This window comes from Coregonus clupeaformis, chromosome 32, assembly GCF_020615455.1.
Source record: "Coregonus clupeaformis isolate EN_2021a chromosome 32, ASM2061545v1, whole genome shotgun sequence".
NCBI classification, from domain to species: domain Eukaryota; kingdom Metazoa; phylum Chordata; class Actinopteri; order Salmoniformes; family Salmonidae; genus Coregonus; species Coregonus clupeaformis.
This window is the reverse complement of record NC_059223.1, coordinates 1-288,358: the sequence shown is the minus strand read 5'-3', so window position 1 is coordinate 288,358 and position 288,358 is coordinate 1. Positions and strand designations below refer to the sequence as shown.

The following is a 288,358-nucleotide window of genomic DNA, read 5'->3' as shown; positions in this document are numbered from 1 at the left end:
CCTTTATTACTTTCCAACCCCACCACCCCTTCCCTAATTGGAGTAAACTAGTGAACAACAACCCGATAGACTTGACTCCGGATCTCCAGGATGACATGGGGAAGCAATGGTTTGCTGACTAATGACTGCTAATGTTTGTTGGGTGTGTTTTAAAGTGGTCAAACTAAAATGTAAATGTAAACAAGCTAGAGCTGTTCTCCCATGGGCCAGCTTTATGCCCCTAACAGCTAGGCTATGGTGGTGATGTCTTGATTGGCTCAGAATCCGACTGGGAGCGATGGAGAGTTGATCTGAATTCGGTTACCGGTAGAAAGTCTTTTAAGCATCTATGATGTGTTTGCCATCTGGACTCTTTTTCCCAGGCCTCCATAGTTGATTACCTATGATCCTTTGCACACCTTGGTTTACCCTGGCCTTGGTGATGGCTCCACTGCAGTTGGGTTGAGTTACCCTGCATGCCCAGCTCAAATACTCACAAGTACCAATCTCAAGTCTTTCACTTTGACACCAAGGTTCCACTCTAGGACAATGGAGAAAAGAAGAAGGTAGTCAGAGGTCATGTAGTCAGAGGTCATTTAGTCAGAGGTCATGTAGTCAGATGTCATGTAGTCAGAGGTCATTTAGTCAGAGGTCATTTAGTCAGAGGTCATGTAGTCAGATGTCATGTAGTCAGAGGTCATTTAGTCAGAGGTCATGTAGTCAAATGTCATGCAGTGCTAAAAAGTGGGGTTTAAAGTAAGGTCCTCCTTTCAGAATTGCTGTTTAGCCTACTATTAATACAACGTAAAGTCATTTTACAGAGGATTTAAGGCTTCCTGTGCTTGATTCCATTTACGAGACTTCCATCCTATACGGATTAATACAGCCATCTTGTTCATGGGCATCGGCCCGGAGCATTTGCTGCACAGACCCACTAATCTCCACGCGGGATGGATTACCTAGCCACAAATCAATGATTAGATTGACACATCCATATCATAAAGTTGGGGAGAGCTTTGCAGCGGCTGCTCTAAACTGATAAAAAGGCTTTACAGTAAGATGCATTAAGGTCTGCCTCTCTCCCTCTCGTTGGGAATTCGAGGAGGGAATTTGAATGAGGCCTCTCTGTGAGCTTCAATTGGGTTATAAACGTGGCTTGATTAGTGGAACATTACGACTACATCAATCATACAGAGCAACAACTTCATATCCCAACATTCCTGGCAGGGTCCCTCCACAGAGGACTCTCCCTACTCTGTCTATCCTCACACTTCCTTAGCATCTTAATGAGAGCAACCTGTGGTGCAGTGAGAGGAAGCAGAAAGCTCCAGCTAGTCGATGACTGCTGCTGGCTAAAGATTATTCTGTGTGATAGACAGAGAATGATTAACGAGCACAGTGAATGCAACACGGCCGGGGGTTACTCCAGAAATGCGTCTCTTTTTCTGGCTGCTCTGTTGAAGAAGATGGCAGAAACGAAGAGGTCTGAGGACCGACCCAGGTGGGACTCCCCCGCTGCTGGGCTGCATCAGTCTTCTCAGTCAGCCTGACGGCTAACAGGTGGCTGCTTCAAAGAGATGGATGTCTGAGAGAGGAGTAGACTGCTAAACACTCCGCTGAACGACAACGCAGCCTGGACTCGTCTTGTGTTAATGGCGCTATGAACTCAATGTAACATCTACCTCCCTCCATGCCTCTGTTATCATCACCATCACTCAGCGGCTAATTATTTCAGCTATCCGTCTGGAATGTCTAATGTCATATTTTTAAAGCACTGTTTGCTTTTTCAGGAATTCCTCCACGTGAAAAAACACAAATGTTGTTCTGTCTCTGGGGGAGTAGTAGAGACTACTTTCAGTACTGAACCAAACCCCTGTAGGTCTCTTAAGTAGTCTCAAAGGTGAAGAATCTGTTAAGCAATTTGACAGATTGGAGTGTAGTTCATTTCATGAACATAGGCTACTCTCAATGCAATTACATTTTAGTCATTTAGCAGACGCTCTTAACCAGAGCGACTTACAGGTAGTGAATGCATACTGGCCCCCCGTGGGAAACGAACCCACATCCCTGCCGGCCAAACCCTCCCCTACCTTGGACGATGCTGGACCAATTGTGCGCCGCCCATGGGTCTCCTGGTCTGAGAGTGGCGACCCATGGGACTCGAACCAGGATCTCTAGTGGCACATGCAGTGCCTTAGACCACTGAGCCACTCGAGAGTCAATTAAACATGGAACACAGGCTACTCTCAATGTAATTCAACATGGAACACAGGCTACTCTCAATGTAATTCAACATGGAACACAGGCCACTCTCAATGCAATTCAACATGGAACACAGGCCACTCTCAATGTAATTCAACATGGAACACAGGCCACTCTCAATGTAATTCAACATGGAACACAGGCCACTCTCAATGTAATTCAACATGGAACACTGGCCACTCTCAATGTAATTCAACATGGAACACAGGCCACTCTCAATGTAATTCAACATGGAACACAGGCCACTCTCAATGTAATTCAACATGGAACACAGGCCACTCTCAATGTAATTCAACATGGAACACAGGCCACTCTCAATGTAATTCAACATGGAACACAGGCTACTCTCAATGCAATTCAACATGGAACACAGGCCACTCTCAATGTAATTCAACATGGAACACAGGCCACTCTCAATGTAATTCAACATGGAACACAGGCCACTCTCAATGTAATTCAACATGGAACACAGGCCACTCTCAATGTAATTCAACATGGAACACAGGCTGCTCAATGCATATCAAAGTTGATTGGTTTTGCAGCACACAGTTTTGCAGATGTTATAGCAGGTGTAGCAAAATGCTTATGTTTCTAACTCCAACAGTGCAGTAATATCTAGAAATACAATAACAATTCACACATAGTCCAAAAGTTTTTAAAAAAGAACAAGAAATAAAGACATGTCAGAATGAGCAATGTCAGAGTCTGGAATATAAATATATACAGTAAACACTGAGTATACAAAACATTAAGAACACCTGCTCTTTCCTTGACATAGACTGACCAGTCGAATCCAGGTGAACGCTATGATCCCTTATTGATGTCAATTGTTAAATCCACTTCAATCAATGTAGATGAAGGGGAGGAGACAGGTTAAAGAAGGATTGCTAAGCCTTGAGACATGGATTGTGTGTGTGCCATTCAGTTGGTGAATGGACAAGACAAAAAATGTAAATGCCTTTGAACAGGGTATGCTAGCAGGTGCCAGGTCCACCGGTTTGTGTCTAGAACTGCAACGCTGCTGGGTTTTTCACACTCAACTGTTTCCCGTGTGTATCAAGAATGGTCCACCACCCAAAGGACATCCAGCCAACTTGACACAACTCTGGGAAGCATTGGAGTCAACATGGGTCACCATCCCTGTGACAACGCTTTCGACACCTTGTAGACTCATGCCCTGACGAATTGAGGCTGTTCTGAGGGCAAAAGGGGGGGTGCAACTCAATATTAGGAAGGTGTTCCTAATGTTGGTTATACGTTACAGCCTTATTCTAAAATGGATTAAATTGTTTTTTTCCCTCATCAATCTACACACAATACCCCATAATGACAAAGCAAAAAACACGTTTTCAAATATGACATTTACATAAGTATTCAGACCCTTTACTCAGTACTTTGTTGAAGCACCTTTGGCAGCTATTACAGCCTTGAATCTTCTTGGATATGACGCTACAAGCTTGGCACACCTGTATTTGTTGAGTTTCTCCCATTCTTCTCTGCAGCTCCTCTCAAGCTCTGTCAGGTTGGATGGGGAGCGTCGCTGCACATCTATTTTCAGGTCTCTCCAGAGATGTTTGATTGGGTTCATATCCGGGCTCTAGCTGGGCCATTCAAGGACATTCAGAGACTTGTCCCGAAGCCACTCCTGCGTTGTCTCGGCTGTGTGTTTAGGGTCGTTGTCCTGTTGGAAGGTGAACCTTTACCCCAGTCTGAGGTCCTGAGCGCTCTGGAGCAGGTTTTCATCAAGGATCTATCTGTACTTTGCTCCGTTCATCTTTCCCTTGATCCTGACTAGTCCCCCGGTCCCTACCGCTGAAAAACATCCCCACAACATGATGCTGCCACCACCATGCTTCACCGTAGGGATGGTGACAGGTTTCCTCCAGACGTGACGCTTGGCATTCAGGCCAAAGAGTTCAATCTTGGTTTCATCAGACCAGAGAATCTTGTTTCTCATGGTCTGAGAGTCCTTTAGGTGCCTTTTGGCAAACTCCAAGCGGGCTGTCATGTGCCTTTTACTGAGGAGTGGCTTCCGTCTGGCCACTCTACCATAAAGGCCTGATGGGTGGAGTGCTGCAGAGATGGTTGTCCTTCTGGAAGGTTCTCCCATCTCAACAGAGGAACTCTGGAGCTCTGTCAGAGTGACCATCGGGTTCTTGTTTACCTCCCTGACCAAGGCCCTTCTCCCCCGATTGCTCAGTTTGGCCGGGCAGCCAGTTCTAGGAAGAGTATTGGTGGTTCCCAACTTCTTCCATTTAAGAATGATGGAGGCCACTGTGTTCTTGGGGGCCTTCAATGCTGCAGAATGTTTTTGGTACCCTTCCCCAGATCTGTGCCTCGACACAATCCTGTCTCTGAGCTCTAAGGACAATTATTTCGACCTCATGGCTTGGTTTTTGCTCTGACATGCACTGTCAACGGTGGGACCTTATATAAACAGGTTTGTGCCTTTCCAAATCATGTCCAATCAATATAATTTACTACAAGTGGACTCCAATCAAGTTGTAATAATAATAATATGCCATTTAGCAGACGCTTTTATCCAAAGCGACTCACAGTCATGCGTGCAAACATTTTTACGTATGGGTGGTCCCGGGATCGAACCCACTACCCTGCCGTTACAAGCGCCATGCTCTACCAATTGAGCTACATCTAATGGATAATTAATGGAAACAGGATGCACCTGAGCTCAATTTCGAGTCTCATAGCAAAGGGTCTGAATACCTATGTAAATAAGTTTTCTTTCTTTTTTTAAATCAATTTTTTTTCTTTGACCAAAAATCTAAAAACCTGTTTTTGTTTGTCATTATGGGGTATTGTGTGTAGATTGATGATTAAAATTTTTTTTTTTTAGAATAAGGCTGTAACGTAACAAAATGTGGAAAAAGTCAAGGGGTCTGAATACTTTCCAAATGCACTGTATGTGAATGGTGTGTATAGATAGTATGGACAGTATATGAATAGAACAAGTGTGTTCAGCAGTAGTTATATAGGATGAGCCTTGACTAGAATACAGTATATACAGTTGAAGTCGGAAGTTTATAAACACCTTAGCCAAATACATTTAAACTCAGTTTTTCACAATTCCTGACATTTAATCCTAGTACAAATTCCCTGTCTTAGGTCGGTTAGGATAACCAATTTATTTTAAGAATGTGAAATGTCAGAATAATAGTAGAGAGAATGATTTATTTCAGCTTTTATTTCTTTCATCACATTCCCAGTGGGTCAGAAGTTTACATACACTCAATTAGTATTTGGTAGCATTGCCTTTAAATTGTTTAACTTGGGTCAAACGTTTCGGGTAGCCTTCCACAAGTTTCCCACAATAAGTTGGGCCAAAATTCACCCATTCCTCCTGACAGAGCTGGTGTAACTGAGTCAGGTTTGTAGGCCTCCTTGCTCGCACACACTTTTTCAGTTCTGCCCACAAATGTTCTATAGGATTGAGGACAGGGCTTTGTGATGGCCACTCCAATACCTTGACTTTGTTGTCCTTAAGCCATTTTGCCACAACTTTGGAAGTATGCTTGGGGTCATTGTCCATTTGGAAGACCCATTTGCGACCAAGCTTTAACTTCCTGACTGATGTCTTGAGATGTTGCTTCAATATATCCACATAATTTTCCTTCCTCATGATGCCATCTATTTTGTGAAGTGCACCAGTCCCTCCTGCAGCAAAGCACCCCCACAGCATGATGCTGCCACCCCCGTGCTTCACGGTTGGGATGGTGTTCTTCGGCTTGCAAGCAACCCACTTTTTCCTCCAAACATAACAATGGTCATTATGGCCAAACAGTTCTATTTTTGTTTCATCAGACCAGAGGACATTTCTCCAAAAAGTACAATCTTTATCCCCATGTGCAGTTGCAAACCGTAGTCTGGCTTTTTTATGGAGGTTTTGGAGCAGTGGCTTCTTCCTTGCTGAGCGGCCTTTCAGGTTATGTCGATATAGGACTCGTTTTACTGTGGATATAGATGCTTTTGAACCTGTTTCCTCCAGCATCTTCACAAGGTCCTTTGCTGTTGTTCTGGGATTGATTTGCACATCCTACAGATTATCAATTGGATTGAGATCTGGTGACTGGGCAGGCCAGTGCAGTAAGCTGAATTCATCGTCATATTCGTGGAACCATTCGTGGACAATCCTGACCTTGTGGCATGGGACATTATCCTGCTTAAAAAATGGATTTGTAGATGGATACACTGCTGCCATGAAGGGATGCACCTGATTGGCAATGATGCTCAAATATCCTGTGGCATTCAAACGTTGCTCCACTTTTATCAAGGGGCCCAATGTGTGCCATGAAAACACACCCCACACATTCACACCACCACCACCAGCCTGCAAAGTTGACAAGCGGCATTATGGATGCATGTACTCATGTGGTTTTCTCCATTCCCTAGTCCTCCCATCAGCGTGAAACAGCAGGAACCAGGACTCATCAGACCAGACAACGTTTTTCCAATTATCCAGTGTCCAGTGTTTTCATTCCTTAGCCCACTGCAACCGCAGTTTCTTGTTTTTTTTCTGAAAGAAGCAGAACTCTGTAAGGTCGTTGGCTGCCATACCCCATTAGTGTCAAGGTCAACTAGAGATCCTGGTTCGAATCCAGGCTCTGTCGTAGCCGGCCGCGACCGGGAGACCCACGGGGCGGCGCACAATTGGTCCAGGGTAGGGGAGGGAATGGCCGGCAGGGATGTAGCTCAGTTGGTAGAGCATGGCGTTTGCAACGCCAGGGTTGTGGGTTCGTTTCCCACGGGGGGCCAGTATGAAAAAAATATATATAATGAATGCACTAACTGTAAGTCGCTCTGGATAAGAGCGTCTGCTAAATGACTAAAATGTAAATGTCCGACGAGTTGTGCATTCTTTTATGGGTCTTTGGGCACCAATGTTGTACTGGAATGTCAGTTGACTAACTATAGCCCGTCTATTGCTCTGCACGATTCGTGCCAGCCTCCTTTGTCCTCTTTCATCAATGGCCCATTTTCAACCACTGGCCTGCCGTTGGCTGGATGTCCTTTGGATGGTGGACCATTCTTGATACACACGGGAAACTGTTGAGCGTGGAAAAACCCAGCAGCGTTGCAGTTCTTGACACACTCAAACCGTTGCGCCTGTGTATCAGTATTGCTTCAGTCCATCTCCTTGCCACAACGTGGGCTTGAACCAACTAATTGAAGGTCTCAGAGCGAGTGACATCACCGATTGAAACGCTACTAGCATGCACCGCTAACTAGCTAGCCAAAATCCTTTAACCTGTCTCTTCCCCTTTATCTACACTGATTTAAGTGGATTTAACAAGTGACAACAATAAGGGATGGTAGCTTTCACCTGGATTCACCTGGTCAGTCTATGTCATGGAAAGAGCAGGTGTTCCTAATGTTTTGTACACTCAGTGTATAAAGTGGGTAAAACAGTATGTAAACATTATTAAAGTGACCAGTGTTTAATGACTATGTACATAGGGCAGCAGTCTTTAAGGTGCAGGGTAGAGTACCGGGTGGTAGCCGGCTAGTGGTGACTGTTTAACCGTCTGATGGCCTGGAGATAGAAGCTGTTAATCAGTCTCTAGGTCCCAGCTTTGATTCACCTGTACTGTCTCCGCCTTGTGGAAACATAGGCTGGAAACATAGGCTACTCACATTCAACATAGAACATAGGCTACTCTCAATTACATTCAACATGGAAGTGTCATCTTCCATACATCTACAACAGGGACATTTTCCACTGAATGATGTGAGGTTCACAGTGGCACAAATGTGCTATTCCAAGATAACCATATCAGGGGACATTGACACATCAGTTCCCACTCTCACTCCTTCCCTCCTTCCCTCCCTTGCTCTCACCCTTTCTCTCTTTCCCTCAGCCTGTTCCTCTCTCTGCCAGTTAGAGTACCTGCTCTGCTCAGATTACAAAGCCTGTGTCAAAAGGCCAGCCCATCAGGCTAGCTGTAGCAGAGATGTAGTGGACGTCTCATCCAACCATTCCACTAAGCATTTGGGCCTGTAATATACTAGAGTGCATAAAAACGTGAAATACATCACATTTAGAATTGTGGGCGATACATGCAGTCAGTACATCATCAGAGATACATACCTGCACATGCCTCGTCTCAAGGGCAATACATTTGCATAACTTTGTTGTACTTGACTTTTTTGCGATTAAACAGTTTTGATCAATATAGTTTTGTCTCAATACAATTATTTTTGGAGTGTTGTTTTAGCTTTCCTTCTCTGCCTAACCACACAAAACATCACTGGACAAAAACGGAGGACTATGAGTGATCAACTCAACCAGGCAATTCATTGGGCTCCCGAGTGGCGCAGCGGTCTAAGGCACTGCATCCCCTGATCACTACAGATCTCCTGGTTCAATTCCAGGCTGTATCACAACCGGCTGTGATTGGGAGTCCCATAGGGCGGTGCACAATTGGTCCAGGTTTGGCTGGTGTAGGCTGTCATTGTAAATAAGAATTTGTTCTTAACTGACTTGCCTAGTTACAGTGGGGAAAAAAAGTATTTAGTCAGCCACCAATTGTGCAAGTTCTCCCACTTCAAAAGATGAGAGAGGCCTGTAATTTTCATAATAGGTATACGTCAACTATGACAGACAAAATGAGAAAAAAATCCAGAAAATCACATTGTAGGATTTTTTATGAATTTATTTGCAAATTATGGTGGAAAATAAGTATTTGGTCAATAACAAAAGTTTCTCAATACTTTGTTATATACCCTTTGTTGGCAATGACACAGGTCAAACGTTTTCTGTAAGTCTTCACAAGGTTTTTACACACTGTTGCTGGTATTTTGGCCCATTCCTCCATGCAGATCTCCTCTAGAGCAGTGATGTTTTGGGGCTGTCGCTGGGCAACACAGACTTTCAACTCCCTCCAAAGATTTTCTATGGGGTTGAGATCTGGAGACTGGCTAGGCCACTCCAGGACCTTGAAATGCTTTTACGAAGCCACTCCTTCGTTGCCCGGGCGGTGTGTTTGGGATCATTGTTATGCTGAAAGACCCAGCCACGTTTCATCTTCAATGCCCTTGCTGATGGAAGGAGGTTTTCACTCAAAATCTCACGATACATGGCCCCATTCATTCTTTCCTTTACACGGATCAGTCGTCCTGGTCCCTTTGCAGAAAAACAGCCCCAAAGCATGATGTTTCCACCCCCATGCTTCACAGTAGGTATGGTGTTCTTTGGATGCAACTCAGCATTCTTTGTCCTCCAAACACGACGAGTTGAGTTTTTACCAAAAAGTTCTATTTTGGTTTCATCTGACCATATGACATTCTCCCAATCCTCTTCTGGAGCATCCAAATGCACTCTAGCAAACTTCAGACGGGCCTGGACATGTACTGGCTTAAGCAGGGGGACACGTCTGGCACTGCAGGATTTGAGTCCCTGGCGGCGTAGTGTGTTACTGATGGTAGGCTTTGTTACTTTGGTCCCAGCTCTCTGCAGGTCATTCACTAGGACCCCCGTGTGGTTCTGGGATTTTTGCTCACCGTTCTTGTGATCATTTTGACCCCACGGGGTGAGATCTTGCGTGGAGCCCCAGATCGAGGGAGATTATCAGTGGTCTTGTATGTCTTCCATTTCCTAATAATTGCTCCCACAGTTGATTTCTTCAAACCAAGCTGCTTACGTATTGCAGATTCATTCTTCCCAGCCTGGTGCAGTTCTACAATTTTGTTTCTGGTGTCCTTTGACAGCTCTTTGGTCTTGGCCATAGTGGAGTTTGGAGTGTGACTGTTTGAGGTTGTGGACAGGTGTCTTTTATTTACATTTACATTTTAGTCATTTAGCAGACGCTCTTATCCAGAGCGACTTACAGGAGCAATTAGGGGTTAAGTGCCTTGCTCAAGGGCACATTTACGTCATTTAGCAGACGCTCTTATCCAGAGCGACTACAAATTGGTGCATTCACCCTATAGCCAGTGGGATAACCACTTTACAATTATACTTTTTTTTTTTTTTTTTTTTTTTGGGGGGGGGGGGTAGAAGGATTACTTTATCCTATCCCAGGTGTTCCTTAAAGAGGTGGGGTTTCAAATGTCTCCGGAAGGTGGTGAGTGACTCCGCTGTCCTGGCGTCGTGAGGGAGCTTGTTCCACCACTGGGGTGCCAGAGCAGCGAACAGTTTTGACTGGGCTGAGCGGGAACTATGCTTCCGCAGAGGAAGGGGAGCCAGCAGGCCAGAGGTGGATGAACGCAATGCCCTCGTTTGGGTGTAGGGACTGATCAGAGCCTGAAGGTACGGAGGTGCCGTTCCCCTCACTGCTCCATAGGCAAGCACCATGGTCTTGTAACGGATGCGAGCTTCAACTGGAAGCCAGTAGAGTGTGCGGAGGAGGGGGGTGACGTGAGAGAACTTGGGAAGGTTGAACACCAGACGGGCTGCGGCATTCTGGATGAGTTGTAGGGGTTTAATGGCACAGGCAGGGAGCCCAGCCAACAGCGAGTTGCAGTAATCCAGACGGGAGATGACAAGTGCCTGGATTAGGACCTGTGCCGCTTCCTGTGTAAGGCAGGGTCGTACTCTCCGAATGTTGTAGAGCATGAACCTGCAGGATCGGGTCACCGCCTTGATGTTAGCGGAGAACGACAGGGTGTTGTCCAGGGTCACGCCAAGGCTCTTCGCACTCTGGGAGGAGGACACAACGGAGTTGTCAACCGTGATGGCGAGATCATGGAACGGGCAGTCCTTCCCCGGGAGGAAGAGCAGCTCCGTCTTGCCAGGGTTCAGCTTGAGGTGGTGATCCGTCATCCATACTGATATGTCGGCCAGACATGCAGAGATGCGATTCGCCACCTGGTTATCAGAAGGGGATACTGATAACAAGTTCAAACAGGTGCCATTAATACAGGTAACGAGTGGAGGACAGAGGAGCCTCTTAAAGAAGAAGTTACAGGTCTGTGAGAGCCAGAAATCTAGCTTGTTTGTAGGTGACCAAATACTTATTTTCCACCATAATTTGCAAATAAATTCATTAAAAATCCTACAATGTGATTTTCTGGATTTTTTTTTCTCCATTTGTCTGTCATAGTTGACGTGTACCTATGATGAAAATTACAGGCCTCTCTCATCTTTTTAAGTGGGAGAACTTGCACAATTGGTGGCTGACTAAATACTTTTTTTCCCCACTGTAAATAAAGGTAAAATAAAATGACCATTCCCCCTTGACAGGGTACTGTACAACACTTTCATCATCTCAGAGCATCTTCCCTCTCCTTTGACCATACGCCCAGTCCTCCTCATATTGCTCTGTTTTGAAGGTAAGTTCAGACCTTGGATGGAGTGCACTCATTATGGTATGCTTTACACGGGAGCGGCGATGAATAGAGCCATGGAGAGAAACGCTGGAGTGACCCTTGCCTCCTTCACCTCCTTTCATCATGGCTGCGGTACACTACCAAACGCTCCATTACCCAGCATCTTCTCTGGCTGATGGATGGTTAATCGGTGTTCCTGTGTGGATGAAAGAGGGATGGCGGTGATGGAGGGGGAGAAGTGAAGTGAGATGAAGGAGATGAGGCTGTGAAATACGGTGCAGCTGACAGAGAGCTTTGATGCTGTATGATACCAAGTAGAATACTGTAACATTACTTTATACAAACCAGATTTGAGGTTTGTTAGATTGCAAAACCAATGCTTAAATTTAGCCTGAAAAGATTTGGATCTAATATCTATCATATGTACTCTGATAGGTTTTACACCACCCACCAGGTGGATCTTGGACCAGGTGTATTCAGTTACCTACTCAACCCACTCCAGGGTACAAAATCCTTCCCAGCCTGCAAAAACTGCCTCGGGACCAAAGGGTTTCTCCTAAACAAAATCATCTATCTTTTCTTGTGAAAATACACATGGACACCTCTATTTAAAAGACCAGTGATAAATTAGAGATACGTTTTACTGATAAACAACAGCCAAAATTTAGATTTGGCCCTCTGTTTGATTGATTAAAGAAGTGAGTCTGTTTGATTGGTTAAAGAAGTGTGTCTGTTTGATTAGTTAAAGAAGTGCATTGACTTCCAGGTTTGTTTGCTTGGTGTATGGCAGGACGTTAGGGGTACGTTCACTGTGAACCCTGCCAGCGGCGATACGGATCTCTCCAGCAGGATGTTAGGGGGTATGTTCACTGTGAACCCTGCCAGCGGCGATATGGATCTCTCCAGCAGGACGTTAGGGGGTACCTTCACTGTGAACTCTGCCAGCGGCGATACAGATCTCTCCAGCAGGACGTTAGGGGGTACGTTCACTGTGAACCCTGCCAGCGGCATAACGGATCTCTCCAGCAGGATGTTAGGGGGTACGTTCACTGTGAACCCTGCCAGCTGCGATACGGATCTCTCCAGCAGGACATTAGGGGGTAAGTTCACTGTGAACCCTGCCAGCGGCGATACGGATCTCTCCAGCAGGACTTTAGGGGGTACGTTCACTGTGAACCCTGCCAGCGGCGTAAAGCGATCTCTCCAGCAGGACGTTAGGGGAGTACGTTCACTGTGAACCCTGCCAGCTGCGATACGGATCTCTCCAGCAGGACATTAGGGGTACGTTCACTGTGAACTCTGCCAGCGGCGATACGGATCTCTCCAGCAGGACGTTAGGGGATACGTTCACTGTGAACCCTGCCAGCGGCGATATGGATCTCTCCAGCAGGACGTTAGGGGGTACGTTCACTGTGAACCCTGCCAGCGGCAATACGGATCTCTCCAGCAGGGTGTTAGGGGGTACGTTCACTGTGAACCCTGCCAGCGGCGATACGGATCTCTCCAGCAGGACGTTAGGGGGTACGTTCACTGTGAACCCTGCCAGCGGCGATACGGATCTCTCCAGCAGGACGTTAGGGGGTACGTTCACTGTGAACCCTGCCAGCGGCGTAAAGGATCTCTCCAGCAGGACGTTAGGGGGTACGTTCACTGTGAACCCTGCCAGCGGCGATACGGATCTCTCCAGCAGGACGTTAGGGAGTACGTTCACTGTGAACCCTGCCAGCGGCGATACGGACCTCTCCAGCAGGACGTTAGGGGGTACGTTCACTGTGAACCCTGCCAGCAGCGTAACGGATCTCTCCATAATCACAACCATCCAGAACACACGGTTTACATTATTCTCCCGGGGATAGAATTAGGTCACTTTCAAGTGGTCAAAACCATGACCTCCCCTAAACACTTGGCAAGTTACGACAAAAAATAATATGGAATGTTTCGCTTTTGAAGAGGAAGGAGCTTTCGAAAACATCCTTGTTTACATGCCAACTGAATAGGACACTGTCAGCCATGACAGCCAAGCAATCAAGCTGTGAAAAACACCAGTGTTTACATTACTTCCCCTGACCAACAGCAGTTGTCCACCTTTGGATAGCTTACAGGTTGACTTGAGCTTTTTCGCCAATTCTGTTTTTCTCTGTAAGCCTACAATTGGCCCAGTTAGATAGGGTGGCAGTGCTGCAGAAGCTTATCTGTGGGTAGAAATAGATGTGTTGGGCATCCTGTGTAAAGACTCACTGCCTGGGGTTTAATACCTGTTGAGTGGACAGAGATTTACGAAGGAGAACGCTGAGATCACAGCTTAATGTCACAGCGAGCTCTCCTGCCTGGCTAACCGCTAACCGCCCCTCCAGGCAGCTGTCGGAGTCAACTCAAGGTCCACCTGAGTCTGTTCTGTTGGTTGGAGGCTGGACAGTTTGTACATCTCCTGAACCGACGGAGAACATGCTGGTCATAACACTGGGGAATGTTATGTAAAGGGCACTTGGAAGAGCAGTAAACAGTACTGTTTCCTTTAACCGTTTTTTCCACATCCAGATGTGGCACAGCAACTGGACAAAAAGCTAAATAATGCTGTTCTATGTTTTATCTCAGAACTGAACAGGTTATCTACAAATACTGGACTGGCATTAACATTTAGGATGACTGATTCCATGATCTATTCCATACAGCCCTTTGGAAATGTGACATGGGTCACAGATGTTCTTAGCATTTATTTCAAATGAGAGATGTTCAGAAGAGACATTTTACATTTACATTTTAGTCATTTAGCAGACGCTCTTATCCAGAGCGACTTACAGTTAGTGAATACATATTTTTTTTTTATACTGGCCCCCTATGGGAAACGAACCCACAACCCTGGCGTTGCAAACGCCATGCTCTATCAACTGAGCTACATCCCTGCCGGCCATTCCCTCCCCTACCCTGGACGACGCTGGGCCAATTGTGCGCCGCCCATGAGTCTCCCAGTCGCGGCCGGCTGCGACAGAGCCTAATGTGAGACCAATGCAGTCTTTTTAACAGTCGACACCCACATGTTGCAGTAACGACGGAATAACTCCAAGTCATTCATTAGGGTGTTTCCAGATGAGGCACCCTCAGGTGATCACTAAACTCCAGCCTGAACCTCTAATTCAGGACCTCTTCTCCACTTGACTCTCTGGCCCTCTCCACCTCTCCTTGGCCCCTATCTGACCCTCCTCTCCTCAGTAATGTTTGCACCATGTCCTAACCTGCTAATGAAAGGCACCTTTCAAACGGTCTCTGCTTTTTCTCACTCAAGGCATGCCATGTTTCCAAATGAGTTTCTTAAGCACTGCTTTTAAGTTTCTTAAACTGGGTAAACGTCTGCAGAGGTATTTCTTTTTTTTTTTAATCACATTTCCTTAGAAGGTGAGTGTCTGAATGTTTTTCAATAATGTGCAATCTTCACACATATAGGGAACAGTAATTTAGCAACTCTGAACAAGTGAACATTCATAAATTGATTTATCAGATGCTGATGGGACAAGTGCCAGCAAACCCTGGAGGTGTTTACAGTTGTTATGGTAACTCTGAACTCAAATCTAAAACTAACCAAATAAAATGTACCTCTGAAATGTCCCTCTGAAGTGTCCCTCTGAAAGGTTTCAGTAAGGTATCAGTCATACACAGGAGTACAGGTAGAACATACAGTGATATATCTTCCAATGACAGAACAAGTACAGAAAAAATCCTGCAAATGGTTAAATGTTGTCCTGCGTATGTCCCCTCACTATCTTAACCTTCCAAGGCATTATTGGAACTAATGTGGACGTCTCATCCACTTTCATTCCCACATAGTATTGAATGGGCATGCATGCTATGGAGGGAAACATTAGGAGTGCCATTATTGACCATCACTCACCCTTTCACATAGCATTCAATACTGAAAGGCAGCGTCCATTATTGACTATCAGTCACCCTTTCACATAACATACAATACTGTAAGGCAGGGTCCATTATTGACCATCACTCACCCTTTCACATAGCATTCAATACTGAAAGGCAGGTCTATTATGTGTAAGAGGCAGCAAGGTCAAACCCACTGGGCACACTACGTCATTTAAACATGCATAATTGGGTAATATTTGGTTGAGACGTTGATCAATGAGATTTCTACCTACATTCACCCACTCAAAAACTCAGCCAAATGTTAGTTGAATTTCCAGTGTGTTGTCACTATGCTTTCAACCATCTAAAAGCACAGCCACATTTTTCCAACGGAAAAACAATGTCTGATTTGGGGTTTAGTAGCCACAGCGCTTTCAACCATTTAAAAGCACAGCGAAGTTAAAATGGGAATTACAATGTCAGATATTTGGTTTATTTAATGTGTACAACAGATTCAAGTGATTTCCACAGGAGGCTGCTGAGGAGAGGACGGCTCATGATAATGGCTGGAACGGAGCAAATGGAATGGCATCAGACCATGTGTTTGATGTATTTGACATCATTCCACCATTAGCTCCAGCCGTTACCACGAGCCCGTCCTCCCCAATTAAGGTACCACCAGCCTCCTGTGGTTTGATATGCGCTTACTCTAACAGCGTTTCCCAAACCCGGTCCCCGGGACCACAAGGGGTGCATGCTTTGGTTTTTGCCCTAACACTACACAGCTGATTCAAATTATCCAAGCTTGATGATCAGTTGATTATTTGAATCAGCTGTGTAGTGCTAGGGCAAAAACCAAAACGTATACCCTTGGGGCTCGGGACCGGGTTTGGGAAAACCCTGATCTAATAGCAGAACCAAATGACCTGGATTGCAGTTGAGATTACATTAAAGGTACATGGTGCAAGTGATCAATGCCATTCGAGATTCTGCACAGATTATTACAGCAATTGTGAAGATCTCCACAGACCTGCGATGACCTATGCATGCTATCTCAATGACCTATGCACGCTTTATATGATTACATAAGAAGGAATTGATAGTTACAGTAACTTCAAAATGTGGCCATGGATGTGTTACTCATTTTAAAGTTGAATGTTACATTAGTTTGTAAAATAGCCTTAATTTCAGGCTATTTACTGTGTTACAAAAGTAATATTGAATTGTGTTTGGTTGACAATTCAACCAAGTATCAACATTTAAAGGAGACTGTGGATAGTTCCATCTGAGACACTGGCTTAATCCCATTCTTTAACTTTTTATTTTTGGTTGAGTTGGATACATGAATCCAACATATAATTTCTTAACTTGTCGACAAGTTATATACAAAAGTATGTTGTGGACACCCTTTCAAATGAGTGGATTCGGCTATTTCAGCCACACCCGTTGCTGACAGGTGTATAAAATCGAGCACACAGCCATGCAATCTCCATAGACAAACATTGGCAGTAGAATGGCCTTACTGAAGACCTCAGTGACTTTCAATGTGGCACCGTCATAGGATGCCACCTTTCCAACAAGTCAGTTCATCAAATTTCTGCCCTGCTAGTGCTGCCCTGATAAACTGTAAGTGCTGTTATTGTGAAGTGGAAACATCTAGGAGCAAGAACGGCTCAGCCGCGAAGTGGTAGGCCACACAAGCTCACAGAACAGGACCGCCAAGTGCTGAAGCGCTTAAAAATCATCTGTCTTCGGTTGCAACACTCACTACCGAGTTCCAAATTGCCACTGGAAGCAACGTCAGCACAATAACTGTTCGTCGGGAGCTTCATGAAATGGGTTTCCATGGCCGAGCAGCCACACACAAGCCTAAGATCACCATGTGCAATACCAAGCGTCGGCTGGAGTGGTGTAAAGCTCACCGTCATTGGAATCTGGAGCAGTGGAAACGCATTCTCTTGAGTGATGAATCACGCTTCACCATCTGGCAGTAAGACGGAAGACTCTGGGTTTGGCAGATGCCAGGAGAACGCTACCTGACCCAGTGCATCGTGCCAACTGTAAAGTTTGGTGGAGGAGGAATAATGGTCTGGGGCTGTTTTTCGTGGTTTGTGCTAGGGCCCTTAATTCCAGTGAAGGGAATTCTTAACGCTACAGCATACAATGACATTCTAGACTATTCTGTGCTTCCAACTTTGTGGCAACAGTTTGGGGAAGTCACTTTACTGTTTCAACATGACAATGACCCCGTGCACAAAGCAAGGTCCATACAGAAATGGTTTGTCGAGATCGGTGTGGAAGAACTTGACTGGCCTGCACAGAGCCCTAACCTCAACCCCATCGAACACCTTTGGGATGAATGGAAACAAGTTCCTGCAGCAATTTTCCAACATTTTGTGGAAAGCCTTCCCAGAAGAGTGGAGGCTGTTATAGCAGCAAAGGGGGGACCAACTCCATATTAATGCCCATGATTTTGGAATGAGATGTTCGAGCAGGTGTCCACATACTTTTGGTCATGTAGTGTATTTCAAAAGTAGCAATTGTTTGAATAAAAACATTCCAGTTTGTTTACAAATTAATAATTGATACGTTGGAGTCACGTCTCCATCTCAACCAAAAGTTATATAAGGAGGACTAAATCAAATCAAACTTTAAATAATCATTTGTGGACAAACTGGAATTATAGCCAGACTATGTCAGTGGCACAGATGGAACTATCGAAGCAGAAGATACATCTCCTTCAAATGTTGATATTTGGTTACGCTGACAACCAAACACAATTCAATATCACTAAATATCATTCCATTTGAAATCAACCAGAGCTTGAAACCCTAAAGGCCTAATGTCCTTTCTATTTTTTTATTCAGTCAATTGCTGTTGCTGACGTTGCAAATTATATGTAGGCCTCAATAGCATCATTGATGATATACAGTATGAGTGATAAAGTGTGGTCACATTTTCATTTTCTCTGTTAACCTTACCCTTTGGAATGACTTCGATAGCAACAGTGAATCTACTTCGTTTTTAAGTGGAGATCTCTCATCAATCATTCTCATGATAGCACATTCGTAATAGTCAGTAACAAATATCATAGCTAAGCAGGGCTGGGCTTGGTTAAAACCCTGGATAGGAGACCAAAGGGAAGCTGTAGATAGATCGACTCTCCAGTAGGAGGTGCTGCCCTATAGTTTTATTTCAAAAAGTAAATATAACGTTGAAAATCTGATGTTGTTTTTAAAGGTACAAATTCAACCTACTGTAAATTATACAAGGTTTGTCTGTTGAAATTTGGTTACCATGATGACATAATCCTGTGGTTTCACCCTCAAAACAATGTATTTTCCACGTAGATACCTATTGTCATCTTCACAGGATTTGAGCAATATGGCAATTCAGAGAGATCCGAAGATGCAGTGGCTTGTGAAAGTATTCACCCCCCTTGGCATTTTTCCTATTTTGTTGCCTTACAACCTGGAATTTAAATGGATTTTTTTGGGGTTTGTATCATTTGATTTACACAACATGCCTACCATTTTGAAGATGCAAAATATTTTTTATTGTGAAACTAACAAGAAATAAGACAAAAAAACGGAAAACTTGAGCGTGCGTAACTATTCACCCCCCCCAAAGTCAATACTTTGTAGAGCCACCTTTTGCAGCAATTACAGCTGCAAGTCTCTTGGGTTATGTCTCTATAAGCTTGGCACATCTAGCCACTGGGATTTTTTCCCATTCTTCATGGCAAAACTGATCCAGCTCCTTCAAGTTGGATGGGTTCCGCTGGTGTACAGCGATCTTTAAGTCATACCACAGATTCTCAATTGGATTGAGATCTGGGCTTTGACTAGGCCATTCCAAGACATTTAAATGTTTCCCCTTAAACCACTCGAGTGTTGCTCTATGCTTAGGGTCATTGTCCTGCTGGAAGGTGAACCTCCGTCCCAGTTTCAAATCTCTGGAAGACTAAAACAGGTTTCCCTCAATAATTTCCCTGTATCTAGCACCATCCATCCTTCCTTCAATTCTGACCAGTTTCCCAGTCTCTGCCAATGAAAAACATCCCCACAGCATGATGCTGCCACCACCATGCTTCACTGTGGGGATGGTGTTCTCGGGGTGATGAGAGGTGTTGGGTTTGCGCCAGACCTAGTGTTTTCCTTGATGGCCAAAAAGCTCAATTTTAGTCTCATCTGACCAGAGTACCTTCTTCCATATGCTTGGGGAGTCTCCCACATGCCTTTTGGCGAACACCAAACGTGTTTGCTTATTTTTATCTTTAAGCAATGGCTTTTTTCTGGCCACTCTTCTGTAAAGCCCAGTTCTGTGGAGTGTACGGCTTAAGGTGGTCCTATGGACAGATACTCCAATCTCTGCTGTGGAGCTTTGCAGCTCCTTCAGGGTTATCTTTGGTCTCTTTATTTTACATTTTAAGTCATTTAGCAGACGCTCTTATCCAGAGCAACTTACAGTTAGTGAATACATATTTTATATTTAAAAAAATTTATACTGGCCCCCCGTGGGAATCGAACCCACGGATGTAGCTCTATCAACTGAGCTACATCCCTGCCGGCCATTCCCTCCCCTACCCTGGGCCAATTGTGCGCCGCCCATGAGTCTCCCGGTCGCGGCCGGCTGCGACAGAGCCTGGATTCGAACCAGGATCTCTAGTGGCACAGTTAGCACTGCGATGCAGTGCCTTAGACCACTGCGCCACTCAGGAGATTACTCTTTGTTGCCTCTCTGATGAATGCCCTCCTTGCCTGGTCCGTGTGTTTTGGTGGGTGGCACTCTCTTGGCAGGTTTGTTGTGCTGCCATATTCTTGCCCCTTGCTTAGTGGTTTTGCAGACTCTGGGGCCTTTCAGAACAGGTGTATATATACTGAGATCATGTGACACTTAGATTGCACACAGGTGGACTTTATTTAACTAATTATATGACTTCTGAATTTAATTGGTTGCATCAGATCTTATTTAGGGGCTTCATAGCAAAGGGGGTGAATACATACAGTGGGGGAAAAAAGTATTTAGTCAGCCACCAATTGTGCAAGTTCTCCCACTTGAAAAGATGAGAGGCCTGTAATTTCCATCATAGGTACACGTCAACTATGACAGACAAATTGAGATTTTTTTTCTCCAGAAAATCACATTGTAGGATTTTTAATGAATTTATTTGCAAATTATGGAGGAAAATAAGTATTTTGTCACCTACAAACAAGCAAGATTTCTGGCTTTCACAGACCTGTAACAACTTCTTTAAGAGGCTCCTCTGTCCTCCACTCGTTACCTGTATTAATGGCACCTGTTTGAACTTGCTATCAGTATAAAAGACACCTGTCCACAACCTCAAACAGTCACACTCCAAACTCCACTATGGCCAAGACCAAAGAGCTGTCAAAGGACACCAGAAACAAAATTGTAGACCTGCACCAGGCTGGGAAGACTGAATCTGCAATAGGTAAGCAGCTTGGTTTGAAGAAATCAACTGTGGGAGCAATTATTGGGAAATGGAAGACATACAAGACCACTGATAATCTCCCTCGATCTGGGGCTCCACGCAAGATCTCACCCCGTGGGGTCAAAATTATCACAAGAACGGTGAGCAAAAATCCCAGAACCACACGGGTGGACCTAGTGAATGACCTGCAGAGAGCTGGGACCAAAGTAACAAAGCCTACCATCAGTAACACACTACGCCGCCAGGGACTCAAATCCTGCAGTGCCAGACGTGTCCCCCTGCTTAAGCCAGTACATGTCCAGGCCCGTCTGAAGTTTGCTAGAGTGCATTTTGATGATACAAAAGAGGATTGGGAGAATGTCAGATTAAACCAAAATATAACTTTTTGGTAAAAACTCAACTCGTCGTGTTTGGAGTACAAAGAATGCTGAGTTGCATCCAAAGAACACCATACCTACTGTGAAGCATGGGGTGGAAACATCATGCTTTGGGGCTGTTTTTTCTGCAAAGGGACCAGGACGACTGATCCGTGTAAAGGAAAGAATGAATGGGGCCATGTATCGTGAGATTTTGAGTGAAAACCTCCTTCCATCAGCAAGGGCATTGAAGATGAAACGTGGCTGGGTCTTTCAGCATGACAATGATCCCAAACACACCGCCCGGGCAACGAAGGAGTGGCTTCGTAAGAAGCATTTCAAGGTCCTGGAGTGGCCTAGCCAGTCTCCAGATCTCAACCCCATAGAAAATCTTTGGAGGGAGTTGAAAGTCTGTGTTGCCCAGCGACAGCCCCAAAACATCACTGCTCTAGAGGAGATCTGCATGGAGGAATGGGCCAAAATACCAGCAACAGTGTGTGAAAACCTTGTGAAGACTTACAGAAAACGTTTGACCTGTGTCATTGCCAACAAAGGGTATATAACAAAGTTTTGAAGAAACTTTTGTTATTGACCAAATACTTATTTTCCACCATAATTTGCAAATAAATTCATTAAAAATCCTACAATGTGATTTTCTGGATTTTTTTCCCTCATTTTGTCTCTCATAGTTGACGTGTACCTATGATGAATATTACAGGCCTCTCTCATCTTTTTAAGTGGGAGAACTTGCACAATTGGTGGCTGACTAAATACTTTTTTTCCCCACTGTATGCACGCACCACTTTTCCGTTATTAATTTTTTTGAATTTTTTGAAACAAGTTATTTTTTTCATTTCACTTCACCAATTTTGACTATTTTGTGTATGTCCATTAAATGAAATCCAAATAAAAATCTATTTAAATTACAGGTTGTAATGCAACAAAATAGGAAAAACACCAAGGGGGATGAATACTTTTGCAAGGCACTGTAAGCATCCTTGGACCTGTGGTGAATATTACTGCAATCATTCAGGGAAATTTTCAAAGAGAACTTCGCAAAGTGGTTAACGTCAATATCTCTGTGACCTAAAGACATATGTTAATCCTACTGCAAAAGAGGGATGTTTCAAATCCATGCAATTAATATGCGGGCAGTGTTTCAGTGAAGGTTACACATGATCTAAACCAAGAGAAGGCAATCAGCTGTAACTGCCAGACCATTTGTTTGTAAACACCGCCTCCATCATGAAACCTGTCAACAATGACATGTTAGATGTGATAAACATGCAGGCAATTAGTTTGTAAGCCTTGTTCTAGTAGAGCACAATATGAGAAGCCACGTCCTCTCCTTGTGTGTGTGTGTGTGTGTGTCACGAGAATTTATATTTCTATGAATAATTCCCAGAGGGTGTAAGGCTCTGGTTTAATCATGAATTAAACGAAGGTCCGCAACCAACAAGAATGATCTGTATGTTTTAATCATGGAGAGCTCTGGCGCCAAAAAACATACATACAGCTTTTATATCCATTGACACACAAAGGCACTTTGCTCCGCCCACCTTTAAACAGTTTCTTAGTCCCCTTCACCCTGGAATGCTTTCTCAGCAGTTTCTAACTCCTCCCCCTCAGTTAGTGGGTTGACACTACATTATAACTCTAACACCGTTCACACATTTATACTGTATTTGGGGTGAAATCCTTTAGTCATTATTCTTAAAATACAAATTAAATCTATCAGTGTGTGTGTGTGTGTTAAAACCCTGAGCCCTGTGTATGGGATCATGCTGGGGTGCGCCCGGGGCCCTGTGTATTGTAGCAGACATGATGTGTAACAGGTGTATGGGTGAGAGAGGGGGAGACGTCTACAGCTGTCCCTGCATGTACAGGTCATGTCCTACCCCATCTGCCTTCCCCACTACCCCCTGAGCCCCCGAGCCCCGACGTGTGTGTGTTAGGGAGAGTGGACTTGTGTATGTGGTGTGTTTGAGAGAGAAAGAGAGAAAGAGAGAGTGCCTAGTGTGTGTGTGTGTGTGTGTGTCTCGGAGACCAGACGTTGGTTCCCTCACACTCCAGCCAGGGCTCAGCACCTCTCCCTCTGCCCTCCAGCGTCCCACAATCCCCTTCCACTTGCCCCGTCCACCATCAATAGCCCACGGGCACACAAGGAGGTGGGACTCACACTGGCTCTGCCATATGTCCATTTAACAACTCACTGTCACGGCCCATAGTCCTGCTTCGGCCTGCAATAACAAGTCCCAAGTAAATCTCAGTGAAACAAATCTATTCAAAGAGAGTGTGAAATGTAATTCTTAGGGCAAATGTGTTGTGGAATTGATAGGTGTCCTATATTTGTAATGGGGAAATGTAATCGGCCCCTGACCGATTGAATTTGTTGAATGCCTGGCTGGTGCATTCAAGCAGGCCCTTATTTGTTCAAGTCTGAAGTCAAGTTACAGTCCATATAAAAACCTTTTCATACTGCCAAATGAATGACCTCGTACCCCTGCACATGGACTCAGTACTGGTACCCCGTGTATATAGCCAAGTTATCGTTAGTCATTGTGGATTTATTCCTCGTGTTATTATTTTTTCTTCTATATTTTCTCTCTGCATTGTTGGGAAGGGCCCGTCAGTAAGCATTTCAAGCATGTGAGAAATATAATTTGATTTAGTAAGATGTTATTGCTGGCGGTATGCCAAAGAGAGTCAGAATGATCTGTTTTAAGTGGATGCATCTTACTGGGTATATCAGCACTAAGTAGTCTTCATTGTCAAACACACACAGTAAATAAACTGAATAGTCATTTGTGATAGATCATGTTACACAAACCTCTCTCTTTTCATGACTGACTTGAGGAAATAAAAATAAGTTGAATAACTTTACTGCTTCCAATCTTGTCAAGCCTGTGTTTTCTAGCCTTTCACCACCAGGGTTTCTGACAAGATGTTGATTGACAGGTGGACCCCAGATTATCATATCCAGTCAAAGTGGACCCCATTAGCTCTGGGTGATGGAAAACAGAGAGGCTAATTGGTTCAATGCAACACAATGCCTTCTGGGTAATACCACATGGGCAACATGGGAGAGAAAATGAATCGGCTGATTTTTCCTCTGAATTAGATTTGCTCTGCTGTCAAAAAATTTGACTTATGAAAATGTTGATGAAATAAAGTTGTACGATCAGTGACTCAGTAGTTTTAGCCTTAAACGTCATCTGAGTGTTTTGTCTGTCTATCTGTTGTGAAAGCTATTCCACAGATTCAAAGCTGACATTGCTTCATGAATGTAAATGTATACACATTTGATGACATACTTCTGAGCACACAACATGACAAGAGAACATTTAATGAGTCTAGGGACTTAACAAAAATGGGACTGGGTACCCAAATACATCCACACATGTAATACATGTGTAATTGGGACCCGAAGGAGGAAGTACATCTCGTAGACAAGTTCACAATTCTAACACCCATAGACGTTTTGCCTGGAAAGTATAGCATGGACGGTTCTAATTTTTTAATATGTTATTACCTTAACTTTTGTCCATTAAAATGAGAGAAGTCACGTCATGTTTGGTAAAAAAAAAAAAAACTCATCCATTTGAAAGATAAATCGTCAAAGCAATGACGACAAGCAAAATGTGTATGGGCTTTAAAATGGACAGCTGTCCTAGCTGCACAACATGACCTCACTTCCTCTTTCTGCTCCCTACACCTATAATTGACTACTACGTGTCACATTTACCAAAGTAATGGTTAATGATCACACCAGCTACCACCGGTTAGTATATGACAGCGGTACTCAACTCTTACCCTACGAGGTTCGAAGCCTGCTGGTTTTCTGCTCTACCTGATCATTAATTGCACCCACCTGGTGTCCCAGGTCAAAATCAGTCCCTGATTAGAGGGGAACGATGAAAATATGCAGTGGAACTGGCTTCCAGGTCCAGAGTTGAGTTTGAGGGGTATATGACATACCCCATTCCAACCTGCATAATGGATAACCTGTTGAAATATGCACCTATAAAGCATTTCTAGATATACCTATTTTGCACTGCTAATGTCGTACAGCTCTTAAATACAGCTCCCCTTAACTAAAGAGTAACCTTGTCTCATAATATACACATGGGCCCTTAGACCTCGCTTGGCCTCGGATCATTACATTTTAGTCAATTAACAGACGCTCTTATCCAGAGCGACTTACAATTAGTGCATTTTTATTTATTCCCCCCCTTTTTTCCCTCCAATTTTCGTGATATCCAATTGGTAGTTACAGTCTTGTCCCATCGCTGCAACTCTCGTACGGACTCGGGAGGGGCGAAGTTCGAGAGCCATATTGCATTCATCTTAAGATAGCTAGGTGATGAGACAACCACACATCACAATCAGATCAGGTACATTTTCCCTCAAAGTATTTATCAGCAGCCTGCTAGTCTACGAGCTGTGGTGTTCTGTTGCGTAGCAGCCTGCTAGTCTACTGGCTGAGGTGTTCTGTTGCGTAGCAGCCTGCTAGTCTACTGGCTGTGGTGTTCTGTTGCGTAGCAGCCTGCTAATCCACTGGCTGTGGTGTTCTGTTGCGTAGCAGCATGCTAGTCTACTGGCTGAGGTGTTCTGTTGCGTAGCAGCATGCTAGTCTAGTGGCTGTGGTGTTCTGTTGCGTAGCAGCATGCTAGTCTACTGGCTGTGGTGTTCTGTTGCGTAGCAGCATGCTAGTCTACTGGCTGTGGTGTTCTGTTGCGTAGCAGCATGCTAGTCTACTGGCTGAGGTGTTCTGTTGCGTAGCAGCATGCTAGTCTAGTGGCTGTGGTGTTCTGTTGCGTAGCAGCATGCTAGTCTACTGGCTGTGGTGTTCTGTTGCGTAGCAGCATGCTAGTCTACTGGCTGTGGTGTTCTGTTGCGTAGCAGCCTGCTAGTCTACGAGCTGAGGTGTTCTGTTGCGTAGCAGCCTGCTAGTTTACTGGCTGTGGTGTTCTGTTGCGTAGCAGCATGCTAGTCTACTGGCTGTGGTGTTCTGTTGCGTAGCAGCATGCTAGTCTACGAGCTGAGGTGTTCTGTTGCGTAGCAGCCTGCTAGTCTACTGGCTGAGGTGTTCTGTTGCGTAGCAGCATGCTAATCTACTGGCTGTGGTGTTCTGTTGCGTAGCAGCCTGCTAATCTACTGGCTGTGGTGTTCTGTTGCGTAGCAGCATGCTAGTCTACTGGCTGTGGTGTTCTGTTGCGTAGCAGCATGCTAGTCTACTGGCTGTGGTGTTCTGTTGCGTAGCAGCATGCTAGTCTACTGGCTGTGGTGTTCTGTTGCGTAGCAGCCTGCTAATCTACTGGCTGTGGTGTTCTGTTGCGTAGCAGCATGCTAGTCTACTGGCTGTGGTGTTCTGTTGCGTAGCAGCCTGCTAGTCTACTGGCTGTGGTGTTCTGTTGCGTAGCAGCCTGCTAATCTACTGGCTGTGGTGTTCTGTTGCGTAGCAGCATGCTAGTCTACTGGCTGAGGTGTTCTGTTGCGTAGCAGCATGCTAGTCTACGAGCTGAGGTGTTCTGTTGCGTAGCAGCATGCTAGTCTACTGGCTGTGGTGTTCTGTTGCGTAGCAGCCTGCTAGTCTACTGGCTGTGGTGTTCTGTTGCGTAGCAGCCTGCTAGTCTACTGGCTGTGGTGTTCTGTTGCGTAGCAGCATGCTAGTCTAGTGGCTGTGGTGTTCTGTTGCGTAGCAGCATGCTAGTCTACTGGCTGTGGTGTTCTGTGTGCAGCATTCATGCTAGTTCATTACTGGCTCACCGGGCGAGCAGAATGTTGATGGATCTCCCCAGGACTCTCTCCACACGCCGTCTGCAGCACGCTGGGTAATGGCTGTTAGGCCTCTAAGTGCAGTCCCGCTCTCTAGCCTTATGAAGCTTAGTCAGAGAGAGAGAGGAGAAAGAGGAGAGAGGGGGGAGAGAGGAGAGAGGTTGTGTATGTGTGTTCGTAAGCACATGCATGTGTTATTGTGTGTGTGTGCATGTATTTACTGTATGTGTGTGAGAGAGAGAGAGAGAGAGAGAGAGAGAGAGAGGGAGGGAGTGTAAGAGAGAGGCTGCATGATAATGATGTATGAAACCTGCATCAGAGGTCATCTGTTTCAATAAAGCCCCGAGCCCCTCATCCGGCCGCATCCTGATGAACCAATAAAGGACTGGCGCTGGTTCACAGCTCCTACTCTCTCATTTCACAGCCACACAAGTAAATGGAGGGGAATAGCTCACACAAAGAGAGAGAGAGAGAGAGAGAGAGCGAGAGAGAGAGAGAGAGAGAGAGAGAGAGAGAGAGAGAGAGAGAGAGAGAGAGAGAGAGAGAGAGAGAGAGAGAGAGAGAGAGAGAGAGAGAGAGAAACTAAGGGAGGGAGAGAGAGAGAAACTACGGGAGGGAGAGAGAGAGAGAGAGAAACTAAGGGAGGGGGGAGAGAGAGAGAGAGAGAGAGAGAGAGAGAGAGAGAGAGAGAGAGAGAGAGAGAGAGAGAGAGAGAGAGAGAGAGAGAGAGAGAGAAACTAAGGGTGGGAGAAGATAAGCTTGCGCCAGATTTCTTATTAGCCTGAAGTGAAATAGGATGTGGAATAGATTTGCCAGGAAGAGGACTGTCCAGAGCTCCGCTGAGAGCTTCATTAGAGGAGATGAGTGGAGAGGGGGGGGTGTTATCATTTGCTTCCTCTGTACAGCTCATCCTAGCTGTGAGCTCCTGGAGGAAGGAGGAGGACAGACGAGAAAGGCCCTGGTTGGCTTTGTGCATGGATCCTGCTACAGCACTTCTATACAGTCATCTACGGTGGGAGTGACTTCACACATGGTTTCCATGGTTATTCTTGGCTCAGGCAGCTGTGTGTGCTTGTACCGTCAATGTATCCTTAATGGATATTTGGATATGGAACTGTGTAACCAGACAATGTTGTGGATGCACAAAGATATGCAGTTTGAGCATACAAAGGTACTGGAGGATGTTATGGTTTTCTTTATAAACACGTTTCTTTTAAACATGGTCATCTTATAAATGCAAAGATTTTCAGACCAGAAAAGACAGTCTTCTTTAAAAGGTCCTCTTTTAATCTCTGTGTATTGATTGTTGCCTACCAGACAAGCAGCCAAAGCAGATTAATAAACATTTGACCACCTTAGTGTGATAAAAGTGGCCCATGCTTAATTCCAAAAATGTTTTTTTGGAAAAGAAATCGATTCCGTGAACAACTATAATGACATGCTTGGTCATCTAGCTCTGTCCCAGCGTTGTAATTCCGGCCCAAACCAGCTTTTGTTACTGGCTCGTCTTTAAAACGCTGTAACAGGAAATTTAAGACAATGCAATGACTGCTCTGGGAGCAATTAACGCCATGGGTTAGTCCTGATTTATGACCTATTGCAACACACATGCCAGGACACACATAAGAACCCGTGGTGTGCATGTGCATGCACATACATGTATACATGCATGTACACACAGAAACACACAAACATGTACGCTACGCATGCACTTTTTCACAGACACACACACAAGACACAAGGCTTCTCACAATAATAAACAACATCCTTCCATCCTACTAGTAGACACAGTAGCGACATGTGACGTCTGTAGTGAATCATTACCGTACTGATATACACACAATCTACTGCTGCAGGTTGCCTTGTCTCAACAACATCATAGCTCAAGGCTGTTGACACATCTTTCATCTGTCACCCGGACATCTCAAATGAGACCTGGCTGTATCACATTCCTAAGCCAGTGATGTCATTGTCCCATTGATCCAGAGACAGGAAAACAGCCAGGCCAGAGTTTTCCATTATTCACCGGTTGGTGCTCTAAGGCCAGCCGACCACATCTCTCTACTCACTCACTCACTCACTCACTCACTGTATCCATAAATAAAAACCAACCCCCCTGGAGAAGTCAACTTCTTCTTACCTCAAGTGTTCTCACGATTCAGAGCACGAGCTGCAACGTCCTCCGTCCTGTCCTGTACTTCACCCACAAGCCCTGAGCTCTCTGAGCTTGGAGTCAGTCCTATTGTCTGAAGCCACCGTTTTGGGAAGCAGCCAAAGTGACTTTGGTTTTGGAGTAATTGGTAGAGATCAGAGCTCAGTGCCTCTTTAAAACGTAACACAGCATGCACGTGCACAAGTCACGGTCTGACATATCATAGATACACATCTAGCCTAATTAAAGATGCAATTAGGCTGATAATTTGAGTGTCTTCAGACTAAGCAATGCCTGGTTTTTTGGTTGTCTGTAATAGCCAATCGGATCAATGTGACTTACTTAAATAAACAATTTAGTTTATTCGTTCCTTTCAGTCATATGAATATGATATGCATGCCTATGAAATCTGCAGTAGCCTATTTATGATATAATTCCACTATATCGTTGTAGCTTCTGTTGTCCAGCTGCAGGCATGTACTGCACATATTGGTAGGTGTCTTGTAGAATAGATGCGGTCTGTTCCCCTGGTGTTTAAGATAGCTGCTGTCTGCAACTGACAGGCTCATTATGACCCACACTTATTCTCCACTCAAATTTCCCAAACAACAAGCCTAATAAGCAACACCATTAAGCCAACAGCCCAGTGGAGAGAAGAAGAAAAACAGGAAGAATAACATGCTAAATGCAAAATTGGCCATTTTTGGTATCCTCTGGAAAAAGGCACTTTCTCCTAATTGCACAGTATCAGCAGGAGACTGTCAAGTCAGATCCAATATGGAGATATCTGCTCTTAGAGACCATTGCCAGGGACAGAACAGTGGAGAAACATGAATTGTATGAATTATCCACTATTAGTGTTTCTACTCTGAATGTTCGGTCTACTCTGAATGTTCCACTATTAGTGTTTCTACTCTGAATGTTCAGTGGAGTGTTATGTTGCCTATCAGAATATGATGATAGGACAGAATCATATTCTGTTATGTTCAGGTTATTTATAATGCATTGTGGGGCTTTGTTGGCATTAGCTTTTATCGAGACCATAAAGACTAACATTATGGTTGTGTAGTAATACCATTATTATTCCTCTTGACCCTAAAGTATTGGAAAAACATGCAGCACGTAGTATTCTTGTCGCAAGACAAAATTATATCTGAATATCAACACTCCTACCATACAGTGTACATGTCAGTGCTCTAACCAATGGTCATCATTTCCGGTGTGTTGGGATATTGATTTCTTCTCCTGGTCATGTTGTGGACATAGTCATATAGCCATAAACACAGATTCATTCAATCCCAAACTGACCCAAGTAAAGGACCATCAAAGTCCAGATGAAAACTGTCAACAGTTAAGGACTATATATTGCTGCGATGGGCACTAGCAATGGTAATGAAATGATAGGTATGCATTTATACTATATTGTCTTGTTGAAGTGGAAACCTTACTTCAAAATATGTTTCTATCAGACCAGTGAAACCTCCAAGAAGGGAGGTAAGGAAGCAAGTCGTCTGGGAAGCCCAGGCTTCCCACGATTTGGAAGGATGGCCACGCGAGACTAGGAAGCAATTACAGAAGGAAAGAAATAAGGAAGGAATGAGAGCATCTTAATAGAACAGACCCTGATCTTACCGTTCAGCTTAGTGACCCTGACTCATCTTAATAGAACAGACCCTGATCTTCCCGTTCAGCTTAGTGACCCTGACTCATCTTAATAGAACAGACCCTGATCTTCCCGTTCAGCTTAGTGACCCTGACTCATCTTAATAGAACAGACCCTGATCTTCCCGTTCAGCTTAGTGACCCTGACTCATCTTAATAGAACATACCCTGATCTTCCCGTTCAGCTTAGTGACCCTGACTCATCTTAATAGAACATACCCTGATCTTCCCGTTCAGCTTAGTGACCCTGACTCATCTTAATAGAACAGACCCTGATTTTCCTGTTCAGCTTAGTGACCCTGACTCATCTTAATAGAACAGATCCTGATCTTCCTGTTCAGCTTAGTGACCCTGACTCATCTTAATAGAACAGACCCTGATCTTCCTGTTCAGCTTAGTGACCCTGACTCATGGCCTCCATGTTGTTGACCGACAGCTCAGTCAACATGGCTGACATGTTGGTTTACACTGCCGCGTCTCTGCCCTTCTCCTCCGGTCTGAGACAACACACTATGTCTCTCTACAGGGCTGAGAGAGAGAGAGAGAGAGAGAGAGAGAGAGAGAGAGAGAGAGAGAGAGAGAGAGAGAGAGAGAGAGAGAGAGAGAGAGAGAGAGAGAGAGAGAGAGAGAGAGAGAGAGAGAGAGAGAGAGAGAGAGAGAGAGAGAGAGAGAGAGAGAGAGAGAGAGAGAGAGAGAGAGAGAGAGAGGTCTGTTGTTATTAAGATCATATCTCATAGAAATCTATAGGAATCTGAGGAGTGGGAGGGAGGGAGACTGGCTATGTTTGCTTCCTATGAAACTCTGGCCCCATCCAGAAACCAGCCCAAGCCCCTAACCCCATAGACACTTGTGTAGATCCGAAAGGATTGGATAGCATAAAGATAAATGTAGCTCCATTCGGCGCCTAACTGAAACTCCCTCTCGAATACTGAATTACTGGTAGTTACCTTAAAGAATAAGTCATACAAAAGGAGGCTGGTTTACTTTTAGCCTGTAGGCTTCCAGGGTCGTTGCACACAGCAGATTTTCTTCCAGGCGGGGGTCGTACAGGTACGTATTCCACAAGTATCTAGGCCACAGGTTAGTCATGTCGCACAAGTCATGACCTTTCTCCTCACCAACTCAGTCTCTAGTGACATTCTCTGGCAGCTGCTCTTGATTAACTCAATCAGCTGCAGGTGTGAGCCATCTTCAATTGGAGGTGTGTGGAGCCATCGGCCAGGCATGTAATAGCCTTCACCCACCATGCCGGGGCCATAACAAATCATACTGTTACAAGAAAGCTTTACAACAAGTCATGTAACACTGTAGAGAGACTCGAGACATACTGACATGGCATGACAGCCATTTCCAAATCACCTAACAACTCTCACGACAGCTCATAACTTCTGCAATGTCACGCTTCATACTTTTGTAGGCTTTATGACTGGGAGTTCAAATAAAGTTTTCCTGTAAGCTGCAGAAAAGGAACCCCTGCCTCATCTCTGATTGTGTTCCTCAGAGTCAGCATGCTTTGTGATATCATTTTAATCTAAGTACTGCTTAAACTGCCATCAAAGGGAACTTCACGCTCCCTGTTCAAACTGCCAACGGGGATAATCCGCTCTTTTAAGCAGCGGGATTCTTTGGCCATGTTGGAGACATGGGATCCAAATAGACAATAGAAACTTCAAGGTGACATTGAAAACATAATGGGCCTATAAATCAGAGAGTTGGATTTCACACCGGATGTTTGTAGATGCTAGACAGTTAACATCGGGCTGAAGGGGAAACTGAACTAAGCTGAAGTGTATTGTATTGTCACCCCCTTGGTTGAGATGTATGGAGGATGGAACTTTGAACGTCTGCAGGAATTGTTTCCAGCAAAGTGCATGAACCTGTATAGCTCTCCCTTTCCTGTTGCTATACCCATACAAAGGCGAAAGAAACGCACCCCTATTTAGGCGAGGTGCTGGCTGACGGAGTAAAAACACTTGAAAAATTAAAGGAAAGCCGCACACTCTAGGAGCTCAGATGTTATAATTTAATATCCTAATAACCAACGTTTCGACAGACAAGCTGTCTTCATCAGGGTATAATGGATATACCCATACAGACATGCATACACAGTGCATGTACCTCTATAGCTCTCCCTTTCCTGTTGCTATACCCATAGAGACACGCCTTCACAGACAATGACAAAATACAGACTAAAGTGGTTCTATCAATAAACAAACAAACAAGTGAACCATTCTTTAGAGAGTGAGCAGTAGAGCTCTAATGAATTGGGTCTTTCATCTCAGAGACTCTGGTAGGTTGTTATTTCTGACTGTCACTCGTAGCTCGCGGCTGACACTTCAAGACGAGACGAGGGGGAGAGGAGAGAACTCACACTGATAAAGCCACTCCGACGAGCAGCCAGCAGGGGGTCTGTGAGTCTAGGCCTCTTCTGCGAGAGGGGGGTGAGTTTGGGAGGCAGAGCTGAGAAGTAAACAATATCTCTTAAAAACAACAACAACAACAACAGTCCCTTAATCAAGAAAGCTTTGTTAAGATGCAAAGACTAGCTTCTCGGTTTCCCTGACGAAGAAACGAGGCGATTAAAATGAAAATACATTATATGCACCATTACGCTAGCTAAATGACATGTTTAAACACCAGCCAAGATTTTGCAACATTATATAATTAGACATTATTAGTGTCATCATGAAATATGGGATAAAGCCACTGAAGCAAGGCAGATTAATTATGTGAAAGTGCACTGTACTGATACGAGGCTTAGGCTACTTGATTTTTTGTATTCCAATCCAAGGTTTGAATCCATCAGTTGTCTGCCTAATCCAAAACACAGGTTTGCATCATAGACTAACCTTAAAAGACAGAGACTAGAGGGAGGAAAGGGACAAAATGTGTTTTAGCAGTTGAAGGGTAGAATCATTAGTTGCTACATCCCTTTAGGAATTGTGCACCAATATAGATTTTCAAAAGCCTGTTATATTCAATGAAGTGCCCTTAAATATATATACAACATGGAGAATTCAATAAATCCGATTTTTTAAATATGAATAAAGACTTCATAAAAGTGCCAAAGTTCAGGATTTTGACACGTCCCTCCATGCGCCCTCTGTGACTTCAAGGAAGATTTTAACCCACTTATCCACACAATTTCGCCAAGTTTTCACCATCATTTTAAAGCCCTAGTTATTTTTTTTGCCTTTACAAAGTCATTTCTGAAGATTATTGGGTAACACGTCATCGCATGTGTAATTACACTGTAACAAGTATTGTAGTTAACTGTAACAACTCAGAGTTACAGTGTAATAACAACATGTAACTGGTAGTAATTGCGGTATGTTATTACAGAGGTGTAACAATGAATGCTTGTTACCATGCTTGTTACAATAGGCAGGTTTCCACTACATTCAACAACTTAGTGTTTCACTTCTTCTCGGCTGCATACAGTAACAACTGTCACACAGGTTGTGATCCCTCGTGGATGCGCTGGGTGTCTGAGACATTTTAGCCTACGCTCAATAGGCTCTAGTTACTTACCCTTGAATGTGCACTGTTCAAACTATACCTCCACTCAGTGTTGTTGCTAACACTTGCCCCCAAAACAAAGCGTGCCATCTGGGTTAACTTGGTTGAGCTGTTAAAAACAGATCAGTAGGTCAATCTCACTGACTGGGATCTAATATGGGTGGCATCCCCAGATGTGGGAAAATACACTATTTCAAAGCATAGTACATGTCATGTTTGCCTAAGTACAATGTAATTACTAGTTGTTGCACAGGATTTAGCCAGTATGAAAAACATTTATAGATAAGAGCGTCTGCTAAATGACAAAAAAATAAAAATAATGCTGTGTATCTTGAGGGGTACTTACTTGTAATTAATGTGTACTTACTGTATATAGTACATTACTCATCCTGGCAACCTGGCCCTCATTTTAAAGCTTCTGGAAGTTTCACAATGAGGTATAGAAATGTGGTGTACTGGAGTGTTTATCTTCCCACTTGGACGGTGCTTCCAGAAGCTGCAAAATGAAGGCCAGGTTGTCAGGATGGATAATATACTGTATCAGTACACATTAGTTACAAGTAAGATACACTTCATTTTAACTAGCCAAAACCTGTGTAACACCTAGTAATTACATTGTACTTAGACAAATACCGCATGTCCTATGCTCTGAAAGGGTTTTTCATCATCTGGGATAACCAAGTTAACACAGATGGTACACTTCATTTTGGTGGCAGGTGCTCTAAATAACACTGAGTGGAGATATATTTTCAACAGTGCACATTCATGGGTAAGTAATTAGAGCCTATTGAGCGTAATCTCTTGGACACCCAGAGCATCCACGACGGGTCACAACCTGTGACAGTTGTTACTGAATCGGATGCAGCTGAGAGGAAACATAACACTAAGTCTTCAGCTTTAATATTGCAGATAGATTGTAACTTCCATCAATATAATTGTCTGCATCACTTCCAATCCCCCATATGTTTTTTTTCTCTCACACAATATATATATATATATATATATATATATATATATACACAGTGGGGGAAAAAAGTATTTAGTCAGCCACCAATTGTGCAAGTTCTCCCACTTAAAAAGATGAGCGAGGCCTGTAATTTTCATCATAGGTACACGTCAACTATGACAGACAAATTGAGAAAAAAAATTCCAGAAAATCACATTGTAGGATTTTTTATGAATTTATTTGCAAATGATGGTGGAAAATAAGTATTTGGTCACCTACAAACAAGCAAGATTTCTGGCTCTCACAGACCTGTAACTTCTTCTTTAAGAGGCTCCTCTGTCCTCCACTCGTTACCTGTATTAATGACACCTGTTTGAACTTGTTATCAGTATAAAAGACACCTGTCCACAACCTCAAACAGTCACACTCCAAACTCCACTATGGCCAAGACCAAAGAGCTGTCAAAGGACACCAGAAACAAAATTGTAGACCTGCACCAGGCTGGGAAGACTGAATCTGCAATAGGTAAGCAGCTTGGTTTGAAGAAATCAACTGTGGGAGCAATTATTAGGAAATGGAAGACATACAAGACCACTGATAATCTCCCTCGATCTGGGGCTCCACGCAAGATCTCACCCCGTGGGGTCAAAATGATCACAAGAACGGTGAGCAAAAATCCCAGAACCACACGGGGGGACCTAGTGAATGACCTGCAGAGAGCTGGGACCAAAGTAACAAAGCCTACCATCAGTAACACACTACGCCGCCAGGGACTAAAATCCTGCAGTGCCAGACGTGTCCCCCTGCTTAAGCCAGTACATGTCCAGGCCCGTCTGAAGTTTGCTAGAGTGCATTTGGATGATCCAGAAGAGGATTGGGAGAATGTCATATGGTCAGATGAAACCAAAATATAACTTTTTGGTAAAAACTCAACTCGTCGTGTTTGGAGGACAAAGAATGCTGAGTTGCATCCAAAGAACACCATACCTACTGTGAAGAATGGGGGCGGAAACATCATGCTTTGGGGCTGTTTTTTCTGCAAAGGGACCAGGACGACTGATCCGTGTAAAGGAAAGAATGAATGGGGCCGTGTATCGTGAGATTTTTGAGTGAAAACCTCCTTTCATCAGCAAGGGCATTGAAGATGAAACGTGGCTGGGTCTTTCAGCATGACAATGATCCCAAACACACTGCCCGGGCAACGAAGGAGTGGCTTCGTAAGAAGCATTTCAAGGTCCTGGAGTGGCCTAGCCAGTCTCCAGATCACAACCCCATAGAAAATCTTTGGAGGGAGTGTTGCCCAGCGACAGCCCCAAAACATCACTGCTCTAGAGGAGATCTGCATGGAGGAATGGGCCAAAATACCAGCAACAGTGTGTGAAAACCTTGTGAAGACTTACAGAAAACGTTTGACCTGTGTCATTGCCAACAAAGGGTATATAACAAAGTATTGAGAAACTTTTGTTATTGACCAAATACTTATTTTCCACCATAATTTGCAAATAAATTCATTAAAAATCCTACAATGTGATTTTCTGGATTTTTTTTCCTCATTTTGTCTGTCATAGTTGACGTGTACCTATGATGAAAATTACAGGCCTCTCTCATCTTTTTAAGTGGGAGAACTTGCACAATTGGTGGCTGACTAAATACTTTTTTTCCCCACTGTATATATATATACACACAGTGGGGAGAACAAGTATTTGATACACTGCCGATTTTGCAGGTTTTCCTACTTACAAAGCATGTAGAGGTCTGTAATTTTTATCATAGGTTCACATTGTATGATTTTTAAGTAATTAATTTGCATTTTATTGCATGACATAAGTATTTCATACATCAGAAAAGCAGAACTTAATATTTTGTACAGAAACCTTTGTTTGCAATTACAGAGATCATACGTTTCCTGTAGGTCTTGACCAGGTTTGCAAACACTGCAGCAGTGATATTGGCCCACTCCTCCATACAGACCTTCTCCAAATCCTTCAGGTTTCGGGGCTGTCGCTGGGCAATACGGACTTTCAGCTCCCTCCAAAGATTTTCTATTGGGTTCAGGTCTGGAGACTGGCTAGGCCACTCCAGGACCTTGAGATGCTTCTTACGGAGCCACTCCTTAGTTTCCCTGGCTGTGTGTTTCGGGTCGTTGTCATGCTGGAAGACCCAGCCACGACCCATCTTCAATGCTCTTACTGAGGGAAGGAGGTTGTTGGACAAGATCTCGCGATACATGGTCCCATCCATCCTCCTCTCAATACGGTGCAGTCGTCCTGTCCCCTTTGCAGAAAAGCATCCCCAAAGAATGATGTTTCCACCTCCATGCTTCACGGTTGGGATGGTGTTCTTGGGGTTGTACTCATCCTTCTTCTTCCTCCAAACACGGCGAGTGGAGTTTAGACCAAAAAGCTCTATTTTTGTCTCATCAGACCACATGACCTTCTCCCATTCCTCCTCTGGATCATCCAGATGGTCATTGGCAAACTTCAGACGGGCCTGGACATGCGCTGGCTTGAGCAGGGGGACCTTGCGTGCGCTGCAGGATTTTAATCCATGACGGCGTAGTGTGTTACTAATGGTTTTCTTTGAGACTATGGTCCCAGCTCTCTTCAGGTCATTGACCAGGTCCTGCCGTGTAGTTCTGGGCTGATCCCTCACCTTCCTCATGATCATTGATGCCCCACGAGGTGAGATCTTGCATGGAGCCCCAGGCCGAGGGAGATTGACAGGTCTTTTGTGTTTCTTCCATTTGTGAATAATCGCACCAACTGTTGTCACCTTCTCACCAAGCTGCTTGGCGATGGTCTTGTAGCCCATTCCAGCCTTGTGTAGGTCTACAATCTTGTCCCTGACATCCTTGGAGAGCTCTTTGGTCTTGGCCACGGTGGAGAGTTTGGAATCTGATTGATTGATTGCTTCTGTGGACAGGTGTCTTTTATACAGGTAACAAGCTGAGATTAGGAGCACTCCCTTTAAGAGTGTGCTCCTAATCTCAGCTCGTTACCTGTATAAAAGACACCTGGGAGCCAGAAACCTTTCTGATTGAGAGGTGGTCAAATACATATTTCCCTCATTAAAATGCAAATCAATTTATAACATTTTTGACATGCGTTTTTCTGGATTTTTTGGTTGTTATTCTGTCTCTCACTGTTCAAATAAACCTACCATTAAAATTATAGACTGATAATTTCTTTGTCAGTGGGCAAACGTACAAAATCAGCAGGGGATTAAATACTTTTTTCCCTCACTGTATATACATATATGGATGAGCAATGACAGAGCGGCATGGACTAAGATACAGTAGAATATTATAGAATACAGTATATACATATGAGATGAGTAATGCAAGAAACAGTGGCTTGCGAAAGTATTCACCCCCCTTGGCATTGTTCCTATTTTGTTGCCTTACAACCTGGAATTAAAATGGATTTTGGGGGGGGGTTGTATAATTTGATTTACACAACATGCCTACCACTTTGAAAATGCAAAATATTTTTTTGGGTGAAACTAACAATAAATAAGACAAAAAAAACTGAAAACTTGAGCATGCATAACTATTCACCCCCCCCAAAGTCAATACTTTGTAGAGCCACCTTTTGCAGCAATTACAGCTGCAAGTCTCTTGGGGTATGTCTGTATAAGCTTGGCACATCTAGCCACTGGGAGTTTTGCCCATTCTTCAAGGCAAAACTGCTCCAGCTCCTTCAAGTTGGATGGGTTCTGCTGGTGTACAGCAATCTTTAAGTCATACCACAGATTCTCAATTGGATTGAGGTCTGGGCTTTGACTAGGCCATTCCAAGACATTTAAATGTTAAACCACTCGAGTGTTGCTTTAGCAGTATGCTTAGGGTCATTGTCCTGCTGGAAGGTGAACCTCCGTCCCAGTCTCAAATCTCTGGAAGACTGAAACAGGTTTCCCTCAAGAATTTCCCTGTATTTAGCGCCATCCATCATTCCTTCAATTCTGACCATTTTCCCAGGCCCTGCCGATGAAAAACATCCCCACAGCATGATGCTGCCACCACCATGCTTCACTGTGGGGATGGTGTTCTCGGGGTGATGAGAGGTGTTGGGTTTGCGCCAGACCTAGTGTTTTCCTTGATGGCCAAAAAGCTCAATTTTAGTCTCATCTGACCAGAGTATCTTCTTCCATATGTTTGGGGAGTCTCCCACATGCCTTTTGGCGAACACCAAACGTGTTTGCTTATTTTTTTCTTTAAGCAATGGCTTTTTTTCTGACCACTCTTCCATAAAGCCCAGCTCTGTGGAGTATACGGCTTAAAGTGGTCCTTTGCAGCTCCTTCAGGGTTATTTTTGGTCTCTTTGTTGCCTCTCTGATTATTGCCCTCCTTGCCTGGTCCGAGTTTTGGGGGCGACCCTCTCTTGGCAGGTTTGTTGTGGTGCCATATTCTTTCAATTTTTTAAATAATGGATTTAATGGTGCTCCGTGGGATGTTCAAAGTTTCTGAATATTTTTTATAACCCAACCCTGATCTGTACTTCTCCACAACCTGACCTGTTTGGAGAGCTCCTTGGCCTTCATGGTGCCGCTTGCTTGGTGGTGCCCCTTGCTTAGTGGTGTTACAGACTCTGGGGCCTTTCAGAACAGGTGTATATATACACTGAGATCATGTGACACTTAGATTGCACACAGGTGGACTATATTTAACTCATTATGTGACTTCTGAAGGTAATTGGTTGCACCAGATCTTATTTAGGGGTTTCATAGCGAAGGGGGTGAATACATATGCACGCACCACTTTTCCGTTCTTTATTTTTTAACAAGTTATTTTTAAATTTCACTTCAACAATTTGGACTATTTTGTGTATGTCCATTACATGAAATCCAAATAAAAATCCATTTAAATTACAGATTGTAATGCAACAAAATAGGAAAAACGCCAAGGGGGGTGAATACTTTTGCAAGGCACTGTAATAGGCGCGTATAGTATTTTTTTAATTTAACCTCTTGAGATGGGAAAACTTGTTTTTTATTAAGTTGAACATGTGCTCTTTATAACAGAATGTTCAAATTAGGTGAAATCAAACATTTCTTTTTTACCAAGTTACACATCTCAAAAGGCACCGAATTGGTGCAACAACCCAGTTGTTTCCCTTGGCTGAGGCTTTTGTAACGGTACTTCATGATTGACATGTGTCGATGTGTTCAGAGGGCCCTGGTTGGAGCCCAGGTTAGGGCAAGGAGAGGGAGAGTATACCATAAGGAGGTAGACTACTGTGAATGACTCATCATAAGACACGGGAAGAGGACAGAATATGCTGTATTCCACATAGAGAAAAATACGTTACCATCAAAATACTCATTTACACACAGAATATTGATTGAAGCCAAGAGATCCATTTTACGAGCCGACTGGTTGTGGTTCTTTACAGCACCACTGATCAACGTAGTCTTGGAGCGGAAGCAGCGTATCGTTGTAGTTCCTGATCATGACATGGTGTACAGTATTCCGCCATGGAATGTAAAGCTATTTAATCTAAGCAATAAACATGACCCATCATCATGGATCATATTGACTTTGGCAATATTACGACGACTACAGCCTTGGGATATTGATAATGTGGCACACCCTGATCTGTTTCACCTGTCTTGTGCTTGTCTCCACCCCCCTACCAGCTGTCTCCCATCTTCCCCCATTATCCCCTGTGTATTTATACCTGTGTTTTCTGTTTGTATGTTGCCAGTTCGTCTTGTCAAGTCGTCCCAGTGTGTTTTCCGTGTGAAACCTACGCTCTAGTTTTGTTTTCTAGTCTTCCCGTTTCCGACCTTTCTGCCTGCCCTGAGCCTGCCTGCCGTTCTGTCTCTTGTTGACTCTGCCTTGGATTACAAACCTCTGTCTGCCCTCTTGCCTGACCCTTTGTGATAATAAATATTCTGAGAACCGTACCATCCGCCTCCTGTGTCTGCATCTGGGTCATATCCTGAGTCGTGATATAATGTCCTTTGAGCTTTTGCGCTTGTAGCAATACATCTATTGGTACATGTTCATTGAAACTTTTCTCAAAGGCACTTTGGTAGAGATCAGCCAACGCTCTTGAATATTCCACAAGATATTACACACATCTACTCAATTTGATGTGTGTCAAATGAGCTTAAAAAGTTGTGTTGTACGCAGTCGTAAGTCACTGTCTTCAAACAGGTGTCATTACTCCTCTGCAACATTAATCCTGAACGCGACCCAGGTGTGTTACTGCTGGGTTGGAATAAAAGCCTGCACACCCTATAGTTCTTCAGGACCAAGGTTGTGGGCCACTGATAATCAATAGGTGTGAAAGTGCATCCTTCCAAACCAAATAGAGATGAAATATACGTATTTTCCATCTATAGCTCTTGAAGATTTCACCACCTTTCATTGGTTGAATGTGACAGCAAGTAAAGCTGTTGCCCATGATGTGTGAAACAAGCACACCCGGCTTAGCCTTTCCTCATCTGTTTTTTTTTAGCAGGCAGTAAACACAGTGCTGTGGTTGAAAGCTCATCTCAGGCAAGGTCATCAATCTCATTAAAGAGAACCCACGGGGTCCTGGGGCTCCAAACAGGCACAAAGTCACGCTCTGAAATGGACATCTCTCCACCCCAGACTTCAGCTTCAATTTGGGAGGTTTAGTTCATAAACCAGAGCTCTGGGCCTGGACCCAGGAAAAACACACCAAGGTATTATGTAATGCAACGAGGCAATCGCAGTAATCAGCAATTAAATCGGAATTATTAACAGAAACACAATTTAATCAGAACTTGGAGAGGTCGAACAGTTAGTCAGTGGAGTCTTTTATTTACTTGGAAATAGAATAGCTAAATCAGTCGCTTTGGAGAATAAACTTTGCCCGGGCCAACAGTTAAAGCCTGTTAGATTAAATCCATTCAAATTACGTGGTGGTGGGGGGTAGTTGGAACGAGGAGAGTTTATATGATGTAATGTGATAGATGGTCATCCATTATATCAGATGAAATAAGACAAGAGTACATTAAGCACAATAAGAATATCATTCAAAATTCAAGGGCTACAGAGGCCCTTGAAGCAACATTCATGGCTGCACACCAAACATTTTGGCCTGGGGGCAACAAAGCGAAGTGTAATGGTACAGGAAACACTGCATTCATACATTATAAACAGATAGCAGAGTCAAGCCACAACCCAACCACAGAGTCCAGCTAATCCCAGAGAAACCACATCCCTACGTGAGCTTCATATCAACTAGGGTTCTATTATACCTTCTTCCCGGTGATGATGTCCGATGACGTCCAGACAAGACAACAACTGGCTGCTTTAGTTTCTCTCCGAGAACCTCCAGACTGAAATCTGCAGTTCATTTTAGAGTTGGTAAGTGATGTGGTTTGATCATTATTATGATTTGTGGATCTATGAGTATTTGGTATAAATTCAGTCTGAAGGACGCAAACAGTGTGAGCAAAACAGAGATTGAATTATTTATACTTTTAATAGCCATATCAACCTCCCCCACCCTACACTCAACGATTCATACTGCAAGTGTGTGATACCCTTAGTAAATACATACAGTGAGGGAAAAAAGTATTTGATCCCCTGCTGATTTTGTACGTTTGCCCACTGACAAAGAAATGATCAGTCTATAATTTTAATGGTAGGTTTATTGGAACAGTGAGAGACAGAATAACAACAAAAAAATGTTATTCTGTAGAGGGAGCTGAAAATCTGTAGAGGGAGCTGAAGGTTCGAGTTGCCAAACGTCAGCCTCGAAACCTTAATGACTTGGAGAAGATCTGCAAAGAGGAGTGGGACAAAATCCCTCCTGAGATGTGTGCAAACCTGGTGGCCAACTACAAGAAACGTCTGACCTCTGTGATTGCCAACAAGGGTTTTGCCACCAAGTACTAAGTCATGTTTTGCAGTGGTCAAATACTTATTTCCCTCATTAAAATGCAAATCAATTTATAACATTTTTGACATGCATTTTTCTGGATTTTGTTGTTGTTATTCTGTCTCTCACTGTTCAAATAAACCTACCATTAAAATTATAGACTGATCATTTCTTTGTCAGTGGGCAAACGTACAAAATCAGCAGGGGATCAAATACTTTTTTCCCTCACTGTACATATGATTTACATTCATTACTGTTTTCCAATATCCATAAAGGTTTGGCATTTACAGTCCTTTACTGAGCCAGTCATTTACTATCTCTCCTAGTCGATCGAACAAGACAACATTCTCATTCCTCAGCCAGACAATTCCAAGTGTGGCATTTGTTAGGATTGGTGCTGTTGTCAGAAAAAGACATTGGTCTTAGACTGCAGTGTACTATAACTTCTTGACCAGATAAAAAACAGAGCAAATGCCAGTTGTCCTTGTGATAGGTAGTACTATTAATGCAGACATACACTGAGTGTACAAAACATTAAGAACAGCTTCCTAATATTGAGTTGCAGTTCTTGACACAAACCGGTGGGCCTGGCACCTACTACGAAACCCCATTCAAAAAGGCACTTAAATATTTTGTCTTGCCAATTCACACTGAATGGCATACATACACAATCCATGTCTCAAGGCTTTAAAAAAATCCTTCTTTAACCTGTCTCCTCCCCTTCATCTACACTGATTGAAGTGGATTTAACATGTGACATCAATAAGGGATCATAGCTTTCACCTGGATTTACCTGGTCAGTCTATATCATGGAAAGAGAAGGTGTCCTTAATGTTAGGTACACTTGGATAAAGTAATCCTTCTACCCCCCCCTTACCCCACCCCCAAAAATAAAAATAAATAAAACTATTGTAAAGTGGTTGTCCCACTGGCTATCATAAGGTGAATGCACCAATTTGTAAGTCGCTCTGGATAAGAGCGTCTGCTAAATGACGAAAATGTAAATGTAATGTAAAAATGTGTAGATACTGTGTGGTATACAGTCCTGATCCAACACTGCTCCCTGCTGGCAGGTCAAAACACTGCAGCAGCTGTGTAGGATAATGTCTCTGAGGTACGGTATAACGAATGCCAAAATAATTATAATGGAAACACTTGAGTAAATGAGAGATACAAAGGGGTTTTCTCGTTTGGGCAAAAGACCATCGATAAGTAGTTGAGGAGTGTGTCAATTAGTTAGTAGCAGAGAGGAAAATCTTTGTTAGTAGGCAAACGTACGTAAGAATGTCCTCCCCTCCTCGATAGCAACCTTTCATCAAGGATACTCGTGTATGCTATCGCGGAAGAGTTTTGAAATCTGCCACACCCCCTTTGAATTAGCTTTTGTTTTATCCGAGGAAAAAAACATGGACACGTTTAAAAACCAGATGCTACTTATTGTTTTATCTATAAAATGTTTGCACAACTAACTTAATTTACACATTTATTTTTTTGGGATCCACCCCTGTAAACGTCATTTGCCTAATGACGCGAGAGTGGAGAAGGACTGTCTAATTTCAAGCAAGCGCATTCCATCCACGTTCACTCTCCTCGATTATCTTTGACCTTTTTCAGAAGGAGCCGAGAGCGGATGGAGAGGACGAGGTGAGCAAATATAATTGATAAAAGGCCAATGTATAATGAAATCCGATGCTTCCACACCTGAGTTTATTAAGCAGTTAACATCCCATCAGGATTAGGGTCATGTTTTTAAAAATGCTGTCTATGCCCCATCCACAGGGCACAAGTGGTCACTGAATGGTTTGATGAGCTGTAAACCATATGCCATGGCCGTCTGTCACCGGGGCCCAGTTTTTCAAAAATTATCTGGATTTCTTCTATCGGATAGGATTAAATGCATAGACATAGAATGAATAGAACGTACAAATCATTGCTTAAATGGGGACTCTCGTTCTATTAATTATATTTCTATGCATTTAATCCTATCAAATAGCCGAAATCTGGATAGATAACATTTTTCACCAACATCAACAAAATGATGGAATTTCTTGTGGAAGAATGGTGTCGCATCCCTCCGATAGAGTTCCAGACACTTATAGAACCTACGCCAAGGTGCATTGCAGCCCCTATGTTGGTGTTTCCTTTATTTTGGCAGTTATCTGTATTTCACATGCACGTTCACAAACACGTACAGGAACGAGTTTTCTGCGTGCCACAACTGTTAGCCGCTGAGCTAAAGTCTAGGCCTTAGCTTGGGGAACTAAATCAAGTCTTTAGTCTTTGACAAGGCTACTCATCATGCTAGCATGGTGTACCCAACTGTGTTCCATTTAACTGAACACTACTGTGACTAAAATAAAGAGCACAACATTATCAATCACCTTCATGACTCTTTGGATTTTGCAACAATAAATACATCTATTCTGTCAACAAGGCAAACATCACAATTTCTAAACATCTTAAAATTCAACAATAGTAAAAAAAAGGCCCTTGATCAATCAAGCCATATTGTATAGGTATAAAACACTACAATCCTTCTTTCCCTCATCTCATTCATGATTGTCATATATTACTGAGGTTACTTAAAATGGAGGAATGTATATTTAGTGTAATTATAAATGACAATCCAGATGTGCCACTCTCACCAAGGCTAAATAAAAAAGCATGTGCTGCATTTGACACTGCATGTTAACAGATGGCACAGACATATAGAGAAAGTTGAACACAGGAAGTATCTGAAACGTACTGAAAAGAGATCATGTCAAGGCCTTTGATGATCAGGAAGTCAACTCATTACGACACCTCTGTCACTAGACTGGCTCACCTTGGTTAGTAAGACCATTGCCCACTCAGAGCAATACGGCTAAGAAGAAAGTGCAACATGAAGCACTTTGTAACAAGCTAAATCAAAAAGCTAGTGAACGCCTTGTGGCCTTTGACTAGAAATTATTGATGAAAACCAACACGGACAGAGACCGAGCGACATTCTGGGAGTGATGCACTACAGGCCTGTAGACTAGATAGGCTGAGTGACATTCTGGGAGTGATACACTACAGGCCTGTAGACTAGATAGGCTGAGTGACATTCTGGGAGTGATACACTACAGGCCTGGGGACTAGATAGGCTGAGTGACATTCTGGGAGTGATACACTACAGGCCTGTAGACTAGATAGGCTGAGTGACATTCTGGGAGTGATACACTACAGGCCTGTAGACTAGATAGGCTGAGTGACATTCTGGGAGTGATACACTACAGGCCTGTAGACTAGATAGGCTGAGTGACATTCTGGGAGTGATACACTACAGGCCTGTAGACTAGATAGGCTGAGTGACATTCTGGGAGTGATACACTACAGGCCTGGGGACTAGATAGGCTGAGTGATACACTACAGGCCTGGGGACTAGATAGGCTGAGTGATACACTACAGGCCTGGGGACTAGTTTAGTTCAGCTCTTGCTTCAACTTGCTCTTCTTGACTTTGGGCTTGGCTGCCAGAGGGGGCAGGGTGGTGGAGGGGTCTGACTCCTCTGGCTGGGGGGCTCGGGAGGGGTCGTCAGGCGAGGTGGGGGTGGTCTCCACATCAGGCTCCTCCTCCAAGGGCAGGGAGGGGGGCTTGGGCTGGCTGTGGGGGGACACTCCTGAGAGACAGGTGTTAGAAACTGAATTTTACTAAGTATACGCAGTGTTCTGTAATGAGTTAATTTTCTATTGGTGTTACACTTTGCAAGGAGCTCTCTGAGAGACGTGAGTCAAGTTAACAGTCTACTGACAAGATCATATTATTATGTTAACTTGACACGTCTCTCTGTCTCATCCATATAACCGAGCTAATTACCAGGAGTGTAATGGAGGGTAAACGCCTTTTTTATTTTAAGCGAGCGTTTACCCAACTATCACGTAAAATGCATAAAAATATATAAGGATGGTGTGATGTGTTACCTGTGGGGAGTGTGATGCTCTTGTTGTAGCTTGCGGCGGAGGACATGGCCTGCTCCAGGGCCTGGTTGGTGCCTAGGGGCTGCTGGGAGCTGCCAGGGGCTTTACTTGTGGCCCCCGCCGAGCGCTGCTTAGACTTGGGGTCTTTGACCGGCTTGGTCCACTCCAGGCTCTCTCCCACCTGCAAGGCAGCGGCCATCTTCTGAGCCATGTCCATCAGCTATGGAAACAAAATGGCGGTATTAGGAAACGTCAAGAAATTGAAGAGGCCATTTTTTTGCGATGTTATTAAGCCGGTGCAAGAATGTGGAACAATATACTGACCATACTGTATTACATTACATTCATCATATTAACATCAACGTCACGTTAATGCAACATTGGCAAACGTTTGTCTCTTCCATCAGTAGTTTGACCTCACAAGAGGCTGCTGAGGGGAGAACGGCTCATAATAAATGGCCGGAACGGAGCAAATGGAATGGCATCAAATCATGTGTTTCATGTATTTCATACCATTCCACCCATTCCACTCCAGTCAATACCATGAGCCTGTTCTCCCCAATTAAGGTGCCACCAACATCCTGTGTTTGACCTACATTGTATGTAGAGTATAGAGGAAGCTACTGGATTGTACCTCAGGGTCAAACTCAGTGTTGCTGTCCTTCAGTATGTTCACTTTCCTTTCCAACTCCTGGTACTGTTGCAGGGCTCCGTTCTTGTCCCCGTGGTTGTAGAGCAGAATGGCAAAGTTCAGGTTGACCAGAGGGTTGGACCTGGGAGGAACAAGGAGCCGGTGGAAACAGATCGACTCGATAAGTCATAGATAGGTAGATCAGTAATCAAAGGTAGAGTCAGCGATGTATGAAGTAAACAGCACTATTGGGTTGATGTCTGCAACAACTAAGAGCATTAAAGCGAGAGGTACTCTGTGGTCACAGGAGGCTGCTGAAGGGAGAACAGCTTATAATAATGGCTGGAACGGCACAAATGGAATGGCATTAAACACCTGGAAACCATGTGATTGATGTATTTGATACCGTTCTCCCCAATTAAGGTCCCACCAACCTCCTGTGTCTGTGATACTCTGTATATGAGCACATCATCTTGCATCGCACCTACACTGAGTGTACGAAACATTAAGAACACCTTCCTAATATCAGGTTGCAATTGTATCAAGGCTTAAAAATCATTCTTTAACCTGTCTCCTCCCCTTCATCTAAACTGATTGAAGTGGATTTAACAGGTGACATCAATAAGGGATCATAGCTTTCACCTGGTTAGTCATGGAAAGAGCAGGTGTTCTTAATGTTTTGTACACTCAGTGTATAAGCAACATCTGCAGTGCTGCTCGTGGCGATGTCATATCTCTGAGTCTCATTTTAAATTAATTTAATTCAAACACAACTTGAACTTCGTAGATTGACTCAGGACATAAGTTCAAACTGAATGGAAGTTCGATTGGGAGCAACTTACTGGTCTAAAGCCACAGCTTGTTCATAGGATCTCCTGGCATTGTCCACGTCCTCCAGATTGGTCAGTGCAACTGAAAGAGGAGAGTGGTCAGTTCAGTGGTAACTACAACAACTAAACCTATACAAAAAATATAAACCTGTAAACATCCATAAACACATGAATATAAACAGATCCCATTACATGAACATTATTCCAGCGTAAATATAAGGGAATGCCGATGTGATACCTTGAACCAAGTATGTAAGGTGGAAGTGGCACATAAAGCCAATCCAGATGGGAGCAGGCCAGGCCAGGCTAGCATGACCTGCTAGTAGCATGTAGAGTTCTCCCAGGCCAGGCTAGCATGACCTGCTAGCAGCATGTAGAGTTCTCCCAGGCCAGGCTAGCATGACCTGCTAGTAGCATGTAGAGTTCTCCCAGGCCAGGCTAGTGTTACCTGCTAGCAGCATGTAGAGTTCTCCCAGGCCAGGCTAGCATGACCTGCTAGCAGCATGTAGAGTTCTCCCAGGCCAGGCTAGCATGACCTGCTAGCAGCATGTAGAGTTCTCCCAGGCCAGGCTAGTGTTACCTGCTAGTAGCATGTAGAGTTCTCCCAGGCCAGGCTAGTGTTACCTGCTAGTAGCATGTAGAGTTCTCCCAGGCCAGGCTAGTGTTACCTGCTAGTAGCATGTAGAGTTCTCCCAGGCCAGGCTAGTGTTACCTGCTAGCAGCATGTAGAGTTCTCCCAGGCCAGGCTAGTGTTACCTGCTAGCAGCATGTAGAGTTCTCCCAGGCCAGGCTAGCGTTACCTGCTAGTAGCATGTAGAGTTCTCCCAGGCCAGGCTAGCGTTACCTGCTAGTAGCATGTAGAGTTCTCCCAGGCCAGGCTAGCGTTACCTGCTAGTAGCATGTAGAGTTCTCCCAGGCCAGGCTAGCGTTACCTGCTAGTAGCATGTAGAGTTCTCCCAGGCCAGGCTAGCGTTACCTGCTAGTAGCATGTAGAGTTCTCCCAGGCCAGGCTAGCGTTACCTGCTAGTAGCATGTAGAGTTCTCCCAGGCCAGGCTAGCGTTACCTGCTAGCAGCATGTAGAGTTCTCCCAGGCCAGGCTAGTGTTACCTGCTAGTAGCATGTAGAGTTCTCCCAGGCCAGGCTAGCGTTACCTGCTAGTAGCATGTAGAGTTCTCCCAGGCCAGGCTAGCGTTACCTGCTAGTAGCATGTAGAGTTCTCCCAGGCCAGGCTAGCGTTACCTGCTAGTAGCATGTAGAGTTCTCCTAGGCCAGGCTAGTGTTACCTGCTAGCAGCATGTAGAGTTCTCCCAGGCGGGGCTGCAGGTTGGTGGCAGCACTGAGGAAGAGGAAGGCAGAGGCATACTGCTGCATGGTGAGGTGCACCAGGCCCAGGTTGTACAGCACCTTCCAGTCAAACGGAGACAGGTAGTGGGCCCGCTTCAGACAGCTGATGGCCTGGTTCACACAGAAAGGAAACCGGAACGGAGAGGGGTTTAACATGGCTAGACAACAAAACAACAACTGTCCTTAAAATGGCATTTGAGGTGTGTACTGTAGTCTTAGTATGCCCCCTTTGATGCCATGGAAAGATATGACAATCTGTCACATGACATACATCGGTCCTTGACGCCATCTTATATGTACAGTATGTGAAATATGAGAATACTCACTGCTACATATTTCTTCTTGCCGAAGAAGCACATGCCGATGTTGTTCCAGAGCGGGGGGCTCTCGGGGACCATGCATGCTGCCACGCGGTACTTGTTCATGGCCACATCAAAGTCCCCATGGGTCTGCATCATACTGCCTGCTGCCAGGATGGCCTAGCAGGGACGCATACACATAACTGACATACTGTACATCAGGGATCATCAACTAGATTCAGACGCAGGGATCATCAACTAGATTCAGCCGCAGGGATCATCAACTAGATTCAGCCGCAGGGATCATCAACTAGATTCAGCCGCAGGGATCATCAACTAGATTCAGCCGCAGGGATCATCAACTAGATTCAGCCGCAGGGATCATCAACTAGATTCAGCCGCAGGGATCATCAACTAGATTCAGACGCAGGGATCATCAACTAGATTCAGCCGCAGGGATCATCAACTAGATTCAGCCGCAGGGATCATCAACTAGATTCAGACGCAGGGATCATCAACTAGATTCAGACGCAGGGATCATCAACTAGATTCAGCTGCAGGGATCATCAACTAGATTCAGCTGCAGGGATCATCAACTAGATTCAGCCGCAGGGATCATCAACTAGATTCAGCTGCAGGGATCATCAACTAGATTCAGCCGCAGGGATCATCAACTAGATTCAGCTGCAGGGATCATCAACTAGATTCAGCCGCAGGGATCATCAACTAGATTCAGCTGCAGGGATCATCAACTAGATTCAGCTGCAGGCCCATTTCTTCTTGAGTGGATAGTCAGGGAGCCGGAACATAATTACAAATAATTTGTAGACTGCAAATTGACCGCAAGAAGCTCAAACAGATATAATATCTGACTAAAACATAATCATTTCAAACCTTGCTTACATTTGTATACAATCACATATATCTCTCTATTATGCTTGGAAATACTTTGGAACATATTTCCAAAATTAAAATCACTTGGAGCTGATTTGCTGGTGTTTTTAGTCTTTTATGTCCAACAATAAAATAAAATAAATATATAAGTTTGAGAAACAGACGCCTCACAGGTCCTCAACTGGCAGCTTCATGAAATAGTACCGGGTACTGTTTCTCAAACTAGACACTCTAATGTATTTGTCCTCTTGCTCAGTTGTGCACCAGGGCCTGCCACTCCTCTTTTATATTCTGGTTAGAGCCAGTTTGGGCTGTTCTGTGAAGGGAGTAGTACACAGCGTTGTACGAGATCTTCAGTTTCTTGGCAATTTCTTACATGGAATAGCCTTCATTTCTCAGAACAAGAATAGACTGATGAGTTTCAGAAGAAAGTTATTTGTTTCTGGCCATTTTGATCCTGTAATCGAACCCACAATTGCTGATGCTCCAGATACTCAACTAGTCTCAAGAAGGCCAGTTTTATTGCTTCTTTAATCAGCACAACAATTTTCAGCTGTGCTAACATAATTGCAAAAGGGTTTTCTAATGATCAATTAGCCTTTTAAAATGATAAACTTGGATTAGCAAACACAACGTGCCATTGGAACACAGGACTGATGGTTGCTGATAATGGGCCTCTGTACGCCTGTGTAGATATTCCATTAAAAATCAGCCGTTTCCAGCTACAATATAGCCATTTACAACATTAACAATGTCTCCACTGTATTTCTGATCAATTTGATGTTCTTTTAATGGACACAAATTGTTTTTCTTTCAAAAACAAGGACATTTCTAAGTGACCCCAAACTTTTGAACGGTAGTGTATATACAGTGGGGTGAACAAGTATTTGATACACTGCCGATTTTGCAGGTTTTCCTACTTACAAAGCATGTAGAGGTCTGTAATTTTTTACCATAGGTACACTTCAACTGTGAGAGACGGAATCTAAAACAAAAATCCAGAAAATCACATTGTATGATTTTTAAGTAATTAATTTGCATTTTATTGCATGACATAAGTATTTGATACATCAGAAAAGCAGAACTTAATATTTGGTACAGAAACCTTTGTTTGCAATTACAGAGATCATACGTTTCCTGTAGGTCTTGACCAGGTTTGCACACACTGCAGCAGGGATAAGTATTTGATACATCAGAAAAGCAGAACTTAATATTTGGTACAGAAACCTTTGTTTGCAATTACAGAGATCATACGTTTCCTGTAGGTCTTGACCAGGTTTGCACACACTGCAGCAGGGATTTTGGCCCACTCCTCCATACAGACCTTCTCCAGATCCTTCAGGTTTCGGGGCTGTCGCTGGGCAATACGGACTTTCAGCTCCCTCCAAAGACTTTCTATTGGGTTCAGGTCTGGAGACTGGCTAGGCCACTCCAGGACCTTGAGATGCTTCTTACGGAGCCACTCCTTAGTTGCCCTGGCTGTGTGTTTTGGGTCGTTGTCATGCTGGAAGACCCAGCCACAACCCATCTTCAATGCTCTTACTGAGGGAAGGAGGTTGTTGGCCAAGATCTCGCGATACATGGCCCCATCCATCTTCCCCTCAATACGGTGCAGTCATCCTGTCCGCTTTGCAGAAAAGCATCCCCAAAGAATGATGTTTCCACCTCCATGCTTCACGGTTGGGATGGTGTTCTTGGGGTTGTACTCATCCTTCTTCTTCCTCCAAACATGGCGAGTGGAGTTTAGACCAAAAAGCTATATTTTTGTCTCATCAGACTACATGACCTTCTCCCATTCCTCCTCTGGATCATCCAGATGGTCATTGGCAAACTTCAGACTGGCCTGGACATGCGCTGGCTTGAGCAGGGGTACCTTGCGTGCGCTGCAGGATTTTAATCCATGACGGCGTAGTGTGTTACTAATGGTTTTCTTTGAGACTGTGGTCCCAGCTCTCTTCAGGTCATTGACCAGGTCCTGCCGTGTAGTTCTGGGCTGATCCCTCACCTTCCTCATGATCATTGATGCCCCACGAGGTGAGATCTTGCATGGAGCCCCAGACCGAGGGTGATTGACCGTCATCTTGAACTTCTTCCATTTTCTAATAAGTTCCAATTTCTAACAGTTGTTGCCTTCTCACCAAGCTGCTTGCCTATTGTCCTGTAGCCCATCCCAGCCTTGTGCAGGTCTAGCATGACCTGATGTCCTTACACAGCTCTCTGGTCTTGGCCATTGTGGAGAGGTTGGAGTCTGTTTGATTGAGTGTGTGGACAGGTGTCTTTTATACAGGTAACAGGTTCAAACAGGTGCAGTTAATACAGGTAATGAGTGGAGAACAGGAGGGCTTCTTAAAGAAAAACTAACAGGTCTGTGAGAGCCAGAATTCTTACTGGTTGGTAGGTGATCAAATACTTATGTCATGCAATAAAATGCAAATGAATTACTTAAAAATCATACAATGTGATTTTCTGGATTTTTGTTTTAGATTCTGTCTCTCACAGTTGAAGTGTACCTATGATAAAAATTACAGACCTCTACATGCTTTGTAAGTAGGAAAACCTGCAAAATCGGCAGTGTATCAAATACTTGTTCTCCCCACTGTATATATTTATTTTATTTATTTTTTTTGCTCAGAAAACTTGGGTGGCCAAATAAAATAGATTTGGCCTGCGGGTCGCCAGTTGGGGAACCCTACTGCACATTATAAACATACAGTACAGCAGACCCAATGTTGCAGTACATGTATCAGGTGTTTATAAAAAGTGAAACAAGCTCATAATATGGTGGCCACTTACCTTATAGTTATTAGGGTCGTAAGTAAGTGCATTCCCGAGATGTTCAAATGCTTTTTGGTATTTTCCCAGCTGTGGAAGATTACCAACAATCAGTGACAACAAATATCACCATTCTGGAAAAACGTCATTACATTTTTTTGGGGGACACAACATAATATACTAACCCATTTCCTAATAAAAAAACATTCCACTCTTAAGAGTGTGTTCAGAGTTGATTTCAGACCCACCTGCAGATACAGGAGCCCCAGAGTGGTCAGCAACTCTGCATTCTCTGGAGAGAAACTACACAGAGGGAAAGACACCTCTAATTTCACCATTACGCATGGAATTACACATAATAATATCTATCTACACTTAGTCTCATGCAAATAGAAGAACGGATCTTGTAATTTGCTGATTATTTAATGGGTTCGATTCAGCATAATTGCAGAGTATTAATTATGACTGGGGGGAAGAAAACACTTAAAGAAAGCCTTGTGAGGGGAGGAGGAGAGACGAGAGGCTGAGGTTGAATCAAGGTTCACAATGGTAAGTCTAATTAAAAGCAAGCCGAGTAGCTGGGCGACTTGATTAATTCATTTACCCAATAGGCAGTAGTAATAATGAGCACGGCAACGCGGGACACATGTATACACTGACTTTTGTCATTACCTTATTTCCTCCGCTGCCCTGGATAGGACGATTCTTTAATGGATATTGGGGCTGTGATCCTATATCCATACTAATATCCATACTGACATACCACTTACTCATACTAGAATACCATTTGCCAGTATGGACACACACACACACACAAATGTATTGCTTCGTTCTAAGTAATATGCTGGTGAGGATATTGAAACAGAGATTTGGACTTGTACAGTACGTTGAACAAGGCCATGGGTGGCCTTCAGTCAGAGATGATAAGTGAGTCTGATTCAGTTGTTTAGATGATTGAAATCAACCATTTTAGAGCAGACATTTTTAAACTAGTGTGATTACAACCAGGAACAGATCCCAATGTTTAAAGCACAGCATGTTTTTTCTTAGTCTTAAGGGATTTTTTACTAACCTTTTATTCCATCTTAAATGAACATCATCATTAATAGCTATGTAGGGGAAAATTACCCTTCTGCTGCATAATCATTACTGTGAAAAGGTTGTCTAAAACTCGTCTATATTATCATTGCTCTATTATTAAAAAACTATTCACTAATGAAGGCTTTAGTGCTGCATGTTTTTTAAATAATGGAAGTTCAGTGAAAGTTGTTCCTCTAGTATTAAAAACGAACACATTTAGGTATTTTAATAACAAAGCAACCTTTCAACAAACCTACATTTTCTTCCATGAGGATGAACTTCTTTTAAACTTAATTACAGTGAATGTTCTCTCTAAATGTCACCTATTCACAATCCTATAATAAACAAATGTCCCATAGGAGATTTTCTAGAGCATATTAGAAGTAGTGCAAAGTTTCCCAACTTTTAGAACCGTTTTTTAAACGTTTAAAACGTTTTAGAACAGTCTCTACATCCAAACTTACTCAACTGCACTCTTGTACACTTCGATGGCTTTGTCCGTGTCTCCCGCCAACAAGTGGACCTTTCCCAGTGTCATGAATGTCCTGTCGTGTTTTTTCAACTGCAAGGCTGCATTCAACTGCTCTTCAGACTGGAAAACAACAGATATCTCTACTCTATCATCCACCGTCAAATACTTGAACACTGGCTGAGGTGCCATTTCATTCAGAAATGTGTATTAAAATAACCATTTAGTCGAATTACTTCCTTATGAACAGTGTGTCAAAATCCAGCTCATACTCACATTTTGGAAGTCTTTTATGAAGGAATAGCATACACCCAGATTATGGTTGATCTCCTGGAGTGAGAAAAATATCAGAGTGGCTATATGGAGCTACAAAACAAATAAAAATGGCTGAATATGCATATAGTTCATTGTTCCACACTTAACCCCTATAGCTGAGAAGCAGTGTGTAAATCCAGGAAGAGCAATGCTGATTGATAAATCTTAAGTTGCCAATGGTTACAGGTACAGGCCAAAAATAAGGAGAGGAAACCACAATCTTTTCTCTTACCCAGTCTTTCTCATTGAGCTTCCCGGCTTCATGATAAACCTCAATGGCTGCCTTGTGTTTCCCAAGCAGAAAACTGAAAAAATATATACATAAACAACTATAAAAATGGACGTACAAGCACAGAGTAACCCTAAATCCAACATCTCCTAAATCAGCCAATGCCCGGTGTGTATTCTGCCGCAAAATGGTAGACGCGCATCACCAAGGCGGATGCCAAACATAGTTCCCATCCCTAATACCATACAAACTACCTTGATCTCGTAAGGAACCCTGCACAACAAAATCTGATATCATTATTATATTCTGTATGACCTGTTCCTGCCTGTTGAGTGCTATGATCAAAAGCAGTGTCTAGCCCAGGCAGGCTCAGTGCTCAGGCAGGGTACTCTCTACTCACAGCGATCGGGCTACTTGTTTGAGGTTGTCGGAGCTGGTGGGATTGAGGATGGCACAGCTCTGGAACAACTCCAGGGACGGCTGGATCTGCCCCTCCAGACGCAAGATTAGTGCTTCATAGCAAGAAAATAGGCTTTTACATTAGCATGAAAAGGAGTTAAACCAACACATTAAAATCTAAGGCGCAGTAGGGGGTAGAAGCCTGTTTGTTGGGAGGAAATTGTGCATCTAAAGCTTGGTTTTGAGTGGAATAGACTAGAGCTCTGTTGTGGTTGGGATAAACCGTTTGAACGTGATGAACACACGATGAGGGATGTGGAACGTAATGTAGTATGGCTTCTTACCTTGTACGTATATGGCATATTCACACATTCCCTGGGTTTCCTGTAGCTGGTCTTTGATCATTGCCTTTGGGGAAACAACAAACATGATCTCCGCTCCTGGAGCAAACTGATGTTACAAGAATATTGCAAGAACTGAATATCGACTGTATTTCCTAAGTTGGTAGTCTCTCCCACAGCCGATATCTCCAACATACTGGGGTGGAGTGCCATGAGTCTGGCAGGGAAGACTAATACATTGGCTACACTCAGTTTTGGGATTGACAGATAAAGCATTCCTATGCCAACTAAGACGGACATACAGGTAACTGGCAAAAGAATGTAAAACATTTGATTTTAAAGTGTCTTAATAGGGTGTTGGGCCACCATGAGCCAGAACAGCTTAAATACACCTTGGCATAGATTCTACAAGTGTCTGGAACTCTATTGGAGGGATGCGACACCATTCTTCCACAAGAAATTCCATAATTTGGTGTTTTGTTGATGGTGGTGGAAAACGCTGTCTCAGGCGCCGCCTCAGAATCTCCAATAAGTGTTCAATTGGGTTGAGATCTGGTGACTGAGACGGCAATGGCATATGGTTTACATAGTTTTCATGCTCATCAAACCATTCAGTGACCACTCGTGCCCCTGTGGATGGGGCCATTGTCATCCTATGGGGGCATAGCCATGGTAGCCAAAATAATGGCCTGCCCAGCATTTCTATACATGACCCTAATCATGATGGGATGTTAATTGCTTAATTAACTCAGAAACCACACCTGGGTGGAAGCAACTGCTTTTTAAATATACTTTGTATCCCTCATTTACTCAAGTGTTTCCTTTATTTTGGCAGTTACCGGTAGTAACCCGACATTCTTCTTTATAACAGCTGTTGTTACAAAACTGTACTTCGGAGATTGTGCAGTGGATTCATATTTATTTAACCATGCATGCAGGGTAGGAGAAAATAGCATGCCCTAGTAGCATTTTCAAATGTACAGACGGAACACAGCTTGAAACAGATGATTACATCACTATCTTCTCAGCAGTCCCTTTTCAGTAGAAGACATTAAGACAAAGGGAGGGGGAGGGAGCCCTTGATGCCTTCATTCATTATCTGCATGCTGTCTAGGCTAACAGAAAGGTCAGTGTAACACCAATGCACATTAAACAAGGGGGAAATGAATGACAGTCAGGGACTGGACCGGACCACCGGCAGAGACAGCGGGGGGGTGGCATACCTTGCAGGTCTCATAGTCTTTGCGGATGTAGTGCAGGTGGATGAGCCAGTTCCTCCTCTCCAGAATGGGAAGTTCCGGAGCTGAGGAGGAGAGGCAGAGTAGACATTCAGGGGTGATGAGGAGACGGCATATTGGCCCGATACCAAACAAACCCCTCCACCCTTTCTCATTATAGGCCCTTGTTGACCCGCGCTGATAAGAATAGATTTAATAGAACAATCCACGACGCGGTCAGAAATGAATGCATCGAGTACAGCAAAACGGTCTCATTCTTACCTCTCAGAACAACTGAAGCTGACATTACTGTATATGAGTTGAGTCATGCTGCCATGTAATGTTATACTATCTCAAATCAAAGTTGATTGGTCGCATACACAGATTTGCAGATGTTATCGCAGGTGCAGTGAAATGCTTGTGTTTCTAGCTCCAACAGCGCAGTAATAATACCTAGCGATACAAAACAATACACAATAATCCCAAAAAGTAAAAAGAAAGAAATCAAGAAATATCAATAAGAAATGCAATTAAATTAAGAAATATCTATAGCATTTTCAATGATAAATAAGAAGAGACTATCTCCTTTAAAGTTATTGCCATTCTATTACCTGAAACTACGGTGATCTGCATCAGTCTTTAATAAGACAACCACAGATGCAACATTTTCCAACAAAAACCTTTCAGGCTACATTCCTCAGACGTAATACCTCAGTAAGTTAGATAATAGTTACAGTACTGCTAATTGTTAGCTACAGAACATGACGTTGTTTTATTATGCCTCTGCCATTAAGATATGATCCTTGTTGCCCAGGCAACCATGTCTTTAACAAGCTCAGGGCTCCTGACAGGAATGAGGAGCACATACTACAGACAGACAGACAGAGGGAACATGAAAATCAATACAGTGGGATATATTTGGTGAGCTAAGATGGCCATGCCAACCGTGCTGCTGTATAACAGTACTGGAAACCTTTCCTCTAGCAGAACACAATTGTATTCAAGAAAGCGGCCATTGTAATTCCAAATAGAGTGACTTCTTTGATTTCAGTAATCCTTTTATCTTGTACCTACCGGTGAGGCAGCAATAGGATACTGGCTATATGAAATGAAGCTGACTGAGACTACACTACAGGGTCTGGTACTGCATGTTATTAGGCTAGTGCCTGTGGAAATACTGTGATTTACACCAATGCTCCCCTCTGTTTTATCTCACCAATCCTTAAGTCGGAGCTCCAGTGTCTCACAGCAAGAACCCCGACTGGAGCCCCAATCTAACCCCACAGAGAGAGCCTTCCCTTTTTCCCCTGTTCGCTGAGTGGTAGACTGCAGTGCATGAAGACTGCATTCCCCCTCTCATATTTGCCGCATCAGATTTGGAGTGGCCCTATTTGTGGGCTTAATCCGCTTTGGCTCTTGCCGAGACAGCAATAATATTCTTGTCTCTGGGTTTCAGCTGCGGCCCTGTGGCACTCTAAGTCCACACTTACTAAAGCTGGGCAGATTTTGAGGAGGGAGGGGAGTTGGTGTGTGACACGTCTTTACGGGACAATAAAGAGAGTAGCAGCCGTAGGAAGAGGAACCCAGCATGGAACCGTCCAAATATAGCCAGCGAAAAGGTTTCATCCCCCCCCAAAAAACATGCTCTCATTGTATGCATGATCTCTGTAATGTGTAGAGAGAGGAGACATATTTGTATTATTCTGTTAACTATTTTTTTAAAATCCAGCTGAGCAACGAGGATAAGCTGGAGCAGAATGCTTGAAGAAAAGCCGAGATCAAAAGACCCCTGAAGCGGATCAAGTTCACTCTTCAACTTGTCACCTCTTCGGAAATTGAGGTCAAGTGGAAGAATTGTGGGTTGGTGCTTCTCCTACAATTGCTTTGTATCAATAACATGACTTCTGTAGTGGGCTGCGCAACAATGAGTTGGCACACAAAATACAGCGGGTGATGAATGAAGCGGCCTAAGGGTGATATCATGGCCTTTAAAAAAAGATTGAAGGTCAACTTCTGTGGGATGGATGAAAACAATATCTACAAGCTATTCTATACGAATGACCTATATATTTTTACTGTGTCTTGGAATATGGTTGTGAGTTTGTCAGCTTAAACATAGGAAAAAGGGTAAGGGTGCCCTCTATAGTCTCATAAAATATTTGTTTAAAAGTCTGTAACACACTGCAGCAAGCATTAATTATGGCATTTTGACTTAAGTCTCGTCCATATGCAACAGTGAGGGTTGGGTTTAGAGGACGGACTGTTTTGGCAACTACGATAACGGGACAAATTTGTTCCGGGGTGGGTCCTCTTCAGACAGACAACTCTCCCAAAAAATCACAAAGCAGACATGCCAGAATGTCGTGTTTCGAAATCAAAGTTTGCAGGCAAAACATTTGCAGTGGTTTTAGTTAAAGTAGTTAATGCAAACTAGCCACTTGCGAAATGCACTCATAAAAAATAACCTCTGTGATCTTCATCTTGCTAGCTACTATTTTGTATTTTATTCAAGCGGATAAGGTAGTGACTAGGCAGCAGTGAAGGCTGCTGAGGGGAGGACGGCTCATAATAATGGCTGGAATGGAGTCAATGGAATGGTAACAAAGACATCAAACACATGGTTTCCATGGTTTCCATGTGTTTGATGCCATTCCAATGACTCCATTCCAGCCATTATAATGAGCCATCCTCCCTTCAGCAGCCTCCACTGGTAGGCAGTGACGTTGTTCCTCTATGCCAAACCGACGTTCTATTACGTACAGACGCTGTTAAGCCGGAGCGTTTTAAAATTGTGGGAGGCAACCTGGATATCTAGAGAGACCAATTTTGACTAGGGTGACCTTAGTAAATGCTTTCAGTTAGCCAAACCATTTCCCCCAAATAAATAGGCCTATAGCATCATACCTGTGTTTTTTTCTGTGCAACTAATGCCCTCCACTGTCATGTTAAAACACAGGCCTGTGTGACATTTCAATGGAAAAATGTAGTATTTTGAAGAGAAGAAGTACAATCATTCACACAGTCACTGTTGTGTAATTAGACATTTACCTTTTGGAGCCTGGCGTTTCTTCAGCTCAGAGGCCACTGGAAGCTGAAAAAGACCAACAGTTACTTTGAGAGGGAGATCCATGAGGCAACAAATTGTGATGTGGTCAGGGAGAGAGAGTCTCCATTTTGGAGCAACTCCTGGCCTGCATCCTGCCACCTCATTCACCATTCCCCTCTGGGGATGCATTATACACTACACCTGGACCATCAGACTCTTTTGGTGACAGTCAGCCATCTTTTGTTGGCACACCAAGTAGACTAGAACACTTATAAGGGAGTTTGATGCCGCTAGAAGGCCCTGTACTAGGCATGACATGGCTCCAGCGGAGACATGCCTGTCCTTTTATGTAGGAGCTTTACTTTAATACACTCATTACCTCTTTCACCACCTTTTGTTGTGGGGCTTTTGCTTCCCCCTATAACTCACTTTACTGTCGATTTTGCTGTATTATTGATTTTGCATTGTAGATACAGTGGGGAAAAAAAGTATTTAGTCAGCCACCAATTGTGCAAGTTCTCCCACTTAAAAAGATGAGAGAGGCCTGTAATTTTCATCATAGGTACACGTCAACTATGACAGACAAAATGAGAAATAAAATTCCAGAAAATCACATAGTAGGATTTTTTATGAATTTATTTGCAAATTATGGTGGAAAATAAGTATTTGGTCAATAACAAAAGTTTCTCAATACTTTGTTATATACCCTTTGTTGGCAATGACACAGGTCAAACGTTTTCTGTAAGTCTTCACAAGGTTTTCACACACTGTTGCTGGTATTTTGGCTCATTCCTCCATGCAGATCTCCTCTAGAGCAGTGATGTTTTGGGGCTGTCGCTGGGCAACATGGACTTTCAACTCCCTCCAAAGATGTTCTATGGGGTTGAGATCTGGAGACTGGCTAGGCCACTCCAGGACCTTGAAATGCTTCTTACGAAGCCACTCCTTCGTTGCCCGGGCGGTGTGTTTGGGATCATTGTCATGCTGAAAGTCCCAGCCACGTTTCATCTTCAATGCCCTTGCTGATGGAAGGAGGTTTTCACTCCAAATCTCACGATACATGGCCCCATTCATTCTTTCCTTTACACGGATCAGTCGTCCTGGTCCCTTTGCAGAAAAACAGCCCCAAAGCATGATGTTTCCACCCCCATGCTTCACAGTAGGTATGGTGCAACTCAGCATTCTTTGTCCTCCAAACACGACGAGTTGAGTTTTTACCTAAAAGTTCTATTTTGGTTTCATCTGACCATATGACATTCTCCCAATCCTCTTCTGGATCATCCAAATGCACTCTAGCAAACTTCAGATGGGCCTGGACATGTACTGGCTTAAGCAGGGGGACACGTCTGGCACTGCAGGATTTGAGTCCCTGGCGGCGTAGTGTGTTACTGATGGTAGGCTTTGTTACTTTGGTCCCAGCTCTCTGCAGGTCATTCACTAGGTCCCCCCGTGTGGTTCTGGGATTTTTGCTCACCATTCTTGTGATCATTTTGACCCCACGGGGTGAGAACTTGCGTGGAGCCCCAGATCGAGGGAGATTATCAGTGGTCTTGTATGTCTTCCATTTCCTAATAATTGCTCCCACCGTTGATTTCTTCAAACAAAGCTGCTTACCTATTGCAGATTCAGTCTTCCCAGCCTGGTGCAGTTCTACAATTTTGTTTCTGGTGTCCTTTGACAGCTCTTTGGTCTTGGTCATAGTGGAGTTTGGAGTGTGACTGTTTGAGGTTGTGGACAGGTGTCTTTTATACTGATAACAAGTTCAAACAGGTGCCATTAATACAGGTAACGAGTGGAGGACAGAGGAGCCTCTTAAAGAAGAAGTTACAGGTCTGTGAGAGCCAGAAATCTTGCTTGTTTGTAGGTGACCAAATACTTATTTTCCACCATCATTTGCAAATAAATTCATAAGAAATCCTACTATGTGATTTTCTGGAATTTTATTTCTCATTTTGTCTGTCATAGTTGACGTGTACCTATGATGAAAATTACAGGCCTCTCTCATCTTTTTAAGTGGGAGAACTTGCACAATTGGTGGCTGACTAAATACTTTTTTTCCCCACTGTATGTTATGGTAGAGCAGTGTGTAATAATGAGTTGTGTTATGTATTGATTTATTGTATGTAATTGTGATTGGATCCCAGGAAGAGTAGCTGCAGCCAATGGGGATCCGGAATAAATACAAAATACTGTGTTTGGTATTTGTTCAAATGCAAGGTTTGTCTGTGCTTGCTGTTGCCAAGTTTCTTTTTACATTTTCTTTTTACATTTTCTATCACCAATAGGTTTTTTGTGTGGTTTTCAAATATTAAATTACTGCTAGAATATGTTATTCATTTAATTGAGTGTTGATTTGGTTGGACTAAATTGCATTGCGATGACTTTGTTCTACACATGTTCATAAAACACATTTATTGAGGGTCTCTTCAAAGAACAAAGCATTCACATAAAACAAAGTAATGTAACATAACGTTTACGTAAAAAAATCTCTTAAAAATACAAAGTGTAACATAGCATTCAAGAACATCTTGAAAACGTACTGCGCAAAAGTAAATAGCATTCAAGAAAAAGTGTTGCACTGCAAATTCACAACGTCGTTACGAAATGTTATTTGTTGGCATAGCCACAACATGAGCAATGCGGTATTTAACACTACGTAATCACAAACAACTTGCACCACAAAAGCTCAAACATCAGTGTACGGTTATGATGGTGTCCTGTAAAGAGGTCATAATGGCATCCCGTATGATAGCAACACTTTCCTCCACTGGCCCTTGTAGTAAACTCTGGTCTTGCTCTGTGAGCTCAGCCTCTGTCTGCTGATGATCCTGGCCAATGAGGATCCGGTTCTATTCAGGCAGAAACTCTTCTTTCTTCAGCTGATCTTGGCCAATGTTCCATTCAGCCGAAACTGTTCTTTCTTCAGTTCGCACACATTGTGCAGTATGCAACACGCCGTCACAATGTCTGTCGTCAACTTAATGTCAATGTTCATGCACTTCACCAAACATCTCCAGCGTCCATTAAAGCGTCCTAAGGCGTCATCAATAGCCACCCAGGCAGAACTCAGGTGGTCATTAAACTTCTGCTGGTGGTTATTCAGAGCTGTGTCCTGGGTAAAGCCTGTCATTAATCACCTCTTCAGTGGGTACGCTTGGTCTCCTACCAGATGAACTGGTATCTCTACTCCATTGACAATCGCTGAATTCTGTGACAGAGGGAATAATTGTAGATTCAGAAACAATTGTACACCTACAGTAAATAGGTCATAACTAAAAACTTTGCAACCATAGTAATGTGCTTAAATTCTATATAACTGTAGCAAAATCATAGATGTTTAATTACATACCTCCTGGAGAAAAAGATGGCCCCCCTGCCAGTCTGAAAAGATCAGAGTTGGCCAATACTCTGTCATCCCCTGTGCGACCTGGACACCCCACATAGACATCAGTGAAGCTAGAAAAATAAAGAAAATAAACAGTTAAAACATGTCTTATATAATCACCAAGTGGTAACATGGCCTCTGTTTGTCAAAACAGACATTAGAAGAGCAGCAGAAAACTTACCAGAGGTTGTGATCAGCAACAGCCTGCAAAACAACAGAATGCTGCCCTTTGCTGTTCAAGTAGTCCTTTGGATTATATTTTGGGGATGTGTCTCGCAGATGGCACCTGCACATTGTGGATACCCAAGCTGCTTAAACCCACAGATGGTGTCTACCGTGCCTTCACCACCGGGTAGCGAAATAATGCGGTTGTACATTGTCTTCACAACAGCTGCGGTAACCTGTCGTAGAATGATGAAAACAGTAGCGACGCCGACTCCAAATAAACTTGAAATAATGTGGTACTCGCTCGGTGTTGCACACCACCACAAAAAGAGAGCAAGCATTTCACGGTATTCAATTGTGTTTCGGACATTGGTGGTCTGTTTAGTTATCTTGGACACTAGTAACTGTGCAAGGTGCTCAAATGTGGTCCAAGTCATGCGGAAGTGTTTGCGCCATTGAACATCGTCGAAACCATCCAACTGCAAAAAGCTTCACCGCGTCTTCGATCCCGCTTCCACACACTTCGAAGGCATGTTGCATCCTCGACTGCTGCTTCTTTCGTCAGTACAGACACTGTGGTTGTAGCGCGTAAACGCCAAAACTGTCGGTGTTTGTGCCGTCGTTCAACGTCATATCGTTGTCTGCTCAGGCGTATATGTCGAGTGAGATTATTCTGACTACTAGAAAGTAGACTCGGCATGCTCTGTTGCAACTTTACTACAGCATTATTTACCAAATGCATTAACGAAATTACCTTAAGAAGGCTGGCTCCAGCAACACTTTCATCCGCCATGTTTGCTGTCCAACAACAATAACAACGTGTCGCCGACTAATAATGACGACTTCACATCTGCTTGTGGCGTCCAGTAATATTGGGCGTCATTAAGAACGCAAGAAACATCTTTGAACTATTTGAATTGAATTTCTACGGATGGACTAAAGGCATACCCCTTGATTTCGAAAAATAACGTTATGACATTAATTTCGTGAGTTTAGCTAATTGGCTAGCTAAGCAAACGTATTACTGTAGCAGGTTAGGATAATGTGGTTAAGATTAGGAAAAGGGTTAGGGTTAGCTAAAATGCAAAACATTCCAACTTTTGTTGTCTTTCGTTATTTGACAAAAACATTTTAGCCATGACCCAATTAGAGCTGTAACGTCAACAGTTACTGCTGTAACGACTTTGCTAGCATTAGCAAGCTAGTCGTTAGCTATCTGCTATGTTTTCAGCTAGATAGAGCTGGAGAATGCTCAGCAAAACGTTCCTAGACATAGTACACTGCTAACAACAAACATCCCAGCTAGTTATCTCCGAGACATTGCAGATTTTATTCGGTTTACCATTGTAATCCCAATTCATAGCAAGTAAATTATCCTCACAGTTAGTGTGTTTTCTTCGTCCGCCATCTTGACCGCACACACAACAGCGCGCAGGATGCTGTTGCCATAGTTACGCTAGAGGAAAGGGGTCTTTTTTTAGCTGTTTCAAAAATCCTTACCAGAGATTATGAAGGAGTTCTGTCTCTAACGTCTCTGACATTGCTGTGTTGGGGAAGTTACTCTGAAAGTATAGTTTACGAAGCTACCAATTACTTCACTTGAAGAAGTTAAACTGCACTAAAGCTACCCTTAAGAAAAATATAGTTTACTAAAATAGTAGTAGTTCACTACATCCAAACTACTTCGTAATAAATTACCATAATTAATATGTCAAACTGAAATGTCATAGACTGCAAAATGCAAGAACAGATCACTTTGGGTCATACGTTAACATCATTAATGTATAGCTTTATGTATAATTTAGCCATAAGGGAAACACTTAAGATATTTTATGCAACCGTGCCCAAGACCACGTTCAGTTGTCAGACGTTCTCGAACGTTGCAGATAGAAAACCATGAATAGAGCCAATGTTATTCCTTAGTCTACATTTCAGAGAGGCATGTTTGATCTACATTACATATTGTAATGACCTGACTAGATCATAAAAGAACAACTGTCCAGACAGAGGATTGAGTTTACGAATGGACGGTTTATTAAACCAACTTTACACAGGCTACTGTTTGGCCGTAGCCCACGCCAAATAAATGAAAGATAACCCACAAGCCAATCGCGACCTTCTCTTGTGAAGCCCAGACGTAAAAAGAGAGAGAACAAAGGCTAAACCTGGTCTTAACTTCCAATGCTCCATCCCCCTGCCCAACCCCCCTCCACGCCACTCCGCCAACCGCCAGGATGCCCGGCATCAGAACATTCCAGGCATTCCCGTGATTGGCAGATAGCAGGTTGATTGACATGTCGGACCCCGCGAACACTGGGTACTGGTAGGTACAACACAACCATCTACTAGCCTAACACATAACACACAGCTGTCTGTGCGGGGTCGCTACACAGCCCCCCCACCACAAAGTCCCTCGTCCCCGAGGGAACAAACAAAGTCTCTGAAGCGACCCGGAGGTCTCCTTTGCCTGCGTGGCTGTGATGGCCGCAGAGTGCCCCTCTGGGAACCAGGGGATGAAGGCAAGGACATGGGGGACAAGGAAGCGGGAACGGGTAATACAGTCCGTGGCTCTGGGGAACCACGCGGTGACACAGGGGGAGTGGGCTGTCTGGAGCCTTGTCTGCGGCACCTGGGGGTGGGTGCCTGGAGAATGTCATTGCCAGAGAGGGGAATTGTGGGGGTTCCTGGGGTTTGGGGAGAAGAGGCCCCTCTATATGGGGCTAACCTGTCCCGGTGCAGTGTCACCTTTCTCCCCCTGGGAGGAAGCTGCACCCGGTAAACAACCTCCCCTACCCTCTCCAGGACACTGCAGGGTCCCACCCAGTGACTGTCCAACTTGGGGCATCTGCCTTTTTTCCTTAGCGGGCTGTAGACCCAGACCAGCTCCCCAGCCACAAAGTGCCTTCCCCGGGTGTGCACGTCATAGTTCCTCTTCTGCCTCACACCTGCATTCAGCAGCTGCTCTCTGGCGAAGGTGTGGGCTGTCTCCAGGCGGTCCTGGAGTCTCCGGGCATACTCCGGCCCCGGGGAAACATGAGGGCTATCCAGGGGCCGACCAAACGCCATCTCCGCAGGGGTACGGATCTCTCTCCCCAGCATGAGGAGGGCAGGCGTGCAGGAGGTGGAGTCTTGGACAGCGGAGCGGCATGCCATGAGGACCATAGGCAGGTGCTTGTCCCAGTCACGCTGGTGTTTGGAAGAGACGATGGCCAGCTGCTGTCCAAGCGTTTTGTTGAAGCGCTCCACAAGGCCATCACTTTGAGGATGGAGAGGAGTAGTGCGGGTCTTGTGCATACCCAGCCTCTCACACATGGTGGCGTACACACGGGACTCAAAGTTTCTGCCTTGGTCGCTGTGGATGGACTCTGCAGCTCCAAACCTGCTGAACATCCCTGCTGTCAGGGCGTCGACGATGGTCTCTGCCTCCTGGTCAGGCAGAGCATAGGCCTCGGGCCATTTTGTGAAATAGTCCATGGCCGTGAGCACCCAGCGGTTTCCACTGTCTGTGGTGGGGAACGGCCCAACTACATCCACTCCCACCCTCTCCATGGGAGCCCCCACTGGGAACTGTTGGAGCTGAGCATGAGAGCGGCCTGGGGGGCCCTTTCTCGCTGTGCAGTTGTCACAGCGGCGGCAAAAAGTCTTCCACATCCCTCTTGTGCTGCCCCCAGTAAAAGCCCTGACGGAGGCAGCGCAGTGTTTTTGTGACCCCAAAGTGTCCAGTCCCCACCCCCCATGAGTACTCTGGAGCACAGCCTCCCGCAATGCTTTTGGGACCACCACCTGCCACCTCTCCTCCCCCGTAGCTGACTCCTTCCATGCCCGCTGTAACACGCCATCAGCCAGCCGCAGTCGCTCAAATTTTGACCACAACCCTTTGGTCGCGAGTGAGAGCGCTGTCACCTCTTCCCATGGTGGCCTCACCTGCGCCTCTACCCACTGTAGCACTGGCTGTAGGTCTGTGTCCCGTCCCTGCTGCTGCCCCCATTCAGCCACGTCGACAGTCTGCAGCTCACAGCAGACAGGCCCGCTCGCCCGACACACTGTGGCACAGACCCCCTCCTCTGCACACAGCTCTCTCTCCCGTCCCTCTCTCCGTTCACAGTGGCGGCAGCCGTCTGCAGTACAGGGCCGACGGGACATGGCGTCGGCGTTGGAGTGGCGTGCCCCTGCCCTGTGCACCACCGTGAAGTCATACGGCTGAAGCTCCTCCAACCAGCGTGCCACCTGCCCCTCTGGCTCTCTGAAAGACATGAGCCACTGGAGAGCAGAGTGGTCAGTCCTTACAGTAAAGGGCAGACCACCCAGGTAGTACTTGAAGTGTTTGACGGAAGCCACAACAGCCAAGAGCTCCCGCTGGGTGACACAGTAGCGGCGCTCATGTTTGTCAAATGTTTTGCTGAAGTACGCCACCGCTCTCTCCCCCTCTGGCCCCACCTGGGCCAGCACCCCACCCATGCCCACATTGCTCGCGTCTGTGTCCAGGATAAAGGGCAATGTGAGGTCAGGGGGCGAGCACGGGGGCCTCGATCAGTGCACGTTTGAGGGTGTTGAACGCCTCCTCACACTCCACTGTCCAAGTGAAAGCCTTGTCCTTCGGCAGCAGGCGGTTCAGTGGAGCAGCAACGCTTGAGAAGCCCCGTACAAACCTCCTGTAGTACGAGGCCAGGCCCAGGAAGCTCTTCAGCTGACGCTGGTCGGTGGGGGTGGGCCAGTCTCTGACAGCCGCTACCTTGTCCTCCATGGTGCTGATCCCCTCCTTCCCCACTCGGTGGCCCAAGAAGGACACCTCTCTCCTCATGAAGTGGCACTTCTCGGGGTGGAGATTCAGACCTGCGGCAGCCACCCTCTCCAGCACACACCGTAGCGCCCCCAGGGCTGACTGGAAGGAGCTGCCATGGGCCAGGATGTCATCGAGGTATACCAGACACTGCTGTCGGGGGGATGCCATCCAGCACCCTGTCCATCAAACGCTCAAAAGTAGCTGGAGCGTTGCACAGGCCAAAGCACAGGACCTTGAACTGCCAGTGTCCTCTGTTAGTGGAGAACGCAGTTTTGGCTCTGGCCTCTGGGGAGAGGGGCACCTGCCAGTAGCCACTGCAGAGGTCTAGTGAGGAGAACCAGGAGGACCCCCTAACCAGGTCCAGCGACTCATCGATACGTGGTATGGGGTATGAGTCCTTCCTGGTTACCTCATTCAGCCGCCTGTAGTCCGCACAGAACCTCAGCTTGCCCCCCTTCTTTGGAACCATGACGACTGGCGCCGCCCAGGGGCTGTCTGAGGGCTCAATGAAGTCTGCCCGCTGCATCTCCAACACAGCCTTGTCTGCCGCCTCCTGGCGTGCCAGCGGGATACGGCGGGGACGCATCTTGATAGGTCGAGCATCACCTGTGTCGATCTCATGCTGCACCAGATGAGTCTGACCCACCTCTTCCTCACTCAGCGCAAAGCTGTCTCTGAATTCAAACAGCAACTGCCTCAACCGTTCCTGCTGCTCGGGGTCAAGACCAACACAGTTCCTCCCCCATATCTCCCTTACTGCAGACAGTGTCCTCTCCCCTCCCATCTGGGGTAGCTGGGCTGGGGGGGCGCGGCCCGGGCTCACAGAGGACTGTGTCGTGGAGGTAGCTGGGGGAATGTAACGCAACGCCGTAGGTGACAGGGGGGCTGGGGAAAAGTCACACCCAGATGTGGGGGAGGGGGGCAGCCATGAGTCTCTGCTGCTTTAACTGTTGGAGTAAAGGGTTTGTTGGGTTGAGTGAATGTGACATTAGGGGGCCATGGTGACCTCCGGCCCTCCCTGGAAGCTCAGTGTGCCCCTATTTAGGTCTAACTGGCAGCCTGTGCTCCTAAGAAAGTCCAACCCCAGGATACAAGGGTCCTGCACAGCCGCCACCCACACAGGATGACGCACAGTCCTGCCCCCTACTGTCAGAGTCATTATTCCCTTCCCTTTCATGGGTGCCAGCTCACCTGTGACTGTGCGGAGCTGCACAGTTGTAGGCTCACACTGAGTCCAACCTGGCACAATATCTGGCCTCACCAGGGTTACTGTGGACCCAGTGTCCACCAGGGCGGAGCAGGGCACCCCCTCCACAGTGACAGGGACATGACAAAAGTCCCCAACACAGGTCCGGCCCACCACAACAACAGGCTCCATCCGCTTGCCCTCGTCTGCTTCTGGGGGAAGTGGAGCCTTGCTTCCCCGTCTGTGCCGGTGGGCTCCTCCTGAAGAAGATGGTGGTTGGGATAGAAAGCCAGGGGTCCGCACTACCCGGTCTATGCGGACCCCGAGCCGTTTCCCCTGAGCTCTGGGGGACATGGGGCAATCTCGGCGCAGATGGCCTGGCTGGCCACAACCCCAGCAGACCCTGGGACCAGGGCGTGTGTTTCGTGCCGCCTGTAGCGACACAGCACGAATGAGTTCTGTCATTTCAGCCACCCATGCAGGCTTTTCCGGCTCCGGGCTGCTCTGCCCCCCAGCTCGCACAGAGGGTCTGTCTCCCTGCACCCCCACCAAAGCCCCAGCTGAAGCCCCAGCCCACACCAGCTCCCTCTCCAAAGCCATCTCCAAGGCTACCTGCAATGACTCAGGATGAGCCAGCTGGGTCTGTATGCGCAGCTCCGTAGGAGAGAGCGCCTGTATGAACTGGTCCCGTGCTAGCTCGCTCTGCACGGAGGGGGGCATGTGAGCATATGCCCGCCGAGAGAGGCTCTCAATGTCATTAGCTAGCACCCGTAGAGGCTCTCCAGGCTGCCTGCGTCTATTACTCAGTTCGGAGCGCAGTAGCCCGGGCTGTACACACTGTCCATAGCGCCTCCTCAGTGCTCCCACTAAAGCACCATAATCACGTCTGTCCTCGGGGCTAATCAATATCAAACAGGCCAGAGCTTCATCCGTGAGGCATAAAGCCAACTGCAGTGCCCTATCTTCATCCGACCACCCCCTAAAATGAGCTAACAGTTCAAACTGAGCATGAAAAGCTTCCCAATCCGCCTTACCGGAATACTTCGGGGTCTTAACGGATACGGACGCAGCCGGGAACTGGGCGCCGCCATGTTTGTTTACATCCTGAGCCCCAGATTCCTCGTCCCGCCGCGTCGACGTCACCCCTTCGGTCCGCCCACCAGAATCCGCGCGAAACACAGTCGACGAAGCACTCATGCCCGCTTCAGCCGCCATCACTCTAACGTCCTCCCTCAAGCGGCCTCTGGGCTCCGATGCCCTGGCGATCTCCTCAGCCAGAACCCCCGACGTCCATGCACACGCACCTCCTTGGCCATAATCGTCCCCTACCTCCACCTTCACTTTCGGATTCCCTCGAAGCATCTTCAACCCCGTTCTCACCTACGGTAGCTAGCCACAGAAGTCAGCTAGCTAGCTGGCTAACTTTTATCAACGTTTTACTTCTGACACCAATGTAATGACCTGACTAGATCATAAAAGAACAACTGTCCAGACAGAGGATTGAGTTTACGAATGGACGGTTTATTAAACCAACTTTACACAGGCTACTGTTTGGCCGTAGCCCACGCCAAATAAATGAAAGATAACCCACAAGCCAATCGCGACCTTCTCTTGTGAAGCCCAGACGTAAAAAGAGAGAGAACAAAGGCTAAACCTGGTCTTAACTTCCAATGCTCCATCCCCCTGCCCAACCCCCCTCCACGCCACTCCACCAACCGCCAGGATGCCCGGCATCAGAACATTCCAGGCATTCCCGGGATTGGCAGATAGCAGGTTGATTGACATGTCGGACCCCGCGAACACTGGGTACTGGTAGGTACAACACAACCATCTACTAGCCTAACACATAACACACAGCTGTCTGTGCGGGTCGCTACAATATTTATTTTTAGAACGTTCCAAAACGTTGCGTCCTGCTGAACGCGCCCCTGCTTTCACCAATTTTGGTCCCGCCCTGTTCACGCTCCCTCGCCATGCTCGCACAGAGAACGGGACACAACAATGCTGGCTGAGAAGGGGCACTGTTGCCTCCAGTGCATTTAGGTGGAGACGTTGCGCTATTAATAGTGACTGCAAAACTACAAAGAATAAGCAATTGTCCAATCAGGAGAGAGCATGACAGTCACAACAAAGATGGACGCTTCATATCTGGTCACAATAAACACAATTTTAGTCACGTTGTTTTTTTGTTCAGTTGGCTAAAAATGCTGTCTCAAGACCTATGGCTAGTCTAGATAGTTTACTCCTTAAAGACATCAGATTAAGTTTGTAAAACATGTTTTACAATTCCAAACAGTCGGAGGCTGAGGGGATTATTATTTGCAATGTCAAGGTGGAGGTAGCATAACTTGCAAAGGTTGGGCTAACTAGTTAACTGGTGGGAGCCAGTTTGTGCTTTTCCTTACAAAAAACAACAACAAATATTGCAGTTTTGAAACTGCAGTAAAGGTTCAGTAACTTCAGTCGACTGTGGTATTTTGGATGCAGTAATTGCAGAATAACTGCAGTTGAACTGCAGTTTCACAGCAAAATTACTCCAGTAAAAAAGGTGTTATTTTAGACGCGTTATTGGCAGCATAACGTTACTGGGTTTGAAGCATATATAGCTATTTTATAGCCTATAATGTAACAGATATAGCCCTTATAAGCTGATTTGTTTGGCCTTCCATGTAAGATGCGATCTACAAAGGGGAAATAGTAACGTTAACAAATTAGCGGGGACGGCTAAGAACAAGTAGCTAGCTAGTTCTGGGGTGTATTCATTCCGCCGATTCTGTTGCAAAACGCGTCTTAAACGGGAGCAAACGAAACTGGGAGGGACCTTCCGGAATGTGTCATTTAATAGAAACTCTGTTTGGACTAATGATTACACCCCTGGTTTCATTGTTTTAGTCATGTGGTGTCCACTGAGCATCGAACAAATACTTTTTCAATAGAGATGCGCAAAAATAACTAATTATTTAGAGCAAAAAATGTGAATACCACACTGCAACAACGTTTTATTTAACCAGAACATGGTCAAAATAGGTTTTGCTTCATTGGACCCCATTCATTTTCACTTGAATGTACTTGATCTGCTGCCACTGCAAGAGATGCTGCACATTTTACTCACTATACTTGGATTCATAGGGAGTGGAAGGACTGTAAAAGGGCTGTGCTAGGATTAGGAATGACCAAGTATACCACATTTCCTTAGAAATGACCCTGTCTCCCAACAAACGTTATTTTGCCTAGTTTGGCGTGAGATGGATGTGGAACTTAAGCTAGAGGTGGATGAGAGGGATATGCCTATATCCCCAGCTGTTATTAAGGCTGATCTTTTTGATACACAAGCAGGTTATAGATATTATATAAATCCTCATGAAACAACACCACAGCAGTTATGTGGTATTTTGTCAAAAGATAGCGTAGCAAGAGATGTGGAGATTAAAGCAGAATCAATAGGTCTTACTACTATTGGTGCTCAGGACAGGGAGATTACAGATAATGTACTGATACCCGAGTATCAACTCCTTGTCACAGGCCGTGGGTGTAAAGCGAGTCATTCTGATACATGTTATTGTCCATACAGAGCAAGATAACCCCAGCACCTCTGTCAAAGACAAGTCATGTTTTGAAATACCACACAGTGATACTCAAATTGGAAAAGTATTTAGGCTTACACTGTCTCAATCACCACTGTCAGCTGCAGAAAGTGCTTCTTCTGGAGGTCAAATCGAACCGACTGAACAGGCAGAAGGCTACAATCTAAAAAAGTAAGTGGCAGTTTTTTGAAAATGCCTCAAAACGAATACATTTGGAGCACTGCAATAAAGTAGGTGTTGATTTCAATGTCGGATCTGGATGAAAACAGAAACTTGACTTAAAACTGCTCACTAATGGTGTAATGATTGAGATCTCAAATTTTGCCAAATACTTTAGGACCTCTCAGAATGTCATCTGTGATATTCTAGAAAACAATTTTGATCTTTGTTTTCAAAGTGATCAACGTCGTGAATTCGCAATTAGGACTTACTACAAAATAATGTACTTGATGACATTGACAAAGTCCAAAGTCCCAAAGCCTGGATTGTTAACTCAACTCTTTGAACTTCCTATGACAATGACCGTATCAAAAACATGCCACTCATGTGTAAAGCACTCAAATGACATTGTGTCAGCTAACCAGAGATTGAAAAAATATGTAGAAACAGGGCAATTGGTTATAAAGGAGGAGGAGGAATGTGTCCCTATATCATCCTTTGAGGAAGATGGGTTGGTTGAGTATGAAAATGCTCAACAGGACAACAATGTCTCTCTAATCAACTTTGACCTTGATGCTAGCCAGGTATCTCCTCATCATGTTAAAGAGACCATGTCTAATGAAACAGATGTACCACAGAGTGCTGTTGAAACAGCAACACTTGGCCTCAAGAATGGACCTACTGACATCTGCATAAAGGACGAACGTAATGTGGAATTCATATCAACTCAGCATGTAAAGATGGAGACCATCTCTATTGACACAGATGTATCACTGTCTGATGAGGAAGCAGGACACAGACCTAGAAGGGACCGATCTTTTATGACATCTACCACAGAAGATGAAACCATGGAACTCTACCCCCTCTGTAAGGAAATAGGCTTAGATCTTGAAATCAAAACCTGGGGTAAAATAAAAACTTGACTTGCTTCTATTGACTAGAGATGTAATGCTTGAAGTGCCAAATTTTGCCACAGAAGTGTGTGAAACCTACAGGCAGATAGTCCTTGCTGTTCTCGAGTACAATTTTGATCTTGATTTGCAAAATGATATAGATCTCCTTGAAAATATAAATAATAATGTAAAATTAGTCGAAAAGAAAATGACAGGCTGGTTAAATCGAAGGTGGAGATTAAAAGATGAATATGAATTGCTAATGGAAAAATTCTTAATGGCGCCTTCCAAGAAATGGACACGTTTTGGGATTTCAAATTGGAAATGACAAAGAATGCCACTGGATTACAGCAAGAAAAAGAAAGATAGAGGCGTTTTAATAGCAAGGAAGATGCAGGCAGACATCTTTGAAGTTCCTCAGAGTATAAAGACAGAGAGCATCTTTACTGAGACTGATGCAACCCAGTTTGTTGATGAGACAGCATAAAGGAAGAGCCTGATCGTCACTCTGGGGTCATGGAAAAAGCCTCAGACTCTGAGAACAACCAAGTAAACATGTGCTGGAAATATATCCATAACATCTTTATGTGTAAAAAGGTACAGTGAAGGAGATTTTTTCCTAATCAGAAAACTGTTTTAATGTTCAGATTGGTTCTGATAATAATTTCAAACCAATCCTTGCTAAATACAGATCAGATGTCCTACCACTCATAGTTGAGGAATATGATGTCTAGCCACGCTGAGAAGACAATGATGTCCCTTGTGAATCAGCTCCTTTGTGGTTTACATTTGATTGACGGCTTGGCTCACCAGGCAAACACAACTCTTCTTCTCTGGGAAAATATTATTTTTGGAGAAAATAAAGTAGGAGTCCACAGCTCTCCTGACGTTGGACCAACAGAGTTGGAGTCTGGAACAGTGCGATTGGCGAATACTGTGAGGGATGCTGTCCAAGAACAGCAATGGGGAATGGACGGTTATCTTGTTCCGTTCACAACCTTTCTGGCCAGCAAAAGAGAATTTGATGAAGTGCCCTTATCTCCATCCAGTGGAAACAGAATTGACGGTCTGTTTCATAATGCTGCTGGGGTGTATAGCATCCATGATGATATAATTGTACCAGGGACTATGGAGATGAGAGTAGTATGCTTGCAGCAGTTGCTGCTGGTTTGGAGGTTCAGCAATTTAAAGCAGGATGCAGAGCTCTGGGTCTGATTTCTAAGATAATCATTGATCCTCTCTGGAGAGCCTTGACTTTGAAGGAAAATGTGTTGGACATGGAAGTAAGATACCAAACCCTTGTTACCAAGCTCAAGGAATGGCAGGAAGATGGAAGAGACCTTGTTGAAGGAAATGTACGCTTGTTTGATGACATTGAGGTACCCAAGGACCTTGTGTTTGACAGGCTTACCATGTGGACAGACCCAGACCTTTTTCAATTGACCGTTCAGATTGTTGAGTTACTCCTAGATAGTTTTCTGAGGGTATGTTGTAAGATGCTGCTGGTCGACCTGCAGCAAGTGTCAAAGATAAATGATCGATGCAGAAAGGATTTTGAAATCATAGAACAATTGCAAAAGGCAAAAGCCAATTCAGTAAGTATTGCAGTTGAAGCCATGGGCATGTGCAATACGAATCACACTTGGGAATGGCTGTCCTTTTTGGATGCACCAAAAATAGTGTCAGTGTTGAAAGCTCTCCAGATAGTGTAGACAAAGGAAGAAGGAAAGCCATTGAGGATTCATATAATTGTAGGCCAAATATTGACATGAACAATGAGTTGGAACAGAGGGTCTTTTGATGAATAGTGGCCTAAGCTAGAGAGAGATTAAAAATGTCCGAAAAAATGTCAGTGGAGACCGTAAGTACGTAGCCCTTGTTGTCCTCAGCAGCTCAGAGTCGTCGTTGAGCTCGAAACATGAGAAAAAGGTTTTTAGCTCGTCCGGTAGGGCGGCGTTGGTGTCCGCAGCGTGGCTGGCTTTCTTTTTGTAATCCGGGATCGTTATGAGCCCCTGCCACATACGCCTCGTGTCCGACACTTTGTCCCTTTACTTGTGTTTCGCCATCTTGATTGATCTGAAGAGTATTACAAGTTCCAAAGCGTTCCAACAATGTTGACATGTACAAGTTTTTGCCTTCTTTATATTAGTATGCTACCTCACAGTTTATCTTAGTCATGCCGTTCCTTTAACTATTCCTTAGTCTGAATAGTCTTTGCGGATTCCCTTGGCCTCCGGTTCACTTGCCTGGTCCTGATTTTGAAACCTGAAGACTGAAAAAGGTTGTGCCATTTGGCATTCCAGTGTTCCTTGGACACAGGCAACAGGATGAGTTTCACTGGATCAAAATGTATGAAGGTAATGCAGTGTGTGCATGACCCATCTGTGTACTGTTAGTTATTGTAGCTAATAATGGTAATCAAATTCATTTCTATTGATACAGTAATAATTTTTTTGAATTTCTTCATGTCCTATTCAGACTGAAGTTCGAATAACATCAACTTCAACTTGTAATTAATGTAGGCTAATGTTAATTGCTTGTTCTGATGATGTCATACTTATTAATTTTCTCTACTTTAATATTAGGTTTTGGTTGGAGATCTGATAACATTCAGTATCCAAAATATGCAAAAATAGAGAAAATCAAAAAGGGGGAAAATACTTTTTCACGGCACTGTACATGTGTTTTCACAGGTGATGCTAATGTCTTTTCAGCAGCAGTGTCCCTAAATCTGCATGGTGTTATTGTCCCTTCTCTATGTTGGACTGAACTGTTTCAACTCTTCACAAGTGAAAACCTCAAAGCCCTAATGGTTTGTTGTTGTCAATCTTTTTAGTCACAGATTAGTCAAATAATTGATGAAATACTTGTTTTGACCTTTTCATCCCTGCTTATATTACTGTAATTCCTCATCTAGTGGTGGAGAAAGACGCCATCTACAGTATGTCAGGAGCAGAGGGGTGTCCACTAGAGAAGGAGTCTTCTCAGTCAAGATAAGGTGAGCTCATCATTTTGTAACAGAATATATTTCATACACCCTTTGGGTGGACATCATGACATGAGCAAAGAGTAATATAACCAGGTAGATTAACCTCAAGCACATACTGTAAATATCTCGTAACTTCTGTGTTAACATTGAACAGACAATAGATTGTAGGTTATTGAAAAGTATAACTAATTATTCCAGTTTTTGTAGGAACAGTTTGTTTCAGTTCAGTTTCAAGTGTTAATGTCACATGCACAAGTACAGTGAAATTCCTTTCTTGCAAGCTCCAACCCCAACAATGCAGTAATCAATAACAATGTCATTATACAAATAACAAGGTAGAAGAAAAACATATAGTATGCTTACTTACTTTATCATGTTCTTCTTATTTTCATATCTTGTGTGTTTTTCTTCTAGGTCAGTTCCAGTACCATATTTACAATGTGCAGGGATACTGGATCAGTAGAGGTAGATATGTATAGGGGTAAGGTGCTATCAGGATATATGATAAACAGAGTAGCAGCAGCGTATATGATGATTGTATGTGAGTGGGTGTGTTTAGAGTTCAGTGGAGGCTGCTGAGGGGAGGACGGCTCATAATAATGGCTGGAGCGGAGTGGTATCAACCACATGGAAACCACGTATTTGATGTGTTTGATGCCATTCCATTGACTCCATTCCAGGCATTATTTTTAGCCATTCTCCCCTCAGCAGTATTTTAATGTACAGTCGTGGTCAAACGTTTTGAGAATGACACAAGTATTAGTCTTCACAAAGTTCGCTGCTTCAGTGTTATGAGATATTTTTGTCAGATGTTACTATGGTATACTGAAGTATAATTACAAGCATTCCATAAGTGTCAAATGCTTTTATTGACAATTACATTAAGTTTATGCAAAGAGTCAATATTTGCAGTGTTGACCCTTCTTTTTCAAGACCTCTGCAATCCGCCCTGGCATGCTGTCAATTAACTTCTGGGCCACATCCTGACTGATGGCAGCCCATTCTTGCATAATCAATGCTTGGAGTTTGTCAGAATTTGTGGGTTTTTGTTTGTCCACCCGCCTCTTGAGGATCAACCACAAGTTCTCAATGGGATTAAGGTCTGGGGAGTTTCCTGGCCATGGACCCAAAATGTCGATGTTTTGTTCCCCGAGCCACTTAGTTATCACCTTTGCCTTATGGCAAGGTGCTCCATCATGCTGGAAAAGGCATTGGTTGTCACCAAACTGTTCTTGGATGGTTGGGAGAAGTTGCTCTCGGAGGATGGTACTATCCTTTATTCATGGCTGTGTTCTTAGGCAAAATTGTGAGTGAGCCCACTCCCTTGGCTGAGAAGCAACCCCACACATGAATGGTCTCAGGATGCTTTACTGTTGGCATGACACAGGACTGATGGTAGCGCTCACCTTGTCTTCTCTGGACAAGGTGTTTTCCGGATGTCCCAAACAATCGGAAAGGGGATTCATCAGAGAAAATGACTTTACCCCAGTCCTCAGCAGTCCAATCCCTGTACCTTTTGCAGAATATCAGTCTGTCCTTGATGTTTTTCCTGGAGAGAAGTGTCTTCTTTGCTGCCCTTCTTGACACCAGGCCATCCTCCAAAAGTCTTCGCCTCACTGCATATGCAGATGCAGATGCACTCAGACCTGCCTGCTGCCATTCCTGAGCAAGCTCTGCACTGGTGGTGAATCAACTTTAGAAGACGGTCCTGGTGCTTGCTGGACTTTCTTGGGCGCCCTGACGCCTTCTTCACAACAATTGAACCTCTCTCCTTGAAGTTCTTGATGATCCGATAAATGGTTGATTTAGGTGTAATCTTACTAGCAGCAATATCCTTGCCTGTGAAGCCCTTTTTGTGCAAAGCAATGACGGCACGTGTTTCCTTGCAGGTAACCATGGTTAACAGAGGAAGAACAATGATTTCAAGCACCACCCTCCTTTTAAAGCTTCCAGTCTGTTATTCTAACTCAATCAGCATGACAGAGTGATCTCCAGCCTTGTCCTCGTCAACACTCTCACCTGTGTTAACGAGAGAATCACTGACATGATGACAGCTGGTCCTTTTGTGGCAGGGCTGAAATGCAGTGGAAATGTTTTTTGGGGATTAAGTTCATTTTCATGGCAAAGAGGGACTTTGCAATTAATTGCAATTCATCTGATCACTCTTCATGACATTCTGGAGTATATGCAAATTGCCATAATCAAAACTGAGGCAGCAGACTTTGTGAAAATTAGTATTTGTGTCATTCTCAAAACTTTTGACCACGACTGTATATATTATGTGTGTGTGAGAAAATTAGTGAGTCTTTGTATGTGTGTTGGAGTATCCGTGTGTGTAGGGCAATGTGGGTTTGCATAGAAATTGCTAAAATAACAATAACATACAAAGGTGAACTCAGATAGTCCGTGTAGCCATTTTGTTAGCTATTTAGTTAGTTATTTAGCAGTCTTATGGCATGGGATTGAAGCTGTTCAGGAGCCTGTTGGGGTCATACTTGGTGCGCCTGTACCGCTTGCCGTGCGGAAGCAGAGAGACAACAGTCTATGGCTTGGGTGGTTGTAATCTTCAACAATTGTCCAGGCCTTCTTTTCACACCGCCGGATAGAGGTCCTGGATGGCACTGTGAACGCTCAACAACTTGATGATCAACTCTTTAGTTTTGCTACTTATTTCATTAACAGATTTCCTGCTTGTCATACTAGAGGGAGATACTGGTTGTCTTTCAACTCCACACCATGGGATGATTGACCTGGATCTTAACCAGAACAGACTTCACCAGACACAGTAGAAGTGAGGTCACAGGAGACAGACTGATTTGTGAAGAGGGACTGCATCACCCATAAAGCATTGTGTCCCTGGAGGCCACAGCTTTGTTGGATGTAAATGCCTTGTTCTCAACCTCTCGGAGTGTTCGGAAATACGACTTGTAAACTCTGTGCGACGAGTTGCATGCATTCACGTACTTTGAACTTGTTGCGAATGCCAACGACTAAGTACCGAGGTCAACCATAAACGAACAGTACAGCTATCATGCTGGCATTAAAAAGCAGTTGAAAATAGCTTTTCTAGATCAGTCTGACTGTTCTTCCTGACTGTTATAATCAACCAGCTTGAATGCAAAAATTTGATGGGACTACTTGTTTCCTGTTGCAACACTTGAACCACGTTAATATTTTTGGTTATAATCGGCACAACTTTTGAACTCTTGGTTATGTTTGCTTTAAAAAAAAATGTTTTAATACTAATTGTTCTGTTTGTTTACATTAAACTACTAGTTTTTGTTGTTTCCATCAAGACTCTGTCATTGTAATTGGCAACAGTGTGTTGTTTTTGGGTGGTCAGTGTTGTTTTTGGGTGGTCAGTGTGTTGTTTTTGCGTGGTCAGTGTGTTGTTTTTGGGTGGTCAGTGTGTTGTTTTTGGGTGGTCAGTGTGTTGTTTTTGGGTGGTCAGTGTGTTGTTTTTGGGTGGTTAGTGTGTTTTTGGGTGATTAATGTGTTGTTCTGGGGTGGTTAGTGTGTTGTTCTGGGGTGGTCAGTGTGTTGTTTTTGGGTGGTTAGTGTGTTTTTGGGTGGTTAGTGTGTTTTTGGGTGATTTAATGTGTTGTTCTGGGGTGGTCAGTGTGTTTTTGGGTGGTCATTGTGTTGTTTTGGGGTGGTTAGTGTGTTTCTGGGTGGTCAGTGTGTTGTTTTTGGGTGGTCAGTGTGTTGTTTTTGGGTGGTCAGTGTGTTGTTTTTGGGTGGTCCGTGTGTGTTTTTGGGTGGTCAGTGTGTTGTTTTGGGGTGGTCAGTGTGTTGTTTTGGGGTGGTCAGTGTGTTGTTTTGGGGTGGTCAGTGTGTTGTTTTTGGGTGGTCAGTGTGTTTTTGGGTGGTCAGTGTGTTGTTTTTGGGTGGTCAGTGTGTGTTTTTGGGTGGTCAGTGTGTTGTTTTGGGGTGGTCAGTGTGTTGTTTTGGGGTGGTCAGTGTGTTGTTTTGGGGTGGTCAGTGTGTTGTTTTTGGGTGGTCAGTGTGTTGTTTTGGGGTGGTTAGTGTGTTTTGGGGTGGTCAGTGTGTTGTTTTGGGGTGGTTAGTGTGTTTTTGGGTGGTTCGTGTGTTGTTTTGGGGTGGTTAGTGTGTTTTTGGGTGGTTCGTGTGTTGTTCTGGGGTGGTTAGTGTGTTTTTGGGTGGTTAGTGTGTTGTTTTGGGGTGGTTAGTGTGTTTTGGGGTGGTTAGTGTGTTTTTGGGTGGTTAGTGTGTTTTTGGGTGGTCAGTGTGTTGTTTTGGGGTGGTTAGTGTGTTTTTGGGTGGTCAGTGTGTTGTTTTGGGGTGGTTAGTGTGTTGTTTTTGGGTGGTCAGTGTGTTGTTTTGGGGTGGTTAGTGTGTTTTTGGGTGGTTCGTGTGTTGTTCTGGGGTGGTTAGTGTGTTTTTGGGTGGTTCGTGTGTTGTTCTGGGGTGGTTAGTGTGTTTTTGGGTGGTTAGTGTGTTGTTTTGGGGTGGTTAGTGTGTTTTGGGGTGGTTAGTGTGTTTTTGGGTGGTTAGTGTGTTTTTGGGTGGTCAGTGTGTTTTTGGGTGGTTAGTGTGTTTTTGGGTGGTTAGTGTGTTTTTGGGTGGTCAGTGTGTTGTTTTGGGGTGGTTAGTGTGTTTTTGGGTGGTCAGTGTGTTGTTTTTGGGTGGTTAGTGTGTTGTTTTTGGGTGGTCAGTGTGTTGTTTTGGGGTGGTTAGTGTGTTTTTGGGTGGTTCGTGTGTTGTTTTGGGGTGGTTAGTGTGTTTTTGGGTGGTTCGTGTGTTGTTCTGGGGTGATTAGTGTGTTTTTGGGTGGTTAGTGTGTTGTTTTGGGGTGGTTAGTGTGTTTTTGGGTGGTCAGTGTGTTGTTTTGGGGTGGTCAGTGTGTTTTTGGGTGGTCAGTGTGTTGTTTTTGGGTGGTTAGTGTGTTGTTTTTGGGTGGTCAGTGTGTTGTTTTGGGGTGGTTAGTGTGTTTTGGGGTGGTTAGTGTGTTGTTCTGGGGTGGTTAGTGTGTTTTTGGGTGGTTAGTGTGTTGTTTTGGGGTGGTTAGTGTGTTTTGGGGTGGTTAGTGTGTTTTTGGGTGGTTAGTGTGTTTTTGGGTGGTCAGTGTGTTGTTGGGTGGTTAGTGTGTTTTTGGGTGGTTAGTGTGTTGTTTTGGGGTGGTTAGTGTGTTTTTGGGTGGTTAGTGTGTTGTTTTGGGGTGGTTAGTGTGTTTTTGGGTGGTTAGTGTGATAGTAGACGGGTGTATTATTTTATTTTTTTGGGTGTAGATCAGCACAAATATTGCAGATAGATTGTGGGTTCTATCAGTGTAATTGTCTGCATCATTTCCAATTTCCAATCTTTTAAAAATATATTTTCCTTCTAGATGGGTGATTTTAACTCATGTCTCTAAACATAAACCACACCATATTTCTTAGGTAGTCCATGAAAAGAGATTGACTTAGAAGTGAAACGGCAACATGATATATATAGCCCCTTGCTGCAAACTGCCTTCGACATTCCTATGGTCCCCCTGCCTGTGTGGGATCGAATCCCGGCCCCTGTATCTCCCCTTTTATTGATGTTGGTCACACTGTCACAATAAACAATCAAACATTAATTTTTTTAAATCTGATTAGATCAAATCTGATTTAATAACCCAATCTCTCAAATGAGCTGTATATTTTACAGAGTTCGATGTCTTATGTTAGCTCAGGGGTATTCAACTGGGGGTCCACCGCCCATGGACAGCAGGGTCAGTGAAAGTATTTTTTTCATTTCAAAGTTTGAATATTGCTAGCAACAACCAAATAAATAATTTTGAATTACATATATACAGTAGAAAATAGGAGAATATATTTCTAATGATGTCAACTTTATTTCTTAACTCCTAATATTCAGCCAATTACACTCATTGGGGTACATAGGCTTTGAAAAAGCACCCGCGAATAGGCTACCAGTGCGGCAAGGTCCGCTGGCTGCTGATAAGCTTTCTTGACTTGGATAGACATTTTTGCCAACACATGACTAACTTTTGTCTATGCCATGTTCATGTGCTAGTCGGAACTAGGAAACTCTGACATTTCTGACTTGCTAACTGGTTGTAGTTATACACCTGCCGCGTTCAATGAGAAGGGTTTAATTGCAGACCAAAATTAGGGGGCGTATTCTGAAATCGGGCGTTTCTTGATATCAAGTTACACCCATTGATGCTCGCCATTGGTCCGTGGCCATTTATTTCGCGTCGGGGACAACAGCCTAACCCTAACCCTTTTCCTAACCTTAACCTCAGTCTCCTAACCTGCCACACTAATTCACCTAACTTCTAATTCACTTAACCTGCCATGCTTATTCACCTAACCTGCCACGTTAATTATCCTAACCTGCCACGTTAATTATCCTAACCTGCCACGTTAGTTATCCTAACCTGCTATGTAAACAAATAATCTGTGTCGAGAAACCATCAGGCTCATAACACCGGAACTGACCAATGGCAGGTATCAATGGGCGTTTCCTGATATCAGGGAACAGCCACATCATGAAATGCCCTGAATTGCGGTCTGCAATTACACCATATACCGTTCAACCAGTTAGCAAGTCGATACATTTCCACGTTTCCTAGTTGGGACTAGCACGTGAACGCGGCATGAACCAGCTAAACAGCTGCTCTTAGCAAAACTGTGTTTGGAGGTACCGTTCTAGCTAATAGGCTATGTTAGAGTTTACACTTCCTCTTCCAATGTATAATGTGGGGAGGTCAAAATAATGAAAACTATCTACCAAATCTATTCATTTTAAAATGTTGATTACTTCTCCTTGCCATTATAATTTACCTGATAAGACAAGACATTATCATTTTTAATTTTTTGCAAATGTATGATAGGGGTCCCTGGGTAGCTTGTTTGCCTGGGGGTAGCTGGTTTGCCTGGGAGGGGGTACCTGGGTAAGAAAAGTTTGCTTCACTGCGCCCTGGCATAGATTCTACAAGTGTCTGGAACTCTTGTAGGGCGTTAGATGGCGACATTACGCTATTTGACTCCAAAACTACAAAGAAGAAGAAAGTGTCCAATCAGGAGCGAGAATGACTGTCACAACAAAGATGGACGCTTCCTGATCTGGTCACAAATAATGAGGCACGTTATTTTTTTATTCTGTTGGCTAAAGATTGATGGCTAGTCTGGATAGTTTCTCGCCTTGAAAACAGACGAAGTTTGCAAAAAATTTTGTCCAATTCCAAACAGTCGGAGGCTGAGGTGACTTGCAACGTCAAGGTTGGGCTAGCTAGCTAACTTGTGGGAGCCCGTTACGTTACGTTAGTGCTTTTGCAGCATAAATAGCTATCTAATTCATAGGCTATAATGTAGGCTGTATGTAGTCAACAGACCTTCAATGTATAAGTGCGATCTACAAATTTGGAATGGTAACGTTAGCATATTAGCTAGGACCAAAGAACAAGTCGCTAGCTGCCTACCTTAATGGTTTTGGTTTCATTGTTTTAGTCATTGTGGTGTCAGTGAAGTGTCGACCGTTGCAGTAACAAATACTTTTCCAATAGTTTTGCGCAAAAATAACGTATTTTTATGCCAACCAGGACTTATTTCGAGAAAAACATGTGAATACCACACTGCAACAACGTTTTATTTAACATGATCAAAATAGGTTTTGCTCTATCGGACCCCCCATTCATTTGGAATTGAATTTACTTTTTAGATCTGCGACCTCTGCTGCCACTAAAACTCACTTGAATGGTATTGATAGGGATTGGAACGAGGATTAGGAATGACCAAGTCTACTCCATTTCTTTAGAAATGACCCTGTCACCCAACTAACGTTATTTAGCCAAGTTTGGAGTGAGATGGATGTGGAACTAAAGCTTGAGGCAGATGAGAGGGATATGCCTATATCCCCAGCTGTTATTAAGGCTGATCTTTTTGATACACAAGCAGGTTATGAATATGATATAGATCCTCATGAAACAACATCACAGCAGATATGTGGTATTTTGTCAAAAGATAGCATAGCGAGAGATGTGGAGATTAAAACAGAATCAATAGGTCTTAATACTATTGGTGCTCAGGACAGGGAGATTACAGATAATGTACTGATACCGAGTATCAACTCCTTGTCACAGGCCGTGGGTGTAAAGCGAGTCATTCTGAATACAACCGTTGAAGGTAGAAATGTTATTGTCTGTACAGAGCAAGATAACCCCAGCACCTCTGTCAAAGACAAGTCATGTTTTGAAATTCCACCAAGTGATACTCAAATTGGAAAAGTATTTAGGGCTACACTGTCTCAATCACCACTGTCAGTTGCAGAATGTGCTTCTTCTGGAGGTCAAATCAAACCAACTGAACAGGCTAAAAAAACGAAGTGGCAGTTTTTTGTAAATGCCTCAAAACGAATAAATTTGGAGCACTGCAGTAAAGTAGGTGTTGATTTCAATGTTGGATCTGGAGGAAAACAGAAACTTGACTTAAAGCTACTCACTAATGGTGTAATGATTGAGATTTCAGATTTAGCCAAATACTTTAGGACCTCTCAGCATGTCATCTGTGATATTCTAGAATACAACTTTGATCTTTGTCTTCAAAGTGATCAACGTAGTGAATTCGCAATTAGGACTAACCAAAAAGTAAAGTACTTGATGACATTGACGAAGTCCAAACTACAAAAACCTGGATTGTTAACTCAGGTCTTTGAACTTCCTATGACAATGACCGTATCAAAAACACACCACTCATGTGTAAAGCACTCAAATGACATTGTGTCAGCTAACCAGAGATTGAAAAAAGATTTTGAAATACAGCAGTTGGTTATAAAGGAGGAGGAGGAGGAATGTGTCCCTATATCATCCTTTGAGGAAGATGGGTTGGTTGAGTATGAAAAGGCCCATGATGACAACAATGTCTCTCTAATCAACTTTGACCTTGATGCCAGACAGGCATCTCCTCATCATGTCAAAAAGACCATGTCTAATGAAACAGATGTACCACAGAGTGCTGTTGAAACAGCAACACTTGGCCTCAAGAATGGACCTACTGACATCTGCATGAAGGACGAACCTAATGAGGACCTCATAACTACTCAGCATGTTAAGATGGAGACCATCTCTACTGACACAGATGTATCACTGTCTGATGAGGAAGCAGGACACAGACCTAGAAAGATCCAATATGTTATGACATCTACAACAGAAGATAAAATGAAGGACCTCTACCCCATCTGTAAGGAAATAGGTTTAGATCTTGATGTGAAATCAAAAGGTGAGGCAAAAGAAAAACTTGACTTGTGTTTATTGACCAAAGGTGCAATGATTGAAGTAGGCCATTTTGCCAAAATAGTGCGTGGCACTTACAGGCAGATTATCATTGATGTCCTCGAGTACAATTTTGATATTGATTTGCAAAATGATAAAGATCTTCTTGAAAATATCATCCTCAACTTACGATTAGTCGAAAAGAAAACAAGGCCGAATTTAAAAGGCATGTTAAGTAAAGAAAAATATGAATTGTTACAGGAAACTTTAACAATTGTGCCTCCCAAAAAAAGGAAACATGCAGTAATTTCAGGTGACATGGAGGTCACTAGTGCATCAGTTGTGTCAAAAGATCAAAGACTTAAAGAAGTAACTAAAAGAAGACGACTGGATTTAATGAGGAAAAAGGAGGAAAGAGAGACTTTCACAGCAAGGAAGATGAAGACAGACCAATTTGAAAGAGCCAGACAAGTTTCTCAGTGTGTTAAGACAGAGAGCATCTTTACTGAGACTGATTCAACACGGTTTGCTGATGAGACTGCAATACTTGGCCATGAGAATGAATCTGCTGACATTTGCATAAAGGAAGAGACTGATCTGGACTTCATATCTCTTCAGGATGTTAAGATGGAGACCATCAACACTGAGACCAATGTAATACAGTGTAATTCTGAAGCAGTGCACAGAGGTGTTATGAACCAACCCCTAATGGTCTCCACAGTGAAAAAAACAGCTGCTCTAATTGGGAAATCTGAAAGAAATGTCAGGTGTAAAAAACCAGGTCAAGGAAAATTAGTTTCTAACAGGATACAAATAGCAAATAACATAAAGGAAGTGAAATATCAGACGATGGCCAACGACATCTGCTCAGTAAATGACTCAAAAATAACTGAATTAGGGCAGCCCTCCGCTGGAGGAAAGGTTGAGGACCCATACCCCTACTGCAAGAAAATAGGTGTAGATTTCCATGTTGGATCTGGAGCGGAAACAGAAACTTGACATAGATCTACTGACTAATGGGGTAATGACTGAGGTTTCACATTTTGCTGAAGAGATGAATAGATCTCACGCACATGTCATCTGTGATATTTTAGATTACAACTTTGATCTTGGTTTGCAAAATGATCAACGCTATGAATTCGCAATTCGGACTATGGCGAAAGTAAAGTACTTGATGGGAAAGGCCAGACTGCAAAGACCTGACTTGATAACAAAAGTACTTCGAACTTCCTGATCCAAGGGCAATTCCTGTATCAAAAACACATGAAGGCTCCAAGCTTTTAAATGAGATTGTGTCATTTAATCGGAGATTGAAAAAAGATGTAGAAATACAGCAATTGGTTATAAAGAAGGAGGAGGAGGAGTGTGTCCCTATAATGTCCTTTGAGGAAAATGGGTTGGTTGAGTATGAAAAGGCTCAACAGGACAACACTGTCTCTCTGATGAACTTTGACCTTAATGCCAGCCAGGTAACTCCTCATCATGTCAAAGAGACCATGTCTAATGAAACAGATGTTGAAACAACAACACTTGCCCTCAAGAATGGACCTACTAACATCGGTATCAAGGATGAACCTAATCTGGACATCGTATCAACTCGGCATGTTAAGATGAAGACCATCTCTACTGACACCGATGTATCACTGTCTGATGAGGAAGCAGGACACAGACCTACAAGGGACCAATATTTGATGACATCTGCAACAGAAGATAAAACAACGGACCTCTACCCCCTCTGTAAGGAAATAGGTTTAGACCTTGATGTGAAATCAAAAGGTGAGGCAAAAGAAAAACTTGACTTCCGTTTATTGACTAGAGGTGTAATGCTTGAAGTGGCAAAGTTTGCGGCCGAAGTGTGTGGAACCTACAGGCAGATTGTACATGCTGTTCTCGAGTACAATTTTGATCTTGATTTCCCAAAAAACATAGATCTCCTTGAAAACATAATTCACAACGTAAGATCAGTCAAAAAGAAAATGAAAAGTCGAAGGTGGAGATTGAAAGGCAGAAAAGGAGAATGTGAATTGCTAAAAGAAAGATTCTCAATGGCGCCTCATTGGAAACGTTCTGGGATTTCAAATGTAACAAAAGAAAGGCCACTGGATTACAAGAGGGAAAATAAAATAAGATCAACTTTAATAGCAAGGAATATGCAGGCAGACACATGGGAAAGAGCCAGACAAGTTCCTATAAAGACAGAGAGCATCTTTACTGAGATGGTTGCGTCCCGGTTTGCTGATGAGACAGCAATACTCGGCCATGAGAATAGATCTGCTGACATCTTCATAAAGGAAGAGTCTGATCGTCAGTCTGGGGTCATAGAACAAGCCTCGGACTCTGAGAACAACCAAGTAAACGTTTGCTGGACATATATCCATAAAATCTTAACATGTAAAAAGGTACAGCGAAGGAGATGCATTTTTTCCAAATTAGAAAACTGTTTTAATGTTCAGATTGGTTCAGATAATAATTTCAAACCAATCCTTGCTAGATACAGATCAGATGTCCTACCACTCATAGTTGAGGAATATGATGGCTTTAGCCACGCTGAGAAGACAATGATGTCCCTTGTGAATCAGCTCCTTTGTGGTTTACATTTGATTGATGGCTTGGCTCACCAGGCAAAAACAACTCTTCTTCTCTGGGAAAATATTATTTTAGGAGAAAAGGAAGCAGGAGTCCACAGCTCTCCTGACGTTGGACCAACAGAGTTGGAGTCTGGAACAGTGCGATTGGGGAATACTGTGAATCATGCTGTCCAAGAACAGCGATGGGGAATGGACGGTTATCTTGTTCCGTTCACAACCTTTCTGGCCAGCAAAGGAGAATTTGATGAAGTGCCCTTATCTCCATCCAGTGGAAACAGAATTGACGGTCTGTTTCATAATGCTGCTGGGGTGTATAGCATCCATGATGATATAATTGCGTTCACCAGGGACTATGAAGATGAGAGTAGTATGCTTGCAGCAGTTGCTGCTGGTTTGGAGGTTCAGCCATTTAAAGCAGGATGCAGAGCTCTGGGTCTGATTTCTAAGATAATCATTGATCCTCTCTGGAGAGCCTTGACTTTGAAGGAAAATGTGTTGGACATGGAAGTAAGATACCAAACCCTTGTTACCAAGCTCAAGCAATGGCAGGAAGATGCAAGAGACCTTGTTGAAGGAAATGTACGCTTGTTTGATGACATTGAGGTACCCAAGGACCTTGTGTTTGACAGGCTTACCATGTGGACAGACCCAGACTTTTTTCAATTGACCGTTCAGATTGTTGAGTTACTCCTGGCTAGTTTTCTGAGGGTATGTTGTAAGATGCTGCTGGTCGACCTGCAGCAAGTGTCAAAGATAAATGATCGATGCAGAAAGGATTTGGAAATCATAGAACAATTGCAAAAGGCAAAAGCCAATTCAGTAAGTATTGCAGTTGAAGCCATGGGCATGTGCAAGAAGAATCACACTTGGGAATGGCTGTCCTTTTTGGATGCACCAAAAATAGTGTCAGTGTTGAAAGCTCTCCAGATAGTGTAGACAAAGGAAGAAGGAAAGCCATTGAGGATTCATATAATTGTAGGCCAAATATTGACATGAACAATGAGTTGGAACAGAGGGTCTTTTGATGAACAGATATTCAGCAGTTCCAACTCCTGTGAAACAGTAGCTGTGTAAGCTAAAGTGTGCAGACATTTTAATGGTTGATATATTTGGGTTATACAATTGTCTTGACAGCCCATTCAAAAACAGGTGTCTGAACATGTTTTTGGTCTACCACCTTTTGCTTTTGTATTCAGAATGATGACTGAACGATTCAGCAAGGCAATATTTGAATGGTTATTGACCATTTAGGTTATCTGAACAAGGAAGAGTACAGTGGTATTACGCTAATGAATGTAGCTAAAATGTTTTTGTTGTGGAAGTAGGTGCTTGTGACACATAGTTACCCTGTAGTATAATGAAGAGTATCACTTGTGTTGAACTGTTGAAGTTTATTTCCAAAGCGTTCCAACAACCTTGACATGTGTATGTTTTTGCCTTCTTTATAATAGTTTGCTACCTCACAGTTTATCTTAGTCATGCCGTTCCTTTAACTATTCCTTAGTCTGAATAGTCTTTGCTGATTCCCTTGGCCTCGCGTTCACTTGCCTGGTCCTGATTTTGAAACCTGAAGAATGAATTCCACCGGGGGTGGGTTCTACTAAGCTATATGGAATTGTTTTCCATATAGCAGAGCAAAACAACCTACATGTTCGTGAGTCTCTCATATTTCCATAGAGGGGTCATAATTCATAATAGTTGATTTTGTGAGTAGACCGATTTTCGGGATGTCTCATGGTCTGACACACCGCTCTAGCGCTGTCACCTTTCACCGCAGATGCAGAAGTGCGACATGGGCAGATGCGGTGGATTGAGACGTATCCAATGCAAAAAAAAAACATCTCTACCTTAAACAGACAGATTTTTATGGGATTTTTTTTACTATGCTAATGATATTTCCGCTGGTGCACGGACATCGACCTTAGGGGAGCAGTTATTGTTTTATTTTATTATTGATTATTACTGGACTTTAAAAATAAATTGTCAGCCTTTTTTGGGACAGGCTGTTTTATCTTTTCATTTTTTTGTTGGGGAGGGGATCAATAAGTTTCATCAAGACTATATTCATCAGTATTTGACCTAAGGAAGTACACTGCTTTAATCCATGATTTGAAAGTAAAAAAGAAGATATTCTTGAAAAGGTTGTGCCATTTGGCATTCCAGTGTTCCTTGGACACAGGCAACAGGATGAGTTTCACTGGATCCAAATGTATGAAGGTAATGCAGTGTGTGCATGACCCATCTGTGTACTGTTAGTTATTGTAGCTAATAATGGTAATGAAATTCCTTTACATTTATACAGTCATCTTTTTCTTGTAACTTCAACTTGTAATTAATGTAGGCTAATTGTAATTGCTTGTTCTGATAACATCATACACAGGTTTTCACAGGTGATGCTAATGTCTTTCCAGCAGCAGTGTCGCTAAATCTGCATGGTGTTATTGTCTCTTCTCTATGTTGGACTGAACTGTTTCAACTCTTCTCAAGTGAAAACCTCAAAGCCCTAAAGGTTTGTTGTTGTCAATCTTCTTTTTAGACACAGATTAGTCAAATAATTGATTAAATACGTATTATTTCCCCCTTTTTATCCCTGCTTATTTAAGCAATAAGACATGAGGCCGTGTGTTATGACCTTTTTATCATGGCTGTGACGTGGTCATAGCAACGGGTTACCAGCATTAAAAAGCTAAATTCATTCCCAAACCATACATCTTTCTGAAAAACGTGATGCATCATTCACTAACTGGTTGTCAAGTGCAATTTTAGGCGTTCTCTGGTCGTTAGTTCTATTCATATTCAATGCCATGTAAAACAAAACTGCCAAAGCGCTGGTTGAAAGTTCCAGAACATTGGTTTCTAGGGACGCTGTCCATGATTCTGAAAACGGCGCAGGTCTATGCCAAATAATAGGCTACCTCTAATGTAATGTAGGTTACCTCATAGTAATGAAGTAACCTCTCAATATATCAGATCAGAATATAAACCACAAAGACAAAACATTTTGGGATGGTCACAGCATCGACAGCTATTCATTTATGATACACAATGAATCGCACATTTCCGTTCAGTGTGCAATTAGTGAAGTAGCTGTCGAACGCCGGTGTATCAAGCACAGCCACTAATGCCGGGGTATCAAGCACAGCCACCGACACCGGGGTCTCAAGCCCAGCCACTAACACCGAGGTCTCAAGCACAGCCACTAACGCCGGAGTCTCAAGCACAGCCACTAACGCCAGGGTATCAAGCACAGCCACTAACGCTGAGGTCTCAAGCACAGCCACTAACGCCAGGGTCTCAAGTACAGCCACTGACACCGGGGTCTCAAGCACAGCCACTAACGCCAGGGTATCAAGCACAGCCACTAACGCCAGGGTATCAAGCACAGCCACTAACACAGGGGTCTCAAGCACAGCCACTAACACAGGGGTCTCAAGCACAGCCACTAACACAGGGGTCTCAAGCACAGCCACTAACACCGGGGTCTCAAGCACAGCCACTAACGCCAGGGTATCAAGCACAGCCACTAACGCCAGGGTATCAAGCACAGCCACTAACGCCGAGGTCTCAAGCACAGCCACTAACGCCGAGGTCTCAAGCACAGCCACTAACGCAGAGGTCTCAAGCACAGCCACTAACGCCAGGGTCTCAAGCACAGCCACTAACACCGAGGTCTCAAGCACAGCCACTAACGCCGGAGTCTCAAGCACAGCCACTAACGCCGGAGTCTCAAGCACAGCCACTAACGCCAGGGTATCAAGTACAGCCACTAACGCCAGGGTATCAAGAACAGCCACTAACACCAGGGTATCAAGCACAGCCACTAACACTGAGGTCTCAAGCACAGCCACTAACACCAGGGTCTCAAGCACAGCCACTAACGCCAGGGTCTCAAGCACAGCCACTAACGCCAGGGTATCAAGCACAGCCACTAAAACCGGGGTCTCAAGCACAGCCACTAACACCAGGGTCTCAAGCACAGCCACTAACGCCAGGGTCTCAAGCACAGCCACTAACACCGGGGTCTCAAGCACAGCCAATAACGCCAGGGTATCAAGAACAGCCACTAACGCCAGGGTATCAAGAACAGCCACTAACGCCAGGGTATCAAGCACAGCCACTAACACCGGGGTCTCAAGCACAGCCACTAACACCAGGGTCTCAAGCACAGCCACTAACACCAGGGTCTCAAGCACAGCCACTAACGCCAGGGTCTCAAGCACAGCCACTAACGCCAGGGTATCAAGCACAGCCACTAACACCGGGGTCTCAAGCACAGCCACTAACACCAGGGTCTCAAGCACAGCCACTAACGCCAGGGTCTCAAGCACAGCCACTAACGCCAGTGTCTCAAGCACAGCCACTAACGCCAGGGTCTCAAGCACAGCCACTAACGCCAGGGTCTCAAGCACAGCCACTAACACCGGGGTCTCAAGCACAGCAACTAACACCGGGGTCTCAAGCACAGCCACTAACGCCAGGGTCTCAAGCACAGCCACTAACGCTGGGGTATCAAGCACAGCCACTAACGCCAGGGTCTCAAGCACAGCCACTAACGCCAGGGTCTCAAGCACAGCCACTAACGCCAGGGTATCAAGCACAGCCACTAACGCCAGGGTATCAAGCACAGCCACTAACGCCAGGGTATCAAGCACAGCCACTAACGCCAGGGTATCAAGCACAGCCACTAACGCCAGGGTATCAAGCACAGCCACTAACGCCAGGGTATCAAGCACAGCCACTAACACCAGGGTATCAAGCACAGCCACTAACACCAGGGTATCAAGCACAGCCACTAACACCAGGGTATCAAGCACAGCCACTAACGCCGGAGTCTCAAGCACAGCCACTAACGCCAGGGTCTCAAGTACAGCTAGGCGCAGTTTCTCAGGAACAACTGCCTTGTTGTCGCACCAAGCTGTTAGGATGTTTTGTCGACGGGGGTGGGGCTGGACAAATATTTTTGCCCGCGCTGGCGCTGCAGACAGCTATATCGGTCGGCTAATACAGGACAATTAAAAGGCCCAGTGCAAGGCCTCCTGAGTGGAGCAGCGGTCTAAGGCACTATGCAGTGCTTGAGGCGTCACTACAGCCCTGGGTTCGATCCCAGGCTGTGTCAAAGCCGGCCGTGACCGGGAGACCCATGAGGCGGCGCACAATTGGCCCAGCGTCGTCCGGGTTCGGGGAGGGTTTGGCCGACTAGGATTTCCTTGTCCCATCGCGCTCTAGCGGCTCCTTGTGGCGGGCTGGGCATCTGCAAGCTGACTTCGTCATCAGTTGGATGGTGTTTCCTCCGACACATTGGTGCGACTGGATTCCGGGTTAAGCGAGCAGTGTGTCAAGAAGCAGTGCGGCTTGGCAGGGTCGTGTTTTGGAGGACGCTTGGCTCTCGACCTTCGCCTCTCCCGAGTCTGTAGGTGAGTTGCAGCGATGGGACAAGACTAACTACCAATTGGATATTACGAAATTGGGGAGAAAAAGTGGTAAAAGTACAAACAAACAAAAAAAGGCCCAGTGCACCACTTTTTTTGGGGGAAAAATATTTATAAAAAATCGAATTAAAAAAATATATTTGGTTTAATTCTGATTTCCAGGGGGGTGCTTCAGCACCTCTACTTCCCGTGGCTATGGAACTCAGTATCTCTCACCAGGCATCAAGACCGCTCAGTGGAGGCTCATTTAAGTGGCGGTTTAGGCCGGCCAGCAGTCCAGCGACGCTGCTGATTCCATATCGGTCTCCTTTTGCAGTCCTCGCGGTGGCTTAGAAGCACCAGAGAATATTACCCCATCTCCGGTTTTGAAACAGTTGCCAGATCGATGTTTATCCCCTATTCTGACAGCCGTTCCAGAAAGCACTTCACTGTCCAGTTGGTTTGTCTTGATGTAGCTAGCTTCTTACTTTCTCCCGTTTTCTATGTCATCTATAGCAGCTCTACTGATTTCTGCATGTCTAACGTTAACACTAGGCTCCGGTTCCTGGTCCAGTTGCTCTTCCTCTTGTTTAATTTCTTTCATATCCTCCTCCTCCTCTTCTTGTTGGCACCATTCTTCAAACAATAGTGGATAAAACAAATCAAAAGTCACTTTAAAATCATCCTTGATGAGTTACAGGTCGTAAGGCTAGTAGTAGTAGTAGTTGAGGGATGTATAAACCTACCTGTCTGCCACTACGACCTGTACAACAATGTATCATTTTACAAATGGTGATCTCTCCCGTGCCTGTAGGCTAGCTAGGCCAAGAATGAACAGGAAACTTGTAATTCACCATGGAAACCGTAAAAACTCAGAAGTCCATTAATTCATTAACTAGCGCAGTGCAGCCTATGTAGGCCTATTTGATATTTATTAAATCATTATTTATTGAAGTTGTTGTCTGTCATCATCATTGAATCTCTGCTAGCTCGCTACATGCCAATGATTTGTTTAGCATAGCAACGTTGAATGAATAGAATGAGAAAATAACTAAAGACCAGCCCGCTTGGGTAGCAACTTCAGAATGCAAAAACGAATTTACTCCTTAAAATAATGTTTTTAATTATAAAATGTCATTTGTGTTTTTATAAATATGTTGGCAACTGTTTTATAAAAGCAATACTGCCTGAGATACTGTGAATTATCGTGTGACATCTCCCTCCAAGGGCTGTATCCCGGGCCCTTGACACGGGTTCTCAGGCATTTTTGCTTAAATATATCATGGGCAGGATAGGCTCTAACAATGAGAATTCCAAACCACCCATTGTATATATTACTGTAATTCCCCATCTAGTGGAGGAGAAGGACGCCATCTACAGGAGCAGTGGTGTGTTCCAGGACAGCAACACTTGAGGAGGAGTCTTCTCAGTCAAGATAACGTGAGCTCATCATTTTGAAATATATTTCATACACCCTTTGGGTGGACATCATGACATGAGTATGGAGTCATATCACTAGGGAGAATAACATCAAGCACATACTGTAAATGTCTCTAACATTTGTCTTAACATTCAACAGGCAATAAATAGATTGTAGGTTATTGACAAGTATAACTAATTATTCCAGTTTTTTGTAGGAACATGTTTGTCACTGTGATCAAATCTTTAGTTTTGCTACTTATTTCATTAACAGATTTCCTACTTTCCATACTAGAGGGAGATACTGGTTGTCTTTAAACTCCACACCATGGGATGATTGACCTGGATCTTAACCAGAACAGACTTCACCAGACACAGTAGAAGTGAGGTCACAGGAAACAGACTGATTTGTGAAGAGGGACTGCATCACCCATAAAGCATTGTGTCCCTGGAGGCCACAGCTTTGTTGGATGTAATGCCTTGTTCTCGACCTCTCTGAGTGTTCGGAAATACGACTTGTAAACTCTGTGCAACGAGTTGCATGCATTCACGTACTTTGAACTTGTTGCTAATGCCAACGGCTAAGTAGCGAGGTCAACCATAAACGAACAGTACAGCTATCATGCTGGCATGAAACGGCAGTTGAAAATAACTTCTAGTTATAATCAACCTGCTTGAATGCAAAATATGGGACTACTTTTTTTCTATTGCAATGCTTGAATCACGTTAATATTTTTGGTTATAACCTGCAACTTTTGTTGCTTAAAAAAAAAAAAAAGTAATACTAAATGTTCTGTATGTTTACATTAAACTACTAGTTTTTGTGGTTTCCAGATAGTTTTCTGGCTATGTTATGTATATATATATGTACACACACACACACACACACAGTATATTAGATAACATGTATTCTGTGCACTGACTGAATGTGATTTGATGGGTTAGCTCAAGGGAATTCAACCTAGGGGGCTGCAGAGGTACTCTATGATTATTATATTTTTTATTTTTAAGTTAAACAAATATTTTTCCCATTTTTCAATGTTATGAATATCGCTGGCAACAACAGAATAAACTATTTTTTATTACATACCTAATGTAGAAAAATGAGAATATCTTTTGAATGACATCAACTTTATTTTGCAACTCCTAATATTGAGCAAATTACACTCATTGGAGACAATTACACTTACTGGAGTGTGTGACATAGGCATGGGGGGGGTCCCTGGGTTAGGTATGGTAGGTGGGGGGGTCCCTGGGTTAGGTATGGTAGGTGGGGGGGTCCCTGGGTTAGGTATGGTAGGTGGGGGGGGTCCCTGGGTTAGATATGGTAGGTGGGGGGGTCCCTGGGTTAGGTATGGTAGGTGGGGGGGGTCCCTGGGTTAGGTATGGTAGGTGGGGGGGGTCCCTGGGTTAGGTATGGTAGGTGGGGGGGGTCCCTGGGTTAGGTATGGTAGGTGGGGGGGGTCCCTGGGTTAGGTATGGTAGGTGGGGGGGGTCCCTGGGTTAGGTATGGTAGGTGGGGGGGGTCCCTGGGTTAGATATGGTAGGTGGGGGGGGTCCCTGGGTTAGGTATGGTAGGTGGGGGGGTCCCTGGGTTAGGTATGGTAGGTGGGGGGGTCCCTGGGTTAGGTATGGTAGGTGGGGGGGGTCCCTGGGTTAGGTATGGTAGGTGGGGGGGTCCCTGGGTTAGATATGGTAGGTGGGGGGGGTCCCTGGGTTAGGTATGGTAGGTGGGGGGGTCCCTGGGTTAGGTATGGTAGGTGGGGGGGGTCCCTGGGTTAGATATGGTAGGTGGGGGGGGTCCCTGGGTTAGGTATGGTAGGTGGGGGGGGGGGGTCCCTGGGTTAGGTATGGTAGGTGGCGGTAATGCTGCATGATGCTGATGGTTTGTCCTCTGTAGCTCAATTGGTAGAGCATGGCGCTTGTAACGCCAGGGTAGTGGGTTCGATCCCCGGGACCACCCATACGTTAAAATATTATGCACATATGACTAAGTCGCTTTGGATAAAGGCGTCTGCTAAATGGCATATTATTATTATGACTACCATTACAGCTCCATCTAGTTGTCGCACCGGGGATAAGTTGTTGACAACTGCAGTATTTTAGCTATGCCTTACCCTTTTCCTAACCTTAACCTCATTCTCCTAGCCTGCCACGTTAGTTATCCTAACCTGCCACGTTAGTTCTCCTAACCTGCCACGTTAGTTCTCCTAGCCTGCCACGTTAGTTCTCCTAGCCTGCCACGTTAGTTATCCTAACCTGCTATGTAAACGAACCACCAGTGCCGACAAACCATCAGTATCACCACACCTGCCGTCCCCAAATCGCACGAGAAAGAAAGGCAGGGAGACAACATCAGAGATTATGGAGGAATTACAGGTAACTGCCAAAATAAAAGAAACACCAACATAGTGTTTTAATAGGCGTTGGGCAACGAAGAGCCGCCAGCACAGCTTAAATGCACCTTGGCATTGATTCTACAAGTGTCTGGAACTCTATTGGAGGGATGCAACATCATTCTTCCACAAGAAATGCCATAATTTGGTGTTTTGTTGATGGTGGTGGAAAACGCTGTCTCAGGCACCGCTCCAGAATCTCCCATAAGTGTTCAATTGGGGTTGAGAACTGGTGACAGACGGCCATGGCATATGGTTTACATAGTTTTCATGCTCATCAAACCCCTGTGCACTGTGGCTAGCGCGTTGTCATTATTTCCGTTTACCTTGCCCTCTAAGGGGTTGAGTGGACCTAAACCTTGCCAGGAAATTGCACCCCACACCATAACAGACCTGCCAGAACCCTCATTTGCTTGATCGTTTGCCTGTGTTTTGCAATTGCTTTCTCTTAAACCACCTTTGGGTTTACCAGAGATTCGTTCTGGCTGGAGTCATCACTAGCTTCCATAGCCACAAAGTCATAATTATGGCAAAACCCTGCCTATTTCTAGATGTAACCCTGACCACACTGCTAACCTTATGCCTATCCCTAACCTTAAATTAATTTTTACAATATAGCCAATTTTTTGATTATGGAATCTAGTGGAACCCCCCAGGAAGTCCAGTAAAAATAAAAAGCGGCACTGTTGCCTCTAGTGCGTTAGGTGGCGACATTGCGCTATTTGGCTCCAATACTACAAAGAAGAAGAAAGCGTCCCATCGTGGTTGCTCCCTCAGCCAATGATAGACCTAGGGTTGCATGAGAGGGTAAGAGCAGGTGAGGTAGGAGTGGATCCAGTAGATATTGTTAGTGAACATTTAAGAACTCAGTACTATGCTGTCTTGAATATATTTACTGATGGATCTAAGGACCCTAAAACAGGGAGGACAGGTGCAGCTTTTCGTGTTCCTGAGTTTAATGTGGCAGTGATGAAAAGAGCAATTGATCATTTATCCTTATACACAATGGAGTTGTTGGCCTTACTATTGGCTGCTGAGTGGGTGGAGCAGGTGAGGCCAGACACTGTAGTCATCTGCTCTGACTTATGTGCTGCACTGATGAGCTTAAATTCATTTGTGTCACGGAGCAGACAAGATGTATTGTCTGAGATTTTGCAGTGCCTGTTTGGGGTGAGACAGATGGGGGTATTTGTGAGGTTCTTCTGGGTACCAGCTCATGTGGGAGTATAGGGGAATGAGGAGGTGGGTGTTCTTGCCAAGCAGGTACTCAAATATCCTAGTGTTGAAATGGAATTGTCAAATCAGTAAAGCAAAAACCAAGGGGTTAATAAGAATAGTGGTCAAAAACAAATGGCAAGAGTTGTGGGGGAAAGGGAAGACCTGTATAAGATCCAGGAAAAGGTGGAGGCAGGGAGGTCCTCAGGTCCAGAGAGAAGGGAGGAAGTGTAATTAAAGGTGGGGCCAGGGAGGTCCTCAGGTCCAGAGAGAAGGGAGGAAGTGTAATAAAAGGTGGGGGCAGGGAGGTCCTCAGGTCCAGAGAGAAGGGAGGAAGTGTAATAAAAGGTGGGGGCAGGGAGGTCCTCAGGTCCAGAGAGAAGGGAGGAAGTGTAATTAAAGGTGGGGGCAGGGAGGTCCTCAGGTCCAGAGAGAAGGGAGGAAGTGTAATAAAAGGTGGGGGCAGGGAGGTCCTCAGGTCCAGAGAGAAGGGAGGAAGTGTAATAAAAGGTGGGGGCAGGGAGGTCCTCAGGTCCAGAGAGAAGGGAGGAAGTGTAATTAAAGGTGGGGGCAGGGAGGTCCTCAGGTCCAGAGAGAAGGGAGGAAGTGTAATAAAAGGTGGGGGCAGGGAGGTCCTCAGGTCCAGAGAGAAGGGAGGAAGTGTAATAAAAGGTGGGGGCAGGGAGGTCCTCAGGTCCAGAGAGAAGGGAGGAAGTGTAATAAAAGGTGGGGGCAGGGAGGTCCTCAGGTCCAGAGAGAAGGGAGGAAGTGTAATAAAAGGTGGGGGCAGGGAGGTCCTCAGGTCCAGAGAGAAGGGAGGAAGTGTAATTAAAGGTGGGGGGCAGGGAGGTCCTCAGGTCCAGAGAGAAGGGAGGAAGTGTAATTAAAGGTGGGGGCAGGGAGGTCCTCAGGTCCAGAGAGAAGGGAGGAAGTGTAATAAAAGGTGGGGGCAGGGAGGTCCTCAGGTCCAGAGAGAAGGGAGGAAGTGTAATTAAAGGTGGGGGCAGGGAGGTCCTCAGGTCCAGAGAGAAGGGAGGAAGTGTAATAAAAGGTGGGGGCAGGGAGGTCCTCAGGTCCAGAGAGAAGGGAGGAAGTGTAATTAAAGGTGGGGGCAGGGAGGTCCTCAGGTCCAGAGAGAAGGGAGGAAGTGTAATAAAAGGTGGAGGCAGGGAGGTCCTCAGGTCCAGAGAGAAGGGAGGAAGTGTAATAAAAGGTGGGGGCAGGGAGGTCCTCAGGTCCAGAGAGAAGGGAGGAAGTGTAATAAAAGGTGGGGGCAGGGAGGTCCTCAGGTCCAGAGAGAAGGGAGGAAGTGTAATCACAAGGCTCAACAGTACATTAGAACATCTGACTGGGAGGTGTTTTCACTGTCAGTAGGAGATGGAGACTGTGGAATATGTATTATTTCAGTGGCAGCAATATGGGAGAGAAAGGGAGAGATTATCAGATTTAAAGAGCAATGGTGTTAAAGAGCCAAGCATAAGTGAATTGCTGAAAAAATCTTCAGGGTATTTAGTATTTAATTATGTATTTTGTTTCCTTAAAGTGGCAATCAGCAGTAGAAATAATAACAAAGCGTTTCCTCCCACCCCTGTTTGGTGAAAAGCTGAGGGATGGGGCTGGAGAAATGTAACCACTCTCAAATTCATAGACAGAGCTATGGATGCAAGGACTCACCATCCATGATATCAAAATAGTAGTTTTAACCATGTTTTGAGGCTATACAGTGTTTGGTTTACATTTACTTTGTTTACAAACAATGGAGTAAACCAAGCTTATATGATTGGTTCTGATGGGGTAAGACAGTTGAACTAAGCTTATGAGGCATTTCTAAGTTCTAGACGGGTTGGTTGTTTAGCAACAATGAGCACTTGTCTCTCAAATACATCGTTACAGTTGTTGGTTAGCTAGCTAGCAAATTTTTTGCCATAATTAGCATTGACATGAAACCAGTCAAATCACCTTAAAACAAGACATGGTATAAAAAACAAGATGAAACAAGCTAGAGGAAAAACAAAAATAACTGGAGGAACTTATTCAAGAACGATCTAATATAATATATTACAAAAATAAAGCAAACTGGATGGAATATGGAGAAAAATGCACCAAATTCTTCCTAAATCTCCCTACACATGAACCCTACCAAAAAGGATCTGCAGAAACTCGTTACTAAAGACGGAGTCATCCATGATTCTCCTAATTATATTTTAAAAGCTAAATATTTTAAGCAGATATTTTCTTTTCCGTCTCATCCTCACCCTCTGAATGACGATTACTGTAAGGAATTATTTCCAAATAATAACTAATAATTGAAAATTAACCAATGCACAATAAGATCAGTGTTAAGGCCAAATTACAGAGGAATAACTTGTTGAGGCTATTCAATCCTTTCAGTCTGGGAAACCCCCAGGGCTTGATGGCACCAGGGCTAGATGGCACCAGGGCTAGATAGAATGGTATTCATAGCGGATTTTGAAAAGGTCTTTGATAAAGTAAGACTGGATTTTATATATAAATACCTGGATTTTTTAAAATCTCGGTGAGTCTCTTATTCAATGGGTAAAAATAATGTATAGCAACCCCAGGTGTAAAATAGTAAATAGTGGCTACTTCTCAGAGAGTTTTGAACTGTCAAGAGGAGTTAATCAAGGGTGTCCGCTGTCACCATATCTATTCGTTATTGCCATCGAAATGCTAGCTATTAAAATCAGATCAAATAACAACATTAGAGGATTAGAAATCCAAGGCTTAAAAATAAAGGTGTCCATGTATGCCGATGACTCAAGTTTTATATTAAATCCGCAAGCTAGATCCCTGCAATGTCTCATTGAAGATCTAGATAACTTTTCTGCCCTCTCTGGTCTAAAACCTAATTATGATAAGTGTACCGTATTACGTTTTGGATCTTTAAAAAACACAACTTTTGCTTTACCCTGCAGTTTACCTATGAAATGGGCTGACGGTGAAGTAGACATACTTGGTATTCATATCACAAAATATATAAATGAGCTCTCCACAATGAATTTCAATAGAAAAATAGTAAAAATAGTCAAGATCCTGCAACCATGGAGAGGTAAATACCTGTCTATTTATGGAAAAATTACACTGATTAACTCCTTAGTCATATCTCAGTTTACTCACTTACGGCCTTGCCTACTCCTGATGATTCGTTTTTCAAATCATATATGCGAAGAATATTTCGCTTTATCTGGGGTGCTAAACCAGACAAGATAAAGCGTGCCGATCTATATAATGAATATGAACTGGGTGGGTTGAGATGATTAAATATAAAAGCACTAAACCGCTCTCTAAAAGCTTGACTTATACAAAAAATGTACTTGAACCCAAAATGGTTCTGAAGTAGATTACTATGAAAAGCTCATCCATTGTTTAAAAATGGCCTTTTTGCCTTTGTGCAGATTGTCATGTCTAATTTTCAATTAATTTAAAATGAAACCTTGTTCAAAGTATCATTGAAATCTTGTTTCAAACAAGCATTACAAAACTGGTTACAATTTAAATTTCACCTTCCAGAAAAGATAGAACAAATATTACAACAAATATTATGGTTGAACTCAAATGGGCTGTATTTATGGAAAATTGATGGTAATTTTTCTGTAAACTATTAGATAAACAAGGTTAATTACACACATGACGAACAAGGAGTCATAATTAAACATTGGTACATTGCTGTTGCTAGGCAAGAACTTAGTGAATTCCTCTCACTGGGTTTGTGTGTGTGTGTAAAATGGGCATCTGACCTGTCATTGGGTCAAATTTTACAGTTTTCTTATCTCACTGCAGGTAGATTGTATGTTTTAATATTCAATAATAATAATACAAAATAAATAAAATAAAAAGATAAAAGAAGCTGAAACGAGCCACTTACGATTCCCCACATGGCAGTTTCTTGTCATTCTTGCTAGCAATCTGGCTATCCAGAATCACAACAACATGCTGACTTCTGCCCCATGGAAGTGCGCACATCGTTTTCGTGACATTAACTAACCCATTTATACTGACAAAATATATAAACGCAACATGCAACAATTTCAAAGGTTTTACTGAGTTACCATTCATATAAGGAAATCGGTCAATTGAAATAAACTAATTAGGCCATTATCTATGGATTTCACATGACTGGGAATACAGATATGCATCTGTTGGTCACAGATACCTTAAACAAAAAAAAAAGGAAGGGCGTGGATCAGAAAACCAGTTAGCATTTGGTGTGACCACAATTTGCCTCATGCAGCGCGACACATCTCCTTCGCATAGAGTTGATGAGGCTGTTGATTGTGGCATGTGGAATGTTGTCCCACTCTTCTTCAATGGCTAGGCGAAGTTGCTGGATATTGGCGGGAACTGGAACATGCTGTCGTACACGTCGATCCAGAGCATGCCAAACATGCTCAATGGGTGACATGTCTGGTGAGTATGCAGGGCATGGAGGAACTGGGACATGTTCAGCTTCCAGGGATTGTGTACAGATTCTTGCGACACGGGGCCGTGCATTATAATGCTGAAACATGAGGTGATGCCGGTGGATGAATGGCACGACAGTGGGTCTCAGGATCTCGTCACGGTATCTCTGCATTCAAATTGCCATCGATAAAATTCAATCGTGATCGTTGTCCATAGCTTATGCCTGGCCATACCATAACCCCACTGCCACCAAGGGGCACCCTGTTCACAACGTTGACATCAGTAAACCGCTTGCCCACATGACACCATACATGTGGTCTGTGGTTGTGGCCGATTGGACGTACTGCCAAATTCTCTAAAATCGGCTTATGGTAGAGAAATTAATTCTGTTGTGTGACAAAACTGCACATTTTAGAGTGGCCTTTTATTGTCCCCAGCACAAGGTGCACCTGTGTAATGATCATGCCACACCTGTCAGGTGGATGGATTATCTTGGCAAAGGAGAAATGCTCACTGAAAGGGATGCAAACAAATTTGTGCACAATGTTAGAGAAATAAGCTTTTTGTGCATATGGAAAATTTCTGGGATATTTTATCTCAGCTCATGAAACATGGGACCAACAGTTTACATGTTGCGTTCATATTTTTGTTCAGTGTATATTCTTCAATAATTTTTAAGTCAAAAAATGGATGTAGCAACTGCTGATTGGCCCTTTAATGTATGTAGCAACTGTTGATTGGCCCTTTAAGGAGAAGACGTAATAGGTAGGATTTAGACTTTTCGTGTCGCTGGTCCACACTCCAGTCCAGTGGGTGGCGGTACATTAAAGTATGTTGCCAACCGCCATATAAAAAGTACAGAAGAAAAGTGTCGGCGGACGAGGCGCCGTAACGGCGGATGAAGGTTTTGGGAAAACGGTGGAACCGGATGTTCTGTTTGAATCGGATGACGTGTTGAGTGGAGATGAGAGTGAGAATAATTGGATTACAGTGGAGAATGGAAAAGGGAATACTGCTAAATGACTAACATGGAATACGAGAAGTAAAGTCGTAGTGGAAATTAGTAAATCCAAACCTAGTTCTGACTCTTTTTTGGTTGGAATAAGGGTTTTGGATCGATGTTGTTACCTGGGAGATCCGATTTGAAGTCTATTAAAATTGTGGATGCGTTGGATGACGTGGCGTGGATGAGAATAATGAGATGTGGGCTTATTTAGTTTTTAGTGTTTCCATGGAACAGAAGGAGTGTGCTCTGCACCTCAAGAAGATGTCGGATTGGAATGTGTCGTGTGTGGATCTTCGAAGCAGGGCGCCTATCAAGGGTGTTATCTCTGGGGTGGCGCTAGATGCAAAGGCTATAAGTGAAGAATTGGATCAAGTGGTTGGTGCACAATGACTGACCCGCATGGCAGATGGTGTGCGGAAACCCACTCCATCCATTCTATTGTTTTTTGATGAAGAGTCTCTCCCTTCACACATGTATTTGGGTTGTATGAGATTTCCAGCTGAGCCTAAATGCTGCAATTGTGGTGGTGAACATGCACCCGAATTTCTGAAGTGTCCTGTTAGGGTGAAGGAGATGGGGCTGGCAAGAATAAGGGCTGTCCAGAATGTCTCCTATCTGGAGGCGGTGAGAAGAGTGGATGAAAGGAGTGAAGTTGAAGAAATAATGGTAGTAGGAGTAGAGGCACAAGATGATGTTCCTTGTCAACAGAGGGATCCTGATATGTTAAGAAGGTGGACTTTGTAGCGTTTATTACTTTGGTCATCAACTGCACAGCGCAAATGGAGAGGAAATTGGAGAAAATAGGCATAATTGTGAGTGAGGCTGAGCGTTTTTGGTGACTCGAGAACTGTTCTGCAGAGGCATTGCAAGGAATCCTGTTGATGAATGCTCCGGCATCGCAGGCACCTGAGCCTGTGTAGGGAAGTGATTTGAATGTGACTGAATTGTATTTTGTATTATCTCAGAATATGGAATATATCATTTTTGTTTTGTTTCAATACCTCGTACAGTAGGTGGCAGCAATACACCAATAGGTGTAATCTGCCATAAAACTGTAAAGAAGAAGAAGAAGAAAAAGTGTCCAATCAGGAGCGAGAATGACGAAAGATTGAAGCTGCCTATCTAGTCACAAATTAACCACGTTATTTTTTTATTCTAATATTGGCAAAAAAATGCTGCCTCAATACAGATGGCTAGTCTAGATAGTTCCACGGCTTGAGGACATCAGATAAAGTTTGCAATCTTTTTCTTCCAATTCCAAACAGTCAGAGGGGACTTGCAACTTCAAGGTGGATTTAGCATAACTTTTCTAAGGTTGGGCTAGCTAGCTAAGCTAACTGGTGGAAGCTAGTAGGTGCTTTTCCAGCATAAATAGCTAGCAATTTCATAGGCTATACTGTAACGAATGTAGCACTTATAAACTGCGTTGTTTGCAGTCAACAAAACGACCATCTATAGATGTGATCTTCAAAGGGGGAATGGTACATTTAGCATATTGGCTAGGAACAAGTAGCTAACTTGCTAGTACTGGTTTTATTGTTTTAGTCACGTTGTATCAGCTGAGTGTCGACCCTTGCAGTATCAAATCGTTTTTCAGTAGAGTTGGGCAAAATCACGTTTTTTAAAAAGGCAACTGGGACTTATTTCGAGGGGGGGAAATGAATACCACACTGCAACAACGTTTTATTTAACCCGAACATGTTCAAAATAGCACCACTCATTCATTTCAGTTTAATTTACTTCATCCTCTGCCACTGCAACTCATTTGAATGGGATTAATAGGGAGTGGAACGACTGTTTTAAAAGGGCTGTGCTAGGATTAGGAATCTACCACATTTCCTTAGAAATGACCCTGTCTCCCAACAAACGTTATTTTGCCTAGTTTGGGGTGAGATGGATGTGGAACTAAAGCTAGAGGCAGATGAGAGGGATATGCCTATATCCCCAGCTGTTATTAGGTCTGATCTTTTTGATACACAAGCAGGTTATAGATATTATATAAATCCTCATGAAACAACACCACAGCAGATATGTGGAATTTTGTCAAAAGATAGCGGAGCAAGAGATGTGGAGATTAAAACAGAATCAATAGGTCTTACTACTATTGGTGCTCAGGACAGGGAGATTACAGATAATGTACTGGTACCGAGTATCAACTCCTTGTCACAGGCCGTGGGTGTAAAGCGAGTCATTCTGAATACAAACGTTGAAGGTAAACATGTTATTGTCCATACAGAGCAAGATAACCCCAGCACCTCTGTCAAAGACGAGTCATGTTTTGAAATACCACACAGTGATACTCAAATTGGAAACGTATTTAGGCTTACACTGTCTCAATCACCACTGTCAGCTGCAGAAAGTGCTTCTTCTGGAGGTCAAATCGACCCAACTGCGCAGGCAAAAGGCTACAATCTAAAGAGTAAAAAAACTAAGTGCCAGTTTTTTGAAAATGCCTCAAAACGAATACATTTGGAGCACTGCAATAAAGTAGGTGTTGATTTCAATGTCGGATCTGGATCAAAACAGAAACTTGACTTAAAACTGCTCACTAATGGTGTAATGATAGAGATCTCAAATTTTGCCAAATACTTTAGGACCTCTCAGAATGTCATCTGTGATATTCTAGAAAACAATTTTGATCTATGTTTTCAAAGTGATCAACGTCGTGAATTTGCAAGTAGGACTTACTACAAAATAATGTACTTGATGACATTGACAAAGTCCAAAGTCCCAAAGCCTGGATTGTTAACTCAAGTCTTTGAACTTCCTATGACAATGACCGTATCAAAAACACACCACTCATGTGTAAAGCACTCAAATGACACTGTGTCAGCTAACCAGAGATTGAAAAAAGATTTTGAAATACAGCAGTTGGTTATAAAGGAGGAGGAGGAGGAATGTGTCCCTATATCATCCTTTGAGGAAGATGGGTTGGTTGAGTATGAAAAGGCCCATGATGACAACAATGTCTCTCTAATCAACTTTGACCTTGATGCCAGACAGGCATCTCCTCATCATGTCAAAAAGACCATGTCTAATGAAACAGATGTACCACAGAGTGCTGTTGAAACAGCAACACATGGCCTCAAGAATGGACCTACTGGCATCTGCATGAAGGACGAACCTAATGAGGACCTCATAACTACTCAGCATGTTAAGATGGAGACCATCTCTATTGATACAGATGTATCACTGTCTGATGAGGAAGCAGGACACAGACCTAGAAAGAACCAATATGTTATGACATCTACAACAGAAGATAAAACGAAGGACCTCTACCCTTTCTGTAAGGAAATAGGTTTAGATCTTGATGTGAAATCAAAAGGTGAGGCAGAAGAAAAACTTGACTTGTGTTTATTGACCAAAGGTGCAATGATTGAAGTGGGCCGTTTTGCCAAAAAAGTGTGTGGAACTTACAGGCAGATTATCAATGATGTCCTCGAGTACAATTTTGATATTGATTTGCAAAATGATAAAGATCTTCTTGAAAATATCATCCTCAACTTACGATTAGTCGAAAAGAAAACAAGGCCGAATTTAAAAGGCATGTTAAGTAAAGAAAAACATGAATTGTTACAGGAAACTTTAACAATTGTGCCTCCCAAAAAAAGGAAACATGCAGTAATTTCAGGTGACATGGAGGTCACTAGTGCATCAGTTGTGTCAAAAGATCAAAGACTTAAAGAAGTAACTAAAAGAAGACGACTGGATTTAATGAGGAAAAAGGAGGAAAGAGAGACTTTCACAGCAAGGAAGATGAAGACAGACCAATTTGAAAGAGCCAGACAAGTTTCTCAGTGTGTTAAGACAGAGAGCATCTTTACTGAGACTGATTCAACACGGTTTGCTGATGAGACTGCAATACTTGGCCATGAGAATGAATCTGCTGACATTTGCATAAAGGAAGAGACTGATCTGGACTTCATATCTCTTCAGGATGTTAAGATGGAGACCATCAACACTGAGACCAATGTAATACAGTGTAATGCTGAAGCAGTGCACAGAGGTGTTATGAACCAACCCCTAATGGTCTCCACAGTGAAAAAAACAGCTGCTCTAATTGGGAAATCGGAAGGAAATGTCACACGTAAAAAATCAGGTCAAGGAAAATTAGTTTCTAACAGGATACAAATAGCAAATAACATAAAGGAAGTGAAATATCAGACGATGGCCAACGACATCTGCTCAGTAAATGACTCAAAAATAACTGAATTAGGGCAGCCCTCCGCTGGAGGAAAGGTTGAGGACCCATACCCCTACTGCAAGAAAATAGGTGTAGATTTCCATGTTGGATCTGGAGCGGAAACAGAAACTTGACATAGATCTACTGACTAATGGGGTAATGACTGAGGTTTCACATTTTGCCAAAGAGATGAATAGATCTCACGCACATGTCATCTGTGATATTTTAGATTACAACTTTGATCTTGGTTTGCAAAATGATCAACGCTATGAATTCGCAATTCGGACTATGGCGAAAGTAAAGTACTTGATGGGAAAGGCCAGACTGCAAAGACCTGACTTGATAACAAAAGTCTTTGAACTTCCTGATCCAAGGGCAATTCCTGTATCAAAAACACATGTAGGCTCCAAGCTTTTAAATGACATTGTGTCATTTAATCGGAGATTGAAAAAAGATGTAGAAATACAGCAATTGGTTATAAAGAAGGAGGAGGAGGAGTGTGTTCCTATATCGTCCTTTGAGGAAAATGGGTTGGTTGAGTATGAAAAGGCTCAACAGGACAACACTGTCTCTCTGATGAACTTTGACCTTAATGCCAGCCAGGTAACTCCTCATCATGTCAAAGAGACCATGTCTAATGAAACAGATGTACCACATAGTGCTGTTGAAACAGCAACACTTGCCCTCAAGAATGGACCTACTAACATCTGTATTAAGGATGAACCTAATCTGGACCTCGTATCAACTCAGCATGTTAAGATGGAGACCATCTCTAATGATACAGATGTATCACTGTCTGATGAGGAAGCAGGACACAGACCTAGAAATAACCAATATGTTATGACATCTACAACAGAAGATAAAACGGAGGATCTCTACCCTTTCTGTAAGGAAATAGGTTTAGACCTTGATGTGAAATCAAAAGGTGAGGCAAAAGAAAAACTTGACTTCCGTTTATTGACTAGAGGTGTAATGCTTGAAGTGGCAAAGTTTGCGGCCGAAGTTTGTGGAACCTACAGGCAGATTGTCCATGCTGTTCTCCAGTACAATTTTGATCTTGATTTCCCCAAAAATATAGGTCTCCTTGAAAATATAATTCATAAAGTAGAAGTAGTTGAAAAGAAAATGAAACGCTTGTTATGTCAAAGGGGGAAATTGAAAGGTAAAAAACAAAAATGTGAATTGCTAAAGGAAAAATTCTTATTGGAGCCCTCCAAGAAATGGACACGTTCTGGGATTTCTAAATGGAAATTTCAAAGAATGCCATGGGATTACAGGGGGGAAAATAAAAATGGAGAAACTTTAATACCAAGGAAGATGCAGGCAGACACATTTGAAGAAGCCAGACAAGTTCCTATAAAGACAGAGAGCATCTTTACTGAGATGGTTGCATCCCGGTTTGCTGATGAGACAGCAATACTCGGCCATGAAAATAGATCTGCTGACATCTTCATAAAGGAAGAGTCTGATCGTCAGTCTGGGGTCATAGAACAAGCCTCGGACTCTGAGAACAATCAAGTAAACTTTTGCTGGACATATATCCATAAAATCTTAATGTGTAAAAAGGTACATTGGAGGAGAGGGATTTTTTCCAAATTAAAAAACTGTTTTGGTGATCAGATTGGTTCCGAAAATAATTTCAATCAAATCCTTGCTAGATACAGATCAGATGTCCTACCACTCATAGTTGAGGAATATGATGGCTTTAGCCACGCTGAGAAGACAATGATGTCCCTTGTGAATCAGCTCCTTTGTGGTTTACATTTGATTGACGGCTTGGCTCACCAGGCAAAAACAACTCTTCTTCTCTGGGAAAATATGATTTTAGGAGAAAAGGAAGTAGGAGTCCACAGCTCTCCTGACGTTGGACCAACAGAGTTGGAGTCTGGAACAGTGCGATTGGGGAATACTGTGAATCATGCTGTCCAAGAACAGCGATGGGGAATGGACGGTTATCTTGTTCCGTTCACAACCTTTCTGGCCAGCAAAGGAGAATTTGAAGAAGTGCCCTTATCTCCATCCAGTGGAAACAGAATTGACGGTCTGTTTCATAATGCTGCTGGGGTGTATAGCATCCATGATGATATAATTGCGTTCACCAGGGACTATGAAGATGAGAGTAGTATGCTTGCAGCAGTTGCTGCTGGTTTGGAGGTTCAGCCATTTAAAGCAGGATGCAGAGCTCTGGGTCTGATTTCTAAGATAATCATTGATCCTCTCTGGAGAGCCTTGACTTTGAAGGAAAATGTGTTGGACATGGAAGTAAGATACCAAACCCTTGTTACCAAGCTCAAGCAATGGCATGAAGATGCAAGAGACCTTGTTGAAGGAAATGTACGCTTGTTTGATGACATTGAGGTACCCAAGGACCTTGTGTTTGACAGGCTTACCATGTGGACACACCCAGACTTTTTTCAATTGACCGTTCAGATTGTTGAGTTACTCCTGGCTAGTTTTCTGAGGGTATGTTGTAAGATGCTGCCGGTCGACCTGCAGCAAGTGTCAAAGATAAATTATCGATGCAGAAAGGATTTGGAAGTCATAGAACTATTGCAAAAGGCAAAAGCCAATTCAATCAGTATTGCAGTTGAAGCCATGGGCATGTGCAAGAAGAATCACACTTGGGAATGGCTGTCCTTTTTGGATGCACCAAAAATAGTGTCAGTGTTGAAAGCTCTCCAGATAGTGTAGACAAAGGAAGAAGGAAAGCCATTGAGGATTCATATAATTGTAGGCCAAATATTGACATGAACAATGAGTTGGAACAGAGGGTCTTTTGATTAACAGATATTCAGCAGCTCCAACTCCTGTGAAACAGTAGCTAGGTGTGGTGGGAAAGCCTAAAGTGTGCAGGACATTTTAATGGTTGATATATTTGGGTTATACAATTGTCTTGACAGCCCATTCAAAAACAGGTGTCTGAACATGTTTTTGGTCTACCACCTTTTGCTTTTGTATTCAGAATGATGACTGAACGATTCAGCAAGGCAATATTTGAATGGTTATTGACCATTTAGGTTATCTGAACTAGGAAGAGTACAGTGGTATTACGCTAATGAATGTAGCTAAAATGTTTTTGTTGTGGAAGTAGGTGCTTGTGACACATAGTTACCCTGTAGTATAATGAAGAGTATCACTTGTGTTGAACTGTTGAAGTTTATTTCCAAAGCGTTCCAACAACCTTGACATGTGTATGTTTTTGCCTTCTTTATAATAGTTTGCTACCTCACAGTTTATCTTAGTCATGCCGTTCCTTTAACTATTCCTTAGTCTGAATAGTCTTTGCTGATTCCCTTGGCCTCGCGTTCACTTGCCTGGTCCTGATTTTGAAACCTGAAGAATGAATTCGGCAAAATAACAAAGTCATAAAAAAAAAAACTAGAGTTTAAACCGGGGGTGGGTTCTACTAAGCTATATGGCATTGTTTTCCATATAGCAGAGCAAAACAACCTACATGTTCGTGAGTCTCTCATATTTCCATAGAGGGGTCATAATTCATAATAGTTGATTTTGTGAGTAGACCGATTTTCGGGATGTCTCATGGTCTGACACACCGCTCTAGCGCTGTCACCTTTCACCGCAGATGCAGAAGTGCGACATGGGCAGATGCGGTGGATTGAGACGTATCCAATGCAAAAAAAAACATCTCTACCTTAAACAGACAGATTTTTATGGGATTTTTTTTACTATGCTAATGATATTTCCGCTGGTGCACGGACATCGACCTTAGGGGAGCAGTTATTGTTTTATTTTATTATTGATTATTACTGGACTTTAAAAATAAATTGTCAGCCTTTTTTGGGACAGGCTGTTTTATCTTTTCATTTTTTTGTTGGGGAGGGGATCAATAAGTTTCATCAAGACTATATTCATCAGTATTTGACCTAAGGAAGTACACTGCTTTAATCCATGATTTGAAAGTAAAAAAGAAGATATTCTTGAAAAGGTTGTGCCATTGGCATTCCAGTGTTCCTTGGACACAGGCAACAGGATGAGTTTCACTGGATCAAAATGTATGAAGGTAATGCAGTGTGTGCATGACCCATCTGTGTACTGTTAGTTATTGTAGCTAATAATGGTAATCAAATTCATTTAAATGTATACAGTCATCTTTTTCTTGTAACTTCAACTTGTAATTAATGTAGGCTAATTGTAATTGCTTGTTCTGATAACGTCATACACAGTTTTTCACAGGTGATGCTAATGTCTTTCCAGCAGCAGTGTCGCTAAATCTGCATGGTGTTATTGTCCCTTCTCTATGTTGGACTGAACTGTTTCAACTCTTCACAAGTGAAAACCTCAAAGCCCTAAAGGTTTGTTGTTGTCAATCTTCTTTTTAGACACAGATTAGTCAAATAATTGATTAAATACGTATTATTTCCCCCTTTTTATCCCTGCTTATTTAAGCAATAAGACATGAGGCCGTGTGTTATGACCTTTTTATCATGGCTGTGACGTGGTCATAGCAACGGGTTACCAGCATTAAAAAGCTAAATTCATGCCCAAACCATACATCTTTCTGAAAAACGTGATGCATCATTCACTAACTGGTTGTCAAGTGCAATTTTAGGCGTTCTCTGGTCGTTAGTTCTATTCATATTCAATGCCATGTAAAACAAAACTGCCAAAGCGCTGGTTGAAAGTTCCAGAACATTGGTTTCTAGGGGACGCTGTCCATGATTCTGAAAACGGCGCAGGTCTATGCCAAATAATAGGCTACCTCTAATGTAATGTAGGTTACCTCATAGTAATGAAGTAACCTCTCAATATATCAGATCAGAATATAAACCACAAAGACAAAACATTTTGGGATGGTCACAGCATCGACAGCTATTCATTTATGATACACAATGAATCGCACATTTCCGTTCAGTGTGCAATTAGTGAAGTAGCTGTCGAACGCCGGTGTATCAAGCACAGCCACTAATGCCGGGGTATCAAGCACAGCCACCGACACCGGGGTCTCAAGCCCAGCCACTAACACGAGGTCTCAAGCACAGCCACTAACGCCGGAGTCTCAAGCACAGCCACTAACGCCAGGGTATCAAGCACAGCCACTAACGCTGAGGTCTCAAGCACAGCCACTAACACTGGGGTGTCAAGCACAGCCACTAACGCCAGGGTCTCAAGCACAGCCACTAACGCCAGGGTCTCAAGCACAGCCACTAACGCCAGGGTCTCAAGCACAGCCACTAACACCGGGGTCTCAAGCACAGCCACTAACGCAGGGTCTCAAGCACAGCCACTAACACAGGGGTCTCAAGCACAGCCACTAACGCCGGGGTCTCAAGCACAGCCACTAACGCCAGGGTATCAAGCACAGCCACTAACGCCAGGGTATCAAGCACAGCCACTAACGCCGAGGTCTCAAGCACAGCCACTAACGCCGAGGTCTCAAGCACAGCCACTAACGCAGAGGTCTCAAGCACAGCCACTAACGCCAGGGTCTCAAGCACAGCCACTAACGCCGAGGTCTCAAGCACAGCCACTAACGCCGGAGTCTCAAGCACAGCCACTAACGCCGGAGTCTCAAGCACAGCCACTAACGCCAGGGTATCAAGTACAGCCACTAACGCCAGGGTATCAAGAACAGCCACTAACGCCAGGGTCTCAAGCACAGCCACTAACACTGAGGTCTCAAGCACAGCCACTAACGCCAGGGTCTCAAGCACAGCCACTAACGCCAGGGTCTCAAGCACAGCCACTAACGCCAGGGTATCAAGCACAGCCACTAACACCGGGGTCTCAAGCACAGCCACTAACGCCAGGGTCTCAAGCACAGCCACTAACGCCAGGGTCTCAAGCACAGCCACTAACGCCAGGGTCTCAAGCACAGCCACTAACGCCAGGGTATCAAGCACAGCCACTAACGCCAGGGTATCAAGCACAGCCACTAACGCCAGGGTATCAAGCACAGCCACTAACACCAGGGTATCAAGCACAGCCACTAACACCAGGGTATCAAGCACAGCCACTAACACCAGGGTATCAAGCACAGCCACTAACGCCAGGGTCTCAAGCACAGCCACTAACGCCAGGGTATCAAGCACAGCCACTAACACCGGGGTCTCAAGCACAGCCACTAACACCAGGGTCTCAAGCACAGCCACTAACGCCAGGGTCTCAAGCACAGCCACTAACGCCAGTGTCTCAAGCACAGCCACTAACGCCAGGGTCTCAAGCACAGCCACTAACGCCAGGGTATCAAGCACAGCCACTAACACCGGGGTCTCAAGCACAGCAACTAACACCGGGGTCTCAAGCACAGCCACTAACGCCAGGGTCTCAAGCACAGCCACTAACACTGGGGTATCAAGCACAGCCACTAACGCCAGGGTATCAAGCACAGCCACTAACGCCAGGGTCTCAAGCACAGCCACTAACGCCAGGGTCTCAAGCACAGCCACTAACGCCAGGGTATCAAGCACAGCCACTAACGCCAGGGTATCAAGCACAGCCACTAACACCAGGGTATCAAGCACAGCCACTAACACCAGGGTATCAAGCACAGCCACTAACACCAGGGTATCAAGCACAGCCACTAACACCAGGGTTTCAAGCACAGCCACTAACACCAGGGTATCAAGCACAGCCACTAACACCAGGGTATCAAGCACAGCCACTAACGCCGGAGTCTCAAGCACAGCCACTAACGCCAGGGTCTCAAGTACAGCTAGGCGCAGTTTCTCAGGAACAACTGCCTTGTTGTCGCACCAAGCTGTTAGGATGTTTTGTCGACGGGGGTGGGGCTGGACAAATATTTTTTCCCGCGCTGGCGCTGCAGACAGCTATATCGGTCGGCTAATACAGGACAATTAAAAGGCCCAGTGCAAGGCCTCCTGAGTGGAGCAGCGGTCTAAGGCACTATGCAGTGCTTGAGGCGTCACTACAGCCCTGGGTTCGATCCCAGGCTGTGTCAAAGCCGGCCGTGACCGGGAGACCCATGAGGCGGCGCACAATTGGCCCAGCATCGTCCGGGTTCGGGGAGGGTTTGGCCGACTAGGATTTCCTTGTCCCATCGCGCTCTAGCGGCTCCTTGTGGCGGGCTGGGCATCTGCAAGCTGACTTCGTCATCAGTTGGATGGTGTTTCCTCCGACACATTGGTGCGACTGGATTCCGGGTTAAGCGAGCAGTGTGTCAAGAAGCAGTGCGGCTTGGCAGGGTCGTGTTTTGGAGGACGCTTGGCTCTCGACCTTCGCCTCTCCCGAGTCTGTAGGGGAGTTGCAGCGATGGGACAAGACTAACTACCAATTGGATATTACGAAATTGGGGAGAAAAAGTGGTAAAAGTACAAACAAACAAAAAAAGGCCCAGTGCACCACTTTTTTTTGGGGAAAAATATTTATAAAAAATCGAATTAAAAAAATATATTTGGTTTAATTCTGATTTCCAGGGGGTGCTTCAGCACCTCTACTTCCCGCGGCTATGGAACTCAGTATCTCTCATCAGGCACCAAGACCACTCAGTGGAGGCTCATTTAAGTGGCGGTTTAGGCCGGCCCGCAGTCCAGCGACGCTGCTGATTCCATATCGGTCTCCTTTTGCAGTCCTCGCGGTGGCTTAGAAGCACCAGAGAATATTACCCCATCTCCGGTTTTGAAACAGTTGCCAGATCGATGTTTATCCCCTATTCTGACAGCCGTTCCAGAAAGCACTTCACTGTCCAGTTGGTTTGTCTTGATGTAGCTAGCTTCTTACTTTCTCCCGTTTTCTATGTCATCTATAGCAGCTCTACTGATTTCTGCATGTCTAACGTTAACACTAGGCTCCGGTTCCTGGTCCAGTTGCTCTTCCTCTTGTTTAATTTCTTTCATATCCTCCTCCTCCTCTTCTTGTTGGCACCATTCTTCAAACAATAGTGGATAAAACAAATCAAAAGTCACTTTAAAATCATCCTTGATGAGTTACAGGTCGTAAGGCTAGTAGTAGTAGTAGTTGAGGGATGTATAAACCTACCTGTCTGCCACTACGACCTGTGCAACAATGTATCATTTTACAAATGGTGATCTCTCCCGTGCCTGTAGGCTAGCTAGGCCAAGAATGAACAGGAAACTTGTAATTCACCATGGAAACCGTAAAAACTCAGAAGTCCATTAATTCATTAACTAGCGCAGTGCAGCCTATGTAGGCCTATTTGATATTTATTAAATAATTATTTATTGAAGTTGTTGTCTGTCATCATCATTGATTCTCTGCTAGCTCGCTACATGCCAATGATTTGTTTAGCATAGCAACGTCGAATGAATAGAATGAGAAAAGAACTAACGACCAGCCCGCTTGGGTAGCAACTTCAGAATGCAAAAACTAATTTACTCCTTAAAATAATGTTTTTAATTATAAAATGTCATTCGTGTTTTTATAAATATGTTGGCAACTGTTTTATAAAAGCAATAATGCCTGAGAACCTGTGAATTATCGTGTGACATCTCCCTCCAAGGGCTGTATCCCGGGCCCTTGGCACGGGTTCTCAGGCATTTTTGCTTAAATATATCATGGGCAGGATAGGCTCTAACAATGAGAATTCCAAACCACCCATTGTATAAATTACTGTAATTCCCCATCTAGTGGAGGAGAAGGACGCCATCTACAGGAGCAGTGGTGTGTTCCAGGACAGCAACACTTGAGGAGCCTTCTCAGTCAAGATAACGTGAGCTCATCATTTTGAAACATAATATATTTCATACACCCTTTGGGTGGACATCATGACATGAGTATGGAGTCATATCACTAGGGAGAATAACATACTGTGCATACTGTAAATGTCTCTAACATTTGTCTTAACATTCAACAGGCAATAAATAGATTGTAGGTTATTGACAAGTATAACTAATTTTTCCAGTTTTTGTAGGAACATGTTTGTCACTGTGATCAAATCTTTAGTTTTGCTACTTATTTCATTAACAGATTTCCTACTTTCCATACTAGAGGGAGATACTGGTTGTTTTTCAACTCCACACCATGGGATGATTGACCTGGATCTTAACCAGAACAGACTTCACCAGACACCGTAGAAGTGAGGTCACAGGAAACAGACTGATTTGTGAAGAGGGACTGCATCACCCATAAAGCATTGTGTCCCTGGAGGCCACAGCTTTGTTGGATGTAATGCCTTGTTCTCGACCTCTCTGAGTGTTCGGAAATACGACTTGTAAACTATGTGCAACGAGTTGCATGCATTCACGTACTTTGAACTTGTTTTGCGAATACCAACGACTAAGTACCGAGGTCAACCATAAACGAACAGTACAGCTATCATGCTGGCATGAAACGGCAGTTGAAAATAACTTCTAGTTATAATCAACCTGCTTGAATGCAAAATATGGGACTACTTTTTTTCTATTGCAATGCTTGAATCACGTTAATATTTTTGGTTATAACCTGCAACTTTTGTTGCTTAAAAAAAAAAAAAATGTAATACTAAATGTTCTGTATGTTTACATTAAAGTACTAGTTTTTGTGGTTTCCAGATAGTTTTCTGGCTATGTTATGTATATATATATGTACACACACACACACACACACAGTATATTAGATAACATGTCTTCTGTGCACTGACTGAATGTGATTTGATGGGTTAGCTCAAGGGAATTCAACCTAGGGGGCTGCAGAGGTACTCTATGATTATTATATATATTTTTTAGTTAAACAAATATTTTTCAAATTTTTCAATGTTATGAATATCGCTGGCGACAACAAAATAAACTAATTTTTTATTACATACCTAATGTAGAAAAATGAGAATATCTTTTGAATGACATGAACTTTATTTTGCAACTCCTAATATTGAGCAAATTACATTCATTGGAGACAATTACACTTACTGGAGTGTGTGACATAGGCATAGGGGGGGGTCCCTGGGTTAGGTATGGTAGGTGGGGGGGGTCCCTGGGTTAGGTATGGTAGGTGGGGGGGTCCTGGGTTGGATATGGTAGGTGGGGGGGGTCCCTGGGTTAGGTATGGTAGGTGGGGGGGGGGGGTCCCTGGGTTAGGTATGGTAGGTGGCGGTAATGCTGCATGATACTGATGGTTTGTACTCTGTAGCTCAATTGGTAGAGCATGGCGCTTGTAACGCCAGGGTAGTGGGTTCGATCCCCGGGACCACCCATACGTTAAAATGTTATGCACACATGACTGTAAGTCGCTTTGGATAAAAGCGTCTGCTAAATGGCATATTATTATTATTATTATTATGGCTACCATTACAGCTCCATCTAGTTGTCGCACCGGGGATAAGTTGTTGACAACTGCAGTATTTTAGCTATGCCTTACCCTTTTCCTAACCTTAACCTCATTCTCCTAGCCTGCCACGTTAGTTATCCTAACCTGCCACGTTAGTTCTCCTAACCTGCCACGTTAGTTCTCCTAGCCTGCCACGTTAGTTCTCCTAGCCTGCCACGTTAGTTATCCTAACCTGCTATGTAAACGAACCACCAGTGCCGACAAACCATCAGTATCACCACACCTGCCGTCCCCAAATCGCACGAGAAAGAAAGGCAGGGAGACAACATCAGAGATTATGGAGGAATTACAGGTAACTGCCAAAATAAAAGAAACACCAACATAGTGTTTTAATAGGCGTTGGGCCACGAAGAGCCGCCAGCACAGCTTAAATGCACCTTGGCATTGATTCTACAAGTGTCTGGAACTCTATTGGAGGGATGCAACATCATTCTTCCACAAGAAATGCCATAATTTGGTGTTTTGTTGATGGTGGTGGAAAACGCTGTCTCAGGCACCGCTCCAGAATCTCCCATAAGTGTTCAATTGGGGTTGAGAACTGGTGACAGACGGCCATGGCATATGGTTTACATAGTTTTCATGCTCATCAAACCCCTGTGCACTGTGGCTAGCGCGTTGTCATTATTTCCGTTTACCTTGCCCTCTAAGGGGTTGAGTGGACCTAAACCTTGCCAGGAAATTGCACCCCACACCATAACAGACCTGCCAGAACCCTCATTTGCTTGATCGTTTGCCTGTGTTTTGCAATTGCTTTCTCTTAAACCACCTTTGGGTTTACCAGAGATTCGTTCTGGCTGGAGTCATCACTAGCTTCCATAGCCACAAAGTCATAATTATGGCAAAACCCTGCCTATTTCTAAATGTAACCCTGACCACACTGCTAACCTTATGCCTATCCCTAACCTTAAATTAATTTTTACAATATAGCCAATTTTTTGATTATGGAATCTAGTGGAACCCCCCAGGAAGTCCAGTAAAAATAAAAAGCGGCACTGTTGCCTCTAGTGCGTTAGGTGGCGACATTGCGCTATTTGGCTCCAATACTACAAAGAAGAAGAAAGCGTCCCATCGTGGTTGCTCCCTCAGCCAATGATAGACCTAGGGTTGCATGAGAGGGTAAGAGCAGGTGAGGTAGGAGTGGATCCAGTAGATATTGTGAGTGAACATTTAAGAACTCAGTACTATGCTGTCTTGAATATATTTACTGATGGATCTAAGGACCCTAAAACAGGGAGGACAGGTGCAGCTTTTAGTGTTCCTGAGTTTAAGGTGGCAGTGATGAAAAGAGCAATTGATCATTTATCCTTATACACAATGGAGTTGTTGGCCATACTATTGGCTGCAGAGTGGGTGGAGCAGGTGAGGCCAGACACGGTAGTCATCTGCTGTGACTTATGTGCTGCACTGATGATCTTAAATTCATTTGTGTCACGGAGCAGACAATGTATTGTCTGAGATTTTGCAGTGCCTGTTTAGGGTGAGACAGATGGGGGTATTTGTGAGGTTCTTCTGGGTACCAGCTCATGTGGGAGTATAGGGGAATGAGGAGGTGGGTGTTCTTGCCAAGCAGGTGCTCAAATATCCTAGTGTTGAAATGGAATTGTCAAATCAGTAAAGCAAAAACCAAGGGGTTAATAAGAATAGTGGTCAAAAACAAATGGAAAGAGTTGTGGGGGAAAGGGAAGACTGTATAAGATCCAGGAAAAGGTGGGGGCAGGGAGGTCCTCAGGTCCAGAGAGAAGGGAGGAAGTGTAATTAAAGGTGGGGCCAGGGAGGTCCTCAGGTCCAGAGAGAAGGGAGGAAGTGTAATAAAAGGTGGGGGCAGGGAGGTCCTCAGGTCCAGAGAGAAGGGAGGAAGTGTAATAAAAGGTGGGGGCAGGGAGGTCCTCAGGTCCAGAGAGAAGGGAGGAAGTGTAATAAAAGGTGGAGGCAGGGAGGTCCTCAGGTCCAGAGAGAAGGGAGGAAGTGTAACAAAAGGTGGGGGCAGGGGAGGTCCTCAGGTCCAGAGAGAGAAGGGAGGAAGTGTAATAAAGGTGGGGGCAGGGAGGTCCTCAGGTCCAGAGAGAAGGGAGGAAGTGTAATTAAAGGTGGGGGCAGGGAGGTCCTCAGGTCCAGAGAGAAGGGAGGAAGTGTAATAAAAGGTGGGGGGCAGGGAGGTCCTCAGGTCCAGAGAGAAGGGAGGAAGTGTAATAAAAGGTGGGGGCAGGGAGGTCCTCAGGTCCAGAGAGAAGGGAGGAAGTGTAATAAAAGGTGGGGGCAGGGAGGTCCTCAGGTCCAGAGAGAAGGGAGGAAGTGTAATTAAAGGTGGGGGGCAGGGAGGTCCTCAGGTCCAGAGAGAAGGGAGGAAGTGTAATTAAAGGTGGGGGCAGGGAGGTCCTCAGGTCCAGAGAGAAGGGAGGAAGTGTAATAAAAGGTGGGGGCAGGGAGGTCCTCAGGTCCAGAGAGAAGGGAGGAAGTGTAATAAAAGGTGGGGGCAGGGAGGTCCTCAGGTCCAAGAGAGAAGGGAGGAAGTGTAATAAAAGGTGGGGGCAGGGAGGTCCTCAGGTCCAGAGAAAGGGAGGAAGTGTAATTAAAGGTGGGGGGCAGGGAGGTCCTCAGGTCCAGAGAGAAGGGAGGAAGTGTAATAAAAGGTGGGGGGCAGGGAGGTCCTCAGGTCCAGAGAGAAGGGAGGAAGTGTAATAAAAGGTGGGGGCAGGGAGGTCCTCAGGTCCAGAGAGAAGGGAGGAAGTGTAATTAAAGGTGGGGGCAGGGAGGTCCTCAGGTCCAGAGAGAAGGGAGGAAGTGTAATCACAAGGCTCAACAGTAGCAACTGACTGGGAGGTGTTTTCACTGTCAGTAGGAGATGGAGACTGTGGAATATGTATTATTTCAGTGCCAGCAATATGGGAGAGAAAGGGAGAGATTATCAGATTTAAAGAGTAATGGTGTTAAAGAGCCAAGCATAAGTGAATTGCTGAAAAAATCTTCCGGGTATTTAGTATTTAATTATGTATTTTGTTTCCTTAAAGTGGCAATCAGCAGTAGAAATAATAACAAAGTGTTTCCTCCCACCCCTGTTTGGTGAAAAGCTGAGGGATGGGGCTGGAGAAATGTAACCACTCTCAAATTCATAGACAGAGCTATGGATGCAAGGACTCACCATCCATGATATCAAAATAGTAGTTTTAACCATGTTTTGAGGCTATACAGTGTTTGGTTTACATTTACTTTGTTTACAAACAATGGAGTAAACCAAGCTTATATGATTGGTTCTGATGGGGTAAGACAGTTGAACTAAGCTTATGAGGCATTTCTAAGTTCTAGACGGGTTGGTTGTTTAGCAACAATGAGCACAATGAGCACTTGTCTCTCAAATACATCGTTACAGTTGTTGGTTAGCTAGCTAGCAAATTTTTTGCCATAATTAGCATTGACATGAAACCAGTCAAATCACCTTAAAACAAGACATGGTATAAAAAACAAGATGAAACAAGCTAGAGGAAAAACAAAAATAACTGGAGGAACTTATTCAAGAACGATCTAATATAATATATTACAAAAATAAAGCAAACTGGATGGAATATGGAGAAAAATGCACCAAATTCTTCCTAAATCTCCCTACACATGAACCCTACCAAAAAGGATCTGCAGAAACTCGTTACTAAAGACGGAGTCATCCATGATTCTCCTAATTATATTTTAAAAGCTAAATATTTTAAGCAGATATTTTCTTTTCCGTCTCATCCTCACCCTCTGAATGACGATTGCTGTAAGGAATTATTTCCAAATAATAACAAATAATTGAAAATTAACCAATGCACAATAAGATCAGTGTTAAGGCCAAATTACAGAGGAATAACTTGTTGAGGCTATTAAATCCTTTCAGTCTGGAGAAACCCCCAGGGCTTGATGGCACCAGGGCTAGATGGCACCAGGGCTAGATGGTATTCATAGCGGATTTTGAAAAGGTCTTTGATAAAGTAAGACTGGATTTTATATATAAATACCTGGATTTTTTAAAATCTCGGTGAGTCTCTTATCAATGGGTAAAAATAATGTATAGCAACCCCAGGTGTAAAATAGTAAATAGTGGCTACTTCTCAGAGAGTTTTGAACTGTCAAGAGGAGTTAATCAAGGGTGTCCTCTGTCACCATATCTATTCGTTATTGCCATCGAAATGCTAGCTATTAAAATCAGATCAAATAACAACATTAGAGGATTAGAAATCCAAGGCTTAAAAATAAAGGTGTCCATGTATGCGATGACTCAAGTTTTATATTAAATCCGTAAGCTAGATCCCTGCAATGTCTCATTGAAGATCTAGATAACTTTTCTGCCCTCTCTGGTCTAAAACCTAATTATGATAAGTGTACCGGTATTACGTTTTTGGATCTTTAAAAAACACAACTTTTGCTTTACCCTGCAGTTTACCTATGAAATGGGCTGACGGTGAAGTAGACATACTTGGTATTCATATCACAAAATATATAAATGAGCTCTCCACAATGAATTTCAATAGAAAAATAGTAAAAATAGTCAAGATCCTGCAACCATGGAGAGGTAAATACCTGTCTATTTATGGAGAAATTACACTGATTAACTCCTTAGTCATATCTCAGTTTACTCACTTACGGCCTTGCCTACTCCTGATGATTCGTTTTTCAAATCATATGAGCGAAAAATATTTCGCTTTATCTGGGGTGCTAAACCAGACAAGATAAAGCGTGCCGATCTATATAATGAATATGAACTGGGTGGGTTGAGATGATTAAATATAAAAGCACTAAACCGCTCTCTAAAAGCTTGACTTATACAAAAAATGTACTTGAACCCAAAATGGTTCTGAAGTAGATTACTATGAAAAGCTCATCCATTGTTTAAAAATGGCCTTTTTGCCTTTGTGCAGATTGTCATGTCTAATTTTCAATTAATTTAAAATGAAACCTTGTTCAAAGTATCATTGAAACCTTGTTTCAAACAAGCATTACAAAACTGGTTACAATTTAAATTTCACCTTCCAGAAAAGATAGAACAAATATTACAACAAATATTATGGTTGAACTCAAATGGGCTATATTTATGGAAAATTGATGGTAATTTTTCTGTAAACTATTAGATAAACAAGGTTAATTACACATGACGAACAAGGAGTCATAATTAAACATTGGTACATTGCTGTTGCTAGGCAAGAACTTAGTGAATTCCTCTCACTGGGTTTGTGTGTGTGTGTAAAATGGGCATCTGACCTGTCATTGGGTCAAATTTTACAGTTTTCTTATCTCACTGCAGGTAGATTGTATGTTTTAATATTCAATAATAATAATACAAAATAAATAAAATAAAAAGATAAAAGAAGCTGAAACGAGCCACTTACGATTCCCCACATGGCAGTTTCTTGTCATTCTTGCTAGCAATCTGGCTATCCAGAATCACAACAACATGCTGACTTCTGCCCCATGGAAGTGCGCACATCGTTTTCGTGACATTAACTAACCCATTTATACTGACAAAATATATAAACGCAACATGCAACAATTTCAAAGGTTTTACTGAGTTACCATTCATATAAGGAAATCGGTCAATTGAAATAAACTAATTAGGCCATAATCTATGGATTTCACATGACTGGGAATACAGATATGCATCTGTTGGTCACAGATACCTTAAACAAAAAAAAAAGGAAGGGCGTGGATCAGAAAACCAGTTAGCATTTGGTGTGACCACAATTTGCCTCATGCAGCGCGACACATCTCCTTCGCATAGAGTTGATGAGGCTGTTGATTGTGGCATGTGGAATGTTGTCCCACTCTTCTTCAATGGCTAGGCGAAGTTGCTGGATATTGGCGGGAACTGGAACATGCTGTCGTACACGTCGATCCAGAGCATGCCAAATATGCTCAATGGTTGACATGTCTGGTGAGTATGCAGGGCATGGAGGAACTGGGACATGTTCAGCTTCCAGGGATTGTGTACAGATTCTTGCGACACGGGGCCGTGCATTATAATGCTGAAACATGAGGTGATGCCGGTGGATGAATGGCACGACAGTGGGCCTCAGGATCTCGTCACGGTATCTCTGCATTCAAATTGCCATCGATAAAATTCAATCGTGATCGTTGTCCATAGCTTATGCCTGGCCATACCATAACCCCACTGCCACCAAGGGGCACTCTGTTCACAACGTTGACATCAGTAAACCGCTTGCCCACATGACACCATACATGTGGTCTGTGGTTGTGGCCGATTGGACGTACTGCCAAATTCTCTAAAATCGGCTTATGGTGAGAAATTAATTCTGTTGTGTGACAAAACTGCACATTTTAGAGTGGCCTTTTATTGTCCCCAGCACAAGGTGCACCTGTGTAATGATCATGCCACACCTGTCAGGTGGATGGATTATCTTGGCAAAGGAGAAATGCTCACTGAAAGGGATGCAAACAAATTTGTGCACAATGTTAGAGAAATAAGCTTTTTGTGCATATGGAAAATTTCTGGGATATTTTATCTCAGCTCATGAAACATGGGACCAACAGTTTACATGTTGCGTTCATATTTTTGTTCAGTGTATATTCTTCAATAATTTTTAGTCAAAAAATGGATGTAGCAACTGCTGATTGGCCCTTTAATGTACTGTAGCAACTGTTGATTGGCCCTTTAAGGAGAAGACGTAATAGGTAGGATTTAGACTTTTCGTGTCGCTGGTCCACACTCCAGTCCAGTGGGTGGCGGTACATTAAAGTATGTTGCCAACCGCCATATAAAAAGTACAGAAGAAAAGTGTCGGGCGGACGAGGCGCCGTAGCGCGGATGAAGGTTTTGGGAAAACGGTGGAACCGGATGTTCTGTTTGAATCGGATGACGTGTTGAGTGGAGATGAGAGTGAGAATAATTGGATTACAGTGGAGAATGGAAAAGGGAATACTGCTAAATGACTAACATGGAATACGAGAAGTAAAGTCGTAGTGGAAATTAGTAAATCCAAACCTAGTTCTGACTCTTTTTTGGTTGGAATAAGGGTTTTGGATCGATGTTGTTACCTGGGAGATCCGATTTGAAGTCTATTAAAATTGTGGATGCGTTGGATGACGTGGCGTGGATGAGAATAATGAGATGTGGGCTTATTTAGTTTTTAGTGTTTCCATGGAACAGAAGGAGTGTGCTCTGCACCTCAAGAAGATGTCGGATTGGAATGTGTCGTGTGTGGATCTTGAAGCAGGGCGCCTATCAAGGGTGTTATCTCTGGGGTGGCGCTAGATGCAAAGGCTATAAGTGAAGAATTGGATCAAGTGGTTGGTGCACAATGACTGACCCGCATGGCAGATGGTGTGCGGAAACCCACTCCATCCATTCTATTGTTTTTTTTGATGAAGAGTCTCTCCCTTCACACATGTATTTGGGTTGTATGAGATTTCCAGCTGAGCCTAAATGCTGCAATTGTGGTGGTGAACATGCACCCGAATTTCTGAAGTGTCCTGTTAGGGTGAAGGAGATGGGGCTGGCAAGAATAAGGGCTGTCCAGAATGTCTCTATCTGGAGGCGGTGAGAAGAGTGGATGAAAGGAGTGAAGTTGAAGAAATAATGGTAGTAGGAGTAGAGGCACAAGATGATGTTCCTTGTCAACAGAGGGATCCTGATATGTTAAGAAGGTGGACTTTGTAAAGGCGTTTATTACTTTGGTCATCAACTGCACAGCGCAAATGGAGAGGAAATTGGAGAAAATGGGCATATTGTGAGTGAGGCTGAGCGTTTTTTGGTGACTCGAGAACTGTTCTGCAGAGGCATTGCAAGGAATCCTGTTGATGAATGCTCCGGCATCGGCAGCACCTGAGCCTGTGTAGGGAAGTGATTTGAATGTGACTGAATTGTATTTTGTATTATCTCAGAATATGGAATATATCATTTTTGTTTTGTTTCAATACCTCGTACAGTAGGTGGCAGCAATACACCAATAGGTGTAATCTGCCATAAAACTGTAAAAAGAAGAGAAGAAAAGTGTCTCTTTTGATTAACAGATATTCAGCAGCTCCAACTCCTGTTTTCTAGGTTTGTTCTAGAAGTATAAATAAATATTGAGATGTCTTGAACTCCAAGAGGACATCCGTAACCTAACTGCCACAACTGCAGGGAAAATAGAAAGGCATTCAAAGGACAAGGTACAGTTCCCGCCAGTCCAAAGTTAGTTTTCCCTGGGAGAGTGGTGTGGTGTGGCAGAAAGCACAATGGCAAGTTTAATCGTTTTCTACGTTGTAAGACAGTGTAGGCCCATAACTGTGTATTAGTCACTTTCTGTTCACCAATGAAACTGCAGCAGTGGAACCTAAACTGGACAAACATTTTAATGACTGATATATTTGGGTTATACAATTGCCTTGACAGCCCAGTTAAAAACGGGTGTCTTTTTGGTCTACCACCTTATAGCCTTTGTATTCAGAATGATGATTGAACGATACGGCGAAGCAATATTTGAATGGTTATTGACTATTTAAGTCATCTGAACTAGGACGAGTACAGTGGTATTACCCTAATTCATGTAGCTAAAATGTTTTTGTTATGGCAGTAGGTGCTTGTGACACAGGTGCCAAGGTTCAATCAGATCAAGCATTGACACCCGCGTAGCTGATGTTTTGACGGTGTAGGAGGTATAACTGCGTCGTCGAGCAGCTGCACTTGATCATTGTCACGAAGCCACACCCGTGCCACTCACGTTAGAAGTTTAGAATGAGAAAGTGCTATATGGAAATAATGTCGCTCAAATTGAAAATCATGAAACAAAATAATGAGGATTTCTATGAGCCTAATCGAGGTGTAGATTACATCTCACATTCCAGCATTCAAACTTATAAACAAGGCTGCATTGGAGTTCTCTTAATGTGACTCTGTGCAGCCAATGGCAACGTCCTCTTTAGGTATAGCGCCAGGAGCTGCTTGTGGATTTTACAGCTCTAACACAGTTCCACCTCAGACCGTCAAAACGTCAGCTATGCGGATGTCGGCTAAAGTGGATTTGATTGAATCGGGCCCTTAGTTACACTATAGCATAATGAGTAGGATCAGTTGTGTTGAACTTTGAACTTTAGGCTATTTCCAAAGCATTCCAATAACATTGACATGTCCATGTTTTTGAACAATGCAGCAATATCTTGCAATACAATAATAACAATACAATAATAACAATATATATATAAATAACAGAGGGAAATTAAGACATCAGAAACAGCAATGTCAGAGTCCAGCAGTCATGGGTGAACAGGGAGTACAGGAGGGGGCTGAGCACACACCCCTGTGGGGCCCCAGTGTTGAGGATCAGCGTGGCGGAGAGTTTGTTTTTTACCTTCACCTTCTTTATACTAGTATGCTACCTCACAGTTGATCTTAGTCGTGCCGTTCCTTTAATACAGAGGCTTAGTCTGAACAGTCTTTGCTTTCCCATGGCCTCCTGTTCACTTGCCTGGTCCTGACTTTGAAACCTGAAGACTGAAAACGGCAAAAGAACAAAGTGATTTAAAAGGGGACCAGTTATTGTTTTATTTTATTATTGATTATTACTGGACTTTTATATGTATATCTTTTTTGTTTGCTTGTCAGCCTTTTTTGGGACAGGCTGTTTTATCTTTTCATGTTCTTGTTGGGGGGGGATCAGTAAGTTATCAAGTTTTCATCAAGACTATATTCATCAATTTTTCAACTAAGGAAGTACACTGCTTTAATCCATGATTTGAAAGTAAAAAAGAAGATATTCTTGAAAAGGTTGTGCCATTGGCATTCCAGTGTTCCTTGGACACAGGCAACAGGATGAGTTTCACTGGATCCAAATGTATGAAGGTAATGCAGTGTGTGCATGACCCATCTGTGTACTGTTAGTTATTGTAGCTAATAATGGTAATCAAATTCATTTAAATGTATACAGTCATCTAGGATGTAAATTGAATGTCTTCATGTCCTATTCAGAGTGAAGTTCCAATGACGTCAACTTCAACTTGTAATTAATGTAGGCTAATTGTAATTGCTTGTTCTGATAACATCATACACAGGTTTTCACAGGTGATGCTAATGTCTTTCCAGCAGCAGTGTCGCTAAATCTGCATGGTGTTATTGTCCCTTCTCTATGTTGGACTGAACTGTTTCAACTCTTCTCAAGTGAAAACCTCAAAGCCCTAATGGTTTGTTGTTGTCAATCTTTTTAGTCACAGATTAGTCAAATAATTGATGAAATACTTGTTTTGACCTTTTCATCCCTGCTTATATTACTGTAATTCCTCATCTAGTGGTGGAGAAAGACGCCATCTACAGTATGTCAGGAGCAGAGGCGTGTCCACTAGAGAAGGAGTCTTCTCAGTCAAGATAAGGTGAGCTCATCATTTTGTAACAGAATATATTTCATACACCCTTTGGGTGACAGGAGCAGAGAGTCATATAACCAGGTAGATTAACCTCAAGCACATACTGTAAATATCTCTAACTTCTGTGTTAACATTGAACAGACAATAGATTGTAGGTTATTGACAAGTATAACTAATTATTCCAGTTTTTGTTGGAACATGTTTGTCACTGTGATCAACTCTTTAGTTTTGCTACTTATTTCTTTAACAGATTTCCTGCTTGCCATACTAGAGGGAGATACTGGTTGTCTTTAAACTCCACACCATGGGATGATTGACCTGGATCTTTACCAGAACAGACTTCACCAGACACAGTAGAAGTGAGGTCACAGGAAACAGACTGATTTGTGAAGAGGGACTGCATCACCCATAAAGCATTGTGTCCCTGGAGGCCACAGCTTTGTTGGATGTAATGCCATGTTCTCGACCTCTCGGAGTGTTCGGAAATATGACTTGTAAACTCAGTGCATCGAGTTGCATGCATTCACGTACTTTGAACTTGTTGCTAATGCCAACGGCTAAGTACCGAGGTCAACCATAAACGAACAGTACAGCTATCATGCTGGCATGAAACGGCAGTAGAAAATAGCTTTTCTAGATCAGTCCAAACGTTCCTCCTGACTGTTATAATCAACCTGTTTGAATGCAAAAATTATATGGGACTACGTTTTTCCTATTGCAACGCTTGAATCACGTTAATATTTTTGGTTATAACCTGCACAACTTTTGAACTCTTGGTTATGTTTGCTTTAAAAAAATGGTCTTAATACTGTTACGTTAGTTTACATTAAACTGCTAGTTTTTGTTGTTTCCACCAAGACTGTAATGTCAGTGTAATTGGCAACAGTGTTATTTTTTTCCCTGCGTTGTGCTGTCAGATAGCCACATAACTCGTATTATTAATTCTATAGATAAGTTATTTTCTGTGCACTGACTAAATGTGACTGTTGATGGATTAGCTAGTTTAAGTACAATAGGTGGTAGTAATGCTGCATGATAGAAGCGGGGCTGCATGCTGCTGTATAACCCCTAAGATACAAATGGTTCAATCAGGAGCCAAGCGTCCCCAAATCGCGCAAGAGAGCAAGGCGGGGATACATCGTCCCCCTACTACGACATGTAGTCCCGTTGGCACATTCATGACAAGTCGGAAACTAGGAACCGCCGACTCAGAGTTCAAATTAACTTAAGTTATTTGCGTAGAGCTTCCTATTGGTTGATTCTGATACTTTCCAAGTGGCAAAGTCGGGTAGCATCTTTCTACAACGACTTTCCTAGTTCCGACAGCAGTTGAACGCCCCACAGGCGGACGGAAAGCCTGGGCATGTGCCTTTTTTGTAGTTATACATTAAAAAAATCCAGATCCTTTGACATTCAAGAGAGCAAAGAAATGCATCCATTTATTAAATAATAGCAGTAACAATAAATCTATAAATTACTTCAGAGATACATCTTAAAAATCCCTCAGACATATGTACAGTGACAAACAGATTTGACCCTTGACCTCCAGGAGGCCAGCCATCCTGGAGAGCTACTAGGTGTGCACTGTGCAGGCTTTCATTCCATCCCTACTTGATTCTACTGATCAGCGGCCTATTGTCTGCTATCAGCTAATCATGCAAGGCCCTGATGAGCAGTTGAGTAGCTGAATCAGGTGTTAGAGCAGGGCTAAAGCAAAAGCCTGTACACCCAGTAGCTCTCCAGAAGAAGGGCTGGACACCCCTTTGCTAGATAACACCCAGTTACAATACAGTACCCAATAGAACAATACATAAGTATCTGGACAAACATTCAGAACACACATTCAGAACATTCAGAACACATATTCAGAACATTCAAAACACATATTCAGAACACATATTCAGAACACACATTCAGAACATTCAGAACACATATTCAGAACATTCAAAACACACATTCAGAACATTCAAAACACACATTCAGAACATTCAAAACACACATTCAGAACATTCAAAACACACATTCAGACCATCATCATGGTAGTTAACAGGCAGAAGGTGAGGCTCATTTAAAGTCATGTAAAAAAAAAAAAAAAAAAAAAAAGTGTCTGGTCTCAGTGAGTTTTAGGCTCAAAAAGAAATCCCAGTAAACCAGTGTCAGCTACATAACATCTGAGAGTTGACATATCAGGAACAAACAGTGGTAGTGTAGCAAGACCAATGTCCAGTAGAGAGCATATTGTGACATTTCAGAAAAAGTGTAGAGTAACCGTACATTTAAAAAAAATGCCTGGTGTGGTGACTACTACCCAACAACTAAAACCAAGAATGTAAATCTGTTTTTGATCGTTGCTGTATTAGAAGTCGTGACTTGGTATACTGCAATCTTTAGGGTTATTGTACAGAACTTTACTTCAGGCACATATCCCCAATCAATAACTAACTATTCATTAATACATTTAGATCTTCATGTAATTAGTCAATCATGCATTCATTTTTTTGTCCTGTCAGCTCATTCCACCATTCACTCACTCATTCTCACATTGCGGTACCTATGTTACATTCACATGTTCATTCTAGCACTAAATACATTCAATCTTCCAGCAATTTCTATGAACATGCCACAGTACCCACATTGAGTGGTCTAGATCTCATTCATAAAGAAAGAAGAATTAAGTGTCAACTTAAGACTAACTAGAGTCCTTTGTCTGATCTGTAAGAAAAGATCCCACCTGTCCTGACCTCATAATACCAAAGCCACCAACTCCAAAATGTAGTGGTTCTATGTTCATTAAAGTAACTGTCCGGTGTTTAAAGATTTCTATGAAATATGACCTATAATTATTCACAATATGACAAATAGTTTTCCTTCCAATTTAAAAATAAATAAATATGATAAAAAGCAGCTTTTCTATGTTGGAATGGTGTGGGCGTATACCGGTCATTAAAAATATTACTGCGACTAGACTACTGATTGGCCAGCTCATCCTCCTCCAGACCACTGATTGGCCAGCTCATCCTCCTCTGAGGAAGTAACAAGCATTTTTTAAACCGTTTTGTCTCCAATTTATGCTTTTGCCACAAATATGAGTATAGGATGAGTCAACAACATTATTTGGGTATGAGTTAACAGAATATGAACTTTTAAAAGTTAGATTTTCATTGGACAGTTCCTTTAAAGTACAGTAGGAGGGATACAGGGGGTGGGTATACAGTAATTCCCATTTAGTTAAACCATCACCCAATATCTTCATTATCTTATCTACAAAAACACAGCAGTTGCCTTAATATCATACTTCAGCAAGTCCAACCCTACTGAGGGATTGAAGAAGAGTAAAATATGAAAATCACAAAAACATCTAAAGGAAAATAAAACCATTCATCCCTTCAATATATTATCAGAGCAAAAATAAACATAAACAACCTCAATGGAAACTTCACAAAATAAACTTCATACATGTAATTCCTTCAGTAGACATTTTGACATTTCAGTGTTTTTACCTCAGATGCCCACTTCAGTACCGTTTTTGTACCCAAACCCTTTTAATACAAGGGTCTCCAACTTCATTCTTGGACAGCCACTTGATACGCAGGCGTTGTTCCAGCCCAGCACCAACACACCGGATTCAAATCATCAAAAGGTGGAGACCGAAGACCATAAGGTGAGTATTTGAAACGTGTGTGTTAGTGTTAGGACAGAACGGCACCCTGCACTAACTAGTGGCTCTCGGCGACTAGAGTTAAAGGAACAGTATGGCCTGAGAAGAGGAGCTGAGTGTCTGGATAGGGGCAGTAGAGGAAGGGGGAAGAGGAGCTGAGTGTCTGGATAGGGGCAGTAGAGGAAGGGGGAAGAGGAGCTGAGTGTCTGGATAGGGGCAGTAGAGGAAGGGGAAGAGGAGCTGAGTGTCTGGATAGGGGCAGTAGAGGAAGGGGGAAGAGGAGCTGAGTGTCTGGATAGGGGCAGTAGAGGAAGGGGGAAGAGGAGCTGAGTGTCTGGATAGGGGCAGTAGAGGAAGGGGGAAGAGGAGCTGAGTGTCTGGATAGGGGCAGTAGAGGAAGGGGGAAGAGGACCGGAGTGTCTGGATAGGGGCAGTAGAGGAAGGGGGGAAGAGGAGCTGAGTGTCTGGATAGGGGCAGTAGAGGAAGGGGGAAGAGGAGCTGAGTGTCTGGATAGGGGCAGTAGAGGAAGGGGGAAGAGGACCGGAGTGTCTGGATAGGGGCAGTAGAGGAAGGGGGAAGAGGACCTGAGTGTCTGGATAGGGGCAGTAGAGGAAGGGGGAAGAGGACCGGAGTGTCTGGATAGGGGCAGTAGAGGAAGGGGGAAGAGGACCTATCATGGTAAAGACTAGAGTATGGGACTGTTGAACAGAGAAATGGATATACTGAATAGAAAATACATTTTTAAAAAACTCAATTTGAGATTGTGTTTTTATGATGATAAGCACCATGCTGGTACCAAACTACTTCATTCTATTGAGGATTAAAATGACATCGTAAATTATTCTAGGGAGAGCATTCCTTATTCGCTAGTAACATACTGCATTCAAAGCTACAGGAGACGAGCAAGACAGATTACGCATTCGCTTTCTTAACGTGTCGCATTCCACTTAGAATGAAAATTCACCTTATTGTCATGGAATGTTTGGTACCAACATGGAGGACACTTTGCCGAACTCTGGTGCCCAATCCCAAACCAACCCAACCCCCCTACCACCTAGGCAACCCAATCCCAAACCAACCCTAGCCCCCTACAACCTAGACACCCCAATCCAACCCTCCTACCACCTAGGCACCCCAATCCAACCCGCCTACCACCTAGACATTTGGATAAGTTTAATCAACATAGTAATAGCTCCATTTTACCCTCTGATCAGCTAAGTGGAGTTTCCACCACGTTGAATACACATATCCAATCCTTTCAGATCTACTCATTTGCCAAGGAGGTAGAGGGTGGGGCTAAAGGTTGAATTGGGTTTGGGTTTATGTACCAATGGCTGTGGTTAGAGAATGTTCATGATATAGTGGAACATTGTAATGTGCCTGTATACCAGTCTTGTTTCTGCCTTGTCAGCCATTTCTGTTGCCTCTGCAGAGACACTGGGGCAATGGGACAAAATGGGGCTTGGAGTGAGTGAGAGGTGGCTAGGGAGGTTAGGAAGAACCTGGCCCTGTGGCTTTAGGATCCCTAGCGTCCTTGAAAGGCCCCCTGGGCGGCTGAAGAGGCGGCGCTGGCCGCGGCGCTCTGAAAGGTCTGGTTGGTGAGGACCCCCGAAGAGAACTCCTGCTGGGCCTTGGCGAAGTTGGCCCCCGTCCGACGGTACTTGGAGTGAACCTGAGAAAGGGGAGAAGGCAGGGGTCAATAAATAGGGTCAAGGGTCAATAAATAGGGGATTATTGAAGGGAATTTATTTGCCTTCTGAACCTTTTCAGGCTGCATTGACCTTGGTGGGTGGATGTATTATCCATAATGACCTCAACACTTTGCAATAAAGTTTGAATCGGTTTTGAAGGATTGAGACAGCCAAAAGGACAGTTGACTTTACCATTTTGAGTAGGATGATGGCGAGGACAGCGTTCACAGTGAAGCAGCCGGCAACGACCATCATGATCACAGCTACAGCCACGTTGCTTCTTATCATGGTGATGGACGAGATCCATCCACTGGAAAACAAGACAAATAACACCTCATTTACAGCTTCAGAAAAAAAAATCCATAGCCCCACAACATCAATGAGGCATACAAAACCCTTTGTCGACAGAAAAAAATGTATCAAACACTCACAAACCCACACGATGACCAACAGACAGGCAAAGTTGATGAGAATGATAACTGAGGACGACACGGGACAGTGAAGCATACTAAAAGAAGAAAGACCAAAAGGTTTGAGGAGCCAGAAGGGCTTTTCACACTACTAAGCCAAACCAAACCAAGCTGGACTGAGCTGGCCTGGTTACTGGAATCGTGTTGAAAATAACAATGTGAAAATAAAATAGCTGCACCAACACAATTTGGTTTGGTTCAACACGATAGTGTGAAAAAGGTAAGAGAGCTGAGCAGAGTGCCACACACTTACAAAGTAGCCCCCAGGACAAAGAGCACACCATCAGTTTAGCCAGCAGGAGATCTGTCAAAGAGATGGCAAGAGAGAAGATGCAGGACCGAATGCACACACACACGTACACACTCACACACCCACCCACAAAGATGTGAAGGGAGACCTACACCCACCCAAACACACAGTACATATTACACACACACACACCTGTACTTGTGTGCGCAAATACATACACATCAAACACTTTATCTCTCTCACTCACACGAAGAAGAATCCCTGAGGTGCTATCTAGTGTATCATGTTGTTCCACTGACCTGTTCCCCCACTTGGGGATCCCCACTAGTGTATCATGTTGTTCCACTGACCTGTTCCCCCACTTGGGGATCCCCACTAGTGTATCATGTTGTTCCACTGACCTGTTCCCCCACTTGGGGATCCCCACTAGTGTATCATGTTGTTCCACTGACCTGTTCCCCCACTTGGGGATCCCCACACACTGGATCACGTAGACAGACACTTGGAAGAAGAAAACAAAGAAGAAGAAGAAGAAACTGAAGGAACTGTCCGACCTGCAGAAAGAAACAAGGACAAAGGGTTAACAAAATCACCCGCAAATATCATTTGGACTTCACAAGAAAACGACTTAGGTCATGTGGAATTCAAATCAATTCAAGTCAAATTGTATTTGTCACATGCACCGAATACAACAGGTGTAGACCTTACAGTGAAATGCTTACTTACAAGCCCTAAACCAACAATGCAGTTAAGACATTAAGACATTCTACAGTGTTAAGTAGCCGAGGTTCCAGTCTGTTTTGACTTTAGCAACTCCTTTGTCGTCACGAGGGACGTTACTTATACAAACACTTTTATTCAAAGAAAAGTAGAACAATATTTGAGCAAAGAACTTGCCTGAAGGCTTTGTACACTGGCCTGTACCAACAGATGAAAGAGACCGGGGTGAAGAGGATGAACCAGAGGATGGACAGGCCAAAGTCCACCCCCGCGTTTTGATCGGCCGTGAAGTAGGCCAGGCAGGCCAGAAAGTTCAGGAAGAGAGTGACACTGTGAACTGGAGAGGCAAAACAAAATGAATGTGAGACTAGAAGAAACTGGTGCCGTGTTGGAGAGGAGCTTGGGGACAAATCTCTTATGACTAGTACTTTGGGTTTGTTGAATGTTGTCACTGACAAGCATGCAATATCATAAAAAACGTGAACAAAGTCTTACTCAATTAAAAGATGCAATATGGAGAAATCGCTCCGCCAATCCCTGGTTGCAAAAATTGTAATAGCTCGCCTCATTTCAGTCTTTGTGACAAAACAAGTATAGTGTAGAGAATCATTGTCCCATCTAAATCGCTGTGAAATATATTTTCCATAACCAAAAATATTGTTTTTTCAGCTGTTTGAAGCTGGTGTACAAAACTGAAAGTAAAAGACGCAAAAACTAAACCATAGAAATAGAACACAAAGAACAGATCTACCACTTCTTAGACTTGCTTGAATGAGTGACAGATCTATAACTCACATTTCTATGTGAATTTGGTGGTTTGCCCCAAATGTTACATATTGCAGCTTTAAGATGCGAGGTGTACGTACACATCCAAAGGTAGTACATCCTCTTGCAGATCTTCTGGTACTCTTCAGGGATGTCTTCGTTGAAGTCCTGGTAGAAGCAAGGCTTTATGGGGCAAAACTTGGGGAGTGGCGGCCAGTTGTTTTCTTTCGCTGTCAAATAAAGAGTCGTACTTGTTTACTGCCATGAAGAGTTACATAGGTACATAATCAGACAAAGCAATACAAGTACAAGGTAACTTAGAAAGATAAAACACTACAGTAGGGAGTCCATTTAAAGGCAGTTTAACCAACTATTGTATTAATCATTTGGTCAAGACAGATTTCAATTGAACATAATCAAGTGACATAATCTGTAACTTACTAATGGGGCCTCCAGGCCTGTTCTGGAGCTCCTGCTCTTTCCGATCCAGTTCAGCAGCTTTCTTCTCCAGCTCCTCCTGTTGCCTGAGCAGGTTAGCCTGGGCAGCAGCCGCAGTCGCCTGGTGGACAATGAGAAAGAGCTGTGTTACAAACCATCTTGAACCAAGATGGAGTGTTCTGGCACAAAATGGTTGCAATGCATCAAGTTGATGGGTATAATTCATTGGCATTAGATTTAAAAAGAAGAAGTTCCTTCACAATAACACTGCCCATTTGCAGAGATCATTTATACCCATATTGACAACTCTTGCAATGTGTTTATTACACGGTGGAGTCTTCATATGCATTTGGTTAAACAAACTAAACCTCCCATAACCCTAAAACAATTAGTTTATCTCTGTATTGTGAGGTAACTTGGAAATGATGCAAGTGAAGAATTGGAACAATGTGTACCTAAACTACACTGTCATTACACAGTACTATGTAAATACTACTTTGTCCACTTAAGGTAAAGTAGGACCAAAACCAGGGCCCTTGCAAAAAACGTTGAATAGTATGACCAGGTAAGGATGCTTCTCCAGTTATCTCTGACCTTTGTTTCAATGTGCTGATTCAGATCAATTCATAGATGGGTTGGTTGTTTAGCAACAAAACCGAGGCGTGCACAACTATGGGGCAAAACAGACGGTGTTGGCTTCGACTGTTGACAACATGGAAACTATATTTTGTCTCCAATATTTATTGAAAACATAAATACATTTGCGCAATGAGCACTTGTTGTCTCTCAAATACATTGTTTCAGTTGTTGGTTAGCTAGCTAGCGAATTTTAGCCTTATTCGCATTGACATGAAATCAGTCAAAACACCTCAAGACATGGTATCAAGAACAAGATGAAACGAGCTGAAACGAGCCACTTACGATTCCCCACATGGCAGTTTCTTGTCATTATTGCTAGCTAACTGGCCATCCAGAATCACAACAACACACTGACTTCTGCCCAAATGAAGCGCGCACATCGTTTCGTGACGTTGTCAGCTAACCAGTCTATTTCAATTTAAAATAATCATCATGTGGTATTGATTTGCCTACATGTAGCCTCTCTTAGCCACTTAAAGTCATCACAAACAACTCAGGAGTTCAGCGAATTCGAGAGTGTGTTGTACTCATCTTTGAGCAATATCTAGAGTAAAAAGGATGTTCTTGTTGTGTTTAAAATTGTCCGTGTACCACGCTGCCAACCTCCCTCCTCCTCATTCATGTTTCTGTCACTCACTTGTGGGGTGGGCTCCACAGCAGAAGCCTGTAGGACAGCTGGTTGGGAGGAGGCAGCAGAGATGGGGATGGTGGTCCCAGTGTGGGTGCCCTGAAACACACACACACGTTTAATTCTTGTCTGAAATTAAATTGAGCCTCAAGCACATCATAAGACGCTCCCAAATCAGCATTCTTTAACAACATATTTCCTCTGGATGTTTGTCAGATGTATTTGCTTCTTTTCAGGAAGATGATTACGTCACTGTGCCAACATTAAATTAATATGCATTGAATGAATACATGTCATATCCTCCTGGCCAGTGGTGGAAAAAGTACCCAATTGTCGTACTTGAGTAAAAGTAAAAGATACCTTAATAGAAAATGACTCAAGTAAAAGTGAAAGTCACCCAGCAAAATACTACTTGAGTAAAAGTCTAAAAGTATTTGGTTTGAAATGTACTTAAGTATCAAAAGTAAATGGAATTGCTAAAATATACTTATATTAAGCAAACCAGACGGCACGATTGTCTTGTTTATTTACAGATAGCCAAAGGGGCACACTCCAACATAATTTACAAACAAAGCATGTGTTTAGTGAGTCTGCCAGACCAGAGGCAGTAGGGATGACCATGGATGTTCTCTTGTTAAGTGTGTGAATTTGACAATTTTCCTGTCCTGCTAAGCATTCGAAATGTAACGACTACTTTTGGGTGTCAGGGGAAAAGTATGGAGTAAAAAGTACATTTATTTTCTTTAGGAATGTAATGGAGTAAAAGTAAAAGTTGTCTAAAATATAAATAGTAAAGTACAGATACCCCCAAAAACTACTTAAGTAGTACTTTAAAGCATGTTTACACCACTTCCCCTGGCTCATCTTACCATAGCACTGGCTGAGAACGGGTTGAATTCCTCAACGGTTTCAATCCCACCGCTGGTGATTTGTGTGACTGAGGCATCCTGTATTACAGAGACAACAATATATTTTCTTACAGTAAAGACACGAAATAACAACTTCCCTCAGGTTATTTGACTGATAGTTGGTTCTTTCAGGTATAAAATCCCACGCAAACCTATTGGGGATAGTCCATTAGGCTAGAACTACAATAGTGAGAATAGCAGGGGGGCTATCTTTGTTGGCAGAGTTGCTGCACTAGTGAACAGGTAATTTTGACAGGTGCATTTGTTACGGGCGCATAACAATCTTTATTGGTAGGAAATTCGTTCTGACCTTCTTACAAGTGTAGGCCAATAAATGGAAGATAATAGTATATTAAAACAATTTGCTCCCAGTAGTAATTTTAATTGAGGGGCTAAAAGGACAAGTTGTTGATAGCCAGCCATCTATGGGCCTATACAAGTCTACGGGGCCTGTACAAGTCAATGGGACCTAGCAACCTGCTTAGGTAAAGGCTAATAGGACACATTACACGTGTCCTTATTGGCCTACCAAATATATTTACTAAAATGACTGGCACACAACATTGTCAATCATGCTACGTTCTCTCATCTGAACGAGGAAGTAGACCCAGGCCCAACCCAGCAACCAAACAAACAGGTTTCTGTTGCGGCATATCTTTTACAGCGTTTAGAAGAATGGCACATAAGGAAAACGCAAGTCAGAGCTTGCAGTTAGGTCTAAATAAATTGCTCACCTGGAAAGGATTGACCTCCACTGCATCTACAAAGGGGTTCTCGTGAAATCCCGACATGTTGCGATAATTTGATCTTCTTTTGGAGGTAAACAAAACGCCAGCTTGTGCCTCCGTCTGTTGATGGTGCTGTTTGAAAGTGCTCAAGTGCGCAGGCGTTACAGGATACGCACACTGCGTCAGCTGGTCTCGAGCAGTCATTTATAATCAATTATCTTTATTTTTAGAAAATAGGATACAATTGGTTTCAAATGTGTGACATTCTCGTGACTGCCTATATCCTACTCCCCTGTCTTAGAGCTGGTGAAAGTACAGTGACGATTCCATTTCATTTATATTTTATTTAACCTTTATTTTATCAGGGAGTAATTTACCAAAGCATGTCTTGAAGCCAGTTCAGACAAGTATTTGTAGGCTTATAACCATAAATCATTTGTTATTTAAGAAGTATTCGTTTCAACGAAACACGACTTAATTATATTGCACTGCATACATCATCTGGACTGTAGTCTGACATGAAGCTTGATGGTTATATTTAAGTAATGTCACATGGTTTGATATTGTAGCGTACAGAGGCACTTGGAAGCGAACCTTGTGTCGCTGGCGTGAATGGCATCATGCGGATAGGGTTAACCCATTTGGTGGTAAATGCAAGTTGGCTCATATTGGTGAGGATCGCTACACTGTCCCGTGCTTCGACCACATTAGCCCCCTCACACGTACTGCCAGGCGTTCCGATGGCCTCACGGCCACCATCCCACTTTTGACACCAGTGTAGAGAACGGAGGGACAGGGAAGCGAAAGGTAAACATCCTACGCATCACGCCAATAAGGTTAACCAACTTGGTGGGAATTGTTACGTGGCTCATATCTACCTAAAAGAGTAAGGCTTTAAAACTAAATCACATTGTTTAACAGGCACCCACTCTATACATGGATGTAATAAGAGTTGGTACACATCTCTGTAAACTCATGAATTATCTTTATCATAGGCTCTTTTATGTCTAAACTTATCCCTTTGGTGAGTTTGTGTCTGGACATCAGCATGGCAGTTGTCCTGTTCAGTGCAGTCCAGTGGTCAGCTCAGGGTTGAACCACCCGAGTCAGATGGAGAACACCAGTACTATGCAGAGATCGGAGGACCACAGACAGCACATAAGTGTATGTATGGTAAAATATACTTAGGACATGCAGACATGTCTCGCTACACATGGACTATGAAAGTGGACAGACAGTATAATATGGTTACTGTACATGTCTATTTGTCTGTCACACTGACCAGTAGGCCCCCATAGTTTTCTACAGCCAACAGACGTATTATACTGTCTCATAATTGATGTACAAGTCTATGGATTGGGGTACATGGAAGGTGTTATTTCCTTACATGGCTGGAATGGACAGTTCACAAATGTCAAAGCTACTGTAGTTGGAGCTTTGTCAGGAAGTGTATAGTAGGACGTACTGTTATGGTTAGAGCTTTGTCAGGAAGTGTATAGTAGGACGTACTGTTATGGTTAGAGCTTTGTCTAAAGCATGTAGAGGTCTGTCATTTTTATCATAGGTACACTTCAACTGTGAGAGACGGAATCTAAAACAAAAATCCAGAAAATCACATTGTATGATTTTTAAGTAATTCATTTGCATTTTATTGCATGACATAAGTATTTGATACATCAGAAAAGCAGAACTTCATATTTGGTACAGAAACCTTTGTTTGCAATTACAGAGATCATACGTTTCCTGTAGGTCTTGACCAGGTTTGCACACACTGCAGCAGGGATTTTGGCCCACTCCTCCATACAGACCTTCTCCAGATCCTTCAGGTTTCGGGACTTTCAGCTCCCTCCAAAGATGTTCTATTGGGTTCAGGTCTGGAGACTGGCTAGGCCACTCCAGGACCTTGAGATGCTTCTTACGGAGCCACTCCTTAGTTGCCCTGGCTGTGTGATTCGGGTCGTTGTCATGCTGGAAGACCCATCTTCAATGCTCTTACTGAGGGAAGGAGGTTGTTGGCCAAGATCTCGCGATACATGGCCCCATCCATCCTCCCCTCAATACGGTGCAGTCATCCTGTCCCCTTTGCAGAAAAGCATCCCCAAAGAATGATGTTTCCACCTCCATGCTTCACGGTTGGGATGGTGTTCTTGGGGTTGTACTCATCCTTCTTCTTCCTCCAAACACTATTTTGTCTCATCAGACCACATGAACTTCTCCCATCCCTCCTCTGGATCATCCAGATGGTCATTGGCAAACTTCAGACGGGCTTGGACATGCGCTGGTTTGAGCAGGGGGACCTTGCGTGCGCTGCAGGATTTTAATCCATGACGGCGTAGTGTGTAACTAATGGTTTTCTTTGAGACTGTGGTCCCAGCTCTCTTCAGGTCATTGACCAGGTCCTGCCGTGTAGTTCTGGGCTGATCCCTCACCTTCCTCATGATCATTGATGCCCCACGAGGTGAGATCTTGTATGGAGCCCCAGACCGAGGTTGATTGACCGTCATCTTGAACTTCTTCCATTTTCTAATAATTGCGCCAACAGTTGTTGCCTTCTCACCAAGCTGCTTGCCTATTGTCCTGTAGCCCATCCCAGCCTTGTGCAGGTCTACAATTTTATCCCTGATGTCCTTACACAGCTCTCTGGTCTTGGCCATTGTGGAGAGGTTGGAGTCTGTTTGATTGAGTGTGTGGACAGGTGTCTTTTATACAGGTAACGAGTTCAAACAGGTGCAGTTAATACAGGTAATGAGTGGGGAACAGGAGGGCTTCTTAAAGAAAAACGAACAGGTCTGTGAGAGCCGGAACTCTTACTGGTTGGTAGGTGATCAAATACTTATGTCATGCAATAAAATGCAAATGAATTACTTAAAAATCATACAATGTGATTTTCTGGATTTTTGTTTTAGATTCCGTCTCTCACAGTTGAAGTGTACCTATGATAAAAATTACAGACCTCTACATGCTTTGTAAGTAGGAAAACCTGCAAAATCGGCAGTGTATCAAATACTTGTTCTCCCCACTGTACTGTTATGGTTAGAGCTTTGTCAGGAAGTGTATAGTAGGACATGTACTGTTATGGTTAGAGCTTTGTCAGGAAGTGTATAGTAGGACATGTACTGTTATGGTTAGAGCTTTGTCAGGAAGTGTATAGTAGGACGTACTGTTATGGTTAGAGCTTTGTCAGGAAGTGTATAGTAGGACGTACTGTTATGGTTAGAGCTTTGTCAGGAAGTGTATAGTAGGACATGTACTGTTATGGTTAGAGCTTTGTCAGGAAGTGTATAGTAGGACATGTACTGTTATGGTTAGAGCTTTGTCAGGAAGTGTATAGTAGGACGTACTGTTATGGTTAGAGCTTTGTCAGGAAGTGTATAGTAGGACGTACTGTTATGGTTAGAGCTTTGTCAGGAAGTGTATAGTAGGACATGTACTGTTATGGTTAGAGCTTTGTCAGGAAGTGTATAGTAGGACGTACTGTTATGGTTAGAGCTTTGTCAGGAAGTGTATAGTAGGACGTACTGTTATGGTTAGAGCTTTGTCAGGAAGTGTATAGTAGGACATGTACTGTTATGGTTAGAGCTTTGTCAGGAAGTGTATAGTAGGACGTACTGTTATGGTTAGAGCTTTGTCAGGAAGTGTATAGTAGGACATGTACTGTTATGGTTAGAGCTTTGTCAGGAAGTGTATAGTAGGACGTACTGTTATGGTTAGAGCTTTGTCAGGAAGTGTATAGTAGGACGTACTGTTATGGTTAGAGCTTTGTCAGGAAGTGTATAGTAGGACATGTACTGTTATGGTTAGAGCTTTGTCAGGAAGTGTATAGTAGGACGTACTGTTATGGTTAGAGCTTTGTCAGGAAGTGTAAAGTAGGACATGTACTGTTATGGTTAGAGCTTTGTCAGGAAGTGTATAGTAGGACATGTACTGTTATGGTTAGAGCTTTGTCAGGAAGTGTACAGTAGGACGTACTGTTATGGTTAGAGCTTTGTCAGGAAGTGTATAGTAGGACGTACTGTTATGGTTAGAGCTTTGTCAGGAAGTGTATAGTAGGACATGTACCGTTATGGTTAGAGCTTTGTCAGGAAGTGTATAGTAGGACATGTATTGTTATGGTTAGAGCTTTGTCAGGAAGTGTATAGTAGGACATGTACTGTTATGGTTAGAGCTTTGTCAGGAAGTGTATAGTAGGACGTACTGTTATGGTTAGAGCTTTGTCAGGAAGTGTATAGTAGGACATGTACTGTTATGGTTAGAGCTTTGTCAGGAAGTGTATAGTAGGACGTACTGTTATGGTTAGAGCTTTGTCAGGAAGTGTATAGTAGGACGTACTGTTATGGTTAGAGCTTTGTCAGGAAGTGTATAGTAGGACGTACTGTTATGGTTAGAGCTTTGTCAGGAAGTGTATAGTAGGACATGTACTGTTATGGTTAGAGCTTTGTCAGGAAGTGTATAGTAGGACGTACTGTTATGGTTATTGCTTTGTCAGGAAGTGTATAGTAGGACGTACTGTTATGGTTAGAGCTTTGTCAGGAAGTAGGACATGTACTGTATTCGGCACATGTGACAAATTAAATTTGATTTGATGGTTGGAGCGAGAAGAGCTAATAAGACCCATCAACTGAAAGAGTCTGAAGCAGTCATATCACATCTGGTGGAGATATTCCATTCCAACTGAAAGAGTCTGAAGCAGTCATATCACATCTGTTGGAGATATTCCATTCCAACTGAAAGAGTCTGAAGCAGTCATATCACATCTGGTGGAGGTATTCCATTCCAACTGAAAGAGTCTGAAGCAGTCATATCACATCTGGTGGAGGTATTCCATTCCAACTGAAAGAGTCTGAAGCAGTCATATCACATCTGGTGGAGATATTCCATTCCAACTGAAAGAGTCTGAAGCAGTCATATCACATCTGGTGGAGATATTCCATTCCAACTGATCAATACACTAACTATTGTAAAGTAGTAGTATTATTATTAATAATGACAGGACTAACCATACGTAAAATGTATGCACGCATGCCTTTAAGTCGTTTTGGATAAAAGCGTCAGCTAAATGTTATATTATATTTATTAATAATAATACATTTCTACTGTTCAGTGATCATGTACACTGCACTAGTATGATCAACCTATTTAATAATAATATTATTATGTTTTGTGTATGCGATGTGTGAGCTGTGCCAAGATTTTCCTCTTGTATGATAAACACAATTCTGATTCTGAACCTCTGAATTGAAGCTCATTCCAGTACCGTGCAGTATTAGGAAAATACTGTTTGGTATAACTATAACTAACAACCTTTTACACTGTTGTGGCCTTCTGACATTTTCACCCTCAAACACTTAGAACTGTGAGGTGTTTGAATATTGTTTTTTTTATCTTCGAATCTCTGATAACTGATAAGGAATTTATATTTCAACTCTGATAGTGTTACAAAAAGTGAGTTTTAAACTGAAAGGAGGCTTTTGACTGTTGCCTGAATAACAGCCGACTGTCCAAAATGACATCTCCACATAAAACTATCCCAATACATTTTTTAAACTAATACACCCATAAAAAAACAAGAAACGTTAAGAATAATGACAAAAGACAAGAAAGTTCATGTCCTTGTTTGGTTGCTATTGAGTCCAACACTGATATCTCAGGAAGACAAGGATTTGGGGGTAACATGTATCCAGAGAAAGGAGAATGGCATTTGTCCAATACATATTGTACTGTACATTCTAATTGTTGTGTGGCTGTTAAGCAGTGAATGCAGTGATTTTATACACATCCGACATTCTTTACAGAGCTGGGATCCCCTTGGCTGGAAGAAACACCAGCTAACTTGGTCCCTTTCATGGCGGTATTTCCCTCAGGAGAGGAACAAAGCAGCGCAAACTTAAAAACATGGAGTGGTCTTCTCATACACACACCAGCACAAATGGACACTCAAGCACGCACACGTACACAGCCTTTGCCCAATACCATACATCTCTGCCCAAGATACTCAAGATAAAGATAAATATTTGACTTCAACTACCCAGCAGTTACTGGTGTTCCGGCTTTGTACAGTATTTATACCTTTCTAATATAGTTATATAGATTTATACTTTCCATGAAATTAAAATTTATTAAATAGGCTTAAGGGAAAAATACATTTGTAATAATAGAGGAACCACTGCTTACATTGATTGTTTTGAACTGTAAACTTAAAAGCAGCCAATGATTGAGAACTCAAGTTCATGGACACGGCAGCTCTGTCAACGGCTCGGTAGCCTTTTCTTTTCTTCGTCTTCAAGCCTCGTTCCACCTCCTAGTTGGCATTGGGACGTCAACTCGGGAAATCTCCCGGATGCTGAGTGGTCCTCTCCCAGTGTCCCAGTATTCCCTTTTCTCCTGCTCCACACGTCCCCTCTCCCCTGGGCTGAGGGAGGCCCAGACCTGCAGAGGGACCATGGGGAGTGTGGTTGGCTGTTAAGGCCACAGGAGATCAACCCTTCTACTGGTTCCTCCTCTCCCACTCCCAGCCTCTCCCTCTCCTGTCTGTTTTGAGGTGGACACACAGTACTGTGTGTACATGGCACTTAGGGGGACAGTTCTGCATTGTTGCGGACGTAGACTGAGAAAGGGTGAGCTGGAGTGTTTGAGGAAGGGGGTCAGATCGCATGCTCTTCACCCTTTTTCGTGAGCTTGGGTGCTGGCCGGGGGGTAGGGAGAGTGGGCTGTGACGCAGGAGGTGTTCCCACTGTCCTTCATACCATGAACTCATTGCTGCCGTACAAAACCAGCTGCTGGGGTAAGTCAGGCGGATCCCTGCTGTGGCCCCCACTGTCATGGGAGTGCCTCAGGGGTGAGTTCTTGGACCCTTTCAGTTTCTGTTTGCCCTTCTCTGGGTTAAAGGTGCCTCGGCTGGTGAACTGTGACCTCTCTTCGAACGCCCCCTCCTGTTCAGCCAGGGGGACACAGTCCATGCTGTCGCGGCGGGGAGGCTGGGTCGGGTACAAGCTCTGGGCGCCATGGGTGGAGCCAGAGCCAGAGGAGGGCGACTTGGAGCGGTAGCGAAAGTGGCGAGCTGTGGCCGCAGAGGAGGAAGAGGGCGGGTGGTAGTGGGAGGAGGAGGAGAGGGAGGAGAGGGAGGAACAGGAGTCCACTGAGTCCTGGGAGTCTGGTTGCCTGCGTAGGTTGCGGCGGCGGTGGCTCTTCCCCTCTGACCTCTTGGGCTGGGCGATGGCGGCCAGCGTGGGGCCTCTCTCTGAGGGACCTATAAAGGTCAGAGGTCAGACCATGGTGCAATGTTTCAACTAAAGGACACACATGTTTTCCTCACGTCTCTTTTTGCTACACAGAATTGTAGAGAGAAACTTAAAATATAACCAAAAGTTTTAACAAGCATTTTCCAAACAGGTTCACCGTGGTACTGTATAATATCATGGCATACCGGAGAAGTCGGAGGTGGCTCCTTCAGTGTCCACGTTGAGATTCTCTGAGCTGTCGGCCGTGCCGATGGACGCCTCCGATTCCAGGGTCTCATCGTCTGATCCTCGCTGCTCCAAAGTCAGCATCTCAAAGGTTAGCTCCTCCCTGTGGGGACAAACATGGGTGAGGTCAATGCAGAAGAAAAACACAATGATAGTTTTAATCATTCATCTTCCTAATTTAGGTATACTTTGCCATTTATTTGAGATTTCTCAAATCTCCTGTAGGTATAGGTATAATACTGTATCTATACATTTATTTTATAACACGCTTTTCATTGTACAACAATATCAGTTGTACATTGACTGAGGGAGCCCCCTCCAAAATTCTACTGTAGGTACAATGCAAAATAAGGTACTTCTCTTTCTGCAGGCTCTCGATCTGCTCCGTCAGCACCCTCTCCTCCTGCTGCATGGCCAACCGCTGGTGCTCTGATACCTCAGGCTCCAGCCCGGCCCCCACCTCCTCACCGCCGCTCTCCTGCATCACTGCACCCGTCACGGACGGCAGGCGCGGGCTAACCGGGGGCGAGGGCGTGTGGTAGCTGAACCGCCGAACGTGGCCCTTGCCCTGCGAAACAAAGCACAAAACAGTCAGTTAGGGGGAAGTTAGTGTTAGCTTATGTTAGCTTAGGCTAATGCCAGCAATTGTCCTGGTGTAGGATTGTCCTGATTCATGACAAGAATAGCAAAGCAGGGGAAAATGACAGCATCTGGTAGCAAATTCTATTTCAGGTTGTATAGCCAGCAACTGTTACTCCTCCTACCTACTACAAGGAGGCCCCTTCCACCAAGTTACATTGACGGTACATGATAGACCAATCACCAGCACATGCACAATCTTTTTTTACTTTGTAATACACAATTGTAATACTTGAAACATCAATGTGTTCCATAGTTTGCCTTTTAAACCCACAACAACCCCAAGACTCATGCTCCCCACTCACACATGCAGTCTAACACCCAGCAGCCACAGCAGACACCCAATCACAAAATCATGTTGGATGCTGCATGGGTTACCTTTTTGGCTGCGTTTGGCTGCGTGGTACAATCAATTGAGAAGCAAAAGAGAATATAAAAGTGAAAATGAGGCCAAAGACACTGGACAGTATTTGGTCCCTAACCTCATACAAAGCCTCCATAAAGCTAACTTGTGATGATCCAGCAGGTCTGTTTGTGTTGTGAGGACATTTCTCCTGGAATTGCTTTAATACCAAAGATCTGCTACGGTCTACAATACATGTAGTTGAGCAGATCTTTGATTGGATCATGGGACAAGAGGCAGCCAATCTAAGAAATTCTATTACGAATAGGTTATATTACATGTTATTACATAATAAGTAATCTTGGTTAACCGTAGTCATGGGACAAGAGGCAGCAAATCTAAGAAATTCTATTACGAATAGGTTATATTACATGATATTACATAATAAGTAGTCTGTCCACGAGAGATAACAAAATAAGTGGAGGACATCATTTCCCAAATGTTGACCACAAGGTCAGGAGGAAATAGAGTTAACAATCATCATTTCTCAAATGTGTATTTTAGGATGAAACTGATTAAGTGTGATTATACACTTTATACAACCTCTACTGGTCTACTTTATACAATATGTTCTGTAAACTTAAAAATAAATAACAATCCAACGTGGGTTTAGTAGATAGTAAACATTGAGTAAACTAGATGATGACAAAGACAAAATATGTCATGAAAATATGGAACGATAGGTTATGAAATCATTATAACGTATTTGAGTTGGAACACTGTCAAATACAGATAGTCTACCATTGGAAAATCCTGTCGGGGTGTAGTGTTTGCGTTTCATACGTCACAGCATAGTCAAAATCGAATGAACAACAATTGCTTGACTGATTACATTACAGTATGTAGGGGGGGAGAGAGGGAGGGGGGGGGGGTGGGAGAGGGGGGGAGTGAGAAAGAGATAGAAGGTCGAAGTGAGGTGGCGCTATGTTGTGAGGATGGAGGACACCGGGCAGACCCTGGCATTAGGACGAGGTGGGCACGGTGGGCAGTGATCAATACACAACAAAATGGCTGACAGGAGGATGACCATGATTAGGTGAGGTTGGGCTGAGTAACCGTGAGTGGATACATACCGGGACAGTACTGCGGGCTATGGTCATAAATCTAACAGCAATTAGTACAGGTTTCTGGATTAGGAAGGAAAAAGAAAGGAAGGGAAATGACAGGATTAAAATGGGAGAAAACAGGGTTAGAAGAGGAGGAGGAGGTTCAAGGTAGGCTGACTTAAGAAGGGTGTTTTAACAGGATAGGTTAGCTAGTTGGGAGGGTCAATTTAAGAAGGGTGTTTTAACAGGATAGGTTAGCTAGATGGGAGGGTCAATTTAAGAAGGGTGTTTTAACAGGATAGGTTAGCTAGTTGGGGTTTGTTAAAACTACTATTGATGAGAGCTGATGTCTTGTTAAATGCAGCCTGTAGATAGTGGTGATGATCAGCTATAACCTTTGAATTTACCATTGACCTCCGAATGAGGGTCAGCTTGCACTTGGCTTTGTTCTCGGCAAACTCCAGACTGTTGATGTCCTTTAGCCGGGCGCGGTACTTATTCATCTGCTCACCAATGATGAGCTCCACACACCTAGAACAGGAAGAGCCATGGTCATATTACAGTCTACTACATCAATGTAATACTATAGCAGCAGCAGTAGGATCCTATAGTAGCGGCAGTAGGATACTATAGCAGCAGTAGAATACTATAGCAGCAGCAGTAGGATACTATAGCAGCAGCAGTAGGATCCTATAGCAGCAGTAGAATACTATAGGAGCAGCAGTAGGATCCTATAGTAGCGGCAGTAAGATACTATAGCAGCAGTAGAATACTATAGCAGCAGCAGTAGGATACTATAGCAGCAGCAGTAGGATCCTATAGCAGCAGTAGAATACTATAGGAGCAGCAGTAGGATCCTATAGTAGCAGCAGTAGAATACTATAGCAGCAGCAGTAGGATACTATAGCAACAAGTAGGATACTATAGCAACAAGTAGGATACTATAGTAGCAGCAGTAGGATACTATAGCAGCAGCAGTAGGATACTATAGCAGCAGCAGTAGGATACTATAGCAGCAGCAGTAGGATACTATAGCAGCAGCAGTAGGATACTATAGCAGCAGTAGGATACTATAGCAGCAGCAGTAGGATACTATAGCAGCAGCAGTAGGATACTATAGCAGCAGCAGTAGGATACTATAGCAGCAGCAGTAGGATACTATAGCAGCAGTAGGATACTATAGCAGCAGAAGTAGGATACTATAGCAGCAGCAGTAGGATACTATAGCAGCAGCAGTAGGATACTATAGCAGCAGCAGTAGGATACTATAGCAGCAGCAGTAGGATACTATAGCAGCAGCAGTAGGATACTATAGCAGCAGCAGTAGGATACTATAGCAGCAGCAGTAGGATACTATAGCAGCAGCAGTAGGATACTATAGCAGCAGAAGTAGGATACTATAGCAACAAGTAGGATACTATAGTAGCAGCAGTAGGTTACTATAGCAGCAGCAGTAGGATACTATAGCAGCAGCAGTAGGATACTATAGCAGCAAGTAGGATACTATAGTAGCAGCAGTAGGATACTATAGCAGCAGCAGTAGGATACTATAGCAGCAGCAGTAGGATACTATAGTAGCAGCAGTAGGATCCTATAGTAGCAGCAGTAGTATGTTACTATAGCAGCAGCAGTAGGATACTATAGCAGCAAGTAGGTTACTATAGTAGGATACTATAGCAGCAGCAGTAGGATACTATAGTAGCAGCAGTAGGATACTATAGTAGCAGCAGTAGAATCCTATAGCAGCAGTAGGTTACTATAGCAGCAGCAGTAGGATACTATAGCAGCAAGTAGGTTACTATAGTAGGATAATATAGCAGCAGCAGTATGATACTATAGCAGCAAGTAGGTTACTATAGTAGGATACTATAGCAGCAGCTAGCAGCAGTAGGATACTATAGTAGCAGCAGTAGGATACTATAGTAGCAGCAGTAGGATACTATAGCAGCAGCAGTAGAATACTATAGCAGCAGTAGGATACTATAGCAGCAGCAGTAGGATACTATAGCAGCAGCAGTAGGATACTATAGCAGCAGCAGTAGAATACTATAGTAGCAGCAGTAGGATTATATAACAGCAGCAGTAGGATGCTATAGTAGCAGCAGTAGGATACTATAGTAGCAGCAGTAGCATCCTATAGTAGCAGCAGTAGCATCCTATAGTAGCAGCAGTAGTAGATTACTATAGCAGCAGCAGTAGGATACTATAGCAGCAAGTAGGTTACTATAGTAGGATAATATAGCAGCAGCAGTAGGATACTATAGCAGCAGCAGTAGGATACTATAGCAGCAGGATACTATAGCAGCAGTAGGATACTATAGCAGCAGCAGTAGGATCCTATAGTAGCAGCAGTAGGATACTATAGTAGCAGCAGTAGGATACTATAGTAGCAGCAGTAGGATACTATAGCAGCAGCAGTAGGATACTATAGTAGCAGCAGTAGGATACTATAGCAGCAGCAGTAGGATACTATAGTAGCAGCAGTAGGATAATATAGCAGCAGTAGGTTACTATAGCAGCAGCAGTAGGATACTATAGCAGCAAGTAGGTTACTATAGTAGGATAATATAGCAGCAGCAGTAGGATACTATAGCAGCAGCAGTAGAATACTATAGCAGCAGCAGTAGGATACTATAGCAGCAAGTAGGTTACTATAGTAGGATACTATAGCAGCAGGATACTATAGTAGCAGCAGTAGGATTCTATAGTAGCAGCAGTAGGATCCTATAGTAGCAGCAGTAGGATACTATAGCAGCAGCAGTAGGACTGTGGTCTCACGCTGTGGTCTTGCCGATGTCCTGGACACTCTGCAGGGGGTCGATGGTGTCGGGGCAGCGGAGGATGCAGGGGGCGAAGACAATGGCCAGGGCGTTTGCCGACATACGGTTGGTGTCCTCCTGCCCGGCGATCCTGGAGAATACACCGGACACATACAGTGCCTTCAGAAAGTATTCATCACACCTCGTGACTTTTTCCACATTTTGTTGTGTTATAGCCTGAATTTTAAATTGATTAAATTGAGATGTTGTGTCACTGGCCTATTCACAATACCCCATAATGTCAAAGTGGAATTATGTTTTTAGATGTATTTATTTTTTATGTATTAAAAATGAAAACATGACAAATCTTGAGTCAATAAGTATTCAAACCCTTTGTTATGGTAAGCCTAAATATGTTCAGGAGAAAAATAATAAGTTGTATGGACTCTGTGTACAATAATAGTGTTTAACATGATTTTTGAATGACTACCTCTGCAGGGGGTCGATGTACCCCACATATACAATTATCTGTAAGGTCCCTAAGTTGAGAGTAGTGAATTTCAAACCGATTCAACCACAAAGACCAGGGATGTTTTCCAATGCCTTGCAAAGAAGGGCACCTATTGATATATGGGTACAATTTTTAAAAAAAGCAGACATTGAATATCCCTTTGAGCATGGTGAAGTTATTAGTTACACTTTGGGTGGTGTATCAATACACTCAGTCACTACAAAGATACAGGTGTCCTTCCTAACTCCGTTGCCAGAGAGGAAGGAAACCACTCAGGGGGCCAATGGTGACTTTAAAACAGTTACAGAGTTTAATGGCTGTGATGGGAGAAAACGGAGGATGGATCAACAACATTGTAGTTACTCCACAATACTAACCTAAAAGACAAAGTGAAAAGAAGGAAGCCTGTACAGAAAAAAATACTCCAAAACATGCATCCTGTTTGCAACAAGGCACTAAAGTAAAACTGCAAAAAATGTGGCAAAGAAATTAACTGTAAGTCCTGAATACAAAGCGTTATGTTTGGGGCATTTCCAACACAACACATCACTGAGTACCACACTTCATATTTTCAAGCATGGTGGTGGCTCCAAGCATTTATTTTTTATTTATTTCACCTTTATTTAACCAGGTAAGCCAGTTGAGAACAGGTTCTCATTTACAACTGCGACCTGGCCAAGACAAAGCAAAGTAGTGCAACAAAAACAACACAGAGTTACATATGGGGTAAAAAAAAAAACATAAAGTCAGAAATACAACAGAAAAATATATATACAGTGTGTGCAAATGTAGCAAGTTATGGAGGTAAGGCAATAAATAGGCTATAGTGCAGAATAATTACAATAGTATTAACACTGGAATGCTAGATGTGCAAGAGATTATGTGCAAATAGAGATACTGGGGGTGCAAAAGAGCAAATTAAATAACAATATAGGGATGAGGTAGTTGGGTGGGCTAATTTCAGATGGGCTGTGTACAGGTGCAGTGATCGGTAAGGTGCTCTGACAACTGATGCTTAAAGTTATTGAGGGAGATAAGAGTCTCCAGCTTCAGAGATTTTTGCAATTCGTTCCAGTCATTGGCAGCAGAGAACTGGAAGGAATGGCGGCCAAAGGAGGTGTTGGCTTTGGGAATGACCAGTGAGATATACCTGCTGGAGGCGCAGACTACGGGTGGGTGCTGCTATGGTGACCAATGAGCTAAGATAAGGCGGGGGATTTGCCTAGCAGTGATTTATAGATGGCCTGGAGCCAGTGGGTTTGACGACGAACATGTAGTGAGGACCAGCCAACAAGAGCGTACAGGTCACAGTGGTGGGTAGTGTATGGGGCTTTGGAGACAAAACGGATGGCACTGTGATAGACTACATCCAATTTGCTGAGTAGAGTGTTGGAGGCTATTTTATAAATGACATCGCCAAGTCAAGGATCGGTAGGATAGTCAGTTTTACGAGGGCATGTTTGGCAGCATGAGTGAAGGAGGCTTTGTTGCGAAATAGGAAGCCGATTCTAGATTTAACTTTGGATTGGAGATTCTTTATGTGAGTCTGGAAGTTGAGTTTACAGTCTAACCAGACACCTAGATATTTGTAGTTGTCCACATACTCTAGGTCAGACCCGTCGAGAGTGGTGATTCTAGTCGGGTGGGCGGGTGCTAGCAGCGTTCGATTGAAAAGCATGCATTTAGTTTTACTAGTGTTTAAGAGCAGTTGAAGGCTACTGAAGGATTGTTGTATGGCATTGAAGCTCGTTTGGAGGTTTGTTAACACAGTGTCCAATGAAGGGCCAGATGTATACAAAATGGTGTCGTCTGCGTAGAGGTGGATCTGAGAGTCACCAGCAGCAAGAGCGACATCATTGATATACACGGAGAAAAGTGTCAGCATGGTGGTGGCTGCATCATATTATGGGTACGCTATTCATCAGCAAGGACTAGGGAGTAAAATAAAATGTTAAAATATACATGGAATAGAGCCAAGCACAGGCAAAACCCTAGAGGAAAACCTGGTTCAGTCTGCTTTCCACCAGACACTGGGAGATGAATTCACCTTTCAGCAGGACAATAACCTAAAACACAAATATACACTGGAGTTGCTTACCAAGATGAAATGGAATGTTCCTGAGTGGCCTAGTTAGTTTTTAATTAAATCTGCTTGAAAATCTATTGCAAGACTCGAAAACGGCTGTCTAGCAAAGATCAACAACCAACAGAGCTTGAAGAATTTAAAAAGAATAATGTGAAAATATTGTACAATCCAGGTGTGCAAAGCTCTTAGAGACATATTACCCAGAAACACTCACAGCTGTAATCTCTGCCAAAGGTGATTCTAACATGTATTGACTCAGGGGTGTGAATACTTACGTAAATGAGATATTTCTGTATTTCATGTTCAATACATTTGCAAAAATGTCTACAAACATGTTATCAATCATTATGAGGTATTGTGTGTAGATGGGTGAGAATTTTTTTTAATTGAATCCATTTTGAATTCAGGCTGTAACACAACAAAATGTAGAATAAGTCAAGGGGTATGAATACTTTGTGAAGGCACTCTAGGTATAATACATGTGTGACGTTTGGTTCCAGCTTCTTACTCAAGGTGATAGGCTTAAGAGTTAGGACATTACAGAAATGTTCTGCTATTGTATGAATCTTCTGTCTTGCGTTTTCCTTTTGATTTGATGTGACGTCCAATTGCTACAGTAGATAGCAGTGGGAGAGAGAGAGTAGAAAGCGTGTTACCTGACTAGGTGGAAGAAGAGCCGCTCCAGGGTGTTCAGGTGAGTTCTACTCAGCTGGTCGATGATAGAGTAGACCCCTCGAATCACCTCCTTCCTGTCCTGCAAGCCTGCAAACACATTCATCACCAAACATATTGATTATATTTTTCATGGGGTTTTTGATATATTCATCAGGTGAGAGAAGTTATTTTCAATGTCCAACAATGAAGTTGAACTACATACAGAAATAAAAGAAGTAAGGAGTATACATTTCTCAGACATGAAATGACAGGAAGTTAGGAGTATTTACACATGGCGCGGAGGAACTCCTCGTATAGTTCAAAGGTCATAAGCGGATTGGGCAGGTCCCGGAGCCACTGCTTGAAGACACTAGCGATAACGTGGATGTTGTAGTCATCCAGGTTCATGCTGTTCACGTCTGTGTGTACAAATGGCCAAAATGTCAGAATGAAACAAGCATCCCGTGTTGAAGTTAGCATTAGCCTTTAGCCATAGCATTGACATTTTCATTAGCAAATAGCCATTAGCGTAATTGCCTCCCCCTGGTCTCTGTTAGCATGTATACAGTACCTGTGTCCAGTCCCTGCTTGAGCTCTTTGATCTTATTGGTGGAGCCAGACTTCCTGTAGATGCCCTCGGTGTAGAGGCCGTGCATCTCGATGTAGTTGATGAGCTTCTCCACCATCAGGGGCACTGTCCTCTCCTCATTGGTCAGACGGGACACCTCCACCCCAAACTGTCTGGATGACAGCTCTGGGTCGTACTGCACGCGCACACACACACACAGATACAGACATAAGAGATGTAGGAGTGCATGTGGACACACACACACACACCTTCTACTGAATAATTGTCAGTGTCCGTTGATCTAGTATAGGTAGTTGTCGGTGTCCGTTGATCTAGTATAGGTAGTTGTCGGTGTCCGTTGATCTAGTATAGGTAGTTGTCGGTGTCCGTTGATCTAGTATAGGTAGTTGTCGGTGTCCGTTGATCTAGTATAGGTAGTTGTCGGTGTCCGTTGATCTAGTATAGGTAGTTGTCGGTGTCCGTTGATCTAGTATAGGTAGTTGTCGGTGTCCGTTGATCTAGTATACAGTGGGGGGAACAAGTATTTGATACGCTGCCGATTTTGCAGGTTTTCCTACTTACAAAGCATGTAGAGGTCTGTCATTTTTATTATAGGTACACTTCAACTGTGAGAGTGTACCAGAAAATCACATTGTATGATTTTTAAGTAATTAATTTGCATTTTATTGCATGACATAAGTATTTGATACATCAGAAAAGCAGAACTTAATATTTGGTACAGAAACCTTTGTTTGCAATTACAGAGATCATAGGTTTCCTGTAAGTCTTGACCAGGTTTGCACACAATGCAGCAGGGATTTTGGCCCACTCCTCCATACAGACCTTCTCCAGATCCTTCAGGTTTCGGGGCTGTCGCTGGGCAATACGGACCTTCAGCTCCCTCCAAAGATTTTCTATTGGGTTCAGGTCTGGAGACTGGCTAGGCCACTCCAGGACCTTGAGATGCTTCTTACGGAGCCACCCCTTAGTTGCCCTGGCTGTGTGATTCGGGTCGTTGTCATGCTGGAAGACCCAGCTACGACCCATCTTCAATGCTCTTACTGAGGGAAGGAGGTTGTTGGCCAAGATCTTGCGATACATGGCCCCATCCATCCTCCCCTCAATACGGTGCAGTCGTCCTGTCCCCTTTGCAGAAAAGCATCCCCAAAGAATGATGTTTCCACCTCCATGCTTCACGGTTGGGATGGTGTTCTTGGGGTTGTACTCATCCTTCTTCTTCCTCCAAACACGGCGAGTGGATTTAGACCAAAAAGCTCTATTTTTGTCTCATCAGACCACATGACCTTTTCCCATTCCTCCTCTGGATCATCCAGATGGTCATTGGCAAACTTCAGACGGGCCTGGACATGCGCTGGCTTGAGCAGGGGGACCTTGCGTGCGCTGCAGGATTTTAATCCATGACGGCGTAGTGTGTTACTAATGGTTTTCTTTGAGACTGTGGTCCCAGCTCTCTTCAGGTCATTGACCAGGTCCTGCCATGTAGTTCTGGGCTGATCCCTCACCTTCCTCATGATCATTGATGCCCTACGAGGTGAGATCTTGCATGGAGCCCCAGACCGAGGGTGATTGATCGTCATCTTGAACTTCTTCCATTTTCTAATAATTGCGCCAACAGTTGTTGCCTTCTCACCAAGCTGCTTGCCTATTGTCCTGTAGCCCATCCCAGCCTTGTGCAGGTCTACAATTATATCCCTGATGTCCTTACACAGCTCTCTGGTCTTGTTTGATTGAGTCTGTTTGATTGAGTGTTTGGACAGGTGTCTTTTATACAGGTAACAAGTTCAAACAGGTGCAGTTAATACAGGTAATGAGTGGAGAACAGGAGGGCTTCTTAAAGAAAAACTAACAGGTCTGTGAAAGCTGGAATTCTTACTGGTTGGTAGGTGATCAAATACTTATGTCATGCAATAAAATGCAAATGAATTACTTAAAAATCATACAATGTGATTTTCTGGATTTTTGTTTTAGATTCCGTCTCTCACAGTTGAAGTGTACCTATGATAAAAAATTACAGACCTCTACATGCTTTGTAAGTAGGAAAACCTGCAAAATCGGCAGTGTATCAAATACTTGTTCTCCCCACTGTAGGTAGTTGTTGGTGTCCGTTGATCTAGTATAGGTAGTTGTCGGTGTCCGTTGATCTAGTATAGGTAGTCTCACCTTTTTGCTGCATTTCGTGGTCAGCTTCAGGCAGCACTTTCTGTGGCAGGCGTAGCGACACACTGGATAAACACAGCCAGAGAAATGCAAGTCAGCGCCATTTTCCACCGAAAGACAGTGCCTCCGCATTGTTACCAAGGGAGGAAAAACTAACTGTTATGGGCGCTAGCTAACTGACTACAGGGCTAAGAGACAGAGGCAACATTGGCCAGGGAGGAGAAAACATCCTTTCTGACTGCTGCTTGAGAAAACTGTGGAGGATGAGGAGCTGCAGACCACGAGTCCAGTTGAACACAATCTGATTAGTAGGAGGGGTTAGGAGGGGCCACAGCTCAAAGCTTGGCCAAAGGGCAGCTGAGGACATGCACAGTAATAATGTGTGAGTCTGTGTGTGTGTGTGCGCGCTTGCGTGCTTGCGTGCGTGTGTTGTGTGTGTGTGTGCGCGAGTACTCACATTTGCAGACGCAGGCCCTGTCCATCATCCAGATAAGAGAGGAGCAGTACTCGCAGTAGGTGGGGATGCTGTACTGGGTGGCCTTGAAAATATGGCCATTGTGTTCCTCCACCTGTAGGGGGCAGTGGAGAGGAGGGAAGAAAAGAGCCAAGGAGAGTTTATGTTGACATTAATTATTTCTATAGTCTCTGACTCTGTCTGTTCTGGTTAATGGCCTATATTCTTTTGTTTCTAAAGGAAAGAGAATCATGGCTGACTGGCGGTTAATATGTTTTAAATTGAGACTCCGCGATATGACGTTGCTACGAGCAGGTTCAATCTGCTACAGTGCGATAGCCGCGGGAACAAAACAGCGGAGAAGTTTCGCCTCGTGCTTCAATGCTTTTTTAGTTGTTGCGGAAAAATCGGACCCGATTTTGCTGTTTACTTCGTGCATCACTGACTATACATTTAAGATCAGTCTGGTCTCAGTCTCATACCAAAATGGTTGACTACTAGTTTGAAACAGAAAGAGCAGGCACTCACAATGTCAGCGTCTTTTTTCCTCCTCTTTTTGCGCTCAGGTTTGGGGACCTGCTGGGGGAACACAACCAAATATAACAGAGCTCTGACAACAACAAATACTGTAATACCCTTGTAGCTTACAAATTAATAAGATCGTAAAGACCAAAATGCTATTTTCGAGCAGACCCTCTCTTCCAGAGGGGCTAAGTATAGTAGCCAAGGCTTCATGTGACCCGTACAGGGATTAAAATTAGTTACCTGGGTGTTGGAAGCAGTTACATCAGCAGCTAACCCTGTTAACCAGGCCACTGTAGCAGTGCTGTGCCGACAACACACACACACACACACACACACCCTGCAGCTACTAACATTACTGCTAACCCACCTAAACCATGGCTTCAGCTACTAACATTACTGCTAACCCACCTAAACCATGGCTTCAGCTACTAACATTACTGCTAACCCACCTAAACCATGGCTTCAGCTACTAACATTACTGCTAGCCCACCTAAACCATGGCTTCAGCTACTAACATTACTGCTAACCCACCTAAACCATGGCTTCAGCTACTAACATTACTGCTAACCCACCTAAACCATGGCTTCAGCTACTAACATTACTGCTAACCCACCTAAACCATGGCTTCAGCTACTAACATTACTGCTAACCAACCTAAACCATGGCTTCAGCTACTAACATTACTGCTAGCCCACCTAAACCATGGCTTCAGCTACTAACATTACTGCTAACCCACCTAAACCATGGCTTCAGCTCAGACAGCATGCAGTGCACAGTGTGATACTTAGCTACATAGCCAACGGCTACAATAACAACATTGCACCAGACAGAAGGTCAGCGGTGGAGGTGGTACCTTGCTGATGGTGCTGTCCATGGGCTTGTACTCGGTCATGAACTCGTCCAGAAAGATCTTGAAGGTGTTGACCCAGACCTTGACAGGCGACTCGCTCCAGTCCCGCTGCTCCAGACGCATGGTCTTCTCCAGGATCTGTTCAAACAGGGCGTACAAGTCCTTGTAGCGGATACTCTTCCCATCATCCATCTGGAGAGCACAAACAAGAGGTTTACATTAAAAAAAACATGCCGGTAACTACTGCCATTTAAATACATAATTTATGTATTAAGGACACTATTGTAAAGTAGTTACCATGTAACTACTAGCATGTAAATACATATGTATTAAGGACACTATTGTAAAGTAGTTACCATGTAACTACTGCCATTTAAATACATATGTATTAAGGACACTATTGTAAAGTAGTTACCATGTAACTACTAGTATGAAAATACATAGGTATTAAGGACACTATTGTAAAGTAGTTACCATGTAACTACTGCCATTTAAATACATATGTATTAAGGACACTATTGTAAAGTAGTTACCATGTAACTACTGCCATGTAAATACATATGTATTAAGGACACTATTGTAAAGTAGTTACCATGTAACTACTGCCATTTAAATACATATGTATTAAGGACACTATTGTAAAGTAGTTACCATGTAACTACTAGTATGAAAATACATAGGTATTAAGGACACTATTGTAAAGTAGTTACCATGTAACTACTGCCATGTAAATACATATGTATTAAGGACACTATTGTAAAGTAGTTACCATGTAACTACTAGTATGAAAATACATAGGTATTAAGGACACTATTGTAAAGTAGTTACCATGTAACTACTGCCATGTAAATACATATGTATTAAGGACACTATTGTAAAGTAGTTACCATGTAACTACTAGTATGAAAATACATAGGTATTAAGGACACTATTGTAAAGTAGTTACCATGTAACTACTGCCATGTAAATACATATGTATTAAGGACACTATTGTAAAGTAGTTACCATGTAACCACTGCCATGTAAATACATATGTATTAAGGACACTATTGTAAAGTAGTTACCATGTAACCACTGCCATGTAAATACATAGGTATTAAGGACACTATTGTAAAGTAGTTACCATGTAACCACTGCCATGTAAATACATGGGTATTAGGGACCCTCGGATTCTAACAGGGTTGTTGCGCTGCCGTACTAACCGCTAGAGCAGTAGAGTAGGAGTTGAAGATGTTGAGGCGGAACTCCTTCAAGGCCTTTTTGAACACCACGTCCACCATTGTGTCTTTCTTACCGCCGTCCTCTGCCACCAGGTCACTGATCTAAATGAAACAAAAACAACTCCTTGATAAAATTATTCTCTAGGGCTTTGGTACATGAGCCTTGTAAAACAACTTAAGACTGGACATTGAACAACCTCAATACTGATATTCAAATCATCATCATGTTCAAAGCTCAAAATTCAAATTGAGAATTTATATTGGTAGTCAACCTGAAAGCGCCACCTTCCTCGTGCTGTTGTAATAACGCTCTGTGTGTGTGTGTTTGTGTGTATGTTGTTCTGAGTTTCTTCATATGCATGTATCTATATGTGTGTGTATGTTCGAGTGTGTGCTGTGTCCATGTGTGCGAGTCTGCATATGCCTGCATATTTCTGTGTGTGTGTGTGCGTGGGTGTGTGTGTGCGTGTGTGTGCGTGGGTGTGTGTGCGTGGGTGTGTGTGTATGTGTGTGTATGTGTGTGCGTGTGTGTGTATGTGTGTGTGTGTGTGTGTGTGTGTGTGTGTGTGTGTGTGTGTGTGTGTGTACCTTCTTCATGAGGAAGTCATTCATGCTCCTGTAGTCGTTGGTGCAGGTGAGGATCTGCAGAGCGTCGTTCCCCCACTGGGCGGGCTCTAGGGCCCCGCTGCTGATCTTGACGCTACGCCGCCTCTTCACTTTGGGCTCCTTGTTCTCCTTGGCCCCCCGCTCCAGGGTCATGTCTGGACTACGAGGCGGGGACATGTAATCCTGTCCTGCTGGGAGGGAGGGATGGAGAGACAGACAGAGAGACAGACAGACAGTAAGTCTAACACCTTTCGTTCAAGTCTTCTAGACTCAAGTGATCTTCACTGTGTCTTCTTCTGACAGTTAGACCTGTTGAACCCCACGATGCCCTTTAACCCCCACCCACCTTCACCCAGCAGTGGCCCCGTGTCTCCGTCGTCTGCCTCCATGGAGTCACCTCCGCAGAACAGCTTCTCTCTGGATGACTTCTTCTCGCCCTGCTTCGTCTTGCCCCAGAAGCGCATCTTACCACGAACCCTGGTGGTGGGAGAGACAGATCACAGCTTCATTATCCCTAACCCTGGTGGTGGGAGAGACAGATCACAGCTTCATTAACCCTAACCCTGGTGGTGGGAGACAGATCACAGCTTCATTATCCCTAACCCTGGTGGTGGGAGAGACAGATCACAGCTTCATTATCCCTAACCCTGGTGGTGGGAGACAGATCACAGCTTCATTATCCCTAACCCTGGTGGTGGGAGAGACAGATCACAGCTTCATTAACCCTAACCCTGGTGGTGGGAGACAGATCACAGCTTCATTATCCCTAACCCTGGTGGTGGGAGACAGATCACAGCTTCATTATCCCTAACCCTGGTGGTGGGAGACAGATCACAGCTTCATTATCCCTAACCCTGGTGGTGGGAGACAGATCACAGCTTCATTAACCCTAACTCTGGTGGTGGGAGACAGATCACAGCTTAATTAACCCTAACCCTGGTGGTGGGAGACAGATCACAGCTTCATTATCCCTAACCCTGGTGGTGGGAGACAGATCACAGCTTCATTAACCCTAACCCTGGTGGTGGGAGACAGATCACAGCTTCATTATCCCTAACCCTGGTGGTGGGAGACAGATCACAGCTTCATTAACCAAGAATGGGCTGCCATCAGTCAGGATGTGGCCCAGAAGTTAATTGACAGCATGCCAGGGCGGATTGCAGAGGTCTTGAAAAAGAAGGGTCAACACTGCAAATATTGACTCTTTGCATAAACTTAATGTAATTGTCAATAAAAGCATTTGACACTTGTGGAATGCTTGTAATTATACTTCAGTATACCATAGTAACATCTGACAAAAATATCTCATAACACTGAAGCAGCAAACTTTGTGAAGACCAATACTTGTGTCATTCTCAAAACTTTGGACCACGACTGTAGATGAAGGGGAGGAGACAGGTTAAAGAATAATTTTTAAGCCTTGAGACAATTTAGACATGAACTGTGTATGTGTGCCATTCAGAGGGTGAATGGGCAAGACAGATTTAAGTGCCTTTGAACAGGGTATGGTAGTAGGTGCCAGGCGGAGCAGTTTGAGTGTGCCAAGAAATGCAACGCTTCTCGGTTTTTCACGCTCAACAGTTTCCCCATGTGTATCAAGAATGGTCCAACACCCAAAGGATATTCAGCCAACTTGACACAACCGTGGGACGCATTGGAGTCAACATGGGCCAGCGTCCCTGTGGAACGCTTTCGACACCTTGTAGAGTCCATGCCCCGACAAACTGAGGCTTTTCTAAGGGCAAAAGGGAGGGGTGCAACTCAATATTAGGAAGGTGTTCTTAATGTTTTGTACGCTCAGTGTATACTGTATTAAAATGACTACAATGGACACCATGACAGGAACAAACCTTCCATCTGACTGGGTGTTCTTGCGTATCGTGTCAACTTTGGCCAGATCTCCAGACGACATGGCCTTGTGCATCTTCTTCTGTTCCTCAGAGCTGGTGGAAGGCTGAAACGCCAATGAATGACACAATGTCAGCATCATCATATAGAAACAGATAGGACAATTAAAGAGACTTTTCAATATCTACAGTACTAACTGAAGTTGTGTGTTACTCTACGTCTATGTTTTCGTATCTCACAGGAGACGGGAGGATTTTTCCCCCACGCCAGTAGATGGCAGTACAACAATGGATTCCTTGACAAAATGTATCACTTCCACTAGCCTGAGTTGTCAGTTGTACTCAAGACTAAACATTTTCAATGCTGTCTATAGCTCACAGTTTTTCACTAGCATACCTGACTAGCAGTATATCTAACATGGATAGCCAGCTAGCACAATAAAGACAGTTTATGTTACACCGAAGTAGAGAGGTCAGGAATGTGTGTTAATGGATCATCAGGGGAGGAAGGTCAAGGTTGAGCGATGACCTTCGACCCAGGATCCCAGGGTTCGGTCAGAAAGCAGGGCTAATGGTGAGAAGAGAAAGCTAACAGGCTACAGTAACATGCCATGGTTAATTATGCTGACAGAGGTGCAGAAGGAGAATCACTTCGGGGCTGTGAAGAAGTGAGGAGAGAGGCTAAGCTAGGCTAGAACCTTGATCGGGTTTTAAAGAGAAGAGTGTGTTAGCACCGTTGAAACAGTTTATGCTCGGCGGAAGAGTGAAAATCTAGTTAAAGCGTAGGTTGTTTAGTTGAGTTGGTCGGTAGAGCAGGTCTGCCCAGCCAGTGCTAAAGAGGGTTAACAGCAGGGGGAAGAAAGATGGCCGTCCCACTGTGAAGCTTAGAGGAACAAGAGAATAACTTATATTAGTTGAATTGGGGTGTAGGCCAAGGTTTAGGTATGGGTCTGTTTTCTTTACCATCTCTGAGTCACTGAAACACTCAAAGGACTGCTGTTTAGGGAGGGTTGGGATGTAGGGGGGAGGGGAGGAGTGGGGGGGCTTTCCGTCGTACTCATCCTCCTCCGACTCGCCCCCCAGCGAGGAGGTCGGCGTGCGGGTCAGAAAGTCAGAGCGCGTCCGTGCCATGCGGGCTTTCTTTCTGTGGCCCGCCCTGCTGACCTGGTTGACCAAAAACGATATAACAACAGTTGAAACACACTGAGAAACAGGCCATTGAATGCTGCTTTCCTCTTTAGGACCTGTGGATACTAGACAGGGTCTTGGATGCCCCAATGTTTCCTTTTTCAATCTGTGCAACTAGCTTTCTGTGTAACCATCTTTTTATTACGTCGGTCTCTCTCTCTCTCTAGGATATGTACACACATGCAAACACTTAGAGCACCCACACACCCACACAATATCTCTTTATCAGTCTGACTATTAGATATGGACATGCAAATACATACTATTATGACAACAAATGCTACCAGTTCTGCTATTCACTAACCTCCTGTGTTTTCAGTCCTATGGAGGGCTTGGAGCTTGAGGAGGGGTCCTCCTTTGGGACTGCTACAGCCTTCTCTTGATTGACAGGCTTCTCCTTGTCAAACCTAAAACACATCGAGTCATTGAGTCAGGGAATGAAGATGGGGTTAAAGTTGCAATATGTAACTTTTTGGGCGACCCGACCAACTTCACATAGAAAGGTGAATTATAGATCTGTCATTGTCATTGAAAGCAAGTCTAAGAAGCGGTAGATATGTTCTATGTGCGCTATTTCTATGCTTCCTGCTCTTAAGTTTCATATTGCATCTTTTACTTTCGGTTTTGTACACCAGCTTCAAAGAGCTGAAAATACAATATTTTTGGTTATGGAAGATATATTTCACAGCGGTTTAGATGGTACAATGATTCTCTACACTCTGAGTTCTTGTTTTGTCATAAACTGAAATTAGGCGAACTATTAGAATTTTAGCAACCAGGAAATGGTGGAGCGATTTCTGCATATTGCACCTTTAAGTTTATCTGTGAAATAGTAAATCATTATTCCAAACCCATTAATTCCCAAGCAACACCTATTTTGCTCATGTTTTTTATTTATTTAAATAACCTTTGTGAACTATGCATCTATTACGTCTCTTTGTTTCTTTTCAGAGGTTAAGAATTATATATGACAGACATTTTTAGGAATAATCTCCCATCTCTCCATTAAATGTGTATCAATGTCTAGTTGAGTGGTTAAGGTACCTACAGTACATGATAACTCCATAGCTGGATTCAATACTCACTTAGAGAACGACACCCTGTCTTTGGGCGCATAGAAGATGTTCCCCGACCTGTCAGTCATGCTGACACTGGCGCCCTGATTGGCCGGGGCCTTCTTGGGGACCCTCCCTCTGGCTCCTCCTCCCCCGCCCTCTCTGGACTCCAGGGTCAAATTCGGCGCCCAGCCGTCCGCAACGGGCCTCCCATCCCTGGTCTTTGCTTTGGGGACTGAGGGAGGTGGAGGGAGCCGGGCCTGGGGATGGGGCTGGTTGGGCTGGGCCTTGGGCTGGGTCTTGTTGGGCTGGGCCTTGGGCTGGGCCTTGTTGGGCTCAGGATGGGGCTTGGGAACACTCTGGGTGTCCATCGGCCCAGGAGGAGAGAGGTCTGCAGGGGCAGCGGACACAGACTTGGTCTTGAAGGGTGGAGCCAGAGCCGGGGCTCTCTCGATGAGAAGGGAGCTGGGTCTTAGGGGCCTGGTCGAGGTAGCTGTGGTTGCACTCCTGTCTTGGGAGGGCCCTCCCTGGAGGGGCCCCCCCTGCCGGCTCTGCTGGATCCTGACCAGGGCCTCGCCCCTCTGCTTCTCCAACAGTTCCCTCTCGTACTGGGCGAAGTGGCGGCGCTGTCTCTCCAGAACCTCCTTCTGCTGTCGGATCTGGTCCATCATCTCCCGCTCGTTCTGCTGTTGCAGGTGCCGCTGACGCTCCTCCTTTTCCTCGTTCAGTCGCTCCAGCTTCTCCAGGACCAGCTGGTTGGCGGCCGGGACGGGGATGACGGGGGCGGGATCTAGTGGTTGAACGGGCGCCGGAACTGATGGCCGTGGCGATGAAGGGGATTCGCCGGTTTGTGCCGAACCGTCATGAACCTCTACAGGGGGAAGATGAACAACAGCACCACCTAGCTCCTCCTGATACAGGGGGGTTTCCTTCTGCATGCTGATGACCACCACCACGGGTCGCCGTGACGACTCCCGCCTTTGTTTGATTGACTTGAGCGGCTTGGTGATGATGGTGGTACTAGTGGTAGTGGTGGTGGTATCTTCCTCGAGGGGTCGCGAGGGGTCAATGCCAGGACGACGGGTGATGACCAAGCTGCCATCAGTTGACGGGACGTAAAAGGTAGGGAGGTAGTTCTCTATCTTGGGCGGAGGTGGAGAGACGGCAGCCGGTTCTGGCTTGGCCTGGCTCTGACTGTCTGGAGGTGGGGAGGCGACATCGGACACAGAAGCCCTGGGAGGCTCCTTCGACATGGGGCTAATGGGGATGACCTCTGGGGCCTGCTCCATCGGCGCTTCATAAGAGAGGGGGGAACCAAGCTCCTTCGCATCCGCCAAAGGTGCCCTCTCCCTGAGTATCTCGTCGTCCACGCTGAGTAGCTCGAAGCTGCCCTTGGAGCTCTGGCTGTCGGGGGTTCCGGGCCCCTGGGGGGAGCGGAGAGGCGAGGTGGTGGCGGGGGCCAGCTCGGCCGACCAGCGCCTCTCCTCAGAGGGGGACGAGGCCCCACCACTGCCCGTGGCCCGCACCTTGAGCAGCTCCAGGCTGAACTTGGCCTGCTCCAGCTCCCTCATCCTCCGGCTCTCCCTCTTGGCCCTGGTGGTCCTCTGGCAGGGCTCGTCCAGGGTCCTGGTCCTCTCTCTCACCACCACCGTGGCAGTGGCAGCTGTCGACGAAACTGGCGGTGGTTCAGACTGGGCCCTACCGGAGCTCTCTGCGGCCCTCGCCACTCCTCCTTCACCTCCTCCCTCTTTTCTCCTCTCCTCCTGGCTGTTCAGTCTCTGGAGGCTCCTCTCCCGCTCCTTGTATGAGCGGTCCTCCCATGTGCTCAGGTCCAGGCCCATGATCCTCACTGGCTGATCATCTTCTTCTGGCGAGAGGCGAGTCTGTCCATTCTGCAGCAGCTGCTGCTGTTGTTGCTGCTGCTGTTGTTGACTCTCTCTCTCCCTCAGCCTCTGCTCCTTCTCTCTCAGTCTCTGCTCCTTCAGCTGCCCGAAGCTGTCAATCAAGGAGGCATGGTTACAGCTAAACCAATCACAAGGCAACACCACACCTTCAATGAGTCTTACTTCCTTGTTCCTTGACAAGACAGACTAGACACTTAAAAACATATAACAGTCTCTTCCTGTTGAATGTGTCAACTCAAAGTGGCAGCCTTACGGGAGAACGTCCTCCTCCAGCTCAGCTGACTGTTGCTACTTTGTTCTGGGTGTTTATGTAACCACATTATCTGAACAGGAGATTTTTCAGCTGGCAGGCCATGAATACGGGCACGTCACCAGTTCCGACTGGGCGTGGAGGGGGATTGGATATAGATTATGACCAATAAGTACAGTGAATGAACTTTGCAGCAATTTCTAATCTCGTTGCAAGAATGTTTGAGTTGAAATGATGGTAGCATGGAAGTTCAGATGGTCTTCTGTGGCAACACTGCCTTCATAAAATGTTCCATGGCATTTCATATTGATTTCCATGATCATGCAAAAGTATCCAGAAACAGTAATGAAGCATAACGTTTTGAAAGCTCAGCTGCAGATAGAAATGCATTTGTAGAACAGACAAAGTGTAGAACAGACTATTCACTCTCATGTCATGTGGAGAACCACGTCTGCTCTAAGAAACGTTCTACAACACTTAACATTAGTTTACCTCTGTCTGGCCAGGTATCCTTTCCCCGCTGCCTGTAGCAGCACCGTGGTGCCACGCAGTCGCAGGTAGGCGTCTCTGGCCATGTGGCAGCGCCAGGCCGTCTGGATGGCGAGTGCTGCCCCCTCCCGTTCTCTCCGCTTCAGCCACGCCCTCCACTCCCTCTGCAGCAGCAGGGCCGCCTCCCGCCACAGCCCGAACCTCCGGCGCTCCTTGTATCCCCGCCAGGCGGTCTGGAGGCACAAAGCCGCCTCCTCCTGGATGCTGGGAGTCGTAGTCATCTTCCTGCTTGGACAGGTAGGCACGCCACCATTGCTGTGTGAGGGAAAAGCAGGTGAGATCAGCGCTGTGGATGTTACCGCATTTATAGTATGATGGAATTTGTTAAGTTTCTTGGATTTGAGTCCATCCATCTATAGCAACGTCCAATCCAAAAATCACCCCCCTATGCACTTGTGGAGATCTGATAGGTACAGTAAAGGCAAATTGGCAAATATTCCATCAAGCCAATCAGAAAGCAAGGTGGAGATATTACCATGTTGCTTACACCTATCCAATTCTCTCAGATTTCCACAAGTGCATAGAGGCTAGGAGGGCCTGGGGGGTTAGGAGGGCCTGGGGGGTTAGGGGGCCTGGGGGGTTAGGAGGGCCTGGGGGGTTAGGAGGGCCTGGGGGGTTAAGAGGGCCTGGGGGGTTAGGAGGGCCTGGGGGGTTAGGAGGGCCTGGGGGGTTAGGAGGGCCTGGGGGGTTAGGAGGGCCTGGGGGGTTAGGAGGGCCTGGGGGGTTAGGAGCCTAGGGGGAGCTGGGATTGGGCACTACTGAATAAAATAATTTTTGGTATAGTCAGGGAAAATGTTGTCAAAACAGGACACAAAGCTATCCAAACTTGGCTGACTACACAAAGAGCAATGGCAGTCTCAGCAGAGATAATATAAATACATTAACTGTTTGACAGACCTTTTGTTCTCCTGCTCTGGGAACATGATCACAACACTTCCATTAGAGGGTTTATTTCAACGTTGTTAGCGCTCAGTCTCTGGCTACTAACACTTCTACCCATTGATTGGATTTCTTTTTCTTTCCAACTAGGCAAAACCAAAACACCCGAGTCTCTTTCCAAAGGACCAAATAGGCGGTTACAGTGTAAACAGATATAATACGAGGCCCTCTCCAAGCAGGGAAGGGAGAGGTGTAGCAGGGGAACATTAACAAGGGTAGATGCCCTGATCCATTTGGTTTATTTTTTTCTTTATTTTTTATACTGTTTTTCACACTGTGTATTCATATACCGTATTCTTCACATAGCTCTTTCTAATATATCTAATACAGTACATTGCATTTTGTTACACCGTTTATTCCCATCGCGTATCTATATACTGGATTCCTGACATGGCTCACTGTAATATATCTACTGCTGAACATATCATTCTTAAGTAGATATTGTAGGTGCATATACACATTGATTGCATTTGGATTACTGATAGTGTTAACTGGATTAGTTCTGACATTCCTGATTTCTTGTTTTTAGTTTTTGATTATTATTATTTGTGTACTTGTTTGACAATTTTGCTGCACTGTTAGGAGCTAGTAAAACAAGCATTCGCTATAACATCTGTCAAACTGTGTACGTGACCAATAAACTTTGACTTGATCCTGGAGTGCCAGAGGTATTGCAGGGTTTGATTCCAACCAGGTACCACACCTGACTCTACTAATCACCTCAACAACTGTGCTAGTTGATCAATATCAGTGATTGGCTAAATTACACCAAGGTCTCAAAGATCTAAAGCAAAAAAGGCCAACTGACAAACCCGAAGTACCTATCCTTAAGGTGTATTATATCCAGTACCATTCATAGCCAACTTCTCTAGTACAACAATGTCCCACTTTATGAGAGGACTTAGTTTTGGTTCCTGCTGGATACTGTAACGTAACTGAATCAACAATTGCATAAGTACTAGGATCAAATATCTGGTATGAGTCTTAGATTGGGATCGTGAAAGTTGAATGACATCCAAAACAAAGTTGAGGAACGGTCAAGACAAATAGTTGAGCTAATTCACATAATTCTCCACAAAAGTTAATTGTGGGATTACTGAAAGGGCTCTGAATCTAAACATCCCTCTATAACACATACAATTACATATCTTTAGTGGCCCATCAAAACCGGGCTGAGCAAGATTGCACAGATAAGGACTGACACATAATATTGGGATGAGAAGCATTCCTACCTCAGTTCAATAACACCAATATGTGCATTATTTCCCACTTAAATCCATTTACTAAATACTAAATAAATATCACATTTACAAACAAACACCTACTGTATCTATAGCCTGGATATACTATAGATCATTTACACAGTTAATATCACCAACTATGGTGCTGAGAGCCACAGAACAGGGTGTGCAGACTTTCTACCAGCCCAGCGCTAACACACCTGAGTCAACTAATCAACTCATCAAGACCCTGATTGCGTGCAACTGTAATGAAACCAAATCCTGCATACCCCTGTAGCAGGACCATGCAACTGTAATGAAACCAAAGCCTGCATACCCCTGTAGCAGGACCATGTAACTGTAATGAAACCAAAGCCTGCATACCCCTGTAGCAGGACCATGCAACTGTAATGAAACCAAAGCCTGCATACCCCTGTAGCAGGACCATGCAACTGTAATGAAACCAAAGCCTGCATACCCCTGTAGCAGGACCATGCAACTGTAATGAAACCAAAGCCTGCATACCCCTGTAGCAGGACCATGCAACTGTAATGAAACCAAAGCCTGCATACCCCTGTAGCAGGACCATGCAACTGTAATGAAACCAAAGCCTGCATACCCCTGTAGCAGGACCATGCAACTGTAATGAAACCAAAGCCTGCATACCCCTGTAGCAGGACCAGGGTTGGTGCCCCCTGCCCGGTCACTGGCCCTGGGGTGATGAGGCTATAAGAAGGGGACGGTGGTTACCTGGATGGTTGTGGCAGCTAGTCTCATCCTGATGAAGTGTTTCCTCTCCAGCAGGGCCCTGAAGCGGCGCTGTAGCGTGACGATACGGTCCAGGACCTCCCTGTGGAGCAACGCCTGCAGCCGCTGACGCTCCACCTCACGCAGGAACACCTGACAGCGGACACAATGAGTGGCACATCATACACACATACATATATACTCACACACACACACAAGGGCACACTGTTCAAGTATGGACATCCTCCTCCCTGGATGATCAGACACAGGGACACAAGAATTTCAGGTATGGACCACTAATTATAGACACATCAAACCAAAGGAATAGCTCTGGACCCATCTATCAGAGGTACGGTCCATATTTAGGGTATGTTCTGTATTACATCCTGTCTCCCAGAAAGACTACAGTAATATATTGTCACTGCTCCTTATGTTCCTGTTTCTATATTTAAATAAAGTTCAATAACCTAAAGCAGGGCTGAGTCTCCAGCCCCCCCCGTGGAGACTGATAAACTGATGGTCAACTAACCACTAGCTATGAGGACAACGCAAGGTCTGTCTGTTCTGTTCTAGTATAGTTCATTAGCCCAGCACCTGTGTTTTAAGGATGTGCGTATGACCACACACTTTTCTATATATAAGGCTGGTCTAAATGTGTAAAATAAAACAGATCAGTGCCTTATGGCAAATCCCCATGGGGGTACAATATACTACAGAAAACCAAAGACAATTGGATACAATTGTTGATATCTTGACTAAAAAGTCTCAATTTTATCCCTTCCTCTTTGTTTTAATCTACTGTAGTGACAGGCAGTAGGGTGACTAGTACCATGGTTTTAATCTACTGTAGTGACCGGCAGTAGGGTGACTAGTACCATGGTTTTAATCTACTGTAGTGACAGGCAGTAGGGTGACTAGTACCATGGTTTTAATCTACTGTAGTGACCGGCAGTAGGGTGACTAGTACCATGGTTTTAATCTACTGTAGTGACAGGCAGTAGGGTGAATAGTACCATGGTTTTAATCTACTGTAGTGACAGGCAGTAGGGTGACTAGTACCATGGTTTTAATCTACTGTAGTGACAGGCAGTAGGGTGACTAGTACCATGGTTTTAATCTACTGTAGTGACAGGCAGTAGGGTGAATAGTACCATGGTTTTAATCTACTGTAGTGACCGGCAGTAGGGTGACTAGTACCATGGTTTTAATCTACTGTAGTGACAGGCAGTAGGGTGACTAGTACCATGGTTTTAATATACTGTAGTGACAGGCAGTAGGGTGACTAGTACCATGGTTTTAATCTACTGTAGTGACAGGCAGCTGGGTGAATAGTACCATGGTTTTAATCTACTGTAGTGACCGGCAGTAGGGTGACTAGTACCATGGTTTTAATCTACTGTAGTGACCGGCAGTAGGGTGACTAGTACCATGGTTTTAATCTACTGTAGTGACAGGCAGTAGGGTGAATAGTACCATGGTTTTAATCTACTGTAGTGACAGGCAGTAGGGTGACTAGTACCATGGTTTTCATCTACTGTAGTGACAGGCAGCTGCGTGAATAGTACCATGGTTTTAATCTACTGTAGTGACAGGCAGTAGGGTGACTAGTACCATGGTTTTAATCTACTGTAGTGACAGGCAGTAGGGTGACTAGTACCATGGTTTTAATCTACTGTAGTGACAGGCAGTAGGGTGAATAGTACCATGGTTTTAATCTACTGTAGTGACATGCAGTAGGGTGAATAGTACCATGGTTTTAATCTACTGTAGTGACCGGCAGTAGGGTGACTAGTACCATGGTTTTAATCTACTGTAGTGACAGGCAGTAGGGTGAATAGTACCATGGTTTTAATCTACTGTAGTGACCGGCAGTAGGGTGACTAGTACCATGGTTTTAATCTACTGTAGTGACAGGCAGTAGGGTGAATAGTACCATGGTTTTAATCTACTGTAGTGACAGGCAGTAGGGTGAATAGTACCATGGTTTTAATCTACTGTAGTGACCGGCAGTAGGGTGACTAGTACCATGGTTTTAATCTACTGTAGTGACCGGCAGTAGGGTGACTAGTACCATGGTTTTAATCTACTGTAGTGACAGGCAGTAGGGTGAATAGTACCATGGTTTTAATCTACTGTAGTGACAGGCAGCTGGGTGAATAGTACCATGGTTTTAATCTACTGTAGTGACCGGCAGTAGGGTGACTAGTACCATGGTTTTAATCTACTGTAGTGACCAGCAGTAGGGTGACTAGTACCATGGTTTTAATCTACTGTAGTGACAGGCAGTAGGGTGAATAGTACCATGGTTTTAATCTACTGTAGTGACAGGCAGTAGGGTGACTAGTACCATGGTTTTCATCTACTGTAGTGACAGGCAGCTGCGTGAATAGTACCATGGTTTTAATCTACTGTAGTGACAGGCAGTAGGGTGACTAGTACCATGGTTTTAATCTACTGTAGTGACAGGCAGTAGGGTGACTAGTACCATGGTTTTAATCTACTGTAGTGACAGGCAGTAGGGTGAATAGTACCATGGTTTTAATCTACTGTAGTGACATGCAGTAGGGTGAATAGTACCATGGTTTTGCCAACTTGGTATCCATCGGGCGCAAGGTCCACCTGGCCTAGGTACTGTCTGATGCCCTCTTGGGTGGCACTGGTGCCCTCGGGTAGCAGCACGCGGAAGTGACGGACAAAATCCTGCCAGGCAAGAAGAGGGAAAAGGAGAAACACAAAAAAACAACAACGGTTATAATAAATGTAGGAGGCAATTTTCAGAAGTGTGAGTCGGTGGACAGTCCTCAACGGCAACGGTCTCTACTGGTTAACTCTTCTCTATGGCACTGTACTGATCACCTGATTGGCTGGGCTTTCTGTCGCAGGCAGCACAAAACACTGCAGCTCCTGAGGATTGGAGCTGTGCATCTCTAAGTGATATCACCAGCCAGTCTCTAAAGGAACATCTCTTAGCTTCACTCTACAGGAGTGACACAGGGACAAGGTCCTGTTCGGGGCACATGTGGTTTTAGGGATAGTCCATGGTGATATTTACAGGGAGGCTAACTAACATCATCAAAAAAATATTCACCATCCCACTCCCCCCCAAACGGAGGCCCGTTGTCTGATGTCAACACAGTTGGCAGTCCGGGAAACCGGTGAAGGCAGTAGGGGTGTGGCTGACTGACTGGGAAACAGATGCTGTGTTTATACAATTACCCCCACAGGACCAAGCGTTTCATTACAGACTATAGAGGCCCTGTTCTCCACACTGATCTCAGGACAGTCTTCAGAAGGGCCGCAGCTCTAATATGTCATGGGGAATTCAGATCAATGAGAATGTCAGTCTGAGGCTAAAACGATCTAGTGTTGTGAGTAAGTTCATGAGCGGCAGAATGAGGTCACGGGCGGGGCATTCCATCTCGTTTCATCGTCAAGGTTGTGTATTACAAACGTTCCATCACAATGGTTTTGCCCAGTGACCTAATGTTTGGCTTCCACAGCTGTAAACACTAGTTCAACGGTTCCTTACAGGACAAGCAATATACGAAAATAAAGGTGACGCTACTTTAAAACTGAAGGATTGGCTAAAAGTACAGTAACGAGCTAGACTCTAGACAATCCATAACATTATTGTGACATCTACTGTACCCAACTAGTCATATTCAAATGACACCTGAATTAAGCGCACTATCCTAATAGTCCCACAATACTATCATACAAACAACATCAAACTTATGAAGTCTTGGAGACAATATGGCAGCCACTTCAAATCGCTAGTAAATAATTTCTTACACAAACAGATACAACAGACGCCTTTGTTTTCTCAATGAACAGCACGACATGTTGCATACAACTGATCCCAATCACCAAGCCAACGGAAACACAGAGAAAGAAGTGGAAACAATGACTGAGGTTACTGAGGAACAGAGGACTTGACTCCGAGGTTACTGAGGAACAGAGGAAATTGCGTCAGGCAGATTAACACTGACTAATGTCTACGATGTGAGTGCTTCCAGGAGAGAAGACAGGCAGATTAACACTGACTAATGTCTACGATGTGAGACAGACTTGTAGATGGGGTAAATATGGGATGAGAGTGTGTGCATGTATATGCGTGTGTGTGTGTGTGTGTGTGAGTTTGCATACGCGTCTGTGCATCTGTCTAAAACGGCTTACCTGGAAGGTGTGCTTGATGCAGTAGCCTGACTGGCGGATGCGCACGGTCTCCAGCATACCTGTGTAGCGTAGCTGCCGGAGCACCAGACCATCGTTGAAGCGCAGGGGCAGCTTCTCTGCATTGGAACGGATGCATTTGACAAAGTAGGGTTCTGATTGGCCCAGAGTCTCCATCAGCTTATTGAGAGAGGCCTGTGGTAGGACAGATCAGGGGTGTCATCATTAGTCCAAAACGTTTAGCAAAAAAAAACCTGTTTACTCCAAACGGAAAACGTTTCGCTACGAAAACAAGAGTTTCTATTGGACAAATTCAGGTAGGCCCGTCCCTGTTTCATTTGCTTCCGTTTGGATCTGTTTGGTTCCTAGTGAATACATCCCAGGTATTGACATCACCAAAACCATATTAAAACATCATATAAACATATATACAACCTTTGTCAGACAGAAATAATACACGGCACATTGGCTTTGTTGGTTTTATAGCAGGGAGGAGTGGTTTTGTCTGGTGTGAATAATTGTTGTCCTGTCTTTATAACCCTTTTTTACCACATAGTAAAAGACTGTCTAGGATAATAGGCTAGCGTGTGGTTAGCTGCTGTAGCATGGAGGGTTGGGGTGAGGAGGGAGACAGGTCCTCCTGGGTTCTCTTCCTCCGGACAACAACAAACAGACACTGGGTAAGGTCCACCTGATGCCATAACATTCCAAAACTGTGTGTGTGTGTGTGCGCGTGTGAGAGAGAGAGAGAAAGTGAGGGAATGTGTGTGTATGCATGTGTGTGTATGAGAGTGTGTGTATGCATGTGTGTGTATGAGAGTGTGTGTATGTATATGTGTGTATGAGAGTGTGGGTGTGGGAGTGGCTATTTCGGTGGCCAGGAATGCAGTTCCCCCCACTCCGCTCAGAAGATGAAAGCAGTGTATGAGTGTGTGTGTATGTATATGTGTGTATGAGAGTGTGTATTTTTTTTTATTTCATTTAACATTTATTTAACTAGGCAAGTCAGTTAAGAACAAATTCTTATTTACAATGACGGCCTACATCGGCCAAACCCGGACGACGCCGGGCCAATTGTGCGCCGTCCTATGGGACTCCCAATCACGGCCGGTTGTGATACAGCCTGGAATCGAACCAGGGGGTCTGTAGTGACGCCTCAAGCACTGAGATGCAGTGCCTTAGACGGCTGCACACACATGTATGCATGTGTGTGTAAGTATATGTGTATGCATGTGTGTGTATGAGAGTGTGGGTGTGTGTGTGGCTATTTCGGTGGCCAGGAATGCAGTTCCCCCCACTCCGCTCAGAAGATGAAAGCAATCAGCCACACAACAGGATGTGGGAAGTGATGTCACCACTCCCTGCCTTCTGCCCAGGCTTCCTGCCAGCCAGAGGGGGTTAGAGTACAGCCAGGCTTCCTGCCAGCCAGAGAGGGTTAGAGTACAGGCCAGGGCTGGGGGATAGGGGATTGTTGTTGTGGGGGCGGTCACGCCTCTTTACACTCATACCGCGTCCCAAATGCCCCGCCCCCCTCCAGGCCCTGGTCAAAACTAGTGCACTATGTAAGGAATGGGGTGCCATTTGGGACTCACCCTCACCCTCTGTGAGCCAAGAGCAATAGAGACAGCCAGGCATGAGTAAAGACACAACAGAGGAGTTAAGAAAGACAAGCTGGTAGGAGGGAGAGATGATTACGGCTGTGATAAAGGGATGATCATAACTGAGATGAGTTGACAACGTCCCCCTCTGTCTCATCAGCCTACTCAGCTGGTCTTAGATAAGCTGGGGACTTCCATCTTTAAGTATCACCTTTATTCTATTAAAGACATGCTCCGGAACTTTGGCGACTACTAAGTATTTTTTTACCTAGTTTGAAAGCAACTGTTTTTCTGGAAGGTGTGCTGCGCCATTTTCCCTACATTTTCCCCAACGTGGTCCAGCCCCCTAGCAATTTGAGTTCAACCAATGAGCTTCAGCCCCTCGCCATATGAGAGACAGCTAGCAAGATGCACATGATGAACACACAGCAGGGCGTGTGACCACTACTTTCAGAACTACTGGCTAAAAAGTATAAAAAAGTACTGGAGAATCGCTTTAATTTAAAAATAGGATTTTGTGGTTTTATTCTTCTCTTTTTGACACGGTCAAATCTGCTCAACTGAGGTTAAAATTCATCATCAGGTATCACACTAATTTCCAAAGTGACAGAGAAATGGGAATGTTCTGGGCAAGAGATGTTTTATGAAATAGTTATTTTTTTCCACCCAGACATGATGTCATCGTTGTCTTTTGGGTGGGATTACAAAAAGAAAAAGACGTCACAGGATCAGACAGACAGACAGACAGACAGGCAGACAGACAGGCAGACAGAAAGGCAGACAGACAGGCAGACAGACAGGCAGGCAGGCAGACAGGCAGACAGACAGGCAGACAGACAGGCAGACAGGCAGGCAGACAGGCAGACAGACAGGCAGGCAGACAGACAGGCAGACAGACAGGCAGACAGACAGGCAGAGGGAGGAGGTTGTAAAAAGACTTCACAGGCTGGGATCTGACAGTGGGTGGACAGAGCGTGGGCAGACAGACAGACAGGCAGACAGACAGACAGACAGACAGACAGGCAGGCAGAGACAAGCAGACAGACAATCAGACAGGCAGGCAGGCAGAGGGAGGAGGTTGTAACAGGCAGCTCATGGGACAACACCCTGAGTTCCAGAGAACATCGATACTGTCAGCTGGACTCAGCTGGCAACTTCCAATACACATCCCAGATAAGTGGAGTAGAGTGAAGTTACCCCTAACCACTGATCTGAGGTCAGTTTAGTATTTTATCCCCTAATACACAAGTGTCAAACTCCAGTCCTCGAGGACAGAGTGTCTGCGGGGCGTCGCTCCTCCCTTGCACTCGATTGATCAATTAAGGTCACTGATTAGTTAGGAACTCCCCTCACCATGTTGTCTATGTCTCAATGGTCGTAATTGGACATTAATTGAAAAGATATAGCAAAAACCAGCAGACACATGGCCCGCCAGGAAATAAGTTTGACACCCTCGACCCTAATAGTTAAGGGCATGATTTGGGAGAGATACACTGATCCTAGATCTGTGCCTAAGGGGGACTGACCTGGAACTGAGCGCTGATGCTGGGTGGTTTCTTCTTCTTGTGGAGGTGGAGGAGGGACTTGGTGATGCGGTCGTGCAGCGTCAGGTTGCTGAGGTACTTGAGGGACTTGACATCAAGCAAGTGCTGTGGTAAAAGGGAAGAACACACGACCAGTAAGATCCAGCACTAGTATTATCACTAGAGGTTTAAAGACAAGGTGGCTTAACAAGGTGGCTTACCTTTGGAAGACTGGGCTTTGATTTGTAGTTTTTGTTTCTCCTGGTAAAAGAGAGCAGATGGTTTTAGGAACATAAGAATATCTACATTATGAATATCTACATTGTGTCTTCTCTACCAGGCCAATAAAGGGCTTAAAGAGGAGTGTTGCAGGGGGTTTGAGACAAACAGTCAGTGCCGAGAGTAATTTAAGGAGTGGTGTAGGAGGTTTGAGACAGAAACAGTCAGTGCTGAGAGTAATTTAAGGAGTAGTGGTGGTGGGTGGGTGGGTGGATGACCGGTGTTAAACAAAGATGTTGAGTCACTCACATGAGGATGCCGTGGGCTCTCTCCAGGAGCTTGCTGCTGGTGGAGTTCACAAAGATTCCTCCATCCTCTTCTGTGTTGGACCCGCTGGATGACAGGCGGCCCTGCCACCCGCCACGCCCATCCCAGCTCACACCCTCCCTGGTTAGGAACACACACAGATCAGTTTCAAAATGATCCACAGTTTAAAATATGCCTTTAGGAAATATAGAGATTTCATTTTAGCTGGACAACTAGGAAAAATCTTAAATAAGAAAATGTTTGACCAACATTTGACTGTATTTCATGTCCTGCAGAAAGGGGCTTTTCCATGTTAAGCACCACTACAAATGGGATATGCTATCCTAGCCCTGGGTTCTGCAGTGTAAAGCCTCAGGCCTCAAGGTAAACTCTGGTCATCCCAGCCAAGCGCCTGAACAAACAGCAGGTTTTTCTATCAACACAGCGGCTTGGGTCGGTTAACGGTCAACACCTAAACCCAACACCAAACCTCCCAACACCAAACCTCCCAACACCAAACCTCCCAACACCAAACCTCCCAACACCAAACCTCCCAACACCAAACCTCCCAACACCAAACCCCTTTAGCCCTGATAGTATACTGCATCAGGACTGGGGAGGAGAAGGCGATCCATCATGGATTCCACCCGGCAAGCCATCAGGACTGGGGAGGAGAAGGCTATCCATCATGGATTCCACCCGGCAAGCCATCAGGACTGGGGAGGTGAAGGCTATCCATCATGGATTCCACCCGGCAAGCCATCAGGACCTGGGAGGAGAAGGCGATCCATCATGGATTCCACCCGGCAAGCCATCAGGACCTGGGAGGAGAAGGCGATCCGTCATGGATTCCACCCGGCAAGCCATCAGGACTGGGGAGGAGAAGGCTATCCATCATGGATTCCACCCGGCAAGCCAACAGGACTGGGGAGGAGAAGGCTATCCATCATGGATTCCACCTGGCAAGCCATCAGGACCTGGGAGGAGAAGGCGATCCATCATGGATTCCACCCGGCAAGCCATCAGGACTGGGGAGAAGAAAGCTATCCATCATGGATTCCACCCAGCAAGCCATCAGGACTGGGGAGGAGAAGGCTATCCATCATGGATTCCACCCGGCAAGCCAACAGGACTGGGGAGGAGAAGGCTATCCATCATGGATTCCACCCGGCAAGCCATCAGCACTGGGGAGTAGAAGACGATCCATCATGGATTCCACCCAGCAAGCCATCAGGACTGGGGAGGAGAAGGCTATCCATCATGGACTCCACCCGGCAAGCCAACAGGACTGGGGAGGAGAAGGCTATCCATCATGGATTCCACCCGGCAAGCCATCAGCACTGGGGAGTAGAAGACGATCCATCATGGATTCCACCCAGCAAGCCATCAGGACTTGGGAGGAGAAGGCGATCCATCATGGATTCCACCCAGCAAGCCATCGTAGCAGCCGGGGAGGGAGGTTTGTTTTCACACTCTGACTCATAATGATTTATACGGCACTTCCTACTGGGTCTGTGGCCACACACAGCGACACGTTAAACACGGTATCCACGTGGGAGTACACATAGAACATATATAATGTTACTAATGGGGGGGCTCCGTCTTTCCTACAAGCGGGACGGGGTCAGAGGTTAGACACGGGTCCATGGGGAGGCGTCATGGGTGACAAGTGCAAGACAAGGCAAACAGGTGAAGACTTACAGCAAGCCATTCGTCTTCGGATTGTACTTTTTGATGTTGGCACCCAAACTAAAATGGTTACTCATTGTCTTAGGGTTTTATTGGTATAAAAAACAATAAACACCAAAGTATTTATTTGCCCAAGAAGAGGCAGTCATAGTAAAACAACACTGAGGTCTCAAAGTGTTTTGTTTTTACGACCCAATCTAGGATCCCATGGTTTTTGCAATATTTTCTTTTGTGGTTAAACCGATGGGGAAAAAACATGGCTTACATTTCAAACATATTTTGCTCTGTTTTGTGCATTCACAGCCAAGAATAGTTTGGACAGTGGAGACAGGTTGAAAATAGACTCTGGGCGTAAATGGCTGCGTCTCTTGGTTTTGTCTTAGCTGGACCTGTTTAGATTTCTCTCCATAGAGGTCATGGAAGAGACCCTAAAGACCTACTTTAGCCAAGCTACAGGAAGTAATCAGGTCCAAGATTCATATAAAGAACAGAGTAAATCCCGAACCCAAGTGGTGAGATATATTTACAATTTAAACAGGCCTCCCAATAAGTTTGGATGATTTAAACTGGAGACCTATAACTCCGTTGCCTAGGGAATATAAATTATATCACTAAAGCAATATAAACAAAATGCCCTGGTGGAAATAAATTAGGTGTCCTCCCAGACCACATTTGAGACTAATCCTATGAATATGAAAATGAGTAAGAAATGTTTCATTTCTGAAATATGGAGACTTGTCCCTTTAAAACAATGTTACTCTAATGCTGTGTATGCCACAAGGAGGAATGGCTACAGAATATGTTTGTTTTCAGAGTACCCCTCTGGATCCCAGACAGTACTGTACTGTCCACTGTAGCGTTCATCTGAGAAGACCCCTGCCGAGAGCCAGTATTTATCCGTCCCTGGGTCGTCTCCTGAAACACATAACTCTGACCTGACATCACGCAGGAAGCAGCTGCATGTGGGCTTTAGCACTAACTTAGTAACCATGAGTCTCTGTGTGTGTGTGTGTGTCTGTCTGTGTGCGTCTCCTCCTAAAATCACATTAAGAGGACTTTAACAGTCCAAGACTTGACTCCTTGTAACAAAAGCACTGTTGTAAGGGTGGTCTTTTGCCACTTGCTGTGTACGGGGGCAGTAATGTCATGTTATGGGGTTAATTAGGGGGTATGGGACTCTAGGAGGCAGTGGAGGGTGTTATGGGGTTAATTAGGGGGTATGGGGCTCTAGGGGGCAGTGGAGGGTGCTATGGGGTTAATTAGGGGTATGGGGCTCTAGGGGGCAGTGGAGGGTGTTATGGGGTTAATTAGGGGGTATGGGGCTCTAGGGGGCAGTGGAGGGTGTTATGGGGTTAATTAGGGGGTATGGGGCTCTAGGGGCAGTGGAGGGTGCTATGGGGTTAATTAGGGGGTATGGGGCTCTAGGGGGCAGTGGAGGGTGTTATGGGGTTAATTAGGGGGTATGGGGCTCTAGGGGGCAGTGGAGGGTGTTATGGGGTTAATTAGGGGGTATGGGGCTCTAGGGGGCAGTGGAGGGTGTTATGGGGTATGGGGCTCTAGGAGGCAGTGGAGGGTGTTATGGGGTTAATTAGGGGGTATGGGGCTCTAGGGGGCAGTGGAGGGTGTTATGGGGTTAATTAGGGGGTATGGGGCTCTAGGAGGCAGTGGAGGGTGTTATGGGGTTAATTAGGGGGTATGGGGCTCTAGGGGCAGTGGAGGGTGTTATGGGGTTAATTAGTGGGTATGGGGCTCTAGGGGGCAGTGGAGGGTGTTATGGGGTTAATTAGGGGGTATGGGGCTCTAGGGGGCAGTGGAGGGTGTTATGGGGTTAATTAGGGGGTATGGGGCTCTAGGGGGCAGTGGAGGGTGTTATGGGGTTAATTAGGGGGTATGGGGCTCTAGGGGCAGTGGAGGGTGTTATGGGGTTAATTAGGGGGTATGGGGCTCTAGGGGGACAGTGGAGGGTGTTATGGGGTTAATTAGGGGGTATGGGGCTCTAGGGGACAGTGGAGGGTGTTATGGGGTTAATTAGGGGGTATGGGGCTCTAGGGGGCAGTGGAGGGTGTTATGGGGTTAATTAGGGGGTATGGGGCTCTAGGGGCAATGGAGGGTGTTATGGGGTTGTAGATAAGCAAAATAAATCCCAATCAAAATCATCAACATTTTAGTCATTTAGCAAACGCTCTTATCCAGAGCGTCTTACAGGAGCAAATCAGGGTTAAGTGCCTTGCTCAAGGGCACATCAACAGATTTTTCACCTAGTTGGCTCAGGGATTCAAACCATTCATTTTTCGGTTACTGGTCCAATGTTGCTAACCGCTGGGCTACAACATATCTCAGCATACACCTTACAGTACACAGGTGGTCTTACCGTGGAGATTTCTCGTTGAGCGTGTTGCTGCCCTGCAGGTCCGACAGCGGTGTGCGTAGACTCTTCCTGACCACACCTGAGCCGGGAGAGACAGGGGAGGAGGAGGAGGACACAACCAGGTGAGAGGACACGCACAGATGGACCAGGCCAAACCCAGACCAATGTTAGACCACCTCAGACACCAGGACAATACCAGTTCCAACCCAGTGGACAAAACTGGGCTGTTTCTGGTGGTAATGATGTCATTTCAACCAGTTTTGCCCGCTGGAAAATGTAATCCAAATGTCTGATTTAATCGGGTTAAGTTTGTGTGCTGTTGTTAGCGTGATTGTGAGAATTACGGAAGTCTGGAAGATCCATTTTGGAAGTGTTACTCAGTTTAGTTTGGACTAATGATTAACAAGGGTTTTAGTTCACTGTATGGACAGACACTGTTAAAGACACAGTTATTGGAAACATGCCTTTTATAATTGGGAAGGTCCAACACTAAGAACCACGATTCTAACTCCCCAGAAACCAAATGTTTATATAAACCCATGATTCATGAATCATCCTGATATTCCAAGAAACATCTATTTTCTCGGAAGATGATATTCTATGAAGAATTGTATGATGATATACATGAAGACCTAGAGGAGAATCTATAACTTTGTGGTCAAAAATCTATTTATGCAAAATATAATTGAGCTGAATTGTTGCATTTAAAAGAACAATGGGTGCTTCTGGATTTTAAATGAACCATTGTAGCTCTGAAGCCAAAATATACATACACTCAATTCAGAGGCACCTATTTGAGTGAGATATTTGTTGGCCTCCAATTGGAGAAAGCAAACCGGTTTGGTCAGGAAAGCATTTTTCAATATCTCCAATGGCTGTGTTTTTGGCAGCAGTGAGGTTTCCCTCAATCTGATTGGCTTATGACAGTTGGCAGAGGAGATGATGTAATCCATACACCAACATTGTGAAACCTCTTCCAATCAGACACAGTGAGAGAAAACAGAGCATCTAGAAAGCATGCCATCAGGGATTTGAAGTGAACTACAGTCTAGCGACTCATTTCAGACTGGTTCGGCTGTATGCTATACCGTTTTCAGTATCATCAGTATTTTCTGCTATATCCGGCGCTGTCGAAGGGTCAAAAAGAGAAGAACAAAACTGAACAGTTGGGTACAAGCTCTTAAAAACTGTGCTTGGTGTGGACTTGATGTTGAAAAACCCTGAAGAATGTGTTATTTTTTTCTAGAACACTAGAAGAGTGATATTACTGGTGTCTGTGTGAATAGCTTAGCTAGATTTACATGAGGGAGACATGGTGGGAAAGGTGGAAACCCCTCCAACCCAACCCCCATCCCCTACATGGAAACCCCTCCAACCCAACCCCCATCCCCTACATGGAAACCATACCCTTCCAGATCGTCCCCTAGACCCTACCTGTGGGTAGATCTGAGATGATTGGAATATGGTAATAGGATAAGGATAAGCAATAAACAATATGGTAATAGCACAACCATGCCCTCTGATAGGCTGGATGGAGTTCTCTATATTTCTTACACCTGCCAAATCCTTTCAGATCTAAAAACATGCATAGCGGGGAGGCTAGAGGGTGAATTGGGATTGGTTGTAGATCTAAACATCCCCTATTCCTCCACCACCACCCCAAATGAGTGCCTTCATGTGGAGGTGTGTGTGTTTTGTAGGGGGGGGTGCAGACTAGTGACATGGTGGACCAGTGAGATGACCCCTGATCTACGCACCCTGCCCCTGAGCAGGTACCAGGGCAGGGTAACAGGCCAGGGCCACCAGGGCAACATGGTGACAACACTGCATGTGTCTATGATGGTGATGGTGGTGCTACTGTGCATTACCCCAGACCACAGTGTGGATTAAAGGAGGTTAGAGTGCCTGTCACCATGCTAACAGGACCGTTCAGTGCTGGGTCGCACCCACAATCACAGAGTTAGTGAGAAGGGGGGGACTAGCATAGGCACATACTAGATCACATGCAACACTGGCTGTTAAGACACATACAGGTACATGCAGAGATTGGGGGAGGGGGAGAGGTGTAGAGGGAGAGGAGACCAACAAGCATCTAATTTAAAGGAAGGATGAATAGAAACATTATGCCTTCTTGGTTCACCTAGTAAACATCTAGACAAAACGTACAGGTGGATGACTAATGCTGTGGAACTAAACTACAGAGTTTAATGAAGAGTTAACAAGAGATCTTGGGGTTTTAAATTGGTCCCCCCCCCCCCACAAAAATGATATCTAAAGAACGTTATAATTCAACTCGATCACAATGTTTATTTACAAAAAAAAAGGGTATCTGGTCTGATGCTGTTGGTCTGCCTCACCCCTACGGTTTCCCCTCACCGTTGCATGAAAGTGAGGAGAGAGGGGTATTGTGGGAAATGCAGTCTTACTGTACTTCTCCTCTTTGCACCTCTGCAGGATCTCTAAACTTCTCTGATGCACAGGGTGATGCAGAAAGCTAAAACTATCCACACTGCACAAAACTGCACAGGGAGCAGCGGCATCATGCCCTTTGGGAAGCAAAACAAACCAGAAGGAAACAAAAACAAAAGAAGAACAAAGTGAGAGAAAAGACAAATTAGACAGAGGAAGAGTGAAGGGCAGCAGACTATGAGAGAGACACCTGCCAGACGTTCAGGAGAGAGGATGTACACTACATTCAAACTGCAGCCGGTGTCAGAGGTGGGATCCGTTGTGGTTCTACCGGTGTGAGTTTGACTTAACGGTGACAGAGTTAACCCGCAGGCTATTTCCCCTCCTTCACACGTCGTCAGCTTTAGGAGATCGTGACGTCGCCAGTGATCCGTTTTCAAATTCATAACGCCATGTCCCTTTGACAGTGTTACGTTTAAATTTGGCGTGAGCACATTTCTGAATGCGTAATCAAGAATTTGAACATTGAGTCAGTTATCTGACACACATTTCCGTCAATTGGTATTGGGCCCCAGCAGTTGGTATTGATGCTCACACATAAGGAAATGAATCAATGTCTTTACTGCTTTGTCAGCATGGAAGTGAGGAGCTATACTATGTGAAAGTGTGTTTAGGAATCAAAAAGGCTATAGTTGTCTATCTAGGAGTGTACAGTGCATAAAGCTGAATCACAATGTCAATGTGTCTATGTTCAGTGCAGGCAGACAAGAGGTAGCAGCAGTGTAGACTGAAGGGTTGAGGGACAGAAGGCACCACTGTAGACTAAAGGGTTGAGGGACAAAGGTTGAGGGACAGAAGGCACCACTGTAGACTAAAGGGTTGAGGGACAGAAGGCACCACTGTAGACTAAAGGGTTGAGGGACAGAAGGCACCACTGTAGACTAAAGGGTTGAGGGACAGAAGGCACCACTGTAGACTAAAGGGTTGAGGGACAAGGGTTGAGGGACAGAAGGCACCACTGTAGACTAAAGGGTTGAGGGACAGAAGGCACCACTGTAGACTAAAGGGTTGAGGGACAAGGGTTGAGGGACAGAAGGCAGCAGTGTAGACTAAAGGGTTGAAGGATAGAAGGCAGCAGTGTAGACTAAAGGGTTGACAGATAGAAGGCAGTCATATAGAGCGGAAGCTAACAGAGACAGCTACTGAATGCATGACAGCACTAGCAGCACTAGGCACACACACTACAGTATACAAACATACAGGGAGGTATGGGACACAGTCTGGGCCCTGGCTGCACTGGGGTCCACACACACACTATAGTATACAAACATACAGGGAGGTATGGGACACAGTCTGGGCCCTGGCTGCACTGGGGTCCACACACACACTATAGTATACAAACATAGACGGAGGTATGGGACACAGTCTGGGCCCTGGCTGCACTGGGGTCCACACACACACTACAGTATACAAACATACAGGGAGGTATGGGACACAGTCTGGGCCCTGGCTGCACTGGGGTCCACACACACAACAGTATACAAACATAGACGGAGGTATGGGACACAACCGTATAGCTACATCATTTCTGTATGCCTAATGACTGGTGTACTTGAATTAAAGGGACATTTCAAAATGTTTCAACTTCATATTCATCATCTCCAGCACCACCTCAACATCAATGTATGTGTAAATGGTGCGTTCTATGTTGCCTACTAATGCATGATTGAAAATAACATCAACCAATTAGTAGACGATTAGTATGCAATGCCTACTCATAATTGGTTAAAATCACGATGCACAGCAATGATGTCATTGAAAACACTTATCTCCCTCTAAATGTTGTCCATGAGAGGAGGGGAAATGCGCCATTTTCACATATGTTGATGTTTGGGTAGTGCTGGAGATGATGAATATGAAGCTGATTTTTTTTTTTATGTTCATTTAAATGAGCCTAAAGGGGGGAAAGGACTCAGGAGCCTAAAGGGGGAAAAGGACTCAGGAGCCTAAAGGGGGAAAAGGACTCAGGAGCCTAAAGGGGGGAAAAGGACTCAGGAGCCTAAAGGGGGAAAAGGACTCAGGAGCCTAAAGGGGGGAAAGGACTCAGGAGCCTAAAGGGGGAAAAGGACTCAGGAGCCTAAAGGGGGAAAAGGACTCAGGAGCCTAAAGGGGGAAAGGACTCAGGAGCCTAAAGGGGGGAAAGGACTCAGGAGCCTAAAGGGGGGAAAGGACTCAGGAGCCTAAAGGGGGAAAAGGACTCAGGAGCCTAAAGGGGGAAAAGGACTCAGGAGCCTAAAGGGGGGAAAGGACTCAGGAGCCTAAAGGGGGAAAAGGACTCAGGAGCCTAAAGGGGGAAAAGGACTCAGGAGCCTAAAGGGGGAAAAGGACTCAGGAGCCTAAAGGGGGAAAAGGACTCAGGAGCCTAAAGGGGGAAAAGGACTCAGGAAAAAAGTCTACAGTGTGCAGCACACTCACCACTCTTCCTGTGTACGTGTCTCTTCCCAGCCTCCCTGAAGGCCACCATGGCCCTGAAGTAAGCTCTGAGGACGGCCCAGCGGAAGGTGGCTGGGGGGTCGATGCCCATCAGGCCACAGATGAAGGCGTTCTTACTGCTCTTCAGCAGGGCCACGATGTCCGGACGCATGTGGTCCGTATTCTTCTCCCGGAAGTCCTGTGTGGGAATACGAGTGAGTGAGTGAGTGAGTGAGAGCGAGAGAGAGAGTGAAGGGCTAAGCATTGCACTCAGTTCACCCTCAGTTTACAAACACATAAGCTCAGCTTAGCTTCAATACATATTTCAGCTTTTAATTTCCTCTCTAGTGAGACTTTCATTGGAACAGGTACGCAGCTTCTTGTATAATATATAATAATATGCCATTTAGCAGACGCTTTTATCCAAAGCGACTTACAGTCATGTGTGCATACATTTTTTTTTACGTATGGGTGGTCCCGGGGATCGAACCCACTACCCTGGCGTTACAAGCGCCATGCTCTACCAATTGAGCTACAGATTGTATGGTATGGCAGAAGAACTCCTGAGGTTTCCAAAACCATGTCACTAAAGAAGCCGTGTAATAGAGGATGCACTCAGTTTGAACTGGATTGCAACACCGCTAATTAAAACCTTTCTTAATGCTCCTCTCCGCAGTGTAATTATATTGATTGATGCCTCATATATTGCCAATGTGGTTCCAACCAAGCTGTGAAGTGTTACTTGGACTCTGTTCCATCCAAAAACAACAATAGTAAATACCATGGAAATTAACAGGTTATTCAAGAGAGAATGAAGCGTTTGTTGTTCGCAGGAGACGAGGTAGAAACAAGTTTAGCTAAAGACGACTGTCCAGACCTGCACAGTGTGTGAAATATTCCTGGTTGCCAAGTCTGAGGTCTGGGTTATAGGACTCTGCAGCAGGGAACCGGGCCAAGAGAGTGATGAAGAAATCCCCCTGTACAGGAATGTGTAAGTCTTCACAGCCCATTACTGGGTGTGTGTGTCTGTGCCTGTCAGTTACAGTAGACTATATGTCCAAATGCATGAAACACCTTGCCTGATTTGAACTACAACCTCCCACGCAAAAAGAAAACACTACCACAGAGATATGAGATGACCCCTATAACCTTAACACTACCGTGCTAACCTGAACCATGCTGGCTCTGATATGATTCCTGCCAAAGTAAACAGTAGTTGGTCCTACAGACATTTCCATTCAATGGAATGATTTAAGCTAGGACGCTATGACACAAACATGAAGCTCTCGTTGAACCCAGACAGGCAGACACTGACCTTGACCCCGTATTTGACCTTGCCGGCGTAGTGGCGGATGATGAAGGCGGGCTCCATGACGGCGGGGAACTCGATGTAGCCGTTGCCCTCATGCTGACGCTTGAACTTGTCCAGCAGAGTCTGGTTAGAGGCCTGGGGGAAGCTGGGACAAGGATGACGGGGGGGGGGGGGTGATGTCATCATGTCTCAGAGAGGATCACAACACAGAAACACAGACGGACACAGACAGAAACACAGACGGACACAGACAGACACCTATTCATCCCGCTCTCCTCTTCTAGCCCCTACAGAATAATGATTCTGATTATATAGTAGCACAAAGAGTTATGGGTGGTTCCAACTTCCACAACTCCTCCTTGGAATCTTCATCCATAGAACGAAGTCACCCATGAACACTGATGTAAGGTCAGTTTTATATTTCCCCTCTAATGGCTAAGGCAATGATTAATGGAGGGTGAGCTGATCCTAGATTTACACCTAAGAGTCAAACTCTCCCCATAGAGAGAAGGTGGTTGGGCCAGAGGAGGACGATAAACTCCTGCTTTCTCTCAAGCCTTTAGAGACGCTGCACAGCAGTTCCCCTGTCAGAAGTGCTCACAGTAAACCAACAGCTTACAGGAAGAGGAGAGGAAGAGTGGGTCAGGGGGAGGCTAAGGGGAACTTGAGCTATGACAAACACAGAGCGCCAGGGACTCGATTTCCAGGTATTTCAAGTGGGAGGAATTCGGTGCGTCAGTGTCCAAATCAAGAAGGAGCGTTTAGTTACAACACATGGAGAGGGAATGATGAGGACGTTGTACTGAAACAGCCATGCTCATGAATGAATTAAAACATGCTTATTAAAACTGTCTGTTATCAGAAGAGGACTGTTTGGATATCAGGTTGTGTATATTTTAAGACTTCATAGAGTATGCAGTATGATGCGACCTGAATATCTCCCATTACAGAGTATCACTGTTCTCCACTATAACATCATCCTAGTCACAGTCACTTCCTTGCCAGTCTTACGGAGTGGAATCATGCATCGTATTTTGACCCAGGTCTGACAGAGCAAGAGGGAATCTGAAAGAGAGAGCGAGAGAGGTCTGATGGACTCACTTGGACTCTTCATCCAGCAGGTGGAGCAGCGCTGTGGGTTTCTTGCTGATGAGGTTGATGCAGCCTGTGTTGTCGACGTAGTCAATGTTGTGCCAGCTGATGCCCTCCGCCCTGTACTCCTCCTATACAAACAAATCAAATCACATTTTATTTGTCACATGCGCCGAATACAACAGGTGTAGACCTTAGCGTGAAATGCTTACTTACAATCCCTTAACCAACAATGCAGTTTTAAGAAAATAGAGTTAAGAAAATATTTACTAAATAAACTACAGTAAAAAATAAAAAATAATAAAATGTAACACCATAAAATAACAATAACAAGGCTATATACAGGGGGTACCGGTACCGAGTCAATGTGCGGGGGTACAGGTTAGTCGAAGTAATTTGTACATGTAGGTAGGGGTAAAGTTACTATGCATAGATAATAAACAAAAGGGGAGGTGTCAATGCAAATAGTCCGGGTGGCTATTTGATTAATTAGTTGAACGCTGAGCTGTAGTCAATGAACAGCATTCTCACATAGGTGTTCCTTTTTGTCCAGGTGGGAAAGGGCAGTGTGGAGTGCGATTGAGATTACGTCGTCTGTGGATCTGTTGGGGGCGGTATGCGAATTGGAGTAGGTCTAGGGTTTCCAGGATGAACAAACAACAGAAACATGAAGATGTGATCTTACTATTAATGTACAATGCTATGGTTCAACACTCAAAGTAAGTATAGTAAGAATCTTATCAATTTGTACCAAATACCACTGAGCCCCATAACATTGTATGGGACCTCCCTTTTCTCTTATATGCTGTTCTACAGAGGTTTGGGTTGTCTGCAACAACTGCAAAGTCAGAAAACTATGCATATGATGGTGGAGTAAGGGAAACTGATTGCCCTGACAAACATCAATCACATAACCGTCATTCACAGCCCACACATTTCATCCAAAGGACAGGTTAAAAAACATGTACTTGTACTCTAACTGTGTGGTGTTTCTTCACTCTTGGCACTGGAGGTTGGTGGCACCTTAATTGGGGAGGACGGGCTCTTGGTAACGTCTGGAGCCGAATTGGTGGAACGGTATCAAATACATCGAAACACATGGTTTCTATTTGTTTGATGCCATTCCATTCGCTCCGTCCCAGCCATTATTATGGGCCGTCCTCCCCTCAGAAGCCTCCACTGACCCTTGACACTGGGCCTGAACAAACAAAACAACAGTGTTCCAGTAGTAGTGTTGCTTTCCTGTTGTGCTACAACACAGCACAACCTTTCCCTGAGCTGAGCTGTGCTGAGCTGGGCTGGGCTGGGCTGGGCTGGGCTGGGCTGGGCTGGGCTGGGATGTGCCTGCCTGGACCACTTTGCGGTTTAATAATGTGAAAAGCATTCTTTGCATTTTGCAGTGTTTTTCCCCTCCTGCACGTCATCTCCTTGACTCGCTGGGAAAAAGAACGGCGCAATAAAGGACTATAATCCCAGCGAGGGTTTAATCAAATCAATCTCCTTCACCCTCCTTTTCCCCCCTCCTTTCTTTTAGCCAAAAGTCACACAAGTCAGCTGAACAAACCAGTTAATCTGTTATCCCACTGTCCTCGCAAATAAGGACTGGGAAATACGAGAACAAACCTCATTGGTGCGCTGCATGGGCACAAAAACAATAACCTAATACGGTGGTTTATGATCCCAGTCTGTAGAAGAATGGAATGAACCAACGGTCCAGTCCTTCAATGCTAGGCTCAAATGAAAATATTTGCCCGCCATGAATATTGTACTTCGTAGAAGCTGACAGTGTTCATGGTTAGAATTTGGGACCTGATCCTAGATCTGTGACTAAAAGGGAGCATATACACTACCAGTCAAAAGTTTGGACACACCTACTAATTCAAGGGTTTTTCTTTATTTGTAAACATTTTTACATTGTAGAATAATAGTGAAGACATCAAAAACATGAAATAACACATATGGAATCATGTAGTAACCAAAAAAGTGTTAAACAATCAAAATATATTTTATATTTGAGATTCTTCAAATAGCCACCCTTTGCCTTGATGCCAGCTTTGCACACTCTTGGCATTTGGGAAGGGTGACCTGATCCTAGATCTGTGACTAAAAGGGACCACATACAGTGGGGAAAAAAAGTATTTAGTCAGCCACCAATTGTGCAAGTTCTCCCACTTAAAAAGATGAGAGGCCTGTAATTTTCATCATAGGTACACGTCAACTATGACAGACAAAATGAGAAAAGAAAGCCCAGAAAATCACATTGTCGGATTTTTTATGAATTTATTTGCAAATTATGGTGGAAAATAAGTATTTGGTCACCTACAAACAAGCAAGATTTCTGGCTCTCACAGACCTGTAACTTCTTCTTTAAGAGGCTCCTCTGTCCTCCACTCGTTACCTGTATTAATGGCACCTGTTTGAACTTGTTATCAGTATAAAAGACACCTGTCCACAACCTCAAACAGTCACACTCCAAACTCCACTATGGCCAAGACCAAAGAGCTGTCAAAGGACACCAGAAACAAAATTGTACACCTGCACCAGGCTGGGAAGACTGAATCTGCAATAGGTAAGCAGCTTGGTTTGAAGAAATCAACTGTGGGAGCAATTATTAGGAAATGGAAGACATACAAGACCACTGATAATCTCCCTCGATCTGGGGCTCCACGCAAGATCTCACCCCGTGGGGTCAAAATGATCACAAGAACGGTGAGCAAAAATCCCAGAACCACACGGAGGGACCTAGTGAATGACCTGCAGAGAGCTGGGACCAAAGTAACAAAGCCTACCATCAGTTACACACTACGCCGCCAGGGACTCAAATCCTGCAGTGCCAGACGTGTCCCCCTGCTTAAGCCAGTATAATATAATAATAATATGCCATTTAGCAGACGCTTTTATCCAAAGCGACTTACAGTCATGCGTGCATACATATTTTTTTTTTGTGTATGGGTGGTCCCGGGGCTCGAACCCACTACCTTGGCGTTACAAGCGCCGTGCTCTACCAGCTGAGCTACAGAGGACCAGTACATGTCCAGGCCCGTCTGAAGTTTGCTAGAGTGCATTTGGATGATCCAGAAGAGGATTGGGAGAATGTCATATGGTCAGATGAAACCAAAATAGAACTTTTTGGTAAAAACTCAACTCGTCGTGGTTGGAGGACAAAGAATGCTGAGTTGCATCCAAAGAACACCATACCTACTGTGAAGCATGGGGGTGGAAACATCATGCTTTGGGGCTGTTTTTCTGCAAAGGGACCAGGACGACTGATCCGTGTAAAGGAAAGAATGAATGGGGCCATGTATCGTGAGATTTTGAGTGAAAACCTTCCATCAGCAAGGGCATTGAAGATTAAAAGTGGCTGGGTCTTTCAGCATGACAATGATCCCAAACACACCGCCCGGGCAACGAAGGAGTGGCTTCGTAAGAAGCATTTCAAGGTCCTGGAGTGGCCTAGCCAGTCTCCAGATCTCAACCCCATAGAAAATCTTTGGAGGGAGTTGAAAGTCTGTGTTGCCCAGCGACAGCCCCAAAACATCACTGCTCTAGAGGAGATCTGCATGGAGGAATGGGCCAAAATACCAGCAACAGTGTGTGAAAACCTTGTGAAGACTTACAGAAAACGTTTGACCTGTGTCATTGCCAACAAAGAGTATATAACAAAGTATTGAGAAACTTTTGTTATTGACCAAATACTTATTTTCCACCATAATTTGCAAATAAATTCATTAAAAATCCTACAATGTGATTTTATGGATTTTTTTTCTCATTTTGTCTGTCATAGTTGACGTGTACCTATGATGAAAATGACAGGCCTCTCTCATCTTTTTAAGTGGGAGAACTTGCACAATTGGTGGCTGACTAAATACTTTTTTCCCCCACTGTATATGTATTGTGTTTACACCACAAACGCTGTACAAGGTTCTATAAAATGTAGTGGATATTTCAGATATGGTAGGCTCAGGCTGATGTGTCACAATGCCATAGTGCATACAGCATCTGCTATGTTTGTCTGTTAACCTCGGTCTCTATTGTGGACCGTCTTAAATCTGCTGTTTGTCTGTTAACCTCGGTCTCTATTGTGGACCGTCTTAAATCTGCTGTTTGTCTGTTAACCTCGGTCTCTATTGTGGACCGTCTTAAATCTGCTGTTTGTCTGTTAACCTCGGTCTCTATTGTGGACCGTCTTAAATCTGCTGTTTGTCTGTTAACCTCGGTCTCTATTGTGGACCGTCTTAAATCTGCTGTTTGTCTGTTAACCTCGGTCTCTATTGTGGACCGTCTTAAATCTGCTGTTTGTCTGTTAACCTCGGTCTCTATTGTGGACCGTCTTAAATCTGCTGTTTGTCTGTTAACCTCGGTCTCTATTGTGGACCGTCTTAAATCTGCTGTTTGTCTGTTAACCTCGGTCTCTATTGTGGACCGTCTTAAATCTGCTGTTTGTCTGTTAACCTCGGTCTCTATTGTGGACCGTCTTAAATCTGCTGTTTGTCTGTTAACCTCGGTCTCTATTGTGGACCGTCTTAAATCTGCTGTTTGTCTGTTAACCTCGGTCTCTATTGTGGACCGTCTTAAATCTGCTGTTTGTCTGTTAACCTCGGTCTCTATTGTGGACCGTCTTAAATCTGCTGTTTGTCTGTTAACCTCGGTCTCTATTGTGGACCGTCTTAAATCTGCTGTTTGTCTGTTAACCTCGGTCTCTATTGTGGACCGTCTTAAATCTGCTGTTTGTCTGTTAACCTCGGTCTCTATTGTGGACCGTCTTCAATCTGCTGTTTGTCTGTTAACCTCGGTCTCTATTGTGGACCGTCTTAAATCTGCTGTTTGTCTGTTAACCTCGGTCTCTATTGTGGACCATCTTAAATCTGCTGTTTGTCTGTTAAACTCGGTCTCTATTGTGGACCGTCTTAAATCTGCTGTTTGTCTGTTAACCTCGGTCTCTATTGTGGACCGTCTTAAATCTGCTGTTTGTCTGTTAACCTCGGTCTCTATTGTGGACCGTCTTAAATCTGCTGTTTGTCTGTTAACCTTGGTCTCTATTGTGGACCGTCTTAAATCTGCTGTTTGTCTGTTAACCTCGGTCTCTATTGTGGACCATCTTAAATCTGCTGTTTGTCTGTTAACCTTGGTCTCTATTGTGGACCATCTTAAATCTGCTGTTTGTCTGTTAAACTCTGTCTCTATTGTGGACCGTCTTAAATCTGCTGTTTGTCGGTTAACCTCGGTCTCTATTGTGGACCGTCTTCAATCTGCTGTTTGTCAGTTAACCTCCGTCTCTAATCTGCTTCCCTCTCTTGACTCCGTCACGTCTCCTTCAGTGAGCCTAGATCTGGCCAACAACATGAACGAACCCCGGTAGCACATGGAAAAACCATAAAACTACATTTACAAGATCTCTATAAATGGTTAGGTAAAAACACATACCGAACCACATACCATTAACTGTATAATGAGCGTTCGTGTGTGTGTGTAAGCTCTTGTGTGTGTGTGTCTGTGCGTATCTGTGTGCATGTCTGTGTGTGTGAGTGTGTGTGTGTATACAAGTGTGTGAGGAGTCTAAGTATTCCAAGAATCCCTCCATGTGTAGTGATTTATGATGGTGATGTCATGCCTGCCAGACGTAGCTGGAGATGAGCCAACCTGGACGTCTGTCAACTTTGCCCCCCTGTCGCTTGTTCCGTCACACACACCCACACACTTCCTTTCACTGAGGGGCAACATGCAAATACAGGCTAGCAGAATATCTCTTTAGACAGAATAATTACGGGGAAAAAAAGCTCCTTGATGCCACCTTGATATTGTCTCCATGTTGATCTCTAGTCTGTAAGGGACACCACTAGGCTTTCCCAATGTAGCCTCCCAACACTTTGGTTTCCTACAACTATTTCTAGTGGATTTCCTTCCCTAGTGCAGGTTAGTCATGCTATCACAACAATACAATCCAGATATTCAAATAAACCCCTGCTTTATTCAATTTCCCATGAGCACAAATAACTTGCCATCTCCTGACGTTGCACCCTTGAGCACGGCTAAAACGGTTCTGCACCATGGCTGCCCTGGCCTCCAAACCATGGCAAATAACCCAGTCCTTATTTTCTGTTACCCAGAGGACTTGGACGTCTGCAATGGGACCTTCCTGTCAAGGAAAGCACTGGGCAAAACATGCCTGGACAACTATGGTGAGTGCTTGGAAAAGGGAAAGCATTAGAATCGATGATCCTTGTGCTACTCAAGCAGGTCACATTGACAGCCCGATTCTTGGATGTCAACACAGTCACACATTGACGATGGGCTGGCGTGTTCTCACTATAACAGGGTCTGAACATGCCTGTCTGCACAGAGAGCCTTTTAGTGTGACTTACAGGATCACACAATATGGAGACATTTTCTAGTCAAATCATAAATCAGTGACTTTGAGGGCATGTTGATGCTATACATGACTTGGATCAGCCACAGTTCAGTCAGTACAAACATCAAGGCCCATGCTCTGTATACACTATGGACGATGACAACTTCAGCACAGCGTAACACGAGACATGATTATCAACACAATAGTTGTTAGCTAATAGCAGAAAGAAGACTGTGACCCTGCTAGCTGGCTGTGTACAGTACAGTAGGCCACCATGCTGTTCATTGAGTGTGAATGGACCATAAACACTGTGCTCTAATGACAGTCCTCCTCTACGTTGCCAGCAGTGGTTTAGACGTCTGATGGTTTGCCAACACTGCTGATATGACAGTCACTGGGGAGAGAGACGCTGCAGCTTGCTGAATGACACACTCCACCCGCACTCTGGAGGATTTCAGGCCACACACACACACACACCTCTCTCTTATAGCAATGCCTCTACGAGAATGTGCATGCCTGGGATTATTTTGTAATTTTTAATTTATAAGCTCAAAATTATCAAAAAGAAATGTAGTGGATAACGACATTTATAACCACCAGAAACGGTAGTGGATAAGGACATTTATAACCACCAGAAACGGTAGTGGATAAGGACATTTATAACCACCAGAAACGGTAGTGGATAAGGACATTTATAACCACCAGAAACGGTAGTGGATAAGGACATTTATAACCACCAGAAACGGTAGCGGATAAGGACATTTATAACCACCAGAAACGGTAGCGGATAAGGACATTTATAACCACCAGAAACGGTAGCGGATAAGGACATTTATAACCACCAGAAACGGTAGCGGATAAGGACATTTATAACCACCAGAAACGGTAGCGGATAAGGACATTTATAACCACCAGAAAAATGGCTGCCTGCTTATAACAAGCAGCACGTGGTTGCTTTAGTAAATTCTTATGAGTATTGAGTTCAGAACTATACCAGAGTATAGTCTTGATTGAGTTCTAACACTTCAGAACTATATCGGAGTATTGTCTTGATTGAGTTCTAACACTTCATTTCAGTGGTGTTCTATGACAATTCATTTCATAAGCCATTTGTTCTGTTGAGGAACAGTACATCTTAACATAGGAAATCCCACAAAATCGGACTTATTAGTAGCACGATGCAATGGCCCAAACTTACCAAAGCATGAAGCAAACAAACCCTCTTAGAAGTTGAGTGAGGGCTGTACATGTTCAAAAGCCATGGCTAATTTTTAACATGGAGGTTAATGAAGGCAGTGGCTTTATGGATGGGTGCCTTTGTACAGGAGGCCTCCTTCAGCAAATACAGTATGTGTCATTGCCGATATGGCACTGTAAAAGGAACTCTCCAATCAGTTTCAGTTGTACTCACTAAGAGTCCTAAAGGACAAGTGATTCAGTCAATCAGTTTCAGTTGTACTCACTAAGGCTGCGTTTAGACAGGCAGCCAAATTATGATATTTTTTCACTAATTGGTCTTTTGACCAATCAGATCAGCTTTGAAAAAGATCTGATGTCATTGGTCAAAATACCAATTAGTGGAAAAAAATATCAGAATTGGGCTGCCTGTCTAAACGCAGCCTAAAAGTACTAAAGGACAAGTGACTCAGTCAATCGTGGTTAAACATGATGTTTACCTACAAAGCTGATCATGACCGAAACAACCTTTTTCTCCAATCCAGTCAGTTAACACCAACACACATCCATCATAATGAGGGTTGAGGAGGTCATGCACATCCATCATAATGAGGGTTGAGGAGGTAACGCACATCCATCATAATGAGGGTTGAGGAGGTAACACACATCCATCATAATGAGGGTTGAGGAGGTAACACACATCCATCATAATGAGGGTTGAGGAGGTAACACACATCCATCATAATGAGGGTTGAGGAGGTAACATACATCCATCATAATGAGGGTTGAGGAGGTAACATACATCCATCATAATGAGGGTTGAGGAGGTAACACACATCCATCATAATGAGGGTTGAGGAGGTAACATACAGTGAGGGGAAAAAAGTATTTGATCCCCTGCTGATTTTGTACGTTTGCCCACTGACAAAGAAATGATCAGTCTATAATTGTAATGGTAGGTTTATTATAACAATGCCATTTAGCAGACGCTTTATCCAAAGCGACTTACAGTCATGCGTGCATACATTTTTGTGTATGGGTGGTCCCGGGGATCGAAACCAAAAGCGCCGTGCTCTACCAGCTGAGCTACAGAGGACCACCCATTTTATAAAAAAATCCAGAAAAACTCATGTCAAAAATGTTATAAATTGATTTGCATTTTAATGAGGGAAATAATTATTTGACCCCTCTGCAAAACATGACTTAGTACTTGGTGGCAAAATCCTTGTTGGCAATCACAGAGGTCAGACGTTTCTTGTAGTTGGCCACCAGGTTTGCACACATCTCAGGAGGGCTAGGCCACTCCAGGACCTTAATGTGCTTCTTCTTGAGCCACTCCTTTGTTGCCTTGGCCGTGTGTTTTGGGTCATTGTCATGCTGGAATACCCATCCACGACCCATTTTCAATGCCCTGGCTGAGGGAAGGAGGTTCTCACCCAAGATTTGACGGTACATGGCCCCGTCCATCATCCCTTTGATGCGGTGAAGTTGTCCTGTCCCCTTAGCAGAAAAACACCCCCAAAGCATAATGTTTCCACCTCCATGTTTGACGGTGGCGATGGTGTTCTTGGGGTCATAGGCAGCATTCCTCCTCTTCCAAACACGGCGAGTTGAGTTGATGGCAAAGAGCTCGATTTTGGTCTCATCTGACCACAACATTTTCACCCAGTTCTCCTCTGAATCATTCAGATGTTCATTGGCAAACTTCAGACGGGCCTGTATATGTGCTTTCTTGAGCAGGGGGACCTTGCGGGCGCTGCAGGATTTCAGTCCTTCACAGCGTAGTGTGTTAACCAATTGCTTTCTTGGTGACTATGGTCCTTGAGATCATTGACAAGATCCTCCTGTGTAGTTCTGGGCTGATTCCTCACCGTTCTCATGATCATTGCAACTCCACGAGGTGAGATCTTGCATGGCGCCCCAGGCCTAGGGAGATTGACAGTTCTTTTGTGTTTCTTCCATGTGCGAATAATCGCACCAACTGTTGTCACCTTCTCACCAAGCTGCTTGGCGGTGGTCTTGTAGCCCATTCCAGCCTTGTGTAGGTCTACAATCTTGTCCCTGACATCCTTGGAGAGCTCTTTGGTCTTGGCCATGGTGGAGAGTTTGGAATCTGATTGATTGATTGCTTCTGTGGACAGGTGTCTTTTATACAGGTAACAAACTGAGATTAGGAGCACTCCCTTTAAGAGTGCGCTCCTAATCTCAGCTCGTTACCTGTATAAAAGACACCTGGGAGCCAGAAATCTTTCTGATTGAGAGGGGGTCAAATACTTATTTTCCTCATTAAAATCCAAATCAATTTATAACATTTTTGACATGCGTTTTTCTGGATTTTTTTGTTGTTATTCTGTCTCTCACTGTTCAAATAAACCTACCATTAAAATTATAGACTGATCATTTCTTTGTCAGTGGGAAAACATACAAAATCAGCAGGGGATCAAATACTTTTTTCCCTCACTGTACATCCATCATAATGAGGGTTGAGGAGGTAACATACATCCATCATAATGAGGGTTGAGGAGGTAACATCCATCCATCATAATGAGGGTTGAGGAGGTAACATACATCCATCATAATGAGGGTTGAGGAGGTAACATACATCCATCATAATGAGGGTTGAGGAGGTAACATACATCCATCATAATGAGGGTTGAGGAGGTAACATACATCCATCATAATGAGGGTTGAGGAGGTAACATACATCCATCATAATGAGGGTTGAGGAGGTAACATACATCCATCATAATGAGGGTTGAGGAGGTAACATCCATCCATCATAATCAGTAGTCAGAGGGTTGAAGAGGCGAGTCGTGTGGTGGTCAGCCCCATAATAAACCCTATTGCATAACCCACTGGAGGAGCCTGCCTGCGTCTTTAAAGGACTACTGTATAGTAGACTTCCATGTAAGTGCATTGTGCATAAGCACATTTAGTACTGAAAGGGTGCAGGAATGTCAAATGCCTTACCTGCTCAAGCTTAAAGATGTGCTGATTGAAGTAGTGTTGGAGCCTCTCGTTGGCGAAGTTGATACAGAACTGCTCAAAGCTGTTGTTTTCGTAGTCCTCAAAGCCAAAGATGTCCAGCACTCCGATGGAAAAGATCTGTGAGGGATACATGAGGGTGAAATCTCAATTGACGATATGCGTTTTGATTAAAAAACTATTAAATATGAAGGCCATATTGGTGAAAGTCTTACTGAGAAAGTTACCAAAGATCCTTAGCCATATAAATGGCAAACATGCTCAACCAAAGCCATTCAAACAAAACCACTGATGTCACTGTTTCCAGAAGGTGGTTCATACCATGATTTATTAAATCAATAAAAAAGCATTGTCTTATCACAGCATGTCTCTGCCAACGTGCTCATGCTCTATTTGAACACCTGTAACAGAAGTATAAAGCCTGTGTGTATCCAGTGCTTCAACTATGACCGTGAACACAGTTATTCTGGGTGAAGAGGTGAGCGGCAGGTAGCCTAGTGGTTAGAGAGGTGAGCCAGCAACTGGAGGATTGCCAGTTCGAATCCCGGGTTCGACGGAAAACAATCTGGCAGGAGGTAAGCTGGCAAACGGAGGGTAAACGTTGTGCCCTTGAGCAAGGCACTTAACCGCCCAAACAACAGCTCCCCGGGCGCCCAGTGTGGCAGCCCAACACACCTCTCCAAAACCTGTATATGTATGCAGTGGCGTAAAGTACTTTAGTACAAATATTTAAAAGTACTACTTAAGTCATTTTTTGGAGGTATCTTGTACTTTATTATTTACATTTTTGACAACTTTTACTTTTACTTCACCACATTCCTAAAGAAAATAATGTACTTTTTACTCCATACATTTTCCCTGACACCCAAAAGTACACGTTACATTTTGAATGCTTAGCAGGACAGGAAAATGGTCCAATTCACACACTTATTAAGAGAACATCCCTGGTCATCCCTACTGCCTCTGATCTGGCGGACTCACTAAACACAAATGCTTCCTTTGTAAATGATGTCTGAGTGTTGGAATGTGGCCCTGGCTATCCATACATTTAAAAAACAAGAAAATCGTGCCGTCTGTTTTGCTTAATATAAGGAATGTGAAATTATTTATACTTGTACTTTTGATACTTAAGTATATTTAAAACCAAATACTTTTAGACTTTTACTCAAGTAGTATTTCACTGGGCGACTTTCACTTTCACTTTGAGTCATTTTCTATTAAGGTATCTTTACTTTTACTCAAGTAGGACGATTGGGTACTTTTTCCACCACTGTATGTATGTGTGTCTTTCGGAGGGGTTGGGTTAAAAGCAGAAGTAACATTTTGGTTGGAACTTGAAATCGACCAATAAAGTGATCTTAATCTTAATGAAGTGGAGAGGTGAGCATGTGATCAGCGCATGACATAGTTATGTTATAAGCAGACATGAGCATGTCATAACAAAGCATGACAGCAGTCACGTTGGTCTTACCTTGGCGCTCTCTTCCAAGTCCCGGTTGTTGAGCAGCGCGTGGTTGATCCGGAACACGATCCAGTCAAACAGTGCGCTGTACAGGGACTTGGCCATGGAGTCTCGCACCGTGCCCGCCTGGAGAACACACCAAAACATATCCATATTACTACTGACCTACTGCACCTCACTATTCATCCATATTACTACTGACCTACTGCACCTCACTATTCATCCATATTACTACTGACCTACTGCACCTCACTATTCATCCATATTACTACTGACCTACTGCACCTCACTATTCATCCATATTACTACTGACCTACTGCACCTCACTATTCATCCATATTACTACTGACCTACTGCATCTCACTATTCATCCATATTACTACTGACCTACTGCATCTCACTATTCATCCATATTACTACTGACCTACTGCACCTCACTATTCATCCATATTACTACTGACCTACTGCACCTCACTATTCATCCATATTACTACTGACCTACTGCACCTCACTATTCATCCATATTACTACTGACCTACTGCATCTCACTATTCATCCATATTACTACTGACCTACTGCACCTCACTATTCATCCATATTACTACTGACCTACTGCACCTCACTATTCATCCATATTACTACTGACCTACTGCACCTCACTATTCATCCATATTACTACTGACCTACTGCACCTCACTATTCATCCATGTTACTACTGACCTACTGCACCTCACTATTCATCCATGTTACTACTGACCTACTGCACCTCACTATTCATCCATATTACTACTGACCTACTGCACCTCACTATTCATCCATATTACTACGGACCTACTGCACCTCACTATTCATCCATATTACTACTGACCTACTGCATCTCACTATTCATCCATATTACTACTGACCTACTGCACCTCACTATTCATCCATATTACTACTGACCTACTGCACCTCACTATTCATCCATATTACTACTGACCTACTGCACCTCACTATTCATCCATATTACTACTGACCTACTGCACCTCACTATTCATCCATATTACTACTGACCTACTGCACCTCACTATTCATCCATATTACTACTGACCTACTGCACCTCACTATTCATCCATATTACTACTGACCTACTGCACCTCACTATTCATCCATATTACTACTGACCTACTGCACCTCACTATTCATCCATATTACTACTGACCTACTGCATCTCACTAGTCATCCATATTACTACTGACCTACTGCACCTCACTATTCATCCATATTACTACTGACCTACTGCACCTCACTATTCATCCATATTACTACTGACCTACTGCACCTCACTATTCATCCATATTACTACTGACCTACTGCACCTCACTATTCATCCATATTACTACTGACCTACTGCACCTCACTATTCATCCATATTACTACTGACCTACTGCACCTCACTATTCATCCATATTACTACTGACCTACTGCACCTCACTATTCATCCATATTACTACTGACCTACTGCACCTCACTATTCATCCATATTACTACTGACCTACTGCACCTCACTATTCATCCATATTACTACTGACCTACTGCACCTCACTATTCATCCATATTACTACTGACCTACTGCACCTCACTATTCATCCATATTACTACTGACCTACTGCACCTCACTATTCATCCATATTACTACTGACCTACTGCACCTCACTATTCATCCATATTACTACTGACCTACTGCACCTCACTATTCATCCATGTTACTACTGACCTACTGCACCTCACTATTCATCCATGTTACTACTGACCTACTGCACCTCACTATTCATCCATATTACTACTGACCTACTGCACCTCACTATTCATCCATATTACTACTGACCTACTGCACCTCACTATTCATCCATATTACTACTGACCTACTGCACCTCACTATTCATCCATATTACTACTGACCTACTGCACCTCACTATTCATCCATATTACTACTGACCTACTGCACCTCACTATTCATCCATATTACTACTGACCTACTGCACCTCACTATTCATCCATATTACTACTGACCTACTGCACCTCACTATTCATCCATATTACTACTGACCTACTGCACCTCACTATTCATCCATATTACTACTGACCTACTGCACCTCACTATTCATCCATATTACTACTGACCTACTGCACCTCACTATTCATCCATATTACTACTGACCTACTGCACCTCACTATTCATCCATATTACTACTGACCTACTGCACCTCACTATTCATCCATATTACTACTGACCTACTGCACCTCACTATTCATCCATATTACTACTGACCTACTGCACCTCACTATTCATCCATATTACTACTGACCTACTGCACCTCACTATTCATCCATATTACTACTGACCTACTGCACCTCACTATTCATCCATATTACTACTGACCTACTGCACCTCACTATTCATCCATATTACTACTGACCTACTGCACCTCACTATTCATCCATATTACTACTGACCTACTGCACCTCACTATTCATCCATATTACTACTGACCTACTGCACCTCACTATTCATCCATATTACTACTGACCTACTGCACCTCACTATTCATCCATATTACTACTGACCTACTGCACCTCACTATTCATCCATATTACTACTGACCTACTGCACCTCACTATTCATCCATATTACTACTGACCTACTGCATCTCACTATTCATCCATATTACTACTGACCTACTGCATCTCACTATTCATCCATATTACTACTGACCTACTGCACCTCACTATTCATCCATATTACTACTGACCTACTGCACCTCACTATTCATCCATATTACTACTGACCTCAAAAGGTCGAATGTGAAAGACCTGGGCCCATATTCACAAAGAACCGCCTCTTATTCATTTTGATCTAAATGGCTAAACTGATCCTAGATCAACACTCCTACTCTGAGACTCTTGTGCCATGGGGTCCATGGAATACCCTAAACACTTCTATCAGACAATGGGGTCCATGGAATACCCTAAACACTTCTATCAGACAATGGGGTCCATGGAATACCCTAAACACTTCTATCAGACAATGGGGTCCATGGAATACCCTAAACACTTCTATCAGACAATGGGGTCCATGGAATACCCTAAACACTTCTATCAGACAATGGGGTCCATGGAATACCCTAAACACTTCTATCAGACAATGGGGTCCATGGAATACCCTAAACACTTCTATCAGACAATGGGGTCCATGGAATACCCTAAACACTTCTATCAGACAATGGGGTCCATGGAATACCCTAAACACTTCTATCAGACAATGGGGTCCATGGAATACCCTAAACACTTCTATCAGACAATGGGGTCCATGGAATACCCTAAACACTTCTATCAGACAATGGGGTCCATGGAATACCCTAAACACTTCTATCAGACAATGGGGTCCATGGAATACCCTAAACACTTCTATCAGACAATGGGGTCCATGGAATACCCTAAACACTTCTATCAGACAATGGGGTCCATGGAATACCCTAAACACTTCTATCAGACAATGGGGTCCATGGAATACCCTAAACACTTCTATCAGACAATGGGGTCCATGGAATACCCTAAACACTTCTATCAGACAATGGGGTCCATGGAATACCCTAAACACTTCTATCAGACAATGGGGTCCATGGAATACCCTAAACACTTCTATCAGACAATGGGGTCCATGGAATACCCTAAACACTTCTATCAGACAATGGGGTCCATGGAATACCCTAAACACTTCTATCAGACAATGGGGTCCATGGAATACCCTAAACACTTCTATCAGACAATGGGGTCCATGGAATACCCTAAACACTTCTATCAGACAATGGGGTCCATGGAATACCCTAAACACTTCTATCAGACAATGGGGTCCATGGAATACCCTAAACACTTCTATCAGACAATGGGGTCCATGGAATACCCTAAACACTTCTATCAGACAATGGGGTCCATGGAATACCCTAAACACTTCTATCAGACAATGGGGTCCATGGAATACCCTAAACACTTCTATCAGACAATGGGGTCCATGGAATACCCTAAACACTTCTATCAGACAATGGGGTCCATGGAATACCCTAAACACTTCTATCAGACAATGGGGTCCATGGAATACCCTAAACACTTCTATCAGACAATGGGGTCCATGGAATACCCTAAACACTTCTATCAGACAATGGGGTCCATGGAATACCCTAAACACTTCTATCAGACAATGGGGTCCATGGAATACCCTAAACACTTCTATCAGACAATGGGGTCCATGGAATACCCTAAACACTTCTATCAGACAATGGGGTCCATGGAATACCCTAAACACTTCTATCAGACAATGGGGTCCATGGAATACCCTAAACACTTCTATCAGACAATGGGGTCCATGGAATACCCTAAACACTTCTATCAGACAATGGGGTCCATGGAATACCCTAAACACTTCTATCAGACAATGGGGTCCATGGAATACCCTAAACACTTCTATCAGACAATGGGGTCCATGGAATACCCTAAACACTTCTATCAGACAATGGGGTCCATGGAATACCCTAAACACTTCTATCAGACAATGGAATCAACTTCACTTGTGTGGATTTCCTGCTTTAATTATACAATGTTCCAAACATCTGGGCCCCATCGGGTTTGGCTTCAAATGAATAACTAATAAACATCTAGAAATCAACATGGATTTGTTGCTTGTTTTTCTACATTGGAATCAAACAAGGCTAAATCTCTTCCAATATATACTGAACAAAAATATAAAAACGCAACATGCAACAATTTCAACGATTTTACTGAGTTACAGTTCATATACCATCACAGACAGTGAAGGGCTGTTTGTCATCTTCTGTTGCCATGCCTAAATGTCCATTAATCAACAAGGTGAGATTGATTTACCAGACACAAAAATGTGACCCAACTGTGTGGGAGGTTAGTTTAGTGCATTTCCAGTACAAGTGCCTGCAGAGCTTCAGATGTCTACTGTTGCTCAAAACATGCCATTATACAAAGGTACCGCAAAAGTTGAAATGACTGTCTTTTACATAATTTACTACTTTATTTTTAGCGACTACAGACCGATCTGCCTAGCAACTCCCACAGGTCATACAAAATGATATTTATATTGCTTGCAAGAGTCTTAAAAAGTGAGAGGCCTTTTCATATTTAAAGGAAGTTGGATTCAAAACATTCTGATGAGAATTCATCTTTTAAATATCTCAATAACAAATGGGTAAGACAATTAGAGATAAAAATAAATCCATGGTACTTGAGTTTTCAAGTAGTAGAATCCCAGTTTAGACTATAGAGCCAATGAGTAAAAGTTGACTGTTGCAACCGTTACAACAATGTTTACAGAAAGGACCACCCAAAGAGCTGCCAAAACAATCAGCACTCGTTCTTCATATAAAATGGCTCCTGAACAGCTAATGGCTGGAATGAGGGCGTATCTGTGTAGTATAAAAAGGTGTGTGTGGTGAGGATGTTTGTTGTATGCTGTGATATGGCGTAGCCACATGCTAGTTGGGGAATGGGAGGTAGGACTGAAGAGCGATCTTGTGGAAAGGATCGACTTTGTGGAAAAGATTGAGATAAAATACCCATCCAACATGTGGACATACTGTCGGTGTAAACGACAAACAATAAGAGGTAGCCAATAGGCAATTATACTTAAAATAACAATTGTTCTTTAGAATTATCCTTAAAAGAATGGGCCTCCGATTTCCACTTTGTGAGCTTGTTGGTCAATCTTTCAGCTGGGTCTTGTCTGCATTACACGGCTGTGGCATGTGTTTGTTTCCAGAGAAACCCTCTCTGGTGTCTGTAAACACACTCTGCAGCTCTCTGGTGATGCAGCCTTAGTGGACTAGCATTAAAGAAAAGGAGCTTGTGCCATTGGAATTATGAGAGCTGCGGCGGTCTTTCTCAAAAGGGACTTTTTCAGTAGCTTGGTGTAAGGCTGACTTGCAATGCGGATGCACATTTCAAGGATACTTCACCAACCTGTTCATTTGCTTGGTTAACTTAAAACCATATCTAGGTTTTTGCATGGCTACAAACACGCTCACATTAAAAGGGGGTCTGTTCAGTAAGGCCAGCGGAACTAACAGGCCTACACACAGCCACTTTCCACTCCCATTCCCTAGTCAGAGCTTCCAAGGCCAAAATTACAGACATGGTGTATGCGTGCATGTGCGCGTGTGTGTATATGTGTGCGCGTGTGTGTATATGTGTGTGTGTGTGTGTGTGTGTGTGTGTGTGTGTGTGTGTGTGTGTGTGTGTGTGTGTATACAGTGCATTCGGAAAGTATTCAGACCCCTTGACTTTTTCAACCTTATTCTAAAATGGATTAAATTGTTTGTTTTTCCCCCCTCATCAATCTACACACAATACCCCATAATGACAAAGCAAAAACTGGTTTTCAATTTTCTTTCAAATTTATTAAAAAATAAAAAAACGGAAATATTACATTTACATAAGTATTCAGACCCTTTACTCAGTACTTTGTTGAAGCACTTTGGCAGCGATTACATTTCTTAGGTATGACGCTACAAGCTTGGCAGATCTTCTCTCAATCTCTGTCAGGTTCGATGGGGAGCATCGCTGCACAGCTATTTTCAGGTCTCTCCAGAGATGTTCGATCGGGTTCAAGTCCGGGCTCTGGCTGGGCCACACAAGGACATTCAGAGACTTGTCCCGAAGCCACTCCTGCGTTGTCTTGGCTGTGTGGTTAGGGTCGTTGTCCTGTTGGAAGGTGAACCTTCGCCCCAGTCTGAGGTCCTGAGCGCTCTAGAGCAAGTTTTCATCAAGGATCTCTCTGTAATTCGCTCCGTTCATCTTTCCCTCGATCCTGACTAGTCTCCCAGTCCCTGCCGCTGAAAAACATCCCCACAGCATGATGCTGCCACCACCATGCTTCACCATAGGGATGGTGCCAGGTTTCCTCCAAACATGACACTTGGCATTCAGGCCAAATAGTTCAATCTTGGTTTCATCAGACCAAAGAATCTTGTTTCTCATGGTCTGAGAGTCCTTTAGTTGCCTTTTGGCAAACTCCAAGCGGGCTGTCATGTGCCTTTTACTGAGGAGTGGCTTCCGTCTGATTGGTGGAGTGCTGCAGAGATGGTTGTCCTTCTGGAAGGTTCTCCCATCTCCACAGAAGAACTCTAGAGCTCTGTCAGAGTGACCATCGGGTTCTTGGTCACCTCACTGACCAAGGCCCTTCTTTCCCGATTACTCAGTTTGGCAGGGCAGCCAGCTCTAGGAAGAGTCTTGGTGGTTCCAAACTTCTTTCATTTAAAAATGATGGAGGCCACTGTGTTCTTGGGGACCTTCAATGCTGCAGAAATGTTTTGTTACCCTTCCCCAGATCTGTGCCTCGACACAATCCTGTCTCGGAGCTCTAAGGATAATTCCTTCGACCTCATGGCTTGGTTTTTGCTCTGACATGCACTGTCAACTGTGGGACCTTATATAGACAGGTGTGTGCCTTTCCAAATCATGTCCAATCAATGGAATTTACCACAGGTGGACTCCAATCAAGTTGTAGAAACATCTCAAGGGTGATCAATGGAAACAGGATGCACCTGAGCTCAATTTCGAGTCTCATAGCAAAGGGTCTGAATACTTATGTAAATAAGGTATTTCTGTTTGTTATTTTTAATACATTTGCAAAAACTTTATAAAACCCTGTTTTCGCTTTGTCATTATAGGGTATTGTGTGTAGATTGATGAGGATTTTTATTTATTTAATCCATTTTAGAATAAGGCTGTAACTTAACAAAATGTGGAAAAAGTCAAGGGGTCTGAATACTTTCCGAATGCACTGTACGTGTGTGTGTGTGTGTGTGTGTGTGTGTGTGTGTGTGTGTGTGTGTGTGTGTGTGTGTGTGTTGTGAGTTCCGCTGGCCCTGCGGAGCAGACCCCTTTTAACGGCCCTGCCATCTGCTTTGGCCTACCCCACTGTACACATCCATCTGAACCCAACTGGGCAAACAGACAACAGACCCAACCAAACAGACAGACAGAGACAGAGACAGAGACAGAGACAGAGACAGAGACAGAGACAGAGACAGAGACAGAGACAGAGACAGAGACAGACAGAGACAGACAGAGACAGACAGAGGCAGAGACAGAGACAGACAGACAGAGACTGACAGAGACAGACAGACAGACAGACCAGCTCTGACTCCATCTGCTTCACAGCCTGCCCTGGGACTGGGACCCAGTTTTTCCCCTATATCGTTATTTAGATAGGCAGGGTGCCTACTATTCCTTAGCATTTACCAATGCAGAATAATGCAAAACGTCTTGATGATCATATTTTCAAGAATACTTTGGGATTGGGATGAGGAATGGTACGTCTTGAGGTAAGGTGGAGTATTTGACGGTGCCTCTTCTTTGCACTAAGGGTTGATAATGTTTGGGATGAGTTTCAGGTTTGTGCCATTGACTTGGTCTCACCTCAGCCAGTTTGTAGGGCACGATCAGCCTCTCTCCCACTGTCACGGTCTTCCTCGTCGTCAGGGCTTCAAATAGCATCTCTTCCTTGACCTGTACAGAAAAGACAAGAGATCACAATTCATTTCACAGTTGAAAGTCATTTCTGTTTCAGAAACACGAAGGTCATCCTGCTACTGAACACACACCAAGCCCTACAACAGCTTTCATTCAGCCAAATGTTTAGGTAATGAGGGTGGATATGTGCCCTGCTATGTTTAGTGGGGCGGGCCCTCACGGTCATGAGAAAGACTTATTCCTAGTTACTGGCACGAGGGGGGCCAACGGCCTGCACTATCCTATAAAAATCCTGTAACTATAGAGTGTAGACTATGTACCAACACAGTGCACTCTTCTTGGATGTAGACTATGTCCCAACTAGGGATTGCAAAATTCCTGGAACGTTCAATAAATCCCCTGGTTTAACAGAAAACCTGGTAGTAGGATACCGGATTTCTTGCTTGTTCCCTCCTGATTCCGGGGATCCTCCAACCGGGATTTCAGGAAAGCCAGGGAATTTACTGAAAGTTCCAGGAATTTTGCAACCCTAGTGGAGGAATCACAGCAACACTGTCTCTGAAGGTACTTAAATACTGATTACAAACCATCTCACATTGAATCATAAGTAAGCTGTATAAATCATCTCATGTTCCTCATATTAACATGATTTAAAAATGGATTTCCCTTTATCTGTAAGATGCTTGATTAACTCTGACCCAACCCATTTGGGGAGCATATGTTCTTTCACATAAGCACAAGCCATGTTCCTTAGCCACTAGCTGCTACTGTTGCTTTCCTGCAAACCTCATTGATGGTTGGATCAGTATTCTGAAAATACATCTGCCCTTATAAGTCCTGACTTCTGTCCCTTCGCATCACATGTTCACTGGAAAAACGATAATTCATAAACTGAGGGAAAGAGAGAGAGAGAGAGAAATAGTCTTATGCCTACAGAATATTTGTAGACGGATGACAGAATTGGAAATGATGTAATTATATGCTGCATACAAACCAAATTCCTGACCGAGGAATTGCATTTTCCACCGAGTGGCTTGGTACTGAAAAGCCTTGCACAGTACGTCACTGCAAATGCATCTGAAAACATTCTGACATTGAGTAACAAAGTGCCTGTGCGGATGGGAACACAGTTGAGGAATAGATTGCCACACCCCGCCATCCCCATAGGTCTTATTTCTGACTGTACGTCTCATTCAATCACCTTCTGTTGTATCCATTATAAAACTATAAAATAGAAAACCTTTCCTGAACTTAAACTTGCACGTGTGTTTTCTTACTCGCACCGGCTTTGTTGATTAGCTCCTTTACTGAGAAGAAACGTCCTTCACTATAGCTGGGATATGTGGTTGTCTCACCTCGCTATCTTAAGATGAACTGTAAGTCGCTCTGGATAAAAGCGTCTGCCGAATGACTAACATGTCAAATGTAAATGTAATAAGGAATCATTTCAACAGTAACATGCTTACCTCTAACAGTTCTGAGACAGTAACATGCTTACCTCTAACAGTTCTAAGACAGTAACATGCTTACCTCTAACAGTTCTGAGACAGTAACATGCTTACCTCTAACAGTTCCGAGACAGTAACATGCTTACCTCTAACAGTTCTGAGACAGTAACATGCTTACCTCTAACAGTTCTGAGACAGTAACATGCTTACATCTAACAGTTCTGAGACAGTAACATGCTTACCTCTAACAGTTCTGAGACAGTAACATGCTTACCTCTAACAGTTCTGAGACAGTAACATGCTTACCTCTAACAGTTCTGAGACAGTAACATGCTTACCTCTAACAGTTCTGAGACAGTAACATGCTTACCTCTAACAGTTCTGAGACAGTAACATGCTTACCTCTAACAGTTCTGAGACAGTAGGTAGGACTTCTGGATTGCAGATGTCAATGGAGTCATCTCGGTACGTCTTCTTCTTATAGCGGATGTTCCCCAGGTGAAGAATGGCCGACAACAGAGAAAAGATCCTGCGGGACAGAAACATGGCTCGTTTCAACACAGAAACATGGCTCGTTTCAACACAGAAACATGGCTCGTTTCAAAACAGAAACTGGTTAGAGCTTTTGGACAGTGTATCCTGGTAATTGACCTGTGACTATGATTCCTTGGCCTGTGTTTGTAATTTCAGTGTATGTCAATGTGTCAGTGTGTGTATGAGCGGTGAGTTTGTGTGTGTGTGTGCTTGCGTTTGTGTACTCACTGTTTGCGCGTGGCAGGCAGGAATCCCACCATCTCCATGGCCAGCTGCAGTCTCTCAAAGTCGTGCTTCAGGTCCTCCCCTTCCACTGTGAAGCAGTCCTGCACGGGCCAACGACAGGAAACCAGGTGTTATCAGTGTCCATTTGGCAGCCATTTTGGCCTTACCACATCATGGCCTACTACAACACTGCAACTGTAGCACAAAATCAGTGCGACTGCCAAACAGTAAGTCAGCCCAGTGTGCTCAGCTGAGCGGATACAGTATGTGCTGTACTAGCCAGTGCTGTGCCATCAACAACACTACATGCTGTATCAGTGACTAACTAACTTAGAGAAAATGTCCACCCAAGAACTGAAGATGACTTGTAGTGACAGGCTTCTCCTAAGACAGCTCAGTGGCATGACACACAGAGAGGCCGAGTGACTTATAAGAGCATGTGTCATTAGGAAGTTCGGTCTAACAAACCAGAGAGACGCATTTCTGGTCAGATTTTAGGGACCTGGTGAACGATAACATATGCATGTTCTGCTCATGCAGTGGAAAATTCAGCTGGCTTTTTCTGCTATGCTTTCTGTGGAAATTTGGCCTGCTGGCAAAGGAAATAAGAAGAGTAGCAATTTATGACCGCCTTTATAGGGTCTGTTGGGGTAAGTGTCTTTATAGGGTCTGTTGGGGTAAGTGTCTGTATAGGGTCTGTTGGAGTGTCTTTATAGGGTCTGTTGGGGTAAGTGTCTTTATAGGGTCTGTTGGAGTGTCTTTATAGGGTCTGTTGGGGTAAGTGTCTTTATAGGGTCTGTTGGAGTGTCTTTATAGGGTCTGTTGGGGTAAGTGTCTTTATAGGGTCTGTTGGAGTGTCTTTATAGGGTCTGTTGGGGTAAGTGTCTTTATAGCGTCTGTTGGAGTGTCTTTATAGGGTCTGTTGGGGTAAGTGTCTTTATAGGGTCTGTTGGGGTAAGTGTCTTTATAGGGTATGTTGGGGTAAGTGTCTTTATAGGGTCTGTTGGGGTAAGTGTCTGTATAAGGGTCTGTTGGGGTAAGTGTCTTTATAGGGTCTGTTGGGGTAAGTGTCTGTATAGGGTCTGTTGGGGTAAGTGTCTGTATAGGGTCTGTTGGGGTAAGTGTCTTTATAGGGTCTGTTGGGGTAAGTGTCTTTATAGGGTATGTTGGAGTAAGTGCTCAAAAGAAGCTGTATCATTTATTTGTTTGTCCATTGGCCAGCAAAGAGAAGAGTTATGATTGCAGCATATTAAAGGGATACTTCGGGATTTTGGCAATGAGGCCCTTTACTTCCCCAGAGTCAGATGAACTAGAGGATACCATTTTTATATCACTGTGTCCAGTATGAAGGAAGTTAGAGGTAGTTTCGTGATACAATGCTAACTAGCGTTAGCGCAATGCTAGCAGAAGAAAAAAAATTGTATCCACAAGTTCTGCCACCATGTTAGAATAAAAATAAAAATGGGGAAGTACACTGAACAAAAATATAAATGCAACATGTAAAGTGTTGGTCCCAGTATGAAAATGTATGCACTCACTAACTGTAAGTCGCTCTGGATAAGAGCGTCTGCTAAATGACTAAAATGTAATGTAAATGTAATGTTTCATGAGCTGAAATAAAAGATACCCAGACATTTTCAATACGCACAAAAGGCTTCTGTCGCTCAAATTTTGTGCAAAAATGTGTTCACATCTGTTGGTGAGCATTTCTCCTTTGCCAAGATAATCCATCCACCTGACAGGTGTGGCATATCAAGAAGCTGATTAAACAGCATGATCATTACACAGGTGCACCTTGTGCTGCGGACAATAAAAGGCCACTCTAAAATGTGCAGTTTTGTCACAACACAATGCCACAGATGTCTCATGTTTTGAGGGAGCGTGCAATTGGCATGCTGACTGCAGGAATGTCCATCAGAACTGTTGCCATAAAATTGAATGTTAATTTCTCTACCATAAGCCGCCTCCAACATCGCTTTAGAGAATTTGGCAGTATGTCCAATCGGCCTCATAACCGCAGACCACGTGTATGGCATTGTGTGGGCGAGCGTTTTGCTTACATCAATGTTGTGAACAGAGTGCCCCATGGTGGCGGTGGGGTTATGGTATGGGCAGGCATAAGCTACGGACAACAAACACAATAGCATTTTATCGATGGCAATTTGAAGTGAACCATCACTTTAAGACCCATGGTGGATGAGAGTTTGAATCAGATGGTATGACTGCTTATAACACCAGGAGGGCAGAGTGGATCAGATGGTATGACTGCTTATAACACCAGGAGGGCAGAGTGGATCAGATGGTATGACTGCTTATAACACCAGGAGGGCAGAGTGGATCAGATGGTATGACTGCTTATAACACCAGGAGGGCAGAGTGGATCAGATGGTCTGACTGCTCCTCTCCAGACACATATAAACACCTCCTCTCCAGCGGAATAATAAACACCTCCTCTCCAGCAGAATATAAACACCTCCTCTCCAGCGGAATATAAACACCTCCTCTCCAGCGGAATATAAACACCTCCTCTCCAGCGGAATATAAACACCTCCTCTCCAGCAGAATATAAACACCTCCTCTCCAGCGGAATATAAACACCTCCTCTCCAGCGGAATATAAACACCTCCTCTCCAGCGGAATATAAACACCTCCTCTCCAGCGGAATATAAACACCTCCTCTCCAGAGGAATATAAACACCTCCTCTCCAGAGGAATATAAACACCTCCTCTCCAGCGGAATATAAACACCTCCTCTCCAGCAGAATATAAAAACACCGCACGCTACACAGCTGTTTATCACACAGTTGCTTACACATACGCTCACACAAATGCACGCACACACTCTCACGCACACACCTCCTTAATGTGAGTGGGGGTCTTTCCTGTACGGGCTCATTCCTCCATTGTTGCCATAATTATTTCCATACCAAACACTCCTGACATGACTCAGCTCTTAACAAGTGCCTCATCCACCTCTCCCGCTCTACTTTCATGTCTTCAACATCAACTTTTTATCCGTCCCTCCCCCTTTCAAATATCCAGTGTGTGTAATATAAAAAGGTCCACTTCTCCTGTTCAACAGTATGATTCTTCCCAACCACAACAACGTTGAGGTAATAAAAGCCGTTTCTGATTCTTTGGCTCCAGGTGGAAATGAAAGGTCTTGCACAGCTCACACTCACCAGGCCTCTACAATTCCACAACGTCAGAGAAGGGTAGTATATAGTATCATAACAAAATACTACAAAAGTACAAATTCTTTCAGTGGTACCTTGTACATTATTTGCCTTCCCTTTCTTTAATGTCAAGACAGTATATAATAATTCAGAGTCTTTTCCAGTAACAACGTATTAGCCTTGCCTGTCCCCATGTTGCAGATGTGCAGCAAATCAACACAAAAATCACAAAACACTCACTTACCTGGAGACATTGGGGAAATGTCTTTGCACATATTGTGATTGGTGAGATGATCGGTGAAGCACTACACTGATTCAAGGCTATGGAATATGCATATGGTGAGCATGCCATACACCGACACCAGAACAACCATCACTAATTCAATCAGCAAACCCAGAATCAGACACCTGTCGCCAGGCGGTTTTGGTCATCGACTGCTCAGGATGACTATTTATCCATCTATGCTAACATGAGGGGCTCGTTGGCTCAAAATGGAAACTTGTTGACATAGCCCCACAGAAGCTGACCTTGAGTCAGTGTGTGTGTGTGTGTGTGTGTGTTTGGTTGAGTGTGTGTGTGTGTCTGGTTGAGTGTGTGTGTGTGTGTGTGTGTCTGGTTGAGTGTGTGTGTGTGTGTCTGGTTGAGTGTGTGTGTGGGTGTGTGTGTGTCTGGTTGAGTGTGTGTGTGTCTGGTTGAGTGTGTGTGTGTGTGTGTGTGTCTGGTTGAGTGTGTGTGTGTCTGGTTGAGTGTGTGTGTGTGTGTGTGTGTCTGGTTGAGTGTGTGTGTGTGTGCGTGTGCGTGTGTGTGTGTCTGGTTGAGTGTGTGTGTGTCTGGTTGAGTGTGTGTGTGTGTGTGTCTGGTTGATGTGTGTGTGTGTGTGTGTGTGTGTGTCTGGTTGAGTGTGTGTGTGTGTCTGGTTGAGTGTGTGTGTGTGTGTGTGTGTGTGTCTGGTTGAGTGTGTGTGTGTGTCTGGTTGAGTGTGTGTGTGTGTGTGTCTGGTTGAGTGTGTGTGTGTGTGTGTGTGTGTGTGTGTCTGGTTGAGTGTGTGTGTGTGTCTGGTTGAGTGTGTGTGTGTGTCCAGGCTTTTGAACAAAGCTCCCCTCCATATTCCACTGCCTCCTGATTAGTGTCAAAAGTTCACAGGTCAAGTCATCAATCCTATGGTGGTCAAGAGCAGGAGAGCTCAGAACAAACGACTGTCCGTGTGAGCCTACTGCCTGGACACACACACACACACACACACACACACACACACACACACACGAGGCTGCTGAGGGGAGGACGGCTCATAATAATGGCTGGAATGGAGTAAATGGAATGGTATCCAACATGTGGAAACCTTGGGTTTGATGTGTTCGATACCATTCCATTTATTCCATTCCAGCCATTACTATGAGCCCGTCCTCCCCAATTAAGGTTCCACCGGCCGGCTGTGACACACACAGGGGGGGGGATCACGGGCCAGCTACTGCGAGGCTATGTCAACAAGTACCGGGCCAAACAGGGGAATGTTTGGACGGCTGCTTATCGCCATGCGCTTATTCAATCTGCCCAAAGTGTTTGTTGGCAGATTCTGACTGGGATACACCGGGTTCACTGTATTAATAGTAACACTAGTTAATGGCTGAGTGAGTGGAGACCCAGGGTACCAGTGTGTGGTAGACATACTGTACTAGTAGCGTCCTCACTAAGGTGGGAGAGTACAGTAGTCATAGATTAGGGGTTTCCAACTCCCGGTACAGGAGATACTGACGGTGTAGGTTGAATATCTTTCCATCTAATCAATCTAGTCAAAGACCAAAGAAGCCAATCAGAAGATCAGAACAGAGATCTAAGGAACAGAGACTGGGACAGGCTACATACAACTGAGGAAGTGGACACAACCCAAACCAGGAAGAAGAACAAAACTAAAACTAAACGGGAAAGCAAGGAGAAAGGCGTGTAGTAGTGCACAGAATATATCTCAGGGGCACAAGCACTTGGCGAGGACAATGTGGTTGTGAGGGGGGAAGCCAGTGATTATTAGTTTTGATAACAAAACTCCAGGTGATTGGTGAACACTCAACGTACTCTCGTCGAGAGAGAGAGATGTATACTGACCGGCTCGCTCTCATAGTAATTCTCCCAGTGCAGTCTCAGGACTTTCTTTGTCATCTGGAAAGGGTTGAAAAAGGTAGAGTAGATGGGGGTTAGGGTTAGGCAGCGCAGCATTCCATACACAACACACACACACACACACACACACACACACACACACACACACACACACACACACTCACTCTACACATGGAACTGGAAGGGACATGCAGTTAGTAGAGGGAATGAAGTCATATTTAGACCTCACATTGGGGCCCGTCCTACAAACACACACTCAATGCAAAAACACACACACTCTCTCTCAATGCACACAAACACAGACACAGAAGCATGGGACATAAAACACATGGTCAGAAACCAATCGGGATGAAAAATGCTTTCATCCTGGCACCATGCATACAGTATGCTAAGGTAATAGGACCACTGAAGTTAGCCATAGCATTATTCTAATGTGTGGTGACTGCATTATGATGAATAAGGGCAAGAAATATGGATCGAGAGCTATGCTATAGCTATGAGAACAAATTGGTCTGCAAATTGCTCCGTTTCAAAATGGCTTATTTTGCCTGTAAACAGACTGTCTGAACCCCTTAGAATGTGAAGTTGTGAAATACTCTGAGCTGTTCTGAGTGACTGGGTTACAATATACACTTTGGTAAAGAGAGAGGGAGGAAAAGAGTGAGTGAGCGTAAGAGAGAGAGAGAGAGAGAGAGGGAGGAAAAGAGTGAGTGAGCGTGAGAGAGAGAGAGAGAGAGTGAGAGAGAGGAGGAGAGAGAGAGAGAGAGTGAGAGAGAGAGAGAGAGAGAGAGAGAGAGAGAGAGAGAGAGAGAGAGAGAGAGAGAGAGAGAGAGAGAGAGAGAGAGAGAGAGAGAGAGAGAGAGAGAGAGAGAGAGAGAGAGAGAGAGAGAGAGAGAGAGAGAGACCGCACACCGGAGAAACAGAAGGAATTCACACCCTTCTCAGAATGGGCGTCAGGTTGTCAGAGTAGCGGGGGGGGTTGGACATGGCTGGATCTCTATGTTATGTTATGAACATTGGAGCTTCGGAGCTGGCAGAGGTGCAACAAGTTTTGAACAACATCAACATTCCACACTTTGCACCCCGCTTGTAATGGGTTTGTGTGTTTGTGTGTGTGTGTGTGTGTGTGTGTGTGTGTGTGTGTGTGTGTGTGTGTGTGTGTGTGTGTATCTGCGTGTATGAGTGAATGTGTGTGTGCTTGCCTGGTTATGTGAAACCCAGGAAAGCAACAGGGAAACAAAGCTTGGCATGAGAGAGAGAGAGGTAGAGAGAGATGTAGACAGAGAGGTAGAGAAAGAGGGGTAGACAGAGGGGGGTAGACAGAGGGGGGTAGACAGAGGGGGGTAGACAGAGAGGGGTAGACAGAGGGGGTAGACAGAGGGGGGTAGACAGAGAGGGTAGACAGAGAGGGGTAGACAGAGGGGGGTACACAGAGAGGGGTAGACAGAGAGGGGTAGACAGAGAGGGGTAGACAGAGAGGGGTAGACAGAGAGGGGTAGACAGAGAGGGTAGACAGAGAGGGGTAGACAGAGAGGGGTAGACAGAGGGGGTAGACAGAGAGGGGTAGACAGAGGGGGTAGACAGAGTGGTAGCCAGCCAGTCAGCTTCTCCTTCTGGATGTTTCTAAGTGTGTGTGTTCTTATGTGATTGGTTAGACTGGGTTGCATCCCCTTGGGATTGGAGTAGTGGGGATAACGGAGATGGCAGAGTGTTGTGAGAGCATATTGACAACAACAGTCATGAGTGTGTGTGTGTATGTGTATGTGTGTGTGTGTGTGTGTGTGTGTGTGTGTTTATGTGTGTGTGTTTATGTGTGTGTGACTGAGACACGGAAAGAGACCCTGTCGTGCTGCCTGACAGATGTCTAACAGGGATGAGAGGGTCACACATCCACCTGCGCGCGCACACACACACACACACATATAGACGTACACACACATATAGACGTACACACACACACACACACACACACACAGCCTCATCAAACCGCAGCCAAGCAAATTTATAGCCTGTTGTTATGGTTCGGTTTAATTAAAATGTTCCGAAGGCATTGGGCCAGCCTACCCAAGAACCATCTACCCAAGAACCATTACAATTAATTGACTTTTAGCAAGTAGATTGATGATGAATAATTAATTATATATACATATTGGCTTCTGCTTAATTACAATTTAGAAATCACATCCATTTGTTCAACGAGTGGACTTATGTGTATATGAATAATAATATCTTGACTTTTGAATTAAGTACCCCTCTGTATATCATGAAATGAATTAAATACAATATGCATGTATGGTACAGTAGGATCTGTTCATTTGATGTTACGTGATGGGACTTGACTGGTGTTGCTTTGTATGTGTAGATAACTGAATCAACAGATCTTCTCTGAGAAAATTAAGCAAAGAGTTTAACCTCTTCCTCCTTCTTAAACACACACATGCGCACACACCCTGAAAATAATTTACTGTTTAAGTCCAATGGTATGGGAATAACAGTAAATCAATCAATCAAAAAAGGCTCGCACACAATTATATATATATATATATATACACACACACAGCCAAAAGCACAAATAAAAAGACATCTGCATGTAGATATGCAAACCCACATGTACATAGACTCCACAGACCAACAAACATCCACGCGCCAAAAGCCAGCAGATTAACTGGGCCACAAGGCAGTGTCATGGTAATGAGAGGGCCCACTGCCTTGTCTCTCTGGTGGGCTGAGGGATGAGGCTCTGTTAAAGCCTCTGTGTGTCTCTGTGTGAGAGAGACTATGGGAGCTGCTGAAAGACACCAACAACGTAATGTTTCCTCTGGGCTTTGCTTTCCTCTCTTTCCTGTTAGCAGAGAGAGAGGGGTGTGGCCACCGTGGACCTCTGGGAGCAGGCAGCTGCGTGATGCTCACACACAGACAGAAAGACAGACAGACAGACCATATACACAGAAACAAAACCCAGAGACAACCATGTGTCGTGCACATTAAGTCAGACAGACAGAGTCAGACAGACAGACAGAGTCAGACAGACAGACATCTCTTTCCAATCACCAGTCCGTGAGGAGGGGCTACAGATGCGTCTTGGCTACAGATGTTGAAGTCCTACTGTATCTCTCACCTGATTGAGGTAATGATACTCTTCAGGCTTTTTGAGGTGAAAGGTGCTCCTGTCCTCCTCACTTGCTCCTGTCAGCAGGTAGTAAAACACGTGGTAGTTCCTGAAAAGCAAGCAGGTCAGAAGACATTAACACCACTTAACAACATTCGTTTTTACTAAACAAGACAAACAAACACTGGATTGTCCATCAGGGAAAAGTTGACTCATTGAGTGTGTGTGTGTGTGTGTGTGTGTGTGTGTGTGAATGTGTATAGTCTAGAGGTCAGAGGTCAGAGGGCAAAACTGTGCTGCAGCTGGTCCTCTCGTGGCACACCCACCCACACACATCTTGTGCAGCTGTAGTGGGAGCCTGGAGTCAGAAATATATCTCAATAAGAGCCCCCTGACCTAAAGGGGCCCCTTTTGAGCCCCCCACCCCCCACCCACAGTGAGGTTAACCCTCGCAACACCATTCAGCCTGCACAGCATATTAGTGTCAACCCCACTTAGGGCTACTGAGAAACACTGCACACAGCCCGAGCTTGGCTGGTTAATTCACCATCATCTAAACTGATTCTGTTGAACACTTGTTGATGTCAAACTACTTGATACTTGCCGTTAACTTTCTTTAGGACAAAATCATGAACCGTGAAGGACCCCAGAATTACAGTGGAAAAGAGAAGTCCATATTTGTTAAGAGTTTTCAGGATCGGGTGAATTGTGAGACAGCGACTCCAGTATTGGAACATTAAGTACAGGAGGCTACAGGCCTGGTCCACACTGGTGTCAGGATTCATTTGGCACCACATGTCTCTCTCTGACCCTGCTGTAACCAACTGAAACACACACCTACTGTAGGAAAGGACTTTCTAGCACGAATGGACTATTACATTCCTCGCCAAAAGTGTCAACGTCTAAACGCATTGGTGGTTGGTGGCAGCAGTGGGATCCAATCATGACTCTAGAGACACTCTATATCATGTGACGCAATCATTCCCACATGATCCCTTTTATATAGAATGGAGTGCTTATTCACACCGAGTTGAAGTTCTCTCAGCAAAGACAACCTCATTGGAACGAGATGTGATTTCTGGCCTAGTTTATGAGAGCTACTCAATTCTGGATTCTTATCAAACAGTCTCTATAGAGACACTTCAAGGTCAGAGATTGACACTTTTTGAACACTGTGGTGAAAATAAATGATCCAACTAGTCATTCATTGTGTATTTGTTTGCCCAGTGGGGTTTACTGTGTAAGTGTTCCACTCATTCTACAAAACAATTAGGGAAGTGATCAGTGTCTGATTCTATGTGAATACAACACCATGTCCTAGTTCTGCACTAATATGATACTACAGTACAATACTGTAGGATGATGACTGTGTGTGGCAGTAGGATGATTAAGATGCTGTGAGGGCTTACCGTTCATTGTGCTCCTGGTAGACCAGTCTTGATTTCTCCAGAAGGTACTTCTCAACATAGGCTCTGGAACAAACAGCACAGACCCGGCGTCAGTCACAACATGGGGGTGATAGGGAGTCGGGACCAACTTGATCAGATATTGGCATTGGACAATGCACTCTAAGCTGACACCAAATTCACTATGATGTTGGGTAGGACTATAAACAGTATGAGTATAGATATAGAATTGAAGGACTATACACAGGTAGGACTATAGACGTGTTAGCAGGGGACATACGATGGACAGGGGACACAGAATGGACAGAGGACATAGGATGGACAGGGGACGGGGATACCTAGTCAGTTGCGCAACTGAAAGCATTCAACCGAAATGTGTCTTCCGCATTTAACCCAACCCCTCTGAATCAGAGAGGTGAGGGGTGCCGTTAAACAACGTACACGTCATCGGTGCCCGAATACAGATGAGGACCCAGGGGACATAGCCAGGTGACATAGCCAGTCAACTAGAACAATGACTTGAAATGTAATATCTGAACGGGTATGTTTCTCACCCTCGGACAGTGCCACTCTCCTGGTAATTCACTTGGATGAACTTGCCGAAACGACTCGAGTTGTTGTTGTGGGCAGTTTTTGCATTCCCAAACGCCTGCAGAGGAGAGAGAAGAGGGGATGAGAGAAAATCCAAGCAGGAGACCGTTAGACAAGGAAACTATACTGAACTAAAATAAACTAAACATGCAACAATTTCAAAGATTTTACTGAGTTACAGTTCATATAAGGAACTCAGTTAATTGAAATACATTCAATTATGCCCTAATCTATGGATATCACATGACTGGGCAGGGGTGCAGCCATGGGTGGAGCCAGGCCAGCCAATCAGAATGAGTTTCTCCCCACAAAAGGGCTTTATTACAGACATAAATACTCCTCAGCACCCCACCACCCCCCTCAGATGATCCCGCAGGTGAAGAAGCCGGATGTGGAGGTCCTGGGCTGGCATGGTTACACGTGGTCTGAGGTTGTGAGGCCGGTTGGACGTACTGCCAAATTTTCTAAAACAACGTTGGAGGCGGCTTATGGTAGAGAAATTAACATTCAATTATCTGGCAACAGCTCTGGTGGACATTCCTGCAGTCAGCATGCCAGACACCTGTGGCATTTTAAAGTGGCCTTTTATTGTCCCTAGCACAAGGTCCACCTGTGTAATGATATCATGCTGTTTAATCAGCTTCTTGAAATGTCACACCTGTCAGGTGGATGGATTATCTTGGCAAAGGAGAAATGCTCATAGGGATGTAAACAAAACTGTGCACAACATTTTTTGAGAAATAAGCTTTTTCTGAATATGGAACATTTCTGGGATTAAATTAAAAAAATTCAGCTCATGAAACATGGGCTCCAACACTTTACATGTTGCGTTTAAATATAATTTTCATTGTAGGTTATATGTCCATGTTGCAAAATATTGATAGGCGTGGGCATGTTTGTGGGTCAACCAATCTGGGATAACAACCACTGTGAGCCAACCTCAAGACATTTCTTTGATCAACTACACCTCAGAGCCATATTTCATTCAGTCTAATAACATGGAATAGATCTTTATTTATGCATTATACAGGAAATGTATCATTTTGCTGACACAGGAGCCTCGCCACACAACATACACACAACAGGCTGGGAGCAGCACAGAAACCAACAGGTCTTCAGAACGCTCCAAAGTTCTTCAGTTTAAATTCAGACAAATTGACCCAAAATGATGGAGCTGCAGCAAGAAGCCCTGATGGGGAAAAAAAATAGTCAGTCGGGTAATGCAATCCATGTGGACCTGCTGGAACATGTGCAGTGGTGTGCTTTAATAAGAGTCCAGTTATTCCCCTCTGGCTGGGTTTGTGTTGTACGGCTGCCTGGAGGGGAAGTCCTTATTCGCCCTATATAAACCCTGCAGTTATTTGTAGCCTCCGCCGCAAGTAAACAAATTCCTCAGTGAATCACCTTTTTGAGCTGCACCTTGTGCGTCTGCTAACACACGCGCTTATTAAAAGGGTGGTTAGCGTGCTAATGCTAGGCTAGCTGGAGGCGCCCCAGGACGGGTTGAGTAAATAGGCCGGAGACCGCGGGAGCACACCTCCCTGCTCGTATTCACACTTCACTGGGAGGACGCTACACTGGAGGAAGCTACACTGGAGGACGCTACACTAGAGGACGCTACACTAGAGGACGCTACACTGGAGGACGCTACACTGGAGGACGCTACACTGGAGGACGCTACACTGGAGGACGCTACACTGGCGGCAGGCCGAGGGAACCCAGGACACTTGGCCACTCTGCTACTGGTAGGGCAGGGCCAGACGAACACGTCCGGGTCGCAGCCAGTATCAGCGACCTCACAGCTCTATTTGTGACTCGCCCACCAGACAAATTGTCCACAGGCAGACAGAGGAAAAGTTAATACACCATGTTCCCATATTGAGGTGAAACTGCATTAGAGTGCCAAGTCAATACTATTGGAGTACTGGATAGGAGTTGATGATGTGGAAGCCATTAAGGGTGAGATGTTGAAAGGCTAGATGATAGGCTGTGAATGAGATATGCTCCATGGAGCTTTAAGACAATCAAAGAATGAACGTAGCAGGTTAGGAGAATTAGGTTAAGAAAAGGGTTAGGGTTAGCTGTACCCCTTCTAGCCATGACCTAGCTAACCTGCACCATCCAGAAAGTACAGGTCAGACGAGACAGCCAACCAGCAACCAGTATCCCTTCATCACTTCCTGCTCTCTAGAGGAAGGAGAAGTGCGTCTCGGAGCCCACGCACAAATCTAACACACATTATTCAAGGTGAAGGAAACAAACTCGGGTCACATAAACAGCAGACCCTGGAACATTTCAGGTATTCTTCGACGCTCAAAACCCCACGTTATACAGGAGTGGGAACCATTAAAAACTCAATGTTTTCCTTGGGTGTACCATGTGTACATCCACACGGTCTGTGTAAAACCATCCCTAGTTAGAGCGGACACATTTACGGCCGACAACATATGTATTGTTCCCCAGGCTTGGCTAGCTACATATATCTGCCACAGTAAATCTTCCTCAGATAATATTGGGAGGAGCAGGACCTTGGCTAGCATCCAGCATGCAACAAGAGAGACCTGGTCCTGGTCCTTTAAGAAGCAGGTGGATAAGTGATCAAAGGAGCGAACTCACAATGCCATTGGTTCACAGGTAGAAGTCTATGACAACTACAACAGGGGCGTGGTCAGAAACAAAAACAGCACTGCCAAACTGCATTATATCAGAGCAGAAATATGCGCTTCATAATTTGCGCTTTTTTGGGATAGGAACCATGGGGAACTGATTATCTGACATTTCTGGAGGGCTTCAGTGGAGTTAAGCGAGAGTGGAGAGAGTGCAGGGAGGGACTGTTTAGCTGACATTTCTGGAGGGCTTCAGAGGAGTTAAGCGAGAGTGGAGAGAGTGCAGGGAGGGACTGTTTAGCTGACATTTCCGGAGGGCTTCAGAGGAGTGGAGCCAGAGTGGAGCGAGTGCAGGAAGGGTGGGCTGGGATAGCTCCCGAGGGGACCTTGTCTTGTGCTGCTGTGTTATAAAGACTAGTGTCCTGCCACTGATAGGGACATGTGACCCGACTACAGCAACTGCTGTGTGATGTCATGGACTGCAACTGGGCATGGTACCGGTCATAGCACTGTTCTTGTTGTAATCAGTCTCAAGATGCACAGATCTTCTACTTTCCATAGAATATATTAGAAAAGCTGTGGTTATGAGTAACCTAGTACAGAGCTAACGTGACATGCACCAACCCACTACGGCGGCAACATGCCGATAAGTGCAAGGTCACAGTAAAGAAGTCCTCCTAATTAAAAAATATAATTCTATCTACAAAGTAGAAGAGCACATAGATAGATTAGCCACATTGAGTCACATTGTCCTCTTCCTTTTCAACAGCAGGGTGAATAAATTATAGTTCCAGTCAGATCTTACGCATTCTGTAGGAATTCCATGAGTGCCTCCCATCTGTGGTGGATAATTAGAGCTTTGTATGTCGGGGACACTACGAAGTGGGCACTGGGTCATGCATCGATGAGCGGAGACACAGACCTTAATCATATAGGAGGAGTTAATTAGTGACTCCTGCTGAAGGAGAGGAGAACAGAGCCATGGTGTGTGCGCGTGTTAAAAAGCCAACACAGCAACAACATTTCCAATACATGGACTATACATAGTTTATGTGCATTTTCAGGCCCAATACTGCTTCAAGTCATGTAGGCTCATGCCTAGCATACGGCTGTCTTGTATAGGGCAGGTCACCAAGTGTTACAGTAAAAATCAGTCTGATGATGAAGGCTACTTCCTGTACTTCACTACGTGTTGCTCATGTCCATTTCCTCGATTTCTTGTCTTTGGCTGCGTTTTATTGGCCAATAATTGGTCTTCTGACCCCTCACATCAGATCTTTTCACATCAGATCCTTTTCATAGCTGATCTGATTGGTCAAAAGAGCAATTAGTGAAAGAAAATCTCAGAATTGGGCTGCCTGTGTAACCGCAGCCATTGAGTCTGTAGACATGCAAGGTCACACTTCTGCTCACTGACTCATACAGCTTCCCTGAATACATCCTACCATTATCCACAATGGTATGTCTACAACTCACCTAATGCAATCTGAGGGTTCAACAACTTTCACAATGAGATAAAAAAAAGCCAATGACTAGACTCAGCTTGTGTCACAATTATGCCACAGTGTGTGTGTGGGCAGATAAATGCTTTATGCCACAGTGTGTGTGTGTGTGTGTGGGGGGGGGGGTTAGATACTGTTTAAAAAAGAAACGCTGACAAAGGCTGTTGCCGAAATGCGTCGGTTAGTTCTGACCTCTGCTGCTAAAAAAAAGACATAAAAACTTAAAGGATTATTCCAGTGAGTGCGGATTTTTCTTTTTTCCAAACGTATGGCTTTTGAACCTGGCACACAAATGATATTTTCTACTACAAACTTTTGAGGTGAGCGCGCCAATCCTTCTTCCCAGATAGCGTTTTACCCAGGCTAATTGCTAACAGTTTCCCCTGTAATCCCACACCTTCTTAGGTCATTCTGGCTAAAGTGACTGTGGTAACTGTGCTTTATTTAGTCAGTGTTATTTTGAGTCATGTTTCCCAGACTGTTTCAAGGGAGAGACAAGAAGGCAATGGGTTTTAACGGTAGCAGTCGCTCACAGACAAGGTCCTAGAGATCCATGCCAGGCTGCCAGTGTTATACCTTCATATAGCATCTTTACTAAGGTGACAGACTGAGGGATTACAGGTCCTGCTAAAGAAACAGTGAACATTGACAAAGTTGTTAACAAACTTCTGTGACAAACTAAAGATGCTAATCTCCATTATTATGCAATTACAAAGCAATTAGGCCAACTAACTTACATAACATAATTTTAAACAATGTTGTTAAGACTAGTTAGAGCATTACTTTACCAGGTGTTACTTAATTAAAACATTTGGATCTTCAAATAGGGAATGTTAGCCATGCCAAAGATGCAGTAGGTGATCTTGATTGAGTTGGTTCACTAAATAAACCTGTGAGTGAGTGAGTGAGTGAGTGAGTGAGTGAGTGAGTGATTGCGTGAGGGAGAAGATATTCTACTAAAGACATGAATTGAAAAGCCACAATGTAATCCCAAAAACCCCTTGAAACAAAATACTATTGACCCCTTATCTAGAAAATAATGGATGAAATCTCTCCAACGGAAATTCCCCACAATGTTTCCAATCGGTTCAAAGCCAGCAAGAGGAAAGGAGAATAATTTAAGTTGTGGGCCTAAGGGAATTAGCAGCAACACTAATGCTAACATGGACTATAGCAATTTAGGAGAAACGCCAAAAGTCATGCTGCAACCTCCGGGTGCAATTAAACATCTCCACCCAATGTTACAAGTGTCACAGGATCTTACACTGGAACAAACTAACTCTTTATGAGGATCTCTTTGCACGCGAAATGAGTAATCTACTGACCCTGGCCAATGCAGGAAATTGTGACTTGACTTCGACATGTTAATAATAGTTTCTGCGTTATTAAAAATAGTCTAAGTATGCCAAGGCACTGCCGTTGACACAAGCGTTGGTCGAGTCCTAAGGTCAGTTTGAACAACCAAGCTCTTCAGACAGAGCACATAAGATGCCATTGTTGGAGAAGGTCTTCCACATATGCAGTTCTATGAAGACTGCCGCCCACACACCCTCTCCCTACCCCCCACAACACCCTCTCCCTCTCCCTACCCCCGACAACACCCTCTCCCTCTCCCTACCCCCCACAACACCCTCTCCCTCTCCCTACCCCCCCACAACACCCTCTCCCTACGCCCTACCCCCACAACACCCTCTCCCTACGCCCTACCCCCCCACAACACCCTCTCCCTCTCCCTACCCCCCACAACACCCTCTCCCTCTCCCCCACAACACCCTCTCCCTACGCCCTACCCCCCACAACACCCTCTCCCTACGCCCTACCCCCCACAACACCCTCTCCCTCTCCCTACCCCCCACAACACCCTCTCCCTCTCCCTCCCCCCACAACACCCTCTCCCTACGCCCTACCCCCCACAACACCCTCTCCCTCTCCCTACCCCCCCACAACACCCTCTCCCTACGCCCTACCCCCCACAACACCCTCTCCCTACGCCCTACCCCCCACAACACCCTCTCCCTACCCCCCCACAACACCCTCTCCCTCTCCCTACCCCCGACAACACCCTCTCCCTCTCCCTACCCCCACAACACCCTCTCCCTCTCCCTACCCCCACAACCCCCTCTCCCTACGCCCTACCCCCCACAACACCCTCTCCCTCTCCCTACCCCCCACAACACCCTCTCCCTACCCCCCACAACACCCTCTCCCTACGCCCTACCCCCCACAACACCCTCTCCCTACGCCCTACGCCCTACCCCCCACAACACCCTCTCCCTACCCCCACAACACCCTCTCCCTCTCCCTACCCCCCACAACACCCTCTCCCTACGCCCTACCCCCACAACACCCTCTCCCTACGCCCTAACCCCCACAACACCCTCTCCCTCTCCCTACCCCCCACAACACCCTCTCCCTCTCCCTACCCCCCACAACACCCTCTCCCTCTCCCTACCCCCCACAACACCCTCTCCCTCTCCCTACCCCCCACAACACCCTCTCCCTACGCCCTACCCCCCACAACACCCTCTCCCTACCCCCCACAACACCCTCTCCCTACGCCCTAACCCCCACAACACCCTCTCCCTCTCCCTACCCCCCACAACACCCTCTCCCTACGCCCTACCCCCCACAACACCCTCTCCCTACGCCCTAACCCCCACAACACCCTCTCCCTCTCCCTACCCCCCACAACACCCTCTCCCTACCCCCCCACAACACCCTCTCCCTACCCCCACAACACCCTCTCCCTACCCCCCCACAACACCCTCTCCCTACGCCCTACCCCCCACAACACCCTCTCCCTACGCCCTACCCCCCACAACACCCTCTCCCTACGCCCTACAACCACCATGCCTTGGAACTGAACTAAGTCCCATCCTGTCGTCTTGCTTTGAAACAGACAAAAGACTTGAGAACCTTCAACCATTACTTTCTCCATTCAGTTTAAGTGGTGGTGTTTACCTTGGTATAATATCTTGATATGAATTCTATAAGAACTGAGACACTGAATTGGTGTGCTGGAAACTGGGTTTGAAACTGAAACCACAGAAGAGTGTCTGACAAACTCTCTCATAGTGAACCACAACAGGTAGACGCAACCCGATGACTCAACCCAGATATGGGTGACACAGGGCGTGACACAGGGTGTGAGGCAGAATAAGAGAAGTGCAAGAGAGAGAAAGGAGAAAGATGGAGGGAGCAATACAAAAAGAGATAGAAAAAGAGAGAGAATGAGTAAAAATAGTTTTTATTGTCACATACACCGGATAGGTGCAGTGTTATTGTGTTTTTACAGGGTCAGCCATAATAGTACGGCGCCCCTGGAGCAAATTAGGGTTAAGTGCCTTGCTCAAGGGTACATCGAGCGGCTTTTCAGTTACTGGCCCTACGGGGCAGTTTGAGAGCAACTCCATTAAGAGTTAATTAAGAGTCCCTTGCAACTTGAATACATGGCGAGATAAAACACTTTTGTTCAGTTCATTTTAATCAGCCAGATTTGCTAGCGGGAAATAACCTAGCGGGAAATAACCTAGCGGGAAACAGATCAGATACTGTACAACTCTCTCCATAATGACAACACTACACCATCCCAACCAACCTCCACATCGCTGACAACACTACACCATCCCAACCAACCTCCACATCGCTGACAACACTATCCCAACCAACCTCCACATCGCTGACAACACTATCCCAACCAACCTCCACATCGTTAACACTACACCATCCCAACCAACCTCCACATCGCTGACAACACTACACTATCCCAACCAACCTCCACATCGCTGACAACACTACACTATCCCAACCTCCACATCGTTAACACTACACCATCCCAACCAACCTCTCAGCTATTTAGTTAGCACTAGCCACATGAGGCTAGTCAGGCCAAGCAGGGCAAGCAAACAACCCTCACACCTAGCTAGTTAGCACTATCCACATGAGGCTAGGCAGGCCAAAGGGTGACACAGCGTTTACCACCATCGCTGCCAGAGTCCCTAGAATTTCACACAGTCAAACACACACCTCCCCGCCCCTCCCCGCCCCGCCCCGCCCCGCCGTTTGTGAGAAAAGTGAGAGCTGGGAGAGCCGGGGATTGACTCACTGTCTAAAGCCTAAAAGGAAGCAGCACGGATGGAGTATGTAATCTGGCCTTTACCGGTAAGTGATACTGATAGGCATCTGGAAGTGTCCATTTCCTGTTTCAGTGGAGTGGAAGATGGGGCGATGGCAGCCCTGCCATCTGTGTTGCTTTCCCTGGTCACGCGCTAGGAGAGAGGGACCTGACTTTGACTTTCTCCAGTGAGTCAGCAAAACAATTCCCCCCATCCCTTAACATGAGTAGGGCAGTGTTTCGAGCTTCCTCTGACTGCCTCTGTCAGGCATCTGATTCACATTCTTTCTCTCTGACTCTCACACACAGACATGCACACGCAGACATGCACACGCATGCACACGCAGACATGCACACGCATGCACACACACCATTTCCTGCTGCTGTCCATATCTTATGTGTAATCATTTCCTGCTGCTGTCCATATCTTATGTGTAATGAGGCATAGCACGGTGATGTAAACAGTCCAGCCTGCTCCTATCATCACAGCAATACCACTCACTAAAGGATTCATCCAACTCCCCCTATAATCCTGCTATAGTACCACTCACTAAAGGATTCATCCAACTCCACCTAATCTCCTGCTACAGTACTAAAGGATTCATCCAACTCCACCTAATCCCCTGCTATAGTACTAAAGGATTCATCCAACTCCACCTAATCCCCTGCTACAGTACTAAAGGATTCATCCAACTCCACCTAATCCCCTGCTACAGTACTAAAGGATTCATCCAACTCCACCTAATCCCCTGCTACAGTACTAAAGGATTCATCCAACTCCACCTAATCCCCTGCTACAGTACTAAAGGATTCATCCAACTCCACCTAATCCCCTGCTACAGTACTAAAGGATTCATCCAACTCCACCTAATCCCCTGCTACAGTACTAAAGGATTCATCCAACTCCACCTAATCCCCTGCTACAGTACTAAAGGATTCATCCAACTCCACCTAATCCCCTGCTACAGTACTAAAGGATTCATCCAACTCCACCTAATCCCCTGCTACAGTACTAAAGGATTCATCCAACTCCACCTAATCCCCTGCTACAGTACTAAAGGATTCATCCAACTCCACCTAATCTCCTGCTACAGTACTAAAGGATTCATCCAACTCCACCTAATCCCCTGCTACAGTACTAAAGGATTCATCCAACTCCACCTAATCCCCTGCTACAGTACTAAAGGATTCATCCAACTCCACCTAATCCCCTGCTACAGTACTAAAGGATTCATCCAACTCCACCTAATCCCCTGCTACAGTACTAAAGGATTCATCCAACTCCACCTAATCCCCTGCTACAGTACTAAAGGATTCATCCAACTCCACCTAATCCCCTGCTACAGTACTAAAGGATTCATCCAACTCCACCTAATCCCCTGCTACAGTACTAAAGGATTCATCCAACTCCACCTAATCCCCTGCTACAGTACTAAAGGATTCATCCAACTCCACCTAATCCCCTGCTACAGTACTAAAGGATTCATCCAACTCCACCTAATCCCCTGCTACAGTACTAAAGGATTCATCCAACTCCACCTAATCCCCTGCTACAGTACTAAAGGATTCATCCAACTCCACCTAATCCCCTGCTACAGTACTAAAGGATTCATCCAACTCCACCTAATCCCCTGCTACAGTACTAAAGGATTCATCCAACTCCACCTAATCCCCTGCTACAGTACTAAAGGATTCATCCAACTCCACCTAATCCCCTGCTACAGTACTAAAGGATTCATCCAACTCCACCTAATCCCCTGCTACAGTACTAAAGGATTCATCCAACTCCACCTAATCCCCTGCTACAGTACTAAAGGATTCATCCAACTCCACCTAATCCCCTGCTACAGTACTAAAGGATTCATCCAACTCCACCTAATCCCCTGCTACAGTACTAAAGGATTCATCCAACTCCACCTAATCTCCTGCTACAGTACTAAAGGATTCATCCAACTCCACCTAATCCCCTGCTACAGTACTAAAGGATTCATCCAACTCCACCTAATCCCCTGCTACAGTACTAAAGGATTCATCCAACTCCACCTAATCCCCTGCTACAGTACTAAAGGATTCATCCAACTCCACCGAATCCCCTGCTACAGTACCACTCACTAAGGATTCATCCAATAGCAGTGTAGTAAATAGCACCCAGCATTGCCATGTGCCATCTACAGCCAACCACATCACTTGCTGTATTATCCAGTAGTTGATCATCTATTACCTAACTGATTTGATCCAGATAGAATGTTCTCATATAGCAATGGGCTACTACCCAGTTCAGGGTACATGCGTGTTCCAAAGAGAAACGACAGAAAGACGGTGTCGAAAGGTCTTCATCACAAAATACATCCATTTAATGTTACAATATTGTAGCTTTCACTACCACCCATGAATTTGTTTAACTGAAAAGGCTGAATTCCTTAGAAGCAGGTGCCCGTAGGAGATGTGAATACTCCTAAATTGAAGGTTAGTCGCCTTTGTTTTGAAGTTCCCTACTGGGGTAGAATTCCCCCGCGTGCGCTCCTCATTGAAAGCCGGGGATGTTTTCTGTACCGACTGTACACAAACTTGGCACCAGATGCTTAGATGTGTGTGTGTGTGTGTGTGTGTGTGTACAACAAAGCTAAAAAGTTGGGCCTGCTGATGACTAGGCTTGACTGTGTGTGGTCACTGGCATGGAACGGGAGGCAACGTGTCAACACGACTGGAAGCGTCCAATAAAGACCTGGTGAGAGGAAAAGAAAGGCTTTAAAACAGTGATGGGCGGGACCTCCTATAGCTGTCAATCACAGACCATTTCAACTGAGCTCTTTGATTTGCGGAGGCACAGGAGAGTGATGATGCTGCCTTCAGACGCTGGTCTACGATCAGCTGTTAAGGTAAAGTAAGGTAAGGTGAGGCTTGAGGAGATCAGCTGTTGTGTTTTCTCCATGATGGTAAGGTGAGGCTTGAGGAGATCAGCTGTTGTGTTTTCTCCATGATGGTAAGGTGAGGCTTGAGGAGATCAGCTGTTGTGTTTTCTCCATGATGGTAAGGTGAGGCTTGAGGAGATCAGCTGTTGTGTTTTCTCCATGATGGTAAGGTGAGGCTTGAGGAGATCAGCTGTTGTGTTTTCTCCATGATGGTAAGGTGAGGCTTGAGGAGATCAGCTGTTGTGTTTTCTCCATGATGGTAAGGTGAGGCTTGAGGAGATCAGCTGTTGTGTTTTCTCCATGATGGTAAGGTGAGGCTTGAGGAGATCAGCTGTTGTGTTTTCTCCATGATGGTAAGGTGAGGCTTGAGGAGATCAGGTGTTGTGTTGTCTCCATGATGGTAAGGTGAGGCTTGAGGAGATCAGGTGTTGTGTTGTCTCCATGATTGTAAGGTCAGGCTTGAGGGAGAGAACTTGCTTCCCTCTGACATTTTACAAAGGAGGCGGGGATAGGATGGAGGGCAGAGGTTTTGAGGAACGCCTTGAGATTTACCACTATCGGTTCTCAATATACACGCATGCAGAACGGTACGTCTGCTAATACCAGGAGATACTACCTAACTTGACAACTAACTGTGACCGTCTGCTCTGCTTTGGTCTAAAGCAGGGATGGGCAACCTTTTGAAGGCCCCCACCCCCATCACATGTGGGACCATTATAGACCTAGCTGCTTATTTAGATATTAGGCAGCCATTACAGATGTGAATCATTGTGAGTAAGATTCTACTAACTTTGCACAACTCTTAGGGCAGGGATTGGGGACTGGCGGCCCTCGGATCAATAAAATGCACGTGGGTACACAGACTCGCGAGCAACTGCGGCCCCGCATGATGAGTTGAGATTTATTGTGGCCCCCACCCCCATTAAAGTTGGCCATCCCTGATCTAAAGTGCCTCACATGGTCTCTCCTCAGGCCCCCTTTCATCCTCTAGGAACGGCCGTCACACTGCTTTGATTTTCAACGTTAAGATGTGATGTCATTTCTCACAGCGCATACAGTGGGTTCCCTGTTCTTTAAAGTAATATCCTGGCCAAACATTCACCCTATTATCATTCCTGTTCCTCAACTAGAGGTTCCCTGTTCTTTAAAGTAATATCCTGGCCAAACATTCACCCTATTATCATTCCTGTTCCTCAACTAGAGGTTCCCTGTTCTTTAAAGTAATATCCTGGCCAAACATTCACCCTATTATCATTCCTGTTCCTCAACTAGAGGTTCCCTGTTCTTTAAAGTAATATCCTGGCCAAACATTCACCCTATTATCATTCCTGTTCCTCAACTAGAGGTTCCCTGTTCTTTAAAGTAATATCCTGGCCAAACATTCACCCTATTATCATTCCTGTTCCTCAACTAGAGGTTCCCTGTTCTTTAAAGTAATATCCTGGCCAAACATTCACCCTATTATCATTCCTGTTCCTCAACTAGAGGTTCCCTGTCCTTTAAAGTAACATCCTGGCCAAACATTCACCCTATTATCATTCATGTTCCTCAACTAGAGGTTCCCTGTCCTTTAAAGTAATATCCTGGCCAAACATTCACCCTATTATCATTCCTGTTCCTCAACTAGAGGTTCCCTGTTCTTTAAAGTAATATCCTGGCCAAACATTCACCCTATTATCATTCCTGTTCCTCAACTAGAGGTTCCCTGTCCTTTAAAGTAACATCCTGGCCAAACATTCACCCTATTATCATTCCTGTTCCTCAACTAGAGGTTCCCTGTTCTTTAAAGTAATATCCTGGCCAAACATTCACCCTATTATCATTCCTGTTCCTCAACTAGAGGTTCCCTGTTCTTTAAAGTAATATCCTGGCCAAACATTCACCCTATTATCATTCCTGTTCCTCAACTAGAGGTTCCCTGTTCTTTAAAGTAACATCCTGGCCAAACATTCACCCTATTATCATTCCTGTTCCTCAACTAGAGGTTCCCTGTTCTTTAAAGTAACATCCTGGCCAAACATTCACCCTATTATCATTCCTGTTCCTCAACTAGAGGTTCCCTGTTCTTTAAAGTAACATCCTGGCCAAACATTCACCCTATTATCATTCCTGTTCCTCAACTAGAGGTTCCCTGTTCTTTAAAGTAATATCCTGGCCAAACATTCACCCTATTATCATTCCTGTTCCTCAACTAGAGGTTCCCTGTTCTTTAAAGTAACATCCTGGCCAAACATTCACCCTATTATCATTCCTGTTCCTCAACTAGAGGTTCCCTGTCCTTTAAAGTAATATCCTGGCCAAACATTCACCCTATTATCATTCCTGTTCCTCAACTAGAGGTTCCCTGTTCTTTAAAGTAATATCCTGGCCAAACATTCACCCTATTATCATTCCTGTTCCTCAACTAGAGGTTCCCTGTTCTTTAAAGTAATATCCTGGCCAAACATTCACCCTATTATCATTCCTGTTCCTCAACTAGAGGTTCCCTGTTCTTTAAAGTAATATCCTGGCCAAACATTCACCCTATTATCATTCCTGTTCCTCAACTAGAGGTTCCCTGTTCTTTAAAGTAATATCCTGGCCAAACATTCACCCTATTATCATTCCTGTTCCTCAACTAGAGGTTCCTTGTTTTTTTTCTAGATGAGATATGTGATGAGAATCAAAATATGCCATGTTTCTTCCCCCGTTCAACTTTTGACCCTTTGTTATGGAAGGCTCCTTAAGTGTGAGAAATGAGAGGTATGTGGAGGGGGGGCAGTGTTTTGAAGGGGAGCCGCCCGCTCTACTCCAGGTGGACACATTCAAACGCAGTTCCTCTCCGAGCTTGTGATTAATTATCCCTCCTTGATCCAGAGTGGCATCTGCGACAAACAGAAAATAAATGTGGAACAAAGAAGAATGGCGGAACATGAATTCTGCCCCAGAGCAGAAGCTCCTTCTTTGGATACAAATTCCCAGGACATTCTGAGATAAACAATAGTGCAGTGTTCTGTGAAAGTGGAGCAATCAAATCAAATCAAATTGTATTTGTCACATGCGCCGAATACCTTACAGTGAAATGCTTTCTTACAAGCCCTTAACCAACAATGCAGTTTTAAGAAAAAATAAATAAGTAACAAATAATGAAAGAGCAGCAGTAAAATAACAATAGCGAGGCTATATACAGGGGATACCGGTACTGAGTCAATGTGCGGGGGCACCGGTTAGTCGAGGTAATATGTACATGTAGGTAGAGTTATTAAAGTGACTATGCATAGAAAATAAACAGAGAGTAGCAGCAGCATAAAAGAGGGGGGGGGGGCAATGCAAAAAGTCTGGGTAGCCATTTGATTAGATGTTCAGGAGTCTTATGGCTTGGGGGTAGTAGCTGTTTAGAAGCCTCTTGGACCTAGACTTGGTGCTCCGGTACTGCTTGCCGTGCGGTAGTCGAGAGAACAGTCTATGGCTAGGGTGGCTGGAGTCTGACCATTTTTAGGGCCTTCCTCTGACACCGCCTGGTATAGAGGTCCTGGATGGCAGGAAGCTTGGCCCCAGTGATGTACTGGGCCATACGCATTACCCTCTGTAGTGCCTTGCGGTCAGAGGCAAAGCAGTTGCCATACCAGGCAGTGATGCAACCAGTCAGGATGCTCTCGATGGTGCAGCCGTAGAACCTTTTGAGGATATGAGGACCCATGCCAAATCTTTTCAGTCTCCTGAGGGGGGAATAGGTTTTGTCGTGCCCTCTTCACGACTGTCTTGATGTGCTTGGACTATGTTAGTTTGTTGGTGATGTGGACACCAAGGAACTTGAAGCTCTCAACCTGCTCCACTGTCGAGCAAGCTTTAGGAAGAGAGATAGAGGGAGAAAGAGAGAGGTGGTGGGAGAGAGCGAGAGCGAGAGAGAGCGAGACAGAGGTAGGGGAGTGAGAGAGAAACTTCAAACGGTTGAAGGGTTCTTGTTTTAATCAACCTTAGAGGCAGACAATCGCTGGTAGAAGTTGACCCCCAAGTCACAGATCCAGGACCAGCTTTCCTTCCCTGAATCCTAACCCTAACTAACAAGGGCTAAACTGCAAAAATGACATTAGAACGGCGTATAAGGGCAACTTCACACACTTGTTACACCAATAAAGCATATGGTACTCTAACATATCATTCTCATCACAGAATCTAGACAAATATTGTGTAGCTCGTATAAAATTGGAACACTCCAAAAAGGACAAACACTATGTCCTATCGATGTCTACTGTAAGAGACGAGGCTGCAGAGTGATCCTCGAATGCACATGACACCCCAGCCTAGCCTAGCCAGTCATCACAGGCACAAAGCAGTTAAGGAGATTAGCGCTAGCGCTATCTAGTCACAGCGTGTTCACACAGAGCAGCGGGGTGATGGTAAATGAGTCGTGTGCGTGCGGGGGATAGTGGAAGCTACCTGGTGTTTAGCAGCTAGCCACGGCCAGCTTAATGCGGTAGTGAAAGAACGCTAACACATCCTAAGATAAAACTACACAAATAGCATGCAACCTTAGCCTAGCTTTTAGCCTAGCTTTTAGCCTAGCTATTAGCCTAGCTTTTAGCCTAGCCATTAGCCTAGCTTTTAGCCTAGCTTTTAGCCTAGCTATTAGCCTAGCTTTTAGCCTAGCAGCTAAAAGCCAATTTATGCTTGATCCAAATATGTGGTCGGAGGCTTCGTATGGAGGGTGTGACACAATTGCGGAGCCTCTGGAGGCATGCAGAGGACAAATCAAGCTCCGTACCACATCGCCGTGCACGTCTCAAATGTTAACGGTAGGTGGGTGCGTTACGTCCTGTTTAAACACAAACTCACTTCCTTGACAACTTCCTTCAAAATAGCTCTGCTCCGCTAAGCGCAAGAAGTATGAAAGCCCTGACGTCTGTGGAGGCTGCATCGCAGTAAATGCTGTACGGCCACTTCAGACGTCAGATTGACCATGTAGAGCCTTTAAGCCTCCATTGGTTTATAGTCAGGCTATAGTCTGAGGAGGGTGGGTTGCCAGGAAAAACCTACTGTAAGTGTTCTAGGCCTATATCCTTATTATTTATTACCATGAAAATGTCTTAAAAACTAAATAGAAGGGACGCCTGTAGCTCAGTTGGTAGAGCATGGCGCTTGCAACGCCAGGGTTGTGGGTTCGTTTCCCACGGGGGGCCAGTATGAAAATGTACGCAATCACTAACTGTAAGTCGCTCTGGATAAGAGCGTCTGCTAAAAATGACTAAAACATTTTTTTAAACGCACTGATGTGTCAGAGTCACATGATGAGACCATTCCTTCCATTCACCCACGGCCTTAGCTCTGGACTCTGAGTCATTCACCCAACCCACCGACCTACAGAGGACCAACAACAAGACCGTATTGTCCAGCCAACTGACCACTGATCTTTCTCAGATACCAGCTTTGCCAGCAGAATACCACCCTGCATCCCACTGCTGGCTTTCCTCTGAAGCTAAACAGGGTTGGTCCTGGTCGGTCCCTGGATGGGAGAACAGATGCTGCTGGAAGTGCTGTTGGAGGGCCAGTTGGAGGCACTCTTTCCTCTGGTCTAAAAAAATGAAATATCCCGATGCCCCAGGACAGTGATTGGGGACATTGCCCTGTGTAGGGTGCTGTCTTTCGGATGGGAAGTTAAACGGGTGTCCTGACTCTCTGTGGTCACTAAAGATCACATGGCACTTATTGTAAGAGTAGGGGTGTTAACCCCGGTGTCCTTGCTAAATTCCAAATCTTACCATCATGGCCACCTAATCATTCCCAGCTTCCAATTGGCTCATTCATCCCCCCTCCTCTCCCATGTAACCATTTCCCAGGTCGTTCCTGTAAATGAGAACGCGTCTCAGTCAACTTGGTAAAATAAGGGCAAAAGAAAAAAGCTCTCAGTGAGATTTGAGATGCTTACTTGGACAAGGCAACCCAACCGTGACAAAATTCTGACTGTTCAAACAGTTCATACTGATCAGAGAACAAGCTAATGTTCTATTGTTCCAGAAACAAACAAAGCCATTGATCCATAATGGATCGAAGAGGTTAGAGAACTGACTAATGTGTTAAGAGTACACAGAAAGGGGAACACTCTCTCTACCCCTCCCTCAGTTACCCCCACTGGTAGTGCTGTATAAAGCACTTCCTGGTTGACACTAAATCCATATAAATTCCTCCGTAAATCCCATGTTACACAATGGATTTCTCAGAAGCCAGAAAGCTGACTATCAACAGAGCTGGATATTAAGATAGCAGCACCCACCCAGGATAGAATCAGACTACTCTGTTGCAGGAAGCTGTAACGGTTACCCTAGCCAGCAGTCTCTTCTGCCCTGCCCTGCCCTAGAGATCCCCACAGCACTGCATACAGAGTGTATCAGCACTGTGGAGATGCTGCGTGTGTGTGTGTGTGTGGTGCAGGGAGGGAGAGACTTGGCAGGGTGCCCTGCAGGGCTAGGCCTGTGTAGCAGCCTGCTGATGTCAAGGCGCCCTGGGTAGCAGCACTGCAGTTCTCCTGAGGTGTGTCCAAACAGCCATTACAAACCGCTGTGAGTCGTTCAGATAGAAATCCCTTGTGTAGAACAGACATGCCTCCCTGTGCCTCTCTGACATGTGGAGTAAGGAATCATATCAGTTCTATTCATAGCATTTCTATCGGCAACGTTCAGTGCTTTGCACCCTCCTGGACAATCCAAGAGTATAACACCCTAGTCCCTCAGTCCTGAGGAATTACTTTATCACTGCAACGCTTTAACCCTCCATCACACTATCAGAACGATTACATAACAGACAACAGAAGAGCCATTACAATACATAACTGATGTCATCTTATGACACCTGACTTCCCATTACCATGACATAGCATCACTAAAGTAGGTTTGTTTTCTGGGAATATCAGACCTAATGCAGAAGCCCACTGACACAGAGCTGATTCAGTAGGATCGTTTTCTGGGAATATCAGACCTAATGCAGAAGCCCACTGACACAGAGCTGATTCAGTAGGTTAGTTTTCTGGGAATATCAGACCTAATGCAGAAGCCAACTGACACAGAGCTGATTCAGTAGGATCGTTTTCTGGGAATATCAGACCTAATGCAGAAGCCCACTGACACAGAGCTGATTCAGTCTCTCAGTACTGACTGACTACATATAGTGACAAATTAACCTTGCCACTGGGCAGAACTGACCCATGTGAATCACTAAGCGCCGCTGTGGGCGTCCGACATCACTCATATTGATCCAAACTGACCAGTCTGGACCGCCCAGCCAGCCTGGGTCTGTGCCAGGTCACTGCAGCAAGGCAGAGATGGGCGGGACTGACTGTCTTCTATGGGCGAGTCCAGACTGGCGTGAGCATTAGCATGTGTTAGCGATGTTGTTGAAGGAAAATAATGGTTGAATAGGTTGTTTCTGTTATCTCACATCTCGTATTCATCTCACTGTGTAGAGACGTACTGTATAAATGCACATCCCTGTGAAAAAGTGTATTTTTGCCACTGTCTATCTGTAGGACTCAGAGGACGCATTATCTCTATCTGTAGGACTCAGAGGACGCATTATCTCTATCTGTAGGACTCAGAGGACGCATTATCTCTATCTGTAGGACTCAGAGGACGCATTATCTCTATCTGTAGGACTCAGAGGACGCATTCTCTCTATCTGTAGGACTCAGAGGACGCATTATCTCTATCTGTAGGACTCAGAGGACGCATTATCTCTATCTGTAGGACTCAGAGGACGCATTATCTCTATCTGTAGGACTCAGAGGACGCATTATCTCTATCTGTAGGACTCAGAGGATGCATTATCTCTATCTGTAGGACTCAGAGGATGCATTATCTCTATCTGTAGGACTCAGAGGATGCATTCTCTCTATCTGTAGGACTCAGAGGACGCATTATCTCTATCTGTAGGACTCAGAGGACGCATTATCTCTATCTGTAGGACTCAGAGGATGCATTATCTCTATCTGTAGGACTCAGAGGACGCATTATCTCTATCTGTAGGACTCAGAGGATGCAATAAACGCCTATCAAAGTACATTTGAACCATTGTGGTTCCAAACTGCCATTTCTTTTGAGGTGACATTGATCCATCGCAAACTGCCTTAGGTGAAGACATCAGACAAATCCTTAACCCCTGTCCAGCCAGTAGTGTCCCTGAGGCTTTAACCCTTCAACGCCTGACCTTCAACTGCAGTACAATGCAACAGAGCGTAAAGGAAAGACCTGCAGGACTGTGAGTGTTGTGACGCACTGCTCTTGGCATCTGTTTGTGGTGGACTGCAGTCACAAGCAGGCTGTGAAGTAGGGAGGGTACCAGGGCCCACTGAACCCCCTGACCTCTACACACACACAGGACCGAAGAGCCCTTTGTCCTCCACAAGAGCAACAGCTGTTAGAGAGAGAAAAACTGGGAAAACCAGAGAGAGAGAGAGAGAGAGAGCACACACTGGGGAGAGAGAGAGGAGGGAGTGAGAGAGAGAGAGACCCGCAATTTATCAAAATCCAGAAAAGAGCCATTAAATTCTATAACCAATTAAATTAAAAGGAAGCGATTCCCAAACCTTCCATAAGAAAGCCATCACCTACAGAGAGATTAACTTGGAGAAGAGTCCCCTAAGTAAGCTGGTCCTGGGGTTCTGTTCACAAACACAAACAGACCCCACAGAGCCCCAGGACAACAACACAATTAGACCCAACCAAATCATGAGAAAACAAAAAGAGAATTACTTGACACATTGGAAAGAATTACTTGACACATTGGAAAGAATTAACAAAAAAACAGAACAGAACTCTAACTAGAATGCTATTTGGCTCTAAACAGAGAGTACACAGTGGCAGAATAACTGACCACTGTGACTGACCAAAACTTAAGGAAAGCTTTGACTATGTACAGACTCAGTGAGCATAGCCTTGCTATTGAGAAAGGCCGCCATAGGCAGACCTGGCTCTCAAGAGAAGACAGGCTATGTGCACACTGCCCACAAAATGAGGTGGAAACTGAGCTGCACTTCCTAACCTCCTGACCATATTAGAGACACATATTTCCCTCAGATTACAGAGATCCACAAAGAATTTGGATGGGGAGTGATGTATGATGGGGAGTGATGCAGGATTGGGAGTGAGGGAAGGGGGCTGTATTGGCAGTAGCTACAAAGCTGATTGCTTTTCCAGCTTAAGACGCAAGCCCAGAGAGAGAGAGAGGCCATATTATGTAAAGAGTGTCCCTATGATGATGTCTTTAGCACCACTAAAGACTACAGAGCCTAAAGCGTTAGAGAGACAGACAGCAGGCAGCCTGGCCTCCACTCCAAATCATCTGGCCCGGCCCCCACTCCAAACAATCTGGCCCTGCCCCCACTCCAAACAATCTGGCCCTGCCCCCACTCCAAACAATCTGGCCCGGCCCCCACTCCAAGCCATCTGGCCCCTACTCTAAGCCATCTGGCCCCCACTCTAAGCCATCTGGCCCCCACTCTAAGCCATCTGGCCCCCACTCTAAGCCATCTGGCCCCCACTCTAAACCATCTGGCCCCCACTCTAAACCATCTGGCCCCCACTCTAAACCATCTGGCCCCCACTCTAAACCATCTGGCCCCCACTCTAAACCATCTGGCCCCCACTCTAAACCATCTGGCCCCCACTCTAAACCATCTGGCCCCCACTCTAAACCATCTGGCCCCCACTCTAAACCATCTGGCCCCCACTCTAAACCATCTGGCCCCACTCTAAACCATCTGGCCCCCACTCTAAACCAACTGGCCACTAGAAAGAGGAAGGGGATTCAGAGAAAAAGGTATTGGTGGGAGATGATGTAAGTTTCTAATTATAGTTTAAGGGTTTTGGAGATGGGGATCTATCCGATTAGTGGAGATGGGGATCTATCCGATTAGTGGAGATGGGGATCTATCCGATTAGTGGAGATGGGGATCTTTCCGATTAGTGGAGTTGGGGATCTATTCGATTAGTGAAAACATTCTGGGAAGAGAGTTGTCAGGTCTGTCTGGTGTAGCGATGTCATGGGACATGTTGTTGTTGGTCCAGGGCTAGAGGAGGTTTCAATTAGACAATAAGGCCTATGTCTGGTCTAGATCTCTATAGGCCACCATAGACCGCTGGGATTAGTCTCAATTATCGCACTTAGGTAATATGTAAAAATGACGAGAACTGTGAAAAAGAACGGTCCGAAAGCTCCAAAAAAGCACAAACTATAGGCTGGGCCAAGATTTTTGCAACAGACACATTTGGACACAGCTTTTTACCCTTCTCTATGTCAAGCCAATGATGGCACAGTGGATCCACAAGATAACAAACAATCCTCTAGTCTAGAGCCAAGTCCCTGGACTGACCTAACTCAAAGTGAATTACATCTGCAACACAAACCCACTGGAGTTAACGCTGATCTGTCACTTTCAGTGGAACGTGACACGCAGGAGTCTGTGGAGAAGAGCCAAAGCACACACACACACGATGGCAGAGACACGCACGCAGAGTAGACTTGCGCACACACACACCCACACCCACACACTCCGGCAGTGATGTGTTTGACATTGGCTAAGTAAATGTGCTCCTGCTATTTCAGAACAGGCCCTATCTTCTAGCGCAAACAATAAAAACCCACTCACTCTCGAGGACTGTGTCAATATGGGATTTCTCAACAACTCCAACCATCTTCTGGGTTGGCCTGCTGAGGTTTCGCTTCCCTATCTACTTAGCTCCCTTGTGAAAGACACTGGATTTCCTAAAGTAAGCAGCGAGAGCAAAGAACAAGAGAAGGGATAACAAAAGTTTAAAAATAGCTTTTTATTTACAACAGTGACATGACTGGATGTTGGGGTGACTTCAGTACACCCACCTAAATGAATGGGAATAGCAGGTATTCTATTGAAAGGAGACACCTTTTTCCAGTGAACTCACCATATTATGGCAAAAATTAAAGACCATACATTGAATACCCATCTACGGAACTGATGTTCCATCTCTCATGAAAATACAATATCTTCAATTGAATGTTTACACAAATTGGTCTAAATGGTGGTGCACCTTATTTGAGAAATACCCATATGACCAACATTGGTAAAGTGTTCCACACGGGAAAACCTTGCTGAGAGGCACATGGCTATGATAGGAAGATTCCACTGTGAGACAGTTTATATTGAGAAGATATAGCAGGACCACTCTAGGGAGACAAGAGAACATACAGCTTCACCATAGAGGACCCCTCTAGACAAGAGAACATAAAGCTCCACCATAGAGGACCCTCTAGACAAGAGAACATAAAGCTCCACCATAGAAGACACTCTAGACAAGAGAACATAAAGCTACACCATGGAGGATCACTCTAGACAAGATAACATAAAGCTCCACCATAGAGGATCACTCTAGACAAGAGAACATAAAGCTCCACCATAGAGGACCCACTAGACAAGAGAACATAAAGCTCCACCATAGAGGACACTCTAGACAAGAGAACATAAAGCTCCACCATAGAGGACCACTCTAGACAAGAGAACATAAAGCTCCACCATAGAGGATCACTCTAGGGAGACAAGAGGGGGAATTCTGGGGAGGATTTATGAACTTTTGACGGATTTCTCAGCTAAGGAGAGAAACCCAAAATCCATCCGTGTGAGTTTATTTGTGTGTGTGTGCATCCGTTCGTATACTTGTCGGTATATGAATGTGTGTGTTCATACCAAAACACAAGATGCACTCGGTCAAGTGGATTACTCTAGTATTACCCAGACATCCCTCTCTACCACTCAGGCACTTTGTCCTCCACTTGGCTTGTTAGCTACAGTAGAATGAGGATGGCTGAAAGAGGGGGCCCGCCAGGCTTTGGCCTCGCCATGGCGGGAAAAGGAAGGAGAGCTCAGACGCGAGCGGAAGCAGAGGAAATGCGGGTGGCGGGGAGAGAAGCTTCCCAATTCTGGTTGCTATAGTGGGGGAGGGAATGTAGCAGAGAGGGGGGAGACAGACATAGACAAAGAGAAACAAAGAGACAGAGAGAGAGAGAGAGAGAGACACGGAGAGACAGAGAGAGACAGACACGGAGAGACAAAGAGACAAAAAGAGACAGAGAGAGACAGAGAGAGACAGAGAGAGACACAGACACGGAGAGACAAAGAGACAGAGAGAGACAAAGACAGACATGGAGAAACAGAGAGAGACACAGACATAGAGAGAGACAGAGAGACAGAGAGAGACACAGACATAGAGAGAGACACGGAGAGACAGAGAGACACAGACACGGAGAGACAGAGAGCGACAGAGACAGACACACACAGAGAGAGAGAAATGTTGCTTATGACAAAAGTTGTAAAGTGTTATATATCTGTTCTAACGGCTTTATGACTGCATGAATAAGGACAGCTCCAGTAAAGTGTTCCCAAAGCCTCATTAGCCAGTCTATCATTGTTTTCCTTTCTCACACTTTGATGCTGAATTGTAACGCGAGCTCCACATCCCTTCGCCAGGAACCTCATTATTCAAAGATGAAATGTTGGGTGGAAAAACTGTTTGTGTGAAGCATGAAAGAGCAGCGCTGTGAAAAGGGCTATGGAGCGGTAGAGTATGGAGTAGGATTCCTAAGCAGCAGTCATGTAAACCCAACTCTCCTCATGTATTTGTAAGGCCAAGAGACTCCTTGTGCTAACAGAGCGATGGTATTGCTAATTGTTATTGTAGATCAGTCAGTGTTGGCCAGAGGCCGGGCTAGGACTTCTGATTTCCCAGAGTACTGCCTTAGCTTACTGTGTGTACAGGGATGGAGTTAATGGAGACGGTGGAAGGTAAAGGTCTACTGTGATAGAGGCTGCTGAAGGGAAGTAATTCTCAAACACACTGAATCACAAAGACAGAAGTGGACAGGGAGATGCAGTAGTAATATAGAAAATAAGAATATATGCCATTTAGCCGACACTTTTATCCAAAGCGACTTACAGTCATGCGTGCATATATTTTACGTATTGGTGGTTCCAGCGGGAATCGAACCCACAATCCTTGGCGTTGCAAGCGCCATGCTCTACCGACTGAGCCACGGTCAAGGCAAACCAGGATAAAATTCACAATAGCAGACCTACAGTGAGCTTTTGGGCATCCCACTGCGACAGTAGAACAATAACTTCTATTGTGTTCCTTGCCAATACCGTAGTAGCGTTCCAATCAACTCCGGGGAGAGCAGAATCTGTTAAACAGATGAAAAGCCATTCTGTGCAAGGTAGATTCTTTTTTTTTTTTTTAACCTTACCTCAAGGCTTTAAAGATGTTAGCTAAATGTTCCATAAAATAAACTACTCCTTCTGAAGATGTACTTCTGGTAGCTTTAGGTTAGGTATCCAACTTCACCAAATACAAGTCTACCTTATCTTTATTGAGGTTAGCATGAGGACATTCATGTGATTGCATCTGAGCCTCAATTGGGAGGGAAACCGTACTGCTTTCTGGCCAGATGTCAATAACCCACTTCAGCCAGGAACCAGTTGGCCCACAATAAGTCAATGGTACTGAACACTGTCAACACTCTACCGCAGGGTTTATTAAAATAGGGGTCAAGACCCAAAATGGACCATGTGCATTTGAGAGGTGGGTCGCGAGATATAAATATATAAAATCACACATCATTATTTCTACTTCATTTGGCTCACTGGCGGTTGATTTAGGTCATGGGACGACGGTCAATTTGTCATTTGGGTCTCGAGCTGAAAAAGTTTAATAACCCCTGCTCTACAGCACTGCAGCTGCTCCTTCAGCCTCAGCTATGACTTCATCTATTCTACTAGCCAGGAAATATTTAACTACGCAGGAAATCACTTACGAAACTGCGAGGAAATCCATGTGGATTCACCAGAAGCAATGTATGAAACCGGTACTTTATCATTGTGTTCATATGGGTTTTATCAGCGCTGTGATCGCTAGGCTTTTCATTGGAGGTGGTGGAGAAAGACCGTTTGGCTTTCGGCCCTTTGTTATCTCTCACTCTAACGCTCTCCCTCTGTCTCTCCATGAAACGTTTCTCCCTCAACTCCTCCACACATGAACATTGTTTACTTTGGAGAGCTTCCATTCCCTAATCCAAGTCCAGTATTTACCCAGCAAACACCCTTCACTAAACGCCACACCACTGATGGTTTTAAGCTCCTGTGTAGTGGGCAGTGGCTCACGTACAGCTTCCATTGCGATCTTGCTTGATTACAACAAGAGATGATTTAATCAATCCACTAAACTCTGTCAAAGTGAGCTAACAATAACTACACTGACCAAAAATATAAACTTTTCATGAGCTGAAATAAAAGATCCCAGAAAAGTTCCATATGCAGAAAAAACTAATTTCTCTCAAATGTTGTGTACAAATTTGTTTACATCCCTGTTAGTGAGCATTTCTTCTTTGCCAAGATAATCCATCCACCTGACATGTGTGGCATATCAAGAAGCTGATTAAACAGCATGATCATTACACAGGTGCACCTTGTGCTGGGGACAACAAAGGACCACTCTAAAATGTAAAGTTTTGTCACACAACAATGCCACAGATGTCTCAAGTTGAGGGAGCATGCAATTGGCATGCTGACTGCAGGAATGGTCCACCAGAGCAGTTGCCAGAGAATTGAATGTTAATTTCTCTATCATAAGCCGCCTCCAAAGACGTTTTAGAGAATTTGGCAGTACGTCCAACCGGCCTCACAACCGCAGACCACGTGTATGGCATCGTGTGGGTGAGCGGTTTGTTGATGTCAATATGGTGAACAGAGTGCCCTATGGTGGCGGAGGGGTTATGGTAAGGGCAGGCATAAGCTACGCACAACTAACACAATTGCATTTTAATCGATGGCAATTTGAAAGTACAGAGATACCGTGATGAGATCCTGAGGCCCATTGTGAGGCCCATTATTTTTAAAGGTATCTGTGACCAACAGATGCATATCTGTATTCCCAGTCATGTGAAATCCATAGATTAGGGCCTAATGAATTTATTTAAATGGACTGATTTCCTTATATGAACTGTAACTCAGTCAAATCTTTGAAAATTGTTGCATGTTGCGTTTATATATTTTTTGTTCAGTATAAATGAAGTGTCAAACTTCAGATTCTAAGCTAGCTTGAAGTGTGAGAGGATGAGGAGTAGGGGGAAGGTTGAGACCTCCTGAATCTACACTGTCATTTCAACATTCTGGACACTCTGGGTGTTTCTAGAGCTCTTCCTGCTAAACCGGACATGTTGAGGTAAAGCCAGAACAGCTGGCCTTATCAGCCAGCAACAAACCCACAAAGTGGGCCACACGTCAAGCATTAGATGGTTACGGCTAGGCTAGGGCTAACTATAGACAGAGGGAAGGGAGTGACTTAGCACAATGAGGCTAACGCTAACCCACGTGGACGCAGCAGAAAGGAGGTCAATCCCATTAGTTAGATCTCAAACAGACACTTCCTCCAATCCCGTGCCAATTCTCAGGGGTATATCCCTGCGGCCTGTCTAGGTACTGGTGTAGGCTGTGAGTATGATATGCTAAATTCTACATTAGCTAAACAAACGTGAAACGAATGTAGCCTATTGTACCTAAACATTCAATGGACAACCATGTTCTGCCGCATTTACTGTAACAATGTCCTGTCACGCATTAACAGGACATTGTTAAGGCCAGGGCTTACTCAGAAGGAACCAGTGAAGTCTGGATACAATGCAGATATAGGCTGTTAAAGGCTTTACATTGGGAGGGTACTGTAGTGATTGTTGTGGACAGTTAATATGTCCTTTACTATACCGTATACTATATATTCTTAGCATGGTGGTGACACGTATCATTTTACAGGGCAAGGGTAGTGAGTCGAGTGTAGTTAGAATGACCAGACAACCAGAGGGGGAGAGCGAGGGAGCGAGGGTGAGAAGGAGGGGATAAGAGACTGACAGTTCAAGCTTTCCTTCATCAATTAATTTATTGTCGACCTTTGGGGTCAACGCTAAAAGTCACTGTCCACCAGAGTTAAGTTTATAGAGTTTTAATGCATTCACCAAATTAACTCAATTAAATTTAAACAGAATTGACCTCAACCTTGCTGTACACATGCTTCAGAGAGCTCTATGCTCTTCAACGTAAAAAAGTATGGAGAAGAGGACACAAACTCCCCAAACCTGCCTGGAGTCAGACACGGCCTGCACCTAAACCAGAGTCAGACACGGCCTGCACCTGAACCAGAGTCAGACACGGCCTGCACCTGAACCAGAGTCAGACACGGCCTGCACCTGAACCAGAGTCAGACACGGCCTGCACCTGAACCAGAGTCAGACACGGCCTGCACCTGAACCAGAGTCAGACACGGCCTGCACCTGAACCAGAGTCAGACACGGCCTGCACCTGAACCAGAGTCAGACCACGGCCTGCACCTGAACCAGAGTCAGACACGGCCTGCACCTGAACCAGAGTCAGACACGGCCTGCACCTGAACCAGAGTCAGACACGGCCTGCACCTGAACCAGAGTCAGACACGGCCTGCACCTGAACCAGAGTCAGACACGGCCTGCACCTGAACCAGAGTCAGACACGGCCTGCACCTGAACCAGAGTCAGACACGGCCTGCACCTGAACCAGAGTCAGACACGGCCTGCACCTGAAACAGAGTCAGACACGGCCTGCACCTGAAACAGAGTCAGACACGGCCTGCACCTGAACCAGACTATGGGACGGCTACAGTAAGAGCACAGTCCACGGCCCGTGACGTTATTTCCACGACTGACCTACTCCGGGGTGCCGTCCCTCATGTTGTTCACTAGGAAAATACCCTGCTGTTTTCCAGATGTCTGTGCTTTAGTGTGAGGAGGGAACAGCATGCACACTTTGCAGATAGAGAAACCCCATCTGGACTAAGAGTACTGGGCCGCTAAGAAGCCCATCGCCAGATGTGAACCACACCACTCAGGTCACCTCTGTGAATTGATGTATACTGAACAAAAATATAAACGCAGCATGGAACAATTTCGGTTACAGAGTTACAGTTCAAGGAAATCAGTCAATTGAAAAAAAATCATTAGGCACTAGTCTATGGATTTCACGACTGGGCAGCGGAGCAGCCATGGGTGGGCCTGGGAAGGCCCAGCCAATCAGAATGGGGCTTTATCACAGAAATACTTCTCAGTTTCATCAGCTGTCCGGGTGGCTGGTCTCCGACGATCCCACAGGTGAAGAAGCAGGATGTGGAGGTCCTCGGCTGGCGTGGTTACACATGGTCTGCAGTTGTGAGGCCGGTTGGACGTACTGCCAAATTCTCTAAAACAACGTTGGACGCAGCTTATGGTAGAGAAATGAACATTAAAATCTCTGGGAACAGCTCTGGTGGACATTCTTGCAGTCAGCATGCCATTGCATGCTCCCTCAAACCATGAGACATCCGTGGCATTGTGTTGTGTGACAAAACTGCACATTTTAGTGGCCTTTTATTGTCCCAGCACAAGGTGCACCTGTGTAATTATCATGCTGTTTAATCAGCTTCTTGATATGCCACACCTGTCAGGTGGATGGATTATCTTGGCAAAGGAGAAATGCTCAAAAACAAATTTGTTCACAAAAGTTGAGAGAAATAAGCTTTTTGTGGGCAAAGAAAATCTCTGGGATCTTTTATTTCAGTAAAGAACAAGAAGGCCCGTACACTGTTAAAACTCCCAATTTACCGCTTTATTGACAACGTTTCGATCTGAAACGGATCTTCGTAAGGTCAAACAAACTGAGTGCTCACATCCCAAAATATACACATTTCACCTCACATGACCATTACGCACATGCCTATTGATGCTCGAATCAGGAAAAGAAAACAATTAATTTAAAGGAAGGTATTCATTTATGTGTTCTAGAGAACATTTTCACTGATAATACTATACCTCTCATCATTATAATGAGCCTGGACATCTATGATCATAGGCAGAATATGATTGGTCCCTGTTCAAATAAATCCCGGGAAAGGACCCAACTGACCAATGAGCTAGTCGAAGGGGATATGGGTGTGGTTTAGCTGTGAGGACAATATAAGAGTTAGGGTTAAGGAGTGTTGGGCGTGTCCTCTGACAGGATACATATTCTAATGCTCCCCCTTTACAGTTTAGTTTAGTACAGGTAGGAGAGAGGCAGGTGGGAAAGTGGTGCACATGGGAGTCTACTTTATTGTGATCTACACTGACTTTTAGACACCCAGATAGACTAACTAGAGACAGTAACAAAGACACTGACCTTTAGACACCCAGATAGACTAACTAGAGACAGTAACAAAGACACTGACCTTTAGACACCCAGATAGACTAACTAGAGACAGTAACAAAGACACTGACCTTTAGACACCCAGATAGACTAACTAGAGACAGTAACAAAGACACTGACCTTTAGACACCCAGATAGACTAACTAGAGACAGTAACAAAGACACTGACTTTTAGACACCCAGATAGACTAACTAGAGACAGTAACAAAGACACTGACTTTTAGACACCCAGATAGACTAACTAGAGACAGTAACAAAGACACTGACTTTTAGACACCCAGATAGACTAACTAGAGACAGTAACAAAGACACTGACTTTTAGACACCCAGATAGACTAACTAGAGACAGTAACAAAGACACTGACTTTTAGACACCCAGATAGACTAACTAGAGACAGTAACAAAGACACTGACCTTTAGACACCCAGATAGACTAACTAGAGACAGTAACAAAGACACTGACTTTTAGATACCCAAATAGACTAACTAGACATTTACATTTACGTCATTTAGCAGACGCTCTTATCCAGAACGACTTACAGTAGTGAGTGCATACATTTTCATACTTTTTTCGTACTGGTCCACCCGTGGGATTCAAACCCACAACCCTGGCGTTGCAAGCGCCATGCTCTACCAACTGAGCCACACGGGACCTAGAGACAGTAACATAAAGACACTGGCGTTTATACAACCAGATAGGACACAGGACATTATTACTAAGCCCCTCCCACTCCTCTAACGGAAGGAAGGTGGAGGGAGCGAGGAGGAGGAGAAAGAGGGAGGCAGAAGATGAGTGAGTGCAAAAAATGACTTTTGTAAAAACAAACTGACATCCTCTCCTTTCCATGTCCAGGACAGAAGAGGAGTGCAGAGGGCTGCAGAGGAGGGAGCAGGAGGATAACACAGCCAGCTGCAGACGGACACAGTCAAGGCCACAGAGGAAAGGAGGAATGGATGGTGTGTGTATGGGGGGGTAGGAAAAAGAGAACGGGAGCTAACAGAGACATGATGTGTATTAGTGATGCGTGAATGATCGTCCCTCTGCATGGTCGTGTTGTTATCTTCATACACTATGGTGTGTGTCTCTACAATGAAGGAAGCACAAGGAATAAAACAGTGAGCGTAACCAGCTCCTCTATCACTCTTTGGGGGTACTGAGTGTATTTGAACGGAAATTATTGAACCATGTAGTTTCAACTGGAAAGAATGAAACCAAGCCAGAAATACAGAAGGTCTATTTTCCGCTCCCAAAACGTGCACAGACAGTGAGTGCATGTCTATGAATAACAGAGGGACACATTGTGTATATTAGTTAAAGCTGTTGGGAAGATACACAGCCTATTCATTGGGATGAAACATTAAAGTGGAACTGACAGCGTTAACTACTTTGCAGATATGAAACAAACACTCATAATATCAGTAAAATATATCAAATTCCCAGTTTATGCTACAAAACCAACTTTATAAGAGGTTATAAAGATAGGTTCTATTTGACTCAAAATTCCATGACATAGAGTAAGGCATTGTTGGCAGAATAGATGGATGCAGTTCAATGCATGATTAATGTAATTTGCCAATACATTTATTGGTAGTCCAACAAATATTGCTATCAGGTTGTAAATCACAGCTAGGCCTGGTACATTGTTTGCTGCCTCCAGCCATTCAGGATGCTCTGTTTCAGTTTCAAATGACACAATATTTTGGACAAAAACTAACGTAGCGAACCCTGGGAATGTCGATACAATCAAACTAGCAAGGGCAATGATCACAAGTCAGTCATAACGTGGCTAATAGGCTAGCGCATCTATTTATTTAGTAAGCCTAACATTAGCTAGCTAGCTGCTGGGAAGATGTCATGTCATTGGACGAGTGGACAACTTTTTCCCCCAGTATCGTTTTTCGGTGGCTACAGCTAGAGATGCAGGTGTCCACTCACCCACTCGTCCAATGACATGACATCTTCCCAGCAGCTAGCTAGCTAGCTAGCTAATGTTAGGCTTACTAAATAAAATAGCTACATGAATCACTTTGCTAGGTAGCTATGCTGAACTTGAACGACTGTTATGCAGAGTTAGCATATCTCTTAGTTGTCAATCAAATGTATTTGGCGTCGATCAAATGGGCGAATGGGCGGGCAGGCAAGTTCCCATTCAGTTGTCAAAACTTGGGTTGGGACCAGCATGCATTGGCAGGCAAGCTGCAACAGGCTACTATTCCCCATCGTTTATCAGTGCAATTTTGACAGACAACTACAAGCTGAAAAAGTTTGAGAGGGTTTATCTACTGTTCCCTCGTTAGATTTTAGCTCATCTCGCTCTTGCTAACATTAGTTGTTGATCTTGTTGTTGATGTACATAGGCAACAGAGAGACAGCCTACCTGTTCATGGTTGTTTGATCAATATGACTGTAAAGTTCCCAAATGTAAGAGGACTCCCGTGGTATTTACATATTTGCAGAAATCCATTCAGGTGTATTTTGTGGCTTTTGCCAAATGCTTTATAATGATCCAATGTTGCGCTGTTGCTACTGACTGTAAACAGACAGTCCAGTTCAAAGTGAATGATGGCAGGCCCGTGTGGCAAATTGCTTATTTGCATATAGGCCTACTGTAGCGCTGATTGGCTATGGCGCAAAATAGTAAAAATAAAGAAAAACCCTTGAATGAGTAGGTGTGTCCAAACTTTTGACTGGTACTATATATATATATATATATTATATATATAGCTCTGACATGCACTATGGGACCATATATAGAGAGGTGTGCGCCTTTCCAAATCATGTCCAATTAATAGAATTTACCACAGGTGGACTCCAATCAAGTTGTACAAACATCAAGGATGATCAATGGAAACAGGATGCAGCTAAACTCAATTTCGAGTCTCATAGCAAAGAGTCTGAATACTTATGTAAATAAGGTATTTCTGTTTGTTATTTTGAGTACATTTGCAAACATTTCTAAAAACCTGTTTTCGCTTTGTCATTATGGGGTATTGTGGAGTCTCCTGAGTGGCGCAGTGGTCTAAGGCGCTGCATCGCAGTGCTAACTGTGCCACTAGAGATCCTGGTTCGAATCCAGGCTCTGTCGCAGCCGGCCGCGACCGGGAGACTCATGGGCGGCGCACAATTGGCCCAGCGTCGTCCAGGGTAGGGAAGGGAATGGCCGGCAGGGATGTAGCTCAGTTGATAGAGCATGGCGTTTGCAACGCCAGGGTTGTGGGTTCGATTCCCACGGGGGGCCAGTATAAAAAAAAATATATATATATATGTATTCACAAACTGTAAGTCGCTCTGGATAAGAGCGTCTGCTAAATGACTAAAATGTAAATGTAAATGTAGATTGATGAGGAAATGTTTTGTATTCAATCCATTTTAGAATAAGGCTGTAACGTAACAAAATATGGAAAAAGTCAAGGGGTCTGAATACTTTCCGAATGCAATGTATAAATAACAAGTCTATTCCATTAATCTATTCTCCTATATATCTAACAAGTCTATTCCATACATCTATTCTCCCATATATCTAACAAGTCTATTCCATCTATCTATCTATCTATCTGACCACACTGACAAAGGCCCAGGGGAAGTACAGGCAGTGAGCTGGGGCAGCTAACAGCAGGTGCTGGCTACACTGTGTCGCTGACATGGAATCTGAGGACTCTCACGTGCCTCCCCTTAAATAAAGAGGCTTTTTGAGGCCGCACAAACACAAGCACATTGTTGGGCTGCCACTGACTGGACACACCAACAGCATCTGCCACTGCTTAGCCAACTGGTAGCCTACAGCAGTGTGACAGGAGCCAGGCCCTGTACACCAGCATCTGCCTGGACAGCTAATGCTACGTCTGTTCAGAGATTGGGCTACTGTTCTGCAGTTCAATGATACGTTTCTGCAAAGACTTCTGATCAAGTGAATGCTATAAAGAGATATGGTATTGTTTGAGACTTCTTTGTCTACAGAAAAGGTCCTCTGAACAAATTCTTGGTGCGTCATCTTGACTTGATGTCAATTAGAAATAATTGCACAAAAATGTGAGTAACTAGAGCAGATCAAGGACTCAGGGATTTGTCTGTAAACAATGCATTTTTTCTCTCCAGACTAATACATTAGTTATTAGCCTGTATCCTCGTAAGAAACTCCACCCCCTGCACTGTGTATCCCAAATACAATGTACCCCCAGTCACACAGACAGGATGTTGCCATGGAGACATAGACTAGAAATCACTGGCCACTTTAAGAAATGGAACACTAGCCACTTTAATAATGTTTACATATCTTGGACTACTCATCTCATATGTATATACTGTATTCTATACTATTCTACGGTATCTTAGTCACTTTAATAATGTTTACATATCTGCATTACTCATCAAGAGTCCAGTTGGAGCATCCTTTCCTTTGATTTAGTAAGGGGAGTGGACTCTCACTTACACAAAACACCACTCCCAACATTCAAAAGTATTCACTCTGGCCCTGTCGACACTTGGATCCGACGTAGAGACAAAATGTCTGACTGAATGTTGACCTGGCTGCTGCCCTTTAAGCCAATGGGAGAAGCAGCAGTGAGCGTCGATCCACTACGAACGCTTATTTTTTTCAAAGGGAACATCTGAGGGAAAACACTTTTGTTTTTTACCTGAGGGAACTTCTGAGGGCAAACGTTATTTTACCTGAGGGAACATTATTTGTGATGTCAGGTATAGTACTAGCACATAAAAAACACACAGGACTGCAATACATTCAAAACACATGAATGTTGAGTCAGGACGACAAAGTAGGACCAGGATGGAACAGCATGTACTGTAGCGAACCCTCCCTCCTCAGCCAGCTAGCGCTGCACCAGGCCAGTGTCTATGAGAGAAACTGTGCTTGGCTCTGCCTGGGGGAGATAAGGAGTGTTGAGAAGAAGCAGAGGGGAGTTGGTTAGCATTCCTCTACCTGCTAGGAACGGCTGAGCCAGACAGCTAGCGAATCAATCTTCAATGAGGGACACTGAGCCCGTAGGGCTGAGAAGTAGCAGTCGGAAGACGCAAATCACTTAATTTCACGACAGCTTGATCTTTTTTTGGGGGGGGGGGTGAATACAGGTTAGTGCACTGGCATGTACACTGCATGTAAGCAATAGGACTTTTGGTAACACTTTAGAAGATGAGTAGTAATATCACTGTACCCCCAAAAATAGTGTTTGTGTGTGTGCATGGTTTGTGCATACACACACACACACACACACACACACACACGAGCGGAATGCAGCCTGTGTAACTGGGAGGACAGAGGAGGTGTGTGTAGCTCCGCTAGAGAAGAGGTCAGCTCACCACAGCCGTTGTAATGAGGCTAGTCTATTTAAAACAGCATACCAGCAGAGAAAGAGATACATGTGTTCTTAACAGGTTGATACATTACATACTACCATATACTGTACTGCATCTATTCTACACCTCACAGGACTTTTATCAACAATCCCAGTTAACGAGGATTATAGTTAACAACCGTATATATCATAACATTAACTGTAGTTAGTGTGGCAAGAGGGCTGCCCCTAACCATCCATCTCAAGGTGATGGAAAAGGATTGAAACCGTAGAAACCATTCACAGTATACCCAAAGTTACTGAACACTTATTCAAATGGGAGGACCAACACACAGCCTCCTGTTTAAAACACTTCCTGGTATGTACACGTCTTCCTTTCAAGAGAGCCAATCAGGACGTTCACTGTTTAAAACATGCACAGTACAGAAGCATATGACGTTTCCACATAACCCAGTGTTCTCGGATGCAGCCTATTTGAATGACTAACACCATCACAGTAAGTGGGCCTGTTTGCACTATAATTGAGTAGCTTATCATCTAATTTCGTCATTATATTTATATTACAACTAGGGCTGACCCCAATTAGTCGACTGGTCGATTGTTTGGTCGATAGGCTGTTGGTTGACAAAGATTTGTTTTTGTCGAGCAGTAGCAAATATCTATATTTTTTAATGGCACACGAGACACCTGTCTTATTCGTGCCCATCTCAGTGAACTAGTCCATTGCGGAGGCCGAGACTAATCCATTGCAGTGGCCGCTGGGATGGCACCGTCCAAGAAGAAGGGGAGTGTGGCTAAGATGCACAATGCACGTCTCTCTCCAGAATGCGCTCTCTCCCGCCAATTTGTGCACATTCATTGTTTCATAACTTCATTGTGTAAATTGTTTGAGTGTTAGTCTATCAATTCCCCGTTACATATATCACCAATAGTACATTTACCGTTAATTCCTATATTTTCTAATCTACAATGTTTGTTTGGTTACGGTAATTTCTGTTAATGCATTCAATATATGTATTATTTTACAGTATATTACCGTTCTCGTTGTCGGAGTGGACACGTTGCTTGCCGAGCGCACAACCTGCCACACTTGTGAGAAACACGTTTTGGTTTATCTCATTCCATTTATGAGTTTTGTCAATTTAGTCATTGTCTTTTGTTTTTGAGCGCTCCTGTCAATGTTGAGTAAGGACGCGCACCTGATTACTCATAGAAGTAGGCCTATAGGCTACCTGGCCTGCGTGCAAATGTAGGCATATAAATGTGCCCATTTGGGGATCTGATAGTATTTCTGATTGGCTTAATGCACCACCACTAATGAGCTGTGGAGCTTCTCAAATTAATGTTTTCTTCACCTCAAACAGCAAGCAAACAAAGTCTGTTTTTACTGAGAAAGACAATAGTTCCTCAATGTATTCCAGCTCACAGCGTTTCGATTACCACTCAGTATGAAAGCGAAAAATGTCATGCTCTGATCCAGTGGAAATTTCATAAAATAGGCCTACATGATTACTTCTTATCCCTTGTGCAAATAGCCTACAGCGGTGTCTGTCCTGCGGGAAACTGAGGGCCCCGAATATTTTTGCTAGCAAGAGCTTTAGGCCGGACCCAAGTCAATAGTTGATACAATGTTTAAAGTTCGTTGCAGACAGGCCATGCGTAGCCAATGTGATTTATAGGATTATTATTTATATTTGATTAAAATCTGGATATTTTCTACCTGCAGGCTGCAATGTTTTTAATTGTTGGCTTTATATGCTTTTTAGGTTTGTATTATTTTCATTTAGATTTGGATAGAATTTTGATTAACCACATAACAATGATTTTGAGATACGAAGACGTTGTTACAAATGTAATGAAACGGTTCCACGAAAATGTGCATATGAAAACCAGAACTGGCACGCAGATCGGTAGAAATGGTAAGAAATTGGCATTCCACAGAAAGGTTGCCGACTCCTCATGTAGCCTATTAGCGGCAACTTCAGGAGAGTAATGGCAGAATCTGCGAAAGTCAGTAGGAGTGGGAGGAGGATGTTCGGGGTCAGGTTAAGGCTTTTTTCCCCTTCTGGTTATCTTGATCTCTGTCTCCCTCTTGAGTCATTTGTGTCTTATTTTATCAAACAATGCGCTTAAAGACAAGCTCAATGCAAATACAGTGCATTCGGAAAGCATTCAGACCCCTTGACTTTTTCCACATTTTGTTACGTTACATCTTTATTCTGAAATTCTAAAATCCACATCCACATACAATTCCCCATAATGACAACGCAAAAACAGTTTTTTAGACATTTTTGCTATTTTATCAAATAAAATAAACGGAAATATCACATTTACATAAGTATTCAGACCCTTTACTTAGTACTTTGTTGAAGCACCTTTGGCAGCGATTACAGCCTCAAGTCTTCTTGGGTATGACGTTACAATCTTGGCACACCTATATTTGGGGAGTTTCTCCCATTCTTCTCTGCAGATCCTCTCAAGCTCTGTCAGGTAGGATGGGTAGCGTCGCTGTACAGCAATTTTCAGGTCTCGCCAGATATGTTCGATCGGGTTCAAGTACGGGCTCAAGGACATTCAGAGACTTGTCCAGAAGCCACTCCTGCGTTGTCTTGGCTGTGTACTTAGGGTCGTTGTCCTGTTGGGAGGTGAACCTTTGCCCCAGTCTGAGGTCCTAAGTGCTCAGGAGCATGTTTTCATCAAGGATCTCTGTACTTTGCTACGTTCATCTTCCCCTCGATCCTGACTAGTCTCCCAGTCCCTGCCACTGAAAAACATCCCCACAGCATGATGCTGTCACCACCATGCTTCACCGTAGGGATAGTGCCAGGTTTCCTCCAGACGTGACGCTTGGCATTCAGGCCAAAGAGTTCAATCTTGATTTCATCAGGCCAGAGATTCTTGTTTCTCGTGGTCTGAGAGTCCTTTGGTGCCTTTTGGCAAACTCCAAGCGGGCTGTCATGTGCCTTTTACTGAGGAGTGGCTTCCGTCTGGCCACTCTACCATAAAGGCCTGATTGGTGTAGTGCTGCAGAGATGGTTGTCCTTCTGGAAGGTTCTCCCATCTCCACAGAGGAACTCTGGAGCTCTGTCAGAGTGACCATCGGGTTCTTGGTCACCTCCCTGACCAAGGCCCTTCTCCCCCGATTGCTCAGTTTGGCCGGGCGGCCAGCTCTAGGAAGAGTCTTGGTGGTTCCAAACATCTTCCATTTAAGAATGATGGAGGCTACTGTGTGCTTGGGGACCTTCAATGCTGCATAATTTTTTTGGTACCCTTCCCCAGATCTGTGCCTCGACACAATCCTGCCTCGGAGCTCTACGGACAATTCCTTCGACCTCATGGCTTGGTTTTTGCTTTGACATGCACTGTCAACTGTGGGACCTTATATAGACAGGTGTGTGCCTTTCCAAATCATGTCCAATCAATTGAATTTACCACAGGTGGACTCCAATCAAGTTGTAGAAACATCAAGGATGCACCTGAGCTCAATTTCGAGTCTCATAGCAAAGGGTCTGAATACTTATGTAAATAAGGTATCTTTAAAAAATATATATAAATACATTTGCAAAAAATTCTAAAAACCTGTTTTCACTTTGTCATTATGAGGTATTGTGTGTAGATTGATGAGGAACATTTTTAATTGAATACATTTTAGAATAAGGCTGTAATGTAACAAAATATGCAAAAAGTCAAGGGGTCTGAATACTTTCCGAATACACTGTATAGTTGATTTTATTAAAACACATAGGGTGTGTCTATATATGGAAAAATACACGTTTTAACATTTCTACCAATCGATTGGTCGAAAGAACCGACGACTTTCGTTTTTTGGGGTCGGAGACAGCCCTAATTACAACCACAGGGATTGAATCCATTTAGTTTGTTTATTTCCTGAAGCGGATCATCTCTGCATTTATATGATCTTAAAGAGGAAGACAAATGTACTACTAGAAAGTCTGACACAGCAGCAACCTAATGGGGTGAGAGAATAACACAAGCGAGTAGGGGTATAATCACACCTTTAGCCTTTTCTGTTGTCTAAACGATGTTAGGAGAAACTGGAACTGAGCCTGTATCTCCTGACTGTCAACCAGTCGATACTGTAGGACTACAGTTACAATACCTTGTGTAAACTCAACACTCCCTGCCCACTACTTCACCCTAACCTCACCCCGGCCCGCTCAACACACACACACACACACACCACACACATACTTCACCCCGGCCCGCTCAACACACACACACCACACACATACTTCACCCCGGCCCGCTCAACACACACACACACCACACACATACTTCACCCCGGCCCGCTCAACACACACACACACACCACACACATACTTCACCCCGGCCCGCTCAACACACACACACCACACACATACTTCACCCCGGCCCGCTCAACACACACACACACCACACACATACCTCACCCCGGCCCGCTCAACACATACACACACACCACACACATTCTTCACCCCGGCCCTCTCAACACACACACACAACCTAAACTCCTAACTTCACCCCAGGCCCTCAATACACACCCTAAACTCCTAACCTCACCCCAGGCCCTCAACACACACCCTAACCTCACCCCGGCCCTCTCAACACACACACACACCCTATGACACAGGGTGATTTGGTTTCACACAAACAAAATGGACACACCAGATTCTACACCAGAAAGCCGGGGGCTCAATGGATCCCAATCTGTCTGGTCTTTCTGTTGCCAAGGGGAATGAAAAACAACAACTTCCAGTGGACAGTAAAGCCCCTCCCCCATGTCTGCTGCTGACCCCGCCCTGTGTGGAGGCAGACACACAGTACAGCTCTAATCCTGCTGAGCATTACAGGGCTAGGGGGGTTGGTATTACATGTCCTGTGTGTGTGTGTGTGTGTGTGTGTGTGTGTGTATGTGTGTGTGTATGTGTTAGCAGGGTTATGATGAGGGATAGAGCAGAGAGGAGAAGCTGCTGACCTGGGCTGACTCACTGAGGGAGTGTTTCTGTTGGCCGTACATGCCGTAGGGGAGTACTATAGTAACATGTAGCATTGGGCCAAAGACTCCTTTCAGCAGCTCCATCCACATACAGTAACAAGCCTGAGCTCTTCTGCAGAGATTATTTTCTTCAATCTGTTTTTTAGGGGGAGCAGTCTGCAAAGTAGGCTTCATTTCAGGCAAAGCCAGATGCATGGCTCCCGATTCCTCAGCGGTGAGTGTGGGTCTACTTACTAACTGTGTCTGACGTGGATTTCAAACCATTTATCTCCTGGTGACCGTCCTATTCTCCAACCACTAGCTCACACTGCAGGCTCATCACTGACAGAGAGGAGCTAAAAGGCAAGCGGTCTATAAAACTTCTTCAGATCTAATTCATGGTTTTGTTACGTCACCAAGCCATGCGGAAGGAGTTGATCTGTGTGTGTGTGTACGTATGTGTGTGTGTGTGCAAATTAGAGGAAGCTGTGCACACACACACCAACAGCAGTGCCAGGAGCCTTGAAGCGGGCTCCAGTGCACCCCCCAGCTGCTCCCACACCAACCCCCAGCTGCTCCCACATTAACCCCCAGCTGCTCCCACACCAACCCCCAGCTGCTCCCACACCAACCCCCAGCTGCTCCCACACCAACCCCCAGCTGCTCCCACACCAACCCCCAGCTGCTCCCACACCAACCCCCAGCTGCTCCCACATTAACCCCCCAGCTGCTCCCACACCAACCCCCAGCTGCTCCCACACCAACCCCCTGCTGCTCCCACACTAACCCCCAGCTGCTCCCACACCAACCCCCAGCTGCTCCCACACCAACCCCCCAGCTGCTCCCACACCAACCCCCAGCTGCTCCCACACCAACCCCCAGCTGCTCCCACACCAACCCCCAGCTGCTCCCACACCAACCCCCAGCTGCTCCCACACCAACCCCCAGCTGCTCCCACACCAACCCCCAGCTGCTCCCACATTAACCCCCTGTGACAGCTCCTCATTCTTCAAAGGCAGATAATGATGATGCAACCGCAGAAAGAGCAGCGTAAGTCACCCCACACTCTGCCTGCTCCTGACTCGCTCCGAGGGAAGCCAGCTGTCTCCACGTCACTTCACTCACTTCTACAGGTAGCCGAGAACCAGTCTTTTTGCTGTGAGAGATTCCATTTTATTTTGAAGCGCTACAACAAAATCGTCTTGATATGCATCATCCTTAATGAATCTATATTCCCTACCCTTCACTGAAATGACATATTAGCTTTCTTGTTCATCTTAAATTGATGCCATGTTCCCACAGCTGTCTTTTGTTATGAAGAAGCTTTTTAATTGCGGGATAAAAACAAATCTTGACTGCAGGCCAATTGTCTTGGACAGGTAGAGAAAGTATTACATTGGTGAAAATATTGTAAAACAAATTATTGTTAAATTATCACAATGTATCATTGTTGTTGCATCTTAGCTTATAACCACATTTGACTAATACTAAACCTGGCTAACTAATACTAAACCTGGCTAACTAATAATAAACATGGTATTAAACCTATTCAGTAAACCATCTCTAAACGAACATTCCCACAGCCATGGGTCTAACCTATCTTGAACGTAGGGGGGGGGGGAGGTCTTTAACAGACTGCCATCTGGATTGGACCCATGAGTGGTAGTTTAGCAGCCAGGAGGGTCTGTCTACAGGCTAGAGCTGAACAAGTCAAAGGGCTATCCTATCTGGCCCTTATCTCTGCAATCTGCCCCATCCTTTTTCTGCCAGAGCACAGGGCGGGGAGCATGAGCTGACCTATCAATCTGTCAAGACTGTTTGCACATGTCACGTTGACTATAGTGTGTGTGAGGCAAACTATTATGTTGTGCGTTTGACAAACATGTCAGTTATCTCCAAGACGATACACTGGTTTCCTGAGCTGGCCTATCATTACTGATGAGCAGAATGGAACTAACAGAACACAGGCAGAGGCACCAGCGACTCTGAAACTCAACAATTGATTTCAATTGGGTTGTTTTTAGGTAGTGGAACAACTTGTTTTTTCTGAAGTGGTTTCAACGTAGTTGAATTTGCCAGTGCTCTACATCTGGTCAACACAGGGTTCTGCTGTATCTAGGGAAGGCATGTAAACAATGGTAGGACATTATGGACAGCGGCTAGGTGCCAGACCTACAATAAGTGGTATAGTTGTCATATCTCACACACACACTCAACATTCATCTTAATTTAAGTAGTCTAAAATAAAATAGCAATGGCTAGAGAATAGGAGGGGAAAGATGGAACCATCTACCATTAGTAGTAGTGGGGAGAACAGGAGGGGAAAGATGGAACCATCTATCAGTAGTAGTAGTGGGGAGAACAGGAGGGGAAAGATGGAACCATCTACCATTAGTAGTAGTGGGGAGAACAGGAGGGGAAAGATGGAACCATCTACCATTAGTAGTAGTGGGGAGAACAGGAGGGGAAAGATGGAACCATCTACCATTAGTAGTAGTGGGGAGAACAGGAGGGGAAAGATGGAACCATCTACCAGTAGTAGTTGTGGGGAGAACAGGAGGGGAAAGATGGAACCATCTATCAGTAGTAGTTGTGGGGGAGAACAGGAGGGGAAAGATGGAACCATCTATCAGTAGTAGTTGTAGGGGAGAACAGGAGGGGAAAGATGGAACCATCTACTATTAGTAGTAGTGGGGAGAACAGGAGGGGAAAGATGGAACCATCTACTATTAGTAGTAGTGGGGAGAACAGGAGGGGAAAGATGGAACCATCTATCAGTAGTAGTTGTGGGGAGAACAGGAGGGGAAAGATGGAACCATCTATCAGTAGTAGTAGTGGCTAGGGGAGAACAGGAGGGGAAAGATGGAACCATCTACCATTAGTAGTTGTGGGGAGAACAGGAGGGGAAAGATGGAACCATCTACCATTAGTAGTAGTGGGGAGAACAGGAGGGGAAAGATGGAACCATCTACCATTAGTAGTAGTGGGGAGAACAGGAGGGGAAAGATGGAACCATCTATCAGTAGTAGTAGTGGGGAGAACAGGAGGGGAAAGATGGAACCATCTACCAGTAGTAGTAGTGGCTAGGGGAGAACAGGAGGGGAAAGATGGAACCATCTACCAGTAGTAGTAGTGGGGAGAACAGGAGGGGAAAGATGGAACCATCTACCAGTAGTAGTAGTGGGGAGAACAGGAGGGGAAAGATGGAACCATCTATCAGTAGTAGTTGTGGGGAGAACAGGAGGGGAAAGATGGAACCATCTATCAGTAGTAGTTGTGGGGAGAACAGGAGGGGAAAGATGGAACCATCTATCAGTAGTAGTTGTGGGGAGAACAGGAGGGGAAAGATGGAACCATCTACTATTAGTAGTAGTGGCTAGGGGAGAACAGGAGGGGAAAGATGGAACCATCTATCAGTAGTAGTTGTGGGGAGAACAGGAGGGGAAAGATGGAACCATCTATCAGTAGTAGTTGTGGGGAGAACAGGAGGGGAAAGATGGAACCATCTATCAGTAGTAGTTGTGGGGAGAACAGGAGGGGAAAGATGGAACCATCTATCAGTAGTAGTTGTGGGGAGAACAGGAGGGGAAAGATGGAACCATCTATCAGTAGTAGTTGTGGGGAGAACAGGAGGGGAAAGATGGAACCATCTACCAGTAGTAGTTGTGGGGAGAACAGGAGGGGAAAGATGGAACCATCTATCAGTAGTAGTTGTGGGGAGAACAGGAGGGGAAAGATGGAACCATCTACCATTAGTAGTTGTGGGGAGAACAGGAGGGGAAAGATGGAACCATCTACCATTAGTAGTAGTGGCTAGGGGAGAACAGGAGGGGAAAGATGGAACCATCTATCAGTAGTAGTAGTGGGGAGAACAGGAGGGGAAAGATGGAACCATCTATCAGTAGTAGTTGTGGGGAGAACAGGAGGGGAAAGATGGAACCATCTACCAGTAGTAGTTGTGGGGAGAACAGGAGGGGAAAGATGGAACCATCTACCATTAGTAGTTGTGGGGAGAACAGGAGGGGAAAGATGGAACCATCTATCAGTAGTAGTTGTGGGGAGAACAGGAGGGGAAAGATGGAACCATCTATCAGTAGTAGTTGTGGGGAGAACAGGAGGGGAAAGATGGAACCATCTATCAGTAGTAGTTGTGGGGAGAACAGGAGGGGAAAGATGGAACCATCTATCAGTAGTAGTTGTGGGGAGAACAGGAGGGGAAAGATGGAACCATATATCAGTAGTAGTTGTGGGGAGAACAGGAGGGGAAAGATGGAACCATATATCAGTAGTAGTTGTGGGGAGTAGGGTTAGTAGTACATTAGTAGTAGGATCTACATCCCACATTCATTGTAATCCTTCAGTGATCCCTACACACTAGTTGACTCAAAACCCCAGCAGTACGCGACCTAGAAACTTGACCTTACCACTCAGTAGTTGCCAGAGACATGTGACTACTTGCTGGTGACAGCTTCAGTCTCACTATTCGTCTCAATCAATCCAAGCACTTGAGAGACAGGGCATGTCATGAGCTAACAGCTAACTGCTGGTGTTGGCAGAGCTCCAAACAGAGTAAAGCCTCTTGTAAGTGATATCTTCCATCAAGCGTTAACTTCCTGTCTGTGCCCGTGGCCCAGGGGTGAGCTTCTCAACTGACAGCCATTTGAAAATGACTGTCTGCTCAGCTTTGGTTTTGCAACAGTAATATAGATATCCCCTGAAGGAAGTGTCAACCATATCCTACTCCGAACACTCATCCGACCTTATCCACTGCATTTAATAAGCAGTGCTACCACTTTAACAGAGCTCAATTATAAAGTATTGGATCGCTTATGCATTCAATTACATCCATGTTGGAATAGCATTTTAGCATCTCAACCATTTATGGCCATTAGCAACTGCAGTGAGCTAAAGAGCCATTAGCTTAAACAGCCTCCATAATGTTACTGTATGCTGTAGGCTGCTGCTCCAGTTTCCACTCTATGGAACCCTGACCTGTTCACCGGACGTGCTGCCTTGTCCCAAAACCTGCTGTTTTCAACTCTCTCGCTCTACCGCACCTGGTATTTCAACCTCTAAATGCACAGCTATGAAAAGCCAAGTGACGTTTACTCCTGATGTACTGACCTGTTGCAACCTCTACAACCACTGTGATTATTATTTGACCCTGGTCATCTATGAATGTTTGAACATCTTGGAGAAAAATCTGGCCTTAATGGCCATGTACTGGCACAGCCAGAAGGGGACTGGCCACCCCTCAGAGACTGGTTCCTCTCTAGGTTTCTTCCTAAGTTTCTGCCTTTCTAGGGAGTTTTTCCTAGCCACCGTGCTTCTACATCTGCATTGCTTACTGTTTGGGGTTTTAGGCTGGGTTTCTGTATAGCACTTTGTGACATCTGCTGACGTAAAAAGGGCTTTATAAATAACATTTGTTTGAAAATGTTTTGATTGATTTAGAGCATGAGCTATGTGCTTGAAGGGAGTGTCTCATTCTACAGCTAACCTGGATGAAAGCCTAGTACCTCAAGGCAAAAGCCAAGAGAATAATATGCATCATAAATCACCTCTGTCAGAACAATGCTAGCAGGTATGTAGCTATATTCTCCTTATGGATTTCTATGTTAGTATATTTTGGTCTAGAGTTGACTGAGGTAAACTAGTGGTTTGACAGGTAACACTACTCTATAGTCTCTGCTGTAGATCCAACTGAATGGCTTGACAGCTGGACCAAGGATTAGCTGTGTGTTAGCTAGCTCTAGCTAGCTAGTCAGGGGGCTCTGACATTAGCGTGAAGACCAGTAGCACATTGTTCTCTCAGGAGTGAAATGGTAGCCGACCCAGCCCTCCTCCCCATGTTTGAGTGGGAGTGAGAGTCAAGTAAAGATAATGTACCATCAAAGGGAGGGAGAGTCAAGTCAAGGTAATGTACCATCAAAGGGAGGGAGAGTCAAGTCAAGGTAATGTACCATCGAAGGGAGGGAGAGTCAAGTCAAGGTAATGTACCATCAAAGGGAGGGAGAGTCAAGTCAAGGTAATGTACCATCAAAGGGAGGGAGAGTCAAGTCAAGGTAATGTACCATCGAAGGGAGGGAGAGTCAAGTCAAGGTAATGTACCATCAAAGGGAGGGAGAGTCAAGTCAAGGTAATGTACCATCAAAGGGAGGGAGAGTCAAGTCAAGGTAATGTACCATCGAAGGGAGGGAGAGTCAAGTCAAGGTAATGTACCATTGAAAGGGAGGGAGAGTCAAGTCAAGGTAATGTACCATCAAAGGGAGGGAGAGTCAAGTCAAGGTAATGTACCATCGAAGGGAGGGAGAGTCAAGTCAAGGTAATGTACCATCGAAGGGAGGGAGAGTCAAGTCAAGGTAATGTACCATCAAAGGGAGGGAGAGTCAAGTCAAGGTAATGTACCATCAAAGGGAGGGAGAGTCAAGTCAAGGTAATGTACCATCAAAGGGAGGGAGAGTCAAGTCAAGGTAATGTACCATCGAAGGGAGGGAGAGTCAAGTCAAGGTAATGTACCATCGAAGGGAGGGAGAGTCAAGTCAAGGTAATGTACCATCAAAGGGAGTGAGAGTCAAGTCAAGGTAATGTACCATCGAAGGGAGGGAGAGTCAAGTCAAGGTAATGTACCATCGAAGGGAGGGAGAGTCAAGTCAAGGTAATGTACCATTGAAGGGAGGGAGAGTCAAGTCAAGGTAATGTACCATCAAAGGGAGGGAGAGTCAAGTCAAGGTAATGTACCATCGAAGGGAGGGCGAGTCAAGTCAAGGTAATGTACCATCGAAGGGAGGGAGAGTCAAGTCAAGGTAATGTACCATCGAAGGGAGGGAGAGTCAAGTCAAGGTAATGTACCATCGAAGGGAGGGAGAGTCAAGTCAAGGTAATGTCCATCAAAGGGAGGGAGAGTCAAGTCAAGGTAATGTACCATTGAAGGGAGGGAGAGTCAAGTCAAGGTAATGTCCATCAAAGGGAGGGAGAGTCAAGTCAAGGTAATGTCCATCAAAGGGAGTGAGAGAGGAATGAAAAGACAGGGAAGATCTCCATGGCATACTCCTCACGTCTTCTCTCCTTGCCTCCTTCTCAAAACCGATTGGATGAGAATGCCAGAGGTCCCTCCCCCCTCTGACCTTCTCCTCCAATGGGTTTTGAGAAGGAGGCGAAGAGAGAGGAGTATGCAATGGAGACTCTCCCAGGGTCTTAATTCAACCTTAACAACATTCTTAAAAGTTCTGTTCAGAATATTAGAGGGGAGCAGGATTCTGTTCTGCACAACTAGCTCGTAGAAATGCACCTTGGATCAATAGCCCTAACGCCAAGTTCACACTGCTACTTCCCTATACCTCTTGAAGCCAATGTCCCTTCTAGAGTGGTCCAAGGTTAGACTGTCTGGGTGAGGTGTGTTCCATCTCCAAGGTTGGGGCCAGTTCCACGGTCAGAGATCATGAGCAGACGAGGAAAAGAAGACATCAATATTGGTACTAGTCAGCTATAGAGTGGACTGCACTAGACAGTAGGCCCTAGTTCCCTTACTCCCTCTCTCCTAGTTCCCTTACTCCCTCTCCCTAGTTCCCTTACTCCCTCTCCCCTAGTTCCCTTACTCCCTCTCCCCTAGTTCCCTTACTCTCTCTCTCCTAGTTCCTAGCATCCCTCCTGGGCCCTAGCATCTCTCCTGGGCCCTAGCATCTCTCCTGGGCCCTAGCATCCCTCCTGGGCCCTAGCATCCCTCCTGGGCCCTAGCATCCCTCCTGGGCCCTAGCATCCCTCCTGGGCCCTAGCATCTCTCCTGGGCCCTAGCATTACTAATCAGTAAAGGGCAGATACGCAATCTCTCTGTGCAAACAATGAAATGGTGCACCTCTGCCCTCAAAAACCACTCAGTTGTGCTGGCGTGTTAGAGATTAACCCACTGCGCTTACACATTAGCTCTCCAGAGTAGAGACAGGCACCGCAAATGGCGTTCATGGAATGCTAGCCGGCTGAACTGAAGGCTGTAAAAAAAAATAGCGCCCCTTGATCTTGGTCATGTTTTGTCATTTCATGCACTTGGCTTTCAGACTGGTATCAGACACAGCTTTAACAGTACGGCTGGATGAATCTATATGAATATTGCTCCCTCAAACACTTGACTTGTAATAGGCCTACAGTATAGGTGTTCATGTCCTCATATAGAATGAGGCAAGTAAGTACCGCACACCAAATCAGGGTCGACCAAAACATCTGCTTGTCCAGTTATTACAATTAGTTCACAACACTAAAACAATAGTACACTTTCCAAAGGTCCCCTTAAACAATAGTACACTTTCCAAAGGTCCCCTAAAACAATAGTACACTTTCCAAAGCCCCCTAAAACAATAGCACACTTTCCAAAGGTCCCCTTAAACAATAGCACACTTTCCAAAGGTCCCCTTAAACAATAGTACACTTTCCAAAGGTCCCCTTAAACAATAGTACACTTTCCAAAGGTCCCCTTAAACAATAGTACACTTTCCAAAGCCCCCTAAAACAATAGTACACTTTCCAAAGGTCCCCTTGAACAATAGTACACTTTCCAAAAGTCCCCTTAAACAATAGTACACTTTCCAAAAGTCCCCTTAAACAATAGTACACTTTCCAAAAGTCCCCTTAAACAATAGTACACTTTCCAAAGGTCCCCTAAAACAATAGTACACTTTCCAAAGCCCCCTAAAACAATAGCACACTTTCCAAAGGTCCCCTTAAACAATAGTACACTTTCCAAAAGTCCCCTTAAACAATAGTACACTTTCCAAAAGTCCCCTTAAACAATAGTACACTTTCCAAAAGTCCCCTTAAACAATAGTACACTTTCCAAAGCCCCCTAAAACAATAGTACACTTTCCAAAGGTCCCCTTAAACAATAGCACACTTTCCAAAGCCCCCTAAAACAATAGTATACTTTCCAAAGGTCCCCTTAAACAATAGTACACTTTCCAAAGCCCCCTAAAACAATAGTACACTTTCCAAAGCCCCCTAAAACAATAGTGTGGTGCCACTCTGTAGTCCTCTTCAAGGAATGTCAGAAGGAATGTGTGCACGCCCACGTTCAATGAAACCCAAGCTACTGTAAACAGACTGCAGTCAGACGGCGAACGCCCGAGACAGAAAAGTGCATCAAGTTTTTGCTATCCAGACCTGTCAGTGACAGCACTGTGACTGTAGTTGCCAGGGTGTGTGACTGTAGTTGCCAGGGTGTGTGACTGTAGTTGCCAGGGTGTTCTGGTGAAACAAGGTTCAGGTGTTGTTGTGTGACGTACAGATGAGTGACAGAGGATGGGGTGGTTTACTTTCGAGGGTCTGTAGATCCCTGTGCTACATGGTGTGACTGGAATGTTCAGAAATAGAAGGTGTCCCAAAATAACCTACAGGGCTTGTTATTCAGACAACCTCATCTCTGACAAACGTAGCACAACTCAGTAATAAACAACTCATTTTGAGTTTGTCCTTCCAAGCTCTGTTGCCGCCGCCCATCTCAACAGATACAGTTGCTCTGAATTTATTTGATTGAACCATTTCGTAAATAGGCAATCTTGGATGGTGCTTTGGGTTTAGGTCCGGGTTTGGCATCCAAAAACAAGGGGAAACCGTGAAACAAGAATGCACAACTGTAGCCATTCAGAAGCTGCTGTGTGCAGAGGAAAAAGCTCCTCTGTGTACAATATAATCCCTGAACAGCTGGATGAAAGCAGCAATACAGCCTTATATAGATCAGCAGAACTCTGGCCACAGGGACAGCGGGGGCCAAACACTGTTGCATAAGTTACTGACGTTCCAAGCCAACAGTCTGAACACACAGCTCATCCCATCTATCAGGTACAAACCAGGTTGACCATAGGGCAACAGTCTCTTAATTACTGAAAGTGTTTTTATCAACCACAGCTACTGTGCTACCTACACTACACATAGATTGATATGAGACATTGTAGACAGGCTGACTGAAACAGCACCGTAGACTGGCTGACTGAAACAGCACCGTAGACTGGCTGACTGAAACAGCACCGTAGACAGGCTGACTGAAACAGCACCGTAGACTGGCTGACTGAAACAGCACCGTAGACTGGCTGACTGAAACAGCACCGTAGACTGGCTGACTGAAACAGCACCGTAGACTGGCTGACTGAAACAGCACCGTAGACTGGCTGACTGAAACAGAACAAAAGCCTTTTGGCTAATTTTGTCGCAACTCAAATACAGTAAATCCTTGAGAGGAAAATGGCTGCAGAAAACTCAGCGACAAAATAAACATCACTGTTGCAAATTCCACTTCCACAGCATTGTTTATTCAACGGGTGTCCTTACCTCCAACACTGGCCCCGCCCCCAGAATGATCTGCTCCACCCCGCTGGCGAATCCCTTCTGGCTGAGGGCGGTCAGGTGGTGAATCAGGAAGTTGGTGCTCTGGGTCTTCCCTGAGCCGCTCTCCCCAGAGATGACGATGCACTGGTTCCTCCGCCGCTGCAGCATGGCGTGGTAGGCCACGTCCGCCACGGCGTAGATGTGCGGCTCCAGGTCTCCCAGAGCGTGGTTGTCGTACATCTTCACGTACTTAGGGTTATAGATGGGGAGGAACTGGAAGGGGTTAATGACGATGAGGATGCTGCCTACGTAGGTGTAAATCCTCTCCTGGCGGAAGCGCGAGCGTAGGTTGTCCAGCAGCGAGCGCTCGGTGAGCTCCGGCAGGCGGCACAAGTCGGCATGGTCACCCCTGGCCTCTTCCTGTGGCAGCAGGCCACGCTCTGTCATGCGCCGGCGCTCCTCGGTCACACGCAGCCACATCTGCAGGCTGCCGCCGTAGTGGATGGAGCCATCCAGGTTCTTCTGCCGCAGCAGGAAGCGGTAGTCCTCCCCGCCGCCCGAGCCCGAGCGCTGCTCCAGAGCCCCGCGGGGCCACAGCATCATCCGCTGGACAGGGCAGTCGCTGGGGTTCAGGATCCATTCTTCCCCGCCAAATTCCTTTACCTCGGCTAGCACGTAGCAGCGGTCGCGGTCGAGACGCAGGCGCTCCAGGCATCGCTCGATGGCCTCGGCAGCTGTGGTGCTCTTGCGGGCGCTGACGGGGCAGTAGATGGTGCCCTCAGCCAGGGAGCCCGGGTAGATGCGCAGGGTAAACTCTGAGTCCTCGTAGCGTCCTCGCCTTCCCAGCGTGCCCACGCCGCCGATCCCGCCGCCGTGGCCGCCATCACGAGCGCTCATGGTGGCACAGGGGTTCCCATTAGCAGTCACTTGACCTCGCACGTCCCTTCACTGGGCCAGATGGGAGACTGCCTCACGTCCTTCGCTGGGCCGGATGGGAGACTGCCTCACGTCCTTCGCTGGGCCGGATGGGAGACTGCCTCACGTCCTTCGCTGGGCCGGATGGGAGACTGCCTCACGTCCTTCGCTGGGCCGGATGGGAGACTGCCTCACGTCCTTCGCTGGGCCGGATGGGAGACTGCCTCAAGACATCACAGCTGGAAGAGGCAGAGATAAAGAGAGGAGGGTTAGAGATGACAAGACAACACACAGAAAGAGAGGTATAACACCGGAAATCATTAGTCACTGAATCCACCACAGAATGTGCATTTTATTATGTAATCTATGAAAAATGTCCAAATGAGTTTATAGCTGGCTGCCCAACATAAAGAGACTGGATCATTCAGGGATAACAGCATCTGGACCCACTAGATTACACTGCACAGCAGCGCTCCATCCGCATGCCAAGACTAGCAGCTGCCAGCTTCTCCACTCAACACACAATAACACCATTCACAACCTTAATACACACCCAAAAGTCCTGACGGGGTGACTGGTGTCCACAGAGAAAAGAGAAGAGCATTATGAGAGTCAGAGACAGAACCTCTCTGTCCCACTGGACTGTCCTAAACTCATCAACACTTTGTGACAACTGCTGATGTAAAAAGGCTTTGTAAAATACATTTGATTGAAGGATGGACCATATAAATGGCCTACAAAAATCAGTATTCTCTCTCTCACTCACACACACATCACACACACACACACACTCACACACCCACCCCTGGAGCCTATACTGAAACAGAAACCACACACAATACCTCACACAGAGCGTACAAAGGTAGCATTGATATTCAGGTTTTCACTAATGTTGTGTCATATTTTTTTTGCATAGGCAATGTAATTATTGAATGTCCAATACCAGAGCCAATGAGAACCGTTTGCCATATGAACATTAATGTTTTTACCTCAATTCCTCAAATACACAGATGCTGCTTTGTCAGTCCAATACACTGTGTTTTTTCTGTTGCTAAGAACAAAACTGTTCCTGCCCATAAAAACGTACATGTGGGGAGAAAAAAATTAAAACAGGAAATGGAACAGGGAAGCATATAGGTGGCGTGCAAAGTGGACTGCAGGCTCCAGCTGGGCCCTAATTCAACGCTGCACCCTTCTCTCCCATTTCCTAACAGCCTACATTGAAACCCCCCCCCCCCCGGCCGGCCGGGTGGCAGAGCAGATGGCCAGTGCACTGCTTAAAGGATAGGGGTTAGTAGATGTAGGGTTGTTCTCCCTCCGTGGCTGACTGGTTGGCCATGCTGACCCATGTTCACCACATCAGGACAATCAACTAACGCTCTCCAGGGAATCACCAGCCCTTAGCAATCACTGCAACTGTCTGGGGGGGAGGGGGGTCCAGGTTCTCATCTCCAGTTTGGATTGGAGATGCACAATCCTTTTATTCACAGCTGAGGTAGAGGGGGGGAGCTTGTGTCAGCCCAACACTGAAGTTGATAATGGGGTGGAGTGCATGTGTTAGAGGATTGTATGTTTGCAGGGTGAGTGGTATTTCTTAGAGTGCTGTGTACTGACTAGTAGTAGTATGGTATATGACAACTGTGTATTCAATCAAATAAAACCTACTATCCAGGTTAAAAACAGTGTAGAGTAGACCATCCACACTGATGATTCCAACCAGCAGTCTGTTTTTAAACTGCCATTAAAGCTACACAACTCTCGGCCCAAGTCAACACAATCCTTCCAGCAGGAGAATTAGGCTATAGTAGTATACTGTAGAGAACAAAAGTGGTCTAGATACTCGGAACACCAGAACAACACGTTACACCGTCAACATACACTGATAGTGTGTCAATATGAAAATCAGTGAACACAACCCAGAGAGAGAGACAGAGACAGAGAGCAGAGACAGAGACAGAGACAGAGACAGAGACAGAGACAGAGACAGAGACAAGAGACAGAGACAGAGAGACAGAGAGACAAGAAGAGAGACAGAGACAAAGAGACAAAGAGAGAAGAGACAGAGACAGAGAGAGAGACAGAGAGAGAGAGAGAGAGAGAGACAGAGAGAGAAGAGAGAGAGAAGAGAGAGAGAGGAGAGAGAGAGAGAAGAGAGAGAAGAGAGAGAGAGGAAGAGAGGAAGAGAGAGAGAGAGAGAGAGAGAGAGAGAGAGAGAGAGAGAGAGAGAGAGAGAGAGGAGAGAGAGAGGAGAGAAGAGAGGAGAGGAGAGGAGAGAGAGGAGAGAGAGGAGAGAGGAGAGGAGAGAGGAGAGAGAGAGAGGAGAGGAGAGGAGAGAGAGAGAGAGAGAGAGACACAGAGAGAGAGAGACCGGCAAAGACAGAGGGACATAGCCAGAGAGAGAGAGGGACATAGACAGAGACAGACAGAGAGAGGAACAGAGCGAGAGACAGAGGGGGAATGTCTAAGCCATGATGTCATGGTGCCTGAGGACAGTGAGAGCTGCTGCTGTTTGTGGGGACTAATAGAGGTCCTGTGGTGGACCTTTTCTATTGGTGGGTTCAGTGTGACACAGCACACTGAACCCACAGGGACAAAAACGTCCCGCAGTGTGTGTGTGTGTGCCCTTTCCAAGTTCCCTCTACACTCAGTCAGTAAAATAAACTGACTCACTAACAGGGAAACAATGGGGAAAATTGAGAACGTCTCCACAGAAATGAAAAAAAAGGTCACCCACTAGGAGAAGGGTAGAATGTATTAGTGCTGACTGATTAAATGTCAGTCATTGTTGAGAGAAGTGGAGGATCGAGTTCGGTCAGTTCCTAGGTTATAACGTAATGGTTTTGAGAAGCTGTGTGTCTTCAACCGCAAACACACTGACAGCTGAACATGTTTATTTATTTATTTAGTCAGTTAAGAACAAATTCTTGTTTACAATGACGGCCTACCACGGCCAAACCCTCCCGTAACCCGGACGACGCTGGGCCAATTGTGCGTCGCCCTATGGGACTCCAGATCACGGCAGGTTGTGATACAGCCCGGGATCGAACCCGGGTCTGTAGTGACGTCTCTAGCAGTCCTGGACCTGGGCGTTCAACCAGCGGAGGCAGAGAGGATCATGGGATATCAGGCTGAGTGAGAGGGGGTACAGTACGCAGCGCAAGATCCGGTCAAAAGAGCACAGTAGTGAGTCTGGTGTTCGTAGGGAAAAGACAGTTGAAGAGTGACATCACACAGGACTGCTCTGTGTGTGTGTGTGTGTGTGTGTGTGTGTGTGTGTGTGTGTGGTTAGATAATGATCCCTCTGGCAGCTAGTGGGTCAGGTGATTGATACCGAGGAGTTCAGAGGTGAAAGTGAGATGGAGCTGTGAGGGGGAGAGCATGCAGGCTCAGGAAACAACCTGACACACACTCACACGACATGTACAGTAGGGATCCTTGAGGGAATATATCATTGTAACTCAGCGGCACCATTGTAACTCAGCGGCACCATTGTAACTCAGCGGCACCATTGTAACTCAGCGGCACCATTGTAACTCAGCGGCACCATTGTAACTCAGCGGCACCATTGTAACTCAGCGGCACCATTGTAAGTCAGCGGCACCATTGTAACTCAGCGGTACAAGTTATGACCTTGTCAACAGGGAGGCTACAATTCAGCATGAAGTCAATGACTCTACACAGCAGCTACAAACTTACACTGTTAACAGAGGGTCAGTGTTAGTGAAACAGTATTATCTAGCCAAGCATTGAGTCAAAGGCTACTGGATTTGAGCATCTTTGTTCAAGCCATTTCTACAGGAGGGGGCATCTTGTAGGCCATTTCTACAGGAGGGAACGTCTTGTAGGCCGTTCTACAGGAGGGAGCATCTTGTAGGCCATTTCTACAGGAGGGGGCATCTTGTAGGCCATTTTACAGGAGGGGACATCTTGTAGGCCATTCTACAGGAGGGAACGTCTTGTAGGCCCGGGATATTGCAAAGCAAATCTTTGCCAAAATAAAATATAGTGACTTGATTCAACCACTAGTTTCTAACCCATTGGTTGACTGCAGAGTCAACAGGGGGATGCTTTCCCCTTTGTCCTGCTTGACCTGACGGGAAAGAAAATCTGCAGCTGCTGGCACTGCAGCCAATGTTTCTGTTACAAGTCAGCTCAGAGCGGTAAAACTATTTGAATTGCAAATCAGCCGTGCAACCTCCTCTTCAGTACAAAACTCAACAGACATGTCTCCAACTCCAACAGTCTAACCTCATCGGTACTTAGACTCATTATGCAAATAATTGTAAAACAAAAAACAAGCAACAGTGTGCCAACAAGAAGAATGTTGTCTCATGGTTTTCCAAGACCTCGTGTTCCTTCAAAAGGTCTACGTTTCGAATATCTCTTTTCATACATTGAAATCTCTTTGTGTTCATTCCAGATCCAGATCAAAAGACTGAGGCGGGCCTTGGGACAATTCAAGTTCACAGCACAAATCCCAGTATTGGCTACAACTCCACTGACAACATTGCGCTTGAACGCCTTCTCCCCAGAGTTTCAAGGACATACCAAACATTCAAATCCCCTTATCTTTTGACTCGAAGAGGAAAAGTAAGCATGGACGTGTGCCCAAACTCCTGGAGCAAACTGAGGTGTCTCTCCACCCAACCAATATACATATCAGTCATCTTCAATCCTATGAGTTGCTGGCATTAAGCAATTTAATCCCTCAAAGTAAAAGAAGAAAAGTCTGGTTTTAAAAGAGTTCTCGCTCTAAGCAGTCATTCAGGAATGTTGCTAAGTGTAGCCCTTTCAGGTCCTTTAAAAACAGGGAGTTGGGGTACAACCAGCCTTCCAGGATGTTGAGTATGTCTCTGTAGTGAAGAGTAGAGTAGTGCTTCAGCTGGCTAGCAGATCAAAAGAAGTGCACCAGTGAACTCACACCACCAGAAATTCCCCACTGACAATATGTGTGTGGGTTGTGACCCCCCTCCCCCACCCCCCCTCTCTCACACAGCCCTTATTCTGGCCTCATGATAAGGACGTGTGTGATGTGTGTGTTTCAGAGACAGACAGAGGGAGAGATTCCAGGACCTGCCCATAGTCTGTCAGCGGCCTGTCGAAACGCACCACAGCCCTATTTACATTTACATTTTACGTCATTTAGCGGACGCTCTTATCCAGAGCGACTTACAGTTAAGTGAGTGCATACATTTTCATACTGGCCCCCCGTGGGAAACGAACCCACAACCCTGGCGTTGCAAGCGCCATGCTCTACCAACTGAGCTACAGGGGACTATACCCTATACCCACCCTATACAGTGGGAAGTATGCATGTGCTCTCCTTCTCCCTCTCTTCTACTCTCTATTCTTTGTCCTTTTCTTGCCGGTCTATATCCTCTCGGCTCGTCTCCAATCCTTCACCATTTCTTCTCCTTCGCCCTCTTCTCCTCTTTCCTCCCCTGAAATGAGAGCTCAACAGGCAGACGCTCCATTTGCAGAGTAAATAGTCCTCTGTGGTGGTGTTGGCACAGTGAGACCAGTAGTGGGTGCATAGGAAAACGTTTTCTGGGATAATATCCCCACAACCAAGGCAAGAGGCTCCTGAATCACCACACCACGTCTAATTCAAGCACTGTCTCTGCCTGGCTCCGTCTATCGCTCCCTCCGTTTAACTGGAATAGAACAACGTTAGCTAAATGTCCATCAACCCTTCACATGTAGCCCATTACACTCAACTTTGTGTTCCATTCTTCAAATCAATGTCACACGAACACAAGTCTTTCAATGTTTGTAACATATAGTCTAAACGCATTGCCAGAAGCATTACCGCAATTGAAGTTGAAATCGGGAAGTTTAAGCTGTAAAGTGTCTGACCTACAATATGTACAATATCAAAGTAAACTATGTAAACAGACCACTGATAGTAGCTCATCAGTGAATCCAAGCAGATGTGACTTAAGAGAGTGTATCAAGGGGAGAACAGACATCCTAGCTCGTAGTACACGTCTGATGTGGTGCGCTGGCAACTCCTCAAAAACACCCTTTGGAAATCCAAAAGCCTGCTCTAAAAAACGCCGCTGTTTGAGGAGAAACTCACGGCTAACCAATGAAAGAAGGGAAGAGGTAAACACGCAAAGAGCTCGAGTCAATTTTTCCCGTAGCTAAATGTTTTTTGCACAAAAACGTTTTGTTCCATTTTCCTTGACCTTGTTTTTAAGATGTGTATGTCATTGTAAAACGGATGATGTGGCAATAAACAATGTTAAAGGTTGAAAATGCAGGCTACTTGGTGGGCTAGCAGGATATTGCCTTTTCCAGTAAGGGCCCTATTCAATCAAATGTGGTAAGTGAATAAACAGATAAGTGGAAAACAAAGAAATTCACATGATTCAGGCACACTGTCATGCCGGGCTGGAAAGCCATCTACATTGAAGAAACAACATGTGGACTCCTTACAGCCACAGAGAAAACAACACAAACATGGCCTCTCAGAACTTTGTTCAGGCGTCAACTGCTACTCTGATATAAACACACTCTCAAAAGCTCTTGATCAAACGACAGCCAGGAATTCTGTGAGAAGAAAGAGCCAAAGAGGGAGGAAACATTTATAGTAGCTCGACTTTGATGCAGTCTCTATGATTCACTGACAGAACCTTAACACAGGGCTTGTCATAACTATTTGCGTACAGCGTATGAACTGTGAGCTGGAAGGAGACACCTGAGTCAGTAGGCCGGGGTCAGCACAAGGAGAGGAAACATGGCTCCCCCACGCCTTCAAAGCCAACAGAAACACTGCTACTGTGCCAAGTCACTTAAAGGGCCGGGACGTCACCGGCTTCTCCTCTGAGTGGGAACAGAGAGGCTGATCCTTCAGCCTCTCTGACTTGGCCAAGAGGTTAACTCTTTGATGAAGGTGAAACAGGATGAGATTGGAGCCTGTATGTCACACCTTCACCTATGCCTACTTGAAGTTCCTTCCTCACTAAATACAAGGCCAAACTGGTGCCCTGTTTACAATTTCATTGATAAGATATCACAAATACTTTAGTAATTCAATCACAATGTCTAAAAGAGACATGCCTAGGCCTAAATTTTGAGAAATAAAGTCAAGCAGAGTTTGAGCTTACACAAAGTGCAATAACGCTAACCTGTGAACCTAGCAGGGTAGCATGCTAGCATGTGGCTAACCCAACTGACACATCCCTTCCAAACTTCACCGTTCTCACTGTAATTACAGCCGACCAAAGGCTCCCTGGACCTGTGTAGCACGACACAGCACGGAGATAATCATGGGTATTCTAAACGAAATACAACCGCCATGTTAACTCCCTCCACATGCCTGCTATAATAGGAAGATGTTTGCCCCGCGCTAAACGCTGACAGGTGTGTGGTGATGGCACAACTGTGGATTTGCACTCGTACACAAATACGAAGCAGTCTCGCTGAGGAGGCCGGGAGGAGTTTGTTTGGCGGGTCAGGGTGACAGTGCCATGTGTCATTGCTAAAATAAGAGCTTTGCCATGCTGGGGCTAGTATTACCACAGCCCAGTTAGCACAGTGTGCGGTCACAGAACAAGGAGCGCTTGCTCGCTAGAGAAAGGGGGAAGGTGCACTAGAGACGATCGGATGCTAGACTGTGCCGATCCTCTTCAAAAGGGCTCTAATTCCACATTCAATGAAGAAAACAGAATTGTGACTAGAGAGCTAAACAAAACAATAGGCCTATTCAGAACAACAACTATAGCAACGGCACGTTCTCAGTAAGACACATGGACCTCAGGACAAAGTGCTTGAGGAGTTTGACAGACGACACTTACAATTACTGAGAGGAGATTACAATTACAAAAACAGTTGTTTTTGTTGAGACGGGCTTTCGTTAAAATGTAAAGTTGGATAGAAATGGGAGCGCAATCCCACCACACGGCCAAGCCTAAATGGCCTTTTTACAGCCTTGTAAAACTTGCAACTCTAGAAGAGAGACATCCAGGCCTGGTCAGTGACAAGCCAGGTCAAACAGAGTCTGTAGCAGGAAGATCATGTCACTACTTAGCCAAGAATAACTACACCCGTAACCATGTGTATAGCCATGTTAATTGATTTCATGTTGACTTTGCAATGAAAGGACACCATTTCATTTCAGCAGTTAAATGTCAACGTAACCTAGTAGTCCACTGTCAACAAAGACTCCAACTTTGAAGAATAAGGCACCTTGACCTAAATCAAAGATGGCCACCATAATAGCATTCTCTTATGAGCTAATCTTTAGAACTCTTGAGGTAGGTAGCAGGTCTTCAATCTCTATCAACATGGCCAGCCTTCAATGGGCTATGCTGTCCCCTCACTGCATACAGTAAAGAGATGGTTCATGGACCTTTCAGAAAATACTAGTCACTCTGGGCCCAACAATCCAACAGGCTTTGTCATGCCAGTGAACTCAATAGCAGGTTCCTGAAAGGAACTGCTATTAATACCACTGAAGGGGTTTGCATGGAAAAGAGCGCTGGAGACAGGGAGTGTAAACAGGACCAGTCCTGTGTGGTCGCCATGGCGAGGCCTACTTCCTTCATCCACTCCCAGGACAATGACCCCGGCATGGGCGAAACAGGAAGCGTGACTCAGTGGGCTTCTCCACAACAACACCACTGGGACATTGTTACGGCTCCCTTTCCACTTTCAAATCAAATCAAATTTTATTTGTCACATACACGTGTTTAGCAGATGTTATTGCGGGTGCAGTCGGAATGCTTGTGCTTCTAGCTCCGACAGAGCAGTAAAATCTAACAAGTCATATCTAAGAGCTAATAATATAAAACATAATACATTAAAAAAAAAAAAAATACTGCAAAGTTTCCTAAGAGCTAGTCGCGAGGCCGCCATCCTCGTCGGCGCCAGGTTCAATACTTTCTACTCATAGCGAAGCAAGAACCTTGTTATGAACTTTTAAGTGTCCTGTTTGATGCTATAATGTTCCCAGTTTAAGGAACTTTAACTCTTTGTGGGTCAAATTGGTGCTGTATGTTAACTTTTTACATCTAGCTACAAAATCGTAGCCAACAGGGGCTCTTAAATTCCCTGCCCTTTAATGAGAAAAGAGAAGATTACACAAAATACTGTGATAAAAGAGGATATAAAACAACATTGATGTCTGCCTCTGAACTACAACAGACAGGAACATGATCAAACAGGACATTCCAACCTGAGAGGGATTCTCACAGCAGACAGCCAACTGTGAGGAGACTGTGAGGCTTCCTGTCAACAGACACTACCTAGATAACAGTATTGATGGACAGACTGCCAAACGGGTCCTTGGGACAGACCGCACGTGAGCTTTTTCTGGAGGACTCTCACCATTCCCACGCTCCTCTGACTGGCTGCAGACTGAGCACCGGCGTAGGACGTAGACAGGCCTACAGACATCTGTCAGGAACCTAGGAGAATATAACACATACCAGAGCTCTGGCCCTTTCCAAACCTCTCTGGCTGGTTCTCACCGTGGTCCAGTCTGTCCCACACCATCCGTCTCCCACTCAGTCTCTCACTCCGTTTCCTCCCCCTTCTATTTCCCCTCTCTGTCCGTCTCCCCCTCTGATTGGGTCTCTGTCACAGCTGAAAGGTGAGAGTTATATAGTAAGCTATACAGTGATATAGTGTCCAGGTGAAATAATTCAGAACTAGACACAGAGGTAATGATGATAGCGGGAATTCCAACGGTAAACCATCAAAGGATGCCAATCATGCCATACAACCAAATTAGTATGAGGTAGCTTCACCCAAATGGGCTGTGTTTACACAGGCAGCCCAATTCTGATATTTCGACAAATCACAGCAGATCTTTTTCAGAGCTGATCTGATTGGTCAAAAGACCAATTAGTGTGGGGGGGATCAGAATTGGGTTGCCTGTGTAAACACAGCCATGGTGTCAGAGATATCAGTATTATCTGGATGAAGACTTGGCAAGAACAACATCCGTGTTACAAATGGAACTTAATCATTAACAGCATGAAACTGCTACACTGGGGTATTAACTTACTTTCACATTAGTGGAAGGGAGGAGCAGGATGTTAGTTTCTCTGGAGAGAAATCTGTCAGAATTGGACATCCTCTACTCTCCAGACAGTTGTGGATGTCTTTGCCAACACGTTATATAATAGAAGAAAGATACGCTAGCATGGAATAGATAGTATTGACAAAGATTTAATTTAAACATTTCTTGGTAAAGCCGCTCATCAATAATTCATACTGGAAAGAAGTTGAGTGTGTGGCAGAAAGCCCACAGCAACTGAATAAACACCCTTGAGCTCATGTGTAGCTGGGTTGTCCCTCTTTAGAAGTTCGCCACGTCTAACCGCTATAAAGCTATTACCTCAAGCACAAATCGGTCTGGTGGTGAGCTGCATTGCAAATTACTGTATGATGCCAACCAGGGTTGGGGTTAATTCCATTTCAATTCAGAAAGTAAACCATATTCCAATTCTCTTCAATGAGGAAAATGTGGAATTGGAATATGGTTTACTTTCTGAATTTAAATGGAATTGACCCCAACTCTGGTTGGACTCATACAGTAATTTGCCATGCAGCTCACCACCACGCAGATTTGTGCTTGAGGTGATACCTTTGTAACAGTTAGACTTGGCGAACTTCTAAAGAGAACTTCAGTGTACTTCCTGAATTGACTGGAATTGAAATGGAATTGATCCCAACCCCAATGCCAACATCTCAGTCTCTACAGAATGGGTTGTGGAGGCAAGTCCCACTGGGAAAGTTGGGAACCACTAGACTCTAGAGGAGTGAGTGGGGCGATGTCAGACCGTCCACTCTGACAGTGCTGAAAGCGAGCAGCTGGGGTTGGTCAGAGGGAGAAAGAGAGGAGGGGAGGGAGAAGAAGAAGACACAGGGAGGCTACTGTAGGAGGTATCAGTGACCTGGATTACACACACTCCATTTCCCCTTCAGAATGGTAGCCATTAGGTCAAGGCCTGGCTCAGCTCCGCAGGCCCTGGCCTGGGGCAAGGAGGAGCTGGGCACCAGCGGGTGGACTCCTCCAGACACACTGGCAGGGGAATACACACGCTCACACCGAGTACGTTTATATGCACAGTAATAATTTGATATTAAAACTGATTATGGCAGATAAGTCATGTAAACACCTTACTCTGCTTATCTTAAAAATTGGCGTAAGGTCACAGATGGAAGTAAGAATACGCCGATTAAAACCTGGTTTTCTGAGCAATCTTTAGAATGATGAGGACATGTAAACACCTTAATGGACGTTCCAGTGGTGTGTTTGATCTGTTCATGTGCTAGCACCAGCCCAGCGAGTCTCCCTCTTTAGCGCCAGTGAAGTGAGTTAGGAACAACTGAATGGATGTCTTACAAATAGTTTTCACATACAATCTTTAGATGTCCAAACTCAGAATCAAATATGCTTCCCAAAAATAACATGGTCGCTGTGGTAGAACATTTATTTTGATTGGGGATTTTCTGCATTTATCAGAGTGCCATCAGGTAGCCTGATTTCAGATGTGTCCATGTAAACAGGATTATTATTAGGGAAATCATTCTTACAAAGCATGTAAATGATTTAAATCAAACTATTATATTAATCTGATTATCCACAAAAATCTCATTATTGTGTGCATGTAACCGTTCTCACCAACACACACACACACACAATGCAAGTTAGAGAAACACACACACAGAAGACAGGGAGTAAACGACAGGAATCATCTCCAGTTTCACAAATCAAATCAAATTGTACTTTGTCACATGCGCCGAATACAAACAGGTGTAGACCTTACCGTGAAATGCTTACTTACAAGCCCTTAATCAACAATGCAGTTAAAGAAATAGAGTTAAGAAAATATTTACTAAATAAAGAAAAGTAAGAAATTGAATCAAATCAAAAAGTAACAAGAAAATTACATAACAATAACGAGGCTATATACAGGGGGTACCGGTACCAAGTCGATGTGCGGGAGTACAGGTTAGTCGAGGTAATTTGTAAAGTGACTATGCATAGATAATAAACAGCGAGTAGCAGTAGTGTAAAAACAGAGGGGGGGCTTCTTCACTGGGCCTTCCTCTGACACCGCCTACTATATAGGTCAGATGCTGAGCAGTTGCCATACCAGGTGGTGATGCGACCGGTCAGGATGCTCTCGATGGTGCAGCTGTAGAACCTTTTGAGGTTCTGGGGACCCATGCC

At 44.5% G+C, this 288,358-nt stretch overlaps 3 protein-coding genes and 2 long non-coding RNA genes across 8 annotated transcripts; 2 read left to right on the top strand and 3 right to left on the bottom strand.

The window, feature by feature from the left end:
- Positions 1 to 45,212: 45,212 nt before the first annotated feature.
- Positions 45,213 to 65,905, bottom strand: LOC121563798 (Bardet-Biedl syndrome 4 protein). 4 transcript variants are annotated; one of them, XM_045209971.1, is made up of 16 exons: positions 65,836 to 65,905; positions 60,907 to 60,949; positions 57,865 to 57,944; positions 56,645 to 56,708; positions 56,302 to 56,413; positions 55,905 to 55,977; positions 55,634 to 55,687; positions 55,353 to 55,480; positions 54,057 to 54,111; positions 53,830 to 53,898; positions 50,170 to 50,322; positions 49,783 to 49,954; positions 48,511 to 48,580; positions 47,672 to 47,810; positions 47,041 to 47,257; positions 45,213 to 46,760 (listed from the first exon to the last, which is right to left on the bottom strand). In XM_045209971.1, exons 1-16 carry the CDS (start codon positions 65,860 to 65,862, stop codon positions 46,543 to 46,545), a joined length of 1,674 nt encoding a protein of 557 aa, XP_045065906.1. In that variant the 5' UTR covers positions 65,863 to 65,905; the 3' UTR covers positions 45,213 to 46,542. The 4 variants fall into 4 exon arrangements, with proteins under 4 accessions (XP_045065906.1, XP_045065905.1, XP_045065907.1 ...); XM_045209970.1 differs by having other exon boundaries at positions 65,209 to 65,896; XM_045209972.1 differs by having other exon boundaries at positions 45,213 to 46,739; positions 65,209 to 65,896.
- Positions 65,906 to 77,350: 11,445 nt separating this feature from the next.
- Positions 77,351 to 81,251, top strand: LOC121563799. Its single transcript, XR_005999944.2, has 4 exons — positions 77,351 to 77,416; positions 77,753 to 77,871; positions 77,977 to 78,057; positions 80,731 to 81,251. It is a non-coding gene; the product is annotated as an uncharacterized LOC121563799 (long non-coding RNA).
- Positions 81,252 to 128,128: 46,877 nt separating this feature from the next.
- LOC121548152 lies at positions 128,129 to 131,317 on the top strand. The gene is made up of 4 exons (XR_005996621.2): positions 128,129 to 129,946; positions 130,156 to 130,284; positions 130,390 to 130,470; positions 130,715 to 131,317. It is a non-coding gene; the product is annotated as an uncharacterized LOC121548152 (long non-coding RNA).
- A 2,098-nt stretch (positions 131,318 to 133,415) lies between these two features.
- LOC121548153 (secretory carrier-associated membrane protein 2) lies at positions 133,416 to 141,515 on the bottom strand. Its single transcript, XM_041859487.2, has 9 exons — positions 141,367 to 141,515; positions 140,594 to 140,671; positions 139,734 to 139,823; positions 138,461 to 138,578; positions 138,121 to 138,249; positions 137,432 to 137,591; positions 136,987 to 137,088; positions 136,007 to 136,124; positions 133,416 to 135,795 (listed from the first exon to the last, which is right to left on the bottom strand). Exons 1-9 carry the CDS (start codon positions 141,421 to 141,423, stop codon positions 135,649 to 135,651), a joined length of 999 nt encoding a protein of 332 aa, XP_041715421.1. The 5' UTR covers positions 141,424 to 141,515; the 3' UTR covers positions 133,416 to 135,648.
- A 5,446-nt stretch (positions 141,516 to 146,961) lies between these two features.
- Positions 146,962 to 285,752, bottom strand: LOC121548154 (unconventional myosin-IXAa). The gene is given in 45 exon segments (XM_045209969.1): positions 146,962 to 148,606; positions 148,784 to 148,926; positions 149,180 to 149,391; positions 149,841 to 149,858; positions 150,939 to 150,992; positions 151,319 to 151,442; positions 153,690 to 153,821; positions 156,924 to 157,029; positions 157,212 to 157,340; positions 157,493 to 157,685; positions 159,671 to 159,732; positions 160,125 to 160,236; positions 160,650 to 160,700; positions 161,500 to 161,688; positions 162,699 to 162,818; positions 163,305 to 163,513; positions 163,669 to 163,799; positions 165,173 to 165,276; positions 166,133 to 166,333; positions 166,662 to 166,764; positions 167,443 to 169,407; positions 170,059 to 170,319; positions 170,321 to 170,370; positions 173,025 to 173,174; positions 175,599 to 175,721; positions 177,198 to 177,389; positions 180,319 to 180,441; positions 180,537 to 180,576; positions 180,844 to 180,981; positions 184,901 to 184,976; positions 187,324 to 187,443; positions 189,782 to 189,977; positions 191,094 to 191,235; positions 192,192 to 192,313; positions 202,678 to 202,812; positions 204,164 to 204,280; positions 212,636 to 212,725; positions 214,540 to 214,666; positions 214,900 to 214,997; positions 220,174 to 220,227; positions 223,307 to 223,406; positions 224,707 to 224,769; positions 225,258 to 225,352; positions 275,260 to 276,410; positions 285,645 to 285,752. Coding segments are annotated over 44 exon segments (8,373 nt in total). The 5' UTR covers positions 276,154 to 276,410; positions 285,645 to 285,752; the 3' UTR covers positions 146,962 to 148,097.
- Between the last annotated feature and the right edge of the window lie 2,606 nt (positions 285,753 to 288,358).

Bases quoted from the DNA above. Each gene is read 5' to 3' on its own strand.
- LOC121563798 (XM_045209970.1), bottom strand. From the start codon at position 65,247: ATGGCGGATGAAAGTGTTGCTGGAGCCAGCCTTCTTAAG. The intron at 53,899-54,056 runs GTGGGTCTGAAA...AATCTTCCACAG, and splicing joins TGGGGCTCCTGTATCTGCAG to CTGGGAAAATACCAAAAAGC. The intron at 46,761-47,040 runs GTAACACATCAC...AGTAAAATTCAG, and splicing joins GAGCATCACACTCCCCACAG to TTTCTAACACCTGTCTCTCA.
- LOC121548153 (XM_041859487.2), bottom strand. From the start codon at position 141,423: ATGTCGGGATTTCACGAGAACCCCTTTGTAGATGCAGTGGAGGTCAAT. The intron at 138,250-138,460 runs GTAAGTTACAGA...TTTATTTGACAG, and splicing joins CAGGCCTGGAGGCCCCATTA to CGAAAGAAAACAACTGGCCG. The intron at 135,796-136,006 runs GTAAAGTCAACT...CCCCTTTCTCAG, and splicing joins CCATCATCCTACTCAAAATG to GTTCACTCCAAGTACCGTCG.